This window comes from Narcine bancroftii, chromosome 13 (genome assembly GCF_036971445.1).
Source record: "Narcine bancroftii isolate sNarBan1 chromosome 13, sNarBan1.hap1, whole genome shotgun sequence".
Classification (NCBI taxonomy): domain Eukaryota; kingdom Metazoa; phylum Chordata; class Chondrichthyes; order Torpediniformes; family Narcinidae; genus Narcine; species Narcine bancroftii.
The window spans coordinates 37605929-37894286 of NC_091481.1; the positions used below are offsets into that span (position 1 = coordinate 37605929).

Consider the following 288358-nt stretch of genomic DNA (forward strand, 5'->3'; position numbering starts at 1 on the left):
CTTCCTCTCTCTCCCACTGTCGCTGCTCTTCCCTCCCCCTCCCTCCTCTGTCCCTCAAGGGTCTATACACCCCCGCCCCTCCTCTGTCCCTCAAGGGTCTATACACCCCCGCCCCTCCTCTGTCCCTCAAGGGTCTATACACCCCCGCCCCTCCTCTGTCCCTCAAGGGTCTATACACCCCCGACTCGCCTCTGTCCCTCAAGGGTCTATACACCCCCGCCCCGCCTCTGTCCCTCAAGGGTCTATACACCCCCGCCCCGCCTCTGTCCCTCAAGGGTCTATACACCCCCGCCCCGCCTCTGTCCCTCAAGGGTCTATACACCCCCGCCCCGCCTCTGTCCCTCAAGGGTCTATACACCCCCGCCCCGCCTCTGTCCCTCAAGGGTCTATACACCCCCGCCCCGCCTCTGTCCCTCAAGGGTCTATACACCCCCGCCCCGCCTCTGTCCCTCAAGGGTCTATACACCCCCGCCCCGCCTCTGTCCCTCAAGGGTCTATACACCCCCGCCCCGCCTCTGTCCCTCAAGGGTCTATACACCCCCGCCCCGCCTCTGTCCCTCAAGGGTCTATACACCCCCGCCCCGCCTCTGTCCCTCAAGGGTCTATACACCCCCGACTCGCCTCTGTCCCTCAAGGGTCTATACACCCCCGCCCCTCCTCTGTCCCTCAAGGGTCTATACACCCCCGCCCCTCCTCTGCCCCACAAGGGACAGTCTAATACTCCCCTCCTTTTTCCCGCAAGGAGCTGACTAATACACCGCCTTCCCGACCCCCTGTCCCTTCGCAGTTCGCCCCTCTCTCTGTTCCAGCCGCCTCTCCCCTCACCACCTTCCACTGGCAGAGGCAGAGTGTTTCCCCCCCCCGTGCCTTGACTTGTCGCTCTGCCCCTCTGTCCTGGTTTGCTCGCGGTCTCTCTCCTCCCTGTCTCCGCCCCCGCCTCTGCTCTTGCCCCGGGGCCCTGGAACGTGTTCGATAAGGCGGGGACATCCTCTCTAACAGTTCCTGGGGGCGATGGTGTCCGCTGGCGTGGTTAACGGTGGGGGCAATGTTCCGCCCTCGCCGGCCCGAGTCCCGTGAGGGGAAGGGGAGGCCTGAGGTGGGTGGGGAGGAGTTGTGGAGGGGCAGAGGACCAGATTGGGGGATAGGCAAGAGGGTCGCACTCACAGAGGGAGGGAGAGAGCAACATTGAGAGGAGCGAGGCTGACAGAGAGAGAGAGAGAGAGACGGCGAGAAAGTAAAACTGAGATCGAGGAGAAAGTCCAGAGGGGGAGAATGAGAGGGCAACGGAGAGACAGGCGGCGTGAGACCGAGGAACGAGGCAGAGGAAAGAGATGCAAGGTGTGGTGATATGTAATTACACCACTCGGTCACCAGGGGCCATCCCGGTGACCTTGTATATAAAGCAGCCCAGAGCTACAGTCAAGCCTTCCAGGTTCGTCTTGCAGAGATACAAGACCTCTTAGTGTACATATTAGTTTATTAAAGCTGTCTTATAGTCACACTGCTGGTGTGGTTATTGTCAGTACACAAGGACAGAGGAAGAGTTGGAGGAGGAGAGGATCTGCTGGTTGGCAGCCCCTTCAGATCCCTGCTGTCAACATCTCCGAGGATCTGTCCTGCTGCCTCCACTTGATGTAATCACAGAGAAGGTTCACCAGGAGCTATACTTTGTGAGGTGTCACAAAGTAAGTCTGGTAAACTTCTACAGGTGGACCCTGGAGAATGTTCTGACTGGTTGCATCACTGCCTGGTACAGAGGCGCCAACTCTCAGGGCAAGGATAAACCCCAGAGGGTTGTTAACTCAGCCTGCAACAGCACAGGCACCAGACTTCACACTGTCGAGGACATCTACAGGGATGTCTTAAAAAAACAGCCTTTATCCTCGACGACCCCACCCCCATGCCCCACTCTGCTACCATCGGGGAAAAAGGTACAGGAGCCTAAAGATGAGCGCTCAGCGGCACAAGGACAGCTTCTTCCCCGCTGCCATCAGATTCCTGAATGATCAGTGGACCACAGACTTACTTTGACTTCTTGCACACTATTTTTATTTATTGCTATAAGGTGGTTTATATGAATGTTTATTTACACTGTGATACTGCCGTAAAACAACGAATTTCGTGACTTGTTTGAGACAATAATTTCTGATTCTGTGATGCTGAACCAGATGTGTTTTCTTCATATGAGGACGGTTTCTCTCTCCATCGCCCTTTAAGGCAATAACTTCTAATTCTACTGAAAATATTTCCCCATTTCCTCTCTAACACTTCCACATATGAATTCATTTCTGCCTTCTCCTTGCTAAAGGGCTCATAACTTCACACACCTCGTCTCAACCTCCCCGCAGAGGCAACACTGTTTGGCAAATTGTCTTGGAGGTTCCCAGAGCTGCCCACAGCTTTCTCCACACCATTGCCAGTGCAGGGAAAGTCCACCTAAAGTGTGGTGGACAGAATGGAAGACAGTTACAAATGGAGGCAAGTGTCCACCCTGCAGACCAACACACCCTCACTAATGTGTCCCTTTGCCTTGGGGTTTCAGCTTCCTCCATTCTTCTGTAGCATCCCACTTGTGTTACATTTGCCTCCACAAATGTATTGCCTCACACTTTTACAGCCTCAGACTTCCATCCTTATGGAAGAGAGAGAGAAGGAGCAAAAGAGGTGTGAGACAGGGAGAAAGACAGAGGAGAGCTTTCAACACCTGTGTAATATTTCTCCATGGGACCCTCCCTGCTGGAAGCAAACCCCATTAGCATTTTGCAGCCATTTATCCAAACATTCCAAGGACTCTTGCAAATAGGCTGCAGACCTTTCACTTCATCTACCTTCGTTTTAAAGCTTTGATTTTTAATATTTGTTTGAAGAATGTATTTCACATTTTATGTATCCCACTCTGTAAATAGTTTCACTTAAGCCTTTTATATTGCAGTTTGTGTGTTTGTTTGTCCGCCCCCGACCACATCCCCTGCTCTCATGGGCACCGTGATGGTATTGTCACTGTAACCCTTCCAACAACACAACATCGTGGAGTGGAATGCTGCAGGCTTTGGACCTTTAATTGGCCTTCACCCTTGCCTCCCTCCCCCTGGCTATCTAATGGGCCCCCAACCACACTTGGTGCATCTCGAAGCAAGGATCAGTGAGGCTGCCCCAAAATGAGCAGAAGAGCAACCAAATTGGCAATGAGGTACAGTATGGCAACCCCCACCCCTCCCAAGAACTGTGACAGCGGAGAGCTGCTCTACTTAGAGCTCTGAGGGGCAGCCCAGAAGATACCCGGGCAGCTGAAGATCCGCCGCTCCTGGGCTCAAAAGAGAACCCAGGTGGGAGCCGCTAAATTCCTTTTAGTCTGTGTCTCACCCCCCCCCCCCCCCCGCACTTCACCCCATCGGCACTCAAACTACCCACTTTGGTAGGGAGGGGAGACACTGCCATCACCTGCACCAGTGCCCATGCTAAATTCCAGCACCGTAGGGCTTCCAAAGGGATGGAGGGTTTCTGTGTTAAATTCTTTACTTATCCATTCCCTGTGTCTGGACTTGCTTCCTTCTGAACCCCAAATGAGCTTCAATGCAACATTTGGCACTGAGAGCAGGGTGTGACGGAGTAGGATGTGAGAGAATTTGAAATGGAGATGTGAGGCAGAGAGAGGTGATAAAATGGGAAAGGAGTTCAAGTCAAGTTTATTGTCATCTGATTGTAGAAGTACAACCCGATGAAACAGCGTTCTCCGGTCCTCGGTGCAACCCATGCAGACACACAACCAGACATAACACACACACAGACAAACAGTACACATGCAGGGCACATATTCATATTCAAGTAAATAAATAAACATGGTTTTGTAGACATGGGGGTCTTGGATGGTCAGTGTGAGCAGTTCCTTTGGTCGTTCAGCACTGCCCATAGGAAGAAGTTTTTTTTTAATTTTAATTTTTAAATTTAGCCGTATAGCACAGTAACAGGCCTTTTTGGGTCACGAGGCCCTGCTGCCCAATTTACACCCAATTAACCCAAACCTGTTACATTTCGAAAGGTGGGAGGAAACTGAAGCCCCTGGGGAAAACTCACGCAGACACAGGGAGAACGTGCAAATTCTTGACAGACAGCACAGGATTCGGACCCCAGTCCCAATCGCTGGTGCTGTAACCGCTACACCAACCCCACTGCCCCAGACAGACAGGGACAGGGGGGGGGGTGGTGGAAATGACAGAAAGTTGGAAGGGAAGCAGTGATCAGAGGGGTGTGAGTCAGGGAGAACCAGGAGACAGGTTCGAGAGAGTAGGTGGGCTGAAGTGGAGGGCAGACTGAGACAGACGGGGGAGAGTGGGGGAATGGTGACCGAGACCAATGTGTGTGACAGAGGAGAGAGACAGAGTGAGAAGTGAAACAGAACCAGATTGAGACAACGAGGAGGCAGAGAGACAGAGCAGAGTTCGAGACAAAGGGAAGGAGGGAGAGGGAGAAATAAAAAGGATAGAGAGAGAGAGGTGGGACAGAGGAGGTGAGATAGGAAGGACATGTGAATGAGACATAGGACAAAGGACTAGTGTGGGCAGAGATGGAAAGAGTAAAATGGATAGAGGAGTGAAACAGTGTGGAGTGAAGCAGCTAAAGGAATGAAATGGCACTTTCAGGTGCTCCGTGAAAGATCACGCGCCGGCAGTCGCAGGGTGAGAGCAGGTGGCATGTTCAGGTGGTCGCGGAGAGGACGCCTTTCTGTCACTTGAACTTGCCAGCTGATGGATAGCCGTCTACCAGCAATCGCTGGCTCATTGGGACTGTGGCCTAGTCCCGCCCACGCTGCCTTGACGTCATTTACAGCGCGTCAAGGGATGACTGACAAACAACATCAAGTCACAAAAAAGTCTCAGAGCTCAGACCAATGTGTGTGACAGAGGAGAGAGACAGAGTGAGAAGTGAAACAGAACCAGATTGAGACAACGAGGAGGCAGAGAGACAGAGCAGAGTTCGAGACAAAGGGAAGGAGGGAGAGGGAGAAATATTTTGAGTTTGCATCTAGCACATTTTTTATTTGCAGCTGTATAAATGAATTTCTCCCTGCATCCCTCAGGTTCCTGATCAATTTTCATTTGAATAATTGGACTGTTGATTGTACCGCTGACAGCGTAATAAAAAAAGAACGACCCTGACAGTAAAACAAACATTTCCTAAAGTATGTTGCACACTTATCAACCCATTGCACAAGATGTACATTATAGCATCGCTGCTGCAATAAGTTCGGACGGTGGATATCACCCGACTCGTGCTGCCGGTCTCTCTCCCCCTTGCCCGCCCGACTCGCGCTGCTGGTCTCTCCCCCTCGCCCACCCGTCTCTTGCTGCTGGTGCTATGTGTAAAAAACCCCACTGAAACCCAGAGTTGATGGCTGATGACATCACTGCGATGTCATCAGCCCGCCCCCTGGCAGCCCGGCTGCTTTCAGCTCCCACAGGAGATACTCCGAGCAGAATATTACACCTACTGAAGAAGGGTTAGGTAAGTAGACCTCCTAGCCGGATACTCCAGTTTCAGATGGCCACTCAACATCCATACAGGAGTACAATGTGCGACTTTACAGTCTGGTATTGTGGCCACCTGAAAGTGGCCAAAGCAGAGAGAAGGAAAATCCTCCCCTCAAACCTACAGCCTCAGGTTATTGATTCCCCATCTCTGTCAAAAGACTATCTGCATTTAGCCGATCTCTTCCTCTCAGGAATTTGTACTCCTCTGTGAGATCACCCCTTGCCCTCCTGCACCTCCTGGCCTGCTCAACCTCTCTATGTAGCTCAGGTCCCCGAGCCCTGGCAATATCCTGTCTCCTGTACAGCTAGACAATATCTTTCTGCAGCACCGTGATGGAATGTACACCTCCAAGAGACACTGGACTCATTTCAATGCACCTACAGACTGATGATGCCAAGGCCTTGTCCCTCCTCTCCATCCTGACTTAACTGGAGATCCATGTGTCCTACAGAACTGAACACAGAGATTTATCTTGAAGGTAGAGTAGATGGTTGATGGTAGGATACTTAACAGTGTGAAAGAGTAAAGGGACCTTGGGTCCAAATCCATAGATCATTCAAGGTAGACAGGACCATTAGGAAGGCCTTTGGTTTACTGGGAGTTTGAGTTCAGGACTCATGAGATAATGTAGCTCTCCAAATCTCTGGTGAGTGCACACGTAGAACATTGTGTTCAGTTCTGGTCACCTCATTACAGGATGTGGAAGCCATGGAGAGGATGCAAAGGAGATTTACCAGGATGTTTCCTGGATTGGAAAATGTCTTATAAGAGGCAAGGTTCACTGAACCGAGTTGACTTAATAGATGTTTATATTTATTATAGTAGACATAGACAAGGCAGACAGCCAGTACCTGTTTCCCAGGGCAGGAGTAACAAACAGCAGAGGATATCTGTACAAAGTGAAGGGAGGGAAGTTTAGGGGAGACATCAGGGATAAGGGTTTTACCACAGAGAGTTGTGAGGGCCTGTAATTCCTTACAGGGGATGGAGGTGGAGGTGGAAACATTAAGGACATTTAAGAGACTCTTAGACAGATACATGGATGAAAGAAAAATAGAGGGTGGCGGGTAGGGAGGGTTTAGGTTTTTAGGTTTTTTTGGGAGGTAAATATGGGTCGACACAACATCGGGGGGTGAACATATTTTATGTTTTATCCATTTTCCAAAGTGGAGAGCACCAAGATCCTCAAAGAAGTGACCTCCTGTGGACGCGCAACGTCCTCACTCATCAGGAAGGTGCAACAGTGACTGCCCTTCCTGAGGAGGCTGTGGTGGGCAGGGTCAGTGGCCACCACCCTGACAACTTTCTACAGGGCCTCTCGAGCGTCTTGGCCAGCTGCATCACAGTGTGGCATAGGTTGCTGCAGAGAATTGGATTGGAGGTAGCAGAGAGGATCTCTGAGGTCTCCTTCCCCACCGTCGACGTGATCTACCATTTTGGAAAATATGGAGCCCATATTTACAAAATGTTGGTTTGCATGTAGGACTGGCTTCTTGGTGACCACTAATAGACTTTATAGTATAAATATTATACTTTCTTGACATTTCTTCTTTCTTGCCTTTTCTCTCTTTTAGGGGTGGGGGATGGGAGATGGGAGGGTGGGATGACATATACCACATGTATAATTTTTTTTCAAACAATTTTTAGAATTGAATGTAATGTTTCTATTCAAAGTATTCAAAAAAGATGTTATCTACCATGCTGGTTGTCTGAAGAGGGCTTGCCAAGTCTTTTGAACACCCCCACCACAGCATTTTTCAGCCATTCCTGTTGAGGAAGAGATCCAGGAGGATCAGAGCCAGCACCACCAAGCTTCTTCCCACGGACAGTGAGAACGCTGAATGGCCAATGGAACTGCTTGCGCTAACCATCTGAGACTCTATAATTTATTTAACAGTATTTATTTATTTTTATATATGTACGTACATACTGCATATGTATTGTTTGTCTGTATGTTTTTGCAACTGAGGATCAGAGAACGCTGTCTCGTCAGGTTAAATTTAGACATGCAGCATGTACGGCCCAATTACACCCAGTCAACCTACAATGCTCAGTACGTTTCAAACGGTGGGAGGAAACCGGACCCTTTCCTACACAGGGGAAAACCCTCGCAGACACAGGGAGAACGTACAAATCCCTTACAATCAGCAGAGGATTTGAACCCTGGTCCCAATCACTAGCGCTGTAACAGCGGATGATAATAAACTTGAACTTGAACTTGACCAAATGTGAGCACAGAACTCCAGGATCAGAAACAGAAGCAGAATTTCTTATCATGAACAAGTTATGAAATTCGGTGATTTGTGGTAGCGTCATAGAGCAAACATTCATATTATAACCATCTTACAACATTACTATAAAAAATAAAAATAATAATGCCCGAAAATAAGGCAGTGTCTTTGGTTCATTGATAATTAAGGCAATGGGGAAGAAGCTGTCCTTGTGCCGCTGAGTGCTCGTCTTTAGGCTCCTGTCCCTTTTCCCTGATGGTAGCAGAGTGAAGAGGGCATGGCCTGGGTGGTGGGATCTTTGAGGATAGAGGCTGTGTTCTTAAGACACCGCCTCATGTAGATGTCCTCAATGGAGTGAAGTCTGGTGCCTGTGATGTCGCAGGCTGAGTTAAGAACCCTCTGGGGTTTATTCTTGTCCTGAGAATTGGCTCATCCATACCAGACAGTGATGCAACCAACCAGAATGCTCTCCATGGTACACCCGTAGAAGTTTACAAGAGCCTTCAGTGACAGACCGAATCTCCTCCAAAATGGGCCTCACCAATATCTTATACAACGCTAAGCTGACCTCCCAACTTCCATACTCAATACTGATTGACGAAGACTTTATGACCACTCTATCTACCTGTGACAGTACTTTCAAGGTACAATGTACCTATACTCCAGATAACATTCCCCAGACCCCTACCATTCACTGTGTGGGTCCTGCCCACATTAGACACTTCACATTTCTCTGTGTTAAATTCTATCAACCGTTCCTCTGCCCACTGCCCACCTGCCCAGCTTATCAGGATCATCTTCACTGTCTACAATACAAGATTCAAGTTTCAATTCAATTTACTGTCATGTAATAAAGACAATGCAATATTACACAAAATTTGTTTTTGTAAGGGGGAGGACGTGGACCAGCTCCTCGGGCCTGCGCAAAGGAGCTTTTAGGTGGAGTGCAGTGCGCGCAGTACTGGCCCAGACAGATTCACCATTGGCAGAAATTGCCCAAAGCACCTCTTACAATCAGAGAAAGAGAAGCAAAAGAGAGTCCCCCCCCCACCGAGCCACCGTGTGTCTGTGGATTCGCCTCCAGCGCTGCCACAGCCCCACACAAACCATCAGCAGGCAGAGCTCCATATCCAAAGCTTCGATACGGTCAGAAACCCTTCAGTGCCCTCTCACCTCTCACTGTGGTGGGGGAGGGGTGGGGGGGGCAGACACCAAAATGGCTCTCTATTAAATTTTTATGTAGTGTTTCAGCAGAAATGTATTATTTTTATAAAAATATCCCTGTAGTTAGTTATTACAACAAAAACATTCTTTGTAAGACCAGCTTACGTATATCAATGTACCTACAAGGCAAAAACTCGATGCCCACCCTTCGCTTAGCCCCACCGCCACCCCGGGCATTCAAGGAACACTCACCTGTTTCTTCTACGCTTGGTACACTTGTACATTCGGTCCATGGTTGGGGGGGGGGAATGCAGGATGATGCCACAACCTCTCTCATCCTGGGTCCTCGTGCCCTGTCACCCAGTCTTGAGCCAGTCTGTACCCCACCGTGCCCTGCGCTACTGCTCAGGTTTTAGGGATGGCTGATGTTACTCCAGCATGACCCTACTGCACTTCACTCTGAACCTCAGTGAGGGCTGTCTTCACTTCTAGGGTCTCACACACGGCCCAGCTGAAACTCGAATAGAATGTGCCCAGGCAGAGATGCTCCATGTGCCACCCAATGCTGGCAGCTGCATCTGTGCTGGTTATCAACTGAAAAGTAGACTCAAATCAAGGGAGCAGTTCAAAGCTTTCTCAAGACCACTTGAAATACGCCAAAGTGCGCTGGAGAAACTCAGGAGGTCGCACAGCACAGGAAGCACCCTACAGATTAGCCATTCTCAACCCTTTATTTTGGCTATGATTTCCCCCCCCCCACACCCCCCTTAGGACCCTGCTCAAAGTTTATGGGCCCGCTTTCCCGTGAAGCAGTCTGGTTTAATTTAAATTTAGACATACAGCGTGGTAACAGGCCATTTCGGCCCACGAGTCCATGCTGCCAAATTTGCACTCCATTTATTAACAACCCCCAGTACATTTCGAATGGTGGGAGGAAATTGGAGACCCCGAGGTAAACCCACGCAGACATGGGGACAACGGACAGACAGTACAAGATTTGAACCCCAGTCTCACTGGCACTGTAACAGCGTTGCGCTAACCGCTCCACCAACCATGTCGCCCCCATGTTTTTTTATGTAGTCTCTTCAACCGACTACATAAAAAATATATTTAGGATTTCAGTCCTCCTGACATGAGCTGTGGCCCCAGGGTGGGGGTGGGGGAGGGAAGGGGTGCTGTAGGATCTCCCCCACCTTGAGAATGGCTGCTATAGATGGTGTGTGACCTGCCGAGTTTCTCCAGCACTTTTGTGTATTGCAGTATTTGTAGACTTTCCTGTTTAACTGTTTGACGTGAATGTGCATGAGAATTAAATTTACTGTTTGAAATGATCGCAAAACATTCAATTTAAAATGGTTGCAAACAAGAGCTTATCAGGGGGCCATGGACTGAGATCTGAAATACTTTGTATGTGGTCAATAGGAGAGAAGTGCAGAAGGAACACTGAAAGCCCCTTGTACAAAGTGCAAATTCAAAGATATTTAGATATCTTCGGTGTGTCAGAAGCACAAAAGGAAACAACATACTTGAAAGTTCAAGAATGTCGATTGTTCAAAATGAAATATCTTTCAAGGTCCAACAGAACTACTAGGAATACTTCAGTAGGAAAATTCCTCCCTCTCAGAACATGGTGTTTCTGGGGGAAAGAATCCAGATCTGGGAAAGACCGAGGGCTGCCATTTCTTAGCTAGAAGTTAGTCTGAGGTTGTGTCTCTGTTTTCAGAGAGATGTGGATCACAGGACCGTTATAGGCATATTCTTCAGCAGGAAAGGGACCTGTTGATCTCTCATTTCCAATTGCCGAGGCTGAGTTGTGCGGTCACCTCTCGTGGCAACACGACGGGTCATCGCCCTTCACGGCAGAGCGTCCCGCAGGGTTAGGGATGCCTCCATTCCTTGTTGCTCTGTGGGGTTGAAGTGCAGCCTCCCACAGACAAGCCAGGCGCTGGCTGATGGAGCAGGTGGGCTTGTTGGCTGGTGTTCTCCTTCAGCCATTTTTATGGAGCCGACGTGCCCCCAGTGTGTATCCCCCCAAACTCCTCTCTACCATCCCAAGCAGTTACAGCCCCGCGGTTCCTAGGTTCTGATGAGGACATTGTACTTCTTCAACCAAGCTTTACACACAATATTGTAAATAAAGCCAGGAACAGAAGAAACAAAAATAGTGTATGGCTTTGTACGCTTGTAGCATTGTTCAGTGTGTGGGTTCCGTGTTCGACACAAAAGTGCCATAGAAACCCTGCAGGTCACTCAGCACCCTCCTCCTCCTCCCTACCACCCCCACCCCGGTCTCTCTCTTTGCCTCTCCCCATGTCTCCTCTCCTTAATTCCACACCTTTTTGTTCAGGCAAGTACCTGCTTTCCCGAATTCCTGGCGAAGGGCTCAAGCCTGAAACATTTGTCGCCCATTACTTCCTGTTGATGCTGTGTGACCTGCTGGGCTTCTCCAGCGTGTTTGTGTGTTTGACCCCCAACGTCTGCAGATTGTCTTGTTTAACTGTGTTATTAGTGGAATACATTCACTTATTTTTTATCTACACTCCCACTCATGTGATCCTTGGGGATCTTGCTCCTCCATGCCTAGTAGCAGAAGATGTGAGACTGTGGTCCTTCCCCAGAGATCCTTTGCATTGGCTGCACTGAGCTTCAGTGCACCCCTCTGCAGAGGGCAGTTGGCAGCATTCCCTCATCTTGCTGCACTGGAAGGCCAGTGATGCGTTTCTTATTGGACCAGTGAGGTGACCCTCTGTTTTACATTACACCACCATATCCATCATGTTTCTGTCCTGCAGCATCAGTCCGGAGAGTTTCTCTGGAAAAAGAAACGTGGCAACGGGGCCAGGCCCATCCTTCGCAGCACCTGGAGTAGGTAGAACCTCAGCACATGTTGGCACTTGGTGCCCTCGTGCCCTGGTTCCATGCACAGCCTGACGCAATCATGCACCAATCTGTTGTGGCAATCAGGACAACATTGGCTACCCTTCTGTCCCCATTGTAGAGGGACTTGGGCTTAGCCACCTGTCTGACCCAGGCGATCGTGGATCACCAAATGAGCTAGAAGATGTCTCGGGTAGAGAAGTGGGGTATGGGCAGTGCCTGAGCCAAGGACAGTGGTATCGAGAGCACTCCACACCCTTTGATCAGGTCCTTGAGCGTTGTTTCGTTTAACCGATTTCTGTTCAGCCTCTGCCTCTCCAAAGCAGATCCTTCACTCCTCCAGGTGGTCACAGGTTATGGTGGACCTACCAGGCCAATTGCCCCTCTTGTGGTTGGTTCTGGGCCCCTGATGCCAACTTAGACTGATGCTGCTCAATCTACAGACCACCCAAGGACAAAGCCTCAGGGTCGTCCATGTCCAGGGCAGCTTTGATCTGAGGCCTCCCCAACTGCCTGGCATCAAGTACTGCTTGCAGTTCAGTTCAGAAAGGATAGACAGAGCAGAGGAGGTTCACCATGTTGAAGGGTTTATGAGGAGAGATTGATTTGCCTGAGGCTTCCCTCATTGGAGTTTAGAAGGAAGAATGGAGATCATGTAGAAACATAAAATTATGGAAGAATAGATAAAATAGAAGGGAGTTTTGTTTTCCCACTAGCAGGTGATACTAGACCCAGGGGATAGAACATAGAACATGGGTGACATGGTTAGCATAGAAGTTAGTGCAAAGTTATTACAGCATCAGGGACCTGGGTTCGAATCCCACACTGTTTGTAAGGAGTTTGTACGATCTCCCCGTGACTGAGTGGGTTTCCTACAAGTGTTCCAGTTTCCTCCCACCCCCCTGAAAATGTGCAGGGGTTGTAGGCTAAATGGGGTACTTGGCAGAACGGGCCCAGGACCGGAAGGGCCTGTAACCTGTCCGAATTAAAAATTTATAAAATTTATAAAATTACCCTTCAACCCACAATGCTGGGCTGACCCATGTAAACCTCCTCCACAACAATCCCTACCTCACACATAATCTCAGGTTTTCTTTCATCCCCAAATGCCTGTCTAAGAGCTTTTCAGATGTCACTATTGGACTAGCCTTCACCACCAGCCCAGTCAATGCCCCACCACTCTCCGATTAAAAAACAAATCTCTGACATCTCACCTGAAATTTCTCTCCACAGGTGATCTCTACTGTTTGCTGTTGTCTCTCCAGGGGAAAAGATGCTGACTGCCCCTCGCGGTCCATTAAGTCACCTCTCATCTCTCGTACTTCGTCGCTCCACAGAGAAAAGCCCTAATGCTGTCATCCTCGTAAATCTCCTCTGCACCTTCTCTAAACTATCGATGCGCTTCCTGACTGAAATGAGGGGACCAGACTGAATGCTCAAAATTTAAGATGGACAAGGGGCAAACTGCTTCTCTCGTTGTGAAGCTGCCTTATTCTCTGCCCAAGGAACCTGTAGGCGCCGCCTCACTGAAGGTGGTTAAGACTTTTGCAGATTAGGGGGAATTGAGGGTCATGGGGGAGCTGAGTCCACAGCCAGATCAGCCAACGATCTCATTGAATGGTGGAGCAGGCTCGACGGGCCTGCTGGCTGAGTCCTGCTCCTGATGGATTTGGAAAAGGGTTCAACGCAACACACATTGAAGGAGATTGGGCAACTAATCCTTACTCCTGACTTTGACAGACTTCTGCATTGCTGGAGAAAGCAGTGAGGTTTTGAAGATCTATTTTAGACCAGAGTGTGAATCCTAAATACCTCAGCTCATAGCTGTGCGAGGCAAGGTAGCGTGGAGAACACTTGCAGGCGAAACTCTTTGAGTGATGGCAGACATGAGTTTTCACAAGCACTACCTCTCTCTCACGCTTGCCTCAATAAGCAGCAAAATTTAAACTAAACCTACAGACCCTGCAATTGTCTTCATAGTTGGAGGGGGAAAAAAAGATTTTATTTCTAGGTATTTAAAGTTCTTCTCCAGCACATCCAGGATGCAGAGTTGGTGCAACACTTACTGTAGCGCCAGCGGCCCGGGTTCGAATCCACTACTGGCCGTAAGGAGTTTGTACGTTCTCCCCGTGTCCTCCTCTTGTTTCCTCCCACGTTCCAAAATCGTACGGACTTGGTGGGTTAATTGGTTGCTTGGATGTACTTGGGTGGCGTGGGCCAGAATATATCTCCAAAATTTACAGCCCCTCGCGTGAGCACGTTGAAAGCCAGCGTGCTCTAAATCCAGCATGTGGTGAGTCAAAAGAAATTCCACTCTTTGCAACTGATGCCATGAAGTTTAAAGAGCAAAAAGATTGTTAACCAGTTAAAGACTCCCAGGCAGTTCACGCCATCCGTTGACAAGCTGCCTATGTATGTCCATTCCATCCGTAAACACCCACAATACTAAGTGAATGATCCAAGAGAACCTGATTTTATTCATGGTCCAAGTACAAGGAGCAATTTCTAAATGGAAAGAAGGTTTCTGGTTCCTGATGCAGACGGGATGGAGGGAAACAGTTAATTCCATGGATTCTGTCAGTGAATGCCATGCACCTCTCTGCAAGTATGTTGTTTGAATTGATGCAGTTGCTGTTTTGTTTCCAAACAATACAGCAGAATCTGTCTGGGTGATAATGACAATTATCACATTCACATTCACTTTCACATTCAGTAAGAAACTAAAACTCTTATCAGCTTTCAAATGGTAACTGAAATCACCAGGCAAGGAGGCTTCAAGGACAAAGGTCATGGAAAAGAGATTCCAAAATCTATGAACAATCAATGTTTGTCCATTTATAATGACTTCTCTTCATTACTTTTAAAATGTTTTTTTAAAAATCCATTCAAATAGTATTTTATATTTGTAAAGCTCTCCACGACACAGTGACGGCAAAACTGAGTGTAGTGGAAGTGAGGGGGAGAAATTCGGATCAGTGATTTGTGAGTGTCGAGAAAAACAGCAGGAAGGGACTTTGTAAAACGCATTCATATTTTTTGATGAGGCCAATCTCTACTTGACCTTGGATCGAGAGGCAACTGTCTTGAATGAGCTTCAGACTTTACAGTTATATGTGCACCATATTGGTGACCTTCACGGAATCTCATGACCCTTCACCTTTCCAGTCGGTGCCTTGTCACCTTCACCATGGCCATGGTCTGCATCCAGTGCCTGTAATCTTCACCCTCAAACCGCCTTGATTGTTCAGCACTCAAAGTTTCCAGCTTATTCACTCCGTTTATCAAAGAGCACAGAGTGACTTTGGGTCAGGATTTTCTAAATGCACTTTAATAACTGATTCTAGTGACAGCGGATGGACCAGCAGATTTATTATTTCTGCTCTCTCTCACTCTCCTTCCTTCTCGAACAGGAGCCGCTGCATTCGTAGTTTTACAATCCCAAGAACTTCAGTAGGTTGCGAGCAACACATCCACTATCACTGCAGTCGATTTCTTTAAGGCTTCACATGGAGGCACCTGTCAGCCTTTTGTTACATCAATATGCCCTCCGTTTATTTTTCTAGTGACAGAGATTGTCCGAAGTTCCTCTCCGCTCCCACATGCAACAAGGACAGGATTCCTCTTGTCTTCGCCCATCAGCCTTTGCTTCCCAGCACACATTTCTCCACCATTTTTGCCACCTACTCCGAGATCTCACCACCAGACACATCTTCCCTTATCCTAGCACTTCCTTCTGCCCCTCCCTCCATGACTCCCATGCCCACTCCTCCCTTCTCGCCAGTCGCCCCCTGTGACCACTGGAGGTGGTGCTGCACGCACCCGCACCTCCTCCCTCACCACCATTTGGGGCCCCAAAAGTGAACAACACATCACATGAATTGGCAGGGGTCATCTACGGCATGGGATGATCCTGTTGTGATCTCCTCTACATCGGGCAGACTGAACGCAGGCTGGGAGATCACTTTGTTGAGCACCTCAGCTCTGCCCATCACAACGGCATGGATTTCCCATTTCAATTCCCCATGGTCTCATACACTGTCAGACCGGGACCACCCACAATACCTCATTCCACCTGAGCGTCCTTCAACCAGGTGGCTTTTCTGCTTTCCATTAGTGACTTCCTCCATATATCCCTGAGTCTCCTTTCCTCTTGCTCCGTCTCTCTTTCCTTGTCCCTCTGTCTCCAGCTCTTCATCCATAGATCCAACTCCCACCCTCCCCCACTCATTTCTCACCTTCCCTCTTTCCCGTCCTCCTACCCATATCCAGTGACCACCCTCTGTCCGTTGGCCTGCGCTCCTCTCCCTGGCCTGTTCTTTCCTTCTCCGCGGCCTTTTCATTCAGGCACCTTGAGGAAGGGCTCAGGTCCGAAACATCTGTTATGTATCTCTCCCTCCCGTGGACGCTGTGAGACTGGCCGAGTTCCTCCATCATTTACAGCATCTGTAGACTTTCGCGTTTCACTGTCTTAAGTGTCTCCGACCCTAAAGCTGCTTAATTATCTATTTTATATTCAGATTGCTTTTAGTGTCATCCACTGTCCAAAATAATCAGTTAGACTCTCTGGCAATTATTTCCCATTATTAGTTCCCCAGTCGTCTCCTCCATTCTCAATGAGTGGTGGGGGGGGGGGGGGGGGGGACTGAAATCGGTCAGAGTGAAGTACGGAAGAAACTAACAAAACTTGACTGCTTCTCAGGGAAGGGGCCCATAAACTTTGAGGAGCGTCCAAAGGGGGGCCATAGCCATGCCCTTTAGAGGTCAAGATAAAGGTTGCATTATTGTCATGTAACACTACATGTAGAATGTAACTACATGAAATCCTTTAACTTTTTTCCACCATAAGGCTGACAGAGAGTTGCCACTTTGCCCCTCACAGAAACCGACAGCACCTGGTGCCCCTGGGTGGTCTCCTCTCCAAGTACTGACCAGGCCTGAGCTTGCCTGACTTCCAAGCTCAGACAATCTCAGGCTTATGGATGCTCTGAGGGTCCAGTTTTACATTAACTACTCTCTTCCTGTATATCTACCTGCAGAAACCCCTTCCTGGTTATCTACCAATTTTCTCTCATAGTCTGCTCTCTTTTGGTAATATTTCAGTCATCCTTGGATGCTTTCTAACTTTAGACCAAACCTCTGGCAGCCACTAAACCCTCTGCCTTTCCTTTCAATGTAATACCATCCTTCATTCTCCTCCAATGGTGTCTTAATGGGATCTTCCTTTTTTGCCCAGCCATACCAGTTACAAATGAAGAGCGTTGGATATTCATATGAGTTTCCAAAGCAGGAAATATTTCTCATTCCTGAACAATCACACCCGCACCACAAAAATTCCCCAAGGTAAAGTCTATAATTAAGAACATAGTAAACACAAGCATCAAAGCTGCTCCCTTGTTCAATAAGTTTGTGGCTGATCCCACTTTGTCCACTTTCTTGCCTGATCACCATGACCTCTGATTCCATTGCCATCTAAACGGCATGGTTGAATGCACTCAGTGACTTTGTGAAGGAGATGCCCTATGTGTCTCCTCTTTCCCTCAATCCCAAAACATCCAATCATTCATGTGAAGCAGCGGCTTCTTGATCTAGATGCTCCAACTGCAGGGAAGAGGCTCTTACCATGTGCATGGCCAAACCCACTTTAATGCCAGGAATCATTGTCCAATGCCCTGACAACCCTTCCAACATATGCTGAGTGAATGAATATTTAATGCCTTAAGCTTCTCTGACACGTCGGAAAACTGCACCTGACGGAGAAGGAGGTGAAAGAGGTAGATGCCACACAGCATGACTCATTAGGGTCACAGCTGGACTTGGAGGCCACCCTTCAGTGGGATCAGGCACTGCAGCGGTGTGGGTAATCATGCAGATATAATGCTGTCCCCTAAACGAAGGCTGATAGATTTTGTTTGGTGGGGGGGGGGGGTGTGGTTATACAGATAATGGAGGTGAAGTTCAGATTAGTTGTGACCTTGTAGAAAGATGGAAGTGGCAAAGGTCTCCACTGGTACAAAATAAATATTCAAAGGAATGTTAGGCACAGGGACATTAGAAAAATGAAGGGTTATGGCGCGAGGTAGGTTCTCAACCTTTTCCTTCCCACTCATATCCCACTTTGTATTCCCTCTGCCATCGGTGCTTTGTGATTAGTAAGGGATTGCTTAAGGTGGGATGTGGGTGGAAAGAAAAAAGTTTGAAAACCACTGTTTTAATTGTACCTCATTGACTCGTTATGTGCACGGTTTCATAACTCCAAAGGAAATGGGCCAATGACAATTTTTCTCAGGCAAAATATTTCAGTCACAATTGGGTCTAAAGCAGTGATTCTCAAGCTTCCCTTCCCACTCACATCCCACCTTGAACAATTCCTTACTAATCACAGAGCACCGATGGGAGAGGGATTACTTAAAGTGGGATGTGATTGGAAAGAAAAAGGTTGAGAACCACTGGCTTAGATTGTTGTGGTGTGGATGCAACTGTGGGCCGAAGGGTCTGTACTTTATTGGAATGTTTATGTTCTGTGATTGTGTCTCAGTCCTATAAAAGAATATCATCAATCTGCTCAGTTTATGGGAGATAATGTTTACTTGACTGCAGTTGAAAGCCTTCACTAATCTCAGCTGCATAGTTTCTCTCACATCACTCGAGACGAGGGTGGGGTTGGTAACGTGTTTGTGGTGTTATTCCAATTCATTTTGCCTGTAATAAGCATAATCCCAGCTCAGCCCTTCGAACAACTTAGGTCGGCATTAATTAGCTTCAAATAGAACCAGAAAACCTGTGGACGCTGGCTGGGCTCAAGTGCAGTTCACAAATGTGGTGGACAAACTCAGCAGGTCATGCAGTATCAGCGGGAAGCAAAGGGTGACCAACATTTCGGGCCTGAGCCCCTCATCAAGGTATAAAGCAGACAGGTGCCTGAAAGAAAGTAGGGAAGAAGGGGGAGGGGAAGGAGCACAGGCTGACGGGTAAGAAAGAGGTTGTAGGTGGATATAGATGAGGAGGAGCTGAGGTGATCGGGAAGGGGGTAGCCCTCCGAATGAAGAGGGAAGGGAAGGAGTGGGGAGATGGAGGAAACCTTATTTTCCGACTGGGCACTCTCCAGCCAGACGCCATCGACTCTTCCAATTTCCATTAAACCCCTCCCCGTCTCTCTCTGTTTCCATAAAACTATGACCAGTAATAGGCCATTCAGCCCATTGAGCCTGTTCTGCCATTCTATCATGGGTTGATCCATTCTCCCACTCAGCCCCACTTCCCTAACTTCTCCCCATAACCTTTGAGACCCTGCCTGTTCACAGACCTATGTCTGCCTTAAATACACCCAACGACCTGGCCTCCAGAGCTATCAGTGTCATCACTCTCTGGCTGAAAAATTCCTCTGTTATAAATGGACACCCTTCAATCCTGAAGTTGTGCCCTCTTGTCCTAATCTCCCCTACCACCGGAAACAACTTTGCCACATCTACTCTGCCCCGTGCCTTTCAACATTCAAAATGCTTCTAAGAGCCCCCCACTTCCCCTCATCCTTCTGAACTCTACCTGTTCCACCACCTAACTTTGTATCATCTACAAACTTGGCCACAAAGCCATTTATTCCATAATCCAAATCATTAAGGCACAATGTAAAAAGAAGTGGTCCCAAGACCAACCCCCTGCGGAACACCATAGGTAACCAGTAGCCAACCAGCATCGGATCCCTTTATCCCCATTCTCTGTTTCCTGCCAATCAGCCAATACACTTCCCATGCTGGTTTTTTCCTGTTATTTCCTGGGCTCTCATCTTGTTAAACAGCCTCACGTGCAGCACTTTGTCAAAGGCCTTTTCAAAATCCAAATCTACAACATCCACTGCACGTCCTTTGTCTAACCTGCTTGTGGTTTACTCAAAAAAAATCACTGTAGATGAAATAATAATTTTAATTTAGGTCTTGTACCTTCAATATTCCCCATTAAAAATAAATTAGGACTTTGTGGAAAGACAATTCCTGTAATTTGTTCCCAAAAAATCTGCCCAAAAACGCCTTGCATTGGGTCAAGACTAAGTTGAATGTACCAAAGATCCTACATTGTAGTGGGTGCTACTGCTGGAGAGGTTACGCTCAAAGAGACACACATCATGGGAGTGAATTCAACATTGGTTTTTTGTGCTGGCATCTCAGCTCAGAAGCCCATCTCTGATGTCATCACGCCTCTGATGGTGGCATTACAATCCGCGGGTGTGACTGCTTCCCTAGCTCCACCCAATTGGCTGCCGCTGCCCAGCCCATCAGAGTGGGGCGCTGGCTGCAGCCGCGTTCTGCTGAGTCGAGCGCCGACTTCAAAGTGTGCAGCCCGTCTTGGCCAGCAATGTAGGCCGTAGGCTCCCGGTGTCGGGTTGCCACTTAAGGCGTGGTGCAGTCAGTGGCCCGCTACAACATCTGCACCACATTAATCAGATAAATCTTGTTTCAGTCTGTTCAATTTCTGTGGTGTAAGATATAGCTGATGTAAAAAAAAAATATTGGATTAATCTATATCTTACATTAATAGTATTAGTCACACAATCCTTGCATAAATCTTCCCATATTTGTTGATCAATTGTGGTATTTAAATCTGTTTCCCATCTGTGTCTACATCTATGAAGTCCTTGTTTGGGTGTTCCTGCTTGTAAAAATGAATATATCATACAAGTAAATTTTTTAACAATTCCTCTCTAAATAAGAAGTCCTACTTTCGTACAACTAGGTAAAAACATAGTTAGTCCAAGCTTTGTACCGACCTAAGAGAGCCTCTGCTTCCTCAGGAGTTTGCGGAGGAGCTAGTGGTGTTGTTCAAGTGAACCGGTATGGACTTGAAGGGCCGACATGGCCTGTTTCCGTGCTGTATACGGTTATATGGTTACATGGTTATCCCTTAAATATGCTCTTAATATAAAATAACCAAAAAAAAGAATACTATGTGGTATATCATATTTGTTCCTCAATTGCTCAAATGACATTAATTGGCCCCTTTCATAACAATCTTTCATGTTTACAATCCCCTTAGATATTCTAAAACGGATTATCCCTTGAAAAAGCTATAAGGGGATTTTGAATCAATGGCATTTTAGGCGATTATAGACCCTCATATAACAATATCATCATTTATTTTATTCCAAATATCAAGCAAATGTTTCAATAATGGTGTATCTTTATCAACAACGATCAATTTTGGTTGCCACCTATATATAAATTCTTCTGCTCGCCTTTCTCCACTTCTATATTAACCCACGTCGACTTTATTTTCAAAAAAGGGAGGCAATAAATCTTATTTGCGCCACTCAGTAATAATTTTGAACACTAGGAAGCTGTGGACCTCCCCGTTTATATTTCCATGTTAACTTCCCTATAGTAACTCTTGACAGTATCGGGTTGTCAAGTGGAATTTGATAAATTAGCCCTAACAGTAGCAAGGAAATACATTGCAGTGACTTGGAAGTCAGATACACCTTGGGTATTGCTACGATGGCATGCAGAAATTCAGAGTTGCATTCCCTTGGAAAAAAAACTACATATAATTTGAGAAATAAGTATTCTATCTTCATGCAAACTTGGTGTCTGCACACCCAAATAATAGGATTAAATTTGTAATTCTATTCTTCCTGTACATCTTGACCTGTGAGATTCTCCTCTGAGTGGTTACAAAGAATGTGGACAGATGTGCTGGATGACGCCTCTCTATGCAATCCAAAAATTCTTTCTAATTCTTTATTTTATATATAGATGATATGATTGTGTGCACTGGCTGGCCCGCCCTCCTGCCTTAGCTCCTCCCTTCGTCCTGCCCATGTGACCCTGGGCCATAAAGGTCGAGTCCCCTCTCCTTCCCGTTCATTTTCCTAGCCTGGACCCGGTCCAGCGGTCTCTGGCTCAATAAAGCCTATCGTTCCCCTCAGTCTTCTGTCTGCGACATTATTGGGGCTACCGATAGCGCCCAACAAGTATGTATATTATTAATTTTTTGGGAGGGAGGTTGGATGGGAGAGGGTTTGTGAGTGGGGTGAAAACTTTCATGTATGTAACTTTATTTTGGTGCTACGTTGATGATCCTTACTACATAAATGGAAAATTTTAAATATTTTTTTTAAATGCAGTAGGTTTGCCAGGCAAGATTTTCCCTTAAGGAAGCCATGTGGACTTTGGGCCACCTCGTCATGCACATCCAGGCACTCGTCACCCCATCCTTGACAATCGACTCCAACGACCGCTGATGTCAGGCTCACGGATCCATCATTACCTCTCTGCTGCTCCCTCCCTTTATAAATTGGAGAGTTTCCCAGTCCCCTGTCCCTCTGCCTCCTTTCATCCCCTCCCCTGACCCTTTTTATTGAGGTACCTCCCTGCTTTTCACTCATACCTTGGTGATGGGCTCAGGGCCGGAACTTCCCAGGGATCCTGCTAACTTTCTCCTGCAGGTTCGTGCACGGCACATTTATATATTGCTCCTCTTCTGGGCAGGTTAGCCAAACCTAGGTGTTGCCTCCGCCCCCCTACCCCCCACCCCACCACCTCTCAAACCTCACTCCTCTGCAGCTCCGTCTCCTGTTAATTTACACGCTGATCGACATTGATGAAGCTGTTAACTGATCAGGAGGTCAGAATGGCTTTGTGGGGTTTGTGTAAATAAGAATGAAAGAGAAAAATAGAACATTGTGATGAGAACAAAAGCACCTTGATTTGGAAAATGAATGAAAGGCATGTTATTTCCAACAGAGTGCAAACCATCCCCATATCAGGTCAGATCTGCAAAGCGTGTTGCTCGACAGCATCACAAACAACTGAAGAATGCAGTAGCCCAGAGCGATGCCAATTCACATTTCATTCTCTTGGCAGGAAACATTTCATAAAGCAGGCTTTGCACCTTCAAGTATATCGTTGAGTGTTCATCAGTACATTTAAAGAATGCCACCGGGGAGGCTATCTCATTAGGAGGACACAACCCAAAAACAGCCAATCAGGATGGCAGCACAGAATACGCCGTCACAAAAGTGCTGGGGAAATTCACGCGGCAGCTGGAGGAAGTCAAAGACCTTTTGGGCCCCGCACTTCCCATGGGTGCTGCGTGACCTGCTAAGTTCCTTCAGCACTTTTCTGCATTTCACGGGACCCCAGCATCCACAATTTTTCTTGTTTAACTCCAGAGATGATGACGTGGGCAAATACGCCTCCTGAACTAGGTGGAGTTCAGAAGCCGCGAGGTAACATTGCAGCTCCATAAAACTCTGGTCTGACCATAAGGAGAGGATTGTACCCAGTTCTGGTTGCCTCATTACAGGAAGGGCATAGATGTGTCAGAGCAGTGGGTCTCAACCTTTCTTTTCCCACTCACATCCCACTTTAAGTATTCCCTGTGCCATCGGTGCTCTGTGATTAGTAAGGGATTGCTCAAGGTGGGATGTGGGTGTGTTAGTCACCTAGTCTTCTGTGAGCTTGCTGGGAAAATGAAACCACATTTCATATTCTGGACTAAAACTTGTGCCATTTTGCAATTAAGTGTCAACAGCAACTCCATCACAACTATAACGTGTGCCAATGGTTGTGGACTTGTGAATGCACTGGAACAGGAAGCTTACCATACAACAGTGTTTCTTTTCCTTCCCACTCACATCCCATTTTAAGTATTCCTTGTGCTATAGGTGCTCTGTGATTAGTAAAGGATTGCTTAAGGTGGGATGTGGGTGGAAAGAAAAAGTTTGAAATTCACTGTTTTAATCGTACCTCATTGACTCGTTATGTGCACGGTTTCAGAACTCCAAAGGAAATGGACCGATGACAATTTTTCTCCAGCAAAATATTTCAGTAACAATTGGGTCTAGAGCAGTGATTCTCAACCCCTTCCCACCCACATCCCACCTTAAGCAATCCCTTACTAATTACAGAGCACTGAAGGCAGAGGGATTAATTAAAGTGGGAAGAAAAAGGATGACAACTGCTGTTTTAAAGAGAGTGTGGTGATGTACCAGGATGTTGGCCGGATTGGGGAATATATCTTATGAGTGATGAACGGTAACTTAACAGAGGTGTGTAACATTATGAGGGACCTCCACTCTTTATCCGGGTAGATCCCAGCGAATACCAAAGGACCTATGTTTAAGGTGAGAAGAGGAAAGTTTAGGGGAGACGTCCCAGGTCATTATTTTACATAGAGAGTGTGGGTGACTGGAATGCATTGCTGGGGATGGTGGTGGAGGCTGGTACAATAGGGGCATTCAAAAGACTCTTAGATAAGCACGTGGATGTAAGAAAAACAGAGGGTTATAGATATGAGGTGTGGAAAAATTAGACGATTGTTCAAGTTCGTTATCATCTGACTGTACATATACAACCAGTTGAAACAACGTTTCTCCAGACCACTGTGCACACACATTGAGCACATAATAATCATAGATAATCTATCATTTAAATTACATATAAATATAAAAACATAAATACATATAAATAATTTAGGGTGATTTACTTGGCTACAGGATACTGTTCAACAATCTCACAGCCCACGGGAAGAAGCTATTTTCCAGCCTGCAGTCATGAGAAGTATATGGACTTAGGAGAGCTCTAAGGGGATCATGAGAAGGCCTTGGCATGTTGGATAAAGGAGAACCCCAAGGCGTTCCGTGCGTGTGTGTACAGAATGAAGGTGGATCGCTAAAGGCAACATGTGCCTGGAGATGGAGGGGGTTGGGCACATCCTAAATGAATACTTTGCATCAGTATTCACAAGAGAAAAGGACCTTGATCACAGTGAGGTCGAAATTGAACAGGTCTGTGTGCTGAACAATGTGGAGATTAAAGAAGTGTTGGATCTTCTTAAAAATATGAAGATTGATAAGTCCCTAGGGCCGGATGCGATGTACCCCAGGCTGCTGTGGGAAGTGAGAGATGAAATAATTGGGGCAGTGCCTTGATCTTTGAATCCTCTTTGGCCATGGAGGAGGTGCTGGAGGACTGGAGAATGGCAAATGTCGTTTAAAAAAAGCAACAGGGAAAATCTTGGGAATTATAGACAGGTGAGTCTAACATCAGTGGCGTGCAAACTATTGGAGAGGATTCTTAAGGGTAGGATCTATGAGCATTTGGAGGAGTACAGTCTACCCAAGGATAGTCAGTATGGCTTTGTGAAGGGAAAGTTGTGCCTCACGAGTCTACTTGAGTTTTTTGAGGTGGTAACAAAAAAAATTGATGAGGGTAGGGCAGTAGATGTGGTCTACATGGATTTTAGAAAGGCATTTGTAAAGGTTCCCCACGAGAGACTCGTCCAGAAAGTCATGAAGCAAGGGATCAGTGGAATCTTGGGGAAGTGGATAAATAATTGGCTTGCAGGTAAAAAGCAGAGAGTAGTAGTGGAAGGAAAGTATTCTGCTTGCAAGTTGGTGACTGGTGGAGTTCCACAAGGATCTGTTCTGGGACCCCTGCTCTTTGTGATTTTTATTAATGACCTGGATGAAGAGGCAGAAGGATGGGTCAGTATGTTTGTGAATGACATGAAGGTTGGAGGAGTTGTGGATGGAGCTGCAGGTTTTTGAAGGTTACAAGAGGATATAGACAGGATGCAGAGTTGATCAGAAAAGTGGCAGATGGATTTCAATCCGGATAAATGTGAGGTGATGCATTTTGGAAGGACAAACCAGAAGGCTGAGTACAGGGTTAATGGTGGGTTACAGAAGGACCTTGGGGCACAAATCCAGGCATCCCTCAAGGTCACCACACAGGTTGATAGGAGAGTTAAGAAAGCTTATGGGATGCTGGGATTTATTAAAGGGGGATTGAGTTCAGGAGGGCCGACCCATATCTTCCTTCCTAAAATAAAAGTACTAAACCACCCCCACCCCATAATCCTCTATTTATCTTCCATCCATGTGTCTGTCTAAGAGTCTCTTAAATTCCCCCAATGTTTCATCCTCCACCACCATCCTCGGCAAGGTATTCGAGGCCCCCACAACTCTCTGTGTAAAAGATTCACCTCTGATATCTCCCTAAACATCTCTCCCTTCACTTTGTATGTGTCCTCTGATGTTGGCTGATCCTGCCCTGGGAAACAGGTGCTGGCTGCCCACCCTATCTATGCTTCTCATAATCTTGTAGACCTCTATCAAGTCTCCTCTAATCCTTCTACACTCCAAAGAGAAAAGTCCCAGCTCTGCGAACCTTGCCCCATAAGACTTGTTTTCCCAATCCAGGCAGCATCCAGGTAAATTTCCTCTACAACCCTCTCCGTAACTTCCACATCCTTCCCATTATGAGGTGACCAGAAATGAATACAATACTCTGTGGTCTCACCAGAGATTTGTAGAGTGGTAACATGACCTCTCTACTCCTGAACTCAATCTCCCTATTAATGAAGCCCAGCATCCCATAGGTCTTCTTAACTATCTTAACAACCTACATGGTGACCTTGAGGAATGTATGGATTTCTGTTCATCCACACTCTTAAGTAACCAACCATTAACCCTGTACTCAGCCTTCTGGTTTGTCCTTCCAGATTGAAATCCATTCGCCACTTTTCTGCCCAACTTTGCATCCTGTCCTTATCCTCTTAAAACCCTCGACAACCTTCATCTCCATCCACAACTCCCCAACCTTCATGTCATCCACAAACATATTGACCCATCCTTCTGCCTCTTCATCAAGGCCATTTATAAAAATCAAAAAGAGTAAGGGTCCCAGACAGATCCCTGCAGTGCTCCACTAGTCAGTGACCTCCAGACAGGATACTTTCCTTCCACTACTACTCTCTATTCTCTTCCTGCAAGCTGATTATTTATCCACGCAGCCAAGGTTCCACTGATCCCATGCCTCATGACTTTCTGGTCGAGTCTCTCATGGGGAACTTTGTCAAATGCTTTGCTAAAATCCATATAGACCACATCTACTGCTCTACCCTCATCAAAGCCATGCTGACTATCCTTGGGTAGACTGTACTTCTCCAAATGCTCATAGATCCTAACCTCAAGAATCCTCTCCAATAGTTTGTACATCACTGACGTAAGACTCACTGGTCTACAATTCCCAGGATTATCACTGTTCCTTTTTTTAAATAAGGGGACTACATTTGCTGCTCTCCAGTCCTCCAGCACCTCCCCTGTGGTCAAAGAGGATTCAAAGATCATAGCTACTGCCCCAGCTATCTCTTCTCTCACTGCCCACAGCAGCCTGGGGTAGATCACATCTGGCCCTAGGGACTTATCACTCTTCATATTTTTAAGAAGATCTAACACTTCCACTTCCTTAATTTCCACCTTACCTGTTCAATTCAAACCTCAGTGTGATCAAGGTCCTTTTCCCTTGTGAATACTGACGCAAGGTATTCATGTGGCATAATGCTCTCTGGTTTATCATTTGCGGTGGCCAGCTTCCACGTGTAGGATTCCTATATATGTTATCCGATATGTCACCAGCAAGTCAGTAAGTATCAACACTGATTAGTTTTGTTCGGTAAGTGATGGATATTGATTGCTAAGTTTCAGAATGCAGGCCTGGGAGCTGGGACGTCCAAGCTGCACAGTATTTGGTGTGTAGGGTTGGTGCTTCGTCTCCCGGGGGAGAACCCGGCCAGGCCGTGAATACTGATCCACCAACAATCCTCCAGTCTGCCAACATGACAAAGTCTCTTGTGTGTGGTGGACAAAACACACAAAACTGATGGGCAGCCTAAGGTCAGTCGTTCCATTAGTGCACTCCATGAAATGAGTGCTCCCTTCCCCTGGCTTCTCCCATCCCCTCTGCAGAAAACTCCTTCGTAGGTTAAAAAAAACCCAGAAACCTCATAGTCATAATACATTTCCCATATGAATGATGAATCTGGTTCTGTACTTTTGTACCATGCTGCTAAATGCCAGAAATTCAGGGCAGACGGCTGGAAAAACCACAATGTTACAGAACTATAATCTTTACTTTCAGGACCAAATGGTGAAGCAGAAACAGAACCTTTAAGGTTAGACCAGGTAACGTGACTGAGGCTGTTTACTCTGTGCGATGGTCATTATCAATATGGACTCGATGGCAGAAATGGTGGTCTCCATGAAGTAATACCTGTGAATCTAAATGGGAATTTACATGTGAACCTACATATGCAATTCAGTGTCGCATCAGTGCTACATTGTAATCAGAATTTTGAGGCCGGCATTCTCCTCAACTGTAAACACTTCATCTTGGATTCTGTTATGCTAATATTGTTTTCTTGAGGTCAACAGCTGCAGACAGACATTAAGCCAGGTACTTGTGGTACAGACAGGCATAAAACCAGGTACTCGTAGTACAGATGGGCATAAAGCCAGATACCCATGGTACAGATGGGCACGAAGCCAGGTACCCATGGTACAGATGAGCATGAAGCCAGGTACCCATGGTACAGATGAGCATGAAGTGAGGTACCCATGTTACAGATGGGCATGAAGCCAGGTACCTGCAGTACAGATAGATATGAAGCCAGGACCCTGTAGTACAGACAGGCATGAAGCCAAGACCCCATGATACAGACGGGCATGAAGCCAAGTACCCATGATACAGACGGGCATGAAGCCAAGTACCCATGGTACAGATGGGTATGAAGCCAAGACCCTGTAGTACAGACAGGCATGAAGCCAGGTCCCTAGTGACCAGACCCTACATGTCTCCCTCCCCTCCCCCCCCCCCACCGTCCACCTTTTTTTGAATATTTTATTTTAATTTTTCGTATAGAAAATTATAACATACATCCTATTAATAGTATTTTAAAATTAGAGTCTCATGTGATTGCCCAAATCTCAGCCCACCCCCTTTCAACTGCTCACATAGAAAAGAATTGTCCATAAGAGAAGAGGTGTTTGAGCCTGTCTTCATAAATGAGTCTTGACCTTCTGGAATTCAACCCTATTAACCTGACGATATTATTTAAATCTTTTCGGGGAAGTTAATTATATCCTTAAGCCAGTATTCAAATAAGGTCGCCAAATTTTAACAAACATGTCATATTTCTTTCTCAGATTATGTTCTCTTTCCCGGGGGAGTGGGCACAACTTTGCTTTTCCATATTCCAGCGAGTAGTGAGTAGGAGGGGGGAGTTGGATTTCCATGTAACAGCCATACATCTCCTGGCCACCGTGCATGCGATCTTCACAAACTGCATTTGACATTCTGACAGTTTTGTGCCAATGGCCATAAGGTTGCTCAATAAATACAGTTCTGGTTCCAATGGAAAATCCACTTCCTTAATTTTTGTCCAAATTTCTGCCAAGTCACACAAAAGGATCTTACTTTCATGCAGAGCCAGGTTCCAACCTCTATACCGCACCTCAAACACGAGTGTGGAATTTCAGATTTTAAACCTCTTCTGCCAGTATCCCATCTCCCCAACTCCCATTCCTGTCTATACTTGCCATCTCACCATCGTGAAACGTTGTCTGGTCATTTCTCCCTGTGGATGCTGCTCGGCCCTCACATGTGAGGCCAGGACCTTAGAGCTATAGAGCAGTAGGAAGCTATCAGCTGGTTTGAAGCCAGGGACCTGGGCTGGAGCTGGTAGGAAGCAGGATCAGCTCACACTATGGGCCAACGAGCTCATCACCACTAAGATATTTTCACTCCATTCAGTGCCAGCAGCACAGGGAGAACGTTGTTCTGACTCTCTCCCCTCACTCACTTTGTATTTGTGTCAATGGTATCTTTACGAAACGTACTTGAATTACAATTGATGGAAATAATTAATAAAATCCATCTTCTGGAGTGTTCGCGCTATGGAGCGAATAACAAGACCGGGCAGTCGGCAGGTTCATTCCAAAACTCGCTGCTTTCTTGTTTGAGTGTTTTTAAAAGCGCTCCCTGTTCCCATCGCTGAGAGCCGGAAGATGTGTCCCTGACTGGCAGCTCTTCACACTTCGCACGTGCAGGCCCTTTCCTTGAGGGGAAAGGGAAGGTGCCTGGCGCCACCTTGGCGTAGGCTGATCTGACCGCGTTACAATCAGAGCCCGTCCACCTGAACGCCAACTGCGTTGGTCGCCAGACGACCCCCCCCCCTCACCCAACAACCCAAAGTCTGCACTTTCTTCTGTTTTAGCAGCCTGCCTCTACCCTTGGGTGCTTGCACTTCAACCGGCCTTTCCAAGTCCACATGTGCCATCTTTAATCAGTCAATCATGAACACCTCCTCTGTATCCCCCACATCCAACACAAATATAGACCCATAGTTTTTATTACTCTAAACAGCCCTTCATAGGCCGCTGCAGCAGTGGCCAGTGTGTGCCCCTTCTAACAAAAACATAGTCACAGACCTTTAATTGTCTGGGAACGGAGGTCAGTTGTCAGGAGGTCAGGATGGGTGCCATGTTACCCAGCCTTTCACAGAGCTTCATCAGGGCCACCGTGGTGTCTGCTTCTTGCCCTCTCAGGGTAGGTAGGAACTCACCGGGGACTGCCGGTGGGGCTTTGTAGACCAGTTCAACTGAAGTAGCTTGCAGGGCTTCTTTGGGCACTGTGTGGACCTTGAGTAGGACCCAGGGGAGCTCATCCACCCAGTTTGGGCCTTTCAGGTAGCCATCAGAGCCAATTTCAGGTGCCATGGAGGTGCTCCACCAGGCCGTTTGATTGCGGGTGAGAGAATATAGTGTAAAACAGTTGGGTCCCCAATGAGCTGGCTATGGCGGCCCACAGGCTCGATGTGAACTGGGCCCCTCTGCCCAATGTGATGTGGGCTGGGATGCTGAAATGTGCTACCCAAGTTTTGACTAGGGCCCTGGTGCAGGATTCAGTGGGAGAGTCTGTGTGGCCATCTGGTGAAACGGTCCACCATGGTGAGGAGGTACCGAGCTCCCCATGATACAGGCAGTGTTGACGTGTATGTGGTTGAATCTGCAGGTTGTGGGTTCGAACTGCTGCAGGTGGGGGGGGGGTTGGTTTGGGGGGGGCTTTAGTATGCCTCTGGACTTTGGCTGTCTGACACTGAGTTCTCGTCCTCGCCCAGTCACTGACTTGTTTTAGAGGCGGTGCCACACGAACCAACTGGATATCTTATGGACTGAATACCTGCTGTCTCCAGGCTGCCGGGACGATGGGGTGGGGGTGGTCCGTGGCCATATCGCAAAGGAGCATCTGCTCACATGGACCCAAGGCCTTGCCCTGCAGCTGCTGAGACCGCAGTCCTGCAGCTGTGTGTCTTCTCATCTCCTCGTTTGTGTAGCAGCAGGCTGAGGGGCACCCGCATGATTCCAGCTGACCATGCGTTCCAGGGGTCCAGGCTAAGATGACGCTGGACTCCTTACATCTCGGGGACAAAGTCAGCAGTCTGGGGAATGCATCAAACGCGTCGTGACGTCACACCTAGTTTCGGGATTGCCGAACCAGAAATGACATAAAAGTTGCCTGATTAAAGCAGTTTTTTGGTGACCACAACTGGAGTCCACGTTTTGCTTGTAGCTCTGTCATAGGTGTCACAGCTTGGATGGTTTGCCTGGATAGAGCGTTCGTCCTGATGTCTTTACCGCTGTTGTGAACTCCGATATATATGAAAGGTGCTGCCGCTGCCGGGCTGACCAGGGGTCTGATACCTTGGTGAATGCAAAGGTTAGGGGCTTGTGGTTGGTGAAATGTGTAAATGGTCTGCTTTCCAAAAGTATCTGAAGTGCCGGATTGACAGGTAGAGTGCCAACAGCTCTCTGTCAAAACCACTGTATTTCAACTAGGGTGGTTTTAAATGTCTACTAAAGGTGGCCAAGGGCTCCCAGTGTCTGTCCACGAGTTGTTCCAGTACTCTGCCAATTGCCGTGTTTGATGGGTCCACTGTGAGGGCTGTCGGAACATTGGTCCTGGGGTGTACTAGCATGGCAGTGTTTGCCAGGGCCTCCTTCATTTGGGTGAAAGCTGCTTCAGCCTCCGGGTTCCAAGTGATGTCTTTCCTTTTACCAACGACAGGGTGAACAGTGGTTGCAGGATGCTGGTGGGAGTTTACCATGCCTGCAAATTCCTGCAGCCCTTTGACTGTGGTAGGCCTTTTGAACTGTTGGATGGCTTCTACCTTGTTCGACAGAGGAGGTGCACGGTCGTTTGAGATCCTGTGGCCCAGGAAATCGATGGTCTCCCTCCCAAACAGGCATTTGGCTGGGGTAATGGTCAGTCCAATCTTCTCAGTTGGGTATTCAGCTGGCGGAGGTGGGATAAGTGCTCTGTACGGTTCCTGCTGGCGATCAGGTATACAGGAAATCCAAATCCCAGCCCATTGCAGCCATTAGGCACTGAAAAGTCTGTGCCGTGTTTTTTTTAGCCTGAAAGGCATCCGCAGAAACTCGAACAGGCCAAAGGGGGTGATCAAAGCGGTTTTCTGGATGTCCTCTGGCTGCACTGGGATTTGATGATAGCCACGTACCAGGTCGACTTTAGAGAAGATGCGGGCTCCCTGTAGGTTACTGCAAAGTCTTGGGTGTGTGGTGGGGGGGTCGTGCTCCAGCGTGGTGGTTTCATTCAGCCATCTATAGTCCCTGCACGGCCGCCAACCCCCAGCTGTCTTTGGCACCATGTACAGCGGTGAGACTCGGGGGCTGTTGGACCTGCGGACGATCCCAAGCTCTTCCATGCACCTGAACTCATCTTTGGTCAGGTGGAGTTTGCCTGGGGATGGTCTTCTAGCCCTTGCGTGTAGGGGTGGCCCTTGGGTGGTGATATGGTGCCGCACTCCATGCTTCGACACGGTCGAGGTGAACTGCAGTTTGAGTACTGGTGCGAATTTGACCAGGACCCTGCTGCTGTACTCGTCGCTGGACAATACGACTGAGTCCAGGTGCGGTGCAGGTAGTCTGGCTTCCCCGAGAGGGAACGTTTGGAAGGTTTCGGCGTGGACCAGCCTCCTGCCCTTCAGATCAATCAAGCAAACAATGAGCTCAAATGTAGACAGAGTTTAGGGTTGGACAGGATTCTTAATAGTGTGGAGGAACAGAGGGATCCTGGGTCCAGATCAAGGATGCTCAACAAGGGGCACGGGTGTGGTAAACAAGCAATGACAAATCCCAGACAACGTGTTTCGGGCAGGTGGAGGGAAGTTTAGGGGAGATGACGGAGATAGGTTTCTATGCACAGAGGGCTAGGATGCATTGCTGGGGCTGGGGGTGGAGGTTGGTACAATAGGCACAGGGATGTAAGAAAAATCCAGGGTTACGGTTATAGCTTAAATTGTTGGACAGTCATTCCTGACAAAGGGCTCAGACCCAGAACGTTACCTTTCACTCCCTGTTTGGGGCACAGGTTCATGTGCTGTAAGGTCTAATGGTTTGGGGGAGAACTTAAAGTTTCTTTGCATCAGAATCTACTTAGGAAACTGGAATAGGGCATAAGGAAGGAAGGGAAGCGAGACATAGTGTCATGGAGCATATCGAGATTAAGGAGGAGGAGGAGGTGCTCGTTGTGCGGTGATCTGCGATTCACTGGCGGTGTGTTATACTGATGGCCAGCTCCATCCCTATCTACCCATCTATAACCCTGGTTTCCCGCCTAAACCCAGAACCCTTCTGAAGACCCCCGTGAGACCCTACCCTTAGTTATAAGCTAATAAATGCGTTTCATCTCCTTCCAGTTGTGAGAGCTTTTATTCATGCAACAATTTTACTATCTTATTCCCGAATGATGGAAGTGCCATTCAAGCCGGGCATGCTGCTGACAGACCATCTGTCCCCTGATGCAGCTCAGGAGTTCACGGACTGCCTAGACTGCTTCTAGGCCTACCTGAACGTGACCAGAGACGTCTTCCACGTCAATGAACTCAGGAGGTCCACATACGTTTCAAGGATAGGAACGAAAGAGTATGCAGTCATCAGGGACTGCTCTACATACGATGCTGCCATCGAAATGATGAAGGCTCGAACCTGAAGTTGCAAAACGAGGTCCTAGCAAGACATCGACTCGCTTCATGTTGCTAACTGCCAGGAGAGACAATCAATGACTACATGCTGGATCTGTGGACTCTTGCCAAGAGGTGGCTACGGGCTGTGTTCGTGAGGAAAAATAAATCTGGGACACTCTAGTCACAGGGGTCTGCTCAAGGTACATGAGGCAGCGACTGCTCGAGTTGGGGAAGAAGGACCTGGCTAGAAATGTTGAGCTGGTCAAATCATTGGAACAGGCCAAGCTTGAGAATGATGACCTCAAAGCCAGCAAGCTTGCCCACCCATGTGAGCCCTTCCAAGGACAGGCTGCTCCCGCTACCCCAGCCCTAACAGATGCCACTTCCCGTGCCAGGGAGTGCTTTTTCTGCGGCAAGAGCCAGCACTCCCAATCTCGTTGCCCAGCTAAAGACTCAGTGTGGCAAGAAAGGGCATTGAGCAAGAGTTGGCCATGCGACGGGAAGCCCGGGGAAGTCCGTGGCCTGCACCACTCCCAGATCTGATTCCAGCCCCAAGCTGTCTGCCCCGAATTCACCCAAGCCCACTTGCTGACGGAGGGTGACAATGGCAGTGAGGAAACATTGTGAAAAAGCTCGTTGGCCATCTTGCTGTGACCTAAATTCAAATTCGGCGCCATCACCGTCAGAGGAGGAAGGAGGACGGCCATCTTGCTGTGTCACAAGGTCGATGCCATCCTACCCACGGGCAACCCAGGATGGTGGGGACCACTTGAGTAAGGAGCATAGAGTCTCCAGGGACCTAGCCTCAATGGTCCTAGGTCAGGACAGACCTCACCAGCTCAACAATTCCATAGTGACTGTGAAGGTATATGGACATTCCACTAATTGCCCAATCGACACAGGCTCTACTGAAAGCTTCATAGACTCACGGACTGTGCAAGAGTACAACATAAAGATGTATCCTTCTAATTACTGCATTTTTCTCGCGTCTCATTCATACTCTACATGTGTTCAACAACATTATATAGTACACTAGTCGTTTGAAGGAGGGGGGGAAATTCTGTAAATTTTGCTTGTATATTTTTGATGAGCTGTGTGCTCTGGTGTTGTTCTGGACTTATTGTGTCACCTTAAAAGCGTGACCTTGGAGTATTCTGGTCCCCTCCCCTCTGTAACAGTTTGGAATGGAGGGCCCCTAAAATCAGAACCCACTTGCATTCTCTCAACACTGAATATTGATTCCCACCCAAATCTGTCCCCAGACTGCGAACCCTTTGCTACCAAGAGTAGGAGGTACAATGCAGCAGGCCGAGAGTTTAGAAAGTCGAAGACTCAACATCTGCTGGATGAAGGTATCATCAAACCTAGCACCAGCTGTGGAGAATGCAAGTGGTAGTGGTAAAGGGAGAAAACAAGTCCAAACTAACAATTCACTAGAGCCAAACTATTAATCAGTCCACACTCCTGGATGCATACCCCCTCCCTTGAATTTCGGAAATGGTGAATGATATGGCGCAGTATCAGGTCCATTCGACCATTGACCTGAAAGCTACCTATCACCAGCTGCCAATCTGCTCTGAGGACCATCCATATATGGCACTTGAGGCTAATGGTTGTCTCTATCAATTCTGGAGGGTTCCTTTCGGTATCACTAATGGGGTTTCTATCTTCCAGAATCAGATGGGCAGAATGGTGAATGAATATGGGTTGAAGGCTACCTTCCCCTACCTCGATAAGGTCTCTATTTGTGGCCATACCTTGGAAGACCATGACTCCAATCTCCAGAGTTTCCTCCAGGCGGCAAAAGCCCTGAACCTCACTAGCGCATTCAAGACTAAACATCTGACTATCCTTGGCTACGTGGTGGAGAATGACATCATTGGCTCCGATCCCGATAGGATGCCCCCCTGTTAGAGCTCCCCGTTCCCAGGACCACCAAGCTTTGAGGAGATGCCTGGGGCTTTTCTCATATTATTCCCAGTGGATCCCTCAATATGCTGATAAGGTTAATCCTCTCTTAAAAGCCACAAATTTCCCCCTCTCAGCTGATGCCAAAATGACTTTTAACTACCTCCGAAATCACATTGTGAAAGCCGCCATGCACGCGGTGGACGAAAATGCACTTTTCAACTGGAAAGTGATGCTTTGGATGTAGCCCTGGCTGCTACCCTAAACCAGACGGGCAGGCGGTTGCTTTCTTTTCTCGGACATTACAAAGCCATGAGCTCCGGAACCCATCTGTGGAAAAGGAAGCTCAAGCCATTGTAGAAGTCGTAAGGCACTGGAGACACTAACTGGATGGTAGGAAATTTATGCTCCTCACTGACCAGCTCTCTGTCGCATTCATGTTTAATAATGTCAAGAGGGGAAAAATCGAAAATGACAAGATTGCTAGATGGAGGATTGAGCTCTCCACTTACAATTATAACATTGCTTATTGGCCAGGTGCTCTTAATGACCCTCCAGATGCCTTAACAAGAGGATGCTGTGCCTCTCCACACACTGGCCAACTGTGGTCTCTGCATAATGAGCTCTGCATGGGTCATTTTGTCAAGGCGCGCAATCTGCCCTACTCCATGGAAGACGTTAGGGAAATGACCAGGTCTTGCCAGGTCTGCATGGAGTGCAAGCTACACTTCTGTATGCAAAGGTGCACCTGATCAAGTCATCCAGGCCCTTTGAACGGCTCAGTGTCGATTTTAAGGGACCTCTCCCCTCCACGAACGGGAACACTTTCTTCTTTTCTATCATTGATGAGTAGTCCCGCTTCCCGCTCGCCATTCCAGGTCCAGACACGTCCACTTCATCAGTCATAAAGGCCCTAGATTCCATTTTCACCCTGTTCAGGTATCCCAGCTATATTCATAGCGACCGAGGCTCATCCTTTATGAGTGACGAGCTACGTCAGTACCTGCTGGTGAGGGGCATCTCATCCAGCAGGGCTACTAGCTACAACCCCCGGGGGAATGGCAGGTTGAAAAGGAGAACGCCACAGGCTGGAAGGCTGTCAAACTGGCCCTGACATCAAAAGGCCTTCCGGACTCATGCTGGCAGGAAGTCTTTCCTATGCCGCTCCATTCCATCTGGTTGCTACTATGTACCACGACTAACATTATTCCTCATGGAGTCCTCTTCAATTTGGAAAGAAGGTCAGCATCGGGAATTACACTCCCAAACTGGCTCACCACTCATGGTCCAGTCCTTCTCAGGAAGCAGGTGAGAAGCAAGACCGACCCCCTGGTGGAAGGGGTGAAACTGCTCCACACCAATCCCATGTACGCCTATGTGGAGAACCAGGCTGGCAGAGAGGACACCGTCTCCATCAGGGACCTGGCACCTATCTGAACAGAGGGTCCGTTACCTCAAGTGACTGCGAGCCACGGAGCTCATTCCCACCGCCCCCAGTCAGGGCCTCAGGGGATCCAGTTCAGGAGGAAAGTGCATCAGGAGACACAGCCCACCTCTCCTCCCCCACAATGGGACCAGGAGACTTAAGGAGTCCAAGGCCCTCCCGTGCTTAGGCGCCCCACCAGTATCTCTGGACCCCCAGACCGCTTAAATCTGTAAATAATTGTATTTTTTTTTCCTGAATCAATATTCTCTGTCTTCATCCATAGACCATAAATTCTGCAGGACGGGGTGAATACAGTGAACTGAGATTCACTTGTGGTGTGTTATACTGAGGGCTGGCCCTGCCTCCCCATATATAACTCTGGTTTCCCACCTAAACCCTGAGCCCCTCTAAAGACCACTGTAAGACCCTACCCTCAGTTATAAGCTAATAAAAGCGTATATTCTCCCTCCAGTTGTGAGAGCTTTTATTCATGCTACACACTGTTTTACAGTGAATCAAGGTAGATAAATCCCCCAGGTCTAACATGATATTCCCTCAGACCCAATGTCCTTAGTCACAGGTGAGGTGCCGGAGGATTGGAGAGTCGCTCATGTTATTCTTTTGTTTAAAAAAGGCTTTAAAAGTAAACCAGGAAATTACAGGCCGGTGAGCCTGACATCAGTAGTGGGTAAGTTATTGGAGGGTGTTCTGAGAGATAGGATATAAAGTATTTGGACAGCCAAGGGATAGTCAGCATGGCTTTGTGCATGGTAGGTTGTGTTTAACAAATCTTATAGAGTTTTTCGAGGAAGTTACCAGGAAAGATGAAGGGAAGGCTCTGGATGTTTTAGTAAAGCCTTTGACAAGGCCCCACATGGGAGGTTAGTTCAGAAGGTTCAGACACTAGGTATCCATGGAGAGGTTGTAAACTGGATTCAAAATTGGCTGAATGGGTGAAGACAGAGAGTAGTGGTGGGTGATTGCTTCTCAGACTGGAGGCCTGTGACTAGTGGTGTGCCCCAGGGATCGGTGCTGGGACCATTGTTGTTTATTGTCTATATCAATGATCTGGATGATAATGTGGTAAATGGAGGCGTTGTGGACAGTGATGAAGGCTTTCAAAGCTTGCAGAGGGATCTGGACCAGGGAAAAATGGGCTGAAAAAAGGAAGATGGAATTTAATGCAGATAAGTATGAGGTGATATATTTTAGGACAAACCAAGAAAAGATATACATGATAAATGGTGGGGCACTGAGGGGTGCGGAGGATCAAAGGGATTTGGGAATACAGATACATCATTCCCTAAAAGTGACGTCACAAATAGACAGGGACGTAAAGAAAGCTTTTGGCATCTTGGCCTTCATAAATCAAAGTATTGAGTACAGGAGTTGGGAGGTTATGGTGAGATTGTATAAGACATTGGTGAGGTCAAATGTGAAGTATCGTGTGCAGTTCTGGTCACCAAACTAGGAAGGAGGAGTTAAGTTACAGAGAAAGATTAAACAGGTTGGGACTTTATTCCTTGGAGCGTAGAAGAATGAGGGGAGATTTGATAGAGGTTTACAAGATTATGAGGGGTATAGACAGAGTAAACGTGAGTAGGCTCTTTCCACTTAAATTAGGAGAGATAAATATGAGAGGACATGGATTTAGGGAGAAAGGGGAAAGGTTTGAGGGAACATGAGGGGGAAACGAGCAGTCATCTGACGTGGTAAATTGGGGCCCACTCTTAAGTTTTAAAAATAAATTGGATAGATACATATAGTTCTGAGGGCCTGTTATCATGCTGTATGCTGTTCTGTGGATGCCGTGTGGCTTGCTGAGTTCCTCCACCACGTGTGCGTTGCCCTCAACGCCAGGATTTGCACGTTTCCTTGTTTCTCTGTTTTAATGCTAATGCCTCTGCTTCTAGAGGCTGGAAATTTTACATCATCTCCAATGATTTGAGTTCCGAGTCTCGCCAGGCAATAAAATTCGATTGATGCCCTTTGCTGCTGGAAATGTTGCCCTTTGGGTTATCTGTTAAATTGAGACCCTGAGTTGGAGACAAACACACATTATTGTGAAGAATAGAATCAGGGCTCTTCTCAAGCCCCGGTTGCCTGCAAACCCTCAACAAATACCATTAAAATAAATGATCTATTCTTTATTTTGCAGCTGCTTGTGAAACATGGCCCCGCACAAGATTTCTGCTGTTTCTCCCAACAGGCAGAAATATTTCTTCATTGGAGATAAATTGTTCTGGGACATAACGAGGTCACCAAAGGTGTTATACAAATGAGTGACCGTTCTCTCTTTGAATCGACAAGCCGTCTTATCCCCTCTGTCCGGTCTCTTGCTCGGATATTGAATTCAATGCACAACCTGCTGCGTTTCCCCCGCACGTTTGTGCATTGCACTCGACCCCAGCATCTGCAGATCTTCTTGTTTCCCTTCATTCAGAGATTGTATTTCCTGCTGCATATTGTGTAACAATGGAGGCAGTCATTGAAAGATGTCAAAATTATCTCATTACGGTTCACTCATATCACCAGCCCCCGTTCGGGTTTTAACACCAATAAAGCCCCTTTGATCTTTTGTAGGCCTTCTGCAAATAGAAATTAGGATTCAAAAGGCAAATAGAAGTAGACCCATCTTTGAGTGTGAATTACATTTTGTTTCAGATTTCAATCAATGTTACCCAGAGTGGGAACATCTGCAGGCTTCTTTCAATATTGTTCTTTGGCTTTTCAAAAGGCACCTGGACGCATTATAATATAGCACCTAATGCCATCCAAACTGGCAAATGGCCAGTGAATCAAATGGCAAGAACATGTAAAGCTGAGACTTTAGAGGGCATTGGCCAGATCACATTTGGAGCATTGGGAGGAGTTCTGGAGCCCCGTATCTGAGGGAGCACGTGCTGGAGATGGAGAGGATCCAGAGTTTACAAGAACAATCAGAGGAGTTAATGAATGAGGAGCATTTAATGGCTCTGGGCCTGAACTGAACAGAGATTTAGGTTTGGCGGGATTGGTGGGGGGGGGGGGGGGGTGGTTGGGGAATCTCACCAAAATCTGGCACATGTTGAAAGGGTTAGCTAGAATGGAGACATAGTTTCCAGTAGTGGGAGAATCTAGGACCAGAGGACACAAGCTTTAGAACTGAGATGGAGGAGAAAGTTCTTCAGCCAGAGTGTGGTGAATCTGTGGAATTTGCCGTCACAGGAGGCTGTGGAGGGCAAGTCATTGGATAGATTTGAAGCAGAGGTTGATCGGTACCTAATTTGTAAGGGGATCAAAAGGTGAAGGAGGGAAAATGTGGCTGGGAGGAAATATGCATCAGCCATGATTCGAGTGATGGAGCAGACTTGATGGGCTGAATGGTCTAATTTTGCTCCTGCGTTTTATGGCTTTCAATGAGGTTGATTTCAAGTGAAAATAAAATAATGTTTCTCAATTATACAAGCAAACAGTCCTGCTCATTTATTCAATGATGTTCCACGTACATCTCTGCTCTTCACCTGATCCAGGGTAACAGGCAACTTTAGTCTCTGGTGAGGGTGACTTCATGAATTCCAGCTGAAGGACTCCCAAATTGACTGAGGTTGGACAATACTCCAATCCTTAACTCTGTTTCCACGTTAAGTGCCTGGGCCTAGTTGGAGCCATGGATTTGAGTACATTCTATCACAAAAATATCAGCATCTTTAACACTCCTTTACAGATCATTTTTACAGATCTGTCGGCATCAAGACCGGGCAGAAGGACCCTGCAGAGCATGGCTTGTCTCCGCTCCCTGCTCGCCCAAGTCCACACTGGTGGCAGCCCTGTTATCACAGTGATGCCGATGTTATTTTCTAAAAATGCTGCAACCACAGGCGTTTGTGCCCAAGATGGCTGTATCTCATCCATGAGATGTTGCAGACTCAGAGAGAGCAGCGGACTGGCGCAGAAAATGAGAAACATGGAGAACAACCCCCACTGAGAAGGAGAAGCATAGGAGGTGGAGAGGGGGAGCAAATTTAAATTCCTGTTTGTCATGATCTCGGGGGACCTTTCCTGGACCCAACATACGAATGTCGTCGTGAAGAAAGCACGTCGGCCCATCTACTTTCTCAGGAGTTTGCGGAGGTTTAGTATGACATTGAAAATCTTGTCAAACTTTCACAGATGCGTTGTGGAAAGTATGCTGACTGGCTTCATCACGGTCTGGGTTTGGGGCACCAATACCTCTGAGCAGAAAGCCCTGCAAAAGGTAGTAGACTCAGCCCAGTACCTCCCTGGCAAAACTCTCCCTACCATCGCAAACATCTACAGGGTATGCTGCTCTCCAACAGCCCTGGTCATTACAGGCAAAACCCTCCCCTTCATCAAGACCATCTACAGGGAATGCTGCCATTGGAGAGCAGCAGCAATCGTCAAGGGTTCGCACCACCTAGCACTCACTCTGTTCTTGCTGCTGTCATCAGGCAAGAGGTATAGGTCCACAAGACCCACCCCAACAGGTTCAGGAACAACTGCTACCCCTCCACCACCAGACTCCTGAAGAACAGAGAAACATAGAAAACCTACAGCACAATACAAGCCTTTCGGCCCAGAAAGTTGCGCTTAACATGTCCCTACCCTAGAAATTACTGGGCTTTCCCATAGCCCTCTATTTTTTTCACCCCCATGTACCTACCCAAAAGTCTCTTCAAGGACCCTATTGTATCTGGCTCCAGCACCATTGACCATTCCACACACCCACCACTCTCTGCGTAAAAGTTCATATCCCTGACATCTCCTCTATACCTATTCCCCAGCACCTTAAACCCGTGTCCTCTGGGAAAAAGCATTTGCATCTATCTACACAACCAATGCCTCTCATCATCTTAAACACCTCTATCTGGTCACCTCTCATCCTCCTCTGCTCCAAGAAGAAAAGGGCGAGTTCAATCAATTTGTTTTCAAAAGTCCTGCTCCCTAATCCAGGCGACATCCTTGCAAATCTCCTCTGCCTCTTTTCTATGGTTTCCACATCCTTCCAGTCGTGAGGTGACCAGAACTGTGCTCAGTTCCTCAAGTGGGATCTGACCATGGTCCTACACAGCTGCAACATTACCTCTCGGCTCCTAAATTTAATTCCATGATTAATGAAGGCCAATACTCCATGGGCCTTCTTAACCATAGGATCAACCTGCACAGCTGACTTGAGCATCCTATGGACTCACACACCAAGATCCCTCTGATCCTCCACACTGCCAATGGTCTTACCATTAATTCTATCTTCTGCCATCATATTTGTCTGACTAAAATGAACCACTTCACCCTTATGGGGGTTGAACTTTATCTCCCACTTCTCAGCCCAGTTTTGTATCCTATCAACATCCCGCCGTAACCTCTGACAGCCCTCCACCCAATCCACAATATCCCCAGCCTTTGTGTCATCATCCCTCCTCATCCAGGTCATTTATAAAAATCACGAAGAGTAAGGGTCCCAGAACAGATCTCTGAGGAACACCATGGGAACTGACCTACATGCAGAATATGACCTATCTACAGCCACTCTTTGTCTTCTGTGGCCAAGCCAGTTCCATATCCATAAAGCAATGTCTCCTAGAATCCCATGTCTCCTTACTTTCTCAATAAGTCTTGCATGTGGTACCTTATCAAATGCCTTGCTGAAATCTATATACATTAAATCTACTTTTCTTCATCAATGTATATAGACACATCCTCAAAAAATTCAATCAGGCTCCTAAGGCATGACCTTCCCTTGACAAAGCCATATTGATTATTCCGGATCATATTATACCTCTCTCAAATGTTCATTAAATCCTGCCTCATGATCTTCTCCACCAACTTACCAATTACTGAAGTAAGACTCACTGCTCTATAATTTCCTCGGCAAACTCTACTCCCTTTCTTGAATAAAGGAACAACATCCACAACCCTCCAATCCTCTGGTACCTCTCCTGTTCCCATTGATGATTCAAAGGTCATCGCCAGAGGTTCAGCAATCTCCTCCCACAGTAGCCTAGGCTATATCCCATCTGGTCCTGGCGACTTATCCATCTCGATGCTTTCCAAAAGCTCTAGCACATCCTTTCTTTTAATCTGCTGCAAGTCATCGCTACAATCACCAAGATCCTTTTCCATAGTGAAGTATGAAGTACCTCTACAATTTCCTCCAGATTAATACACATTTTCCCACCGTCACACTTGATGAATCCTATTATTTCCTGTTTTACCCTCTTGCTCTTCACATATTTGTAGAATACCTTGGATTTTTCTTAATCCTGCCCACCAAGGCCTTCTCATGGCCCTTTCTGGCTCTCATAATTTCCTTTTTAAGATCATTCTTGTTCCCCTTATAATCTTCTAGATCTCTAACATTACCTAGCTCTCTGAACCCTCTGTAAGCTTGACTAGATTTTTTTTTACAGCCTTTGTACACCATGGTTCCGTTACCCTACCATAACTACCCTGTCTCATTGGAACATACATGTGAAGAACTTCACACAAATATCCCCTGAACATTTGCTACATTTCTTCTGTACTTTTTCCTGAGGACAACTGTTCTCATTTTAAGCTTTCAATATCCTGCTTGATAGCCTTATAATTCCCCATACTCCAATCAAATGTTTTTCTAACTTATTTGTTCCTATCTCTCTCCATTGATAATAATCATAATTCTATCTCCAAAATTCTTCCACTGAGAGATCTGATGCCTGACCAGGTTCATTCCCAATAGCAAATCAAATACAAACTCTCTGCCATTCAAGAGATCCTCGAAAATCTGTGCCTTACCCAACTTTCTCTCACTAACTCTTAAATCTTGCCAAACTTGTTAAATATTTAATTGGCCAAGGATAAACCACCTTTCCTGCCTTCCCCTTCCTTATTTATTGGATTCCACACACATCGGAGTCCCTTGTTGTTTTCACAATATCCCAACCTTCCCCTCCCCACCCGGGTCCTCTGCCCATGAACCCCTCCTTCCTCTGGTGCACCAGCCCCTGCCTCGCCCCTCCCCAACACTTCTAATATTCTGGCTACCTCCCCCTTATGCCCTCTGTCATGTTGGGGGGGAATCGAAAATCGATTTACACTGGATGCCAGCATCTGCACCTCACACCAAGAAGGAGAAAGGGTTCCAAAGTCTGAGCACATTCTTCATGTGAAAGCATTTTCCTCAAAGTGCCGTGTCTAATCTTTGAGATTTCGTGACCTAGTCCTTGGTCTCCTAACTGGTGGAAATTGTTTCTCTACATCTACCCAACTGGTTCTCCTTAACATCTTGAAAGCTTGATTCAAACCACCCTTTAATCTTTTTGCCATATTGGTCTTCATAAATCAAAGTATTGAGTATAGGAATTGGGTTGTACAAGACATTGGTGAGGACAAATTTGAAGTATTGAGTGCAGTTTTGGTCACCGAACTACAGGAAATATATCAATAAGAATGAACGAGTGGAGAGAAGATTTACTAGGATGTTGCCCGGACTTCAGGAACAGAGTTACAGAAAAAGGTTAAACAGGTTGGGACTTTATTCCCTAGAGCATGAAAGAATGAGGGGAAATTTGATAGAGGTATTTAAAGTTATGAGGTGGGTAGATAGAGGAAATGTAGGATAGGCTTTTTTCTACTGAGGGTAGGTGAGAGACAAATGGGTTAAGGGTTAAAGGGGAAACATTTAGGGGGAACATTTGAGGGGGGGAACTTCACACAGAGAGTGGTGGTAATTTGGAATGAAGTTGTAGTGATGTTTCCTCCATTGTATATAGTTATCATTGTCGGTTGTATATATGGAACTGGCCGGCCCACGGATAACTCATGCCCTATGACTCCTCCCCCGTGGACCTAGGCCATAAAGGTCAAGCCACCTTTCCCTTGCCACCATTCCTATTCTGGGATCCGGGCCAGCAAGGTTCTTCTGTGTATTAAAGCCTATTGTTCCCTTAGCTTGTCTCTGTGGTTACTGGTAGTGCCCTGCAATTTAATACACAGAAGTTATCTCTATGGTAATGGAGAAACTGCTGCACCCTGATTGACTGGAAGTGGACCCACAACTCCCAGGACCGTTTGAACTCTCTGAGCAGTGGATCAGCTGCTTTGGTAATTTCCTCGAGGCTGCTGCCGACCTTGTGGACTCCGACAAAAAGAAGTTCAAGGTACTGAAATCAAGACTCGGCCAGCAAGAATTCCAGGCAATCAGGGGCTGCGCCATGTATACCGAGGTGATGGCTGAGCTCCAGGCCCTTTATAAACCGAGGATCAACGACGTCTACCCACGTTATCTCCTGGCTTCCCACAAGCAACAACCTGGTGAGTCGGCTGAAGAATTCATTCATGCCCTGCTTGTGCTGGGGGAAGACTGTGGGGGTAATTTCACGGCTCCTGTACCGGTGGCCAAGTACAACAAAGACTTAGTCCGGGACGCCTGTGTGTCGGGATTGAGGTCCGACTATATTCAGCAGTGTCTCCTCGAAGAAGACCAGTTGCACTGAAGCAAGCCATACAATTAATCAAGACTCCAGACTCGGCCCAGCGCAATGCAGAACGATCATGGGCAAAAGCGGGCCCTCCAGTTGTGTGCCAAAAAATGCCATCATCTTGGGAGAGAGCATCAGAGACAGGCGACCTGACGACGGCAGCGGTGGTGACTGAACCCACTAAGTGCAGGCGAAACATCCACGATGACTTTGTCCTGCGAGGGGCACAAGTTGCACAGGCTGCGGAAAGAGGGGACACTAGCTGCAGTAATGTCAAGCTAAGAACTCCACTTGAAGCAGCACGGCATGTACGGCCGGCAGGCGGATCCCACCCCTAGTTACGATACAAACCGCGAGTGCGCAGAGAAGGGTGGCATCTTACCTGCCACAGCTCCCATCTTCTGCATGGTCTGCATAGGTGCAGCCCACTTTGCCAACACCACTTCCACCTTCTTCCTCGACCTCTGCAGCCATGACCATGTGGTCAACATGGAGGCCGCTATCTTGTGCATCAGGCCTCCACGCCGATGACAAAGATGACGCTCCGATCCTGGCATCGATCACATTGAACCAGGCCAGTCCTCATCCGATTGCCCACTCCATGATGCAGATCAAGGTGAATGGACAGCGGCTGCATGGAGAGTTTTATTCACCCGGAAGTTGCCCACAGACTCTCGCTCCCAGTCTGGCCGATGAGCGGCTCGATATCGCTGGCAGCCAAAGACCACCAAATTGACATCGGGGGGTATTGTGTTGAATCTCTGACGGTGGGGGATGAGCGTTACGATAATTTCTCACAACTTGTTATGTCCCAACTCTGTGGGTTTGGACTTTCAAAACCAGTTCAAGAGCATGATGATGGCATTCAGAGGCCCCCAGCCACCCCTCACAGTGAGCAACCTACAACTCAAGGACCCCTCCCTCAGCTCCAGCCTGCGGCCTCAACACCCTTCAGGTATCCACTCCGTCACTGTTCGCAAACCTTACCCCGGATTGTTGACCCATCGCCGCCAAGAGCAGGTGCTACAGCACCGAGGACATGGCATTTATCTGGGCTGAGGTTCAGCAACTCCTGGCGGAGGGGATAATGACCCTGAGTAGCAGCCCCTGGAGACCCCAGATTCTGGTGGTCATGGGTGGGAGCAAGCCACAGATGGTCATTGACTACAGTCAAACTATCAATCACTTCACCCAACTGGATGCTTACCCTCTTCCCCGGATAGCCGACATTGTCAATAAGGTCGCGCAATATTGTGTATTCTTGACCATTGACCTTAAGTCAACCTATCACCAGCTTCCCCTCCTCCCCAGTGACCGAATTTATACAGGTTTTGAAGCTGGCGGGAAACTTTTTCATTTTCTCTGGGTTCCCTTTGGTGTCACCAACGGCGTCTCCGCATTCCAGAGGGTGATGGACAGGATGGTGGATAAGCTTAATCTGGCAGCGACTTTCTCCTACCTTGATAATGTCACCATCTGCAGCCACAATCTGCAGGACCACGACGCTAACCTAGCTAAATTTCTGCAGACTGCAAGGTCCCTCAATCTTACATACAATAAGGACAAGTATGTCTTTAACACCAGTCGCCTGGCTCTCCTAGGATACGTCATGGCATATGGTGTCATTGCCCCAGACCCTGACCATATGTAGCCCCTAATGGAGTTCCCAGTCCTGAACACCCTGAAAGCACTGAAGGGGTGCCTGGGGCTGTTCTCCTACTATAAGCAATGGGGTGCCCATCTATGCCAATAAGGCCCACCGCCTCATTAGATCCACAACGTTCCCATAATCGGCGAAGGCCCAGGCTGCTTTTCAACAGATCTGAGAGGACATCGCTAAAGCCATGATACATGCTGTGGACAAATCCATCACTTTTCAGGTGGAGAGCGATGTTTCCGACTTCGCGCTGGCCACCACATTAAACCAGGCAGGCAGACCAGTAGCCTATTTTTCCCCCTACCCTCCATGGCCCTGAAACACGACACTCCTCTGTCGAGAAGGAGGCGTAGGCAATTATTGAGGTGGTGCGCCACTGGCCGGGAAACGGTTTACACTGCTGATGGTCCAACAGGCCGTCGCTTTCATGTTCATCACGCAGCAGCGGGGTAAAATCAAGAATGACAAGATCCTCAGGTGGAGAATTGAGCTCTTCACCTATAATTATGATATCTTGTAAACTCAAGCCAGGTAAACTCAATGATCCGCCTGATGCTCTCTCCCGGGGGACGTGCACCAGCATGCACCTCGACCGTCTCCAAGCCCTACACAATTCCCTCTGCCATCCTGAAGATACGAGACTGTTCCACTTCATCAAAACTCAGAACCTCCCGTACTCCATAGAAGATGTCAGGACTATGACCAGATGCTGTCGGGACTGTGCAGAATGCAAGCTGCAGTTCTACAGACCTGACAAGGCACACCTCATTAAGGCCACGCCCATTTGAATGACTGAGCGTTGATTTCAAGGGCCCCTTACCCTTGTCAAACAGGAACATTTATTTCCTGAATGTTATCGATGAATACTCCCGACTCCCTTTTGCCATCCCCTGACCAGATATGACCTCGGCCACTGTGATTAAGGCACAATGCAGTATCTTCACTCTGTTCGGGTACCCCGATGACATCCACAGTCATCTGGGTTCCTTGTTCATGAGTGAGGAGCTGCGGCAGTACTTTCTAGCCAGAGGCATAGGGACCAGCAAGACCACCAGTTATAACCCATGGGGAAATGGACAGGTAGAACCGGAGAGCGCCACCATTTGGAAGGCTGTGCTCCTGGCCCTGAAGTCCTGAGATCTGCCAGTGTCATGCTGGCAGGATGTCCTACCAGAGGCATTGCATGCCATCTGCTCGCTCCTTTGTACCGCCATGAACACCACCTCTCACGAACGCATGTTTGCCTTCTCTAGGAAGTCAATGAATGGTTCCTCGATTTCCCATGGTTGGCGACACCAGGTCCGGTCCTGCTCAGGAGGCACGTGAGGGGCCATAAGACTGACCCGTTGGTCAAAGAGGTGCACCTCATTCATGTGAACCTTTGGTACGCCTTTGTGAGGTACCCCGACGGCCACGAGGACATTGTGCCTGTCCAGGATCTGGCACCTGCCGGAGAGCCCAGAACCACTCGTTACACCCCTGTTCACCCTGCACTTCACACTACCCCACAATGGGGTTCTCTATTAGGGGCAATCTCACCCGAGATACCACCCCCCCGCTGACATCACTCCAATGGGACCGGCTCCCTTCAGAGCACTGACCCCGCCTCCCTTCAGTTCTGTGACCGACATCGCCCCAATGCAAACAGTACCCTCTCCATCTAGTCCAATGGTGACCCTGCCTGTAGATACTCGGCCGGCCAAACAGCAGACTACTCTCACTCCTGCTCCCCGCAGGTCCCGTAGACAAAGGAGGTCACTAGTGAGACTGAATCTTTAGTCTTGGCAGTTTTTTTTCTGTTCCAGGTCTAAGGTGGGGGGGGGGGTTCTGTTTTAAAAAGAGGGTTGAATGTGGTGATATGTTTCCTCCGTTATATATAGTTATCATTGTCGGTGTATATATGGAACTGGTCTGCCCATGGATGACTCATACCCTATGACTCCTCCCCTGTGGTCCTGGGCCATAAAGATCGAGCCACCTTTCCCTTCCTGCCATTCCTATCCTGGGATCCAGGCATGCAAGTTTCTTCTATGTATTGAAGCCTATCATTTCCTCAGCTTGTCTCTGTGCTTACTAGTAGTGCCCTACAGAAGTGTCAGCTGAAATGGTAAATGCAGGCTCAGTTTTAACACTTAAGAATTTGGACACGTACATGGATGGGAGAGGGGATGGAGTGCTATGGACTGCTGCAGAGCAGTGGGATGGTAGAAACGTGGATCGACACAGTATAGAAGGGCTCATTTCCGTGCTGTAATGTTCTATGGTTTTCTGGTGTTTCTGTTTGTCTGAGAATTGTTCATCTTTGCCTGCCGACCTTTCTTTCTTTTCCAGATTTTGGAGTAGAGTAGTCAGATTTAAAAGTGTTATGATAACACTTGGACTGTATTCATGGAGTAGAGAAGAATGAGAGGGAATCTCATAGAAACATTTCAAATGCTGAAAGGTTTGGACAGAGTGGATGTAAATATTTCCCTTGGAGGGTGAATCCAGGACAAGAGGGCACAGTCTTAGAATGAGAAGGTACCCATTTAAAACAGAGATGAGAAGAAATTTATTTAACTAGAGGGTCATGGATTTGTGGAATTCATTGCCTTGTACGGCTGTGGAGGCTGGATCATTGGGGGAGTTTAATGAGGAGATTGATAGTCTGGAATTTGGAACTAGATGCAAGAATGGTTTAGCTTGGGGTGGATTTGCAGGGCAGACTCAATGGGCTGAATGGCCTTCTTCTGTCCTTTATCTTGTGATCTTGTGAATGCAATTGAGAGTGTCCTGTCTGTTTGTATCATTGTATGGTCTGGTAGTTACAAAGCGTCAAACTGGAAATCAATACAGAGGATCATCAAAACAGCCGAAAAGATCACTGGGGTCTCCCTTTCCTCTACTGGCAACATTAATTTTTTTAAATTTAAAGTTTAAATTTAGACCTAAAGAATGCCAAAAGGTCCTTTCGGCCCATGAGTCCGTGCAGCCCAATTACACCCAATTAACCTACAACCCCCGGTACGTTTCGAACGGTGGGAGAAAACCGGAGCCCCCGGGGAAAACCCACACAGACACAAGGAGAACGTACAGCGCGGGATTCAAACCCAAGTCTTGATTGCTGGTACTGTAATGGCGTTGCACAAACTGCGACACTAACCGTGCCTGCCATTCACTGGGAGCTTGGTTTAAAGAATTAGTGAGGACCCTTTCCATCCAGCGGACAGGAACTTTGACCCACCTTCATCAGGAAGGAGGAACAGGAGCATCAAAATCAGAACTGCCAGGCTGGGAAATAACTTCTTCTCACAGGCAATGAGATTGATCAAATCATCCTATAATATTCACATATAATCACTTTATGTTTCTATGTGATTGTTGCGTGTTGTGTACGTGTATGCTCCGTGGCCCAGGGAAACACTAGTTTTTCTGGGTGTACACAGACCAGAAGTTTAATCTTAATTACCCATTATTTCATCCAATCAGAGAAGTTCCCTTTTTCCTATCAACTCTCCTCCCACCGTCTATACTGACTAGACTAATTCTTTCTCTCAGTTCGGATGAAGGATTGCAGACTTGAAGGTTTATCTGCTTCTTTTTTCACAGACTCAGTTTTCAGATTTATAGTCAGAGTAAATGTTTAAATTTTAAAATTTTTAAAATTTAGACATTCAGCCCGGAAACAGGCCATTTTGGCCCACGTGTCCGTGCCGCCCAATTAGACCCAATTAACCTACGCTCCCGGTACATTTTGAACATATGTGTACATGAATACACAATTGACATCACATACAACCCTGAGATTCCTTTTTCCTGTGGGCGAGGCAGAATTACCACTAATGGTAGTCCAAACAAACTACACAGTGTAAACATGTAAGCAAATAAAGAAATGTTAACAGATAATGAATGTAAACAAACTGACGGTGCAATACAAAGAGAATAAAAGATTTCAATAAAGTGCACAAGTGTGAGTCCTTAAATTAGTCTCTGATTGAGTTTATTGTTGAGGAGTCTGGTGGTGGAGGGGGAGCAGCTGTTCCTGAACCTGGTGGTGCGAGTATTGTGGCACCGGTACCTCTTTCCTGATGGCAGCAATGAGAACAGAGCGTGTGCTGGGTGGTGTGGATCCTTGATGATTGCTGCTGCCCTCCGATGGCAGCGTTCCCTTTAGATGTTCTCGATGGTGGAGAGGGTCTTCCTGACTTGCTGATTTTCCAGGATTGTTATTGGCTGGAAGGAGTGAACTCCACGTTTTACAGCTTGTTTAACATATGATATCAGTCCACCATTTAATCTCCCATTCCTAATTGCCCTTGAGGAGGTGGTGGTGAGCTGCCTAATTGGTCCACTGCAGTCACTGAGGTGTGAGTACACCCACTATTTTGTCAGGGAGGCAGTTCCAGGATTTTAACCCAGTGATGATGAAGGAACAAATAATAAACTCCCGAGCTAGATTGCTGAATGGCTTGGAGGACATCTTCTGGGTGGAGGTGTTCCCATCCTTTTGCTGCCCTTGACCTGGTAAAGATGGTGCATTTAGAAGGTGCCATTTAAGAAGTAGATGGTACATTCTTCCTAGCTCAGTGTTAAATGGGATACCCCTCATGATCCCCCAATTCTTCATGAAGGAAACATCCTCTTATATTTACTGTCAAGACCCTTCAGGATCTTGCATTTCAATAAGATTCCTTCTTATGCATCTAGACTCCAATAAATATCAGTCCAATCTGCTTAATTTTTCCTTATTATCCAACTTCTTCATCTCAGGAATCAACAAAATGGCCCCAGAGTAGCTTCCAATTAAAGTATTGTGGTGACCCACTTACCAGCAAGTGAACCGGCTCCCAAAATGGCAGACGTGCTGCAGAAAATGCAGGAAATTACCTGTACCCAACACAGCTTTTTATATGGGCTGCTGTCAGCCCCGATATGTCACTTCCTGACCATGTGACAGAAGCAGTGATGTATATAAGCACTAGACTCCACAGCGTGTCCATCGCCTTCCCCGCGTATACATCAACTTGACAATGTGCACAGCAATTCCACATCAAGTACACATCTACAGTAGCTCAGTATAGAATACTTAGCTGTAAAACTTAAATTCAAACGTAAATTGGGTGGCACCATAATGGTTAGCACAATGCCTTTACAGCGCCAGCAATCGGGATCGGGATTCAAATCCCGTGCTGTCTGGAAAGAGTTTGCACATTCTCCCCGTGTCTGCGTGGGTTTTCCCTGGGGGCTCTGGTTTCCTCCCACCATTTGAAAAATACCAGGGGTTGTAGGTTAATTGGGTGTAAATTGGGCGGCACGGGCTTGTGGGCCGAAATTTACCATGTCTAAATTTAAATTTAATAATCTAAATTAAAAATTAAAACTCTAGGCATGCAGCAGTTGTGGATTTACCCAAACGCGGTCCGGTTGCAGCAAACCCTCACTACATTTACATACCATCCTATTTGCAATAAAAGCCAACGTTCCATCTGGCTTCTGCATTTCAAATAGAATAACATTCATAGGTTTTTATGTAGCGGTATTCAGTCGTTTCTCTCCATTTAAGCCGTACCCCACTTTTCTATGTTTCTTTCCAAGTGGATAACCTCGAATTTCCTTCCATTCTATCACAGAGGCTATTTCTTTGCTGATTCATTTAACCCACCTCCAGCTTTTTGCAGCTGGTATTCTCACAAGTTGTGTTCCTACCTCTCCTTACATCATCTGCACATTTGGCTACAATAAACTTGATCCCTTCATTCATCTGATTATAATAGGACCGTGATTCCTCTTCACAATTCATGATGCACCTGGGCTATTCTCATTCATTATTTTATATATTAATATATCCTGGAAATCTAGTCTTAAAAATTTATAAATAAAATCCAGGCAAGAAAAAGGATTTGAGTTTACCTGCAGCTTTCAGTGAGGTGTATGTCACAGTAGCTTAATTAAATAAGGATTGTCACGGAACGAAAAAGACGGGGAGCTAGATGATCAATAGGTTGCTAAACAGCCAGAAAACAGTGAAGAGACTACTGTGACCTTGCATTGCATTCTATCCTGGCTGATATTCGTCCTTCAATCGATTGTTATGAATAACGTTGATGTTAGTGGACTTCTGGCTGCATCACCATTGTGTAGGCTGGTCAGAGCCTGTAGAACAGGCAATGTAAGTGCAAGCCTTAACCCCCCCCGGAAGAAGTTTTTATTTCTATGAACCTCGTCGAACCTTTTAATATCGCTATCAAACGACTCCATTGCTTCTCGATTTGCAAAGACAACAGCCATATCAAGCCTTCGCCAGACTAATTAACACTCCTGCGATAGCTCAGTGCAAGGAAAAAGTCTATCAAATTTAGAGAGACTTTGGAAAGACATTTTCCAAACTTTATCCCTGGTTTTTAAGATGAGTATAGAACCTTGTCCGTTAATTGCTTTGTTCTGTTTTTCACGTGAGCCGGATTGACTTCTGCCTGCGTCTCACGAGGAGACTTCGGCCTTCACCATGTTGGTGAGCAATTTTACTGAAATGGAAGGATGACTCTTAACCTACTCGTGGTTACATGATGCTGTTTAAGCTTGGAGAAAATCAGATACAATGATAAAGATAGAAAGTTTCAATTTGTGAAGATAGAATCCAAATCATGATTGGAAGAATTAAGAACGTTGAATGTTCCCAAGATTCTCCGTCAGATGTCTAGAGCTCGCCATCTGATCCACAATTTCCTTGTTGTTTTTACAAGGTTACCTTGATTAGAGGGAGGGGTCGATCTGATTTTGTTTTTAGGGTTTTTTTTGTTTGTTTTCATTTTTAAATAATTTTTTAAAAATTTGGCTTAACTTGGCGAATGTGGGTTTAACCTGATTATCAGAGATTAATTCAATTACTTGGTTCTTATGTGGATCGAGGAACAGTTCCATCAATTTTTTCTACATGTATGGACATGAGACGACTTGTTATGTGTTTTCCTTAAAATTCTGTATGTAAGTTTAAACTCAATAAAAATATTTTAGAAGAAACAAATAGTTTATGCTGTTTTAGGCAAACAAGAGCTCGGTTGGGTTTTGTCAGGTTATTTCCATTTATTTGCTGAGAATAATTTGTTTTGAAGTTCATAAGAGAAAGAACTTGACAATGCCATTGTACCTTCAAATCCCAAACTGTACCAAGGTAGAATAGCTTTTCAAACTGTTCTTCCTTGTCTCTCAAGGTAATTAAGAATGATTGATCATGAGAATACTTCAAGGTGAAAACGCCTGCTAGTTTTCCAATTCATACTGCATCATATGAAGTTACCCTGTCATATGTTTTTAAAAGTTTCTCGTGATGCTAGTCAATTATGAGTGAATGAATTGTTAGTTTTAAATTGACGATTATATCTGTAAACAAGCTTCAGCATGCAGTGAAGTTTCACTGGTTTAAGACATTCTTAATGCAAGTATTGTCAGGAATTATCTGCCGTACCCTCATAACCTAAAGCTCTTTCATTGTTTTAAGAATGTTTTAAGAAGCATGTGTAAAATCGTACAAATTTAGAACTGGGGAAAGGGCGGGCACTGATAAATTCAACTTTGATCTGAAATGTTTTCTTTCAAAATTTGGGGAGTGACACACAGCAAGAGGTAATGAATCGGCAGATACCTGACACCCTTAATGAAAAGGATATCCAGCAAAGAGAAAGGGTGTAAATCAGGCTGGTGATTTGCTTTCGCCACTTTGCCATGAGCTTATGAAATCAATTTCAAGCCAAGAGAAATAGAACACAAGGACATAAGAGATCATAGTAGATATAGGCTGGAAGACATCGTAGTAGAATTCAGCCCATCGAGCCCACCATTTAATCATGAGCTGATCCATTTCCCCACTCAGCCCCACTGCCTGGCCTTCTCCCCATAACCTTTGAGGCCCTGGCTAATCAAGAACCTCTACCTTAAATACACCCAATGACCCGGCCTCCACAGCTGCTTGTGGCAACAAATTCCACAGATTTACCACCCTCTGGATGAAGAAATTCCTCTGCATCTCTGTTCTGTGGATGCCCTTCTCTCGCATCATGAGAAACAACCTTCTTATACCAACTCTTGTTTTTCAACATTCAAAATGTTTCAACTAGATCCCCAACATAGAAGATTACAGCACAGTACAGGCCTTTCAGCCTCCAATGTTGTGCTGACCTACTCCACAACAATTAATTCCCCTCCCCCTGCCCCCCAGCCCCATAACCCTTTATTATTCTCACATCTGCGTGTGACTAAAATCTTTCGAATGCCCTATGGTCCCGGCCTCCTCCACCATCACCACCTTGGGCAATGCACTCCCAGCACCTACTGCTCTCCAAGTAAAAATCCTCACCTCTGACAGCTCCCCTAAACCTCCATTCATCTTAAACAGATATCCTCTGGCATTTGTCATTTTTGCCCTGGGAGTCTTGAGGCATGAAAAATACGTTAAAATTGTGGACTAGAACAAAATCAATAACCGTTTATCTAATGGATTGCTCGGGTTACATGGTTCTAAAGGTTGTCATGGTGTAGTGGTGGAGACGAGTTCCCACTGCTGCACAAATCCTCTTCATGGCGGGCATCTCAAAAAGCCTCTGACAGCCAAGTCAACTCCTGGTCTTCACGTGTGGCATTGTTCTTATCAGAACTGTTCTCATTGACAGGAGAAGGGGTAAAGGCAGGCGACTGGTACCTTGAAACCAGTTGCTCTGGGCAGAGGGGGCTCGTTAACCATGGATGGTAACTCAACTAGGAGAGGAAATACTCCAATTTCAAGCCCCTGCTGTCTTGTGGCTGTACCCGCTCACGGGAATGGCTGTGGGAGTAAACCCTGAGGACAAATACGGAGTCAGAGTCCTGAAGGCAACTGACTGCCATCCCAGCACTGGCTCAGCAACTCCTGCAATGCAGCTGGCACCAAACTTTGGGCCTGTTATGAGCATGGAGAGGGGGGTGGGGTTCCCATTGCATGGGCAACAGATGGATCCCCTCATCAACCCTGCCCTGTCTGGCACCTTGGAGAGGCCACCCCATCTTACACATGCAGCAACTGTAGCAGAGCCTACCATTCCAGGATCAGCCTCAATAGCCACAGTTGATCCTGCTCAACAAACCAGTGACTACCAGAGGCGCAGCATCCATGGTAGAGCACGACCGATGGAGCCCACACAAAGTACATTTAATGCAGTGGTTCTCCACCTTTTTCTTCCCACTCACCTCCCACTTTAAGTAATCCCTCTGCCATCGGTGCTCTGTGATTAGTAAAGGATTGCTCAAGGTGGGAGGTGAGTGGGAAGGGAAGGTTGAGATTCACTGCTCTAGACCCAATTGTTACTGAAATATTTTGCTTGAGGAAAATTGTCATTGGCCCATTTCCTTTCAAGTTATGAAACCATGCACATAATGAGTCAATGAGGTATGATTGGAACAGTAGTTTTCAAACCTTTTCTTTCCACTCACATCCCACCTTAAGCAATCCCTTACAAATCACAGAGCATCAATGGCATAGGGATTACTTAAAGTATTATGTGAGTGGAAAGAAAAAGGTTGAGATCCACTGATTTAATGCATTGCTAAGGTTATGTGGGGGGAACTCCGCTGCTGTAGTTCAGTTAATGGAGCAAGACTTTCATCACTCACAACTACAAGACCTTCTTCATTTCCAGCACCAATCCCATCACCAACATTATTATCCTCATTATCACCAACGTTATTGCCTTTATTTCTTGATCTAGATGCATTGTTTGGGCTAGAAAAGCACAAGAGGTTCAGCATGCCACCAACACCTTGTCTCTGTCATGGCATCCAACCTCGCTTACCCACACCGATCCCATGCCAACTGCACTCTGCAGCTGGGCAATTTCCATTGAGAGGTTAAAAAAAAGGAGGAAAGAAATAGATGGGAAATTCTACTCCAATACTGTCAACTGACTTAGGCCAATCCAGAAGATGAAGTGACCACAGACATCGACTGCCAAAGACCTAGTTAACCCTGCGCGGCTGTGAGTAGTGGTGTTCTCTGTCATGTCTTAGTCTGTAGATGAAACACTCCATGTGCTTCTCAATGGTCCACATCCCAATTGAATGGATCTAAATCTCTGCTTCATTCCTTTTCCTCCATTTTTTTATTCCAAAGATTTATTCCCTTGTTTATGCCTTCTGTTGAACTTCATCATAACAACCTTCAGTAATTCGTCAAACGTCCCTGCCACTGCCTCTTGCCTTACTTGGCTGCACTTGGCCATTCAACCTGATGTTCTCATATCAGGTAATGACTTTTGGTTAGTGCCAAATAATCTCTCTTTCCCCACCACTTTGCAGAAAGACACATCGCCTCGAGATACAATTCCTTTCTATAAAAAATGCCAAATGAAGATTACACAGCATTAAGGTTGTAGCCGAATTAAAATAAGCTTGACAACATCAACATGAAATAAAAACAAATTACATAGTTGATTTCAGAAAAAGGCCAGAATGAAGCCTGGTTTGCCCATTATATCATCCATCCATTCTGGAGAAATGTAAATCTAGCCTGATGTAAGTCCTCTTGAATTTTGCCAGAACATTATTCAACAGGAACAGAATGACGAAGGGCGATAGATCAGTTCAACGTCAGCAAAACCAAGGAGATGATTGTGGACTTCAGGAGGGAGTCAGGGGAACACGGCCAGTCCTCATCCAGGGCTCAGTCTTGGAGAGGATCAGGAACGTCAAATTCCTGGGTGTCAACATCTCCAAGGATCTGTCTGGAGCCTCCATATTGATGCAATCACAAAGAAGGTTCGCCAGTGGTGTCTGAAGAGATTCGGTCTGTCACCGAAGACTCTTGTAAACTTCTACAAGAGGAGAGCATTTCTGGCTGGTTGCATCACTGCCTGGTATGAAGGCGCCAACCTTCAGGACAAAAAACTCCAGAGGGTTGTTAACTCGGCCTGCGACATCACAGGCACCAGACTTCACTCCATCAAGGACCTCTACATGAGACGGTGTCTTTAAAAATCAGCATCTATCCTCAAACCAAGGCTGTGCCCTCTTCACTCTGCTACCATCAGAGAAAAGGTACAGGAGCCTAAAGACGAGCACACAGTGGCACAAGGGCAGCTTCTTCCCCACTGAATAATCAATGAACCAAAGGTGCAGCCTTACTTTTCGTGAACTAATATTTTTACTGTAATGTTGTAAAATAGTTATAATATATATGTGATGGTGCCACAGAACACCGAATTTCATGACTTGTTCATGAGAATAAATCCTGATTCAGATGCCGTACTCTGAGTGGATAGAGGAAATTGGGATCATCACTTGGGAAGGCATTGTGCAGACTACGTTCATGTGCAAACTTTACCAAGAAAATACCCTACAAACACATTAATGCTACTCGGTCTTCAGGATGTATAACAAAGGTTTATAATGTCTATAGTGAAGCCAGTGATGACCATTGAAGTGCTCTATGTGTTAAGATAGTGTTTGTCATCAGGACAAACTGAGGACTATTTACCCATCCCTGCATGGCAACGATCATTCTAAATTTATGTGGTTTCTTGGAAATCTGTAAAACCCGTGTGGTATTTAACTGTCAGCCTTGGCAAATATTTTTTTGGCATTTGACACATGGAGACATAAAAAAAAACAAGTAATTTCCCAAAAACGACTGAAAGTAAATAGTGGAAGCAACAAAAATCATGTTTACCAGAAACTTCCATTTGACCCTTTGTGTTTTATGAGCAAATCGTTGAAAGGTTTGAGAGTTCTGCAGGATAATTCATAAGAAATGCATCAGAAAGATTAAAGTATCAGTAATTATTTCACCAATTAACCTATCATAAATACCCTCGCATTATTGTTGATGGCCATTGCTTCAGCCCTCAGTAGCAGCATCAATAGATAGAGCATCAGGGCTCATGTGTATGCTGACGTCTCTAGGTCTCTCTCAGCACCACTCGTCTCAACCCTCCGCTCACCTGAAGAATATACAATTTCCACCAACTAAACACTTGGAACTATTGCAAAAACTCTTCTCCACGCTTTGATCCCATCTTTGTCCTCAGCAGTGACCTAAGATTCAAGATTACTTTATTGTCATGGAATAATATTGTATGAAATTGCATCGAAGTTGGCCTTTGCAGCCACTCCATTCATGCCATCGGCAAACCAAACCTCTGACACGATCAGGAAATCTTCAATGACCGAGGAACCACGGGAGCCCCCTCGAGAGCCCCTCCAACCCTTGGCACCCTCTCGCAGTTCCGATACCTGGCATCTGTTCACATGTTCGACTGCTGTTTATTGACTTCAGCTCAGCGCTCAACCGATGAACCTGCCGGATGTAAATCCCTCCCTCTGCAATTGGATCATTGACTCCCTGTCGAGGAGACCTCAGGCAGTCCGATCGGTAACCGCATCTCCAAGACCATCACACGGAGCATGGGGGGGCCCTCAGGGGTGTGTGCTGAGCCCACTGATGTTCACTTTGCTGACCCACAACCGTGCAGCTGAACACAGCCCGATCCATATCATCAAATTCGCTGAGGACACGAACGTGGTGGGGCAGATCCGTAAGAATGATGTCAGCATATAGGGATGAGGTGCAGTCACTAACGAACTGGTGCTCGCCAACAACCTGTATCTGAACATTAACAAAACCAAAGAGATGTTGCTGACTTCAGGAGGGCTCGGGGGGACCACGATCCACTGACCATTGATGGATCGACCTTTGAGGTTGTCAAGAGTATCAACTTCCTTGGAGCTCACATACCAAAGAACCAAAGAACCATAGAACATTACAGCACAGAAAACAGGCCATTCAGCCCTTCTAGTCTGTGCCAAAACATTTCTACTAGTTCAACTAACCTGCACCCTTTCGATAACCCTCCAAACCTCTCCCATCCATGTACCTATCCATTTTATTTCACATTTACCACATCAGATAGCAGTTTGTTCCACACTCCCACCTCTTCCTGAATGAAGAACATCTCCCTAATGTTCCCTCTAAACCTTTCCCCTTTCACCCTAAAGCCATGTCCTCTCATATTTATCTCTCCAAATCTAATGGGAAAGAGCCTACTGGCATTTACTCTGTCTATACCCCTCTTAATTTTGTGAACCTCTATCAAATTTCTCCCCATTCTTTTACATTCCAAGGAATAAATTCCTAACCTGTTTAATCTTTCCCTGTAGCTCAACTCCTGAAGACCTGGCAACATCCTAATAAATCTTCTCTGCTCTTTTTCAATCTTAGTGATATCCTTCCTATAGTTTGGTGACCAGAACTGCACATAATACTCCAAATTTGGTCTCACTAATGCTTTATACAACCTCACCATAAGATCCCAACTCCAGTCGTCAATACTTTGATTTATGAAGGCCAAGATGCCAAAAGCTTTCTTTACATCTCTGTCCACCTGTGACACCACTTTCAGGGAATTATATGTCTGTATTTCCAGATCCCTTTATTCCTCCGCATTCCTCAGTGCCCGACCATTTACTGTGTATGCCCTACCTTGGCTTGTCCTTCCAAAATGCATCTCCTCACACTTGACTGCATTAATCTCCATCTGCCACTTTTTGGCCCATTCTCCCAGTTGATCCAGATCCCTCTGCAAGCTTTGAAAGGCTTCCTTTCTGTCCACAATGCCTCTAATCTTAGTGTCATCAGAAAATTTGATGATCCAATTTACCACATTATCATCCAGATCGATATAGACAGCAAACGACAATGGTCCCAACACAGACCCCTGAGGCCTCCAGTATAAGAAGCAACTATCCACTACCACTCTCTGTCTTCTCCCATTCAGTCAATTACCATCCACTTTGCAACCTCTCCATGGATACCTAGTATCTGAACCTTCTGAGCCTGGTGCAAATGCATTGACCGCATGTCACCAGCAGCCCGCAGCCTGTGTGGATTCCTCGCCTAGAGTCACCGACAGTCTATTGCCTGTATGTTTTACAGCTGCAGAGCCCCTTGCTGGACCGCCCAATGTGGTCACCATCTCTGAGGGCTGATTCCTCTGTTTCTCCTTCACAAACGAGGAGGGGGGGTGGGGGGGTGGGTGGGTGGGTGGTATCCCTGCTTTATGGAGCCCTGCCCCAGACGTCGGCTTCTCTAAAGTCTGCAACCCCTTGAGGCTACAGCCAGCACAGGCCCCTCCATCTTAGGCCCAGAGCTCGCAGTGTAAAGATTTTAACATAAAACACTGCTGGCTGCTTTAACAGGCCGCTTAAAGGCCACACAGTAGTGGGACTGGGTGGAATAAGATATAAGAGTATGTGGGGGCTTAGATAGGATGGACAGCCAGCACTTTTATCCCTGGGGAGACATAAATACCAGAGAATACCTGATTGCAGTGAGTGGAGGAAAGTTGAGGGGAGATGTCAGAGGTCAGTTTATTTATTTACATATTTATTTTTACACCGAGTGCAGTGGGAGCCTGGAATACAGTTGGCTTAGCGGTTAGTGCCAGCAATTGGGACCGGATCGGGGTTCGAATCCCGCGCTGTCTGTAGTCTGTACATTCTCCCTGTGTCTGTGTGGGTTTTCCCCGGGCGCTCCAGTTTCCTCCCACGGTTTGAAATGTTCCGGGTGTTATAGGTTAATTGGGCGGCACGGACATGTGGATCAAAAGGGCCTATTACCGTGCTGTTAAAAAAAAAAGAAATTGGGGACATTCAAAAGGCACATGGAAGTATGGGTGTGAGGTAGGGATAAATTATATTATCTTGGAGCAGGTTTCATAGGCCAGCACAACATTGTGGGCTGAAAGGCCTGTACTCTTCTGTAATGTTCTATGTCCTCACTCCCTCAGGTAAAACCTGACTGGCCACTGATGTCATAACCTATTTAATCCGTACATAAGTTTATTTATCTGGATTTTACTCGTGTTTGATAAGGTCTGGCATTGTAGGTCGGTGTGGAAGGTGAGGCACGTTGGATAAAATTTAATTGGATAGAAGTCAGGGGAGTTGCTGCAGAGGGTCTTTGTTCTGGAGGACATGACTAGTGGAGTGCCTCAGAGATCAGCTCTATAATGTATATGAATGATTTAGACAAGGAGGCTGTGCCAAGGTGCAGGGCACTAATGTAACAGCTCATGCAGCACCCAGAGAAAGGAAGAGGCTCTTGACGTTTCGGGCCTGAGCTCTGGTGACAAGGAGGGTACATTTGCAGACGATGGTGAAGGAAGTTACCTGGGATCTCGATTAAATTGAGAACTGGGCTAAGGATTGCAAGTTGCAGTTCAACTTGGAGAAATGTGAGGTGCTGAACTGGGCAAATTGACCCAGGCCAGGATCTACTCCGTGAACAGCAGAGAAGGGCTGGGGTGTGGGTAATGAAACTTTTTAAGCATGGCAGGAAGTGCAGAGAGACAGAGTAGCGAGGAGAGCATTTGGACCCTTGCCTTCTAAGGTCGGGGCGTGAAATACAAGTGTTTGGATGTCATGTTATAGGAAGGATATCAATAAGGTGGAGAGGGTACAGAGAAGATTTACTAAAATGTTGCCCGGATTGTAGTATGGAGAAAGATTAAGTAGACTGGGTCTTTATTCATTGGAGCGTAGAAGATTGAGGTATATAAAATGATGAAGGTAAATGTGAATAGGCTCTTACCCTTGAGGGTAGGTAAGGTTGGAACGAGGGGCCATAAGTTAAGGGTTAGAGAGCAAAGTTTAGAACATGAAGAGGGAGCTTCTTCACTCAGAATGGTGGGTGAGTGGAATGATCTTCCAGAAGAGGTGGTTGCAGCAGGGTCAATTTTGTCATTGAAGAGAAGGTTGGATGTGAGGGGGTTGGAGGGTTATGGACAGGGAGCGGGGAGGTGGGACTAGTGGAGTTCTCTTGAATCGGTTTGGACTAGAGGGGCCGAAATGACCTGTTTCTGTACTGTAATTGTTTTATGGTTATATATATTGAGGTTATATAAGACTTTGGTGAGATCACACTAGAAATACTGTGGGCAGGTTTAGTTGCCCAGCTACAGGAAGGATATTATAAAGTTGAGAAGAAGGGGCAAACAAAGTTGTTGCCAGGATGAGGAAAATGTGACACCCAAGAGAAACTCAGCAGGTCACTTATTGTCAGCAAAGATATAGAACCAGCATTTTGGGCCTGAGCCTTTCGTCAAGGTATAAGATAAAAAGCAGGCAGCTGCCTGACAGGTGGGGTGGGGAGGTGGCAGGGAGAAGGAAAGAGGAAGGAAGGGGCAGGGCGAGGAGCACAGGCCAACAGGCAAGAGGTGACTGGTGGATATGAGTGTGAGGGCAGAAGAGAAAAAAAGAGCAGGTGATGGGCAGGAGGCAGCTCTCCAAATAGATAAGAAAAGGGGTGGAGAGTGTGGGGAAAGGAGACAGAGGGGTGGGGAAAGAAAAAGAGACAGGGGAAAGAAAAAGAGACAGTGGAAATCAGAGATGCCATCTGGTTGAAGAGTGCCCATATGAAACGTTATGTGTTGTTCCTCCATGTTGCCAGAGGTCTAGGTTTGGCAGAGCATTAGGCCAGGGACAGACGCGTCAGTGTGAGAATGGGCCACAGATGGTTAGCCACTGGGAGCACTCAACTATTGCTGTGGACGGAGCCGAGGAGCTCAACAAATGATCCCCCAGTCACATCCAGTCTCTCCGAGGTAGAGGAGACTACAACAGGAGCATGCAGATTCACAAGCGAAGTGTTGCTTCACTTGGACAGATTGTTTGGGGGCCCCAAATGGTGGGGAAAGAGGAGTTGTGGGTGCAATGGAGGAGGCGGGAGTGCAAGGGGCCAATTGGTGGGAAGAGATGAGAGAGTCACGGAGTGAGCAGTCCCTGGGAAAGGCGGAGAAGGGAGGAAGTGAAGCGTCCAGTGGTGGCATCTGTAGCAGGTGGAGGAGGATATGCTCGATTTGGAGGCTGGTGGGGTGGGTGGGAGGTGAGGACAATGGGAATCTTGTCCTTGTTGAGTCTGGAGGTGGAGGGAACCAGGACAGATGTGTGGGAAATAGAGGGTGAGGGCTAAGCTGATGGCAGTGGAGGAGAAGCCACACTGTTTGAAGAAGGAGATGACCTGGACCCCTCCCGAGAGCTGACACAATGGGGCACAGGATTTGAGAGAAAGGATTAGAATCCTTCAAGGGGACAGGGTGGGAAGAGGTGGAGATGAGGTCACTGTGGGCATTGGTGGTTATGTAGAAAATGTCTGTAGAGACTTTATCTTCCAAGATGGAGACAGAGGTCAAGAAAGGGGAGAGTGTTGCTAGAGATGGACTTAGTGAACTTGAGTTGGGGTGGAAGTTGGCAACGAAGTGAATGAGGTTGTCGAGCTCATCATGGGTGCAGGAAGCAGTACCAACGTAGTCATCAATGGAGCGGAAAAAGAGTTGAGGAGCCTTACCCAGTTAGGCTTACGATTGCTCCACGTAGCCAACAAAAAGGACAGGCACAGCTGGGACTCTTGTGGGTTACCCATGGCTCCTTTGACTTGGAGAAAGTGGAATGAGTCAAAGGAAAAGTTACTGAAGGTGAGAACAAGTTCTGCCAGGCAGTGGTGGATGGTGATGGAGGGGGACTGGCTGGATTGTTGAGACCTTCAGTATGGGGGATGTGGAGGGATTGGAAGCCTCAGGCCCAAAACATTGGTGATGTATCTTTGTCTCCTATGGTGCTCCGGGACTGTTTATGTTCTCCAGCAATTTTCTGTATTAAACACCATCACCACATCTGCAGACTTCCTTCAGAATCAGGATTTATTGTCATGAACCTGCCTTGAACTTTGTTACAGATGCAAATATTGCTGTAAATTACATTTAAAATTTAATAGTGCCACAGAAGGGAAAGTGAGGGGGTGTCTGCGGTTGACAGAAATCTGATGGCAGAGGGGAAGAAGCTGTTGTACCACTAGGTGCTCGTCTTCAGGCTCCTGTTCCTCATTCCTGATGGTAGCAGAGTGAAGAAGGTGTGGCCTGGGTGGTGGGGATCCTTGAGCATAGAGGCTGCTTTCTTAAGACACCACCTCTTTCTTGTAGATGTCCTTGATGGAGTAAAGACTTGATGCCCAGGATGGTGCTGACCAAGTTCACAACTCTGAAGTCTTTTCCTATCCCATGTGTTGGCACCACCGTACCAGACAGTGATGCAACCAGTTAGAATGCTTTCCACAGTACACCTGGTGACAGAGGGTGGCATGTTAGCGTCTATAACCATGTAACAATTACAGCACAGAAACAGGCCAGTTCGGCCCTTCTAGTCCATGCTGAACACCTTCTCCTACCTAATCCCATTGACCCGCAACCAGCCCATAAACCTCCATACCTCTCTCATCCATATACCTATCCAACTTTTCCTTAAATATTAAAATGGAGCCCGCATCTACTATTTTGGCCAGAAGCTCATTCCACATTCCCACCACCCTCTGAGTGAAGAAATTCCCCCTCGTGTTTCCCCTAAACCTTTCCCCCTTTAATCTCAATTCATGTCCTCTTGTTCGAATATCCCCCATTCTCAATGAAAAAAAGCCTGTCCACATTGACTCAGTCAGTCCCCCTCATAATTTTAAATATCAAATCACCCCTCAATCTTCTACGTTCCAGGGAATAAAGTCCTAGCCTGTTTAACTTTACCCCGTAACTCAAACCCTGAAACTCAAGGAACATTCATGTACATCTCCTCTGCACTCTCACTATTTTGTTGATGTCCTTCCTATAATTCGGTAACCAAACTGTACACAATATTCCAACTCTAGCCTTATACAACTTCAACGTGACATCCCAACTCCTGTACTCAATACTCTGACTTATGAAGACCAACATACCAAAAGCTTCCTTCACCACCCTATTTACATGTGACTCCACTTTTAGGGAATTATGTACCAGAATTCCTAAACCCCTTTGTTCACCACAAATATTTAGTTATCGAGCCATTGCTTATATGGATTTTTCCAACACCAACCTCTCCCTGTGTTCTGTCCTCACCCCACACTTACCATCTAGCCATGGGCACCATTGGACAAGCTCTTGGTCTAAGTTTTGCAACAAAACCTGTTCAAATGAGAGGAAAAGGATATTTGCCATCATTTTTTGTCTGATTTCAGAAAGCATGAACGTCTAATATAGATAGTTTGCCATTTGGCATGAAATACCGAAATCTTGGCACTGAAGGGGATGAGGGTAGGGATATAAGGAACATTTCTGTGAACAGGAAGGGACCCCGAATCTAACAAAAGCAGCTGTGTATACACACAAAAAGCCCTAACAAAGATGGTAAACACCTCAGAGTTTATTAGAGGCACGACAAAGGAACTATTACCTTTCTCAGGGAAAAGTGATCTTGCTTTCATTTATCTCACCCACTCATTACATAGCGACTAAAAACTCAGGTTAACAATCGGACTGGCTGTGAAAATGTTCCTGCTTAATGTTTGGACTTTGATTTAATAAAGAAGAAACAATTCCCTGAGGAAATTGAACCTTTTGTAAAAGTGAAACATCCGGCCCCCTTTACACTGTGAACAATGTATGTCAAATTGGGAAAGGAAGTAATTTATGAGAACGTCAAGCCTGCCCCCACTGCTGAGAGAATTTTGAGACGACAGACTATTTCACAACCTCTGGGTGCCCTGAGTGGCGTTGCTGACAAACTATCACACCTACAGTGTGGCCACTGTTGTAAAGTAAGGAACCTGGTTGCTATTTCTCTCTGCTCACTGTTAACGCAGTGACCATTCTTTCTCGCCTGTGGCTAGGAAATGAATTTTATCCTCGTTGTCCAAAACTTCCTTCTCATTTCATGAAGTATTTCCTCTGCACATTTTAGGGCCAGGCAAGTTATGATTGTAAATCCAATGATCAGAACTTTATATATCTGATGATTATAGATCCCTCCACACAGATCCTTTGAAACAACACTTTTTTCTTAACTTTTGTGGTTAAAAGATTAAAAAACAATATCAACACCAGAAGGCAGAATTAATGGCCAAACATGAGAGTGCAAAGTTGGCTGAAATTCTGTGCCTGGAAATGAAAGGAGCTACACCCCCTTAACAGGCAAACGTATTGCTTGCCCAGCTATAGTCATGGAGCCATGCAGCATGAAACAGGTGCAAGGCCCGGGTTTGTCCATCGTCAACAACTTGCCCTCTCTCTTCAGTCCTACTTGTCTGCATTAGGCCCAATCCGCTTGATATACACTACCAGCAAACCACAGAGACAAGACTGAGGGAACGATATTCAGAAGAACCTTGCTGGCCCGGATCCAGATATAGGAATGGCGGGAAGGGAGAGTTGGCTCAACCTTTATAGCCCAGGACCATGGGGGAGGAGTCATAGGGTATGAGTCATCAGTGGGTGGGCCAGCTCCATATATTCAGTAGCCAACAAGAATTATATACAATGGAGGAAACATATCACCACACCACTCCCATCCATGCTGTCAGCCAAGTGCATCTTAGAAGAAACTAATGTACCTGCCTCTACCAGTTTGTCTGGCAGTTCATTCCAAGTGCACACAGCCCTCAGAGTGAAGAACTAATCCCTCACCTAAATCCCACCCTCCTCTTATAGTTAAGAGGCCACTTTTCTTCTTATCTGTGACCCTCGTGATTTTATAGGCCTCAATAAGAATCCCTCTTTAAGGAAATGAGGCCTAATTTTTCAGTCTCTCAACATCCTATCAGGATATTGGGAGAATCACAGACGGCAATGAGGAAGCAGTACAGGAGGGAGCTAGATCAGCTCGTTGAGTGGTGTCACATCAACAACGTCAGTAAAACTGAGGAATTGACTGTGGACCTCAGGAAGCCTCCACATGGTCTTTAGTGTCTGCTCTGCTGGTCCACTTTAACACTTTAGCACCTACATATACTGATCTTTCTTTTAAGTTTGTGAGAAATGAATTCAATTATCTTAGTATTATAATTACAAAAAATTATAAACATTTATTTAATGAAAATGTTCTTGCTTCACTAAAGCAGGTGAAGTAGTCAGTATTGAAATGGTCACCCCTTTCTTTGTCTTCAGTTTGGACAAATTGATTCTATTAAAATGAATATTTACCTAAATTTTTATATCTTTTTCAAGCAATACTTTCATGGCAAAATCTTTTTTTGATTCACTCAATTCAATTTTATCATCACATATATGGAAGAATAAATGTCTTCATTTAAATAAAACCCACCTTCAAAAATCTAAAAGAAATGGAGGTTTGGCTTTACCTAACTTCAAATTTTATTATTGGGCAGTTAACATACTTAATATCATGTTTTGGATGTATTACAATAATCGACTGGACTGCCCAACATGGGTTGCCCAACTGGAGTTAAAATCAGCAATTAAATTCTTGGATATGCACTACATTTATCTTTAATTAAGTAAAATAAATTTTAAATTAAATTAAATTAAATTTAGAGGGAGCATGAGGGGAACCTTCCTTACTTAGAGAGTGGTGAATGTGTGGAATGAGCTTGCAAACGAAGTGGCGGAGGCAGGCTCGATATTAAGGAGAAGTGGGATATGTATATAGATGGGAAAGGAATGGAGGGTTACGGGTCGAGTGTAGGTCAGTGGGGTTGGGTGGGAGTAAGTGTTCAGCATGGACTAGAAGGGCCAAGTTGGCCTGTTTCTGTGCTGTAATTGTTATATAGTTAATTTAATTGATACTCCAGTAGTTAGGCATACAGTGAGGATCTAGTTACAATTCAGAAAATACTTCTATTTAAGCTGTTTTTCTCTTTCTAATCCTATTTTATCCAATTACTTTTTTGAACCTTCTATGAATGATTTAACTTCTTATGACTGGTATAGAATAGGTATTATAAGTTTTAAAGATTTATTTATTGACAATAGTCTTACTTCATTCGAACAATTGGCAAGCAAATTTACTTGACCCAAAATTCATTTTTTTAGGTATTTTCAAATTAGAAACTTTCTCCACTCGCAATTATCTGAGTTTCCCAGTGCTCCTGACCCAAATATTATTGATATAATTTTTAATTTACAACTTTTGCAGGCAGGTTTAATATCTACTATTTATGAAATATTTATGAAACACTGATATAGAGGTAACAATGAGAAAGGATGCAGTACTTGATCTCCTATTAGGGAACAAGACAGGTCAAGTGACAGAAGTCTGTGTAGGTGAATATTTTGGGTCCAGAGATAATAATTTCATTAGTTTCAAGTAAATTATGGAGAAAGGCCAATTTTGTGGAAACGAGAAAGGACCTAGGAAGAGCGGATTGGGATGTTGTTTTCGGGCAAGGATGTGTTCAGTAAGTGGACGGCCTTCCAAGGCAAAATTTTGAGAGGGTAATGATTGCACGTTTCTGTCAGGATTAAAGGCGAAGTTAACAGGCGTAGGGAACCTTGGTTTTCAAGGGATATTGGTGATCTGGTTTGGAAGAAGAGAGAGGTGGACAGCAGGTATAGGCAACAAGGAGCAAATGAGCTACTAGAAGAGTATTGAAAATGTAAGAAAATGCTTAAGAAGGAAATCAGGAAGGCTAAAAGAAGGCATGAGGTTGCTTTGGCAGTTAATGTGAAGGGTTTCTACAACTATGTTAAGAGTAAAAGAATAGTAAGGGAGAAAATTGGTCCCCTAGAAGATCAGAGTGGTTGTCTATGTGTGCAGCCTCCTGGGATGGGGGAGATGTTGAACAGTTTTTATGCATCAGTATTTACTCAGGAGCACTGATGGCGTAAGGAATACTTAAAGTGAGTGGAAAGAAAAAGGTTGAGAACCACTGTGACCTAGCCAGTTTATGAAGCAAGCAAAGTGTGGCAAACTGAATATTTTATTTAATCAACATATATAAAACCAAGTAATTAACAATAATATACCAAAATAATATAATAGTCTGGAAGGCTGGCGGCAAAACTCTGCATGCCAAACTGCATGAGTTTTTCAAGCTTTGTTGGGACCAAGGTAAACTGCCTCAGGATCTTCGTGATGCCACCATCATCACCCTGTACAAAAACAAAGGCGAGAAATCAGACTGCTCAAACTACAGGGGAATCACGTTGCTCTCCATTGCAGGCAAAATCTTCGCTAGGATTCTACTAAATAGAATAATACCTAGTGTCGCCGAGAATATTCTCCCAGAATCACAGTGCGGCTTTCGCGCAAACAGAGGAACTACTGACATGGTCTTTGCCCTCAGACAGCTCCAAGAAAAATGCAGAGAACAAAACAAAGGACTCTACATCACCTTTGTTGACCTCACCAAAGCCTTCGACACCGTGAGCAGGAAAGGGCTTTGGCAAATACTAGAGCGCATCGGATGTCCCCCAAAGTTCCTCAACATGATTATCCAACTGCACGAAAACCAACAAGGTCGGGTCAGATACAGCAATGAGCTCTCTGAACCCTTCTCCATTAACAATGGCGTGAAGCAAGGCTGTGTTCTCGCACCAACCCTCTTTTCAATCTTCTTCAGCATGATGCTGAACCAAGCCATGAAAGACCCCAACAATGAAGACGCTGTTTACATCCGGTACCGCACGGATGGCAGTCTCTTCAATCTGAGGCGCCTGCAAGCTCACACCAAGACACAAGAGAAACTTGTCCGTGAACTACTCTTTGCAGATGATGCCGCTTTAGTTGCCCATTCAGAGCCAGCTCTTCAGCGCTTGACGTCCTGCTTTGCGGAAACTGCCAAAATGTTTGGCCTGGAAGTCAGCCTGAAGAAAACTGAGGTCCTCCATCAGCCAGCTCCCCACCATGATTACCAGCCCCCCCACATCTCCATCGGGCACACAAAACTCAAAACGGTCAACCAGTTTACCTATCTCGGCTGCACCATTTCATCAGATGCAAGGATCGACAATGAGATAGACAACAGACTCGCCAAGGCAAATAGCGCCTTTGGAAGACTACACAAAAGAGTCTGGAAAAACAACCAACTGAAAAACCTCACAAAGATAAGCGTATACAGAGCCGTTGTCATACCCACACTCCTTTTCGGCTCCGAATCATGGGTCCTCTACCGGCACCACCTATGGCTCCTAGAACGCTTCCACCAGCGTTGTCTCCGCTCCATCCTCAACATCCATTGGAGCGCTTACATCCCTAACGTCGAAGTACTCGAGATGGCAGAGGTCGACAGCATCGAGTCCACGCTGCTGAAGATACAGCTGCGCTGGATGGGTCACGTCTCCAGAATGGAGGACCATCGCCTTCCCAAGATCGTGTTATATGGCGAGCTCTTATATGGCGAGCTCTCCACTGGCCACCGTGACAGAGGTGCACCAAAGAAAAGGTACAAGGACTGCCTAAAGAAATCTCTTGGTGCCTGCCACATTGACCACCGCCAGTGGGCTGATAACGCCTCAAACCGTGCATCTTGGCGCCTCACAGTTTGGCGGGCAGCAACCTCCTTTGAAGAAGACCGCAGAGCCCACCTCACTGACAAAAGGCAAAGGAGGAAAAACCCAACCCCAACCAACCAATTTTCCCCTGCAACCACTGCAATCGTGTCTGCCTGTCCCGCATCGGACTTGTCAGCCACAAACGAGCCTGCAGCTGACGTGGACTTTTTACCCCCTCCATAAATCTTCGTCCGCGGAGCCAAGCCAAAGAAAAAAAAAAGTAATAGAATGTTAACAAATATCAGTTGAAACTATATATAAGAAAAAAACTAACATCTAAAAACAAAAAAAAACTACCTACTACAAATAAAAACGAAAACCCTTATTGACCCACCCTCTGCTCTAAAATCTAATCCCAAAACTAAAACACATAATGTTTCATAGTAAAAGCAATTACAAGTAATTAATTCCAGATTGCATCAGTTGACACTCAGAGAGCTCAAAGAGATCATAAATCTTTTATATCTTCAGGGAAAACTTAACTGAGCAGGAAAAATAAAGAAAAATGTTATAATTTTAATTTCATTATTCTAGCATACGGACCCCAAAGTTGCAAAAATAAGGAATATTTATCCCTTAAATTATACAATTTTTTTTTCAAATGGAATACCACTTTGAATCTCAGCGTGCCACCTCTCTAACGTTGATGAGACATCAGATTTCCATGTTATAGCAACACATTTCCTTGCTATTACTAAAACCAACAACAAATTTTAATTGAGAATCTGACAGTGACAATTTAGGAGTGGCATTTCCAAAATGTCCTAACAAAAGTAATTCAGAGTTATCCATTGCAAAAATTTACGAATAGAAACTCAGAAAGAGTTGACCTTTGAACAAGACCACATAGAATGAAGAAAAATTCCAAATTCTATTTCACACTAATACATTGATCGGATAAATTCGATCTCCATCCACTCAATTTTTGAGGAGTAATATATAATTGATGTAGAAAATTATAAGGAAGTAATCTCTATCTTGCATTAATAGTATTTGTCATAACTTCTTTACACAAATTTTGCCAATCTTGTTGATCTATAATCACATCTAAATCTCTTTTGATTTAAACAAACCTACATTAGGTGTCTGTTCTTGTAATAATATATATGCAATTGAAATAAATATTTTAGTCATTCCATCAATCATAATTTGTTCCAAATTTGAAAGATTGTTTAAAATAATTTTTGATCCTAAATAACAAAATAATGTATTACAAGGCATATCTTATTTAATCATTAGCTGATCAAAAGACCCAAAGATTATTATTATCAATAACAATCTCCCAATTTAGAGATTTCCATATAATGCAACATATTTAAAAAAGGATTATCTTTTGAAAAAATCAACAAGGGATTAAATAGTGGAGTTTTTAGTGAAAGAATATTTCCATCAGTTTCTAATTTAACTTTATTCCAAATATTCAACAACTGTTTTAATATTGGAACTCCCTTATCTATTATGCTAGATTTAGGTTCCCATTTATAAATAAACTCATCTGGTCTAAATTCTCCTATCTTATTTAATTTAATATCCCCCCCCCCACCCCCCATGATGGTTTAATTTTCACACATATGGAAACTAAAAACTTTAATTGTGCTGCTCTGTAATAATTTTTAAAATTAGGAAGTTGTAATCCTCCCTGTTCATCTTTTCATGTTAATTTTTATAATGACTTTCTTACCATTTTCCCTTTTCAAAGAAACTTCCTAACTTGGTTATTTAAATCTTGAAAAAATTTTTAGAGGTAGAAGTACAGGTAGAGTTTGAAATAGATATTGACTTCATGGAAAAACAGTCATCTTAATATAATTAATTCTCCCAATGAACCTAATAAGCAAATTTATCTATCTCTTTAAATCTCCTCTATTTTTTAAATATTGGGATATAGTTTAATTTATATAATTTTTTTCAAATTAGTATCGCTATGTATACCTAGGTGTTTAATCTTATTTAAAATGAACCATTTGTCTCCATTGTGAATAATTTCCTTTTACCAATTCCATTACTTCGCTTTTATTCCAATTTGTCTTATATCCTGAAATTTCCCCATAATCTAACGATTGACAATAAAGTCTTGGTAATGATGTTTGTGGTTGAGTTAAATAAACTAGTACATCATCAGCAAATAAACTTATTTGATGTTCAGGCTAGTTTATCTCAAATCCCTTTAGTTGTTGATCATCTCTAACCTTTTGTTCAATAGCTAGAACAAACAAAGCTGGTGACACCCCTGCCTACTAGATCTATTCAAATTAAAAGATTGAGATACCTGTCCATTTGTTATCACTCTAACTTTAGGACTTCTATAAAAAGCTTTAATCTAATTTATAAAATTTATACCAAAACCATATTTACTCAACACCTTAAATAACAAGTCCCATTCTAACCTATCAAAATTTTTTGCAACGTCTAAAGGTACAATAAGACTCAAATCTCATTTTTTTTCTGGGCTAAATGAATTATATTTAATTAACTTTACAATATTCTCCAAAGTTCGTCTAATTTTAGCAAAACCCACCTGTCCATGTTTATTAAGTCAGGGAAGATATTCATTAATCCTATTCATTAATACTTTTGCTACAATCTTATAAGCTACATTCAACAAAGATATAGGTCTCTATGAAGTTGGTTTTAATGAGTCTTTTTCTTTTTTTTAAGGAATAACCGTGATTATCGTCATGGAGAAAGTTTCTCCATAAATAATGGAACCAATAAATTCTTAAACTCTTTGTAAAATGTGGCAAACTGAATCTAAATTGACTCAATAGCAGGATGTGATGGCTTTTTCTACTATTGTTAATGGGGATCCACAGGCCTCGGTCCTTTGCTGCTCCTCTAGATACCAATGACAGGGTTAAAAAAAGATATAGTCCATGAGAAATAGAAAGTCAGTGACTGCAGGGGAATGTCAACTGGAAGTGAATCCTGATAACTGTGATGTAATGACTTAAGCAGCTGAAGCACGATCAGGGAAGAAACAAAACAGGGGAGGACACTGAGAGTTAAGGAGAAGGAAAGCAATTTGGGGAAAATAGAGTCATGGGGTCATCAGATTATAGAGATGGAAACAGTTCCTTGGACGTATGATGACCAAGATTCTTATTTAAGCTTGTGCAATTTGCATGCATTTGGCCCAAATCCGTAAAAAAATGTTCTATGTAGGTACAAGTTCAAAAGCCTTTTAAAATTGGCAATTTATACCTACCGTTTCCTTTGTTCCATGTATCCACGACCATCAGTGTCAAAAAGGTATCCACGACCATCTGTACCCCTCTCACCTTAAACCAAGACCTTCAATTTCATCTTCCCCCATCCTGCAAAAAGGATGACAATACTTTGTATCATATGAACTCTAATAATTTTGTAATCATCTGTAAGATCACTCTATCAGCATCCTACATTTTAGGGAAACAAAGTCGCAGCCTATCTACCCTCTGCTTATAAATCAAAGACTGCCCATATGGAAACATCATAATGAATCTTTCTGCATCCTTTCCAGGTAAATAGCAGTAAATGTCCATCGAAGAACCAGAGAGATTGATGAGGTGACAAACAGGCGCAAGGAAATTATTAAATTCATTAACTAAGCAGCAGAAGATATTGCACTGGAACTGTAATGAAAAAAACAGCTCAAAAAAGACACAACTCAAAACAGCCACAAATCAAACCTGGGACAGATCAAATTAGATACAGCTCAAACCCAGCACAGATCCAGCCTGGCAGAGATCAAACCCTGAACAGCTCAAACCCGACACAGCTCAAAAATTGCACAGCTCAAACCTGGCACAGCTCAAAGCCGGCACAGCTCAAAAGGGCACAGCTCAAACCAGGCACAGCTCAAACCCGGAATAGCTCAAAAACTATACAGCTAAAAACTTGCACAGCGCAAACCCAGCACAGCTCAAACACGTCACAGCGCAATCCCGGCACAGCGCAAACCAGGCACAGCTCAAACCTGGCACAGCTCAAACACGGAACAGCTCAAACACGGGACAGCTCAAACATGGCAGAGCTCAAACACGGCACAGCTCAAACACGGCACAGCTCAAACCCGGCAAACTCAAATACAGCACAGCTGAAACATGGCACAGCTCAAACACGGCACAGCTCAAACCAGGCACGGATCAAACCCGGCACATTTTAAACCAGGCACTATCAAATCCCACAACCCTGAAACCCAGCACAGCTCAAACCCAGCACAGCTCAATCCCTGCACAGCTCAAACCCGGCACAGGTAAAACCCGGTACAGAACAAACCCGGTACACATCAAAACATGCACAGCTGAAACTCGGTACAGGTCAAATCCTGCACAGGTCAACCCCTGCACAGCTCAAACCCGGTACAGAACAGACCCAGTACACCTCAAAACAGACACAGCTCAAACTCGGTACAGATTAAACCCGAGACAGTAAAAACCCGGTACACCTCAAAACATGCAGAGCTGAAACTCGGTACAGCCCAAACACTGCACAGCTGAAACCTGGCACAATGCAAACCCTACACAGGCCGGACCCTGCACAGCTCAAACTCACCACAGCTCAAACCCGGCACACCTCAAACACGGCACAGCTCAAACCAGGCACGGATCAAACACAGCACAGCTCAAACAAGGCCCAGCTCAAACTTGGCAAAGCTCAAAAACTGAACAGCTCAAACCAAGCACAGATTAAACCCAGCACAGCTCAAGCACGTCACAGCGCAATCCCGGCTAAGCGCAAACCAGGCACAGCTCAAACCCAGCACAGCTCAAACACGGAACAGCTCAAACACGGGACAGCTCAAACACGGCACAGCTCAAACACGGCACGGATCAAACCCGGCACATTTCAAACCAGGCACTATCAAATCCCACAACCCTGAAACCCAGCACAGCTCAAGCTCAGCACAGCTCAATCCCTGCACAGCTCAAACCCGGTACACCTCAAACCATGCACAGCTGAAATTTGGAACAGGAGAAACCCAGCACAGCTCAAACCCTGCACAGCTCAAACCCGGTACAGAACAAACCCCGTAAACCTCAAAACATGCACAGCTGAAACTCGGTACAGGTCAATCCCGGCACAGCTCAAACGCTGCACAGCTCAAACCCGGCACATGTCAAACCCGGTACAGAACAAACCCGGTACACCTCAAACCATGCACAGCTGAAACTCGGAACAGGAGAAACCCAGCACAGCTAAAACCCGGCACATGTCAAACCCGGTACAGAATAAACCCGGTACACTTCAAAACACGCACAGCTGAAACCCGGCACAGCTGATATACAGCACAGCTCAAACAAGGCACAGCTCAAACACGAGACAGCTCAACCCACGCACAGATCAAACCCGGCACATTTCAAACACGGCACACCTCAAATACGGCAAAGCTCAAACCAGGCACGGATCAAACCCGGCACATTTAAAACCAGGCACAATCAAACACAACACAGCTGAAACCCTGCACAGATCAAACCCGGCACTGCTCCAAAACTGTACAGTCGAAACTTGACACAGATCAACCACTGCACAGCTCAAACCTGGCACAGCTCAAGCCCGGCACAGATCAAACCTGGAACAGCTGAAACACAGCACAGCTCAAACCAGGCGCAGCTCAAACCCGGCAAAGCTCAAAAACTGAACAGCTCAAACCAAACACAGATCAAACCCAGCACAGCTCAAACACGTTTCAGCGCAATCCCGGCACAGCGCAAACCAGGCACAGCTCAAACCCGGCACAGCTCAAACACGGAACAGCTCAAACACGGCACAGCTCAAACACGGTACAGCTCAAACACGGCACAGCTCAAACACGGTACAGCTCAAACACGGCACAGCTCAAACCCGGCACAGCTGATATACAGCACAGCTCAAACATGGCACAGCTCAAACACGACACAGCTCAACCCACGCACAGATCAAACCCGGCACATTTCAAACCAGGCACTATCAAACCCCAGAACCCTGAAACCCAGCACAGCTCAAACCCAGCACAGCTCCATCCCTGCACAGCTCAAACCCAGTACAGAACAAACCCGGAACACCTCAAACCATTCACAGCTGAAACTCGGAACAGGAGAAACCCAGCACAGCTCAAACCCTGCACAACTCAAACCCGGTACAGAAAAAACCCCGTAAACCTCAAAACATGCACATCTGAAACTTGGTACAGGTCAATCCCGGCACAGCTCAAACCCAGCACAGCACAAACCCAGCAGAGCTCAAACCCGGTACAGAACAAACCCAGTACACCTCAAAACATACACAGCTCAAACTCGGTACAGATTAAACCCGAGACAGAAAAAACCCTGTACACCTCAAAACATGCACATCTGAAACTCGGAACAGCTAAAACACTGCACAGGTCAAACACGGCACAATGCAAACCCTACACAGGCCGGACCCTGATCAGCTCAAACTCACCACAGCTCAAATCCGGAACACCTCAAACACGGCACAGCTCAAACCAGGCACGGATCAAACCCAGCACATTTAAAAGCAGGCACTATCAAACACAACACAGCTGAAACCCTGCACAGATCAAACCCGGCACAGCTCCAAAACTGTACAGTTGAAACTTGACACAGCTCAACCACTGCACAGCTCAAACCTGGCACAGCTCAAACCCGGCACAGATCAAACCTGGCACGGCTCAAACACAGCACAGCTCAAACAAGGCCCAGTTCAAACCCGGCAAAGTTCAAAAACTGAACAGCTCAAACCAAGCACAGATCAAACCCAGCACAGCTCAAACACGTCACAGCGCAATCCCGGCACAGCGCAAACCAGGCACAGCTTAAACCTGGCACAGCTCAAACACGGAACAGCTCAAACATGGGACAGCTCAAACACGGCAGAGCAAACCCTGCACAGCTCAAACCCGGCACAGCTCAAACACGAAACAGAACAAACCCAGTACAACTCAAAACATACACAGCTCAAACTCGGTACAGATTAAACCTGAGACAGAAAAAACCCGGTACACCTCAAAACATGCACAGCTGAAACTTGCTACAGGTCAAACCCGGCATAGCTCAAACCGGGCGCATCTTAAAACAACCACAGATAAAACCCAACACTGGTCAAAACCAGCACAGCTCAAACACGGCACAGATCAAATCAGGAACAGTTCAAACCCGGCACAGCACAAGCACGGCACAGCTCAAACTTGGCACAGCTGAAACACGGAACAGCTCAAACACGGCACAGCTCAAACCCGGCAGAGCTCAAATACAGCACAGCTCAAATCAGGCACGGAACAAACCCGGCACATTTCAAACTAGGCACTATCAAACCCCACAACCCTGAAACACAGCACAGCTCAAACCCAGCTCAGCTCAAATCCTGCAAAGCTCAATCCCGGTACAGAACAGTCCCGGTACACCTCAAACAATGCACAGCTGAAACTCAGAATAGGAGAAACCCAGCACAGCTCAAACCCTGCACAGCTCAAACCCGGCACAGCTCCAAAACTGTACAGTTGAAACTTGACACAGCTCATCCACTGCACAGCTCAAAATTGGCACAGCTCAAACCCAGCACAGAGCAAACCTGGCACAGCTCAAACACAGCACAGCTCAAACAAGGCCCAGCTCAAACCCAGCAAAGCTCAAAAACTGAACAGTTCAAACCAAGCGCAGATCAAACCCAACACACCTCAAACACGTCAGAGTGCAATCCCGGCACAGCTCAAACCCTGCACAGCTCAAACCCGGCACCGGTCAAACCCAGTACAGAACAAACCCGGTAAACCTCAAAACATGCGCAGCTGAAACTCAGTACAGGACAAACACCGCACAGCCTAAACCATGCACAGCTCAAACCCGGTACAGAACAAAACCAGTACACCTCAAAACATACACAGCTCAATTTCGGTACAGATTAAACCCGAGGCAGAAAAAACCCTGTACACCTCAAAACATGCACAGCTGAAACTCGGTACACCTGAAACACTGCACAGGTCAAACCCAGCAAAATGCAAACCCTACACAGGCCGGACCCTGAACACCTCAAACTCACCACAGCTCAAACCCGGCACACCTCAAACACGGCACAGCTCAAACCAGGTACAGAACAAACCCGGCACACCTCAAACCATGCACAGCTGAAACTCGGAATAGGAGAAACCCAGCACAGCCCAAACCCTGCACAGCTCAAACCCGGTACAGAACAAACCCCGTAAAGCTCAAAACATGCACAGCTGAAACTCGGTACAGGTCAAACCCGTCATAGATCAAACCCTGCACAGCTCAAACCCGGCACAGCTCAAACCCGGAACAGCTCAAATACGGCACAGTTCAAACATGGCACAGCTCAAACCAGGCACGGATCTAACCCGGCACATTTCAAACCAGGCACTATCAAACCCCACAACCTTGAAACCCAGCAAAGCTCAAAACCAGCACAGCTTAAACCCCGCACAGTTCAAAACCGGCACATCTCAAAAACTGTACAGATGAAACCGGACATAGCTGAACCACTGCACAGCTCAAACCTGGCTCAGCTCAAACCCTGGAGAGCTCTAAACCGCACAGAACAAACCCGGTACACCTCAAACCATGCACAGCTGAAACTCGGAATAGGAGAAACCCAGCACAGCTCAATCCCTGCACAGCTCAATCCCGATACAGAACAAACCCGGTACACCTCAAACCATGCACAGCTGAAACTCGAAACAGGAGAAACCCAGCACAGCTCAAACCCTGCACAGCTCAAACCCTGTACAGAACAAACCTGTAAAACCTGAAAACATGCACAGCTGAAACTTGGTACAGGAGCAACCCGGCACAGCTCAAACCCAGCACAGCTGAAACCCCACACAGTTCAAAACCGGCACAGCTCAAAAACTGTACAGATGAAACCAGACACAGCTGAACCACTGCACAGCTCAAACCTGGCACAACTCAAACCCTGCAGAGCACAAACCCGCACAGAACAAACCCGGTACACCCCAAACCATGCACAGCTGAAACTCGGAACAGGAGAAACCCAGCACAGCTCAAACACTGCACAGCTCAAACCCAGTACAGAACAAACCCCGTAAACCTCAAAACATGCACAGCTGAAACTCAGTAAAGGTCAAACCCGTCACAGATCAAACGCTGCACAGCTCAAACCCGGAACAGAACAAACCCAGTACAAATCAAAACATACACAGCTCAAACTCGGTACAGATTAAACCTGAGACAGAAAAAACCCGGTACACCTCAAAACATGCACAGCTGAAACTTGGTACAGGTCAACCCCAGCACAGCTCAAAAAAGGCACAGATCAAGCACGGCACAGCTCCAACACGGCACAGCTCAAACATGGCACAGCTCAAACACGGAACAGCTCAAACACGGCACAGCTCAAACCCGGCACAGCTCAAATACGGCACAGCTCAAACATGGCACCGCTCAAACACAGCACAGCTCAAACCGGGCACAGCTCCAAAACTGTACAGTTGAAACCCAACACAGCACAACCACTGCACAGCTCAAACCTGCCACAGCTCAAACAGGGCACAGCTTAAACACGGCACAGCTCAAACCAGGCACAGATCAAACCCGGCACAATTCATACCAGGTACTATCATGCAACACACAGTCAAACACAGCACAGCTCAAACCCAGCACAGCTGAAGCACTTTACAGTTCAAACACGGCACAGCTGAAAAACTGTACAGATGAAACCCGATACAATTCAACCACTGCACAGCTCAAACCTGGCACAGCTCAAGCCTGGCACAGCTCAAACACGGCACAGCTCAAACCAGACACATCTGAAAGCAGGCACAGATAAAACCCGACAGAGCTCAAACCCAGAATAGCTCAAACACGGAACAGCTCAAACACGGCACAGCTCAAACCAGGCATAGCTCAAACCCGGCACAGCTCAAAAACTGTAGAGCTCAAACCCTGCACAGCTCAAACCTGGCACAGCTCAAACCTGGTACAGAACAAACCCAGTACACCTCAAAACATGCAGAGCTCAAACTCGGTACAGGTCAAACCTGGCACAGCTCAAACACGGTACAGCTCAGACACGGCACAGCTAAAACACAGCACAGCTTAAACACGGCACAGCCCAAACCAGGCATGGATGAAACCCGGCACATTTCAAACCTGGTACTATCAATACCACACAGCTCAAACCCAGCACAGCTCAAACCCAGCACAGCTGACACACTGCACTGTTTAAACCCGGCACAGCTGCAAAACTGTACAGCTGAAACCCAACAAAGCTCAACCACTGCACAGCTCAAACCTGGCACAGCTTAAACACGGCACATCAAAAAACAAACACGGATGAAACCCGGCACATTTCAAACGAGGTACTATCAAGTACCACACAGCTCAAACCCAGCACAGCTCAAACCCAGCACAGCTGAAACCCTGCACTGTTTAAGCCCGGCACAGCTGCAAAACTGTACAGCTGAAACCCAACACAGCTCAACCACTGCACAGCTCAAACCTGGCACAGCTCAAACATGGCACAGCTTAAACCCGGCACAATTCAAACCAGGTACTATCATGCAACACACAGCTGAAACCCAACACAGCTCAACCACTGCACAGCTCAAACCTGGCACAGCTCAAACATGGCACAGCTTAAACACGGCACAGCTCAAACCAGGCACAGATCAAACCCGGCACAATTCAAACCAGGTACTATCATGCAACACACAGCTCAAACAAAGCACAGATCAAACCCAGTACTGCTCAAACACGCCACAGCTCAAACACGGCAATGCTCAAACCCGGCAAAGCTCAAACCCAGCACAGTTCAAGCACGGCACAGCTCAAACACGGCACACCACAAACATGGCACAGCTCAATCCCGGCACAGCTCAAACACGTCACAGCTCAAACCAGGCACGGATCAAACCCGCACAATTCAAACCAGGTACTATCATGCAACACACAGCTCAAACACAGCACAGCTCAAACCCAGCACAGCTGAAGCACTTCACATTTCAAACCCGGCACAGCTGAAAAACTGTACAGATGAAACCCGATACAATTCAACCACTGCACAGCTCAAACCTGGCACAGCTCAAACACTGCACAGATAGAAACCGGTGTAGAACAAACCCGGTACTGAACAAACCCGGTACACCTCAAAACGAAGACAACTGAAACTCGGTACAGGTCAAATCCGGCACAGCTCAAACACGGCACAGCTCAAACCCGACACAGTTGAAAAACTGTACAGTTCAAACCAAGCACAGATCAAACTCAGTACTGCTCAAACACGCCACAGCTCAAACACGGCAATGCTCAAACCCGGCAAAGCTCAAACCCGGCACAGTTCAAGCACGGCACAGCTCAAACACGGCACACCACAAACATGGCACAGCTCAATCCCGGCACAGCTCAAACACGTCACAGCTCAAACCAGGCACGGATCAAACCCGGCACAATTCAAACCATGTACTATCATGCAACACACAGCTCAAACACAGCACAGCTCAAACCCAGCACAGCTGAAGCACTTCACATTTCAAACCCGGCACAGCTGAAAAACTGTACAGATGAAACCCGATACAATTCAACCACTGCACAGCTCAAACCTGGCACAGCTCAAACACTGCACAGCTCAAAACCGGTGTAGAACAAACCCGGTACTGAACAAACCCGCTACACCTCAAAACATACACAGCTGAAACTCGGTACAGGTCAAATCCGGCACAGCTCAAACCCGGCACAGCTGAAATACAGAACAGCATAAACCCTGCACAGCTCAATACCAGCACAGGTCAAAAGCAGCATAGATCAAACCTGGGACATCTCAAACCCTGCACAGCTCAAACCCGGTACTGAACAAACCCGGTACAGAACAAACCCGGTACACCTCAAAACATGTACAGCTGAAACTCAGTGCAGGTGAAACCCGGCACAGCTCAAAACCTGCACAGCTCAAACACGGCACAGCGCAAACCTGGTTCAGAACAAACCAGGTACACCTCAAAACATGCACATCTGAAACTCGTTACAGGACAAACCCGGCACTGCTCAAACATGGCACATCTAAAAATAGGCACAGAAAAAACCCTACACAGCTCAAACCCGCCACAGCTCAAACCCGGCACAGCTTAAAAACGGGACAGCTCAAACCCTGCACAGCTCAAACCCAGCACAGGTCAAACGCAGCACAGCTCAAACTTGGCACAGATCAAATCTGGCACAGATAAAACACTGCACAGCTCAAACCCGGCACAGTGCAAACCCTACAGAGCTCAAACGCTGCAGGGCCCAAACACGCCCCAGCTCAAACCCGCAAGAGCTTAAACACAGCACAGCTCAAACCAGGCACGAATCAAACCCGGCACATTTCCAACCAGGATCTATCAAACCCCACACAGTTCAAATCCTACACAGCTCAAACGTCGCACAGCTCAAAAACTGTACCGCAGAAAACCAAAACAGCTCAACCACTGCACAGCCCAAACCTGGCACAACTAAAATTCAGCACGGTTCAAACCCGGCACAGCTCAAACACGGCACAGCTCAAACCATGCACAGCTGAAACTCGGAATAGGAGAAACCCAGCACAGCCCAAACCCTGCACAGCTCAAACCCGGTACAGAACAAACAACGTAAACCTCAAAACATGCACAGCTGAAACTCGGTACAGGTCAAACCCGGCAGAGCTCAAACCAGGCACAGATCAAACCCGGCACAATTCAAACCAGGTACTATCATGCAACACACAGCTCAAACACAGCACAGCTCAAACCCAGCACAGCTGAAGAACTTCACAGTTCAAACCTGGCACAGCTGAAAAACTGTACAGATGAAACCCAATACTATTCAACCACTGCACAGCTCAAACATGCCACAGCACAAACCTGGCACAGCTCAAACACGGCACAGCTCAAACCAGACACATCTGAAAGCAGGCACAGATAAAACCCGACAGAGCTCAAACCCAGAATAGCTCAAACACGGAACAGCTCAAACCCGGCACAGCTCATAAACTGTAGAGCTCAAACCCTGCACAGCTCAAACCTGGCACAGCTCAAACCTGGTACAGAACAAACCCAGTACACCTCAAAACATGCAGAGCTCAAACTCGGTACAGGTCAAACCCGGCACAGCTCAAAAACAGTAGTGCTCAAACCTTGCACAGCTCAAACCTGGCACAGCTCAAACACGGCACAGCTCAGACACGGCACAGCTCAAACACAGCACAGCTTAAACACGGCACAGCCCAAACCAGGCATGGATGAAACCCGGCACATTTCAAACCTGGTACTATCAATACCACACAGCTCAAACCCAGCACAGCTCAAACCCAGCACAGCTGACACCCTACACTGTTTAAACCCGGCACAGCTTCAAAACTGTACAGCTGAAACCCAACAAAGCTCAACCACTGCACAGCTCAAACCTGGCACAGCTTAAACACGGCACATCAAAAAACAAACACGGATGAAACCCGGCACATTTCAAACTAGGTACTATCAAGTACCACACAGCTCAAACCCAGCACAGCTCAAACACAGCACAGCTGAAACCCTGCACTGTTTAAGCCCGGCACAGCTGCAAAACTGTACAGCTGAAACCCAACACAGCTCAACCACTGCACAGCTCAAACCTGGCACAGCTCAAACATGGCACAGATCAAACCCGGCACAATTCATACCAGGTACTATCATGCAACACACAGCTCAAACACAGCACAGCTCAAACCCAGCACAGCTGAAGCACTTCACAGTTCAAACCCGGCACAATTCATACCAGGTACTATCATGCAACACACAGCTCAAACACAGCACAGCTCAAACCCAGCACAGCTGAAGCACTTCACAGTTCAAACCCGGCACAGCTGAAAAACTGTACAGATGAAACCCGATACAATTCAACCAATGCACAGCTCAAACCTGGCACAGCTCAAACACTGCACAGCTCAAAACCGGTGTAGAACAAACCCGGTACAGAACAAACCCGTTACACCTCAAAACATATGCAGCTGAAACTCAGTACAGGTCAAATCCGGCACAGCTCAAACCCGGCACAGCTGAAATACAGAACAGCATAAACCCTGCACAGCTCAATACCAGCACAGGTCAAACGCAGCACAGATCAAACCTGGCACATCTCAAACCCTGCACAGTTCAAACCCGGTACTGAACAAACCCCGTACACCTCAAAACGAAGACAACTGAAACTCGGTACAGGTCAAATCCGGCACAGCTCAAACACGGCACAGCTCAAACCCGACACAGTTGAAAAACTGTACAGCTCAAACCAAGCACAGATCAAACCCAGTACTGCTCAAACACGCCACAGCTCAAACACGGCAATGCTCAAACCCGGCAAAGCTCAAACCCGGCACAGTTCAAGCACGGCACAGCTCAAACACGGCACACCACAAACATGGCACAGCTCAATCCCGGCACAGCTCAAACACGTCACAGCTCAAACCAGGCACGGATCAAACCCGGCACAATTCAAACCAGGTACTATCATGCAACACACAGCTCAAACACAGCACAGCTCAAACCCAGCACAGCTGAAGCACTTCACATTTCAAACCCGGCACAGCTGAAAAACTGTACAGATGAAACCCGATACAATTCAACCACTGCACAGCTCAAACCTGGCACAGCTCAAACACTGCACAGCTCAAAACCGGTGTAGAACAAACCCGGTACAGTATACACCCGCTACACCTCAAAACATACACAGTTGAAACTCGGTACAGGTCAAATCCGGCACAGCTCAAACCCGGCACAGCTGAAATACAGAACAGCATAAACCCTGCACAGCTCAATACCAGCACAGGTCAAACGCAGCATAGATCAAACCTGGCACATCTCAAACCCTGCACAGTTCAAACCCGGTACTGAACAAACCCGGTACAGAACAAACCCGGTACACCTCAAAACATGTACAGCTGAAACTCAGTGCAGGTGAAACCCGGCACAGCTCAAAACCTGCACAGCTCAAACACGGCACAGCTCAAACCTGGTTCAGAACAAACCAGGTACACCTCAAAACATGCACATCTGAAACTCGTTACAGGACAAACCTGGCACTGCTCAAACATGGCACATCTAAAAATAGGCACAGAAAAAACCCTACACAGCTCAAACCCTACGCAGCTCAAACCCTGCACAGCTGAAACCCGCCACAGCTCAAACCCGGCACAGCTTAAAAACTGGACAGCTCAAACCCTGCACAGCTCAAACCCAGCACAGGTCAAATGCAGCACAGCTCAAACATGGCACAGATCAAATCCGGCACAGATAAAACACTGCACAGCTCAAACCCGGCACAGTGCAAACCCTACAGAGCTCAAACGCTGCGGGGCCCAAACACGCCGCAGCTCAAACCCGCAAGAGCTCAAACACAGCACAGCTCAAACCAGGCACGAATCAAACCCGGCACATTTCCAACCAGGATCTATCAAACCCCACACAGTTCAAATCCTGCACAGCTCAAACGTCGCACAGCTCAAAAACTGTACCGCTGAAAACCAAAACAGCTCAACCACTGCACAGCCCAAACATGGCACAACTAAAATCCAGCACGGTTCAAACCCGGCACAGCTCAAACCCGGTACAGAACAAACACCGTAAACCTCAAAACATGCACAGCTGAAACTCGGTACAGGTCAAACCCGGCAGAGCTCAAACCCTGCACAGCTCAACCCCGGCACAGCTCAAACCCGGTACAGAACAAACCCAGTACACCTCAAAACATACACACCTCAAACTCAGTACAGATTAAACCCGAGACAGAAAAAACCCGGTACACCTCAAAACATGCACAGTTGAAACTTGGTACAGGTCAAACCCGGCACAGCTCAAACCTGGCATGTCTGAAAACAGCCACAGATAAAACCCTACACAGCTCAAACCCAGAACAACACAAACCCGGCACAGCTCAAACACGGCACAGATCAAATCAGGCACAGTTCAAACCCGGCACAACTCAAAAACTGTACGGCTCAAACCCTGCACATCTCAAACCAGGCAGAGGTCAAATGCGGCACAGCACAAACATGGCACAGATCAAATACGGCACAGCTTAAAAACTGCACAGCTCCAAATTAGCACAGTGCAAACCCTATACAGCTCAAACCCTGCATAGCTCAAACCCGGTATAGAACAAACGCGGTACACCACAAAACATGCACAGCTGAAACTCGGCACAGGTCAAACCCGGCACAGCTCAAACACTGCATAGCTCAAACCAAGCACAGATCAAACCCAGCACAGCTCAAACACGGCACACCTCAAGCACGGCACAGCTCAAACCTGGCACAGCTCAAACCCGGCACAGCTCAAACACGGCACAGCTCAAACCCGCCACAGCTCAAACCCAGCACAGCTTAAAAACTGGATAGATTAAACCCTGCACAGCTCAAACCGAGCACAGGTCAAACGCAGTACAGTTCAAATAAACAAGGCACAGATCAAATCCGTCACAGATCAAACACAGCACAGCTCAAACCCTGCACAGTGCAAACCCTAGAGAGCTCAAAAATTGCAGAGCTCAAACACGCCACAGCTCAAACACGCCACATCTCAAACACGGCACAGCTCAAACCAGGCACAGATCAAACCCGGCACATTTCAAACCAGGCACTATCAAACCTCACACAGCTGAAACCCAACACAGCTCAACCACTGCACAGCTCAATCCTGGCACAGCTCAAACCCAGCATAGCTCAAACCTAGCACAGCTCAAACACGGCGCAGCTCAAACCAGGCACAGCTCAAACACACCACAACTCAAAAACTATACAGCTCAAACCCTGCAAAGCTCAAACCCAGCGCAGGTCAAAAGCGGAACAGCTCAAACGTGGCACAGACCAAACCCGGCACAGCTCAAACATGGCACAGATCAAACATGGCACAGCACAAACCAGGCACAGTTCAAACCCGGCACAAGTCAAAAACTGTACAGCTCAAAACCTCCACAGCTCAAACCCAGCACAGGTCAAACGCAACACAGCTCATACATGGCAAAGATCAAATCCGGCACAGCTCAACCACTGCACAGCTCAAACCAGGGACAGCTCTAACCCGGCACAGCTCAAACCCAAAACAGCTCAAACATGGCACAGCTCCAACCCGACACAACTCTAACCCGGCACAGCTCTAACCCGGCACAGCTGAAACCCAAAACAGCTCAAAATGGCACAGCTCAAACCCGGCACAACTCAAATCCTGCGCAGATCAAATCCGGTACAGCTCAAACCCTGCACATCACAAACACGGCACATGTAAACCCTACACATCTCGAACCCTGCACAGCTCAAACTCGCCACAGCTCAAACCCAGCACAGCTCAAACATGGCACAGATCAAACCCGTCACAGCTCAAACACGGCTGAGATCAAACCAGGCACAACTCTAAACTGGCACAGCTCAAAAACTGTACAGCTGAAACCCGACACAGCTCAACCACTGCACAGCTCAAACCTGGCACAGCTCAAACCTTGCACAGCTCAAACCCGGTACAGAACAAACCCGGTACAGAACAAACCCGGTACAGAACAAACCCGGTACCCCTCAAAACATGCACATCTGAAACTCGGTACAGGTTAAACCCGGCACAGCTCAAACCCTGCACAGCTCAAACCCGGTAAAGAACAAAGCCAGTGCACCAAAACATATACAGCTCAAATTCGGTATAGATCAAACCCAACACAGTTCAAACCCAATGCAGCTCAAACCCGGCACAGTTCAAATCCTGCACAGATCAAACCGGGCACAGCTCAAACCCTGCACAGTTCAAACCTGGCACAGAACAAACCCGTTACAGAACAAACCCAGTACACCTCAAAACATGCACAGCTCAAACTTGGTACAGATCAAACCCAGCACAGTTCAAACCCAATTCAGCACAAACCCGGCACAGTTCAAGTCCTTCAGAAATCAAACCGGGCACAGCTCAAACCCTGCACACCTCAAACCCGGTAAAGGACAAACCCAGTGCACCTCAAAACATGCACAGCTGAAACTTGGTACCGGTCAAACCTGGCACAGCTGAAACCTGGCACATCTGAAACCTGGCACGGATAAAACCTAGCACAGCGCAAACGCAGAACAGCTCAAACCCGGAACAGCTCAAACACGGCTGAGATCAAACCAGGCACAGCTCTAAACTGGCACAGCTCAAAATCTGTACAGCTGAAACCCAACACAGCTCAACAACTGCACAGCTCAAACCTGGCACAGCTCAAACCCTGCACACCTCAAACCCGGTACAGAACAAACCCGGTACAGAACAAACCCGGTACACCTCAAAACATGCACAGCTGAAACTCGGTACAGGTCAAACCCGGCACAGCTCAAACCCTGCAGAGCTCAAACCCGGTAAAGAACAAACCCAGTGCACCTCAAAACATGCACAGCTGAAACTCGGTACCGGTCAAACCTGGCACAGCTGAAACCTGGCACATCTGAAACCTGGCACGGATAAAACCTAGCACAGCGCAAACGCAGAACAGCTCAAACCCGGAACAGCTCAAACACGGCACAACTCAAACCAAGCACAGCTCAAACCCGGCACAGCTCAAAAACTGTACAGCTCAAACCCTGCACAGCTCAAACCCAGCACAGGTAAAACGTGGCACAGCTCAAACATGGCACAGAACAAATCCAGCACAGCTCAAACACTGCACAGCTCAAACCCTGCACAGTGCAAACCCTACACAGCTCAAACACTGCACTACTCAAACCCGCCACAGCTCAAACCTGGCACAGCTCAAACAAGGCACAGCTCAAACCAGGCACGGATCAAACTAACCACAATTCAAACCAGGCTCGATCATACCCACACAGCTGAAACCCATCACAGCACAAACCCTGCACAGCTCAAACCTGGCACAGCTCAAAAACTGTACAGTTGAAACCCAACACAGCTCAAACCCTGCACAGCTCAAATCAGATACAGAACAAACCCAGTACCCCTCAAAACATGCACAGCTCAAACTCGGTACAGATCAAACCCAGCACAGTTCAAACCCAATCCAGCTCAAACCCGGCACAGCTCAAACTAGGCATGGAGCAAACCTGCACTGATCAAGCCCGGCACAGCTTAACCCCTAAATAGCTCAAACGCTGTGCAGCTCAAACCCTACACAACTCAAACCAACACAGCTCAAACCCTACCCAGCTCAAACCCTGACAGCTCAAACCGTGCACAGCTCCAACCTGGCACAGTTCTGATGACCACATTATGTATGTGGAAGAACCATAGTTGCGTGAGTATGTGCCAAAAAGATTTTTGATGTTTATGTTTTAACTGTGAGGATAGACTGAGGTTAATTTCATTAGAAGAAAGAAGGCTGAGGAAAGGTTTAGTTGTAGATATATTTAATTATGGATGGATGAAACAGAGGAAACTGGAAATATTACTGCTCATTTGACAGTCGAATCCCAGTAGGACCAAGAAAAATTAAAAGGTTAAATGGAGATGAGGAAGATATTTTTCTCCTTGGGGTAATGGGGTGGGGGTAGTAAGTGGCGGTGGTGGAACTTACTGCCTAAAACCCACTGCTACTGGTGCAAACCCTCAGCTCTGGGATGAACCCTAATCTTCAGAGCTACAGACCAGGTACGGGAATGACTGCTATGGAATGATGGGCTGAACGACTTCCTTCTGGGTCATGAACTTCCTGTGATTCTATGACTTACATGTCCAGCCACTGTTATCCATGCGTATAACCTGCACACTCACAAATTCGCATGATCACATCCAAAAGTCGAGAGTGGTGAAAGACAAAGTGCATGAATTTGGGCTCATCTGATTGTTGCCAACAAAGCAGCAATCCTTTGAGCTGTCAAACATAAGTCATGTCTATGTTGTTCAATGGTTGTTAAGACTCCGAGTTCTCTGATCCTCAGTACATTTTCTATATCGCCAGAAGCCATCCTCTCATTCCTGACCCATCAATGACCTAAAATGGCATCAATCAGTAGGAATATACTTGTGCGTTGTGTGAAATTCCACAGCCAGAAAAGAAAATATTTGACAGACACCCTGGCAGCTTTAAGGGAAATGCACTGGAACTGATGGGAGTGTGACCCCAGAGGAATGGAAAAAAATCCTCATTTTTCTGTCCAACAATGCAGTTCAGGCCAAGAAATCTTCATTTCTTCATGGTCTTAATGCATCAGTTGTGGGATGAAGTTAAATCCTCTTCCTCCTGATGGAAGGGTGTGAGGGAAGAGGATAGTTGGAGTGGAATAGATTCAAAGCTGGAATGGTAGTGGGCTTGTGGAGAAGTTGGAAATTATTGTGCAGGTCATATACAGAGGAACATACCGTATTTTGTCTGAAATCTGCCCCATAGAGCATTACAGCACCAAAACAGGCCCCTTCAGCCCTTCTAGTCTGTGCCAAAACATTTTTTTTGCCTAGTCCCACTGACCTCTCCATACCTCTCCCATCCATGTACCTGTCTGAAATCTTGTGAAGTGTTAAAATTGAGCCCGCATTCACCACTTCAACTGGAAGTTCATTTCACACCCCCATCACTCTCTGTGTGAAGAAGTTTCCCGATCATGTTCCCCTTGAACTTTTCCCCTTTCACCCTTAACCCATGTCCTCTGGTTTGTGTCTCACCTATGCTCAGTGGAAAAAGGCTATCCACATTTACTCTGCCTACCCCCTCATAATTTTAAATCCTTCAATCAAATCTTGCCTCATTCTTCTACGCTCCAGTGAATCAAGTCCTAACCTGTTTAACCTTTCCCTGAAAATCAGTTCCTGATGTCCGGGCAACATCCCTGGTAAATCACCAAATTTCATGATTTGTTCATGACGATAAATTCTGATTCTGTTTCTTTTTTTGGAATATTTTATTTAAATTCCACTCATGTATTAATCTAAATACACAATGTAGCAATCATATTTCTTCTTTGGCTTGGCTTCGCGGACGAAGATTTATGGAGGGGTATGTCCACGTCTGCTGCAGGCTCATTGGTGACTGACAAGTCCGATGCGGGACAGGCAGGCACGGTTGCAGCGGTTGCAAGGGAAAATTGGTGGGTTGGGGTTGGGTGTTGGGTTTTTCCTCCTTTGTCTTTTGTCAGTGAGGTGGGCTCTGCGGTCTTCTTCAAAGGAGGTTGCTGCCCGCTGAACTGTGAGGTGCCAAGATGCACGGTTGGAGGTGAGATCAGCCCACTGGCGGTGGTCAATGTGGCAGGCACCAAGAGATTTCTTTAAGCATTCCTTGTACCTCTTCTTTGGTGCACCTCTGTCTCGGTGACCAGTGGAGAGCTCGCCATAGAACATGATCTTGGGAAGGCGATGGTCCTCCATTCTGGAGACGTGATCCACCCAGCGCAGTTGGGTCTTCAGCAGCAGCTTGTGGAGAAGTCCTGTTTTGCGGACAGTTTCCGTAAAACACATTTCTCTTCTCTTTGGCTTGGCTTCGCAGACGAAGATTTATGGAGGGGGTAAATGTCCACGTCAGCTGCAGGCTCGTTTGTGGCTGACAAGTTTGATGCAGGACAGGCAGACATGGTTGCAGCGGTTGCAGGGGAAAATTGGTGGGTTGGGGTTGGGTGTTGGGTTTTTCCTCCTTTGTCTTTCGTCAGTGAGGTGGGCTCTGCGGTCTTCTTCAAAGGAGGTTGCTGCCCGCCGAACTGTGAGGCGCCAAGATGCACGGTTTGAGGCGATATCAGCCCACTGCCGGTGGTCAATGCGGCGGGCACCAAGAGATTTCTTTAGGCAGTCCTTGTACCTCTTCTTTGGTGCACTTCTGTCAGGGTGGCCAGTGGAGAGCTCGCCATATAACACGATCTTGGGAAGGCGATGGTCCTCCACTCTGGAGACGTGACCTACCCAGCGCAGTTGGATCTTCAGCAGCGTGGATTCGATGCTGTCGGCCTCTGCCATCTCGAGTACTTTGATGTTAGGGATGAAGTCGCTCCAATGAATGTTGAGGATGGAGCGGAGACATATTTTTATATATTTTTATTTTTATGTTTTTATATATATAGTTCCACCTATCTCCCTCCCATCTCTTCCCCCTAAATAATAAACCCCTAAATAATAAACCCCTAAAGAAAGAAAATAAATGAAAAGGTAGAAAAGTAAGGAAACTAAAAGGAAAATAAGCAAAGTAAGAAAATAAAGATAGAACACACCTGGTTATTAAAATTTTCATAATTTCAAAGGCACCATAGCATTTTAATCATTTAATTAACTTCGAGGAGCTGATAAAGTTTGCAGAGGTCTAGGGATGACTTTTATAAATTAATACCTAAAACTTGTAAATATGGGCACCAAATCTTCAAAAAGGAATCACATTTATTTCTTAAATTTTATGTAATCCTCTTGAGGGGCATACAACTGTGAATTTCAACATGCCAACTGTCCAATCCCAAATGGGAATTCGATTTCCATGTCACTGTTATATATTTTCTTGTGACTGCTCATGCAATTTTCACAAATTCTTTTTGAAACAAATTAAATTTCATTTTTGATCTTATCCTAGATACATTACATTACCTAATAGGAAAAGTATAGGATCTTGAGGGAATTTAACTCTCATAACCCGTTCTAGAAAAGCTCGTAGTTCCATCCTAAATGGTCTCAATTTTTAATATGGCCAAGTGAAATGTAAAGAAGAACCATCTCTTGATTACATCTAAAACACTTACCTGATAAATCTGACTTCAGTCATGATTCTGATTCTGAATCTGAATCTTCTCTGCACTCTTTCTATCTTACTGATATCTTTCCTGTAGTTTGGTGACCAAAACTGCACACAATACTCCAAATTTGGCCTCACCAATCTCTTATACAACTTTACCACAATATCCCAACTCAATACTTTTATTGATGAAGGCCAAAATGCAAACACCTCTCTTTCCAACCCTGTGCACCTGTGATGCCACTTTCAGGGAATTATGTCTCTGTATTCCCAGATCCCTCTGTTCTACTGCACTCCACCGTGTACATCCTTTCTTGGTTTGTCCTCCAAAATGCAACACCTCACACTTGTCTGCATTAAATTCCATTTTTCAGCCCATTTTTCCAGTTGGTCCAGATCCCTCTGTAAGCTTTGAAAGCCTTCCTCGCAGTCCACAATGCCTCCAATCTTAGTGTCAACAGCAAACGTGCTGATCCAATTCACACACATCCAGATCATTGATATAGATGACAAACAACAATGGCCCAACACAGATCCCTAAAGGACACCACTAGGCACAGACCTCCAGTCTGAGAAGCAATCATCCACTACCACTCTCTGTCTTCTCCCGTCCAGTTATCGTCGAATCCAGTTCACTATTTCACCATGAATACCAAGCGTCTGAAACTTCCTGACTAACCTCCCATGTGGGACCTTGTCAAAGGCCATACTACAGTCCACATAGACAACGTCCACAGCTTTTCCATTGTCAATGTACCTGGTAATCTTCTTGTAAAACTCTGCGGAAGCTCAGCAATTTGGATCCCCACTTTTAACCCCATCCTCACTGTGATACATTTATTCTAGATTAGCTCAGATCTTTCTATGCTCACTGTGAAAGGGAAAACAACCCTCACAAGCCACAACAGCTTCCCCACCCCCCCACCCCGTGACTTTGTACTGCCAGTCTCTGAGGCTGACCTGTACAGAACCTTTAGGCTAGTAATGTTCGATAGGAATCTGGCCCAGACCCGTCTACCTAGCCATGTCCTTCAATCCTGTGTGAACCAACTGGATGAAGTTTTCGCAGATACTTTCAACCTTTTGCTGCACTGGTTAGAAGTATCACCCTGGTCCAAGAGGACATCCATTAGACTGGTGTCCTAGAAGATCAAGGCCGTCTGTCTCAACAACACTCAGACATGTGTCTACTGTGATTAATTGCTTGGTGAGACTGGTTATGGAGCAGATCAACTCTTGTCTCAGGAAGGATTTACAGAACCTACTATCATGACAATTGGTCAACAGGAGGTGGCATCTTGTCTAAGCACCCCCTCTCTATGTTAGACCACCTGGACCACAAGATGTTGTTCCTTGACTGCAGTTTCACGTTCAACACCATCTGACAAACCAAAAAAGGGATCTGGGCCTCGGTCCTCATCTTCCTTATCGGCAGACCCTAATCACTGCTCCTCGATGACCATCGACTGATGGAATGCTGAAAGAGCTGGTTGGAGTGGATGTGGTGAAGATGGAGTCCAGGACCATAGATACAGCTTCAGAATAAAAGGACATCCCTTTATAACAGAGCTGAGGAGAGATTTCTTCAGCCAGAGGGTGATTGCTGCAGATGGCAGTGGAGGATAAGTCATTGCGTATGTTTAAAGTGAAGGTTGATAGGTTTTTGATTGGTAAGAGAGCCAAAGTTTATGGGGAGATACATCAGCCATGATTTGAATGGTGGAGCAGATTCATTGGGCTGAATGGCCTGATTCTACCCCTGTGTTATGGTCTTCTCATTGGGGCAACCCAAGGCTATGTGTTTAGTCCCCTCCCCTATTTTATATGCCCATGACCGCATGGACAAAGATCATCTCAAAAGCAGCCTCTACATTTGGTGACTCCACCATTGTTGGCCAAATAGCTGGAAAGGGTGAGAATTTGGATAGATGTTGTTGGAACAATCAATGTCACCAGGACCAAGGAGCTTATTGTTGAATTTAGGAAGGGGAGGTGAAGGGGCACCTTCAAGTTCCTAGGAGTTCCATATTTCAAAAGACCCCTCCTGGATCCAGCATAGCAAGGTAACCACGAAGAAGACACACCAATGCCTAGACTCATTAAGAGGTCTGAGAAGATCTGGCACATTGACAGACACTCTGTCAAACTTCGACAGGCACACTTTGGGGAGTAAGAAGACTGGTTGCACCACAGCCTAGTTTGGTCATTCGGGTGGCCATGACCCGAAGGTAGCAAGCATAGACTGGTCCATCACAAGCTCTGACCTCCCATCCATTGAAGGCACCTTTGTGAGGCAGCCAATCCCGCTCCCTTCAAGTGGAAGCCTGGAGACCAGAACCTCAATGCTCAAGCACACTTTATTCTGACTGCTATCAGTAATCTTGAACCTCCTCTGTTCTCGACTGCCCCAACATCAGAAAAGGACGGCCTGCACTATCAGAAAGCTATTTTTTTCATGTTCCATGTGAACCGTGAATGCTTGTTAACCGCTTACCTTATGTCATTTTTTATTTTTAAATTTAATGCATCCTATTATAGTTGTTTTCTTCCAAAAGTGTCTGTTCGGCTGCAGCAAGTAAGAACGTCAGGGCATGTGAACAGAGTACAATGTATAGGACAATAAACTCATTACTATTCACCGCCTTGTATCCTCGAGGAAAGAAGACAATTAATCGAGCAGAGGTGACCACTGTAACAGAGAGAGGGAAGAATTTGAAAGGAGACGTGGGAAACAGTGGTACAAAAATCACAAAGCTTCTGAGTTGCTGGCAATGGATAGAAAATGTTGGAGCCCTCCTCTCCTCTTCCCTTAGCTTTTCATGCAGACATCTGTCTGATCAGGGCCTGAAACGTTGCTGCAGATGCTGAGTGAGTTTCTGTGTACTGAGCTACTTCTGCAGATGTTCCTGTTGAACTAAAACATGACCTGAGCCTGCTGAATAATTTGGGAGAAGTAATGATGTTCACTGTCCCTCTGGCCGTACAACCTTCTGCATTTCTCCAATGCAATCCTGACTTTCATTCCTCCATCATCGAGGAGCTGAGCTATTAGCTCTGGAATCCTTCTCCAAGCTCCCCTCTCGTCCTTCTTAAACCTTAACCCCTCCCCCACCCTCTTCCTTGAAAGTAGCCTCTTAAAAAACCTACCTCTTTGACCAAGGATTTTTGTCACCTGTTCCATCCTTTGTAGTTCGGACTGAGATGAAATTCCTGAGAAAGGCTTTGGGCTGTTTTCACTGTGAGCGAGAGTCTATATAAAGACACGCTGTTGTACAGCTCTGAGATTCGATTGCTGCAGTCGCCTTGGAAATGTTTTCCCCGCAATTTGCATTCCGATCCCCCATCTTGCTTTAGATGCGCCCTGTAACTCATCAACCTACCAGAATTATGGGAGAAATGTACTTGAGCAGCCTCTTTCCTGTCCTCAAGGACAGGCTTTAATGAGTCTGCAGCTTAAACCTCTTAATCCTCCTTGAGTCGCTGGGATAAGGGCCCCCTTTACAGATCTGAGAAGATCTGGCACGTCGACAGACACTCGGCAAGGCCGAGTGGGAAGAGTTCACCCACTGGCAGGGACATAGAGAGCTTGCCAAAGCAGCCAACCAGGGAAGGTTTCAGAATCGAGGATGAAAAGCAGGCCTCGGATGGGGATTCTTGCTGTCACCTTGCTTGTTAGCTCTGTTGTAACCTGAGGGGTGAGAAACCTTGACTGTGACCCCTCAGACCACTTTCAGCCAATCAAAACAATTGCTGCAATAATCATTCCTCTCAAGGACCAGGAATATATTCAAAGTGACTTGGTTTAATCTTTGAAACACTGTCCTTTGGAGAGTGCATATTAATTAGGCAGAGGCCCAGAGCCCTGGCTGTTGTCCACAAATGCTCGTTTCTCATCCATTGTGAGGTTCGAAAGTTCTCAGAGATTGGTAGGTTTAATAATCAGAAGAATTTGATTAGTGTTGCTGAACAAAACAGGGAATGGATTCTGAGGCATGGGCTCACATTGTAGTGAGTGGATGTTATGGGGTGCAACTCGTACGGAATGACCCAGGGTTATCACACAGCTGGGGACAAACGGGCTGTGAGGGACAATAAGCAACAACCACCCCTAATGCAGAGGGAAGAAGGAGCGATAGAGGGGTGAAGCCATCGGAAGGCTCCGCCTAACACAATCTATGAGACGACGGCCACCTTTCTTGACATGGATCAGGGTGCCTTTTGGTGAACATTTCTGCGGACTACTGAACCTTAATAAAGGCTGCCACACTCCCCCTCGCCCTCAGCAATGCTGCTTTTGGATTCTTCCAAGGCTTCAGCCCACACAGATCCCGGATTCAACATTCTGCAGGCCACAAATGCTCAAGTATTATCACGAACTGTTTGAAATGATACTATTCTAAGTGAATGGGCACTTGGGTCTCCAACTCTAACTGGCTTCCCAGTGAAACCCTTGACTGCATAGGAGGGGCAAATGGAACCTGGGAGGATTTCCTCACTGAGCGAGCTCCCACTTCATTTCTGGCATAAATCACACAAAGGTCTCGATAGTGAGAATTCCGAGGAGTTGCCATGAAAGTTTGACCTCCAGTAATCTAACGCTCTCTGACATCTTTGAGGCTAAAGCTAATCAGTGACTTCCAGAAAGTAAAGAACAGCTGCTTAAAACACAGCTGCTACTCTGCTCCGGAACAGAGAAGACCATAACCAATGTCATTCTTCTTTGGCTTGGCTTCGCGGACGAAGATTTATGGAGGGGGTAAATGTCCACGTCAGTTGCAGGCTCGTTTGTGGCTGACAAGTCCGATGCGGGACAGACAGACACGGTTGCAGCGGTTGCAGGGGAAAATTGGTGGGTTGGTGTTGGGTGTTGGGTTTTTCCTCCTTTGCCTTTTGTCAGTGAGGTGGGCTCTAACAACACCAGATCCATGGCAAATTACACCATGGATGAGTGGCAGATGCAATTCAGGAGTGTTACCTTGGCAGTTCAAAGGCGTTTCAGTTTTTTACATCGCTCTCTATTATGCCCCAAGTACAATTTCCAAATAAACTTGGCCACCACATAAAACACGCTGAGTACATTTTCCTCTGCAATTTCCTCATCTACAATGTGATCCCACCACCAGACACATCCCCTCCTCTCCCCCCCACCTCTCTGCTTTCCACAGAGATCGCTCCCTCCAGGGCTCCTTCATCCACTCGTCCCTTCCACTAATCACCCCCTTGGTATTTACCTGCCTGTAAATGCCGGAGATTCGACACGTACTCACACCTCCTCCTTCACCAAAATAGTCCTTCAAGTGGAGTAAACATTCACTTGCGAATCTCCAGGGCTCACCTACTGCACTTGTTGGCCTCCTCTACATCAGAGACTGGCCGCAGACTGGGAGATCGCTTCATTGGGCACTGCCACTCTGCCTGACACAATAACGGGGACCACCCAGTGGCCGACCATTTTAATTCCACAACCCATTCCCACACTGACTATGTCCGTCCATGGCCTCGTGCACTGCCCATCCGAGACCACATGAAAATTGGGAGACAACACCCAATATTCCATCTGGGCACTCTCCAAATGACTGTCATTAACATCGACTTCTCCGGTGTTCATTAGGCTCCTCCCCATCACCCTCTCTCTCTCTCTCTCTCTCTCTCTCTCTCTCTCTCTCTCTCTCTCTCCTCTCTTTCTCTCTTCATATCCCTCTGTCTCCTTTCCTTCTCCTCCCCACTCCCAATCCCTCTCCATTCAGAGAGCTATCCGCTCCGCCTTTTTCTTGTATTTTTCCCTTCTGCCCCGTGATTTCCACTGCTGACCTGTCCCTTGCCCTGCCCTTTCTTCCCTTCTCTCCTCTCCTCCCCCTCTTTTTTTATTCAGGTACCTGCCTGCTCTTTGCTCATATCCTGACAAAGTGCTTGGGTCCAAATTGTTTTGTGATATCCTTTTGCTTCCTAAAGATGCTGCGTGACCTGTTGAGTTTTTTGTGCATTGAAGTGTGTGTTCCTGGTTGAGGCCCATGGTAACTATTTAATGACTGGGCAACCAATCTATGGAGCAGATTTTCCAGAGGAGGAACGGAAACAGAAAAAGACCCTCCCCCCAAAAAAACTGCAGATACTTGAATTTTGAGCAAACAAAGAGAGGCTGTAGGAAGCTCAACAAGACAGGCAGCGTCCGTGGAGAGAAATGGACAGTCACCATTTTCGAAGAGGAAAATGAGCCAAGCTCAGCAACTCCCTGCTTTCTCATTACTCCCTGCTTTCTCATTACTTCACTGATCTGCCTCTATTTCCACTCCTCCACAGACCACAAATGTCTCCTTTCTTTTTCAATCTTTTTTATTAGAAATACAATACAATGAAGAAAAGGGAACAAAACTGAAAATACTATTTATATAAAGATAAAACTTCAAACAATATAAATTTGGTTCCCCTCTCCACTGCAAAGGCTGAAATTTTTTAAAAAAACTATAGTATTATATATAAAAACCCCACTCTAAGAAAAAAAAATTAACAAAAAATAGCTGAGCAGCTTATCTTGAAGGTTACATATATTTTGTAGTTCTTGTTTCCTACCGTAAATCAAAAAACAAAGGTAACACTATATCTCATCTGGAAGAGTAAATCCATCTAATCACATTAGAAACATTTACATCATATGAAAATAAAACATAAAAGGTCACCGGGTATCTTCAAATTTCACCAATGAATCAAATACAGGATATTTAGTTTTTCTCTTGGCTCAGACAAGACATAATACGAGAAAACCATTGAAACCAATGACCTGGATGTCTGGAGGCTTTTCATTTGAATAGGATGGTTCTTCCAGCCAGCAATGTAGAGAAGCCCACAGCCCGTTGAACAGGTACAGGAAAACTCCCTATGTCTGGGTCAATAACTCTGAAAAGAGCAGTTATTGGATTGGGTCATAGCTCCACCTGGAGTACAGTTAAAAAGGTACGAGAAATTTATTTCCAATAGTTTTCTAAGGACGAACAAGACCAAAATATATGTGTCGATGTAGCATTTTCAGATTTGCATCTGTCAAAAATAGGGTTAATATTAGAAAAATTTATCTTTGGGCATGCAAACTCGATGCACCACTTTGAATTGGACTAATGAATATCAGGCACAGAGAGAGGATGTATTCACCAGTTTCAAAAAATGATGTCTCTGCCTCTCCTCCTCAGACAGCACTAACACCATCTGTTGCAACTGGTTTGCTTTGCTCTCTGTCCTATCTCAGATGGTCTACTTTCTCTCTCCAAAGTTACCCTATTCTGCAACTTTAAACATACTTGCTTTCTCATTTTTTCCTACTCTGATGAAGCATCATTGACCTGAAAACTGAACTCTGCTTTTCTCTCTCCACAGATGCTGCCTGGCCCACTGAGTGGCTCCAACATCTTACTGGAAGGCTGCAGTTAGACAGGAGGGAAAATTATGTGTGACTTGAAGTGTGTGGCCTCCATGAAGGCCAGCTCCAGTCAAGAATAAGCTCCACAAACGGAGATATTTAAGGCAAGGTATTTGAATGGGTGCTGGATAGTACATCAGAGATATGGACGCTGCAAGACTGACTGAGGCCCTCTGGCATTCCTATGTGTTTTTAGTACTTCAGACCAGGTTCATCAGATGAGAGACAATGTGGAGGACCCTAAGTCCACATTAACCTGTATCAGAGGGATGGCAAGAGCAACATGTGGAGGTGTTAAGGAACTGCCCAAACCTTTGCCGTGTTTTGCACCTTGCAGTGTGGCCTCTGTATTTCCGTTCAGGAAGTCTGTGGACAGTAGTAATTGACACATCCGCACCTGCCTCCTGAAGAGTGTTTCTGATTTGTCGGGCATACGTTTGGGGATATGATGAGAATTCTTGTCTTCAGCAGTGGAGATCTTGCTTGGAATACTAGTCCCTCTGCGATTGTAGAGCTTACCAGTGCACTCTTTCTTCTTAATTGTTCCAAACTGTTCATTTTGGTCATCCTAAGGTTTGGGCAATGTCCCTGACTGTTTTATTTTGCAACCTCATAACGGCTTCTTTGACTTCCATTGGCACAACGCTGGTCCTCGTGTTGAAAAATGGTAACTACAGGCTCCAAAGATGATCAAAAGCTTAGAAGCAAGTTGAACTCTCTTATAACTGCACAAATTAAGCAATTAAACATATCTGAGTACCCACAAACTCCTGTGAAGCCAAATCTCCCAAACATTATGCTGCCCTGAAATGAAGGAACCATGGGTTAGGGTTAGGGTTAGGGTTAGGGTTAGGGTTAGGGTTAGGGTTAGGGTTAGGGTTAGGGTTAGGGTTAGGGATAAGGTTAGGGTTAGGGTTAGGGTTAGGGTTAGGGTTAGAGTTAGGGTTAGTGCTGTAATTTCTACATGGTAAAATCAAAATGTCTACAAATAACCTGGAATGTTCACTTTTATCACGTGAATTGTTTGATTACAAATTTTAAAATGTAGAGCACAGGGGCAACTAAAGGAAAAAAGTGTTTTTGTCCCAAACATTATGTATGTTTCCCATGGTAGGGAGTGGTAGGAAGGTGGCCCATTTAAGACAGATACAGAGGAATTTTTTCGCCATAGAGCCTCTGGAATTTGCTACCATGTGCCAGATTGTTGGGTGTATTTCAGGCAGAGATTGATGGGTCAGGGTATCAAAAGTTATGGGCAGAAGACAAGGGAGTGGGGGCTGAGTGGGAGAATGAATCAGCTCATGATGGAGTGTAGGAGAAAACTCAAGGGGCCGAATGGCCTAATTCTACTCCTCTATCTTATGGTCTTCCAGTTTTGTATCTGAAGTTGTATTTCCTTCACAGAGACTTTGTGGAAATACCAGTACCTAGGTGTGTCACTGTCGAAGTCTGGCCTTGAATCTGCAAATATACAGATGGGTGTACTGGACTGCAGTGTAAGAAATCCGTCTGGTGTCTATTATTTGAGTAATTCCCTCCTGCAGTGTCTGCTATCGACTGATTTGGGAGTATCATCCAGTCATTAATGGGAGAAGAAATTTAAGCCAAATGACTTTCATTAATAGCTGTAGTATGGCAGCAATATACAAGTTTGAATCACAGTGACTAAGCAGTATTTCAACATTATTGTAATGGAGTGTAGGTTTGGATCCTAGAGGCCTGTGTTCTTCTTCCACCAACTTCTTGCTGTTGACCTGATGCATCTCTTCACGAAAAACCTACTATCCATTTCTCTGCCCAACTCGCTGAGCCTTCCAGCTAACTCCTATTTTGCTCAAGACTCCAGCACCTGAGGTGTGCGCGTTTTTCTACTGCGCCTGGTGTCTGGGCTGCTAGTCTTCCCCTCACTCCAACTTAGCAGGCAATGGCTGAGTTGCACGATAACCAGATTACGCAGAGGACAGTCATCCACATTAAATTAAGAAACTCCCTAGCTGCTGAACTTTGCCAGTAACTGCCAGAATAGTGCAGATAGAGCGACCTCACGTTTTGCAGGACAGTGCCCTGCATCGAGCTCCTAATGGTGGCCTTTGTAATCATGTGTTGGGAGCCCAGAACCAAAAGAGCAGATTATCCACAAAAACCAACCTTCAGGACGGATTAGTTTCATAAAGATAAGAGGCAGCTGCGACTCTCTAAGAATAAAGGTGTCGTATTGAGATTTAATTAGCGGCATGGTTAATGGAACACGCAACTCTAGAAGGAGTTTACACAACCTCCCCATGACCTTTGTGGGATTTCTCCGGGTGCTCTGATTTCCTCCCACCTTCCAAAACATATGGCGATGGCGGGTTAATTGGTTGTAATTGGGCAGATTTCATGGACCAATTTAAACTTATGCTTAGCTGGAACTGATTGTGGGAAATGTCCACTGAGGCATTCTTCTTTTTTTTTCTTCTTTCTTTGGCTTGGCTTCGCGGACGAAGATTTATGGAGGGGGTAAAAAGTCCACGTCAGCTGCAGGCTCGTTTGTGGCTGACCAGTCCGATGCGGGACAGGCAGACACGATTGCAGCGGTTGCAAGGGAAAATTGGTTGGTTGGGGTTGGGTGTTGGGTTTTTCCTCCTTTGCCTTTTGTCAGTGAGGTGGGCTTTGCGGTCTTCTTCAAAGGAGGCTGCTGCCCGCCAAACTGTGAGGCGCCAAGATGCACGGTTTGAGGCGTTATCAGCCCACTGGCGGTGGTCAATGTGGCAGGCGCCAAGAGATTTCTTTAGGCAGTCCTTGTACCTTTTCTTTGGTGCACCTCTGTCACGGTGGCCAGTGGAGAGCTCGCCATATAATACGATCTTGGGAAGGCGATGGTCCTCCATTCTGGAGACGTGACCCATCCAGCGCAGCTGGATCTTCAGCAGCGTGGACTCGATGCTGTCGACCTCTGCCATCTCGAGTACCTCAACGTTAGGGGGAGGCGGCGGCCCCAGTCCGGGCACAGGGAGAGCAGCGGCGGCCCCGGCCCCGGTCCGGGCGAAGGGTAGACGGCGGCGGCCCCGATACGGGCAGGAGCAAGGGGGAGGCGGCGGCCCCAGTCCGGGCACAGGGAGAGCAGCGGCGGCCCCGGCCCCGGTCCGGGCGAAGGGTAGACGGCGGCGGCCCCGATACGGGCAGGAGCAAGGGGGAGGCGGCGGCCCCAGTCCGGGCACAGGGAGAGCAGCGGCGGCCCCGGCCCCGGTCCGGGCGAAGGGTAGACGGCGGCGGCCCCGATACGGGCAGGAGCAAGGGGGAGGCGGCGGCCCCAGTCCGGGCACAGGGAGAGCAGCGGCGGCCCCGGCCCCGGTCCGGGCGAAGGGTAGACGGCGGCGGCCCCGATACGGGCAGGAGCAAGGGGGAGGCGGCGGCCCCAGTCCGGGCACAGGGAGAGCAGCGGCGGCCCCGGCCCCGGTCCGGGCGAAGGGTAGACGGCGGCGGCCCCGATACGGGCAGGAGCAAGGGGGAGACGGCGGCCCCGGCCTCGGTCGAGTGAGGCAGACGGAGGCCCCGGTCCGGGCAGTATGGACCGACCTAGGAGGGGAGGCAGGCCCCTCCAGCCCGGGTAAGAAACCTGCATAGGAGAAGGCCACTCCGATATAAAACCTACGACCCAAGGACCTCGCTGCCACGTCCCAGCTTGCTTGAGGCATTAACTACATATCAAGAATATATACTCCGTTCTGTAAAGAATATTGTCACCTGTCAGCAGAGCATATTATTGCTTATATTTTGGCCATTACCGACCACAACCTCCGCGGAAGAGTCTATGGATGCCCCTCTGGCCTCAGTAGCCACCTCAGAACCCCCAGCTGGAGTGGAAACCAGCCCTTCTAGAGGAAGGGCAGAGGAGGAGGGAGGGGAGAGGAGCAGGGAGGGCTGGGAGGAGGAGAAAGGAGAAGGAAAGGAGGAAGCCCGTGCCCAGGTTGCTCTATGAGGTTCACAATGTGACTGCTGGCCATAATGTACATTAATGACTTTGATTCTGGAGTTTACAGTGTTGGTAAGGATAGGCACAGGCGCTGTTCAGTAAATGCACCAGGCCAAATAAATGGCAAATGATGTTCAGTACAGAATACAATGAGGAGGTCTCTCTTTAGCTGGAGGCTGTAAGAAGGGTGGGGCCGTGGATAAAGGCAATTGTGACTCACTATGGGCTCGGACTAAAAATATGCCAATGACGAAATTATTTTTCCCAAGTCTATCAACAAATTCAAATCAAGAACTAGAGACTAGTTCTAGAAGAATAAAATTGAAACGTAAGACATTTATTCTATGTCCATATTGAAAAGGCTGGTGAAAAACACAAAATATTGCACCTAGTTCTGGATGCCAAAGATACAGGGAGAATTTACCAGAATTGAAGCAGTGAAAGGATGAGAAAAATAAGGTGAGTCCGTAGGACATCGGGGCGGAAATAGGCTAGTCAGCCCATCGAGTCTGCCCTGCCATTTAATAATGAGCGGTGATCTAAAAGAGAGCATCTAGGCAATAGGAGCAGGAGCCAGCCATTCACTGTGATCATGGCTGGTCATCCACAATCAGTAACCCCGTTCCTGCCTTCTCCCCCATCGCTATCTAACTCTTTCTTGAAAGCATCCAGAGAATTGGCCTCCACTACCTTCTGAGGCACAGCGTTCCACAGATCCACAACTCTCTGTGCATAAAAGTTCTTCCTCAACTCTGTTCTAAATGGCCTACCCCTTATTCTCAAACTGTGGCCTCTGGTTCTGGACTCCCCCAACATTGGGGACATGTTTCTTGCCTCTAGCGTGTCCAATCCCTTAATAATCTTCCATCAGATCCCCTCTCGTCTTTCTAAATTCCAGTGTATACAAGCCCAGTCACTCCAACCTTTCAATATGTGACTGTCCTGCCATCCTGGCTTTCCCTTCTCCCCCCATAGTACGCTGCCCAGTACAGGCGCCGTCCTACTGGGGACAGACCACCGAGGATGCAGGATGTTTTTTTAAAAAACGCCATTGGTCCCTCTAACAAGCATTTAAAGTCATATGAAGCTGTTGGTATTAGGTCCGAGAGGTAGAAGCCTGTGGAGCAGCACTATGTCTCTGCTCCCTGCATTCCCGGGTCCACACCAGCGGCAATGCAGCCATAACAGCAGAATTGACAGCCCCACCATTTTGCCAGCAGGAATTTAGAAAAGTCAATATCCGCAGAGCATTGAGAGCATGGACGAGTGGATTGCCAGACTTGGGCTAAACACAAGCAAGAAGAACCCCACATCTTATTCCTCCGGAACAGCATGAATACTTTCCAATTTTAGGTAACCTCCACCTCCAGCTGGTTCCACTCCTCTCATCTCTAACTTACTTTTCCCCTCCCAGGGGACTGGGCTCTCCCTCCACTTGGCTCCCCAATCAACAGCCTACTGCCTCTTAGCTCTTCCCCTCTCTCTTTTCTCTTTCCCCATGAAAAACTCAGTATCACCCCTCCCTACTCTCAAGAAAGGGTCCCAAAACACAACCTTGCCTGACTCTTTCTACCCATGGCCCGCTGGCTTCCTCGGGCAGCTCGTTGTTTGCCAAGATTCCAGCGTCTGCAGTTTTTTGTGTTTTTCTTTAGTTGTTCCAGCTTCTGCTCTGTGATCCTATGTAAGAGCCATTTAGATTTGGCATCAATGAAGTTATCTCGAGTGATATAACTTACCTCACATAAACAGCAAGCTGTTTTTTTGGTTTGGAAGACCAATCAAAATTAATCAATTTTAGTAAAAACTATTTGGACTTTCTATGACCTTTTATTCCTTTTCTGATTTTCTCAAAACCTCTCATAATTTCTTAGCTCATGTTTAGTAATCTGTGAATTAATGAATGAAAGTCAGGATTTGTATCTCAAGTTTGGGTCTCTTATGTCACACTTTGAACTACTGATGACTCTCCATCTGTGAGCTGTGTTGAAATACAATCACCAAAAGTAAATTTGTTTTTTTTTTGGCATCCAGCATGATAAAAGGCCATTTCGCCTCAACGGTCCTTGCTGCCCTCCCCCCCCCCCCCCCCATTACACACAATTAACCTACAACCTCCAGTACATTTTTGAAGGGTGGGAGGAAACCGGAGCACCTAGGGGAAATCCCCGTAGACATGGGGAAAACGTACAAACTCCTTATAGACAGCGTGGGATTCCAATTCTGATCACTGGCAAGGTGGTCCAACTGTACAGGTCGCAAAGACTACACATCTATTCCACACAATCTAATGGAAATGGAACATTATGATCACCCCTGGGTTCCGATGAAAGATTAGTTTAGTCCAATGGTTTTCAAACTGCCCCCCGCTGAACCCACATCCCACTTTAAGTAATCCCTATGGCATCAGTGCTCTGTGATTAGTAAGGAATTGCTTAAGGTGGGAGGTGAGTGGGAAGGGAAGGTTGAGAATCACTGCTCTAGACCTGATTGCCACTGAAATATTTTGCCTGAGAAAAATTGTCATTGGTCCATTTCCTTTGGAGTTCTGAAACCATGCACATAACGAGTCAATGAGGTACAATTAAAACAGTGGATTTCAAACTTTTTCTTCCCACTCACCTCCCACTTTAAACAATCCCTTACTAATCACAGAGCACCGATGGCATAGGGATTGCTTAAAGTGGAATGTGAGTTTATGGGGGGCAATTTGAAAACCACTGGTTAAATCTCTTGATACAGATGCTGCCTGATCTACTGATTATCTCCAGCATTTTCTATTTTTATCTCAAAGTTCAGAGTTCAAACTTTAGATTTATTGTCAGAATACATACATGACATCCTGCGGGCCAGCCAGAATTTCTAATTACCAGTAACTGTAAATTGTACTCGAGAAGAACGAAGTGTAAACAAGATGACTATGCAAATGCAGAAAAAATTAATATTCAGTAATAACTAATGAGCAAAGTAAAAGTCCTTAAATGAGTCCTTGAATGAAACTGTTGTTTAGGAGTCTGATGACTGAGGGGTAGTAATTATTCCTGAACTTGGAGGTACAGGTCCTGTGGAAGCTATAACTCTTTCCTGAAGGCAGCAGTGAGAACAGCGTGGCCTGGGTGGCATGGATCTTTGATGATTGCTGCTGCTCTCCAACAGTTCCATGTAGATGTTCTTGATGGTGGGAGAGCTTTGCCTGTGATGTACTGGGCTTTATAGAGTCTCCACTCAGAGGTATTGGTGCCCCCATACCAGGCCACAATGTAGCTGGTCAACACTCTTTCTGCTACACATCTGTAGAGGTTTGCCAAGGTTTCAGGTGATATAACAAAACTCCGCAAACTGCTGAGGAAGTAGAGGCATTGACGTGCTTTCTTCATGATGGCATTAGTAGATGGGTCCAGGAAAGGTCCTCCAAGATAGCGACCCCTGGGAAGTTAAATTTGCTCACCCTCCCAATGATCACTGGATTGTACATTGCTGGTTTTCATTTCCTGAAGTCTACAATCAGCTCCTTGGTCATGATGATGTTGACTGAGAGGTTGTTGTCCGTACACCATTCAGCCAAGCTTTCCATCTCCCACTCAACACTCCTTTTTATTCAGCCTACCATGGCAGGATTATTACCGAATTTCTATTATGGTGGTGCTGTTGAACCGAGCCACACGGTCAGAGGTGTAATGTGAGTAGAGCAGCGACTAAGTGCACAGCCCTGGCGTTGATGGAGGTTGTGGAGGAGATGTTCTTGCCCATCTACACTGACTGGGCTCTGGAGGTGAGGAAATCCACCAAATTGCACAGTGAGGTGTTGAGGCCCAGGTCTTGGAGTTTGCTGATTAGTTTTGAGGGGATGATGGTGTTAAATGCAGAACTGTGGTCGATAAAGAGCATCTACGTAAAAAGCTTACCTTCTCACATAACAATGTTTACTTCCTTCCATGAAAGGCTGATAGAGATGAATCGTAGAAATGCATTTAATAACACCCCAGATAAGTAAATAAGGGGAAAGAAATAAAAGGATTCAGTTGACATTTTTGATGAAAAGTGGTTAATGGAGATTCATGTGGGATATTGGAGAAGGCTTATTTGGATCAAATTTTGTTTTTGAGTATTTAATTTAAGAATTTTAAAACCACATCCAAGTATCATATTTAATAAAGCTACAAGAGAAAAAAATACAAATATATATAACCCCCCCATCCCTCCCTCCCTCCTCCCCCCACCCACCCATCCTCCCACACAAAATATATCAAAGAAAGAAAAAAAGAAAGAATTGGGAGAATGTCAGAAAGAAATACAAGTCTCAATAATGGAACTGAGGGTTACCAACAGGATGGGCTTTCAGAGAGTACTTCAAATTTTCAAATCAATGTATTGTAAGTATGGGTTCCATATTTTCTAAAAAAATTGATACTTATTACGTAAATTATGTTATTTTCTGAAGTGGAATACAAGTACGCAATTCAGCTTGCCATCTTTCCATCCCTAAATCTGTATCTGATTTCCAAGTCATGGCTATGTACTTCCTAGAAACAGCTAAAGCCAGTTGTAAAAATTCAATTTGATACATGATTACCATTAATTTAGGTCTAACCACTTTAATATTACCCAACAAAAATAACATCTGGTCCTGTGGGAGTTTAACTTCTAATATTTTCTCAAAAGAATTTCCTACTTCTAACCAAAAAGGTTTCACCCTTGGACACTTCCAAGTAGAATGCAAAAACAAACCGACTTCCTGACCATATCTAAAACATAAATCTGATCATATTGGATTCAATTTGTTTAATTATTTGAGGAGTTAAGTATAACTGATGCAAAAAATTATATTGAACCAATTTTTTAGGATTTAGAGTTGAATGGGGATTAGGAAAATAGAAGACTGTTTACAGCTGGTAAATTTATTACTTTTCAACCAATGAAGGAAACATTTAATGTCCCAAATAATACTTTTTTCTGTTATTATCAGGTTAAGGCTTTCTTAGTGGATAAGTTAGGTCCTAATTTGATATTACCTAGACAGAATGAATTAGAATTATTGATATGTAAGGGCAGTTTGAATAAGTTCATTTCGGAGTACAGTTACTTCAAACAGAAGCACTTAAGTTAGGAATTCTTAAATCAAGATTAAGATGAGAGGTTGATTTAAATAGATGAATAGATGAAAATGATTGGATGCAATTATGTAAGGAAAATATGATGAAAATGATTAATGTTGGGTTTAGATTGCTTTGAAATCTTTGATATAATCTATGTAAGATGTACTTTCTATCAGCCCAGGTGGCCAATCTGTAAGTGACAAGTAGTTGGGAGGAAAGACAAACTATAACTTCATCAATATTTGCAATTGCACACTTTATGAGGCAGGTTCGAAACACTGCATTTGACATGTACACAAAACTTGACTGTAACTGAGAATTCCAGACGTAGGCTGCAGGATTTATACAGGGCGCCACATTCTGATTCTCTCTATCTGAAAGGAATGTTAACAACACTTTCTAATCCATAAGCAAACATTGAGGCACAGTATTGCCTACATCTAAAACTCTTTTGCTGATCCAATTTTTCTCTGATAGCTGGAGCTCTGATTAGGACAAGGTTGGTTTGAGGTGGAAGACCCCTCTGCCTGAGGAAGTGAACTCAAGTGAACTGTGTTTACCCAAGAGGTAAACAGGAAAATCTGCAAATGCTGGGGTCGAGTGCAAATCGCCAAAGCGCTGGAGAAACACAGCTGGTCATGCAACTTCCATTGGAAGTGAAAGGCAGCCAATGTTTCAGGCCTGAGCCATTCGCCAGGAATGTTGAAAAACAAGTAGATGCCTGAATCCCAAAGGTTATCCAGGGCTCAGTGCAGTCAAAATCTTTTGGTGCGGAAACTACTGATTCACCTTGTTCGTTTTTATGTTCATCCACGCTAATCTCAGTTGTCTCCATTAGGCCCCTATCGTTCTTGGCTCTTCCAGAGAAGTAGCTGTACAAACAAGTAAATTGTATCTCCCTCCACCACCACTGCCCGGGAACGTAAAGGGGCTTCACAAGGTATCAAACACAGAACCACATAAAACACCACAAAAGGACCGTGCACTATTGCAGTCTTTTTTTTCTGCATTAGGGTTAACTGTGAATATTTATGATCTATTTTTTTTGTATTTAGTTTCTTTTTAATTCAAGGGCAGTGCAGTTAGTGTAGCGATAGGCGCAATGCCTTTACACCACTAATGATCATGTCCTGGGTTCGAATCCCACACTGTCTATAAAGAGTTTGTACGTTCTCCCTGCGTCTGTGTGCGGTTTTCCCTGGGGGCTCCGGTTTCCTCCCACCGTTTGAAACGTACCAGGGGTTGTAGGTTAATGGGGTGTAATTGGGCAGCACCGGCTTGAGGGCTGAAAGAGCCTGTTACCGTGCTGCGCAACTAAAAAAAATTAAATTTATGTATTGTAGCTGTTCTTTATATTTTTTTAAACAAAATATCCGTTCAGCTGCAACAAGTAAGACTTTTGATGCGGAGATTCAGTGGCCAATGTACATGACAATAAAATCGTTATCCTTAATCACGCCTCCTCTGTCAGCCTGCTCTCTGCCACACTGAGTCTCCCTCACTTCATTCTCAGTCTTTTAGCCAGTCTGCTGGGCATCCCCTACAATTTCCAGTTAGACAATGAAAATCCAGACAAAGGAAAACACTGGGCCAGGGAAGGGCAAATTAAAATTGAGCTAACAAAGCATGGACTGAGTTCAATTCCCAGTTCCCTGGGGCACTTGCCTGCTCGAGATGCATCTACCTCCATGCAGCCACCTCAACTGTCGAAGAGCAGGAACTTATCATTGATGGAGCTGGAGCGCGAAATCCAACGTGGTTTTCCCATCACTGAGGAAGAAATTCAAAGGCTAGGTCAAGGTTGTCCGTTGTGAAGCAGGAGGAGTGATCCTGCCTCCCTGCCCCATTCTCCTGCACCCACACTCCTTCCCTCCGAGTCTAAGCCTTTGTCCTGTTGCTTAAATGTAGTTTAAATGGTTGAAGAACAACTGGGAGTCATTCAATCGATCTAACATCCTATCCCTTCCCTCCTTTTGTTTGTTATAGACAGGAAGTAGAACGATGCCCTTTAATTGAGGTTCAGCAGATAAAATGGACAAAAGACTCTCACAGTTAACACCCTAAACATTTCCTGCATTAAAATATTCCTTTCCATGACTCTGTTTAAATAAAAATCTCTTTTAAAATACTTCAAAATACTCCCTCCAGCTCAGAAACAAGTCAACGATTATCATGGTGAATTTAATTGTACTGAATTTTTCTGAATTCCAGAAAGGTAATACATTCGGACACAATTTAAATGATACAACTGTGGTCCTAACGTTTCTATAACACAAAGTTCCGGATAAGGGCCACACTGAACAACAAGATTCATCAAAGGTGCTTTTTCTCAGTCCTCTTCATTAACGCATGTGAAGCGTTGAGGATCCGTGAACTGTGAATGGTTTATGTAGCCAAGGCTCAGATGACGGTCAAACGTTGGTTCTGCCAAGTGGTGGGGGGGGGGCACTCTTGACCTTTAGCCAGCAGGGGACATTTGACGGGTTGATACTTGATAAGGGAGTAATGTACTGTCAGCGATAAAGGGCTATTTGAAGAGTTAAACCTGCCTGGTGGAAGTGAAAGATCCCATAACACTACCAGGGCTAACATTTGGGCCTGAGCCCATTGTCATGTGCAAAAACCAGTCAGGTGCCTAAATAAAAGGGTGGGGGGGGGAGAAGATGCAGGGGGAGGAGCACAGGCCAACACCCAAGAGGCCATGGGGGGGAGGGAAATAGGTGGACAGGAGAGAAAAGCTGAGAATTGATGGGGAGGGCAGTAGCTCTGAGGATGAACAGCCGGAGGAAAGGAGATTGAGGGATGGGGGGAGGAGGGGAGCGGGAGAAAAGGAATCTATCAATAGGGAATGAGACAGGGGCTGGGAACCAGAGACGATGATGTTAATGCACTCAGTCCGGAGAGTGTCCAGACGGAATATAGGCTGTTGTCCCTCCAATTTGTGGGTTGGCTTGGTAGGGCAGACATGGCAGCATGGGAATGGAGTGAAGAATTGAAGTGGGCGGCCACTGGATGATCTGCGCTATTAGTGGACAGTGCAAAGGCACTCCACGAAACGATCTCCCAGTCTGCGTCCGGTCTCTCCGATGTAGAGGAGGCCACAACGGGAGCGCAAGATGCAATAGATGACCCGTGCAGATTCACGAGCGAATTGTAGCTTCACTGGGAAAGACTATTCGGGGCTCTGAATGGTGGTGAGGGAGGAGGTGTGGGCACATTTGTACCATTTTCTGCAGTCACAGGCACAGATACAAGGGGGCGATGGGTAAGAAGGGATGAGTGGATGAGAGAGCCACGGATGGGGCAGTCCCTGCAGAAGGAGGGAAGGTGTGTGTAGTGGTGGGACAATGCCGTAGGTGGCAGAACTTGCTGAAGTTGATATGTTGGATGCGGTTGCTGGCAGGGTGATCTGTGAGAACAAGGGGAACCCTGTCCCTGTTGTGTCTCAGGGTGGAGGGGGGGCCCAGGGTGGACGTGCAGGAAATGGAGGATATATGGGTGAGGAGTGAGTTGATGGTAGTGGAGGGGAAGCCACATTTTCTGAAGGAGGAGGACATCTCAGATGATCCATCAGTTTGTGACGGAGAGCGAGGAATTGCGAGGAAGTAACATGATCCTTACAGGGGAGTAGTCGAGGTAACTGTGGGAGTTGGTGATTTTTTCTGTCAAGGGTTTTGTCTCTTGAGATGGAGACAGAGAGATCGAGGAAGGGGACAATGCTGTCAGAGATAGACCCTAGTGAACTTTGAGGCCGGGGTTGAAGTTGGCATAAAATTGGATGAAGTTGACGAGTTGACCGTAGGTTCAGGCGACAGCACCAATGTAATGGATGCTATAGCAGAGGAAGAGTTGAGGGACCTTGCCTGTGTAGGCTTATAGCCCAGAGTGCTCCACATGGCCAATAAAAAGGCAGGCATAGCTGGGCTTAGAGAAGGTGGAGTAAGTCAAAGAAGAAGTTATTGAGGTTGAGGACAAGTTCTGCCACTCGGAGGAGGGTGGAGGTGGAGGGGAGACTGGTTAGGACTGTTGTTAAGGAAGAAATGAAGGGCCTTGAGGCCTTTGGGATAGGGGTGGATGTGAATAGAGATGGGGTGTCTGCATTAACTCTAATAGGTTATCTGATGACACTTCCAGTGATGTTTGTCACTTGGAAGGTGCTTGTTTTGTTTTTTGGTTTATAACACGGACAAAATTATATGACTATGATGTATATTTCATGGTGTTCTGGTGATGAAAATGGTTATTCGGATATGGTGGCTAGTGTGTATTTGGGGGATGGTTTGGAAGTTCTCCTCATCTTTGAATGTGGCCATGGAGTCTTTTATTGAGAAAGCTCAGTTTAGTTGCATCTAAAATACAGCATCTTGTTATGAACTAACTGATTCTTGTTCGTACTAACAAAGGAACAGCAATGGAAGACTCACCAGACAGTGGGAAATTCAAAATAATACTTTTCATTAAACCATTAATAACATAACATTTCTTATTGATCTCGAAACCTAACTCTAAATTTAACTCCACTATGCACAAATGTAAATGTGTGTGTGTGTTTTAAAGCCCAAACTGAGGATCGAGTGATGAAAACAGAGTTTGAATTTGATGTATGATTCTGTGTTATGGGGAGGTGGTCGGAATCACTGCTTCTCATGGTTTTGTTGCCACATGTTTATGTTGGAATTTGGTTTTAGTGGTAGCTCTGTGTGTGTTTTATGTTTGTAATGTAGTTTGAATAAAGTTTTTTTTTTAAAAGAACTACAAACAATTTCAGTTTAAACTTGAGTCTGAAAAGTCAGTTTTAAAGTCCAGTATTGTTGAATTTGAAGGTCTTTAAACATTGTAGTTCAGAAGTAATTGTGAAGCAAATGTGAAGAACTCCAATGAGTTCTTTAAATTGTGGCTTAAAAACAATAGGCTTTGGTGAGGTCAACAAAGGTGATGTGGAATCCTTTGTTTTGTTCTCTGCACTTTTCTTGGAGCTGTCTGAGGGCAAAGACCATGTCAGTAGTTCCTCTGTTTGCGCGAAAGCCACACTGTGATTCTGGGAGGACATTTTCAGCGACACTAGGTATTAGTCTATTAAGGAGAATCCTAGTGAAGATTTTGCCTGCAATGGAGAGCAGCGTGATTCCCCTGTAGTTTGAGCAGTCTGATTTCTCACCTTTGTTTTTGTACAGGGTGATGATGACGGCATCACGAAGGTCCTGAGGCAGCTTTCCTTGGTCCCAGCAGAGCATGAAAAACTCATGCAGTTTGGTATGCAGAGCTTTGCCGCCAGCCTTCCAGACCTCTGGGGGGATTCCATCCATACCTGCTGCTTTGCCACTTTTCAGTTCAATTGCCTTATATGTCTCTTCCTGGGTAAGGACCTCATCCAGCTCTATACTCAAGGGTTGTTGAAGGAGCTGGAGCAGGGCGGATTCTTGGACTGAACAGTTGGCACTGAAAAGAGATTGGAAGTGTTCTGACCATCGATTGAGGATGGAGATCTTGTCGCTGAGGAGGATTTTACCATCTGAGCTGCGCAGAAGGCTTTGGACTTGGGGTGAGGGGCCGTTCACAGGGGTCATAAAAACCCCTGAAGTCTCCAGTGTCGGCACTAAGCTGGGTTCGTTTGGCGAGGCTAGTCCACCACTCATTTTGGATATCCCAGAGTTTGTGCTGAAGAATGGCTGCATGCAAGACGGAAGGCTTGTTTTTTCTCTGGCCAGGAAGGCTTTGCAAGATGAGCCTGGTGGGCAGATTGCTTCTTTGCCAGCAGCTCCTGGATTTCCTGGTTGTTTTCGTCAAACCAGTCCTTGTTTTTCCTGGAAGAGAAGCCCAGTACCTCTTCAGTGGATTGCAGTATGGCCATTTTCAGCTGATCCCAGAGGGTTTCAGGAGACGTGTCCGTGAGGCAGTTTGCATCCTCGAGCCTTGCTTGGAGGTTTGCCTGGAAGTTTCCTCTCACTACGTCTGACTGCAAGTTTCCAACATTAAACCTCTTTCTGGGGGCACCACTGTTCTTGAACTTTGGCTTGAAGTGAAGGTTGAGCTTGCAGCAAACAAGCCGGTGGTCAGTGTGGCATTCCGCGCTGGGCATGACCCTGGTGTGGAGCACATCTCGTTTGTCTCTTCCTCGCACCAGAACGTAGTCCAGGAGGTGCCAGTGTTTGGATCGGGGATGCAGCCAGGTAGCCTTCAGGCTGTCTCTCTGCTGGAAAAGGGTGTTAGTAATGACAAGCCGCTGTTCTGCGCAGAGTTCCAACAGGAGGTGCCCGTTGTCATTGCATTTGCCGACACCATGCTAGCCAAGGATTTCTGGCCAGGTTTCTGAGTCTTTGCCGACGCGACCGTTGAAGTCGCCAAGGATGACAACCTTGTCGCCTGTAGGGGTGCGTTGGATGAGGTTGCGCAAATCAATGTAGAACTTGTCCTTTTCTGCTGGTTCCGCCTGAAGGGAGGTTTTTGAATTTGGAGGCAATGGAGTTCTTGACCATGAAGCCAACACCAGATAGGCATCGTTCAGCCTGAGGCTCACCAAATCCTTTAACACCGTGAGCAGGAAAGGGCTTTGACAAATATTAGAGTGCCTCGGATGCCCCCCAAGTTCCTCAACAAGGTTATCAAACTGCACGAAAGCCAACAAGGTTGGGTCAAATACAGCAATGAGCTCTCCGAACCCTTCTCCATTGACAACGGCGTGAAGCAAGGCTGCGACCTCGCACCAACCCTCTTTACTATTTTCTTCAGCATGATGCTGAAACAAGCCATGAAAGACCTCAACAATGAAGACGCTGTTTACATCCGGTACCGCACAGATGGCAGTCTCTCAATCTGAGACACCTGCAAGCTCACACCAAGACACGAGCAACTTGTCCGTGAACTACTCTTTGCAGACGATGCTGCTTTAGTTGCCCATTCAGAGCCAGCTCTCCAGCGCATTATGTCCTGTTTTGTGGGAACTGCCAAAATGTTTGGCCTGGAAGTCAGCCTGAAGAAAACTGAGGTCCTCCATCAGCCACCTCCCTACCATGACTATCAGCCCCCCCACATCTCCATCGGGCACACAGAACTCAAAACGGTCAACCATTTTACCTACCTCGGTTGCACCATTTCATCTGATGCAAGGATCGACAAAGAGATAGACAACAGACTCGCCAAGGCAAATAGCGCCTTTGGAAGACTACACAAAAGAGTTTGGAAAAACAACCACCTGAAGAAACACACAAAGATCAGCGTATACAAAGCCGTTGTCATACCCACGCTCCTGTTCGGCTCCGAATCATGGGTCCTCTACCGGCATCACCTACGGCTCCTAGAACACTTCCACCAGTGCTGTATCCGCTCCATCCTCAGCATTCATTGGAATGACTTCATCACCAACATCGAAGTACTCGAGCTGGCATAGTCCGCAAGCATCAAATCCATGCTGCTGAAGACCCAACTGCATTGGGTGGGTCACATCTCAAGAATGGAGGACCATCGCCTTCCCAAGATCGTGATATATGGTGAGCTCTCCACTGGCCACCGAGACAGAGGTGCACCAAAGAAGAGGTACAAGGACTGCTTAAAGAAATCTCTTGGTGTCTGCCACATTGACCACCGCCAGTGGGATGATATCACCTCCAACCGTGCATCTTGGCGCCTCATAGTTCGGCGGGCAGCAACCTCCTTTGAAGAAGACTGCAGAGCCCATCTCACTGACAAAAGACAAAGGAGGAAAAACCCAAGACCCAACCCCAGCCAACCAATTTTCCCTTGCAACTGCTGCAACCATGCCTGCCTGTCCTGCATCGGACTTGTCAGTCACCAATGAGCCTGCAGCAGACGTGGACATACCCCTCCATAAATCTTCATCCGTGAAGCCAAGCCAAAGAAGAAGAAAAGCAATAGTGAAATGTTTGTTCTTAGATTTTTCCAAATTCTCAAATCTTGTTGAGCTATTTTCCAGGAAGAGATTTCTTCTTTATCTCTCACACTATCAGGTCCAGTTTCTTGGAAACCATGTGACCTTTATAACTCTGGCTTGCAGAAGACACGACGCCAAAAGATTACCTCAATTCTGAATGTATTGTGTGAGTATGTGTAACCCTATTCCAAACCTACTACATTACCCAGGACATATTTATATGAAATATAGCTTAACATTAACCTAAATATTAATATTAATGCAGATGTATTACAATCTCTAATAATCTCTAATATGACAGAAATGATTATCCGCTTAGAACATCCACGACACCTCCTCATTAGTCAGGAAGGCACATCAGGGCCTGCACTCCTTCGGAGGATGAGGAGGGCAAGACCATGGACATTCAACTTGACAACTTTCTACAGGAGTATAATCGAGAGTGACCTGTCTGACTGTATCGTTGTGTGGAATGGTAGCTGCAAAGCAACAAATAGACAAGGGTCGTTCAAATGGCTGAAAAGATTAGTGGAGTCTCCCCTTCCTCCATCGATGACATTCACTGGGAGCGCTGTTTAAAGACGGCTCAAGGGATTATCAAGAACCCCTACCATCCATCACATAGGAGTTTTGACCCACTTTCATCAGGAAGGAGGTCCAGGAGTATCAAAATCAGGACAGCCAGGCTGGGAAATAGCTTCTTCCCACAGGCAATGAGATTGATGAACAGGACCTTGGATTTCTTTTAATAAGTAAATTAATCCAAAAGGTTTATATATTTTTATTTTATATTGTGTGCTGTTTATTTATTGTGTGTGTGTGTGTGTGTGTGTGTGTGTGTGTGTGTGTGTGTGTGTGTGTGTGTGTGTGTGTGTGTGTGTGTGGGGGGGGGGGGGTTTGTGTGTGTCTGTATGTCTGGGTATATTTGTGTGTATGTCTATATGTCTGTGGATTTGTGGTGTGTGTGTGTGTGTGTGTGTGTTTCTGTCTGTATGTATGTGTTTGTGTGTGTATGTGTGTGTGTGTGTGTGTGTGTGTGTGTGTGTGTGTGGTCTGTCTGTGTGTCTGTGTGGGTTTGTGTGTGTCTGTATGTCTGGGTGTATTTGTGTGTATGTCTATTTGTCTGTGGATTTGTGGTGTGTGTGTGTGTGTGTGTGTGTATGTGGGGTTTGTGTGTGTCTGTATGTCTGGGTATATTTGTGTGCATGTCTATATAACATAACAATTACAGCACGGAAACAGGCCATTAGGCCCTTCTAGTCCGCATGTATGTGTTTGTGTGTGTATGTGTGTGTGTGTGTGTGTGTGTGTGTGTGGGTGTGTGGGTTTGTGTGTGTCTGTATGTCTGGGTGTATTTGTGTGTATGTCTATTTGTCTGTGGATTTGTGGTGTGTGTGTGTGTGTGTGTGTGTGTGTGTGTGTGTGTGTGTGTGTGGGTTTGTGTGTGTCTGTATGTCTGGGTGTATTTGTGTGTATGTCTATTTGTCTGTGGATTTGCGGTGTGTGTGTGTGTGTGTGTGTGTGTGTGTGTGTGTGTGTGTGGTTTTGTGTGTGTCTGTATGTCTGGGTGTATTTGTGTGTATGTCTATTTGTCTGTGGATTTGTGGTGTGTGTGTGTGTGGGGGGGGGTTTGTGTGTGTCTGTATGTCTGGGTATATTTGTGTGTATGTCTATATGTCTGTGGATTTGTGGTGTGTGTGTGTGTGTGTGTGTGTGTGTGTGTGTATCTGTCTGTATGTATGTGTTTGTGTGTGTATGTGTGTGTGTGTGTGTGTGTGTGTGGGTTTGTGTGTGTCTGTATGTCTGGGTGTATTTGTGTGTATGTCTATTTGTCTGTGGATTTGTGGTGTGTGTGTGTGTGTGTGTGTGTGTGTGTGTGTGTGTGTGTGTGGGTTTGTGTGTGTCTGTATGTCTGGGTGTATTTGTGTGTATGTCTATTTGTCTGTGGATTTGTGGTGTGTGTGTGTGTGGGGGGGGGTTTGTGTGTGTCTGTATGTCTGGGTATATTTATGTGTATGTCTATATGTCTGTGGATTTGTGGTGTGTGTGTGTGTGTGTATCTGTCTGTATGTATGTGTTTGTGTGTGTATGTGTGTGTGTGTGTGTGTGTGGGTTTGTGTGTGTCTGTATGTCTGGGTGTATTTGTGTGTATGTCTATTTGTCTGTGGATTTGTGGTGTGTGTGTGTGTGTGTGTGTGTGGGTTTGTGTGTGTCTGTATGTCTGGGTGTATTTGTGTGTATGTCTATTTGTCTGTGGATTTGTGGTGTGTGTGTGTGTGTGTGTGTGTGTGTGTGTGTGTGTGTGTGCATGTGCACATGCATCCTGGTCTGGAGAAACGTTTTTTCATCTGGCTGTTTACGTTCATGAACTTGGCATGGAATATATTTGGACCCATGACTGTCTCTCTCAGAAATCAGAATCCTACCAGAGACCTGAATAACCATTTTTGTCTCTGCCACACTAAAGCACAATTTCAGACAATTTTCTGTGAATTATTTTGTGTGTTGAGCTTTGAGTCATTTTAAAGCCATGTGAGCCAATGTTCCAGCAAATTTTTTTTTATTATAATTTTTTATTTTTCACACCATAAATCACATTAACCATGATACACACTTTTTCCTTTTCACACATATACAGTGCCATTTTCTCCCCCCCCCCCTCCCTCCTCCCATCCCACCCTCTCTACCTCCCCCCTTCGTCCATTTAAGGTATACAATCTAGGATACATTAAACCAGTCTGACAATGTTGTCATTCAATAAAAATACACCAGAAATTCTACTGAGTCCATTCTTTTCTATTCCTTTTCCTTCCGTTAACTTAGGTAATGATTGTCCCCGGTAGGTTTTCGCTATTGTATTTAATGTAAGGCTCCCATATTTGTTCGAATATTTCAATATTATTTCTTAAACTATATGTTATTTTTTCTAATGGAATACATTTATTCATTTCTATATACCATTGTTGTATTTTCAAATTATCTTCCAATTTCCAGGTTGACATAATACATATTTTTGCTACGGCTAGAGCTATCTTAACAAATCTTTTTTGTGCATCCTCCAAATCAATTCCAAATTCTTTATTTTTTATGTTACTTAGGAGGAAGATCTCTGGATTCTTTGGTATATTGTTTTCTGTTATTTTATTTAATATCTGATTTAGATCTTCCCAAAATTTTTCTACTCTCTCACATGTCCAGATTGCATGAATTGTTGTTCCCATTTCTTTTTTACATCGAAAACATCTATCAGATACTGTTGGGTCCCATTTATTTAACTTTTGAGGTGTAATGTATAGCCTGTGTATCCAGTTATATTGTATCATACGTAACCTCGTATTTATTGTATTTCTCATCGTTCCAGAGCATAACTTCTCCCATGTTTCCTTTTTTATCTTTATATTTAAATCTTGTTCCCATTTTTGTTTAGTTTTACCATTTGTTTCCTCATCCTCCTTTTCTTGCAGTTTAATATACATATTTGTTATAAATCTTTTGATTAACATTCTATCTGTAATCACATATTCAAGGTTTCTTGCCTCTGGCAAACTCAAACTGCTTCCTAATTTATCCTTCAAGTAGGATCTCAATTGGTAATATGCCAGCGCTGTATCTCCAGTTATATTGTACTTATCTTTCATTTGTTCAAAGGATAAGAATCTATTTCCTGAAAAACAATTTTCTATTCTTTTAATCCCTTTTTTTTCCTATTCTCTAAAGGAAAGGTTATCTATTGTAAAAGGGAGTAACTTGTTTTGCCTCAATATTAGTTTTGGTAATTGATAATTTGTTTTATTTCTTTCTACATGAATCTTCTTCCAAATATTGAGGAGATGATGTAATACTGGAGAACTTCTATGTTGTACCAATTTTTCATCCCATTTATATAATATGTGTTCAGGTATCTTTTCCCCTATTTTATCTAATTCTAATCTCGTCCAATCTGGCTTTTCCCTTGTTTGATAAAAATCTGATAGGTATCTTAATTGTGCGGCTCTATAATAATTTTTAAAGTTTGGCAGTTGTAAGCCTCCTTGTTTCTACCATTCTGTTAATTTATCTAGTGCTATCCTCGGTTTCCCCCCTCTCCATAAAAATTTCCTTATTATTTTCTTTAACTCCTTGAAGAATTTCTCTGTCAGTTGTATTGGCAATGCCTGAAATAAGTATAATATCCTTGGAAAAATGTTCATTTTAATACAGTTTATCCTTCCTATTAGTGTTAGTGGTAAATCTTTCCAATGCTCTAAATCGTCCTGTAATTTTTTCATTAGTGGATAATAATTGAGTTTATATAGTTGGCCGAGATTTTTGTTTATTTGTACACCTAGGTATCTTATTGCTTGCATTTGCCATCTAAATGGTGATTCCTTCTTAAATTTTGAGAAATCCGCATTATTCATAGGCATTGCTTCACTTTTATTTACGTTTATCTTGTAACCCGACACTTCTCCATATTCCTTCAATTTCTTATATAATTCTTTTATTGATAGTTCTGGTTCTGTTAAGTACACTATAACATCATCCGCAAATAAACTGATTTTATATTCCTCGTCTTTTATTTTTATTCCTTTTATATTATTATCTGTTCTTATCAATTCTGCTAGTGGTTCTATAGCTAGTGCAAACAATAAAGGTGATAGTGGGCATCCCTATCATGTTGACCTGCTTAAGTTAAATTGTTCTGATACATGTCCATTTACTGTCACTTTCGCTAATGGTCCCTTATATAATGCTTTAATCCAATTAATATACTTCTCCGGTAAACTGAATTTTTGCAATACTTTGAACAAATAATTCCATTCTACTCTGTCAAAAGCCTTCTCTGCGTCTAAAGCAACTGCTACTGTTGGTGCTTTATTCCCTTCTACTGCATGAATTAAGTTAATAAATTTACAAATATTGTCTGTTGTGCATCTTTTTTTGATAAATCCAGTTTGATCTAGATTTACCATTTTCGGTACATACTCTGCTAATCTGTTTGCTAATAGTTTAGCTATTATCTTATAATCTGTGTTAAGTAAAGATATTGGTCTATATGACGCTGGTGTGAGTGGATCTTTCCCTTGCTTTAGTATTACTGTAATTATTGCTGTTTTACATGAATCTGGTAAGCTTTGTGTTTTATCAATTTGGTTGATTACTTCCAGGAGGGGCGGAATTAATAAGTCTTTAAATGTTTTATAGAATTCTATTGGGAATCCATCCTCTCCTGGTGTCTTATTATTTGGTAATTTTTTTATTATCTCTTGTATTTCTACTATTCCAAATGGCTCTGTTAATTTATTTTGTTCCTCTATTTGTAGTTTTGGTAGTTCAATTTTAGTTAGAAATTCATCTATTTTCCCTTCTTTCCCTTCGTTTTCAGTTCGGTATAATTGTTCATAGAATTCTCTAAAGTTTTCATTAATTTCTTTTGGATTATATGTAATTTGTTTGTCTTTTTTCCTTGATGCCAATACCATTTTCTTAGTTTGTTCTGTCTTAAGCTGCCATGCTAGGATTTTGTGCGTTTTTTCACCTAGTTCATAATATTTCTGTTTTGTCTTCATTATATTTTTCTCCACCTTATATGTTTGTAGTGTTTCATATTTTATTTTTTTATCTGCCAATTCTCTTCTTTTAGTAATATCTTCCTTCATTACTAATTCTTTTTCTATATTTACTATTTCCCTTTCCAACTGCTCTGTTTCCTGATTATAGTCCTTCTTCATCTTGGTTACATAACTTATTATTTGCCCTCTAATGAATGCTTTCATTGCATCCCATAGTATAAACTTATCTTCCACTGATTCCGTATTTATTTCAAAATACATTTTAATTTGTTTTTCAATAAATTCTCTAAAATCCTGCCTTTTAAGTAACATGGGGTTTAATCTCCATCTATACATCTATACATCTATACATTCTTGGAGGGATGTCCTCTAACTTTACTGTCAATATTAAGGGTCAATATTCTAGCTTTATATTCTGTTTTTTTTTTACTCTATTTTGCATACGAGCTGATAACAAAAATAGGTCTATTCTTGAGTATGTTTTATGTCTAGCCTTTGGGTGTTGTTTCCTCCATATATCCAAAAGTTGCATTTCTTCCATCGATTTAATTATAAATTTGGTTACTTTGTTCTTTCTGTTAATTTTTTTCCCAGTTTTGTCCATATTTGAATCCAAATTCAGGTTGAAATCCCCTCCTATTAATATGCTCCCTTGCGTATCTGCTATCTTCAAAAAGATATCTTGCATAAATTTTTGATCTTCTTCGTTAGGTGAATATACATTGAGTAGATTCCAAAACTCCGAATATATCTGACATTTTATCATTACATATCTCCCTGCTGGGAGATAAAATAATTCTATTTTAAACGGTACATTTTTACTAATTAATATAGCTACTCCTCTTGCTTTTGAATTATATGATGCTGCTGTTACGCGTCCTACCCAATCTCTCTTTAATTTCTTATGCTCCAATTCAGTTAAATGTGTTTCTTGCACAAATGCTATATCAATTTTTTCATTTTTCAGTAAATTTAACATTTTCTTCCTATTAATTTGGTTATGTATTCCATTAATATTTAAAGTCATATAGTTCAACGTAGCCATTTTATACTTTGTTTATCTTCCCTTTCCGTTTCTCCATCATTACCTTTCCTTCTTATCCATTTCTGTTTTCTTGTTTTGAATCCTTTATAAGACAACATTCCTAAAACATCAAACATTTTCCTTATTCTCCTATTTAAAACTTCTTTAGCCCCAATCCCCCCTTCCCCTCCTGAGTTGTCTTTTATCCCTTGTCGGACAATCACATCTCCCTTCTCCATTTGGATTTGCGAATTCACTCGCAAGCGTCAGCTGATTTTGCAGTGACCGTAACACCCCCCCACCCAGCCCCCCCAGAAAAGATTTCACTTTTCATATGTGACAAAGGTCACTCTTTTAATTCCCTCCTTATTCCCTCTATTCATTTTCCTTCCCTTATTAATTAGGGAACCCTAACCCTATCTAATTAGGGAACCCTAACCCTAACCCTATCTATATTTTCCTCTAAATACGGATACATTCATGTATGCACATTATACATATACACACATATACATCTTTACCCACATACATATAAATCGTGGTCATTTTTACTCTTATTACATGTCTTCATCTCTCTGTTTGTTTTGTAGTTGTTCTGCAAATTTCCTTGCTTCCTCTGGATCCGAGAATAGTTTTTTTTCCATAAGATCGTTTTCAATGTTTTGAACTCCTTCCTCCTCTTCAGGAGTTCAAAACTTATGTCTTTTTAGTTTGCAGTCTTTTGTACTCTCGTTACACATCTTCATCTCTCAGTCTATTTTGTAATTGTTCTGCAAATTTTCGTGCTTCCTCTGGATCCAAGAATAGTCTGTTTTGTTGTCCTGGAATAAATATTTTCAATACCGCTGGATGCTTTAGTATAAATTTATACACTTTCTTCCATAAAATCGCCTTTGCTGTATTGAACTCTTTTCTCTACTTCAGGAGTTCAAAACTTATATCTGGATAAATGAAGATTTTTTGCCCTTTGTACTCCAGTGGCTTATTGTCCTCTCTTACTTTTTCCATTGTTTTCTCCAGTACCTTTTCTCTTGTAGTATATCTTAGGAATTTTACTAAAACAGATCTTGGCTTTTGTTGTGATTGTGGTTTAAAGGCCAATGCTCTATGTGCCCTTTCTATTTCCATTTCTTGCTGTAGTTCTGGACATCCTAGGATCCTAGGGATCCAATCTTTTATAAACTCTCTCATATTCTTGCCTTCTTCATCTTCCTTAAGGCCCACTATCTTTATGTTATTTCTTCTGTTATAATTTTATCTATTTTCTGAGCTAACAGTTCTTGTGTCTCTAACTTTTTTATTAGATTCCTCTAATTTCTTTTTTAAATCCTCTACCTCCATTTCTACTGCTGCTTCTCGTTCTTGCACCTTGTCCATTCTTTTTCCCATTTCTCATAAGGTCATATCTATTTTATTCATTTTCTCTTCTGTGTTGTTTATTCTTCTTCTTAAATCATTAAATTCTTGCGCTTGCCATTCTTTAAATGACTCCATGTATTCTTTAATAAGAGAAAGTATATCCTTTATCTTGCCTTTCCCTTCTTCTTCTATTTCACTGTACTCTTCCTCTTCCTCTTCTTCTTCCTCTGGGTTGGCCATCTGTTGTTTCTTTGTTGCCCTTTTCTTCTCTTCTTTCTTGTTTTCGTTGTCTTCTATGTTCTCCTCTTGCTGCAGGTGTTCTGCAGCTGTCGTTGCCGGCTGTGGAGATCGACTCCCCAGCTGGTCACCCCTCCCGTCGGTGTGTTTTTTTTCATGCGCGGTTGCGCACTTTTACTCGGCTCAGCGAGCCATTTTTGTAGTCCATATTCTACCGACCTGAGGGAGCGGGTTTCTCTCTCCACCACAGGCCTCTTCGAACAGGTAAGGCCTTTTCCTTCATCTTCCGTTGTCTTCTCTTCCTCTCTTCTTACCGTTGGTTTCGACTTTTCTTTTTTCGTCGCCATCTTCTTTCCACCTTTATATTCACTTTACTTTGATTTTTATTTTTGTGCCTTTGTGCTTTCCTTTATTTTTTTCAACTTTTCTGGAGAGGGCTGGAGTTCACCATCCGGCCACTACTCCATCATGTGACTCCCCCCCCCAATGTTCCAGCAAGTGACGTGAAATTGCCTTATGCTCTTCTCTCTGGAGCTGTCTGACAGAAACCAGCTGTGAGATGGAACATCCTTACTTTGCAACGATGAAAGAGCAAGAGGAAACCTTTGAATTCCTCGAGTCTGCACCACCAGTCAGTTGACCACAGATGAATCAGTCTGTGCTCGTGGAGAGAGAGCGAGAGAGACAAAGAACATACAGGTCCAAACTTCAGGACACTGAGGATTGTTCTGATGAAGGATCGTTAAGTTCAAATGTTGACTCAATTTCTCTCTCTACAGATGCTATATCACTTGTTGGGATATGTGGCATTTTACGGAATGTTTAACATCAAGTTGAACAGGTTAAGACTTTATTCCCTAGAGCATAGAAGAATGAGGGGAGATTTGACATTTAAAGTTATGAAGGGGACAGACAGAGTAAATGTAGGGAGGCTTTTTTCCACTGAGGGTGGGTGAGATACAAACTAGAGGATGTGAGTTAAGGGTGAAAGGGGTGTGATAGTACAGATCTATCACCAATGTACATAGTGTATATAGTTACTGTATCTAAACTGCGCTTACAGCGATTGGCTGAGAGCTAAGCCACACCTATTGTCTGGGCCTTAAAGGGTTGTGTCCCTAGCCAGGTCGGATCATTCCGGACTGGTCGGCCACCTGTGAAGAGCTCCTGTCTTTTGCTAATAAAAGCCTTGGTTTGGATCAACAAGTCTTTGATTATTTCAATGAGCTCTACAATTTTATTAGAAAAAGAATTTTTTTTAAAATGGGATGGAGCGTCTGACTCGGCCAGAAAAACTTGACATCGACCCACAGTCAGCTACAGCCTTCAAAGCCTTTAGCTTCTGGCTGCTGAACTTTGAAAACTTCCTGAGATTTATTGAGGTGGAGGAGGATAACCAGCGTCTAACAGCATTGCTCTCTATGGTGTCCTTGAGAGTCTACGAGAACTTCCAGGATGAGACCACTTACACCGCAGCCAAAAAGATACTGAAAGAACTGTATAATCAACCGATGAACAGAGTTCATGCCCGGCTCGTGCTTGCGTCGAGGAAGCAACAACCCGGCGAGTCCAGCAGGGCATATTTACAAGTAGTCAAGGCGTTGGGCAAGGACTGTAACTGTGTGGACAAAACTGCTGCCGAGATCACAAACGATCTCGTCCGGGATGCCTATGTGGCCGGGCTCCGATCGAACGAAGTGAGGCTGTGCTTACTTGAGCAAGGGGTAGAAAAACTAGAGGACATGGCCCGGATTGCAATCACAATGGAGGATGCAGCCTTAAAGTCCACCGAGCTCTCTAGGGACTGGACCCCTTGTTCTGATGTGAGTAGAGTGCCCTTCTACCCTACCACCCCCCGAGATACTGACGGCCTGTCGGCTGCTGTTACCCTGCCCCGTGCGAACCCAAAATGTTATTTCCGCGGGAGGGACAAGCACAGCAGGTCCCAGTGCCCAGCAAGAAAAGCCAGGTGCCAGAAGTGCCTTAAAAAGGGCCACTTTGCTGCAGTCTGTAGGTCTAAAATGGCCGCCGGCAAACACAGTGCCTCGTGTGAAGCCCAACTGCCACTATCCCATTCAAACTCTTCTTCCCCAGAGCTCTCGTCCAATGAGAGTGAGGGCTCCCCTGCACGGCAACGCCTGACGTCACGGAGACGCCGAACCCGGAAGGGGCAGCCCACCCTCGCAACCATGGTGTTGGCCTGCCTCTCGCCCCCGTGCGGAACACTCGACCCGGCCTCGGTCCTGACTGTGGCAAGCGCTGCTGCTGCCGCCGCCACAGCCACCCCCGCGGCCAACCAGGTACTCACCCAAGCATTCATTGCCGACGACCGCCGGGGCCCGACCGCCGCGACCGACGACTTACCCACCGCCAACCGCGAGCAACTACAAACCCCACTACTTACCTTTCATCCGCCGACGCAGCCACAACAGCACTTCCGGGAGTTCCTCCAACCTGCTCCTCCAGCGTTGACTACGTCATCCCGTTGCGTGACGTCATCCCGTTGCGTGTCGTCATCACGCAAAACTCCCTTGTCAACTGCTTCAATAACACTAAACCAGCAATGCTCTTATCCCCTCACCAGAGCAATGGAACTGATTAAAGTGCATGGACACTACACCAATTGCTTATTTGACTCTGGGTCAACTGACAGCTTTATCCAGCCAGATCTGGCCCTCCGTTGGGGACTTGACATTATCCCCACTACCCAGAGGATCTCATTAGCGACGAGGTCGCACTCGACCGAGATAAAGGGGTATTGCATCACCATGCTGGAAGTACAGGGCGTAACGGTCACCCACTTCAAATTATTCGTCCTTCCCCAATTGTGCGCCCCAGTGTTGCTGGGATTAGACTTTCAGTGTCAGTTCCGAACGGTGTTCCTACACTTTGGGGGACCCCACGCCCCCCTCTCGGTCTGCCATCGCCCCACCCCCGAAGCACCCGAGCAACCCGCCCCCGTGCCCCGGGGCCAATCCTGCGGCCTTTCCACACTCCGGATTGCCCTGCCAGCACTCTTTGCAAACCTCACCCCTGGCTGGAAGCCTGCGGCCACCAAAAGTCAGCAATATAGTTACGAAAACAGGCAAATCATTAGGAGTGAGGTGCGTAGATTGCTGAATGAGGGCATCATCGAACCCAGTTCAAGCCCCTGGAGAGCCCAAGTGGTGGTTGTCAAGAACGGGGAAAAATTACGAATGGTGGTCGACTATAGCCAGACCATTAACCGCTTCACGCTCCTGGATGCGTACCCCCTGCCACGCATCACAGATGTGGTGAACCAGATCGCCCAATACCGCATATTCTCCACCATTGACCTACGTTCGGCCTACCACCAGCTCCCGATCTGCTGCGAGGACCAACCATTCACAGCCTTTGAAGCGAATGGGCGGCTAAATCAATTTCTCAGGGTACCATTTGGGGTCACGAATGGTGTCGTGGTCTTCCAGCGGGAAATGGACCGGATGGTGGACCAGAACGGGCTAACCGCTACCTTCCCGTATCTGGACAATATTACCATCTGCGGCCACGACATGCAGGACCAAGATGCCAACCTAGACAAATTTCTTCAAACTGCCCGTCGGCTGAACCTGACTTACAATTTGGACAAGTGTGTCTTCCGGACCACACGACTCACTATTCTAGGTTGCGTGGTGGAGAATGGGATAGTCATGCCAGATCCTGACTGCATGCGTCCCCTAATGGACACCCCGCCCCATACCCAGAAAGCACTCAAACGCTGCCTGGGCCTTTTCTCGTATTACGCCCAATGGGTTCCACACTACGCTGACAAGGCGCGTCCTCTTATCAAGACCACCTCCTTTCCCCTCTCGACTGAAGCCAGAGCGGCTTTCGATTGAATCAAATCCGACATCGCCGCTGCGATGCTGCACGCGATCAATGAGTCTGTCCCGTTTCAAGTCGAGAACGATGCATCCGACTTCGCCCTGGCAGCCACCTTGAACCAGGCCGGTCGGCCTGTAGCCTTATTCTCCAGAACCCTCCAGGGTCCAGAGAGTAGACACTCCTCGATTGAGAAGGAGGCCCAGGCCATAGTTGAAGCGGTGCGTCATTGGAGACATTACCTCACTGGGAGGCGCTTTACACTGTTGACTGATCAACGCGCGGTCTCCTTCATGTTCAGCAACACCCAGCGTGGTAAGATAAAAATGACAAAATTGCCAGATGGAGAATCAAACTCTCCACCTTTAACTATAACATCCTGTACCGGCCTGGTAAGCTCAAACACCCGCCTGACGCGCTCTCCAGGGGGACGTGCACCAGCATACAAATGGACAGACTACAGAAACTCCATGAGGCGCTCTGTCATCCAGGGGTCACTAGTTTGCCCACTTTGTGAAGGCGCGCAACCTACTCTATACAGTCGAGGAGATCCGCTCCATTACCTGAGCATGTTCGGTGTGCGCTGAATGCAAGCCCCATTTCTTCCGTCCGAATAACTCCCACGTTATCAAGGCCACCCGCCCCTTCGAGCATCTTAGCGTAGACTTTAAGGGGCTCCTACTGTCGACCAACCATAATACCTACATCCTTACAGCCATCGACGAGTACTCCCGCTTCCCATTCGCTGTGCCCTGCCCAGACACCACTGCCACCTCAGTGATACAGGCCCTTCACAGTATTTTCGCCATCTTCGGGTACCCCAATTCCATCCACTGTGATAGGGGGCCCTCATTCATGAGCGCAGAGCTGCAACAGTACCTTCTGGAGTGTGGTATCGCTTCAAGCAGGACCACGAGCTATAACCCACACGTTAACGGCCAGGTCGAGAGGGAGAATGCCACCATATGGAGAGCAGTTACACTGGCTCTCCGGTCTAAAGGTCTCCCCACCTCTCACTGGCAGGAGGTTCTCACTAGTGCCTTTCACTCCATCCGCTCCCTCCTATGTACTGCAACAAATGCCACCCCCCACGAAACGCTGTTCCTTTTCCCGAGGAAATCCAAATCAGGAACCACTGTACCGGAATAGCTCACTGTCCCTGGCCCCGTCCTTTTGCGACTCCACGTCCAGCACTCAAAGAACGACCCCTTGGTCGACCGAGTGACTCTACTCCACGCGAACCCATATTACGCCTACTTTGAGTTCCCAGACGGGCGGGAGGACACTGTTTCGGTGCGGGACCTAGTTCAGGACGCGGTAGACCCAGCAAACCCCCCAACCCAACCTTCCCCAACTCTTTATTCCCCAGGCCCCATGCCGCAACAGAAGAACCAACAGCACCCCAACGACCCGGGCCACCCTGCCGACAACACGACTGGGGAATTGAGCGACGGAGCAGTCGCACCCAACGAGCCTGCTGGCAACACCACTCCAGCGACCCCAATCACGGCACCACGATGGTTACGCCGGATGGTCAGACCCCCTAACCGCTACAGTCCTTGACCTACCCTTTCCTTTCATTCCCTCCCTCGTTTTTATTTTTTTTTCCAGGGTCAGTTCTCCAAGAAGGGGTGAATGTGATACTACAGATCTATCACCAATGTACATAGTGTATATAGTTACTGTATCTAGACTGTGCTTACAGCGATTGGCTGAGAGCTAAGCCACACCTATTGTCTGGGCCTTAAAGGGTTGTGTCCCTAGCCAGGTCGGATCATTCCGGACTGGTCGGCCACATGTGAAGAGCTCCTGTCTTTTGCTAATAAAAGCCTTGGTTTGGATCAACAAGTCTTTGATTCTTTCAACGAGCTCTACAAGGGGAAAGGTTTAGGGGGAACTTCTTCACACAGAGAGTGGTGGGAGTGTGGAACGAGCTGCCAGCTGAAGTGGTGAATGCGGGCTCGATTTTAACATTTAAGAAGAATTTGGATAGGTGGCCTATTCTATGGTTCTAATTTCATTTGTTATCCGATTAAATTTCAATTTTTATACTTTAGACATGAAGCACAGTAACAGTTCATATCGGCCCTCAAGCCCATGCCATCCCATAACACTCCATTAACCTACACCCGAGAACGTTTTGAATGGTGGAAGGAAACCGGAGCCCCCAGGTAAAACCTACGCAGACATGGGGAGATCGTACATACTCCCTCCAGAGAGCGCGGGATTCAAACCCCAGTCCCAATCGCTGGCGCTGTCACTGGTTGGTGCTAACCACTATGCCAACCGTGCCATCCCAGTATAACCCGACGAAACAATGTTTTCTGGTCCACAGTACAGAACAGTGCAAACACATGTACACATATAGATAAACGATACTATAGAAACATAGAAACATAGAAGATAGGAGCAGGAGTAGGTCATTCGACCCTTCGAGCCTGCTCCACCATTCAACGAGATCATGGCTGATCTTAAAGTTCAGTACCCCGTCCCCGCCTTCTCTCCGTAACCTTTAATACCCTTATACTGAAGAAATATATCTAATTCCCTCTTAAATATATTTAATGAACCTGCCTCTACTGCCCTCTGTGGCAATGAATTCCACAGATTCACCACCCTCTGGGTAAATAAATTCCTCCTCATCTCGGTCCTAAATGGTTTGCCTATTATCCTCAAACCATGGCCCCGGGTTCTGGATTTTCCCATCATTGGAAACATCCCATCTGCATCCATTCTGTCCAGTCCTGCCAGAATTTTATATGTCTCTATGAGATCCCCTCTCAATCTTCTAAACTCCAGCGAGTACAATCCCAATTTGCGCAATCTTTCCTCATAAGTCATTCCTGCCATTCCAGGTATCATCCTGGTGAATCGCCTCTGCACTCCCTCCATTGCAAGAACATCCTTCCTTAGATAAGGTGACCAAAACTGCACACAATACTCCAGGTGGGGTCTCACCAAGGCCCGTACAGCTGCAGAAAGGTATCCTTGTTCCTATACTCAAACCCTCTTGATATGAAGGCCAACATACCATTTGCCTTTTTAACCGCCTGCTGTACCTGCATGCTCGCCTTCTTACACAGTGCATTCTGTATGTACATATATTAAAATAAATATTATTAATAAATATTGTAATATTTGGTTATGAATTTGTCCAGAAGAGGATATAGTACTGTTATGTGGTGTCCTATGTCACTTCAGCCAGTGGGCAAGGAGCTGGTCGCTGAATCATGGATGCACAATGGACATTATCAGCTGACAGAGAAATGCAGGGAAAAGTTTAAAACCACAACATGTGGCACTTTTAAATCTCACAAAGCCTTTGACTCCATCATCGAGAACAACTGTGCAATATCCTTCTCAAATTTTGCTTCCCCCACAAATGAGATCCTATCTTAGGCCTTATGACATGACAGTGTGCAGGACGTGGTCTTAAATATCAGGCACACAACAGACCCAGAGTCGGTGCTTTAATTCCGCACACCACTGCCCACCATCATGTCTGTCCACGGCCTTATGATCTGCCAAGTTGAGGCCTTCTGTAGACTGGAGAAAGAATGATTTATTTTCCACCTTGGCGGTCCCGAGTCAGACGGAATCAATGTCAACCTCCAAACTCCATGAACTTCCTCCCCCTATCTCCCCCTTCCTCCGGCTTCCCACCCCTTCACTTCCTTCTCCTATCACGAAGCTACTTCTCTCCATTACTTCCCAGCTTCTCTCTCTCTTCCACCCTCCCTCCTGTATCCATCTAACCCACTTAATGTCTGTCGCTCCCCCCTCATCCAACCACCTTTGTATTGAGGACTGACGCCTGATAACATTCCTGATGAACAGCTCAGGCCCAAAAAGTCGACTTCCCATGTCCTGCTGAGTTGCTCCAGTACATTTGTGTTCTGCAATGTTGGGGCAGCCAAGGACGATGCTTTTCCCAGACTCAAGCTATGCGATATCTCACCTCCCCTAAGTTTCCCACTGGAGCGAAGCTAATCTACAGGACAAAGACAAAACATTTTATCCCACATTGTGGCCACTCAAGTAGAAGGTCATTCCAACTCCTCAAAATGGAAATGGGAAGCTTGGCATCCAACGTACATCAGCCACTCTCCAACTTGGGCCACAATTTCAGTATTTTCCTCTTAGCTCCTTCACCTGACATTTTGAATGAAAAGAAATGCTTCACACAATATTGTGCTGTTTTAACTTTACAGATTTATGGTCATCATTCCATGAAGGCCAGGCAGTTTCTCTCCCCTACACCCCACCCCCCCAACTCTAACCGTACCTTGCTCAAATGTGCATTCCTGGGGAAGTCTTTAAATCCATTTTTATTTGTATTCCAGTTTTTCCATTTGTTGATAGCTCTGATAATGAGGCATTTCTTAAACTCCTGCTTCAAGAAATGTATTCAGGATTGTTTCAGTTCATCTACCGCAGTGGTTCTCAACCTTTTTCTTCCCACTCACCTCCCACTTTAAATAATCCCTATGGTGCTATTGGTGCTCTATGATTAGTAAGGAATTGCTCAAGGTGGGAGGTGGGTGGGAAGGGAAGGTTGAGAATCACTGCTCTAGACCCAATTGTTACTGAAATATTTTGCTTGAGAAAAATTGTCATTGGCCCATTTCCTCTGGAGTTCTGAAACCGTGCACATAATGAGTCAATTAGGTACAATTAAAACACTGGTTTTCAAACTTTGTCTTTCCAAAAAAATTAGCTGTACAGCACGATAAAAGACCCTTCCAGCCCATCAGCCCAGGCCACCTCTATCATTGCTGAAAGCTCACAAAGGCCCAGAGTTGATGGCAGAAGGGGTTCACAGCCTCTCAAACAAACTACCCTGTCAAACAAATCTGTGTCCCACATTGGCCTAATCCCTGAACCCCTCCTGGAAATAACCCTTAATCCTACCTAAGCCTAAACCAAATTTTTTTCCGAGAGTTTTTCACGAATTAATCTGGAGCTCCTTGTAAACCTTGTTCCAACCAGAAAATGGAATGGGGTGGCAGCTTTGTTGTTCACCATCAATACTATAGAAGCTTTACTCCATTTATTTCTCAAATGAAATAGAGTCACTGTGAAAAAAACTGACAGGATGGCAGAGTTAGCACAATGCTGTTACAAGAGCCAGCAGCCTGGGTTTGCATCTGACGCTGTCTGTAAGGGGTTTGCATGTTCTCTCTGTGTCTGCGTGGGTTTCCTCTGGGTGCTTCAGTTTCTTCCCTCCCTTCAAAATGTGGGGGGGGGGGTGGGGGGGTGGTTGTACGTTAGGTGATATGTTTGGACAGCATGTGATGTCATGTCACGTGGGCCAGAAAGGCCTGTTGCCCTGCTGGATGTCTAAATTGCATTAATTGGGGTTTGCACAGGCACCAGAAGGACTGGAGCTCCACCTAGTGTCCCACAAGTAACCACAAGCTTACTGATGACTAGATCAGGACACAGGTAGGAATGAGAACCAAGTATTTGGGTTGGGAAAGACAGCAATTAACCCTTTGCATATAGCCTAAAGGCAATTTTCTTACTTCTGCCTTGCATTCAGCATTGGGTTGCAGGAAGTCAATTGTGCATGGATGAGGTTGATGAAAATCATACCGGGGTACTTTCAGACTCCAGGTTACCCGGCCTTGGGCCTGAATGCATTCAGCCCACATGACCAGGCCTGTGCACGGCCATCTCAGGCATTCCAAGTCAGCGGTGCTCATTGGTGTGCAGCACTGGCCAGTGCAAGCAGACTGAGCTCTCAGACTGCAGACCCCAAGAAGTGTTTGCTCACCCAGCCACGGGCGGACTGTGCCCAAGTAGCTGATTTGTGGGGGGCAGCTTAAAGGTCTCAGGGTCAACTGAGGGGAGTTCTCTGATCAGAGGCAGAGGGAGTTGTGATTCTTTCTCCCAATGTGAAGGAATAGCCTGGGGTCACTGTCCAATGAGAATGATTTGGAGAAAATACAGTTTTGATAATAACAAGGACCCAATTAATATTCTTGGGATAGAGACCAAAAGGATTAGTATACCTCCGATCAATTTTCTCCTGTCTTCGTCATATCCAATTAACTGTAAGGGGTTTGCATGTTCTCTCTGTGTCTGCATGGGTTTCCTCTGGGTGCTTCAGTTTCTTCCTTCCCTTCAAAATGTGGTGGGGGGGGTGGGGGTGGTTGTACATTAGTTGATATGTTTGGGACAGCATGGGATGTCATGTCATGTGGGCCAGAAAGGCCTGTTGCCCTGCTGAATGTCTAAATTACATTAATTGGGGTTTGCACAGGCATCAGAAGGACTGGAGCTCCACCTGGTGTCCCACAAGTAACCACAAGCTTACTGATGACTAGATCAGGACACAGGTCGGATTGGGATCCCAGGCCGCTGGCTCTGTAACAGCATTGTGCTAACTCTGCCATCCTGTCTGTTTTTTTCACAGGGACTCTATTTCATTTGAGAAATTTCATCTGTTGGTCTGGACTCCACTCCTCCAATTCTTCCCTTGTCACCAGCATTTTCTTGTTGGCTGCTTGCCTGCTGTTTGCTCATACCTTGAGGAAGGTCTCAGGCCCAAAGTGTCAGTACCTCCTATGGATGCTGTGAGACCTGCTGAGTTCCTCCAGTATTTTGGTGTTGACACTTATCCAGGACACCTGCAGACTAGTGTTTGGTGATGCGTGTGGTGCGCTGTTAGACAGAATCAGACACACACAAGATAAAGACTGAACAACAGGCTTTAATCCACAAAAACCTCCACAGAGCCAGGCTGGCTGTGGCTACAGCGACTCAGTGTGAGGCCTCGGGAGGCCGGCACAGGCTTATATCCCGGAGGGTGATTGACACCCGATCGGGTGGGGCTTGATCCATTCAGGCCGACTGGTTGGCAGCCGGCCAGGGGTGTGGTCCTGTCCCCTTACACTCCTGCAGGTACAGAGGTTGCCCCCTGCAGTAGGCTGGTGGTGTATGTGGCAAATTGGACTCATAAAAAGGAAAAGAATCTTGGCACACTTGAAAAAAATGAAAGGCGGACACAGTTTTCCTACAGGGAACGCACCTTACAAAAATAGAACATAACAAATTAAAAAGGGACAAGTCATTTTACTCAACTCCAAAACAAGGTGGGGGGTGGCAATTTTAATTAACAAGAATGTACTGGAGTAGGTTGAGGACACATTCATTGATTCAGCCAGAAGATTTGTAATGGCACATTGTCAGATTATACGCAGAATCCTGGACACTTTAGAATATTTATCCTCTGAATTTTGATGATGAATCCTTCATCAAATATAGTCTTCTTAAAAATAGTGGAAGAAAGACAAAATGTATTGGTTGGGGGAAATTTTTAATTTTGCTTGGACCCCATCCTTGATAAACCAGCAAAGACATTGACAAAAGCAAAAACTGCAAAACTTACTTTATCTTTTATGAAGGATTTAAATCTGATAGATGTATGGAGACAGTCACACGCCAGGGGGAGAGATTATTCATTCTACTCAACGTTTCATGACTTTTATATACAAGAATTTATCTTTCTTTTAAAATTAACGGTACTTTCAAACAATATTATACTAAAGTGTATAAATCAGAATTGCTAGTGGACTCTAGTGAGATAGATGAATTTCTCTCAGTGATTGACTTGCCAAAATTGGAAAATAAGGTCAGATGAAAATGGATGCCCCCTTTACTAGAGAAGAGATTGAAGAAGCTTTGAATACATTACAGGTGAATAAATCACTGGGGGAAGATGGTTTCCGCCCAAGTTTTACAGAAAATTTAAAATTCTTTTGATGCCTCTTATTACGGACATGGTGGGGCCAGACAGCAGAGACTCAGACTCTCCTGGAATCCTTCTGAACAGCTATTATGACGGTGCTACTGAAAAAGAACAGAGATCCGTTAAAACCCTCCTCATATTGGTCTGTTTCTTTATTGAATGCTGATTACATGATTCTGGCTAAAGCGCTAGCTAATAGACTAGGGCAATATTTACCTAAATTGATAAATCCAGATCAGGTAGGCTTCGTTAAAAGACACTGCAAATAATTTGAGACTATTCAGTATAATTCATCTGGACTTGAGTATAACCTGTATCATTGGAAACAGGAAAAGCATTGGATCAGTTAGAATAGCCATTTCTATTTAAAGTATTAGAAAAGTTTTGAAAGGGCTAAATATTTATTGCCTGAATAAAAGCCCTTTATCATGTCACAGCCCAAAATTATAACTAATGGTCAGATGTCGTTAATGTATCTTTTAAGTAGATCCAGCAAGAAGGGGTCCCCATTGTCTCCAGACCTCTTTGATTTGGCGATTGAGGCACTAGCAGAGGCTATAAGGAGGGATCCGGACATAAAGGGATTCAGAGTTGACCAGGAAGAGCATAAAATTAAGCTGTTTGCAGACGATGTGCTGTTGAATTTATCAGACCGTGATGAGTCTTTGGCCAAACTCCAGGCCACACTGGAGAAATATGAAAGAGTTTCTAGTTACAAAATTAATTTGGAAAAAAGCAAAATTATGCCATTAACAAATTTTGATTATGAAAGATGTCAAAAAGGAAGTCAGTTTAAATGGAAATTGGAAAGAATTAAATATGTTAGACACAAAATTTGTAGACTTAACTATCTCTCTATGCTTAAAGATAGAAAACGATCTACAAAGATGGAAGAATTTACCTATTACTTTAGTTGGGAGAGTTAACTTGAGATAATGTATCTGAGACCATTATAAATCCTGAGAATATTAGAACCGAAACAAACTTTTTAATGTCTATGTTCATTGTCTAAGAAGAGGTGAAAGGTTAGAAACAGCTTGGTGTTTTGGAGCCTCTCACTGACTGGTACCTTGTGGTGTCTAATGAGGGAGTCAAAGCTGAAAGTGCAGGAATGCGTGGAGAGATATGGGAAGATAAAGGGTCCTGATGTTCTCTCTGAGTCTGAACACTTTGTTCTAAACAGCATCGTTTCTCAACCTTGATGAATAATCTATGAGGCCACAAGTGGGGAGGGGAGAAGAGGGGAAAGGGGAAGAGAGTTGCTGCTTGTCCTACATGCAATGATCACGTGATTTTGTGACTAATGTAACCTTTTTCAAACTTGCTTGTTTGATCCATCCCTTTGTTGAGCTGAGACCCTACGAGACTGTTTCAAATGTGACAGCAGTAGAGGGCTCTTCCAGGTAGCTACCTAATAAGGAGTTAACACATAGATTTCTGTGAGCCTTGTGTGTTTGCATCGAGAGCAATGAAAACCTGAACCAGATTTGGTGAACCAGCCAGGAGCCCAATTGAGAAGTGCTCACCGGGCGGTGTAAGTGACCAACTGAGCTGGCACCCATACAGAATGGGCCCACGGGACATTTTCCCAGTTCTCCTCTTTAAAGTGTCAGCCCAGCTGATCCCCTCCTCCAATGGTATGACTCTGATGAGCTCCAGACAAACCAAGAGCATCACATCCTGAGCACGCAGAAGGTAGGGCTTGAGGATTCGCCCAGAGGAGGTCAGCTCTTGGATTCACTGATGGAAAACAAGGTAGGTCTTGAGGATTGACCCAGTGGAAAATAAGGGCTTGAGGGGGGTATAGAAGTGGTGCCAACATAATGTGTTGTCCTAGTTCTGACGCCCTGCCTTAGACTGGTTTTCAAGGTGGGCCCCGCGCAAATGTAAAGACCATGAAGTGGGCACAAAGGACAACATGGGACGTGTGTGATAAATCGGGAGTAAACACTCCTTTGGGGAAGTTGTGTAATAAAAATCCAATGGAAGAATGGCTGTTTCGAAAATTGTCCACCGCCTTAAATAAAAAATGAGGAAACAAGGGATGGCCTCTGGGAGGAACCTGGGACCAAGCTCAGTGTAAAAGAGTGGAAGATGCCATATGGAATTGAGATGGAGGAGATAAGTGGAAACTACTAACAATGGCTTGTCAAACTGAAGCCGAGGAAATAAATCAGAGGTCTAGATAGACGAATTGGGTGCGTAATGCAAGTTGGAGGGATAACCGTAAGTGATGGAAGGGAGGCAGCAAACCTTGGGAAGTACTGGCATGTCAATGTGAGGAGCATGTTAGGGAAAAGGCTGGAAAGCAAAGGAAGGGTACAGGTAAGGAAAAACAAAATGATATATCAGATAAAGGACCCATCCTGTCCACATCTGGCTTACAAGATCTGTTCCAAGATGACCCAGTTCAGGAGGAGGATGACTGGCCATGCCCTCTATTTATCCCCCTCTTCCACAACCACAAGGAAGTCAACCCATAGGGCACCCCCTCCCCACCGTCGGAAGTGGAGGTAACCCCGTCGTCTCCTCCCCCTTCAATGTCTGCTCCCCTTTTAATCCTGTCCATGCCTGCTCCAACTCAATATACGAATCTGATTGCCGCCCAGACCAGGAGTCAGACTCTTGCCCGGTTAATGGCCCCCTGTCCCTCCCACGCGCACTAAGAAACGTCTACAGATGCCACAATCAGCAATAAATGTGGTCAGGAAAGGGGATGGATCTGTGGTAGGCCTGGGGAGGGGGGGGGAGATTAATGTGGATGACCTTTTCAAGCTCAAGAGACCAGTAGCAAGAGCCTTAATAACTCGGATTATCCTCAACCCTCATGGAACCGCTGGTTCCCCGACCCTCCAACCCCCGGAAACCCCATGAGATGTGTATGATCATGAAGCAAGTCCCTAATCGAAAGACAAAACCAGATGAATTTGCAGAATATATAATGAGTACCATTCAGATGCATCAGGCCACTGGCAAAGATCAGTTCAGCATCTGCTGTATGCCTCTGACTAAGGATGAAGTGGACTGAGGCCCTGGGAGGTCACCAGAAATGGGAAGATTTTGAAAACACAGTTTGGCAAGAGCCAGGCCAGAGGAGAGGGAATTGTTTTGCACTGGCCCATTGATGCTAGCAGCCCTGGGAATGGCTTTGCACTGGCCCATTGATACTAGCAGCCCTGGGAATGGTTTTGCACTGGCCCATTGATACTAGAAGCCCTGGGAAAGGCTTTGCACTGGCCCATTGATACTAGCAGCCCTGGGAATGGCTTTGCATCAGCCCATTGATACTAGAAGCCCTGGGAATAGCTTTGCACCGTCACAATGATATGACCAAGTTTTTAGGATGTTGCCCAAATGAAAAGGAGGAAGGTCCTGAGTATTGGGATCACTTTTGCTCAATTTACTCGACCTATGAAGGGGACGCCACATAGAATGCGAAAAGCCAATCTCCCCAGTTTAACACAGTGCTCTTAGGGTTCTATCCCCATCAATGGCCACTGCTATGTGCACTAATAATATGGATTGGTCAGATAACTAATCCCGGGACATAGATGCATAGGGCAGAGATGTACCATTGGAATCAGCAGCAGTGTGGTGCAAAGCCTCACCACAGAAAAACCAAAACAGTGCAGTGCTCGACACCACACAGGGTCCCACTTTCTCAGACTCCAGCAAACTTCCCTCAGATCCTAGCAAATTCAGGAAATGTATGGCCACAACCTACAAATCCAACTTCTGTCCTAGGACCCCCAGCCCTTTCTTACCACCCATCAGTAAACTATTCCTGAGCAAAAAGATGGGAAGGACCCTCCAGCATGCATGGGAATGGATGTTTCCATTACGGAGCTCTAGACCATTGGAAAAGAGACTGCCCTTTCTTGTCACCAGGGAGTCCCCTCAAGGCGCTCCCCCCCCCCACTCCAGACTCTCATCTCCCCGAGAATTTTGCAGAGGTTATATGTGGTGCATTCAATAACCACAAGCAGACTCAAACTGATTGATTAAAGGCTTTAATATCCAGAAACATCCAGCACATCTCTACATACTGCTGGCTCGGATCCACGGCTGGTGTGGAGGGAGGAGACTAGGGCTATTGCCTTTATTGGGAATCTTATGAGGAGGAGTTACAGGGTCGGAGGCAGGCCAACCTGTACAGTCAAGTGAGGTCACACCTGCACTACTGTGTTCCACCTCACTCTTTTGCCAAATGACTATTCCCTGACTCCTGCGATGAAACAGTTTTAGACTTAAAAGTTCAGGGAGTACAGATTCCTTTTATGATAGATATTGGGGCTATGTCTTTAGATGATACCAATATAATCCAACATAACTTTCCCCTTTCAGACGAGGGCATTTATTTAAGTAAATTAAGTGCGCAGTCTTCACAATATCCCTTGACTGAACCCTTGATGGTCATATTTGAAAATCAAAAAGCAATGGCCCCATTTACTCAAACTGTATAACTAGGAGTCAACCTGGCAGGAAGGGATCTGCTGTGTTCCCTCAGGCTGTCTATTACCTGCAGAGATCAAGGAATATCGGTAGGGCCTCCTACACCCTTTTGAAATTTTAATGCTGTACCGGTACCACAGAGGTCGGCAATAGTTAGACCCAAAGGAATTGATGCCTATTCCCTTTGATCTATCCATTCCACCCCAAGATCCCATGTAACCCCAGCCTATGATCCAAAAGGAAATACGGAAGCTTTGGAAAAACACTTTGACCTCATCTGGGAAAGGTAGCCTGAATAGACCACGGGAGAACCAAGGATGGCTCTCCTTGTTAATGGACAATAATCAGGTTTGATTTCAACCCATGTGAACATGACCGTAAATCCAGGTCACTCCAGGTGGATCCCAAACTCAAAATTTTTAAGGAAGGAACCATTACCTTGTTTTCAGAATTCACCCTAGTAAGTGGACTTGTGACACACCACCAACCTCACCAGGACTCAGCTGAAGGTGCAGCCCCTGGGTTGTGGCCAGCGTCCAGTGCAGAGGTAGCATTGTGCCTGGCGCTCAGGCAGCCCCCTGCCTTCAGATGCACAGCATCCCCTCAGAAAGGAAACAATACCACGTATAAAGAACATGAATGAGAGTCAGGGAGATTTGGAACCTTACAGATCCTTTTGCAACACTCCCATTATGGCAGTACCTAAACTGGGAAGAAAGGTTCAGGGCCTATAGCTTATAAATGACATAGTTGAACCCCTCTGCCCAGTAGTGTCCAATCCCAGGTCTTTTCTATTATCGATTTGCAACATGCATTTTCCCTGTCCCTCTCACAGAGGAGTCAAAATACCTCTTCATGTTCACTTTCCAGGGGCAGCTATCCACAGGGATTTATCCACTCCCCTACCCTCTTCTCTCAAATGCTCCACAACCAGCTGCAAGAATTAGCCCTCCCAGGACAGTCTACCATAATTCAGTACATGGATGACCTGTTATTAGCAAGACAATGTAGGGATCCCTTACTAAATGCCCTTCATGTCTAGGGATATGTAGTGCCCATTCACAAGGCAAAGAGAGGACAGGCTCAATTCAAGCGTTTAGGGGTCGTACTGAGCGCTATTGACAGGTGACTTATATAGGACAGAACTCGCCCAGTTTAGATAAGGTGATCCCAACACACCTAAGCAAATCTATGCTTTCGTAGATTTAATCAACTTTTGCCGACAATGGATTCCCAATGTTGTCCTTCATACCAAACACCAGCACAGCAAGGTCCCACAGCCTTTCAAGCCAACGGAATGAAGGCTTGACCAGATTCACGTGGACATAGTGTTGAGCCCTTACCAGTCTCACAGGCTTTCCGCTACCTGTTCATGGTGGTCGACCGTTTCACCTAGTAGCCAGAAGCAATCCCCCTGGCCTACGCCAAAGCACTCATCTCATCCTGGGTAGCAAGGTTCGAACTACCACGCCACATAACCTCTGACAGAGGAGCACAATTCACCTCCAGCCTGTGGACCGATGATGCCAACTACTGGGGTGTTCAACTGCACCACCCGCAGTCCAATGGGATGGTGGAGCGCTTCCACGGGCACCACAAGGCTTCACTTAGGACCAGACTCAAGGGCCCCAACTGGGTGGACAATCTGCTGTGAGCAATGCTGGGCATTCATACAGCACCAAAAGAAGACCTCCACACATCCTCCACCAAGTTTGTCTACGGAGCTCCACTCATGGTCCCTGGGGATTTCGTTCCACCGGCCAGAGGTCAACAGGAGGATACAACCACCTTCCTGGACAGGCTATGTGTAAAGATTGGTAACTTTGCTCCGATCCCACCCTCCAAACACAGGCAAGACCACAAACACAGTGAGTACGTGTTCGTGTGCAGAGGGCCACACCGTCCACCGCTACAGAAGCCCTACGAAGGCCTCTTCCAAGTCATGCGGAACAACAGGGCCACCTTTGAATTGAACATCAGTGGCAAACTAGAGGTTTCCACTGCAGACAGGCTCAAGCCGACACACATGGACCCATCAAAACCCGTGAAGATGCCAGCACCTCGACGCAGAGGCAGACCACCAAAGGCGTTGGGGACTGCATCCACAGACACTAGGAACTGCAGCAACATTTCTGGGTCATGTGGCGGCCCGCCACCGTGGAGAACAGGCCAGCACAACATGTGGTAATAAACAGCAGCATAACTCACTAACGCAACTCTCAGCATCATGAACCAGCGCGGTTGGAAGCAGTACAAGACCAGTAGCCCTAAAATAGGGCCTGGCCAAGCTGCCCAGCTAACAGAGTCACACCAGGCTGGGGAAGAAGGGGATTCGTATGCAAGAATGTTCCCGTGGATGGGAATCCCACTTATGTTATTCACACGGGTGATGCCAGCCAACCAAACTGTGGGAACTCCAACTGTATAAAAAGAGCCTTTCCAGCCTCAATAAAGGCAGAGAAACTCCTAGGGCTACAACTCAAATTATTACATACAGATTTGTACAATATCATTTTTTGTATCAATTATATTTAATTCCTCAAAAATTAAAAAGATTTAATATCTTCAGGATTATGTCTTAGATGTGATAAAGAGATAGGTTCTTTTTGTCATTTGACCTGGCCATGTATTAAGGTTCAGCCATTTGGGATATCAATTAAAGTATTTTTGGAGAAAATATTAAGGTTAAATTTCCATTGGATTCAATGTTAATTTTGATGGGAAACATATCGATGAAAATGAAGGTTTACAATGTATCAAATTGAATTTTATGATCATCTTCAGGTGTTTGAAGGAAATGTGTAGTCATGATTCGGAGATGGGGGATGGATTTGGGGATGCAGAGCTGGGATCTCGAAATGAGATCTTGTATTCCTCTGGAAAAATAACATGGTTTACATGATAAATATCACTGATTTGGAAAATATGGAGCCCATATTTACAAGAAGTTGGTTGGAAAACTGAAGCTCTCAATAGCTCGACCTGGTGGAGATTCACGGTTTCATGGCAGTTGGTTCGGATTTATATTTCTATTTGATAACCTCCTTTTCATCTTTTTTCTTTTAGGTTGACTTGGGAGGGAGGGGGTGCTGAGAAGAGAGGGGGTGTTGGGGAGGGAGGGGTGATGGGGAGGGAGAGGATGGGTAGGGAGGGGTGATAGGGAGGGAGGGTTGGTGGGTAGGCAGGGGTGATGGGAGGAAGGGGTGATGAGGAAGGGAAGGGTTGGTGGGTAGGGAGGGGTGATGGGGAGGGAGGGGTTATGGGTAGGGAGGGTGTGGAGGGGAGGGATGGGTTGGAGAGGAGAAAGGGGTGATGGGGAGGGAGGGGTTGGTGGGGAGAGAGGGGTAATGGTTGGGAGGGAGGGATTGGTAGAGAGGAAGGGGTGCTGAGTAGGGAGGGGTGATGGGGAAGGGAAGGGTTGGTGGGTAGGGAGGGGTGATGGGGAGGGAGGGGTTGGTGGGGAGGGAGGTTTAATGGTTGGGAGGGAGGGAAGGGTGATGAGGAAGAGATGGCTTATGGGGAGGAAGGGTTGGTGGGGAGGGAGGAAGGGGGTAATGGGGAGGGATGAGTTGGGGAGGAGGGAGAGGTGGTGGGGAGGGAGGGGTGATGGGGAGGGAGGGTTGGTGGTTAGGCAGGGTGATGGGAGGGAGGGGTGGAGGGTGGGGTTGGTGGGGAGGGTGGGGTGATGTTGGGGAGGGAGTAGGTGGTGGGGTGGAAGGGGTGCTGGATCGGGAGGTTATTGGGGAGGGAGGGGTGATGGAGAGGGATGGGTTTGTGAGGAGGGGGTGAAGGTGGGGAGGGAAGGGTGCTGCGTCAGGAGGGATTGGCGGGGAGGGAGGGTGTAGATGGGAGAGAGGGGTTGTGGGGAGGGAGGGGTGGTGGGGAGGGAGGGGTGCTTGGTAGGGTGGGATGATGGGGAGGAAAGTGTTGTTGAGGACGGAGGAGATGATGGGGAGGGATGCATTGTTGATGAGGGAGGGGGTACTGGGGAAGGAGGGGGATTGGTGGGGAGGGAGGAGATGATGGGGAGGGAGGTGGTGCTGTGAGGGGGAGTGGTTGGTTGGGAGGGAGGGAGGGGGTGATGGGGAGGGAGGGGGAGATGGGGTGTAGGATTGGTGGAGAGGGAGGGATTAGTGGGTTGGAAGGGATAATGGGGAGGTAGGGGTTGATGGGGAGGGAGGGTTTGGTGGGGAGGTGTCCTGCCAATAGTCCACGGACCAATCTTTTGACTTCAGGGCCAGGAGAACTGCTTCCAGATCACTCTGTTCTCACGTTCCACCTGCCCATTGCCCCATAGGTTGTAACTAGTCATGAAACTAGTTGCGATGCCCCTCACTGTCAGGTACTGGTGCAGCTCCTCTCTCATGAAGCTGGACCCCCAGTCACTGTGGATGAACGTGGGGTAGCCGAACAGAGTGAAGATCTGTGTCAGATGAAGATGGCTGTGGAGGTGTCTGGGCAAGGGATGGCAAATGGAAAATGGGAGTACTCGTCTATCTCTGCAAGAAAGTAGACGTTCCAGTTCATGGAAGGCAGGGGGACCTTGAAGTCAATACTGAGGCATTCGAAGGGCTGGGTGGCCTTTACAAATGGACCTGGGGTGGGCAGAAGATGTGAGGTTTGCATTCCGTGGAGACCTGGCATGCCTCAGTCATGGTCTAGACTTCCACAGGGAGAATTGTGAGAATTATCCAAAGTGATGATTCAGCAAAATGTAATAATCGTTGTTAACAATGGCTGTACAGGGACAAGACATGAAAGGTTGGTGGGAGGGTTGTGGGGTGGGGGGTGTCTGCTAGAATAAAAAGGAAGGACAGAGATTGCAGGCAAGGTCAACTTGATTGTAGTGATATGATTGTATGTGCTGGCTGCCCCTCCCTCCGGTGTCCTTCTACCTTGGCTCCTCCCTTAGTCCTGCCCATGTGACCCCAGGCCATAAAGGTCTAGTCCCCTCTCCTTCCCATTCATTCCTCGCCTTGGATCTGGACCAGCATTCTCTCGTACAATAAAGCCTATTGTTCCCCTCAGTTTTTGTCCGAGTCCTTATTGGGGTTACTGAGAGCACCCAACAATTTATTGTACTAGATTTTGGAGGCCTCCAGTAATGGAGAAATTGCTGTGCCCAGAATGGCTAGAAGTTGACCCCCAAGTCCCAGGTGCTTCGGTGCTCTTCGAGCAGTGGATGAACTGCTTCAATAACTTGAACAATAACTTCGACGCTGCAGCTGAGGAGGTCGACTCCAATAAGAAGAAGTTAAAAATCCTCAGGCACGAGTCAGCGAGAGGGCCTTCCTGACCATCCAAGGCAGTGTGACCTACAATGAGCCAATGGCTGAGCTACGGGCACGGTACAAGACTAAAGTGAACGTGGTATACTCCCGTTACTTGCTGGCATCCAGAAAACAACAGCCTGGTGAGTCCACTGAAGAGTTTGTCCGGTCCCTGGTCAGACTAGGAAAAGACTGGGGGAAACCCTGACCCAGTGCATGGAAGAACTGATTTGAGATGCCTACGTGTCTGGTCTGAGGTCGGATTATATTCGGCAACGACTCCTCAAGGAGGACTCGCTCCCATTCAAAAGCCTATCAACTCAATCAGAACCTTAGACTCGGCCCAGCGTCATGCGGTGTCGATTGGAGGCAGAAGAGGGCCATCTCCGTATGTTCCACTACAAGGGCCTTCGGCATGGGAATCTACAATGGACGCTACCGACCCAACTACGACTGCAATCATGCCATCGGCATCATCGAGATGCAACTTCTGTGGGCAGTAAAGCATTTACAACGCCTCTGCCCCGTGAGGGGGGGCTATGTGTTCAGTTTACAGGAAAAGGGGCCATTACCAGAAAGTCTGCAGGTCCCAACCACAGCCCAGGAGCAGTGCAGCGTGCATTTCCGAGGAGCTTCTGGCGCTGACCGCGTGCACGATAAGGAGAGTGCCATCTTGTCAGCCATAGCTCCCAACCTCAGCACCTCAGCCTACCGCCATGATGACGTCACTTCTGACCGCCTCAACTCCATTTCCACCGCCTTCTTCATCAAACACTGTGTGGTCAACATGGAGGTCACCATCTTGGGAAGGCCTCCCTACCAATGACGACGATGAAGGGATGCCTATCCTGGCATCAGTCATCCTGAATCAAGCCAGTCCTCACCCGATCTCGAACTCCATGATGTGAATCAAGTTGAATGGGCATAAAACAAAGTCTTTTCGATAACAGTAGCATGGAAAGCTTCATGCACCCCAACATGGTCCAGAGACTCTCCCTACCAGTCTGACCCATTACCGAGATGGTTTCAATGGCTGAAGTGGACCAACAGACCAGTATCCAGGGAGTATTGTGTAGTGTCGCTTACGGTAGTGGGGGGGTGGAATGTTATAACGATTTTGTATTGTTAATTATGCCTCGTCTCAGCGTGCCAATTCTCCTGGGCATTGACCTTCAGAGTCAGTTCAGGAGCGTGACGATGGCGTTCAGGGGCCTCCAACCACCGCTGATCATCCACATTCACCAGTCTCCAGCACCATGTTGTGGTCCCAGCACGCAGCCACCAGCACCGTCCTGCAAACTCAGTACCCAGTCTCCGGCACCGTACTGGAACCTCACCATACTACATGTGCTCCCCCATCACTGTTCCTCAACCTCACCCCGGATGGTAAACCAACCGCCACCAAGAGTAGGCGCTATAGCTCGGAGGTCATGCAGTTCATCCGGGCTGAGGTTCAACGACTCCTGGCGGAGGGGATCATTGCCCCTAGCACCAGTTCCTGGACGGCACAGGTCCTCGTAGTCAGAGGTGCGGGCAAGCCATGGATGGTAAATGATTATAGTCAGACCATCAACTGTTTCACCCAGTTGGATGCATACCCACTTCTCCGTATATCCGACTTGGTCAATAAGGTCGCTAAGTACAGAATTTTTTCGACTGTTGACCTCAAGTCGGCCTACCATCAACTCCCGCTCCATCCAGCCGATCAAGTATATACAGGCTTTGAGGCAAACAAGAAGTTCTTTCATTTCCTGCGGGTGCCTCTCGGGGTTATTAACAGTGCTTCTACCTTTCAGAGAGTGATGGACCGGATGGTGGAGGAACACGGGCTGACAGCGACGTTCCCCTACTTTGACAATGTCACCATCTGTGGCCATGACCAGCAGGACCATGACCCGAATCTCGCAAAGTTCTTGCCTCCAGCCAAGTCCCTCAGCTTGATGTACAACAAAATCCAATATGTGTTCAACATGGAGCGCCTGGCCATTCTTGGATACGTCGTGGACATGGTGTAATTGCCCCCAACCCAGACTGCATGCAACCCCTCATGGAGTTCCCTGTCCCAAACTCCCTGAAGGCGCTTAAGAGGTGCCTGGGGCTGTTTTCATATTATGCTCAATGGGTGCCCAGCTACGCTGATAAGGCCCACCCACTAATTCGTACGACTACCTTCCCATTATCGGCAAAGGCCCAGGCTGCTTTTGACCAAATTAGAGGACACATCGCAAAGGCCACGATGCATACCGTGGTTGAATCTATCCCCTTTCAGATGGAGAGCAATGCCTCCGATGTCGCACTGGCCGCCACGTTAAACCAGGCAGGCAGGCAGGTAGCATTTTTTCTCGCATCCTGCACAGTTCCAAACTCTGGCACTCCTCCGTCAGGAAGGAGGCTCAAGCAATCGTTGAGGCGGTGTGCCACTGGCGACACTACCTTCCTATGCTTTCCAGTATTTTTAATAGATCATTGTCAGACGCTCTCAGCAGCCCCAATAATGACTCGAACAAAGAGTAAGGGGAACAATAGGCTTTATTGTACTAGAGACTGCTGGCACGTGTCCAAGACTAGGAATGAGCAGGAGGATTGGGGACTCGACTTTTATGGCCCGGGGTCACATGGGTAGGACTAAGGGAGGAGCCAAGGTAGAAGGACACCCGGAAGGAGGGCCAACCAGCACATACAATCATATCACTACATTCACCCCTTTTAAAAAAAATGGAACCCACCGAACACAATTAACACCCGGGGGTGACACCACAACCATAGTAACAGCAACAATATAGTAACACAACAGCAGCAGGACAAAACCCAGCAAACCAAGGGTGGGAAAAGCAGACACACCCCCCACCATCAGCTAGAGCAGGGGTGGCCAAACCACGAGCCACATGCGGCTCTTCCCCTTTAATATTCGACTCGCTGCTGGTCTCCCACCCCCCGACTCGCGCTGACGGTCTCCCCATCCCACCTCGCCCGGCCTGCTCAAGCTGCCAGTCTCCTCCCCCACTTCACCCGGCCGACTCGCGCTGCTGGTCTCCCCCCACTCCCTCGCCTGCCCGATTCACGTCTTTAATAGCCTGATATTTGTAGCATTGTATTTTAATCATAGAAAGATTTGATTATAATAAGACTAATTTTGTCAGGTGGAATCTGATTAAATTATCTCTCCATTTTTTGGTTTTCCTTTTTTTTAATGTTTGTGTCTTTGTGATAACTGAAACTAATACAAATTAACAGTTTAAACACTGCAGGCATGAATAAATATGATTGCATTTAACATCCATTTCTGAACATTGATATAGTGTTTTTGTTACAAAATGTGGATGTAACAATGAAAACGTCTGTGGGAATTTTGTTCTTCTGCAACTCTCAAGCATCTGAGCTTTATCATTTGTGGCTCTTACATTAAGCAATTTTGGCCACCCTTGAGCTTGAAGTTAAGCCGCTCAGGCGGCCTCCTCTGTCTGCCGGACCGCCATAGGGCAGGCGTGTCCGTACGGTGCTCCTCTGGGGAGGGGATCGACAGGGGAGCATCTACTGCAGGGACTGTCTGAAAAGGGATGTCAGCGGTGGAATCCTGGACTGCTGGGGGGTCCTCTGCTGTTGCATGGGGGATAGATGCCTGGATGTCTGGCTGCAAGGCAGGCAGCTCAGGCTCCAGGGTCATGCTCTGATGCTGCACGATTGGGTCCGCGGTGTAGTCAGTAGTCGGCAAGGCGGTCTCAGGGTCTCCAGCCCTTGCCAGGTCTCATTTTGGCACAGTGTCCTCATGGTCATCTGGGTATCTCACAAAGGGGTATTGAAGGTTTGCATGTATGAGGTGCACCGCTTCAACCAGTGGGTCCATCTAATGGCCCCTGATGTGCTTCCGAAGCAGAACCGGCCCTGGGGTGGGCAGCCAGGGAGGGATGGAGGAACCATTCGCCGATCTCCTAGGAAAAGCAAAGAGGCGTTCATGCGGGGTGGTGTCAGTAGCGGTGCATAGTAAAGTCCGGATGGCTTGGAGGGATTTGGGCAAGACGTCCTGCCAGCGGGATACTGGCAAATTTTTAGATCTGAGGGGCAGGGGCATTGCCTTATAGACGGTACCATTCTCCCTTTCTACCTGGCAATTACTTCTTGGGTTATAGCTGGTGGTCCTGCTGGTGGCTATGTCTCTGGCCAAAAAGTGCTGTCACAACTCCTCACTCATGAACGAGGTCCCCTGGTCACTATGAATGTAGTTGGGGTACCTGAACAGAGTGAAGATACTGCTCAGGGCTTTGATGACTATAGTTGAGGTCATATCTGGGCAGGGAGTTCAAAAGGGGAACCTGGAGAAATTGTCCGCCACCGTCAGGAAGTAGGCATTCCTATTTGTGGTCGGGAGGGGGCCCTTGAAATCGATGCTGAGTCGTTTGAAAGGGCGGACGACCTTGATGAGGTGTGCCTTTTCTGGCCAGTAGAACTGAGGCTTACACTTGGTGCAGATTTGGCAGCGTCTGGTCGTAGACCGGACATCCTCTATGGACTACGGGGGGGTTTAGCGTTTTGACGAAATGATACAACCTTGTGAATCCGGGATGACATAGGTGGTCATGGAGGATCTGGAGATGGTCAAGATGTGCACTGGTACACGTCCCTCGGGATACGGCATTCTGGGGGTCATTGAACTTACCCGGCTGGTACAAGATGTCATAGTTGTAGGTGGACAATTCTATCCTCCACCTCAGAATCTTGTCATTCTTGATTTTACCCCATTGTTTGGCACTGAACATGAAGGCCACTGCCCTCTGGTCAGTTAACAGGGTAAATCTTTTATTGGCCAGGTAGTGTTGCCAGGGACACCGCCTCAACGATCGCTTGAGCCTCCTTCTCGATGGAAGAGTGCCGGAGTTCAGGACTGTGCAGGGTGGGAGAAAAAATGCTACCAGCCTGCCTGCCTGGTTTAACGTGGAGGCATCGCTCTCCACCTGAAAGGGGATAGATTCATCCATGGTATGCATCGTGGCCTTAGCGATGTGTCCTCTAATTTGGTCAAAAGCAGCCTGGACCTCCGCCGATAATGGGAAGGTGGTCATATGAATTAGTGGGTGGACCTTATCGGCATAGCTGGGCACCCATTGAGCATAATATGTAAACAGCCCCAGGCACCTCTTAAGCACCTTCAGGGAGTTTGGGACAGGGAACTCCATGAGGGGTCACATGAGGTCTGGGTTGGGGGCAATGACACCATGTGCCATGATGCATCCAAGAAGGGCCAGGTGCTCCATGTTGAACATGCATCTGTCCTTGTTGTACATCAAGTTGAGGGACTTGGCCGGATGCAAGAACTTTGCGAGATTCGCGTCGTGGTCCTGCTGGTCATGGCCACAGATGGTAACATTGTCAAGGAAGGGGAACGTCACCATCAGCCCGTGTTCCTTCACCATCCGATCCATCACTCTCTGAAAGGTAATAACACCATTAGTAACCTTGAGAGGCACCCACAGGAAGTGAAAGAGCTTCCCGTCCGCCTCAAAGCCTGTATATATTCAATTGGCTGGACGGAGGAAGAGTTGATGGTAGGCCGTCTTGAGGTCAACAGTCAAAATAATTCTGTACTTAGCGACCTTATACACCAAGTCTGCTATACGGGGAAGAGGGTACATATCCAAATGGATAAAACATTTGATGGTCTGACTATAATCAATTACCATCCAGGGCTTGCCTGCACTTCTGACCACAAGGATCTGCGCCCTCCAGGAAATGGTGCTGGGGCTATGATCCCCTCTGCCAGGAGTCATTGAACCTCAGCCCGGATAAACTGCATGTCCTCCGAGCTATAGCGCCTACTCTTGGTGGCGATTGGCTTAAAATCTGTGGTGAGGTTGGCGAACTGTGATGGGGGTGGTGCACCCATAGCATGGTGAGGTTACAGTATGGTGCTGGAGACTGGGTACTGAGTCTGCAGGATGGTGCCGGTGGCTCCATGCTCAGACCACAAGGCGGTGCCGGGGACTTGTGGCTGTGGATGGTCAGCAGTGGTTGGGGGCCCCTGAACGCCACCATCATGTGCCTGAACTGACTCTGAAAGTCGAGGCCCAGGAGGATCAGCGCACTGAGGCGATGCAAAATTAACAATACAAAATCGTTATAACACTCCCCCCCCCCCAACCGTAAGCGATGCTGCACAATACCCCCGGATACTGGTCTGTTGGTCCCTTGCAGCCATTGAAATCATCCCAGTCATGGGTCAGACAGGTAGGGAAAGTCTTTGGACCATGTCAGGGTGCACAAAGCTTTCCGTGCTGCCGCTATCAAAAAGACAGTTCGTTTTATGCCCATTCACCTTGATCCACATCATGGAGTTCGAGATCAGGTGAGGACTGGCTTGATTCAGGGTGACTGATGCAGGATAGGCATCCCTTCATCATCGTCGGCAGGGAGGCCTTCCCAAGATGGCGACCTCCATGTTGACCATGCAATGTTCGATGAAGAAGAAGGCGGATATGGAGTCATGGCGGTCAGTAGTGATGTTATCGTTGCGGTAGGCCAAAGTTCTGAGTTGAGAGCGATGGCCAACACGATGACACCCCTTAGTGCGCACGTGGTCAATGCCGGAATATCCTTAGGAATGCATGACATGCAGCTCCCGGACTGTGGTTGGGACCTGCAGACTTTCTGGTAATGGCCTCTTTTCCTGCAGACTAAACACATAGCCCCATCCCCATTGTGGGGCAGAGGCGTCGCAAATGCTTGGACTGCCCACAGAAGTTGCATCTCGACGATGCCGATAGTGTGATTGCAGCTGTAGTCAGGACGGTAGCACCCAATGCAGAGTTCCAGGCCAAAGGCCCTTGTGATGGAACAAACGGAGGTGGCTCGTTTCTGCCCACGATCGACACCGCATGGCGCTGGGCCAAGTCTAAGTTTCTGATTGAGTTGATAGCCTTTTGAGTGGAAGCAGACCTTCCTCAAGGAGTCATTCCCAGATATAATCCGACCTCAGACCAGACAGACAGGCATCTCAAATCAGTTCTTCCACGCACTGGGTCAGGGATATAGTGGCCATGGGTTTCTCCAGTCTTTTCCTAGTCTGACCAGGGACCGGACAAACTCTTCAGTGGACTCACCAGGCTGTTATTTTCTGGATGCCAGCGGGTAACAGGAGTATACCATGTTCACTTTAGACTTGTACAGCGCCCGTAGCTCAGCCATCACCTCGTTGTAGGTCGCTTTCCCTTGGATGGTCGGGAAGGCGCTCTGGCCAACTCGTGCCTGAGGATTTTTAACGTCTTGTTGGAGTCAACCTCCTCAGCAGCAGCGTCAAGGAAGTTATTGAAGCAGTTCATCTACTGCTCGAAGAGCACCGAAGCATCTGGGACTTGGGGGTCAACTTCTAGCCATTCTGGGTGCAGCAATTTCTCCATTACTGGAGACCTCCAAAATCTAGTACAATAAATTGTTGGGCACTCTCAGTGGCCCCAATAATGACTCTGACAAAGACTGAGGGGAACGATAGGCTTTATTGTACGAGAGACTGCTGGCCTGGGTCCAAGGCTAGGAATGAGCAGGAAGGAGAAGAGACGAACTTTATGGCCCGAGGTCACATGGGCAGGACTAAGGGAGGAGCCGAGGTAGAAGGACGCTCAGAGGGAGGGGCACCAGCATATACAATCATATCACTACAATCAAGTTGACCTTGCCTGCAATCTGTTGCAGGAACTGTCCTTCCTTTTTATTCCAGCAGAGACCCCCTCGCCCCCCCCCCCCCACCCTCCCACCAACCTTTCTTCTCTCACATCTTGTCTCTGGACAGCCATTGTTAATACTGATTATTCCATTTTGCTGAAACATCACTTTGGATAATTCTCACAATTCCCCCTGTGGAAGTCTGGACCATGACTGAGGCATGCCAGGTCTCCATGGAATGCAAGCCTTGCTTCTTCTGCCCACCCCAGGCCCATGTTGTGAAGGCCACCCGACCCTTTGAACACCTCAGTATTGACTTCAAGTGCCCCCTGCCATCCATAAACTGCAACATCTACTTCGTCACAGAGACAGACGAGAACTTCCGTTTTCCCTTTGCCATACCGTGCCCAGACACCTCCACAGCCACCTTCTTCTGAGACAGATCTTCACTCTGTTCGCCTACCCCGCCTTCATCCACAGTGACCAGGGATCCAGCTTCATGATGGGGAACTGCGCCAGTACCTGACAGTGAGGGACATCGCAACTCGTCGCACGACTAGTTACAACCAGAGGGGCTATGGCCAGGTGGAACGTGAGAACAGAGTGATCTGGAAGGCAGTTCTCCCGGCCCTTGTCAAAAGACTGGTCTGTGGACTACTGGCAAGACACCCTCCCCGACACCACCAACCCCTCCCTCCCCATCACCCTTCCCACCACATCACCCCTCCCTCCCCACCAACCGTTCCCTCCACAGCACCCCTCCCTCCCCATCACCTCCTCCCTCCCAACCAATCACCATCACCCCCTCCATCCTCACCAACTCCTCCCTCACCATCTCCCCCTCCCTCCCCACAAACCCCTCCCTCCCTATCACCTCCTCCCTCCCTAACACCCCCTCCCTCCTCTCCCTCCCCACCAACCCCTCCCTCCCATCAACCCTTCCCTCCCCATCACCCCCTCCCTCACCATTACCGCTCCCTCCTAACCAACCCCTTTCTCACCATTTCCCCTCCCTCCCCATCACTCCCTTCCTCCCAACCAACCACTCCCTCCCCATCACCCCCTCTTTCCCCAACAACCTCTCCCACCCCATCACTCCTCCCTACCCATCACCCTCTCCCTCCCCATCACCCCTCCCTCCCCAACAACCCCTCCCTACCCAGCATCCCCTCCCTCCCAAGTTGACCTAATAGAAAAAAGAGGAAAAGGAGCTTTACAAAGAGAAATATAAATTCGAACCAACCTCCGAAAAACCGCGAATCTCCACCAGGATGAGCTATTGAGAGCTTCAGTTTTCCAACTAACCTGTTCCATATTTTCCAAATCAGTGATATTTATCATGTAAACCATGTTATTTTTCCAGAGGAATACAAGATCTCATTTCGAGATCCCAGCTCTGCATCCCCAAATCCATCCCCCATCTCCGAATCATGGCTTCACATTTCCTTCAAACACCTGAAGATGATCATAAAATTCAATTTGATACATTGTAAACCTTCATTTTCATTGATATATTTCCCATCAAAATTAACATTGGATCCAATGGAAATTTAATCTTAATATTTTCTCCAAAAATACTTTAATTTATATCCCAATGGCTGAACTTTAAGACACAGCCAAGTCAAATAACAAAAAGAACCTATCTCTTTATCACACCTAAAACATAATTCTGAAGATATTAAATCTTTTTAATTTTTGAGGCATTAAATAGAGTTGATGCAAAAAATGATATTGTACAAATCCGTATGTAACATTAATAATTTGAGTTGTAGCCCTGGGAGTTTAAGCTCTGCCTTTATTGAAGCTAGAAAGGCTAATTTTATACAGCTGAATTTCCCATCGTTTGGTTGATTGGCTGACATCAGCTGCGTGAATAACATAAGCGGGATTCCCGCCCGCGGGAACATTCTTGCATACGACTCCCCTTTTTCCCCAGCCTGGTGTTGCTCTGTTAGTTGGGTAGCCTGGCCAGGCCCCATTTTAGGGCTGCTGGTTTTGTACTGCCCCAGCTTCCAACCTGGTTCGCATAGCTGGGTGTCGCGTAAGTTATACCGCTGTTTATTACCGCGCATTGTGCTAGCCTGATCTCCGCGGTGGCGGGCCGCCACATGACCCCCCCCCCCAGAAATGTTGGTACAGTTCCTAGTGTCCATGGATGCAGTCCCCAATGCATTTGGTGGTCTGCCTCTGCGTTGAGGTGCTGCCGTCTCCACGGGTTGTGTCGGATTCGTGGCTTGATCCTGCCTGTGGTGGAAACCTCTGGTTTGCAACCGATGTCTAATTTGAAAGTGGCTCTGTTGTTCCGGATGACTTGGAAGGGGCCTTTGTAGGGCTTCTGTAGTGGATGGTGTGGCCCTCTGCGCACGAACACGTATTCACAGTCTTTGCAGACTTTGGAGATGTTGACCTTGGCTTGCCTGTGTCTGGAGGGTGGGATCAGAGCCAGGTTACCGACCTGTACACACAGCCTGTCCAGGAAGGTGGTTGTATCCTCCTGTTGAACTCTGGATGGTGGGACGAAATCCCCTGGGACCATGAGTGGAGCTTCGTAGACGAGCTCAATGGAGGATGTGCAGAGGTCTTCTTTTGGTGCTGTATGAATGCCCAGCAGTGCCCACAGCAGTTCGTCCACTCAGTTGGGGCCTTTGAGTCTGGTCCTAAGGGCGGCCTTGAGGTGCCTGTGGAAGCGCTCCACCATCCCGTTGGACTGCGGGTGGTATGTTGTCATGTGGTGTAGCTGAATGTCCCACTTGTTGGCATCATTGGTCCAAAGGCTGGGGGTGAATTGTGCTCCTCTGTCAGAGGTTATGTGGCATGGTAGTTTGAACCTTGATACCCAGGACGAGAGGAGTGCCTTGGCATAGGACCTGGTGGATGTGTCAGCCATGCGGATTGCTTCTGGCCACCGGGTGAAATGGTCAACCACCATTAACAGGTAGTGGAAAGCCTGTGAGACTGGTAAGGACCCCACTATGTCCACATGAATATGGTCAAGCCTGTGTTCCGTTGCCTGGAAAGGCTGCGGGGGACCTTGGTGTGTTGCTGTACCTTGTTTGTTTGGGACTGCATGCACATCTTGGTCCACCCACTGACTTGTTTCCACAATTCATGCCACACGGACTTGCTGGCCACTAGCCAGACCGTAGTCCTGATTGATGGGTGTGCCAGCCCGTGGATGGAGTCAAAAACTCGTCGCATCCATGCCTTTGGGACAATGGGTCAAACCTGTCCAGTGGCCATGTCACACAGGAGGCCAATGTTACCTGTATCTTCTGGGATTTCCTGAAGCTGCACCCCCATGATGGTGCTCCTGTACTGAGGGATCTCATCGTCCTGCTGCTGTGCCTCCACCAGTGTCACGAACTCCAGTCCATTAACCAGACAGTAGATGCTCTGACTTGACACGACTTCCATGACCATGTTGTCTTTTCCTGAGATGTGTCTCACATCAATGGTGTACTCCAAGACATAAGACAAGTGTCTCCGCCAGGGGACCAACCATAGATCAAAGATCTTAGCCAGGGTGAATGTCGGTGGCTTGTGGTCCGTGAAAGTCCTTCCCTCAAGGAAGTACCGGAAGTGACAGGTGGCTAAGTACAGCGCCTGTAGCTCTCTGTCAAAATCCCGAGCGCCACAGATGCTTGCTGAAGAAATCTAGCGGATGCCAACTTCCTTCTATCTGCTGCTCCAGGACTCCACCAATCGCTGTTCCTGAGGCATTAACCATGAGGGCTGTGGGTGCGTTTAGCATGGGTGGACTGGAGTGCAGTTTCCATGAATACTAGTGCAGAGTTGTCCCTGGTCAAGAGTGGACGTATCACTCGAGCAGCTGCAGGGATGAACCTGTGAGAAATGTTGACCATCCCCACAAACTCATGTAGTCCTATGGTCGTACTGGGCCTTGGGAATTTGCAGATGGCCTCCACCTTCCTGGGTAGTGGTGTGGTCTTTGGTAATCCTGTGACCCAGGAAGTCAATCGTGCTCTGTCCAAACCGGCATTTGGTCAGGTTGATAGTAAGGCCTAACTCACGTAGGTGATTGTAGAGTCTACTATGAAGAAACACACACACTCTGCCTTTATTGAGGCTGGAAAGGCTCCTTTTATACAGTTGGAGTTCCCACCGTTTGGTTGATTGGCTGACATCGGCCGCGTTAATAACATAAACGGGTTTCCCGCTTGGGGAACATTCTTGCATACGAATCCCCTTCTTCCCCAGCCTGGTGTTGCTCTGTTAGCTGGGCAGCCTGGCCAGGCCCTATTTTAGGGCTACTGGTCTTATACTGCCCCAGCTTCCAACCGCGCTGGTTCATGATGCTGAGGGTTGCGTTAGTGAGTTCTGCCGCTGTTTATTACTGCATGTTGTGCCGGCCTGATCTCCGCAGGTGAAGATATTATCTTTACATAACATTTTCCAATCACTTTGATCTATTTTTCTGCCTAAAACATTTTCCTATTTTCATCTTGATTTATGCAATTGTGTGGGAGAGTCTGTGAGTGCATTAGTGAGTGGATGTCCATGTGTTGGTGCACGAGTTCATGAGGATGTAGGCGTATGTGTGTGTGTGTGTGTGTGTGTGTGTGTGTGTGTGTGTGTGTGTGTGTGTGTGTGTGTGTGCGCATGTGTACTTGTGTGCGTTTGTCCATGTGTGCATGTGTGCGCGTGTGTGTGCATGTATGTGTGTGTGTATCTGTTCATTTGTATGTGCACATGAATGTGTGCACACATGCACTCGTGCATGTGTGTATAAGCCTGTTTGCCTATGTGCAAGTGTGTGCATGATAGGGTGAGTGTGTGTGCATGTATGCATGTGTACATCTGTGTGATTGTGTGCGTACGTATTTGTGCATTCACATTTGTGTGTGTGATGGAGAGGCAGCATCCAACACCAGATGGCACTGCTGCGCTCCTGTTCGGTGGACACACTGCATGCCAATCAAGGTCAAAGACTCACCCCAAGTCATCAAGGTGACCCTTGCGATTGGCCCACTTAAATCACCAGGAGCTTCAGTCTAGGCAGCCCGACCAGACTCAGCCCTGACCTTCACCCAAATGGCCCACCTAAATCACCAGGAGCTGCAGTCCAGCCAGCCCGGCCAGACTCAGCCCTAACCTTCACCCAATTGGCCCAGGTGAATCCTCTCGGCTAACCCCTGCTGAGCCCCTGCACTTGGCTTCGAGCCATTGGCCACAGCAGCCAATGGGGCCCAGCCTGCCCCGAGTGATTGGCCCTCCCAGCACTGCCCCCAGAATTATAAAGGACCATGTGCCCCTTTGGTCTGCCTCTTTCAACTCCTCGTGGCTCGTAAGTAGCACCTTCCACACTGGGATGGGGTGAGTCTTGAGGTCAGGTAGCAAGAGCTGTGTCCATACCAATCAAGGGGTGGGGACTCATAGTATCACCTTGATCCTGACTGTTGAATGTGCACGTTCATGTAATTTCCACCAGTCTCTGTCTCTTTCTCCCTTGTTATTGGAAGTGTATATTTACCCCCTGCGTACTGTATTTGTTGAGGTTTGCCTAATATATCGACCCTGTTGTCCCATTTCCATCCCCGAAATTAACGTTTGCTTTGTTCCTCTGCTTTGGTCTGGTTCTTAACCTGTGGGACCCAATGAACTTGACAACAATGGAGGAGGGGAAGCAAAGTATTTTATTAAATGGAGTCAAATCACTAGAAAAAAAAAGACAGATACATCCTATCAGAACGTGGCAAGAAATTAATGTATGTTTAGGGAAAAAAGGTAGAGATATCAATAAAAGCATCAGTGTGTCAAAATGTGTTATTGCCTAAGAACAGAGGCAATAGAATATTAAATTTGGGTTATGACAGAGGTATAAGATATTTTGAAGATCGCTACACGGAAGAAATGCTTATTTCCTTCAAACAATTAAACACAAATACGGAGAGGACAGTTGGACCTTCTTCTGTTTTCTCCTGCTTAGATCGTTCTTAAGAGAAAGATGGGGACCAACGTTGATCCCACCTAAAATTAGTGGAATGGAACAAAGAGTCTGGATGGGGAATACACCCAAATTTATCAATGAAATGAACGATGCTCTCCAGAGAGAAAATTCAAAACCAGGATAGCAGAGGTCAGGAGAAAGATGGGAGTTGGACTTGGATGTGATGATTTCAGAAAGAAGCTGGTCAGATTGGTGTAAGGACAGCACGACATTAATTAGAAATGCAGGATATGGACTGGTTCAGTCTAATATTTTACATCAATTCTATCTTACCCCTGAGAAATGACCTAAATATCAGAAATATGTTTCAGATGTGAGAATGAGATTTTATAGCATCAAATATAATATGGGGAAAAGGATTTATATAAATTGAAACAAAGGTGGAAAGAAGATTTAAATATACAGATTCAAGAAGAAATAGACTCAAGATTGTGCACGATCTCAAGATTAAATATCAAATGTCAAGATCGAAGCAGATACAAAACTGAAAATGGATAAATGTCAAACAAACTTTCTGAGTCGAGCCATAGCAGCAATGAAGAAAGGTGCAGCAATAACATGGAGAGCAGAGAGTTTTGTAATGAGGGATGGGACATTGAAATGCAAAACGATGTCACGTTAGAAACAAAATTACTTCTAGTTGAAGGAATCAGATCGGGAACGGTACATGGATATGGCGAATAAAAGTCCATCCACATCCTCCACATCACCCACTCCTCTTAGTTCATGGTTAATAATTATTAGCTAGAAAATCAAATAACTCTGGGAATAATAGCAACTGTATAGATTTAGGTGGGTTTCTCTTTCTTTTCTTTGGGGAGGAGGAGGGAGGTGGTGGGAAAAAATACATCGAAGGTTTAGGATCATTTTGCATTCTGTTGTTATAAGATATTCTCTTTATTGAGTTAATGCTTGTATTGATGTAAATGATAAACAAAAAAAGATGTGGGACTGAGACAGGAACTTTTTGATGAGCCACGTGGTCGTGTGTTAAGGTGAAGCCATTTTGGCAAGATATCACCAAAAAATTAACCAGGATAACAGGAGTGGCTTTCAAGGGTGGCCCAGAGTGCTATCTACTAGGTAATGTTATGGAAGTCAGCAACAAATTGAACAAATATCAAATCTCATTGATTAAAATAGCACCGGCTGGAGCAAAAAAAAGTGGCATGATCACTTGGACGGTGGTCAAGGAAGCCCTGCGTGCCCCATAGCTGCCCAGGGACGGGGATGTATGCCTAGACAGCATCGTCCTGGGCTGGATGATGGCGTGGTGTGGTGGATGCTCCTGCAGGTGTCAGGTCCCTGGTGGAGATGGTGTCCTCCCTACCACTGCCAGACCTAAAGTAAGTGTAGTTAAGGTTTGCATGAAGGAGGAAAACCTGCTCCACCAGGGCTTTGGCCTTGTGTGTTCGTACATGCTGGGAGTGACATTCCAGTCGCCGACCTCCTGGGGAGCGAGAATAGGCATTTGTGAAGGGTCTCATTGGTAGCCGTGCAGTGACCGAATGGCACAGAGCGCCTCGGGCAGGGTGTCCTGCCAGAACTCAATGGCCCATCCTTTTCACCTGAGATCCAGGAGGACTGCCTTCCAGACCATCGCATTCTCATGTTACACTTGCCCGTTGCCTCTCGGGTTGTAGCTTGTCATGCGACTGGTCGCAATGCTCCTTGCCGTCAGGTACTGGCGCAGCTCGTCACTCATGAAACTAACCCCTGGTCACGGTGGATGAAGGTGAGGTAACCAAACATGGTGAAAATCTGCCCCAAGGCCCTGATGACAGTGGCTGTGGAGGTGTCCGGAGAAGGGATGGCAAAAGGGACTACCGTGAGGAAGTAGACATTTTGTTTTGTGGAAGGCAGGGGCCCTTTGAAGTCCATGCCGAGATGCTCGAAGGGCCGAGTGGTCTTTAAAACATGGGCCTGTGGTGCATGGAAGAAATGGGATTTACACTCCGCACAGGCCCAGCAGGTCTCAGTCATGTTCCTGATGTCCCTGATGGTGTACGGCAAGTTCCGGGACTTAATGAAGTGGTGCAACCTGATGACACCCGATGGGAGAGGGACTCATGCAATGTCTGCAGCCTGTCGTCGTGCATAGAAGCTCAGGTGCAAGAGAGGGCATTGGGAGAGTCGTTAAACTTCCCAGGGTGGTACTGGATGTTGTAGCTGTAGGTTGCCAGCTCGACTCTCCAGTGTCGTTCTTGATCTTGCTCTTGTGGATAGTGTTCGCAGCGATTATGCCAACCTGCATGGGGCTCGCATTTTCTCAATGCCATGGCCCGCTGGTCCATGAGAAGGGTGAATCTCCTGCCGGCCAGGTAGTGGTGCCAGTGGCGGAACGCTTCCACAATTGCCTGGGCCTACCTGGGTTAAAGACGAATTCCGTTACTTGGGTCTGCCTTTAATTCGAATTTGTATTTAAGTCAGAACAGGTGCATACGGTCCTTATTTAACATCAGTTAGTCAAATGTTTATCTTACTCTATAGTATATATTGTGGCGACTCACCTAAGCGTGCACCAAATCAGCTCCAAAAGTCGTGAGTGTGACACACAGATGTCAGCCGTCTGGAGGATGCTAACGTTAGGGAAAACAATAGTCTGGAAGATGATGTCACTTCTGCCCCATTGTGCGTGAGGTTTCCGGGAGTGGGGTTTAAAAAGGAGGCGTGTGAGAATTCATAAAGCTTTTCCAACTGGACATCATTCGAGTAAGACTTCTTCTTTCTCTCATTGTGACCCAGTGCAACTACATTGGTGGCCAAGACACTCTCCCTGGGTGATGCCAAACTGCCCGCCCCACATCTGGACCCTGTGACATGTTCAGAGAGTGTATTCGCAAGGGGTCTGGTGGAATTTCCAGATGTCATAAAGTCACAGTTCTCCACAGCAACACCCAAGCACGGCGTAGCACATCGCATCCCCACAAAGGGACCTGCTCTCCACAGTGTTTCATTTTGGATGCTTTTTTGTTATTAAATCAAGCTAATGAAAATATTTTAGTTGGGGAAGATTTTAACTGTGTCTTGGATCCTTTGTTGTACAGATCCCCAAAAGTATAAAGAAATCAAAGATGGCGATACAAATTGGGGCCTTGATTTGGTGGATATTTGGAGAAGGGCTAATCCTAAAAAGAAGGATTTTTCTTTTCACTCGTCTCGACATGATTCATTTTCTAGAATAGATTTTTTTTTAGTATCAGCACTCATTTACAAGGAACGGTATTACAGGCAGAATATAAAAGCAGGGTTATATCGGATCCTTCTTTATTATTTTTTTCTTGCGTAAGTTCAGAAGTGGTACGTTCATCTTATCGATAGAAATTTAACACAATGTTGTTGAAAAAAAACAGAGTTTGTTACCTTTGTTAAAGAACAAATTATTTTGTTCTTGACTGAGAATGCTAATTCAGTAGAAAGTCATTTTGTGTTATGGGATGCATTAAAAGCTTACTTAAGAAGACAGATTATTAGTTACACCACTAAAGTTAAGAAGCAGTATATGGCAGAAAGTTTAGAATTAGAAAAGCAAATTGATGAATTGGAGAAGGAATTTCAGAAGGAAGTGACAGAAGATTTTAAAAAAGTGGCTTTGACTAAATTGAAATTGCATTATAATACATTGCAGACATCAATTTGAATGTTTAATTAATCGATTTAAGCAGCATTAATATGAGCTGGATGAGAGGGCACATAAGGTACTTGCATGGCAATTAAAGAAGGAACAGGTTTCATGGATTATTAATGCTGTAAAAAAGAATTCAACAGTTACCTATAAACCTCAGGAAATTAATGACCAGTTTTATTCATTTTATAAAACATTATATACTTCTGAGAGGAAACAGGACAGTGGTTCTATTGATTCTTATTTATCTAAGTTAGAGATCCGTTGAAAGTGTCTTCGTATAGACCTATTTCTTTCTTGAATGTTGATTATAAAATTATAGCAAAAGTGTTAGTAAATAGACTTACTAAGTATTTACCTAAATTGATACATGTTGATCAAACAGGTTTTATTAAAAATAGAAATGTTTCAGATAATATTCTTCGATTGATTAGTTTGGTCAATGCATATCGACAACAGCCCAACTATCCGATGGTGGTTGTGCTTGACGAAGAAAATGGGATTTTTTTATTTAAAGTATTTGAGAAGTTTAAATTTGGCCCTTTTTTATTGGTTGGGTTAAAGATTTATATACGAACCCAAGTACTAGGGTGGTGACAAATGGTCAAGTTTCATCATTGTTTAAATTGACGTGTTCAACTCGACAAGGTTGTCCATTGTCACCAGCTGTTTGCATTGGCTGTTGAACCATTAGCTCAAACAATAAGGCAAAATGAACAGATATGACGATGAGAGTTATGGATGAAAGTATAAGATTTATTTATTTGCAGATGGTGTTTTGATATATTTAATAAACCCAGAACAATCATTGCCACATTTGTGGGAATGTTTATTACAATATGGAACATTATCTATAAAGTTAACTGGGACAAGAGTGAAATTTTGCCAGTCAGAGAAGGAGATTATTCAGAGTATAAAAATATTATAAAACTGAAATGGTTTGATAAAATTAAATATTTAGGAATAATTGTAAATACTGAGTATCAATCTTTATATGTTAAATTATGTTCCTTTATTAAAAAAGATTAAAGCAGACTTAATTAAGTGGAAATATCTTCCATTAACTTTAATTGGTCAAGTTAACTGTATTAAGATGAATATTTTTCCTCGTATTCAATATTTATTTCAATCAATACTGTATTCTCTTTTAAAGAGTTTCTTTCAGGATTTAAATAAAGTTATGAGAGAATTTTTATGGAAAGGTAAACTTCCATGGGTAGCATTATATAAACTTACTTGGAAGTATGCATTAAGTGGGATTCAATTACCTCATTTTAAAAATTATTATGAAGCAGCCCAGTTGAAATTTATTACTAGACTGATAGCTTTGGACCATCCCCCGAGTTGGGCTAAAGTTGAGATGGCTTGTATTTCTGAAGTCGAGGTGTATCAATTTATATTTTGATGGAATGTAAATTTGTTGAGAGAATAAAATATGCCAATATTAAAACATCTATTAAAACTATGGATTTTAAAAAAAATTTAGGATCAAAAGGTAAATTGTCAATTTTAATAATTCCATTATATAATAATCAGCTTATTTCTTTTTCAATGTTTAATAGTCATTTAAAGAGTTGGGATTCTAAGGGTATACAGATGTTACAGGATTGTTTTGTAGAAGGACAATTTCTTTCTTTTAATCAATTGAAATAGCATTTTGATATTGCTGAAAATTCTTTATTTGTTTATTATCAACTTTGAGCTTTGGTGAAAAATATGTATGGTAGAAAGATGACTTTACCTGTATTGACAGAATTCAAGTCTTTGATTTCTTCTATACCAAAAAGGGGTTATATTTCTGTTATGTACCAAATATTACAAGACAATATGGATAAGCAGAATGGGAGAAGTTTAAACTTAAATGGCAAAATGATTTAGCTTTTGTTTTTCTTGAAGATTATTGGGCACATACGTGTCATGATAGTGTTACTAAATTGACGAATGTGCGGGATGGAATGGTTAATTATAACTTTCTACATCAGTTGTATTTAACCCCAGAGAAATTGAAAAAATATGGTTTTAGTCATTCGGACTCTTGTTTTAGATGTGGTACATGTACTGGAACTTTTTTATATGCTGTTTGGCCTTGTGTGCATGTACAACCATTCTGGGATGAAGTTAAGTTAATCTTGGAATAATTATATAATTTTAAGTTACCATTAGATCCATCTATTTTTTTAATGGGTTACATGATTCCTTTAAAGGGATTAGGGTTGGATAAATTTCAAATTGCATTTATATATTTAGCATTGTCTGTAGCTCGAAAATGTGTAGCAAGTACATGGAAAGATAATATAGTGATTAATATAATGCAATGGCATAATGAATTGAAAGCTTGTATTGTTATGGAAAAATTACAAATTATCTGGATGACAATTATTCTTTTTTTGTTAAAAAGTGGTTACCATATTTGGAATATATGCATTTAGATACATTTTGATTTATTATATACTTTTAGTTTCTGTTTATATATTTTTAGTTCTCCTTATGAGGTGGGAGGGGGGGTGAGGATTTGATTTAATTTTCTTTTGCTTTTTTTTCTTATTATTTTTTTAAAATATATATTCATATAAAATTCTCTTTAAGGAATGTATTCTGTGTTACTATTAATGATTCTTTAAATAAATAAATTTTAATTAAAAAAAAATAGACCTTGTCTGCGGGCACCACCAAATCCCGGTATATCTGAATGATATGCCCAAGACGGTCCTGATTTTGCTGTTCGGACTCTTTAAGTTTCTCAGAATGCTTTTCGGTGTGAAAAATGCAGCATGGACATTCCAATGATTGATGGATGTAGTGGAGCAGGTCATGATGTTCTTCTTCATCTACTTGGAAGCCACTTTCATCAGGAACACCAAAAACACCTCCGTCTGCTATTCTGCTGCCTGCCCTATTATGGGGTCACAATAAACCCCGCCAAGTGTCAGTTCAGGTTGTCTTCGATTGACTTCTTAGGCCACCACATCAATCAGCACAGCGCTGTTCCATTACCTGCAGAAGCCATCCGCCAGTTTGCCAGGCCTGACTTGGCTAAGGGTCTACAAACGTTTGAGGGGATGGTGAACTTTTACCACCGTTCTTTGCCAGCGGCAGCCTGCATCACGCCACCTCTGTTTGGTCTCATGGCCAGGAAGACTAAAGAAATCACGTGGATGCAGGAAACCACGGTGGCTTTTGAGAAAGCCAAAGACACTCCGGTGAATGCCACTCCTGTGGACGTAGCCACAGCCCTCACGGTGGACACCTCTGAATCAGCAGTGGGTGTTATGACAGCAATCATGACCACAAGGCAACTAGCAATGCCTTACCATTTGATTATACTTGGCTGCAACCAGGGGTTGACACAGAGCAGGAGACACTCAATATGCAGAGCTGTAATGGAGACTTGCAGCCTCATGGCCAGCCTCGTGGTGCTGTTCCTAACAACTTTAAAGAATCTTTTCCTTCATCCATGTGTTGTCTTACGAAGCTGAGGGCAGCATCCTGGGACAGTTCATCGGTGGCCAATGGAATCCTCTGGAATTCTTCAGCAGGCATCCACAGCCCCCGGAGTTCAAATACAGCACCTTCAACAGGGAGCTGCTAGCCTTGGTATCTGGCTGTCTGGCATTTTCAGTATGTCCTTGAAGGAAGAGAATTCAATCCCTCATTGTCCACAAGCCCCTAACCTTCGCCTTTACCAAAGTTCGGACATGTGGTTGGCCCACCAACAGCTCTACCTTTCTTGGAGTTTTCCACCTTGATAAAGCACATCTCTAGTAAGAGCATTGTCTTAGTACAGATGGTGAACACCCTATCTACAGGGGTAGATTACATAGTGCTGGCTGCGGTTCAGCATCAGGATAATGTGATTCCGGCGTACAGCAGTGCAGTCTTGTGGCATTGCTTGGAGGACTTCACCATTGGACCCGGGGGACCAACATTCCTTTGTGATGTATCTACAGGCCCATCATCCCAATCGTTTGGAGGCACCACATTTTTTACACTCCACTTGGTTTAGCCCACCCCCTCCATCCAGGCTACCATTCACCTATAGCTGATTGGTTCATGTGGCATTGCCTCCGCAGGCACAATGGGCACTGGGCCAGAACTTGCATGGTCTGCCAAACCACCAAGGTGCAGTAACATGTGAAGGCCCCACTCCAGCTCTCTCAGGATACACAGCAAAGATTCAAGCATGTGCACATGGACATTATGGGCCCCCTGCCAATGTCAAGAGGAGTGAGGTAACTGCTACTCCGAATACCCAAATTGGTCAATAAGGTCGCAGAGTATTTTCAATCATTGACCTCGTTGGCTTACCATCAACTTCCCTTCCGTCCGAACAATCGAATATACATGTGATTCGAGGCTGATGGCAAACTATTCCACTTCCTGTGGGTGCCTTTCGGTGTGACTAATGGTGTCTCTGCTTTTCAGAGAGTGTTCCAATGGCTGGAGGAATTCAGTCTTACCATCAACCCTAGCAAATGTCAATTTGCCAAGTCTACCATTGCCAACAGTGTCTTTCCCTTGTCCAGCAAGGGGGACACAGTCTGTGCTTTTCCAACACCTACCACAGTTCAGGGCCTGCAGAAATTCTTGGGCAGGAGAAACTTCCATCATCAGTTGATGCTTTAGCCAATGCAGCAATGCTCACCCATCCTAACCCCAACACTTAGCACTGAGGCCTCGAGTATGGCCGTGGGTGTGGTTCTTGAGCCGACATCTATGGCCATCGGAGATGAAATATTGTGCATTTGATCAGGAACTGTTGGCATTGTATCTAGCCACACAGCACTTCCGATTTGTTTTGGAGGGTCAGCATTTCACTCTGTTTATAGACCACAAGCCACTCCTTTTTGCCTTCTGCAAAATAACGGATCCATGGTTGGCAAAACAGCAGTGTCACTTACCATACATTTCAGAATTTACGATGGACGTATGCCATATTTCTGGTAAAGACAAGCTCGTCACAGATATGCTGTCCAGACTGACTATATATCATATTCAGGTTGCATTGATATTCCTGAATTAGCCATGGACCCCGATGTTCAGGCATACAGTACGACCATTACTAACCTGGACATTCAGCAGATGGCACCACAACTGGGCAGCCAACCCTACTTTGTGACATGTCTTTGGGCTACCCTAGACTAGTGATTCTGGCATTTTGAAGGAGATGCCTTTTTGACCAGATACACAGCTTGTCTCATCCCTCCATCAGAAAATCTGTCAAGCTCATGTTAAATAAATATGTATGGCATGGACTGAAAAAAACGTGTCGCACAATAGGTCTGCACATGTACCTTCTGCCAGACTGCCAAAATTCAGCGGCACAGTAAGGCAACTCTTCAGCCTTTCCTGGCAATACGCAGGCAGTTGGAACACATGCATGTGAATCTGGTTGGAGCCTTGCCAGTATCTCAAAACATCAGATACATTCTAACAGTTGTAGAACATTTCACGCGCTGGCCAGCGGCCGTCCCATTGCCATCCAGTGACACTGAGACAGGTGCCAGAGCATTCATTGTCAATTAGATTACTAGATTTGGTTTCCTGATGCACATAACTTCAGACTGTGGAGCACAATTCACCACTGCATTATGGACTGCTTTGTGCGCTTTTGTGGCACACACCTGCACCACACCACAGTGTACCACCACAGTCCAACGGCCTTGTGGAACATTTCCACTGGCAACTCGAGTCTGCACTTAAGGCTCGACTCACCAGTCCCATTGGGGTCAATGAGTTGCCATGGGTTCTATTGGGAGTGCATTGTCTGCATTGTCCACAGAAATGATTTATGCTAAGATCTTTACGGTTCCAGAGAACATTCATTTCGCAACCAACTCTGACCTGGACGTCCTTCAGTAGCTTCGATGTGGTATTGCAATCAGCAAACCTGTTCCTACCAACAGGCATGGAACCCCTAAACAGCATGTGCCACCACCTCTCCTGGATGCTGACCTGTGCACAGACAGGTCCCAGGAACACCATTACAACGACTGTATGAGGGCCCTTTCCATGTGGTTAAGGAGGACAGGGGATATTCGCAGCTGTTTAGTGTGGACAGACTGAAGCCTGCCCATATGGATCCTGCTTCATCCATTCAGTGCCCCCAGCCCAGACAGTGAGGGTGTCCACCTAGATATTTTAGTACCTGCAGCAGGTATTTTAGTTTCTGGCAATGGTTTGGGAAGGGGGGGGGGGGTGATTTTGAAGGAAATAGATTGCAGGAGTCATGTAGGTCACAAACAAAGACAAACACTTCACAAAATAACTCTCATTTAAAATGCAAGAGCTTTGCTGAGAGTGAGTCATGGAGGCGCTGAGAGCCTTTGCAAAGACAAAACAAGAGGACTGCTTTGCTAAAGAATTTCAAAAGTAGGTGTAAATAGGATTATTGTTTTTAAAGCTAAACAGATGAATGGACTCAGATGTTTGGGTCCTAAGAAGGTCATGTGGTTTTGCAAGCAGAGAGGAGAGACCAAACAGGCTTTTTCCTAAAAGAAAGAGAGAGAGAGAGAGAGAGAGATGGCAAGCTGGCTTCTTGTTGAAACCCCATTTTGAAGACAGGTTGTGAGTTCTCAGTTCAGCCTGTTGAAAAACCTTGTTGTCCATACAAGAGGAAATGGCTGGCTGGAAATGGTGTTTCACCTGAAATAAGGGAAACAAAGGGATCTCTGTGGTGACCTGCAGAGAGGTTATCATTTGGAAAACCCTGATGGAGCAAGTTTCTTTGGCAAGACACCGAAGTGGCTGATCAGAGAGAATCAGTTTGTGTGTGTCCAATGAGCAAGAAATCCCTCTCTGAAACCAACAGGAGCCTTCCTGAGGGGTTACCTTTAAGCACCAGAGCTTGGTGAAAAGGTTATAAATTTATGTTAAAATATGTTAACATAGTTATCCCGGGGCAGCAAAGCAAACTTTTCTCAGATCCGGAAAAAGCACAAAAATTTGCAGAACACCTACAAAACAGACAGAAAGATGAAAAGATGTAACAAGAACAAAAATGATAACAAACTATATATAAAGAAGAAGAATAAAGTATAAGTAAGAACTAAGAAGGGAAAGAAAGGGAAGAAAGGAAGTAAGGAGGGAATTAAGAGAGTGACCTTTGTTATATATGAAGATTAAAATCTTTTCTGGGGGGCTGGGTGGGGAAGAATAACAGTCACTGCAAAATCAGTTGGCGCTTGCGAGCGGGTTTGCAAATCCAAATGGAGAGGGGAGATGTGGTTGCCCGATGAGGGACAAAGGGCAACTCAGAGAGGGGAGGGACTATTGGGGTTAAAGGAATTTTAGATATGGAAATAGTGGAAATATTTTATGTTTTAGAAATGTTGTCTTACAATGTGTTCAAAAAAAGAAAACAGAAATGGATAAGAAGGGAAGGTGGTGATGAGGAAAGGAAAGATAAACAAAGTATGAAATGGCCATGTTGAACTATATGACTTTAAATATTAATGGAATACATAACCAAATCAAAAGGAAGAAACTGTTAAATTCACTGAAGAAAGAAAAAATTGATATAGCGTTCATGCAAGAAACACATCTAACTGAAGTGGAACACAAGAAATTAAAGAGAGATTGGATAGGACATGTAACAGCAGCATTATATAATTCAAAAGCCAGAGGAGTAGCTATATTAACCAATAAAAATGTACCAATCAAAATAGAAGAGGAAATAATAGATCCAGCAGGGAGGTATGTAATGATAAAATGTCAGATATATTCAGAATTTTGGAATTTACTCAATGTAAATGCACCTAATGAAGAAAATCAAACATTTATGCAAGATATCTTTTTGAAGATCGCAGATACGCAAGGGAATATACTAATAGGAGGGGATTTTAACCTTAATTTGGACTCAAACATGGATAAAACTGGAAAAAAGACTAACAGAAAGAACAAAGTAACCAAATTTATAATTAAATCGATGCAGGAAATGCAACTTTTGGATATATGGAGGAAACAATATATTTGTATTACTGTCATGTAATACAAAGTGTCATATCATACAAAATTGCTTTTTACCTACTGTACGGCAGACAGATTTGCCATTGGCAGAAATTGCCTGAGACACCTCTTGCAGTCAGAGAAAGAGAAGCAAAAGAGGGACGTGTTACCCCTACCCCCACCACCTGGGCTGAGTCGCTGAAGATCTGTGGATTCTCTTTCAATGCTCACAGACCAATCCAAGCCATTGGCAATGTGAGCTCCAGTTTTAACTGACGCAATTAGCAACCTTTTATTACTCACTCATATCCCAATTCAGATACCTGACACTCTTTTAGCCAGTTTCAAAATATTCTCTAGCAATCCAGAGCTTGGTGTGAGTTCCTTGACTCTGTTCTCTACAAGCCCACAGCCTGCGTGGGTTTCTTTCCTCAAATCACCAACAGCCTATCATCTGTGTGGGTCCTTCAGCTGCAGAACCCATCACTGGTGTGCTTCCATGGTCACCGTCCCATGGATTGAATCCTCTGCTTCTCAGATGTTGGTGGGGTGTGGTCTTCCTGTTTTCTGGTGCCTGGAGCTAGTCCTCCGCTTTCTCAGAGTTCGCAGTGGTGAGGAATTCTAACAGACCTAAATAAAAATTTTACAACTTAGAGGAGAATCTCGCATGTCAAGAGGGATGGAAAAGCCATTATAACAAATTTATGCCTAATATTTGAATATTCAGTTGCCAAATTTGCAAAAGCATAGAGTATATATTTCTCAAGCTATATGTAATTTTTTCCAAAGGAATACAACTTTGAATTTTTGCATGTCATCTTGGCAAACCTAAAAATATATCTGATTTCCAAGTAAGTGCAATACATTTCCTCATCACCGCTCATACTAACAAATTCCAATTGATATATTAATGGTTTTAATTTGGGCCTTGTTCCTTCAATATTTCCTAATAAAAATAAGGTCAGAGTTTGTGGAAAAACAACCTTGTAACTTGTTCCAAACATTTGTAATTCTACCCAAAAAGATCTTGCATTAGGACAAAGCTAAGCTGAATGCAAGAAAGTTCCTACATCTTCACCACACCTAAATTAGTCTGATCATTCTGATTTTATTCTATTTAATTTCTCTGGTGTAAGAAGTAACTGTCGAAGAAAAACTAGTTAGTTGTGAATTCCCTATCAATTCCCTACTCACTGCTGCATGTACAGTGTGGAAATCTGGTCGATAGTTCCAGACTGCTGTGTTGAAGTGAATTAATACAACTCCCCTGGATCATGTGTTCTCTATAGCCAAATCAGCTTCCTGTTGACCTTTTCAAATCCAACTGCCTGAGTCACCTGACTCCAGATGCAGCTTTCAGATAAAATTCTTGCTGACATCTGCTACATAACTGATGTAAAAAGATTATACTGAACTAATTTATATCTTACTTTGAGATCCTTACATGGATCAGCCAATATTGGCCAATCAATTACAATATTCAGATCTATTTCCCACCTTTGTCTAGACATGAACTCCTCATTTAAAAGTTCTTACTTGTAATAAAGAAAACATCATAAAAGTAAACTTTTTAACAATTCCTCTTTCGAAGGAGTTCTATTTCAGTACAACATGGTTGGTCCTAATTTATCCTTCAAATATGCTCTTAACATAACATAACATAACATAACAATTACAGCACGGAAACAGGCCTTTAGGCCCTTCTAGTCCGCACCGAACCAAACACCCCTTTCTAGTCCCACCTCCCTGCACAATGCCCATAACCCTCCATCTTCTTATCATCCATATACCTGTCCAACCTTTTCTTAAATAATACAATTGACTCCGCCGCCACTATTTCTCCCGGAAGATCATTCCACACGGCTACCACTCTCTGAGTAAAGAAGTTCCCCCTCATGTTACCTCTAAACCTCTGCCCCTTAATTCTTAACTCATGTCCTCTTGTTTTAATCTTTCCTCCTCTTAAAGGAAATAGTCTATCCACATCCACTCTGTCTATCCCTTTCATAATCTTAAATACTTCTATCAAATCCCCTCTCAACCTTCTATGCTCCAAAGAATAAAGACCTAATCTGTCCAATCTCTCCCTATACTCTAGATGCTTAAACCCAGGTAACATTCTGGTAAACCTTCTCTGCACTCTCTCCACTCTGTTTATATCCTTCCTATAATTAGGCGACCAGAACTGCACACAGAACTCCAAATTAGGCCGCACCAACGTCTTATACAATCTCAACATCACCTCCCAACTCTTAGTTGGAAATAACAAAAAATGTTGTTATGAGTGATATGATATTTATTTCTCAATTGCTCAAATGACATTAATTGACCCCTTTCATAACAATCTTCAACATTTATAATGCCCTTGCAAAACCAGCTACCCAGAAATTGATGATCATTTCACAAAGATACGAGGATTTTGAATCAAAGCCATTCTGGGTGATGTACATCCTCTTACACCAATTTCATCATATATTTTATTCCATAGATTAATCAGACATTTCAACAATGGTGTATCTTTATCATCAACCATTAATTTCGATTCCCACTTATATATAAATTCTTCTACTTTTCTCTCTCCTATTTTATTTGATTCTATTTTAACTCATGGCAATTTTTCCCTTTCAAAAAAAGAAGCAAGAAATTTCTTTTGAGCAGCTGGATACTAATTTTTAAAATGAGGAAGCTGTAGTCCTGTCAATGTAGAATTTGCATTGATATGTAGCTGTCATTAGCTATCTTATTGAATTGGCTAAAATGGCATAACATGAGAGCAAACATCCCGGAGTGTGGGTCACTTGTAACATGGGATTCAATAGGAAATGGGTTCACATGACTTAAAATCATGATGCAGACTGTTTTCTAAGAATGGACTACAAGAGGAAGGTTGTCCAGGTCTCCAGCAGGATATAGATAACAAGATATAGGAGCAGAAGTAGGCCCATCAAATCTGTTCCACCATTCTTCCACTCAGTCCCACTCCCCAGCTTTCTCCCCATAACCCTTGATTCCTTGACTAATCAAATACCTGTCAATCTCTGCCTTAAATACACCCAATGACCTCAGTTCCACAGATTCATGACCCACTGACAAAAGAATATTTTCCACATCTGTTTTAAATTGACACCCTTTTATCCTGAAATTATGCTCTCTTGTCCTAGAATCCCCTGCCATGGGAAACATCTTTGCCATATGTCCTCTTACGTCCATTATTTCTTCAGAAAACCTCTGATAGCTTTAGCATGGACCAGAGCTGAGCCAGGACAGCAGGGTTTGAAGGGAGAGAGTGGGCAGGGTTTGTTCTGGATGAACAATCTCACCAAATTTATTTTACAAAGACCATAAATCTTCCTGATACATCTTTACATTTAACTTTCAGGTTGCTATCTTTTGTTAACTTGGAGGCCTTTAATGGGGCAACTGGGTGGAATCTTTGCTTTAACCATGCAGTTGGCTTGCAATTTTCCAGCTTTAGGATGTGTTGCAGTCGTTTGCAAGTTTAGAAAGTGGGATTATGATGTGAAACTTCAATTCACAGCGTAATTTTTGTTTTTGAAAATGCAAATGTGAAAATTTTAACTTTGGTCTCATTGGTTTCCTTCAGTTAACAGAGGAGGGAGGAGTCATGTGATGGAGTAGTGGCCGGACGGTGAACTCCAGCCCTCTCCAGAAAAGTCGGGAAAAACAAGGAAAAACACAAAGGCACAGAAATAAAAGTTAAAGAAAAGTGAGTATAAAGGTGGAAAGAAGATGGCGACAAAAAAAGAAAAATCAAAATCAACGGTAAGAAGAGAGGAAGAGAAGACAACGGAGGAAGAAGGAGAAGGCCTTACCTGTCCGAAGAGGCCCATTGTGGAGAGAGAAGCCCGCTTCCTCAGGTCGGTAGAAATAGGACTACAAAAATGGCTCGCTGAGCCGAGTAAAAGTGCGCAACCGCGCATGAAAAAAAACACACCGACGTGAGGGGGGACCAGCTGGGGAGTCGATCTCCACAGCCGGCAATGACAGCTGCAGAACACCTGCAGCAAGAAGAGACCACAGAAGACAATGGAAACAAGAAAGAAGAGAAGAAAAGGGCAACAAAGAAACAACAGATGGCCAACCTAGAGGAAGAAGAAGAGGAAGAGTACAGTGAAATAGAAGAAGAAGGGAAAGGCAAGATAAAGGATATACTTTCTCTTGTTAGAGGATACATGGAGTCATTTAAAGAATGGCAAACACAGGAATTTAATGATTTAAGAAGAAGAATAAACAACACAGAAGAGAAAATGAATAAAATAGATATGACCTTAACAGAAATGGGAAAGAAAATGGACAAGATGGAAGAGCGGGCAGTAGCAGCAGAAATGGAGGTAGAAGACTTAAAAAAGAAATTGGAGGAATCTAATACAAAAGCGATAGAGACACAAGAACTACTAGCTCAAAAAATAGATATAATGGAAAATTATAACAGAAGAAATAACATAAAGATAGTGGGCCTTAAGGAAGATGAAGAAGGCAAGAATATGAGGGAGTTTATAAAAGATTGGATCCCTAAGACCCTAGGATGTCCAGAACTACAGCAAGAAATGGAAATAGAAAGGGCACATAGAGCATTGGCCTCTAAACCACAACCACAACAAAAACCAAGATCTATTTTAGTAAAATTCCTAAGATATACTACAAGAGAAAAGATACTGGAGAAGACAATGGAAAAAGTAAGAGAGGGCAGCAAAACACTGGAGTATAAAGGGCAAAAAATCTTCATTTATCCAGATATAAGTTTTGAACTCCTAAAGAAGAGAAAAGAGTTCAATACAGCAAAGGCGATTTTATGGAAGAAAGGGTATAAATTTATACTAAAGCATCCAGCGGTATTGAAAATATTTATTCCAGGACAACAAAACAGACTATTCTCGGATCCAGAAGAAGCACGAAAATTTGCAGAACAATTACAAAAATAAACTGAGGGATGAAGATGGGTAATGAGAGTAAAAATGATCACGATTGATATGTGTGTGGGTAAAGAGGTATAAGAGTGAATAGATACAATGTGCATACGTGAATGTATCTGTACTTAGAGGAAAATATAGATAGTATAGACAAGAATTAATAAGGGAAGGTAATGGAATAGAGGGAATAAGGAGGAATTAAAAGAGTGACCTTTGTTACATATGAAAAGCGAAATCTTTTCTGGGGGGGACTGGGTGGGGGTGAATAGCGGTCACTGCAAAATCAGTTGACGCTTGCGAGTGAATTCGCAAACTCAAATGGAGAGGGGAGATGTGGTTGTCCGACAAGGGATAAAGGACAACTCAGGAGGGGAAGGGGAGATTGGGGATAAAGAAGATATAAATAGGAGAATAAGGAAAATGTTTGATGTTGTAGGAATGTTGTCTTATAAAGAGTTGAAAATAAGAAAACAGAAATGGAAAAGGAGGAAAGGTAATGATGGAAAAACGGAAAGAGAAGATAAACAAAGTATAAAATGGCTACGCTGAACTATATGACTTTAAATATTAATGGAATACATAACCAAATTAAAAGGAAGAAACTACTAAATTTACTGAAAAAGGAAAAAATTGATATAGCATTTATCCAAGAAATACACTTAACTGAATTGGAGCACAAGAAATTAAAGAGAGATTGGGTAGGACATGTAACAGCAGCATCGTATAACTCAAAAGCAAGAGGAGTGGCTATATTAATTAGTAAAAATGTGCCATTTAAAATAGAAGAGGAAATAATAGATCCAGCAGGGAGATATGTTATGATAAAATGTCAGATATATTCGGAGTTTTGGAATCTACTTAATGTATATTCACCTAACGAAGAAGATCAAAAGTTTATGCAAGATATCTTTTTGAAGGTAGCTAATACGCAAGGGAACATACTAATAGGAGGGGATTTCAACCTGAATTTGGATTCAAATGTGGATAAAACGGGGAAAAAAATTAACAGAAAGAACAAAGTAACCAAATTTATAATTAAATCAATGCAAGAAATGAAACTTTTGGATATATGGAGGAAACAAAACCCAAAAGAAAAGGAATACTCATACTACTCGGCTAGACATAAAACATACTCAAGAATAGACCTATTTTTGTTATCAGCTAGTATGCAGGATAGAGTAAGAAAAACAGAATATAAAGCTAGAATACTATCGGACCATTCACCCTTAATATTGACAGTAAAGCTAGAGGACATCCCTCCAAGAATGTATAGATGGAGATTAAACCCCATGCTACTTAAAAGACAGGATTTTAGAGAATTTATTGAAAAACAATTAAAAATGTATTTTGAAGTAAATACGGAATCAGTGGAAGATAAGTTTATACTATGGGATGCAATGAAAGCATTCATTAGAGGGCAAATAATAAGTTATGTAACCAAGATGAAGAAGGTCTATAATCAGGAAACAGAGCAGTTGGAAAGGGAAATAGTAAATATAGAAAAAAAATTAGCAATGAAGGAAGATACAACTAAAAGAAGAGAATTGGCGGATAAAATAATAAAATATGAAACATTACAAACATACAAGGTAGAGAAGAATATAATGAAGACAAAACAGAAATATTATGAACTAGGTGAAAAAACGCACAAATCCTAGCATGGCAGCTTAAGACAGAACAAGCTAAGGAAATGGTATTGGCATCAAGGAAAAAAGACAAACAAATTACATATAATCCAAAAGAAATTAAGGAAAACTTTAGAGAATTCTATGAACAATTATACCGAACTGAAAACGAAGGGAAAGAAGGGAAAATAGATGAATTTTTGACTAAAATTGAACTACCAAAACTACAAATAGAGGAGCAAAATAAATTAACAGAACCATTTGGAACAGTAGAAATACAAGAGATAATAAAAAAATTACCAAATAATAAGACACCGGGGAGGATGGATTTCCAATAGAATTCTACAAAACATTTAAAGACTTATTAATTCCGCCCCTCCTGGATGTAATCAACCAGATTGATGAAACACAAAGCTTACCAGATTCATGTCTTCTTCTTCTCTTTGGCTTGGCTTCGCGGACGAAGATTTATGGAGGGGGTAAAAAGTCCACGTCAGCTGCAGGCTCGTTTGTGGCTGACAAGTCCGATGCGGGACAGGCAGACACGATTGCAGCGGTTGCAAGGGAAAATTGGTTGGTTGGGGTTGGGTGTTGGGTTTTTCCTCCTTTGCCTTTTGTAAGTGAGGTGGGCTCTGCAGTCTTCTTCAAAGGAGGTTGCTGCCCGCCAAACTGTGAGGCGCCAAGATGCACGGTTTGAGGCATTATCAGCCCACTGGCGGTGGTCAATGTGGCAGGCACCAAGAGATTTCTTTAGGCAGTCCTTGTACCTTTTCTTTGGTGCACCTCTGTCACGGTGGCCAGTGGAGAGCTCGCCATATAACACGATCTTGGGAAGGCGATGGTCCTCCATTCTGGAGACGTGACCCATCCAGCGCAGCTGGATCTTCAGCAGCGTGGACTCGATGCTGTCGACCTCTGCCATCTCGAGTACTTCGACGTTAGGGGTGTAAGAGCTCCAATGGATGTTGAGGATGGAGCGGAGACAACGCTGGTGGAAGCGTTCTAGGAGCCGTAGGTGGTGCCGGTAGAGGACCCATGATTCGGAGCCGAACAGGAGTGTGGGTATGACAACGGCTCTGTATACGCTTATCTTTGTGAGGTTTTTCAGTTGGTTGTTTTTCCAGACTCTTTTGTGTAGTCTTCCAAAGGCGCTATTTGCCTTGGCGAGTCTGTTGTCTATCTCATTGTCGATCCTTGCATCTGATGAAATGGTGCAGCCGAGATAGGTAAACTGGTTGACCGTTTTGAGTTTTGTGTGCCCGATGGAGATGTGGGGGGGCTGGTAGTCATGGTGGGGAGCTGGCTGATGGAGGACCTCAGTTTTCTTCAGGCTGACTTCCAGGCCAAACATTTTGTCAGTTTCCGCAAAGCAGGACGTCAAGTGCTGAAGAGCTGGCTCTGAATGGGCAACTAAAGCGGCATCATCTGCAAAGAGTAGTTCACGGACAAGTTTCTCTTGTGTCTTGGTGTGAGCTTGCAGGCGCCTCAGATTGAAGAGACTGCCATCCGTGCGGTACCGGATGTAAACAGCGTCTTCATTGTTGGGGTCTTTCATGGCTTGGTTCAGCATCATGCTGAAGAAGATTGAAAAGAGGGTTGGTGCGAGAACACAGCCTTGCTTCACGCCATTGTTAATGGAGAAGGGTTCAGAGAGCTCATTGCTGTATCTGACCCGACCTTGTTGGTTTTCGTGCAGTTGGATAATCATGTTGAGGAACTTTGGGGGACATCCGATGCGCTCTAGTATTTGCCAAAGCCCTTTCCTGCTCACGGTGTCGAAGGCTTTGGTGAGGTCAACAAAGGTGATGTAGAGTCCTTTGTTTTGTTCTCTGCACTTTTCTTGGAGCTGTCTGAGGGCAAAGACCATGTCAGTGGTTCCTCTGTTTGCGCGAAAGCCGCACTGTGATTCTGGGAGAATATTCTCGGCGACACTAGGTATTATTCTATTTAGTAGAATCCTAGCGAAGATTTTGCCTGCAATGGAGAGCAACGTGATTCCCCTGTAGTTTGAGCAGTCTGATTTCTCGCCTTTGTTTTTGTACAGGGTGATGATGGTGGCATCACGAAGATCCTGAGGCAGTTTACCTTGGTCCCAACAAAGCTTGAAAAACTCATGCAGTTTGGCATGCAGAGTTTTGCCACCAGCCTTCCAGACTTCTGGGGGGATTCCATCCATACCTGCTGCTTTGCCACTTTTCAGTTGTTCGATTGCCTTATATGTCTCATCCAGGGTGGGAACCTCATCCAGCTCTAGCCTTAGGGGCTGTTGAGGGAGCTGGAGCAGGGCGGAATCTTGGACTGAGCGGTTGGCACTGAAAAGAGATTGGAAGTGTTCTGACCATCGGTTGAGGATGGAGATCTTGTCGCTGAGGAGGACTTTGCCGTCTGAGCTGCGCAGCGGGCTTTGGACTTGGGGTGAGGGGCCGTACACAGACTTTAGAGCTTCGTAGAAACCCCTGAAGTCGCCAATGTCCGCGCTGAGCTGTGTTCGTTTGGCGAGGCTAGTCCACCACTCATTTTGGATCTCCCGGAGTTTGCGCTGAAGATGGCTGCATGCGCGACGGAAGGCTTGTTTCTTCTCTGGACAGGACGGCTTTGTAAGGTGAGCCTGGTGGGCAGCTCGCTTCTTTGCCAGCAGCTCCTGGATTTCCTGGCTGTTTTCGTCAAACCAGTCCTTGTTTTTCCTGGAGGAGAACCAGATTCATGTAAAACAGCAATAATTACAGTAATACTAAAACAAGGGAAAGATCCACTCTCACCAGCGTCATATAGACCAATATCTTTGCTAAACACAGATTATAAGATAATAGCTAAACTATTAGCAAACAGATTAGCAGAAAAGGTACCGAAAATGGTAAATTTAGACCAAACTGGATTTATCAAAAAAAGACGCACAACAGACAATATTTGTAAATTTATTAACTTAATTCATGCAGTACAAGGAAATAAAGCACCTGCAGCAGCAGTTGCTTTAGACGCAGAGAAGGCCTTCGACAGAGTAGAATGGAATTATTTGTTCAAAGTATTGCAAAAATTTAGTTTACCGGAGAAGTATATTAATTGGATTAAAGCATTATATAAGAGACCATTAGCGAAAGTGACAGTAAATGGACATGTATCAAAGCAATTTAACTTAAGCAGGTCAACGCGGCAGGGATGCCCACTATCACCTTTATTGTTTGCGCTAGCTATAGAACCACTAGCAGAATTGATAAGAATAGATAATAATATAAAAGGAATAAAAATAAAAGACAAGGAATATAAAATCAGTCTATTTGCGGATGATGTTATAGTGTACTTAACAGAACCAGAACTATCAATAAAAGAATCATATAAGAAATTGAAGGAATATGGAGAAATGTCGGGTTACAAGATAAACGTAAATAAAAGTGAAGCAATGCCTATGAATAATGCGGATTTCTCAACATTTAAGAAGGAATCTCCATTCAGATGGCAAATGCAGGCAATAAGATACCTAGGTGTACAAATAAACAAAAATCTAGGCCAATTATATAAACTCAATTATAGTCCACTAATGAAAAAAATTACAGGACGATTTAGAGCATTGGAAAGATCTACCACTAACACTAATAGGAAGGATAAACTGTATTAAAATGAACATTTTTCCAAGGATATTATACTTATTTCAGGCATTGCCAATACAACTGACAGAGAAATTCTTCAAAGAGTTAAAGAAAATAATAAGGAAATTTTTATGGAGAGGGGGGAAACCGAGGATAGCACTAGATAAATTAACAGAATGGTATAAACAAGGAGGCTTACAATGGCCAAACTTTAAAAATTATTATAGAGCCGCACAATTAAGATACCTATCAGATTTTTATCAAACAAGGGAAAAACCAGACTGGACGAGATTAGAATTATATAAAATAGGGGAAAAGATACCTGAACACATATTATACAAATGGGATGAAAAATTGGTACAACATAGAACTTCTCCAGTATTACATCATCTCCTCAATATTTGGAAGAAGATTCATGTAGAAAGAAATAAAACAAATTACCAATTACCAAAACTAATATTGACGCAAAATAAGCTACTCCCTTTTACAATAGATAACCTTTCCTTTAGAGAATGGGGAAAAAAATGGATTAAAAGAATAGAAAATTGTTTTTCAGGAAGTAGATTCTTATCCTTTGAACAAATGAGAGATAAGTACAATATAACTGGAGATACAGCGCTGGCATATTACCAACTGAGATCCTACTTGAAGGATAAATTAGGAAGCAATTTGAGTTTGCCAGAGGAAAGTAACCTTGAATATGTGATTACAGATACAATGTTAATCAAAAGATTTATAACAAATATGTATATTAAACTGCAAGAAAAGGAGAATGAGGAAACAAATGGTAAAACTAAACAAAAATGGGAACAAGATTTAAATATAAAGATAAAAAAGGAAACATGGGAGAATTTATGTTCTGGAACGATGAGAAATACAATAAATACGAGGCTACGTATGATACAATATAATTGGTTACACAGACTATACATTACACCTCAAAAGTTAAATAAATGGGACCCAACAGTATCTGATAAATGTTTTCGATGTAAAAAAGAAATGGGAACAACAATTCATGCAATCTGGACATGTGAGAGAGTAGAAAAATTTTGGGAAGATCTCAATCAGATATTAAATAAAATAACAGAAAACAATATACCAAAGAATCCAGAGATCTTTCTCCTAAGTAACATAAAAAACAAAGAATTTGGAATTGATTTGGAGGATGCACAAAAAAGATTTGTTAAGATAGCCCTAGCCGTAGCAAAAAAATGTATTATGTCAACCTGGAAATTGGAAGATAATTTGAAAATACAACAATGGTATATAGAAATGAATAAATGTATTCTATTCGAAAAAATAACATATAGTTTAAGAAATAATATTGAAATATTCGAACAAATATGGGAGCCTTACATTAAATACAATAGCGAAAACCTACCGGGGACAAACATTACCTAAGTTGATGGAAGGAGAAGGAAAGAAAAGAATGGACTCAGTAGAATTTCTGGTGTATTTTTGTTGAATGACAACATTGTCTGACGGGTTTAATGCAACCTAGATTGTATACCTAAAGTGGATGGGGGGGGTGGGGGGGTGGCTTGGGAGGAGGGAGAGGGGGGGGGAGAAAAAGTCATTGTATATGTGTGAAAAAGAAAAAGTGTATATCATGGCTAATGTGATTTATGGTGTGAAAAATAAAAAAATTTAAAAAAAAATTAAAAAAAAGTTAACAGAGGAGATGTTTGGTCAAGCTGAGAAGACAGAGTTGGATGCCCAATTGGTGAATCTGCTGGGCAAATCAGAAAGCACAAAACAAGGGACAGAAAAAATAATGAGACAGGCTGAAGTGCCGTTGAAACCAAACCCAAGTAAAGAATTTAATTTTGTGCAGTGTACTTAGGAGACCAAACGATTTGGTCTTTTTGTGGTGGCCTATTGAAATAATCAAATTCTGGTTAGAATTGAAGTTTATAGAATGTTTGGAAGTTGCAAGCAAAAAAATGGAGCATAGAAATTAGATGTAATTAAGATAAATAAACAATACAATGAGCCCAGTGTCACAGTATCTGCCTCACTCTACCATTTATCACTGTTAAACCACCTCCCCACTGTAAACCCGGTGTCACTGTATCTGTCACAGATTATCGGACATCACTGTTAAACCTTCACACTATTGTGAACCAGGAATCACAGTATCTGCCTCAGTCTTCCGTACATCACTATTAAACCTTCTTCCCATTGTGAACCTGGTGTCACAGTATCTTCCACAGTCTACTGTACATCACTGTTAAACCTTCTCCCGTCTGTGAACCCGGTGTCACTGTATCTGCAACAGTGTTTCGTGCATCACAGTTAAACCTCCTCACTACTGTGAACCCAGTGTCATTGATCCTGCCAAAGTTTACCATACATCACCGTTAAATATTTTCCCCTTGGGAACCAGGTGTCACTGTATGTGCCACAGTTCATCGTACATCACTGTTAAACCTTCTCACTGCTGTGAACCTGGTATCACAGTATCTGTCTCAGTCTCCTGTACATCACGGTTAAACCTTTTCCCCACTGTGAACATGGAGTCACAGTATCTGCATCAGTCTTCCGTACATCACCGTACAGGTAAACAATCCTTTATCCAGACACATCTAAAACCCGGAAAGTCCCAAAAACCGGGCTTTTTTTTGGAGCGCTTGTTTGACGTCCCGACTCACGCAGGTATGATATGGCAATGCTTGAAAGGTAGCCTGCCACTTATGGTCAAGTGTCAGTTGTGGCTCAGCAGTCGTAGAGAGAAGACATCCATTTGCTATTCGCTGTCTTTGTGTTGTTTCTTGTAACTTTATATAAAAAAATGTCAAAAAGAATTGCAGAAACCTCAATGGATAACAGCGAGAAAAAGAAAAGGAAACATTTATCATTATCAATAATGCAGAAAGTAGAGTTACTACAGAAACTTGATCATGGTGTGTCTGTGCGCAGGCTCAATGAAGACTATGGTGTTCGAGTCAGCACTGTGTGTGATTTAAAGAAACAGAAAGACAAATTACTGAAGTTTTACAGTAACAGTGGTGATCACAAACTTATGAAAAATAGGAAAACATTATATAGGGCGAAAAATGAAGATATTGACCGTGTGATGATAGAATGGATTTGAGAACGAAGAAGGGAAACATGTGCTGCTGAATGGCTTGTTGGTCATGAAACAAGCTAGAATTGAACATTGAAGGAGAGTGTCAATATTCAGAAAGTTGGCTGCACAAATTTAAGAAGCGTCATGGTGTAAAATATCTGAAAATCTGTGGTGAAATGAAGCTGCGGAAAATTACATCAACGTATTTGCCAAGATCGTATCCGATGAAAACCTTTCTCCTGAACAAATTTACAATGCTGATGAAACAGCTTTGTACTGGCGCTACGTTCCAAGAAAAACTTTAACAACGGCAGATGACACAGCACCAACAGGATTTAAGGATGCTAAGGAAAGGTTAACTATTCTTGGATGTGTCAATGCAGCAGGCACACACAAGGTGAAGTTGGCAGTTTTTGGAAAAAGCCAACATCCGAGATGTCTGAAAGACGTACTTAATTTACCTGTGCATTATTATGCAAACAGAAAACACGGGTAACCTGAGAAATATTTTCTGATTGGTTCAATAACCACTTCGTACCAGCGGCACGAGCTCATTGTAGACAAGCTGGACTGGAAGAAAACTGTAAAGTTCTATGGTTCCTGGACAACTGCTCTGTGCATTCCCCTGCCAAACTTCTTGTGAAAAATAATGTTTTCGGCATTAAAACATTATTGCCAAAATAATGTTCCTGGACAACTGCTCTTCCACAGCTTAACTGCAGCTACATATTTAGCCTAGTTTGAACAAATGTATGGCTATAGCATATAAATAAACTGAAATAGTATTTGTATTCATTCTTTATTCAAATTAGTGTGAATACACGTGTCTCTCTACAGAAATATTGCGGTACTGAGTATATTAATGGATCGTGTATTTTCATTTCAAATTATCCCACTACAGGTATTTCATTGTTCATTACCAGTATATTACTCTATAAATAAATTGTAATAATGTTTTCCAACTGATTTGAGTATTCATATGTTGTTGCTGATGTAGTAGGACATCTGTTTTGATGTCTAGTTTACAGTCGGGCTTTCATTCTGAAATTCGAAAAAATCCGAAATTTGGAACACACTCTCCCGCAAGGGTTCCAGATAAAGGAAAGTGTACCTGAATAAACCTTCTCCCCACTGTGAATTTGGAGTAATTGTATCTGTCTCATTCTACCGTATATCACTGTTAAAAATTCAACACACTGTGAACCCGGTGTCATTGTATCTGGCACAGATTAACATACCTCAGCGTTAAACCTTTCGTCTTGTGAACCTGGTGTTACAATATCTGCCACAGTTTTTCATACATCACTGTTAAACCTTCTCCCCACTGTGAACCAGGTGTCACTGTATCTGACGCAGTTTATCATACATCAATTTTAAACATTCTCCCCACTCTGAACATGGTGTCACAGTGTCTGCCTCACTCTACTGTATACCACCATTGTGAACCCCGTGAAAAAGTATTTGCCTGAGTTTAACGTACAGCAACGTACTTTGGTTTGGAAAATATATTTACAAGAGGTTGGTTGGAAATCTGAAGCTCTCAATAGCTCGTCTTTGTGGAGATTCATGGTTTCACAGTGGTTGGTTCGAATTTATATTTCTCTTTGATAAGCTCTACTTGGAAGGGAGGGAGTGCTGGGTAGGAGGGTTTGGTGGGAAGGGAGGGTTGGTGGGGCAGAGATGGATGCTGGGGAAGGAGGTTTTGTGGGTAGGGAGGGATTGATGGGGATGGAGGGGTGATAGGGAGGGAGGGGTTGGTGGGCAGGGAGTGGTGATGGAGTGGGAGGATGTGGTAAGGGTGAGGGTGTAATGGGGAGGGAGGGGATGATGGGGAGGGAATGGTAGCTGGGGTTGAAGTGGTGATGGGGAGGGACAGGAGAAGGAGAGGGAGGGGTGATGGTGAGAGAGAGGTTGGTGGGGAGTGAGGGGGTGATGGGGAGAGCGTTTGGTGAGGAGGGAGGGAGGGACGGATGGGGAGGTACAGGTAATGGAGAGGGATGGGATGATGGGGAAGGAGGTGATGGTGGGGTGAGGTGGTGGTGGGGAGGGAGGTGAGGAAGGGGTTGGTGGGATTGGAGGGGGTGATGGGGAGGGAGGGTTGCAGTGGAGGGAGGGGTGATGGGGAGGGAGGTGTTGGTGGGGAGGGAGGGATGATGGGGAGGGAGGGGGTGCTGTGGAGGGAGTGGTTATGGGGAGGGTTGGGTTGGTGGTGATGGAGGGGTTGGTAGGGAGGGCATCCTGCCAGTATTCCACGGACCAGTCTTTTGACTTAAGACCCAAGAGAACTGCCTTCCAGATCACTCTGTTCTCACGTTCCACCTGCACATTGCCCCTTGGGTGGTAACTATTCGTGCAACTAGTTGCGATGCCCCTCACTGTCAGGTACTGGCATGTGTCTCCTCACTCATGAAGCTGGACCTCCAGTCACTGTGGATGAAGGCGGGGTAGCCAAACAGAGTGAAGATCTGTGTCAGTACCCTGATGAAGGTGGTGTGGAGGTGTCTGGGCATGGGATGGCGAAGGGAAAACGGGAGTACTTGTCTATCTCTGCAAGGAAGTAGAAATTCTCATTCTGGGAAGGCAGGGAGGGGATGCTTGAAGTTAATAATGAGGCGTTCGAAGGGCCGGTTGGCCTTCACAATGTGGGCCTGTGCTGGGCAGAAGATGTGAGGCTTGCATTCCGTGGAGACCTGGCATGCTTCAGTCATGGTCCAGACTTCTAAAGGGGGAATTGTCAGAATTATCCCAAGTGATGTTTCAGCAAAATGTAATAATTGGTGTTAACAATGGCTGTTCAGAGACCAGACGTGAGAAAAGAAAGTTTGGAGTGGGGGTGGGGTGTATCTGCTGGAATACAAAGGAAGGACAGTTCTTGCAAGAGATTGCAGGCAAGGTCAACTTGATTGTAGTGATATGATTGTATGTACTGGTTGGCCCTCCCTCCGGGTGTCCTTCTACCTTGGCTTTATTCCTGCCCATGTGACCCCAGGCCATAAAGGTTGAGTCCCCTCTCCATCCCGTTCATCCCTAGCCTTGGACCCAGGCCAGCAATCTCTAGTACAACAAAGCCTATCGTTCCCCTCACTCTTTGTCCGAGTCATTATTGTGGCTACTAAGAGTGCCCAACAATTTATTGTACTAGAATTTGGAGATCTCCAATAATGGAGAAATTGCTGCGCCCAGAATGGCTGGAAGTTACCTCCAAGTCCTAAGTGATTCAGTGCTTTTCGAGCAGTGGATGAACTGCTTCAATAACTTACTCAACGCTGCTGCTGAGGTGGTCGACTCCAACGAGAAGTTAAAAATCCTTCAAGCACGAGTCGGCCAGAGGGCCTTCCTGACCATCCAAGGCAGTGCGACCTACAACGAAGCAATGGTTGAGCTTCGGGCACTGTACAAGCCTAAAGTGCACATTGTATACTCCCGTTACTTGCTGGCATCCAGAAAACAACAGCCTGATGAGTCCACTGAAGAGTTTGTCCGGTCCCTGGTCACACTGGGAGAAGTCTGGGGGAACCCACAACCACTATATCCCTAACTCAGTGCGTGGCAGAACTGATTCAAGACACCTGTGTGTCAGGACTGAGGTCGGATTATATCCGGTAACAACTCCTCGAGGAGGACCCACTCCCATTCAAAAGGCTATTGACTTATTCAGAATCTTAGACTCGCCCCAGCATCACGGTGCGTCGATCACGGGCAGAAGCGGGCCATCTCCATATGCTCCACCATCTTCGCCCTGGGACTCTGCATCAGGCACTACCGACCCGACTATGGCTGCAATCATGCCGACGGCATTGTCGAGATGCAACTTCTGGAGGAAGTCCAAGCATTTGCAACACCTCTGCCCCCCGAGGGGGGACTACGTGCTCAGTCTGCGGGAAGAGGGGCCATTACTAGAAAGTCTGCAGGTCCTGACCACAGTCCGGGAGCAGCACAGAGTGTGTTTCTTAGGAGTTTCCAGCACTGACCACGTGCACGGTAAGGGGAGCGACATCTTGTTGGCCATTGCTCCTAACTTCAGCACCTCGGCCTACTGCCCCGATAACGTCACTTCCGACTGCCACAACTCCATTTCCACTTTCTTCATCGAACACTGCGTGGTCAACTTGGAGGTCATCATCTTGGGAAGGCCTCCCCTCCACCGATGATGATGAAGGAATGCCTATCCTGGCATTGGTCACCCTGCATCAAGCTAGCCCTCACCTGATCTCGAACTCCATGATGTGGATTGAGGTGAATGGGCATTTCAATAGGGGCAGCATGGAAATTTCACGTATCTTGACATGGTCCAGAGACTCTCTACTGGTGTGACCCATGAGCGGGATGGTTTCAATGGCTGTAAGGGACCAACAGACCGGTATCCAGGGGTATTGTGTAGCGTCGCTTATGGTGGTGGGGGTTGGGAGAGTTATAACAATTTAATATTGTTAATTATGGCTCACTTCAGCGCGCCGATCCCCCTGGGTCTCGACAGTTCAGGAGCATGACGATGGCATTCGGGGCACCCAACCAACGCTGACCATCGACAGCCACCAGTCCTCGGCAGCGTCTTGTGGTCCCAGCACGCAGCCATCGGCACCATCCAGCGGACTCAGTACCCAATCTCCGGCACCATACTGCAACCTCACCACACTACAGGTGTGCCCCCTCATCACTGTTTGCAAACCTCACCCCAGATTTTAAACAAATCACCACCAAGAGTAGGCACTATAGCTCGGAGGACATGCAGTTCATCCGGGCTGAGGTTCAACGACTCTTGGCAGAGGGGATCATACCCCCTAGCACCAGTTCCTGGTCAGAGGTGCGGGCAAGCCCCGGGTGGTAATTGATTATAGTCAGACCATCGACTGTTTCACTCAGTTGAACACGTATCTGCTTCCCTATAAAGCCTACTTGGTCAATAAGGTCGCTAAGTACAGAATTGGCCTCAAGTTGGCCTACCATCAACTCACCCTCCGTCCAGTCGTTTGAATATATACAGGCTTTGAGGCAGACGGGAAGCTCTTTCACTTCCTGCGGGTGCCTTTCGGGGTTACTAACGGTGTTTCTACCTTTCAGAGAGTGATGGACTGGATGGTGGAGGAACATGGGCTGATGGTGACGTTCTCCTATCTGGACAATATCACCATCTGCGTCCATGACCAGCAGGACCACAATATAAATCTCGTAAATATCTTGCGTACGGCAAAGTCTCTTAACTTGACGTACAACAAGGACAAATGTGTTCAACACGGAGCCTCCTTGGATGCATCATGGCACATGGTGTCATTGCCCCTGACCAAGACCGCATGTGACCCCTCAAGGAGCTCACTGTCCCAAGCTCCCTGAAGGCGCAGATGAGGTGCCTGGGGCTGTTTTTCATTTTGAACATATTAGAGGAGACGTCGCTAAGGCATGATGCATGCCATGGATGAATTCATCCCCTTTCAGGTGGAGAGCGATGTTTCCAATGTCGCACTGGCTGCCATATTAAACAAGGAAGGCAGGCAGCCCGGTAGCAATTTTTTCCCGCACCCTGCACAGTCCCAAACTCCGGCACTCCTCCGTCGAGAAAGAGGCTCAAGTGATTGTTGAGGCGGTGTGCCACTGGGGACACTACCTGGCCGGTAAAAGATTTATCCTGTTGACTGACCAGAGGGCAGTGGCCTTCATGTTCAGTGCCAAACAACGGGGTAAAATCAAAAATGACAAGATTCTGAGGTGAAGGATAGAATTGTCCACATACAACTATGACATCTTGTACCAGCCGGGTAAATCAATGACCCCCCGGATGCCCTATCCCGAGGGGCATTTGCCAGCGCACATCTCGACCACCTCCAGATCCTCCATGACCACCTATGTCACCCTGGAGTCACGAAGTATCATTTCGTTAAAACGCGAAACCTCCCGTTCTCAGTAGAGGATGTCCGGTCCACGACCAGACGCTGCCAAATCTGTGCCAAGTGTAAGCCTCAGTTCTACTGGCCAGAAAAGGCACGCCTCATCAAGGCCACCCACCATTTTGAATGACTCAGCGTCGATTTCAAGGGCCCCCTCCCAACCACAAATAGGAACGCCTTCTTCCTGATGGTAGTGAACGAATTCTCCAGGTTCCCCTTTGCAACCCCCTGCCCGGATATGACCTCAGCTATGGTCATCAAGGCCCTGAGCAGTATCTTCACTCTGTTCGGGTACCCCAACTACATTCATAGTGACTGGGGGACCTCGTTCATGAGTGAGGAGCTGCGACAGTACTTAACAACCAGAGGTATAGCCACCAGCAGGACCACCAGCTATAACCCCAGAGGTAATGGCCAGACGGAAAGGGAGAACGGCACTGTCTGGAAGGCAATGCCCCTGGACCCAAGATCCCAGTATCCCGCTGGCATGACATCTTGCCCAAAACCCTCCATGCCATCCAGTCTTTACTATGCACCGCTACTAACACCACCCTTCATGCACGCCACTTTGCTTTTCCTAGGACATCGGCGAATGGTTCCACCATCCCTCCATGGCTGACCACCCCAGGGCTGGGGTGAACCCACTGGTTGAAGTAATGCACCTCATATATGCAAACCCTCAATACAGCTTTATGAGTTTCCGGGATGGCAATGAGGACACTGTGCCAAAATAAGACCTGGCAAGGGCTGGAGATCCTGAGACCGCTTTGCCGGCTACTGACCATGCCGTGGACCTGATTGTGCTGCATCAGAGCACGATCCTGGAGCCTGATCTGCCTGACTTGCAGCCGGACGTCCAGGCATCTACCCCCCCCTTGGAACAGTGGAGGACCCCCCCAGCACTCTGGGAGTCCACCACTGACACCCCTTTTCAGACAGACCCTGCAGTGGACACTCCCCTCCCTGGAGGAGCACCGTACGGACACGCCATCCCTACGGTGGTCCGGCAAACAGAGGAAGCCATCTGAGTGGCTTAACCTCAACTTGCTTAACGTAAGACCCACAAACGATAAAGCTCAGATGCTTGAGAGCCGCAGGAACCTGATCAACACCGCAGGACAAGAACAAAATTCACACAGACATTTTTTATTATCCATCCACATTTTGTAACAAAACAAGCATACAAATTTTAAGAAATGTATATTAAATGCAGTAATATTTATTCATGCCTGCAGTTTTTAAACTATTCATTTGCATTCATTTCAGTTATCACAAAGAGACAAATATGTAAAAAAAAGGAAACCAAAAAAATGAGAAATATTTTAATCAAATTTCCACCTTAAAAAATTAGTCATTATAATCAGATCTTTTTATGACAAAAATACAATGCTGCAAATATCAGGCTATTAAAGACGTAAGTCAGCTGGGCAAGGTGAGGGGGGAGACCAGCAGCGCGAGTTTTCCAGGCAAGGGGTGGGGGACACCAGCAGCGCTAGTTGGCCAGGCAAGGGGTGGGGGACACCAGGAGCGCGAGTTGGCCGGGCAAGGGGTGGAGGAGACCAGCAGTGCGAGTCGGCCAGGCGAGGAGGGTGTGCAGAAACTGGCAGCGCGAGTCGGGAGGGCGAGGTGGGTGGGAGACCAGCACCGAGTCGCATTTTGAAGGGGAAAGGGCCGCATGTGGCTTGCAGGCCGTGGTTTGGCCACCCCTGCTCTAGATGATGGTGGGGAGGGGGAGGTGGGGTGTTGGGGGGTGTGTCTGCTCTTCCTGCCCCTGGTTTGCTGGGTTTTGTCCTGCTGCTGTTGTGTTACTATATTGTTGCTGTTATTATGGTTGTGGTTTCACCCCCCGTTGTTGATTGTGTTCCAGTGGATCCATTTTTTTTAAAGGAGGATGAATGTAGTGATATGATTGTATGTGCTGGCTGGCCCTCCTTCCGCGTGTCCTTCTACAAAGGCTCCTCCCTTATTCCTGCCCATGTGACCCCAGGCCATAAAGGTCAAGTCCCCTCTCCTTCCCGCTCATTCCTAGCCTTGGACCTGGGCCAGCAGTCTCTAGTACAATAAAGCCTATCGTTCCCCTCAGTCTTTGTCCGAGTCATTATTGGGGCTACTGAGAGCGCCCAACAATGATAGATTTTAAAAACTGGAAAGAACGGGAACTTGTGATAAAGCATTTTACCATATAAGGATAAGAATAAATAAAGAATTGGGGTCGCAAAAATCAAGGGAATGGGAGAAGTAAACAAGGGCAGGCTTTAAGATGTGGAGTGGAACAGCTTTTGAAAGGTTAAACGAACAGTTACTCCGTTAACTGACCCATTAAATTAACATATTGGCAATTAACACAAAGAAATGTATAGAAAAGGTTGTTGAATATCAGTGAGTGTGCCTTCTCTGAAGGAGACCCGCTCTTGCAAGAACGTTGAATAAATATCACTTCACCCACTGACTGAGAAATGATTTCATCAGTAAGCTGGGTTTCTCACAGGAATCAGTTACAATTTCATTCTCTTTTCTTCTTCAAATGTAATTAAAAACTTCTTTTCTTTAAGTAACCCTGTGCTGTGGTGCCTATCTATTGCTGCTGGATTTTGGGGTGCTCTGGACTCCGTAACAATATGTACTGGAAAGGAGTATTTCATGTTCTGTTCTGTGATTTTAAATAAATATTAAATAAGAGAGAAAGTGTTCGGCCTGGACTAGAAGGCCCAGGCGAGTCTGTTTCAGTGCTGGAATTGTGAGATGGTTCTAGGAATGGTGTGTGGTGGCGCATATCCTCATGGCGAACCAGCCCCGCTTGTATCACCACGTGGCGGTGCATCCATGGGGAAATGGCATCTCTGACTCCAACATCCCTCCCAGCGACACCCTGGGCAGCGATTATGACGTCACAATGTACCAGGTGACTGAGGTCATGCTGCCCTTATAGGGGGGCGCTGAATTTGAATAAAAACTGTCATTAACGACCCTCAAGGTGGTGGCCGTGTTTCTTCCACTGCTCACACCCCACAGGTGGATATTTTAATATCTGTACCATGTCTAAACTCTAGTAACTAATCGTGTAGAACTGTAATGTTAGGCAGCTTTTACAACTTAAAAGGAGATTTTCTTTGGGTTTTCATTGGTGGTTTCAGAAACATCATAATCGCCATTAAATATATAAACATCGTGCAGTGGGCAAGTTGACAGTTGATCTGATTTTCTCACACTACTTTCAGACACGTCTGATCATGTGTCGAGGAAATAAAATTTGCCCAATATCCTACCCGTCTCATCCACCTCCATCTCCCACCCTTTCTGCATCCGATCGAAAATGACGACCATCCCAGAAGAAGAGGACAAAGATTTCCCCATCCTCTTGGAAGACGAAGGAAGTTCAGGTCACGGTCACCCCAGAGAACATCGAATTAGGATCGCATGGGTGGAGGATCTGCCTAGATCCATGGCGGATCCTCCTTAGAAATGGGTGGCAGTCGCCTGGAGAGTGTGCTGCCATCAATGTAGACCATTGCCTGACTGAACATCAACATTATGATGCCCTATTATGGAGCATCTTCACTGCCTGACTGAGAACATCAACATTATGGTGCCCGATCAGGGAGCATCTCCACTGCCTGACTGAGAACATCAACATTATGGTGCCCGATCATGGAGCATCTCCACTGCCTGACTGAACATCAACATTATGATGCCCTATTATGGAGCATCTTCACTGCCTGACTGAGAACATCAACATTATGGTGCCCGATCATGGAGCATCTCCACTGCCTGACTGAGAATATCAACATTATGGTGCCCTATCATCTCTGCATAGAAAGTGTATAATATGACTAAAATATCTATTTTAACCTTTAATAAAATATGGAATGTTAACTTTTAAACTACCGAGTGCATGTCATATCTGCTTTTACCTCTACGTCTGGCAGTTCATTCCAGCCGCTTATCACTCTCTGCAAAATCAAAACTCTTCCTGCACATCTCCTTTAAACTTTCCATCCTCTCCCTCTCTCATCTTCATTCCATTCCCTCTAGAATGCGACATCTTTATCGTGAGGACAAAGGTCTGACTGTCCACCTGATCTGCGGTATTGGTTGACAATGTAATGAAGTGAATGTTCTGGGTATAAGAGATAAGATGTTATGCTATCTGTATTCTGCTAGATAGCAGACTTTTAAATGATTATCACCTCTTCCATAAAGCCAGCTCCTGGTCCTCTACACAATAACACCATTGCCTGCTGTTACAAATATCGAGCTGTCAGACGCAGCCCATTCAACTGACAGCATGACAAGGTTGTCAAAAAGAACGCAGAAACATCAAAAGCCTGCAGACTGACCAAGGGCTCTGATGGCTTTGTTTCAAGTGTCTGGAATTCAACTAACCCTGTTCAAAATCACAAACATGGAGACCACTAGGGAAGCAACACTGACATGTGCCAAGAGCCAGGCTAACACTGTCTTTAAGGCCTTTTTTGATCATGTTTGCCACGAATCCATATCTTTTCATTATAGAAAGCCAATCAAATGCAGCAAAATGCCTTCAGTATTGTACTCTGTAACCTTGAACCTTGAATGAGGTTCAACAGTATGAGGGAGGTGACCTTGTCGACCCAACCCTAATTACTGCTCATTCCCGCTAGCGGGACTCGAATCAATTCTCTGTGTGTTGGACTTTGTGGTTTGGTTGTACTTGTACCTTGACAGGACTAAACTGTAACATTGGCGGAGTCGGCAATCTCTCGCTGGGAAGATCACTGCGTATGGTGTAAGTGGCCACAAGGTGACTGGGACATCGGACGGAGAGGAATTCACCTTTGGACCCTTGAGCCCGAACTCCTTCGTTGACCCAGGGTAACATTGTGGTCCCTCATACGAGGTTGATCAGGTTCACTGCTGAGAGAGAAAGAACCAGGCAGAGAATCCAAGACAGTGCATAAGGTAACAAGGGCTTATGTTGAGATTAGTTACAGTGTTTTCAGTGGAAGGATATTATCTGACTCTTGGGTATCATTTTAGGGCAGCTGGTTGCATCTCAACCAAGTCAATTTTAAACTATTTGAACATATGGTGCCTTTCGGGCACTAAAAACATCCCCATCCTCTTCACCGGCTGTGGGACGCCCGCTATTTGACCATCCATTTTAGCTGTTTGTCATCTTAAAAGAGGAAAGTGCGACAGTGGTTCGGACACAGTATCATGGGGATATACAGAGATTTTTCTGTTCAACTGGACCCCGTAGCCCAGGGGCTCCCTCCATGCACACAGATTCTTCCTGCCTTACATGCCATGATTACGGTTGCCCAAACACCACACTCCATCAACAAGTTAAAGTTTATACACAGCACTGGGTGTTTTCATTGCTGACATCGACACAATCACGTCGCCTTACACAGGCAAGGCTGAACCGCTACGAAATCTCACTCCTGTCAAATCCTGACTTGACTTTTTATAATTGCACTATGAACAACCCTCCTGCCTTCCTCAGCACCACCACCCCCCCACCAAACAACCTCCCCCCACCACACCCCCCACCCCCAACCAATGGAACTGGACAACCCTGAACATGATTGTCTCCACAGGAATTAACAATGCAGGAACCAGACCTGATTTCAAGGACACACCAATACCAAGAACGGAAACCTGGTTTATGGATGGCTCAGTGTTCATCAACGACCGCAGTTTTCATCTCCCCCTCCCTTCCCATCACCTCCACCCTCCCCGTCACCTCCAGCCTCCCCGTCACCTCCACCCTCCCCGTCACCCCCACCCTTCCCGTCACCCCCTCCCACCCCATCACCCTCTCCCCATCACCCCCTCCCTTCCCATCACCCCTCTCCCTTCCCATCACCCCTCCCTTCCCATCACCCCCTCACTTCCCATCACGCCCTCCCTTCCCATCACGCCCCCCCTTCCCATCACAGGCGGATCCTCCTTAGAAATGGGTGGCAGTGGCCTGTAGAATGTGCTCCAATTATGGTGCCCTATCATGGAGCATCTCCACTTCCTGACTGAGAACATCAACATTATGGTGCCCTATCATGGAGCATCTCCACTGGCTGACTGAGAACATCAACATTATGGTGCCCTATCATGGAGAATCTCCACTGCCTGACTGAGAACATCAACATTATGGTGACCTATCATGGAGCATCTCCACTGCCTGACTGAGAACATCAACCTTATGGTGCCCGATCATGGAGCATCTCCACTGCCTGACTGAGAACAGCAACATTATGGTGCCCTATCATGGAGCATCTCCACTGCCTGACTGAGAACATCAACATTATGGTGCCCTATCATGGAGCATCTCCACTGCCTGACTGAGAACATCAACATTATGGTGCCCTATCATGGAGCATCTCCACTGCCTGACTGAGAACATCAACATTATGGTGCCCTATCTGCATAGAGAGGGCATAAAATGTCTAAAATGTCTAATTTAATCTTTAAAAAAAAATGGAATGTTAACTTTTAAAAAACCGAGTGCAAGTGTCATATCTGCTTTTACCTCTACGTCTAGCAGTGCATTCCAGCCAATTATCACTCTCTCTGCAAAATCAAAATTCTTCCTGCACATCTCCTTTAAACTTTCCATCCTCTCTCTCTCTCTCTCATCTTCATTCCATACCCTCGAGAATGTGACATCTTTATCGTGAGGACAAAGGTTCTGACTGTCCACCCGATCTGTGGTATTGGTTGACAATGTAATGAAGTGAATGTGCTGGGTATAAGAGTTAAGATGCTATTATAACCGTATTCTGAAAGATAGAGCAGACTTTCAAATGATCACCGTAAGAAATGGGTATTGGGACACTCACACAGACAGGTCAGCTGTAACTAACAACATTCCAGACCACTATCCATTATCATGTTTTACAAAGCCAGCTCCTGATCCTCTACAGTCAATAACTGCTATTACCTATTGTTACACATAGCTCAGCCCATTCATAAATGAGTTCCCGCCCAAAAACAGCTGACGGCATGACAAGCTTGTCAGATAGAATGTGGAAACATCAAAAGCCTGCAGTTCAGGTCACTGTCACCCAGAGAACATCGAATTACGATAATAGGGGAGGAGGATCCACCTGGAAGATTATGGCAAATCCTCCTTAGAAACATCTTGAACTGGGTGGCAGTGGCCTGGAGGAATGTGCTGCCATCAATCTAGACCGGCATCTCTGCAAACACATTCATTGGACCTGGCGGAGGATGTGATTAGGGATTGAAGCGGCTGGGGGTGGGATTGGGAATGGACCAAGTGGAGGATGGGAATGGGGATGGAGCTGCTGGGGTCAGGATTGGGGATGGTTCCGGTGGGAGACGATATTGGGTATGGACCTGATTGGGGACGGACCCAAAGGGGGATGGGATTGGGGATGGACTTGGCAGAGGACAGGATTAAGGATGGACCTGGCGGGGGACGGGATTGGGTACGGACCTGCTGGGGGTTGATATTGGGGATAGATGTGGCGGGGAACGGTATTGGGGATGGACCTGTTGGGGGAAGGGATTGGGGATGGACCCATCGGGGGATGGGATTGGTGATGGACCCAGCGGAGGACAATATTGCAGATGGAGACCACCCCTGGAGCTCTGGTTCCCCATCGGGTCACTCACCTTGGCTCACAGATGTCCTTTCATCTGCAGGAACCTGAACTCGGTCCAGTTGGAGTTCATCTCCTGGATCTACTCCCTGGCTGGGGTCCCCAACACCTGTTGGGACAGAAACCACCTTCAACACTGGCTCGTGGTGGGAGGAGCAGGAGGGTGACAAGAAGAAGGGGTGGTAGTGTGTACGTAGCAGGTCAGGAACACAGGACAAGCCCTAGAACTGCGGAGCAGAGGCTTCCCTTAACAAGGAGGGCACTATTCATTGGAGAAGCAACCAGCCTTTAACCTCACCTAGACTCCAGTCCTGGCCCACACAAAGGCAGGAGTTCGGGTTTGTACACAGTCCTCTATCTCAGCTGTCAAAATATCAATGTCAACATCTCCACTCACTGGGAGCCCCCCAGACGCTCCAGTCTCTCCCTCTTTCCTTTTCCACTGCCCATCACTTCAGCATCTTTCTCTACTGAAGTATTTCGGAGCTCATGGCCTTGTAGAGTGTGGGAAATAGAAAGCTACAGGCCTGCCTGCCTTGTTATGGGTCGCAGCCAAGGCTATGTCGGAGGCACCTGGAATGGTGTGTTTTCATCCACCGCATGAGAAATAGTTCCTGACGTAGCTAAAAGGCACCTGGGCTTCAGCCGATAATGGAAAGGATTTTAAAAGGGAACAGACCCTGTCAGCATAATGATGCATGAGAGAATCCCAGGAACCACCTTAAAACTTTCATGGTCCTTGGGATCGGGAGGTCTAAGATGAGGCGCATGACCTTGGGGTCTGGGCCACCAACGCCATACTCCACCACATAACCAAGGATAGCTAAACATTTTGTCCAGAACACACACTTACTGACATTGTACTTGAGGTTCAAGGGTTTACTGTGTGGAGAAACTTCTGAAGATTGGCGTGGTGGTCTTCCAGATGGAGACGTTGTCGAGATAGGGAAGGTGACCATTAACTCGTACTTATCTATCTATCTATCTATCATTTCATCCATCTGCCTCTGGAAGAACCATTCGCAATACCAATAAGCTGTCCATCTGCCTTGAAGGCTACGTAGGGACAGTCTTTGGACGGTGAACGGAGGCATTACCTGGGAGGCAGGAAATTCATTCTACTCACTGATCAGCGTTCATGTTCTCTAATACGAACAGGGGTAAAATTAAAAAATGGCCCGATGGTGAGGTGGAGGATCAAACTCTCCATCTATAATATGACCTAGGACAGGGGACTGCAACCCACGGCTCCGTAGCCGGATGTGGTTCTTTCATCCCTCTGCTGTGGCTCCCTGTGGCTTTGAAAAAAAATAATGTGAATACAGTAAATAGCTATTTTATTTAAATTATTTTTAAAATCTCGTTAATTTTATCATTGCAATAATTATTATTTCGGAGATTAAGGTGATCTTGTAACATTAAAATAAAAAGTGTTGTAATATTTTCTCGATCAAAATTTGTGTCACAGCACTGTAGTGGTTGATACTACTGTATGTGTCACCTGTCGCCGCCCGGCAAGTGGCTCGTTTTGAACTTTTGATCCCTGGTAAGTTAACCATGGATAAATTTTTTTAAAGTTTCTGATGAAAATAGAACATTTAAAGCTTCATGGACAGATTCACTTGCTTTCACTGTTGACAAAGCTGGTTTACCTGTATGCTTAATATGTGGAGAGAAATGAGCAAACAACAAAAAAATCAAATGTTGAAAAACATTTCCAGAATAAACCCACAGCTTTTGCTGAAAAATACCCATCTGGAGACGAAAGAAAAAAGAGCAGCTTCGGAACTTCTGTTGAAAGCTGATCAGAGTAGGAATACTTTGAAGTGGATGAAATCTACAAATTCAAGTCCTTCTGCTCGTTTTGTGGCAGCTCGGGAGATCGCCAGGCACGGGAAGCCGTTCACAGATGGGGTACATGCAAAAGAACCGTTTATCAAGATATAAGAATATCTATTCTCAGACTTCAAAAACAAAAGTGAAATTGTTCAGAAAATCAGAAATATGCCATTTTCTGCAAAGACTCTCAAGGACAGGACCATAAAAATGGCAGCAAATAGCACCAGTCAACTAATAAGGGACATTAATTCGACTCCAGCATACTCAATTGCCTGTGACGAATCCATAGTTGTAAATGATATTCAGCAAATTGCACTTTTATGCAGATATGTGAACTCTGCTGGGCTACAGGAAGAAATCATTGAGTTGATACCACTTAAAGGCCAAACACAGGGTGAGGGGGTGGGGGTGGAAGATATCTGTGAGGCTGTGTTAATTGTTTAAAGACCAAAGAAATAAACACAACCTACTTGGTGCATAGAAATGATGAATCTTGTCATACAGATAGTGAACAAAATAATGGCAAAAGGATTAAACTACTGCCATTTCTGTTCATTATTGGAAGACGTTGAAAGCACATACTCTGATCTCCTGCTGTCCAACAAAGTCCGGAGACTGTCCAACAAAGTCCGGAGACTGTCCAAAGGGGACGTGCTGAAACGGTTTGCTGCATGTCTGGAGCTTATAAACACTTTCCTGGAAAGCAAAGGGCTCACCTTCCGGAGCTAAAACAGCCAGATGGGCTGGAAAAAGCTGCACTTCATGGTGGAAATGATAGCGCACCTTAACATGCTGAACAAAAGTCTTCAGGGAAAAGGAGGCCCAGCCCTGTAGATGCTGGAGGAGGTTTTGGCGTTTGAACGCAAGTGTTTGCTAGAGATGTACAGAGAGGTGTATGCTGTCTCACTTCCCCTCTTTGAGAGAGTTCAAAGAAACATACAATCAGATCAATTACCAGCATTTACAGCGTGCAATCATTGAAATGCAAACTGTGTTTGGGGAAAGATTCTGTGAGCTCAGAGAGGAAAAAAAAACTTTGCCTTTCCCTGTCACTCCCTAAACATCGATGTATCCCTGTTGAATATGACTGCATTTACAGATGTTAGTCAACCCAATCTTAAGATCGAACTGGCCGATATAGCTGACAAAGACTTACAGGCGTCTAAGTTCAGAAGCTTGACAGCTGATCTTGTAGATGTTGCTTGTCAGAAGGCAATTCTTGCTCAGAAGCACAAATGGAGTGAAATTGAAAACCTCCCCAAACCAGACAAACTTGTGTTCAAAACATGGAATTCAATCCCAACACTTATATGAACATGGAAAAGATATGCATTCGGAGTCCTGTTGATCTTTGGATCCACATAAGCAAACGTTGCTCGCGCCTCATGGATGACAACATGCAATCCTGTGTGAAGATCGAAGTGACATATTACAGCCCTGATATTGATCAGCTGTGCAGTTCAGGAGCAAAAGTCACATTAACCAGGTGAAAGAAATCATTTAATCAGTTCTTATTTTGCAAATATATATTTTTATATTAGACCCTGAACTGATGTAGTTGTGTTTTACATTTAGGTTGGTGGTTGACTGCTGTAGCTACAGGACTGAGGGTATCAACGGATGATGGCTAACTTCAGAATAAAATACAAACTGACATTTCTTTCTTTGCTCTTTTTAATTAAAGCAATATTTTTTTTTTAATTCCACAAATATGGGATGGACTCAAACAGGCCCGCATTGTGTATTTTATTTGAAACTTATATGAGCCGATTGTAGGTGGTGGAATTGGGGTAAGAACGTTTGGGCAAGAGCCAGGAAAGAGAGTGGTAATCATCCTGCCGGGGAGAGGCATTGGGGACAGAGTTACTGGGCAGGGGTCAGAGCCTCAGGGAAACAAGATCACTGGAATTTGAAGCATCGCAGCTCTTGGAAAATAGGAGGAACAATCCTTTTGTATTTTTATCTTTATAATTTGTCCTAATAATATACTGAAATCCTTCCAAAATGCTTCCATTTTTACACAGGTCCAAAACGAATGGGAAAAAAAAGTCCCAATCACCTTATTACATTGAAACCATTTCTCGGAATAATTGGAGATAAGTCCATTTAATTTATATGGAGTATAGCAGAATTGATGTTGAAAATTGTATTTTTATATCTGGCATTAATCGTATTTAAAACACTCTTGACAAAATCTTGACCCTTTTACTTCTTGAATTTGTATATTTAATTCTTCTTTCCACCTTTGTTTCGATTTATATGAATCCTTTTCCCCATATTATATTTTATGTCTACAAAATCTCATTCCCACATCTGAAACACATTTCTAATATTTAAGTAATTTATCTGGGGTAAGATAGAATTGGTGTAAAATATTAGACCGAACCAGTCCATATCTTGCATTTCTAATTGATGTCGTGCTGTCCTTACACCAATCTTACCATCTTCTTTCTGAAATTGTCACATCCAAGTCCGACTCCCATCTTTCTCCTGACCTCTGCTATCCTGGTTTTGAATTTTCTCTCTGGAGAGCATTGTACATTTCATTGATAAATTTAGGTGTCTTCCCCATCCAGGCTGTTTGTTCCATTCCACTAATTTTAGGTGGGATCAACGTTGGTCCTCATCTTTCTCTTAAGAACGATCTAAGCGGGAGAAAACAGAAGAAGGTCCAACTGTCCTCTCCGTATTTGTGTTTAATTGTTTGAAGGAAATAAGCATTTCCCTGTAGCAGTCTTCAAAATAACTTATACCTCTGTCATAACCCAAATTTAATATTCTATTGCCTCTGTTCATAGGCAATAACACATTTTGACATTCTGGTGCTTTTAATTAGATCCCTACCTTTCTTCCCTAAACATACATTAATTTCTTGCCACTTTTCTAGTGATTTGACTCTCCATTTATTGATAAAATACTTCCCCTCCTCCATTGTTGTCAGGTTCGAAGCCAAATGCAAGGGCTCAATAGGGGTCAGCCGAGGTGATTCACGTGGGACAATTGGGTGAAGGTCAGGGCTGAGTCTGGCCGGGCTGCCTGGACTGCAGCTCCTGGTGATTTAGGTGGGCCAATCGCAAGGGTCACCTTAATGGCTTGGGGTGAGTCTTTGACCTTAACTGGCAGGCAGTGTGTCCACCAACCAAGAGTGCAGCAGTGCCACCTGGTGTTGGATGCTGCCTTTCCATTACACACACACACATGTGAATGCACAAAAAAGCACGTATGACACGCATGCAAACACACACACACACACATGCACACAAGAACAAATGCACACATACACATGCACACACACACACATATACATACGCCTGCATCCTCATGACCTCATGCACCAACACATTTACACATGGACATTCACTCACTAATGCACTCACAGACTCTCCCACACAATTGCATAAATCAAGATGAAAGTGGGAAAATATGAGGCCGGCACAACGCACGGTAATAAACAGTGGCATAACTCACTAATGCAACCCCCAGCATCGTGACCCAGCGCGGTTGGAAACTGGGGCAGTTCAAGACCAGCAGCCCTAAAATGCGGCTGGCTAGGCTGCCCAGCTAACAGAGCAACACCAGGGTGGGTAAGAAGGGGGTTCATATGCAAGAATGTTCCCGCAGGCGGGAATCCTGTTTATGTCATTCATGCAGCTGATTCAGTCAATCAACTAAACGGTGGGAACTACATCTGTATAAAAGGAGCCTTTCCAGCCTCAATAAAGGCAGAGTGTGTGTGTTTCTTCATAGTAGACTCTACAATCACCTATGTGAGTTGGGCCTTACTATCAACCTGGCCAAATGCCAATTCAGACTGAGCACAATTGACCTCCTGGGTCATAGGATTATCAAAGACAGGCCCATACCATTACCCAGCAAGGTGGAGGCCATCCGTAACTTCCCGAGGCCCAGTATGACCAGAGGACTACAGGAGTTCGTGGGGATGGTCAACTTTTCTCACAGGTTCATCCCTGCAGCTGCTCGAGTGATACACTCACTTTTCACCCTGGTGAAGGACTTGGCTTGGGATGACTCCGCATGTGAGTTCATGGAAGTTGCGCTCCAGTCCACCCAGGCCAAACACACCCACAGCACTCACGGTCAATGCCTCAGGAACAGCGATTGGTGGAGTTCTGGAGCAGCAGATAGAAGGAAGTTGGTATCCGCTACCTTTCTTCAGCAAGCATCAGCCACCCTTGGGATTTCGAGAAAGAGCTACTGGCACTGTACTTAGCCAAATGCCACTTCTGGTACTTTCTCGAGGGAAGGGCTTTCACGGACCACAAGCCACTGATGTTCACCCTGGCTAAGAACTCCGATCCCTGGTCGGCCCCCCAGTGGAGACACTTGTCTTACGTCTAGGAGTACACCATCGATGTGAAACACATCCCAGGGAAAGACAACATGGTCGCGGAAGCCTTGTCAAGACAGAGTATCTACTGTCTGGCTAATGGACTCCACCTTGTGGCACTGGCAGAGGCTCAGCAGCAGGACGACGAGATCCCTCAATATGGGACTGCCGTCATGGGGCTGCAGCTTCAGGAGATCCCAGAAGATACAGGTAACACTGACCTCCTGTGCGACGTGGCCACCGGACAGGTTTGACCCATCATCCCAAAAGCATGGAGGTGACAAGTTTTCGACTCCATCCACGGGCTGGCACTGATCAGGACTTCGGTCTGGCTAGTGGCCAACAAGTCCATGTGGCATGGATTGTGGAAACAAGTCAGTGGGTGGGCCAAGGCGAGCATGCAGTCCCAACCAGACAAGGTACAGCAACATACCAAGGTCCCCCCGCAGCCTCTCAAGTCAATGGAAGGAAAGTTTGACCACATTCATGTGGACATAGTGGGGCCATTACCAGTCTCAAATCTTTCCACTGCCTGTTTATGGTGCTCGACCGTTTCACCCGGTGGCCAGAAGCAATTCCCTTGGCCAACACATCCACCAGGTCCTACGCCAAGGCACTCCTTTCGTCCTGGATACCAAGGTTTGAACTACCACGCCACATAAACTCTGACAGAGGAGCACAATTCATCCCCAGCCTGTGGACCGATGATGCCAACCACTGGGGCAGTCAGCTGCACCACACGACAGCATACCACCCACAGTCCAACGGGATGGTGGAGCACTTCCACAGGCACCTCAAGGCTGCTCTTAGGAGCAGACTCAAGGGCCCCAACTGGGTGGACGAACTGCCGTTGGCACTGCTGGGCATTCATACAGCACCAAAAGAAGAACTCCGCACATCCTCCACCGAGCTTGTCTACGGAGTTCCACTCATGGTACCTGGGAATTTTGTCCCACCATCCAGAGGTCAACAGGAGGATACACCACCTTCCTGGACAGGCTGTGTGTATGGGTCGGTAACCTGGCTCCGATCTCACCCTCCAGACACAAGCAAGCCAAGTTCAACATCTCCAAAGTCCTCAAAGACTGTACTATCACAATAAATTTTTGCATCGATTATGTTTAATGCCTCAAAATTTTAAAAGATTTAATATCTTCAGAATTATGTCTTAGATGTGATAAAGAGATAGGTTCTTTTTGTCATTTGACTTGGCCATGTCTTAAGGTTCAGCCATTTGGGATATCAATTAAAGTATTTTTGGAGAAAATATTAAGGTTAAACTTCCATCGGATCCAATGTTAATTTTGATGGGTAATATATCGATGAAAATGAAGGTTTACAATGTATGAAGTTGAATTTTTACGATCAACTTCAGGTGTTTGATGGAAATGTGTAGCCATGATTCGGAGATGGAGGATGGATTTGGGGATGCAGAGCTGGGATCTCGAAATGAGATCTTGTATTCCTCTGGAAAAATAACGTCGTTTACATGATAAATATCACTTTGGTTTGGAAAATATGGAGACCATATTTACAAGGGGTTGGTTGGAAATCTGAAGCTCTCAATAGCTCATCCTGGTGGAGATTCGTGGTTTCACAGTGGTTGGTTTGAATTTATATTTCTCTTTGATAAGCTCCTTTTCCTCTTTTTTTCTTTTAGGAAGGGGTTGGTGAGTAGGGGGGGTGTGATGGTGAGGGTGTGTTTGGTGGGTAGGGAGGGGTGATGGTGAGAGTAGGTTGATGGGTAGGGAGGGGTGCTGGGGAGGGAGGGTTGATGGGAAGTGAGGGGTTGTAGGGAGGGAAGTGTTGGTGGAGAGGTAGAGATGATGGGGAGTGAGGGGTTGGTGGGGAGGGAGGGGATTGTGGGAGGGAGGGGTTGGTGGTGAGGGAGGGGTTGGTGGTGAGGGAGGGGTGCTGGGTAGGGAGGGGTGATGGGGAGAGAGGGGATGATAGTGAAGGAGGTGTTGGTGGAGAGGTAGAGGTGATGGGGAGCGAGGGGTTGGTGGGGAGGGAGGGGATTGTGGGAGGGAGGGGTTGGAGGTGAGGGAGGGGTGCTGGGTAGGGAGGGGTGATGGGGAGAGAGGGGATGATAGTGAGGGAGGGGTTGGTGGGTAGGGAATGGTGTGAATTGGGAGGGGTTTGTGGGGAGGGATGGGTTTTGTGCAGGGAGGGATGCTGGTCAGGGAGGGGTTTGTGGGGTGGGAGGGGGTGGTGGGGAAGGAAGGGTTGGTGAGGAGGGAAGGGTTGGTTTGTAGGGAGGGGTTGATGGGGAGGGAGGGTTTAGTGGGGAGGGTGAGGTGATGGTAGGGAGGAAGGTGTTGATGGGGAGGGAGGGATTGGTGGGAGGGAGGGGTTTTGGCAGGGAGAAATGCTGGGCAGGAAAGGGAAGGTGGGTAGGGAGGGGTGATGGGGAGGGTGGGTTTGGTGGGGATGGTGGGGTGATGGTGGGGAGGGAGAGAGGGGGTTTGTGGGGAGGGATGGCTTGGAGGAGAGGGAGGGGGTGATGGGGAGGGAGTGTTTGATGGGGAGGAGAGGGTGTTGGGGAGGAAAGTGGAGGGAGTGGTTGATGGGGGTGTTGGTGGGTAGGGAGTTGTGTATGGGAGAGAGGGGGGGTGATGGAAATGGAGTGGTTGGTGGGGAGGGAGGGGAGCTGGGAGGGAGGGGATGCTGGGAGGGTTTGATGGGGTGGGAGGTGTGTATGGGAGAGAGGGGGATGCGAATGAAGTGGTTGGTGGGGAGGGAGGGGTGTTGGGTAGGGAGGGGTGATAGGGAGGGTGGGTGGGTTAGTGGTGAGGGAGGGGTGCTGGGTAGGGAGGGGTGATGGGGAGAGAAGGGATGATGGTGAGGGAGGGGTTGGTGGGTAGGGAGTGGTGTGAGTTGGGAGGGGTTTGTGGGGAGGGATGCGGTGGTGGGGAAGGTGGGGTTGGTGAGGAGGGAAGGGTTGATTTGTAGGGAGGGGGTTGATGGGGAGGGAGGGTTTAGTGGGGAGGGTGAGGTGATGGTAGGGAGGTAGGGGTTGATGGGAGGGATTGGTGGGGTGGGAAGGGTTTGGCAGGGAGGGATGCTGGGTAGGAAGGGGATGGTGGGTTGGGAGGGGTGATGGGGAGGGCGGGATTGGTGGGGATGGTGGGGGAGGGAGGGAGGGGGTTTGTGGGGAGGAATGGGTTGGAGGAGAGGGAGGGGGTGATTGGGGAGGGAGTGTTTGGTGGGGAGAAGAGGGTGCTGGGAGGGGCTGATGGGGAGGGAGGGGTTGTTGGCAGGAGCGATGGTGGGGAGTGAGGGGTCAATGGGGATGGAGGGGTGATGGAGAGGGAGGGGTTGGTGGGTAGGGTGGGGTGATGGGGAGGGAGCGAGGGGTTGGTTGGGAGGGAGTGGGAGATAGGGAGACAGGGGAAATGGTGAGGGAGGGTTAGGAGGGAGTGGTGATGGAGAGGGAGGGGTTGATGGGGAGGGAGGGGAAATGGTAAGGGAGGGAGGGGTTGGTCTGGAGGAAAGGTGATGGGGAGGGAGGGGGTGATGGTGAGGGAAGGATGGTGGGGAGGAAGGGGTGTTGGGGATGAAAGGCTTAGTGGGGAGGGAGGTGTGTATGGGAGAGAGGGGGATGCGAATGGAGTGGTTAGTGGGGAGGGAGGGAGTGATGGGTAGGGAGGGGGTGATGGGGAAGGGGATTGGTGGAGAGGGAAGAGTGATGGGGAGGGAGGGGTAGATGGGGAGTTAGGGGTTGGTGCAGAGGGAGGGGGTGATAGGGAGGGAGGGGAAATGGTGAGGGAGGAGTTGGTTAGGAGGGAGCGGTGATGGAGAGGGAAGGGTTGATGGGGAGGGAGGGGGAGATGGGGAGGGAGGGTGATGGGTAGGGAGGTGTTGGAGGAGAGGCAGTGGGAGATAGTGATGGAGGGTTTGGTCTAGAGGGTAGGATGATGGGGAGAGAGAGGGTGATGGTGAGGGAGGGTTTGGTCTAGAGGGTAGGATGATGGGGAGGGAGGGGGTGATGGAAATAGAGTGGTTGGTGGGGAGGGAGGGGGAGCTGGGAGGGAGGGGATGCTGGGAGGGTTTGATGGGGAGGGATGGGTTGTGGGCCGGGAGGGGTGGTGGGGAGGGAGTGGTGGTTGAGAGGGAGGGGTTGATGGGGATGGAGGGGTTGTTGAGGAGCGAGGGTTGATGGGTAGGGAAGGAATGATGTGGAGGGAGGGTTGATGGGGTGGGAGGGTGTTTTGGGGTGGAAGGTGTTGGTGATGAGTGAGGGGTTGATGGGTGTGTTGGTGGGGAGGGAGATGTGAATGGGAGGGAGGGGGTCCTGTGGAGGAATCGGTTGGTGGGGAGGGAGTGGGTGATGGGGAGGAGTATGATAAGGAGGGAGGGGAAATGGGGAGAGTGTGGGGTGATGGCGAGGGAGGGGGTGTTGGGGCTCAAGGTGTTTGTGGTGAGGGAGGGGGTGATGGGGGTGTTGGTGGGTAGGGAGATGTAAATGGGAGGGAGGGGGTGATGGGGAGGGAGGGTGTGCTGTGCAGGGAGCAGATGGTGGGGAGGGAGGAGGGGTGATGGAGAGGAGGGGGAGATGGTGAGGGAGGGGTTGATGGGGAGGGAGGGGTGATAGGGAGAGAGGGGAAATGGTGAGAGAGGGTTTGGTTAGGAAGGAGTGGTGATGAGGAGGGAGGTGTGATTGGGAGGGAGGAGGAGATGGTGTGTTAGGGATTGTTTAGGAGGGAGGGGTGATGGGGAGAAAGTGGGTGATGGGGAGGGATGGGTTGGTGGAGAGGGAGGTGGTGATGGGGAGGGAAGGTTTGGTGGGGAGGGAGGGTGTCTTGGGTAAAATTATACCTCTCATTTTGTTCGTTTTAGATTGGTCACAGTGTTTGAACTACCGAAAGATAATAGACACACACACCGAGAGCAGTTCAGATTATACAAATGCTTATTACAAATTCAAAAGCTGATTTCACAATACAATATGCAAGCCCTTCCCAACTATACTTATCAACGCTTGGACTGGTTCCAACTGCTGAAGCAAGGCAACGACTGCACACTTGTAGTAGGTTGTCAGAGCGCCGGTAGCAGCTTCTCCACCTCCCCAGACCGGGACGTTGGCTGGACTCCAGATCTTCTTCTTCTTGCTGAGAGATGTTGCCACCTCTCGGAGAGTCTCAAACTTCAGCAGCGGGACCATGGCTTATATTACCCAAAAACTGCTTACCCAAGCACCTATTCCCAGCGCAGCAAGAAAGATAAGCAAGCAAGCTTACATGCTAGGCTTTTAACGAATAACATAATTTTCAGCTTATCACTTTGAATACAATGGTTTATTTTGCATCAAGGCTAGGCCTCTGACAGTCTGTGACCAAAACAAGCAGGAAGATTAAATGTTCTTGGTACACAGATGTCCTCTCGTCAGATAACAGCATCTCTGGCCCCTTGGTAGAATTTAGCTTATGTCTGCTGATTCTAAACCACAAGCAGGTTCTCAGCCTTGCAGAACCCAGAGCTGCAAGTTTAAAAAAACAGGTTAGAATCTTCCATTACAGAGGGGGTGCTGGGAGGGGTTGATGGGGAGAGAGGGGTTGTGGGTAGGGATGGGTTGTGGGCAGGGAGGAGGGAGGGGTTGATGAGGATGGTGGGGTTGTTGAGGAGGAAGGTGTTGGTGGGGAGGGAGGGGTGATTATGAGGGCGGGGTGATGTTGAGGGAGGGGTTCGTGGGTAGGGAGGGATTGGTGGGTAGGGAGGGGTGTGGGGTTGCCGTCATCCATTCATTCCCTCATTCGCGTAGCTAAAGCAGTCAACCACCAACCTAAATGTAAAACACAACTACATCAGTTCAGGGTCTAATATAAAAATATATATTTGCAAAATAAGAACTGATTAAATGATTTCTTTCACCTGGTTAATGTGACTTTTGCTCCTGAACTGCACAGCTGATCAATATCAGGGCTGTAATATGTCACTTCGATCTTCACACAGGATTGCATGTTGTCATCCATGAGGCGCGAGCAACGTTTGCTTATGTGGATCCAAAGATCAACAGGACTCCGAATGCATATCTTTTCCATGTTCATATAAGTGTTGGGATTGAATTCCATGTTTTGAACACGTTTGTCCGGTTTGGGGAGATTTTCAATTTCACTCCATTTGTAGTTCTGAGCAAGAATTGCCTTCTGACAAGCAACATCTTCAAGATCAGCTGTCAAGCTTCTGAACTTAGACACCTGTAAGTCTTTGTCAGCTCTATTGGCCAGTTCGATCTCAAGATCGGGTTGACTAACATCTGTAAATGCAGTCATATTCAACAGGGATACATCAATGTTTAGGGAGTGACAGGGAAGGGAAAAGTATTTTTTCCTCTCTGAGCTCACAGAATCTTTCCCCAAACACAATTTGCATTTCAATGATTGCACATTGTAAATACTGGTATTTGATCTGATTGTATGTTTCCTTGAACTCTCTCAGAGGGGAAGTGAGACAGCATACACCTCTCTGTACACCTCTAGCAAACACTTGCGTTCAAACGCCAAAACCTCCTCCAACATCTACAGGGCTGTGCCTCCTTTCCCCTAAAGTCTTTTGTTCAGCATGTTAAGGTGCGCTGTCATATCCACCATGAAGTGCAGCTTTTTCCAGCCCATTTGGCTGTATTAGCTCCGGAAGGTGAGCCCTTTGCTTTCCAGGAAAGTTTTTACAAGCTCCAGACACGCAGCAACAGTTTCACCATGTCCCCTTTGGACAGTCTCCGAACTTTGTTGGACAGCAGATCAGAGTATGTGCTTTCAACGTCTTTTGCTATTATTTTCTTCACTATCTGTATGACAAGATTCATTATTTCTATGCATTCCAGAGGAAACATTTGAGCCCAGAATGCCTCTTGATGCAGAATGCAGTGAAACATCAGCAGTTTTCTATCTAGTGACTTCTGAAGTAAAGTCACAAACCCCTTCTGTGCTCCTGTCATACGCGGTGCCCCATCAGTAGCCACTGACACCAAGTAGGTGGTGTTGATTTATTTGGACTTTAAACAATTAACACAGCCTCACAGATATCTTCCACCCTCACCCAGTGTTTGGCCTTTAAATGGTATCAACTCAATGATTTTTTCCTGTAGCCCAGCAGAGTTCACATATCTGCATAAAAGTACAATTTGCTGAATATCATTTACAGGCAATTGAGTATGCTGGAGTCGAATTAATGTCCCTCATTAGTTGACTGGTGCTATTTGCTGCCATTTTTATGGTCCTGTCCTTGAGAGTCTTTGCAGAAAGTGGCATATTTCTGATTTTCTGAACAATTTCACTTTTGTTTTTGAAGTCTGAGAATAGATATTCTGATATCTTGATAAACGGTTCTTTTGCATGTACCCCATCTGTGAACGGCTTCCCGTGCCTGGCGATCTCCCGAGCTGCCACAAAACGAGCAGAAGGACTTGAATTTGTAGATTTCATCCACTTCAAAGTATTCCTACTCTGATCAGCTTTTCACAGAAGTTCCGAAGCTGCTCTTTTTTCTTTCATCTCCAGATGGGTATTTTTCAGCTAAAGCTGTGGGTTTATTCTGGAAATGTCTTTCAACATTTGATTTTTTTGTTGTTTGCTCATTTCTCTCCACATATTAAGCATACAGGTAAACCAGCTTTGTCAACAGTGAAAGCAAGTGAATCTGTCCATGAAGCTTTAAATGTTCTATTTTCATCAGAAACTTTAAAAAAATTTATCCATGGTTAACTTACCAGGGATCAAAAGTTCAAAACGAGCCACTTGCCGGGCGGCGACAGGTGACACATACAGTAGTATCAACCACTACAGTGCTGTGACACAAATTTTGATCGAGAAAATATTACAACACGTTTTATTTTAATGTTACAAGATCACCTTAAACTCTGAATTAATAATTATTGCAATGATGAAATTAACGAAATTTTATAAATAATTTAAATAAAATAGCTATTTAATGTATTCACATTATTTTTTCAAAGCCACAGGGAGCCACAGCAGAGGGATGAAAGACTCGCATGCGGCTACAGAGCTGCGGGTTGCAGTCCCCTGTCCTAGGTCATAGTTATAGATGGAGAGTTTGATTCTCCACCTCACCATCGGGTCATTTTTTAATTTTACCCCTGTTTGTATTAGAGAACATGAACGGTGATCAGTGAGTAGATTGAATTTCCTGCCTGCCAGGTAATGCCTCCATTCACCAACCAAAGACTGTCCCTACATAGCCTTCGAGGCAGATGGACGGCCTTTTGGTATTGCAAATGGTTCTTCCAGAGGCAGAAGGACAAAATGATAGATAAGTACGAGTTAAGGGTCACCTTCCCTATCTTGACAACGTCATCATTTGCGGACACAATCTGGAAGACCACCACGCCAATCTTCAGAGGTTTCTCCACACAGCAAATCCCTGAACCTCAGGTACAATGTCAGTAAGTGTGTGTTCTGGACAAAATGTTTAGCTATCCTTGGTTATGTGGTGGAGAATGGTGTCAGTGGCCCAGACCCCAAGGATATGTACCCCCTCTTTGACCTCCCGATCCTAAGGACCATGAAAGTTTTAAGGAGGTGCCTGGGATTCTCTCATGCTACTTCTATTGGGTGCATCATTATGCTGACGGGGTCTGTTCCCTTTTAAAATCCACCTCCTTTCCATTATTATGCTGACGGGGTCTGTTCCCTTTTAAAATCCACCTCCTTTCCATTATTTCCAGGTCCATCCCCAGGCGGCTTTTAGCTACGTCAAGAGCTATTTCGCATGTTGGACGAAAACACACCATTCCAGGTGCCTCCGACGTAGCCTTGTCTGCGACCCATAACAAAGCGGGCAGGCCTGTAGCTTTCTATTTCCCACACTCTACAAGGCCATGTACTCCGAAACACTTCAGTGGAGAAAGAGGCTCAAGTGATGGGCAGTGGAAAAGGAAAGAGGGAGAGAATGGAGGGTCTGGGGGGCTCCCGGTGAGTGGAGATGTTGACATTGATATTTTGACAGCTGAGATAGAGTGTGGGTTACTGGACTGCAAACGAACCCGCACTCCTGCCTTTGTGTAGGCCAGGGCTGGAGTCTGGGTGGGGTTAAAGGCTGGTAGCTTCTCCATTGAATAGTGCCCTCCTTGTTTAGGGAAGCCTCTGCTCTGCAGTTCTAGGGCTCGTTTCGTCTTTCTGACCTGCTATGCACACACTGCCACCCCCTCTTCTTGTCACCCTCCTGCTCCTCCCACCACAAGCCAGTGCTGAAGGTAGTTTCTGTCCCAACTGGTGTTGGGGACTCCAGCCAAGGAGCGGATCTGGGAGGCGAACTCCAACTGCACCAAGTTAAGGTTTCCGCAGATGTGGGCAACTGGAGCTCCAGGGGTGGTCTCCATCCACCAGGTCCATCCCCAATCCTGTCCCCCAATGGGTCCATCCCGAAACCGTCCCCCACCACATCCATCCCCAGTACTGTTCCCCAGCAGGTCCATCGCCAATCCCGTCCCCTGCCGGGTCCGTCCATAATCCTATCCCCTGCCAAGTTCATTCCCAATCCTGTCTCCCTCCGGGTCCATCCCTAATCCCGTCCCCTACCAGGTCCATCCCCAATCCCGTCACCCACCAGGTCCATCCCCAATACCGTCCCCAGCCAGGTCCATCCCCAATCACATCTCCCGCCGTCCATCCCCAATCCCATCCCCTACCAGGTCCGTTCCCAATCCCACCCCCCACCAGGTCCATCCCTAATATCGTCTCCCGCTGGGTCCATCCCCAAATCGTCCCCCGCCACATCCATCCCCAATTCCGGCCCAAATGGCCCCATCCCTAATACGCCGACAGGTCTATCCCCAATATCGCCCCTGCCGGGTCCATCCCCCATACCATCCCCCACCGAGATAATCCCCAATCCCATCCACCCTGGGTCCATCTCCCGCTGGATCTATCCCCAATATCGTGTCCCACCGGGTCCATCCCCAATCTCATCCCCCAGTGGGTCCATCCCCAATCCTGTACCCCACCGGATCCATCCCAAATACCGTCCACTGCCTAGTCCATCCCGAGCCGGGTCCATCCTCAATCCCATCCCCCATGGGGTCCATCCCCAATCTCGCACCCCATCATATCCATCCCCAATCCCATTCCCCACCGGATCCATCCCCAATCCCATACCCCATCAGATCTATCCCCAATCCCGCACCCCATCAGATCCATCCCCAATCCCATCCCCCACCGGATCCAGCCCCAATACCGTCCCCCACCAGATTCATTCCCAATCCTGTCTCCCGCCTGGTCTGTCCACAATCCTGTCCCACACCGGGTCTGTCCCCCATCAGGTCCATGCCCAATCCCTGGTAAGTGGACGCTCCTATGCGATGTCTCCACTGGCAAACCCTTCTCCAATGTGCCGGCAGCATGGAGACGGTAGGTTTTCGATGAGGTGCTCAACCAGACATACCCAGCCATCAGAACTGTCAAAATGGTGGCCAGTAGGCCAGTCTTGCACAGCCTCCAGAAACAGGTTGTCAGTGGGCCAAGACCTGCACACGCCACCACACGTACAAAGTGAGACATACATCAAGCCACCTCCCAGACATTCAAGCCAGCATGACGTAGGTTCAGCCACGTTCATATTGTCATTGTTGGGTCACTACCAGCCTCCCGCATGGCGAATTATCTTCTCACGACTGCTCCATGAGGTTCCCAGAGGCAGTCCAGCTGTCTGTCACAACCACTGAGACCTGCGCCAGGGCCCTTATTAACACCTGGGTGTCAAGATTCAGAGTCCTGGAGAATATGCCTTCTGATAGAGGTACAACATTCATGTTGGGACTCTGGGTGGCACTGGCCAATTTGCTGGGAACCCAGCTTCACCACACTAGGGCGTACCACCCTCAGGCCAATAGGTTGGTGGAGTGGTTCCACAGACACCTAAAGGCGGCCTTGATGAATCAGTTGAAGGGGCTGAACTGGGCAGATGAGCTACCCTGGGTCTTCCTGTGGATCCACTCTGCGCCAAAAGAAGATTTCAACACCTCAGCAGCTGATATGGTGATACCAGGACGTTTTTGGCACCTGCCAAGAATCCAGAGGACCTGACGGCCTTAATGACAAATTGAAGGAAAGACGTGCACTCAAGCCCTTCCACAGCCTCCTCTGACCATGAGAAAAAAATTCTAGATTCCCAAAATTTCAGAGACGTTTTCATTCAGAGGGGGGGCCATACAAAGTAATCTGACACAACGCGTCGACATATGTGTTGGATATCTGCACGAGGAAGGAAACTCTCACCATCGACCATCTCAAGCCAGCACATCTGGACATGAGCAAACCGCTCTCCACTCAGCCCCCATGATACAGAGTTTGAGATGCTATTCTTTCCTCAGATTCTTATGCTCCTGTGTGGTAAGGTGGTTTTCTTGTAGAAAGGCAATATCAATATGCTGTTTTTTTCCTTTCGTGTGGGGTGGCCACCGACTTCACCAGCAGGCCTCTAAGTGGCCCTGCCATTTTCATCACTATGAGTCACCTCGATCTGTTCTGGAGGTTTCCACATCGATTCCTTGTCGTTTTTGCTTGCAGATTTACTTTTTATGTCATTCTGCTGATCCCGGTGCTTTCCCTCATCACTTGTAAGTATTTGGACTCCTTTTTCTTGGCAGCCAGCTCCAGGAATAGTTTTCTCTACAGATGTGGGAATTTGCTCAATAGCTGAATCTAGTTGCTTCTACTTTGGTCTCTGGTCCATACTGCAGCTGTCTGACCAAAAGTGGGTTTGGGGGTTTTTTAAAGATGTAAAATGAATGTGTTTGCAGAGATTCCCCATGATAGGGCACCATAATGTTGATGTTCCCAGTCAGACAATGGTCTACATTGATGGCAGCACATTCTCCAGGCCACTGGCACCCAGTTCAAGATATTTCTAAGAAAGATCCGCCATGATCTTCCAGGTGGATCCTCCTCCCCTGCTACCGTAATTCGATGTTCGCTGGGGTGACAGTGACCTGATCTACAGGTTTTTGATGTTCCCACATTCTGTTTGACAAGCTTGTCGTGCTGTCAGCTGTTTTTGGGCGGAAAGCCGTTTATGAATGGGTTGCGTCTGACAGCTCGAAATGTGTAACAGCAGGTAGAAGCGTTATTGTGTAGAGGACCAGGAGCTGTCTTTATGGAAGAGGTGATAATGGATAATTGTCTGGAATGTTGTTAGTTGCAGCTGACCTATCTGTGTGAGTGTCCCAATACCCATTTCTTAATATTTCACAGCAATCATTTAAAAGTCTGCTCTATCTTTCAGAATATGGTTATAATACATCTTAACTCTTATACCCAGCACATTCACTTCATCACATTGTCAACCAATACCACAGATCGGATGGACAGTCAGAACCTTTGTCCTCACGATAAAGATGTCGCATTCTAGAGGGCATGGAATGAAGATGAGAGAGGGAGAGAGGATGGAAAGTTTAAAGGAGATGTGCAGGAAGATTTTTGATTTTGAAGAGTGATAAGCAGCTGAAATGAACTGCCATAGAGGTAACAGCAGATATAACACTTGCACTCGGTTTTTTAAAAGTTAACATTCCATATTTTATTAAAGATTAAAATAGACATTTTAGACATCTTTCTATGCAGAGATGCTCCATGATCGGGCACCATAATGTTGATGTTCTCAGTCAGGCAGTGGAGATGGTCCATGATCGGACACCACAATGTTGATGTTCTCAGTCAGGCAGTGAAGATGCTCCATAATAGGGCACCATAATGTTGATGTTCTCAGTCAGGCAGTGAAGATGCTCCATGATAGGGCACCATAATGTTGATGTTCAGTCAGGCAGTGGAGATGCTCCATGATCGGGCACCATAACGTTGATGTTCAGTCAGGCAATGGTCTACATTGATGGCAGCACACTCTCCAGGCGACTGCCACCCATTTCTAAGGAGGATCCGCCATGGATCTAGGCAGATCCTCCACCCATGCGATCCTAATTCGATGTTCTCTGGGGTGACCGTGACCTGAACTTCCTTAGTCTTCCAAGAGGATGGGGAAATCTTTGTCCTCTTCTTCTGGGATGGTCGTCATTTTCGATCGGATGCAGAAAGGGTGGGAGATGGAGGTGGATGAGACGGGTAGGATACTGGGCAAATTTTATTTCCTCGACACATGATCAGACGTGTCTGAAAGTAGTGTGAGAAAATCAGATCAACTGTCAACTTGCCCACTGCACGATGTTTATATATTTAATGGCGATTATGATGTTTCTGAAACCACCAATGAAAACCCAAAGAAAATCTCCTTTTAAGTTGTAAAAGCTGCCTAACATTACAGTTCTACACGATTAGTTACTAGAGTTTAGACATGGTACAGATATTAAAATATCCACCTGTGGGGTGTGAGCAGTGGAAGAAACACGGCCACCACCTTGAGGGTCGTTAATGACAGTTTTTATTCAAATTCAGCGCCCCCCTATAAGGGCAGCATGACCTCAGTCACCTGGTACATTGTGACGTCATAATCGCTGCCCAGGGTGTCGCTGGGAGGGATGTTGGAGTCAGAGATGCCATTTCCCCATGGATGCACCGCCACGTGGTGATACAAGCGGGGCTGGTTCGCCATGAGGATATGCGCCACCACACACCATTCCTAGAACCATCTCACAATTCCAGCACTGAAACAGACTCGCCTGGGCCTTCTAGTCCAGGCCGAACACTTTCTCTCTTATTTAATATTTATTTAAAATCACAGAACAGAACATGAAATACTCCTTTCCAGTACATATTGTTACGGAGTCCAGAGCACCCCAAAATCCAGCAGCAATAGATAGGCACCACAGCACAGGGTTACTTGAACAAAAGTAGTTTTTAATTATATTTGAAGAAGAAAAGAGAATGAAATTGTAACTGATTCCTGTGAGAAACCCAGCTTACTGATGAAATCATCTCACAGAGTCAGTGGGTGAAGTGATAAAACCTTTTATTCAACATTCTTGCAAGATCGGGTCTCCTTCAGAGAAGACACACTCACTGATATTCAACAACCTTTTTTATATATTTCTTTCTGTTAATTACCACTCCTTTGTTAATTTAATGGGTCAGTTAACAGAGTAACTGTTAGTTTAACCTATCAAAAGGTGCTCCGCTCCATGTCTTAAAGACTGCCCTTATTTACTTCTCCCATTCCCTGATTTATGCGACCCCAACTGCTGGTCTCCCTTCCCCCCCCCCCCCCCACCCCTTTGCCTCGTCTGGCCGACTCATATATTTAATAGCATATTTGTAGCATTATATTTTTGTCATAAAATGGTCTGATTATGATAAGATTTTGTAAGGTGGAAATCTGATTAAAATATCTTTCATTTTTTGTTTACCTTTTTTTAACATGTTTGTGTCTTTGTGATAACTGAAACTAATACAAATTAACAGTTTAAAAACTGCAGGCATGAATAAATATTATTGCATTTAATATACATTTCTTAAAATTTATATAATTTTTTGTTACAAAATATGAATTTTTTTCTTCTCCTGCGGCTGACTCTCAAGCATCTGAGCTTTATCATTTGTGGCTCTTACATTAAGCAAGTTTGGCCACCCTTGAACTTGAGGTTACGCCACTCAGACAGCCTCCTCTGTCTGCCAGACCGCGTGTCTGTATGGTGCTCCTCCGGGGGAGGGGTGTGTCCACTGCAGGGACTATCTGAAAAGGGGTGTCAGCGGTGGACTCCCGGAGTGCTGGGGGGTCCTCCGCTGTTCCATGGGGTGGGGGGGTAGATGCCTAGACGACCGGCTGCAAGGTAGGCAGATCAGGCTCCAGGGTCGTGCTCTGATGCAGCACTATTGGGTCCACGGCATGGTCAATAGCCGGCAAAGCAGTGTCAGGAACTCCAGCCCTTGCCAGGTCTCGTTTTGGTACAGTGTCCTCGTGGCCATCCAGGAACCTCACAAACGGATATTGAGGGTTTGCATGTATGAGGTGCACTGCTTCAACCAGTGAGTCTGTCTTATGGCCCCTGACATACTTCCGAAGCAGAACCGGCCCTGGGGTGGTCAGCCAGGGAGAGATGGAGGAGCCATTTGCCGATCTCCTGGGAAAAGGAAAGAGGCGCTCATGCGTGATGGTGTTAGTAGCGGTGCATAGTAAAGACTGGATGGCATGGAGGGTTTTGGGCAAGATGTCCTGCCAGCGGGATATTGGCAATCTTTAGATCTGAGGGCCAGGGGCGTCACCTTCCAGACGGTGCCGTTCTCCCTTTCCATCTGGCCATTACCTCTGGGGATATAACTGATGGTCCTGCTGGTGGCTATGCCTCTGGCCAAAAAGTACAGTCGCAGCTCCTCACTCATGAACGAGGTCCCCCAGTCACTATGAATGTAGTTGGGGTACACAAACAGAGTGAAGATACTGTTCAGGGCCTTGATGACCGTAGCTGAGGTCATATCCGGGCTGGAGGTTGCAAAGGGAAACCTGGAGAATTCGTCCACTTCCGTCAGGAAGTTCCTATTTGTTGTTGGGAGGGGTCCCTTGAAATCAATGCTGAGTCGTTCGAAAGGGCGGGCAGCCTTGATGAAGTGTGCCTTTTCTGGCCGGTAGAACTGAGGCTTACACTCGACGCAGATTTGGCAGCGTCCAGTCATGGACCGGACATCCTCTATGGAGTACGGGGGGTTTTGTGTTTTGACGAAATTATACAACCTGATGACTCCGGTGTGACATAGGTGGTCATGGAGGATCTGGAGATGGTCGAGATGTGCACTGGCGCACGTCCCTTGGGATAGGGCATCTGGGGGGGGGGGGGGGTCATTGAGCTTACCAGGCTGGTACAAGATGTCATAGTGGTAGGTGGACAATTCTATCCTCCACCTCGGAATCTTGTAATTCTTGATTTTACCCCGTTGTTTGGCACTGAACATGAAGGCCACTGCCCTCTGGTCGGTCAACAGGGTGAATCTTTTACTGGCCATATAGTGTCGCCAGTGGCACACCGCCTCAACAATAACCTGAGCCTCTTTCTCGACGGAGGAGTGCCGGAGTTTGGGACTGTGCAGGGTGTGGCAAAAAAATTGCCTGCCTTCCTTGTTTAATGTGGCACCAGTGCGGTATCGGAAGCATCGCTCTCCACCTGAAAGGGGATGGATTCATCCATGGCATGCATCATGGCCTTAGCGATGTCTCCTCTAATTTGTTCAAAAGCAGCCTGGGACTCCACCGATAATGGGAAGGTGGTCGTTTGAATTAGGGGGTGGACCTTATTGACGTAGCTGGGCATCCATTATGCATAAGTTGAAAACAGCCCCAGGCACCTCTTAAGCGCCTTCAGGGAGTTTGGGACAGGGAGCTCCATGAGGGGTCACATGCGGCCTGGGTCAGGGGCAATGACACCATGTGCCATGATGCATCCAAGAAAGCTCCATGTTGAACACGCATTTGTCCTTGTTGTATGTCGAGTTGAGGAACTTGGCTGTACATATGATCTTTACAAGATTTGCGTCATGGTCCTACTGGTCACAGCCGCAGATGATGACATTGTCAAGGTAGGGGAACGTCACTGTCAGCCCGTGTTCCTCCACCATCCAGTCCATCACTCTCTGAAAGGCAGAAACACTGTTAGTAACCCCGAAAGGCACCCACAGGAAGTGAAAGAGCTTCCTGCCTGCCTCAAAGCCTGTATATATTCAATCAGCTGGACGGAGATGGTAGGCCAACTTGAGGTCAACAATTGAAAAATTTCTGTACATAGCGACTTTATTGACCAAGTCGGCTATATGGGGAAACAGGTACGCGTTCAACTGGGTGAAACGGTTGATGGTCTGGCTATAATCAATTACCATCCAGGGCTTGCCTGCACCTCTGACCACGAGGACCTGTGCCCTCCAGGAAATGGTGCTGGGGTCTATGATCCCCTCCGCCAGGAGTCGCTGAACCTCAGCCCGGATGAACTGCATGTCCTCCGAGCTATAGCGCCTACTCTTGGTGGTGATTGGTTTACAATCCAGGGTGAGGTTCGCGAACAGTGATGGTGGGGCACACCGTAGCGTGATGAGGTTGCAGTCTGGTGCCGGAGACTGGGTACTGAGTCCACAGGATGGTGCTGGTGGCTGCGTGCTGGGACCACAAGGTGCTGCCAAGGACTGGTGGCTGTGGACGGTCAGCGGTGGTTTGGGGCCCCTGAACGCCATCGTCATGCTCCTGAACTGACTCTGAAAGTCGATACCCAGGAAGATCGGCGCGCTGAGGCGAGGCATAACTAACAATACAAAATCGTTATAACACTCCCCACCCCTACCATCGTGGGCCACTACACAATACCCCCAGATACTGGTCTGTTGGTCCCTTGCAGCCATTGAAGCAATCATGTGTTAGACCAGTAGTGCGAGTCTCTGGACCACGTCAGGATACACAAAGCTTTCCGTGCTGCACCTATCAAAAAGACAGTTCGTTTAATGCCCATTCACTTCGATCCACATGATGGATTTCGAGATCAGGTGAGGGCTGGCTTGATTTAGGGTGACTGATGCCAGGATAGACATCCCTTCATCATCGGTGCCATTGGGGAGGCTTTCCCAAGATGGTGACCTCCAAGTTGACCATGCAGTGTTTGATGAAGAAGAAGGTGGAAATGGAGTCATGGTAGTCAGAAGTGACATCATCGAAGCAGTTGGCCAAGGTTCTGAGGTTGGAAGCAATGGCTGACAAGATGGCGCTCCGCTTACCGTGCACGCGGTCAGCGCCGAATGCTCCTCAGGAACACATGCCGTGCTGCTACCGGACTGTGGTCGGGACCTGCAGACTTTCTGGTAATGGCCGTACTTCCCGCACACTGAACATGTAGCCCCCTTCGTGGGGCGAATGTATTACAAATGATTGGACTGCCCACAGAAGTTGCATCTCGATAATCCTGTCGGTATGATTGCAGTCGTAGTCGAGTCGGTAGCGTCCGATGCAGAGTCCCAGGCCGAAGGCCTTTGTGGTGGAACATTCAGAGATGGCCCGCTTCTGCCTGCGATCGACACAGCGTGGCACTGGGGTGAGTCTAAGGTTCTGAATAAGTCGATAGCCTTTTGAGTGGGAGTGGGTCCTCCTCGAGGAGTCATTGCTGGATATAATCTGACCTCAGACCCGACACACAGGTGTCTCAAATTATTCCTTCCACGCACTGGGTTAGGGATATAGTGGCCGTGGGTTCCCCCAGTCTTTTCCCAGTGTGATTAGGGACCGACCGGACAAACTCTTCACTGGACTCACCAGGCTGTGGCTTTCTGGATGCCATCAGGTAATGGGAGCATACAACATTCACTTTAAGCTTGTACAGCACCCATAGCTCAACCATCACCTCACTGTAGGTCGCAATGCCTTGAATGGTCAGGAAGGCCCTCTGGCCAACTCGTGCCTGAAGGATTTTTAACTTCTTGTTGGAGTTGACTACCTCAGCAGCAGTGTCAAGGAAGTTATTGAAGCAGTTCATCCACTGCTCGAAGAGCATGAAACACCTGGGACTTGGGGGTCAACTTCTAGCCATTCTGGGCATAGCAATTTCTCCATTACTGGAGACCTCCAAAATCTAGTACAATAAATTGTTGGGCGCTCTTAGTAGCCCCAGTAATGACTTGGACAAAGACTGAGGGGAACGATAGGCTTTATTGTACGAGAGATTGCTGGCCCGGGTCAAAGGCTTGGAATGAGCGGGAAGGAGAGGAGACTCGTCCTTAATGGCCCAGGGTCATGTGGGGAGGACTAAGGGAGGAGGAAAGTAGAAGGACATCCGGAGGGAGGGCCAGCCAACACATACAATCATATCACTACAAACAAGTTGACTTTGCCTGCAATCTCTTGCAGGAACTGTCCTTCCTTTGTATTCCAGCAGACACCCACCGTCCCCCTCCAACCCCCCCCAACCTTTCTTCTCTCACGTCTTGTCTGTGTACAGTTATTGTTAACACTGATTATTATATTTTGCCGAAACATCACTTTGGATAATTCTCACAATTCCCCCTTTGGAAGTCCGGACCATGACTGAGGCATGATAGGTCTCCACGGAATGCAAGCCTTGCATTTTCTGCCCACCCCAGGCCCACGTTGTGAAGGACACCCGGCCTTTAGAAAGCCTCATTATTAACTTCAAGGGTCTCCTCCCTGCCTTCCATGAACGGGAATGTCTACTTCCTCGCAGAGATAGATGGGTACTCCCATTTTCCCTTGACCATCCCGTGCCCAGACACCTCCACAGCCACCTTCATCAGGGCACTGTTTGGCTACCCCGCCTTCATCCACAGTGACTGGAGGTCCAGCTTCATGAGTGAGGAGAGGTGCCAGTACCTGACAGCGAGGGGCATCGCAACTAGTTGCATGAATAGTTACCACCCGAGAGCCAATGTGCAGGTGGAACATGAGAACAGAATGATCTGGAAGGCAGTTCTCTTGGGTCTTAAGTCAAAAGACTGGTCCGTGGAATACTGGCAGGATGTCCTCCCCACCAACCCCCCCGACACCACCAACCCAACCCTCCCCATAACCGCTCCCTCCACAGCAACCCTTCCCTCCCCATCATCCCTCCCTCCCCACCCACACCTCCCTCCCCATCACTCTCCCCATCACCCCTCCCTCCACTGCAACCCTCCCTCCACTGCAACCCTCCCTCCCCATCACCCCCTCCAATCCCACCAACCCCTTCCTCTCCTCCCTCCCCACCACCACCTCACCCCACCATCACCTCCTTCCCCATCACCCCATCCCTCTCCATTACCCGTACCTCCCCATCAGTCCCTCTCTCCCTCCCTCCCCAACAAACTCTCTCCCCATCACCCCCTCATTCCCTACCAACCTCTCCCTTGCCATCACCCCTCCCTCTTCTTCTCCTGTCCCTCCCCATCACCACTTCAACCCCACCTACCATTCCCTCCCCTTCATCCCCTCCCTCCTCATTACACCCTCACTTTCACCAACCCCTCCATCCCCATCAATCCCTCCCTACCCACCAAACCTCCTTCCCCAGCATCCATCTCTGCCCCACCAACCCTCCCTATCCACCAAACCCTCCTACCCAGCACTCCCTCCCTTCCAAGTAGAGCTTGTCAAAGAGAAATATAAATTCGAACCAACCACTGTGAAACCACGAATCTCCACAAGGACGAGCTATTGAGAGCTTCAGATTTACAACCAACCTCTTGTAAATATATTTTCCAAACCAAAGTGATATTTATCATGTAAACGAAGTTATTTTTCCTGAGGAATACAAGATTTCATTTCGAGATCTCAGCTCTGCATCCCCAAATCCATCCCCTCTCTCTGAATCATGGCTACACATTTCCTTCAAACACCTGAAGATGATCGTAAAAATTCATTTTGATACATTGTAAACCTTAATTTTCATCGATATATTTCCCATCAAAATTAACATTGGATCTAAGGGAAGATTAACCTAAATATTTTATCCAAAAATACTTTAATTTATATCCCAAATGGCTAAACCTTAACACACGGCTAAGTCAAATGACAAAAATAACTTATCACTTTATCACATCTAAGACATAATTCTGAAGATATTAAATCTTTTTAAATTTTGAGGCATTAAATATAATTGATGCAAAAATGATATTGTACAAATCCGAATGTAACATTAATAATTTGAGTTGTAGCCCTGGGAGTTTAAGCTCTGCCTTTATTGAGGCTGGAAAGGCTCCTTTTATACAGTTGGAGTTCCCGCCGTTTGGGTGATTGGCTGACATCAGCCGCATGAATAACATAAATGGGATTCCCGCCCGTTTCTTGCATACGAAACCCCTTCTTCCCCAGCCTGGTGTGGCTCTGTTACTGGGCAGCCTGGCCAGGCCCATTTTAGGGCTGCTGGTCTTCTACTGCCCCAGCTTCCAACCACGCTGGTTCGCGATGCTGGGGGTCACGTTAGTGAGTTATGTCGATGTTTATTACAATGCGTTGTGCCGGTCTGATCTCGGCACATGACCCACCCCCCCAGAACCGTTGTTACAATTCCTAGTGTCCATGGATGCAGTCCCCAATGCCTTTAGTGGTCTGCCTCTGTGGCGAGGTGCTGGCGTTTCCACAGGTTGTGTCGGGTCTAAGAGTGTCAGCCTGAGCCTATCTGCGGTGGAAACCTCAGGTTTGCCACCGATGTCCAATTCGAAGGTGGCCACGTTGTTCCAGATGATTCGGAAGTGGCCTTCGTAGGGCCTCTGTAGTGGTGGACGGTGTGGCCCTCTGTGCATGAACAAGTACTCACAATCTTTGCGTACTTTGGTGATGGCAATCTTGGGGACCATGAGTGGAGCTCCATAGATGAGCTCAGTGGAGGATGTATGGAGGTCTTCTTTTGGTGCTGTATGTATGCCCAGCAGTGCCCATGACAGTTCGTCCATCCAGTTGGGGTCCTTGAGTCTGGACCTAAGGGCGGCCTTGAGGTGCCTGTGGAAGTGCTCCACCATCCCATTGGACTGCTGAACATGCTGTTGTGTGGTGCAGCTGTATGCCCCACTGGTTGGCATCATTGGTCCACAGGCTGGGGGTGAATTGTGCACCTCTGTCAGAGTTTATGTGGCGTGGTATTTTGAACCTTGCTACCCAGGACAAGAGGAATGCCTTGGCATAGGACCTGGTGGATGTGTTGGCCAGGGGAATTGCTTCTGGCCACCGGGTGAAACGGTCGACCACCATGAACAGGTAGTGGAAAGCCTGTGAGACTGGTAAGGGCCCCAATATGTCCACGTGAATGTGGTCAAACCTTCCTTCCGTTGACTTGAAAGGCAGCGGGGGAACCTTGGTGCGTTGCTGTAACTTTTCTGTTTGGGACTGCGAGCATGTCTTGGCCCACCCACTGATTTGTTTTCACAATCCATACCACTCGGACTTGCTGGCCACTAGCCAGACCAGAGACCTGATTGATGGGTGTGCCAGCCCGTGGATGGAGTAAAAAACTCGTCGCCTCCATACCTTTGGGACGATGGGTCGAACCTGTCTGGTGTCCACATTGCACAGGAGATCAATGTTACCTGTACCTTCTGGGATGTTCTGAAACTGCAGACCCGTGATGGCGGTCGCGTACTGAGGGATCTTGTCGTCCTGCTGCTGAGCCTCTGCCAGTGTCAAAAGTGGAGTCCATTAGCCAGACAGTATATACTCTGTCTTGTCAAGGCATTCGCGACCATGTGGTCTTTTCCTGAGATGTGTCTCACATTGATGGTGTACTCTGAGACGTAAGACAAGTGTCTCTGCCGGGGAGCCAATCAGGGATCAGAGATCTTAACCAGGGTGAATGTCAGTGGCATGGTCCGCGAAAGCCCTTCCCTTGAGGAAGTACTGGAAGTGGCAATTGGTTAAGTACAGTGCCAGTAGCTCACTCTCGAAGTCCCGAGGGCTGCAGATGTTTGCTGAAGAAAGCTAGCGAATGCCAACTTCCTTCTATCTGCTGCTCCAGAACTCCACCAATCGCTGTTCCTGAGGCATCAACTGTGAGGGCTGTGGGTGCATTTGGCTTGGGTGGACAGGAGCGCAGCTTCCACTCGTGCGGAGTCATCCCAGGTCAAGTCCTTCAGGGTGAAAAATGGGCGTATCATTTGAGCAGCTGCAGGGATGAAAAGTTGACCATCCCCACAGAGGGCCACACCGTCCTCTGGTCGTACTGGGCCTCGGGAATTTGCAGATGGCCTCCACTTTGCTAGGTAGTGGTGTGGCCCCATCTTTGGTAATCCTGTGACCCAGGAAGTCAATCGTGCTCAGTCCAAACTGGCATTTGGCCAGGTTGATAGTAAGGCCTAACTCACGTAGGTGATTGTAGAGTCTACTATGAAGAAACACACACACTCTGCCTTTATTGAGGTTGAAAAGGCTCCTTTTATACAGTTGGAGTTCCCGCCGTTTGGTTGATTGGCTGACATCAATCGTGTGAATAACATAAACGGGATTCCCGCCCGTGGGAACATTCTTGCATATGAATCCCCTTCTTCGTTAGCCTGGTGTTGCTCTGTTACTGGGCAGCCTGGCCAGGCCCCATTTTAGGGCTGCTGGTCTTGTACTGCCCCAGCTTCCAACCACGCTGGTTTGCGATGCTGGGGGTTGCATTAATGAGTTTTGCCGCTGTTTATTACCGCGCGTTGTGCCGGCCTGATTTCTGCAGTTGTGGGCCTCCATTATTTTTACAAAACATTTTCCAATCATTTTAATCTATTTTTCTTACTAAAACTTTTTCCCATTTTCATCTTGATTTATGCAATTGTGTGTGAGAGTCTGTGAGGGCATTAGTGAGTGGATGTCCATGTGTACATGTATTGGTACACAAGTGCATGAGGATGCAGGCGTATGTGCATGTGTGTGTTGCATGTGTGTCTGCGGGTGCACGTGTGCATGCAGGCACTTGTCCGTGTGTGCATAAGCCTGCATGCCAGTGTGTGAGTGTGTGTATGAGCGGGTGAGTGTGGGTGCATGTATGCATATGTACATATGTGTGTGTATGTGCGTGCATGCACATTTGTGCATTCATGTATGTATGTAATGGAGAGGCAGCATCCAACACCAGATGGCGCTGCTGCGCTCCTGTTCGGTGGACACAATGTCTGCCACTCAAAGTCAAAGACTCACCCCAAGCCATCAAGGTGGCCCTTGCAATTGGCCAACCTAAATCACCAGGAGCTGCAGTCCAGGCAGCCCAGCCCAGACTCAGCCCTGAACTTCACCCAGTTGTCCCATCTAAATCACCAGGAGCTGCAGACCAGACAGCCCGGCCAGACTCTGCCTTGACTTTTACCCAAATGGCCCAGATGAATTCCCTTGGCTGACCCCCGCTGAGCCCCTCCACTTAGCTTTGAGCCATTGGCCTGTAGCCAACGGGACCCTGCCTGCCCTGAGTAATTGTCCCTCCCAGCACTGCCCTCAGAACTATAAAGGACCATGTGCCCCTTTGTTCTGCCTCTTTCGATTCCTTGTGGCTTGTTAGTAACACCTGGGCTGGGTTGAGTCTTGAGGTCAAGTACTAAGAGCTGTGTCCGTACTGGACAAGAGGTGGGGGCTCATAGTAGCACCTTGATCCTGACTGTTGAATGTGTACGTTCATGTAATTTCCCCCGTCTCTGTTGGTTTCTCCCTTGTTATTGGAAATGTATATTTACCCCCTACGTACTCTGTGTGTTGAAGTTTGCCTAACATATCGACCCTATTGTCCCGTTTCCATCCCCGAAATAAATGTGTGCTTTGTACCTCCGTTTTGGTCTGGTTCTTAACCTGTGGGACCCACACAAACCTGAACAACAATTGACACATCGAGCAGGGTCGGAAGGGTTTTGGCCAAGCATAGATCAGAGGGATGTTTTTTTGGAATAGGGGAAGGAAACCCAGTATTAGCCCCAAAGAATCCCCAGGTGAGCCGACAATAGTGAGGGATTTGGAAGCCTGGCCAACATGCTGGGCAACTTCATATGCCCGTGGACTGGTCTGAGCAGCTGGACCCTCATGGTGAGTGAATGGGTCACCATGTGCTAGACTTCCTTCAGGAGTCAAGGTTTCCAAGGCAAGGGGCAGTCAGTCTATTGGCTGCTGGCGTCACTGCTGTGATGCCAGGTTAGGGATTACCCGTCAGCTTGTGGAAAAGCTGCAGACTGTCTCTGACCAAAAGGTCAGGAAGACAGAAGCCCTGGGACGGACCTGCAGTGGACGCCAGGAGGCACTTCTTGCTGCCCAAGGCAGAGCCAACAACCTGGAGACCAGAGGCACCGAGGTGGTTTGTCGACTAGTGGAGGGTCAGGCAGCCCGTTGGTTGGGCTGGCGACCTAATCCGATTAAAATTAAAACTTTGGTCCGGCGAGGAGAGCAGCCAGATGCATGGCTGGTGGATAGGGACATCTGGATGGAAAATGATTATGGGTTGCCCGGGGAGCCAGGGTCCCAACACAATGCTCCCCCCCAACTGCTGAGCCTTCCCAAGCCCGACCTGTCATCAGCGGTCCCAGGTCCTCCTTGGTGGAGAGCGGGGCGATGTGGAGGGGGCACCGGGGATGCATGCCACGGGACCCTCAGAGACACGGGATTTCTCCCCTAAGGAGCTCCTCCAGCTGGTAGTCCGACACCGCCAGTGGCCAGGTGAGCACCTTGCTCCTTGGCTCCTCAGACTGAGGGATGAGGGGGGTGTTAATACTGCCCTCTCCCATCAGGAGGCCAGTGTCCTGGGGAACATCTCTGAGTCTCAGGCCATTAACAACTCTGTACAAGCACCACAGGAGGGGACCAGCAGCAGATCATCCCTCTGGGAGCACTTGATCACAGCCATACAGACCCGGTACCCCACCCGAATGGAATGGAACCTCCATGGAAGACCACATTGGGCCACAGGAGGGGAGTGGGCACTGATCAATGAGATCTATGAGGGGGCCATCGACCAAGGTTTCTTTGAGAACACAAAGGTGACTGGCACCCTCGTGGGACACCTCTTCACTACCACAGCCAATGACCTCAGGTCAATCTCCTGCCATTCATGGGGAACACCACAGCAAGAAAAGTATGGGATGCCATCACCGTCCTGGAGGGGCTGGACTTCATGCCACGGGAGGCGCCCATGCTAGTCCGCAGTGCGGAGTCTAGCACCCGGAAACCGAGCCGCCCCCCCTGGTGCCCCACAGGCAGCTCTTCTTCACCCTGATGCCTACAGAAATAGACCCCACCAGCATTGATGGCATCCTGACTCCTGCCCTGGATGCGTGCTGTAAGGAGCTGTGTAAGGGAAGGGGGAGCCTGGCCAGGCAGTTACCCTGCAGGCAAGCAGGACACTGGGGTTGCACTCAACCCCACACCATCCAACTAGCCCCCACTGTCGTCCCCGCTGCACCATCTGACCTCATCTCCCCAGCCCTTAAGGCTGAGATCAGGCAGCAGCTGCCACAAGAGATGTCTGAGCTCACTCTGCGTCAGCAGCCCACCAATAGTGTGTGGCAGACCCCCTCTCCTCTCACATAGGATGAAGACCGGAGTCCCCAGCATGTGCACTCCACTCCCTTTTCTCACCCGGGGGACCTGAGGCCACACATCCCCGTGGCAGTACATTGGGGAAAGGGCAACATGCATGCTGGCTGGCGCTCATGGACACGGGCGCACAACACACCATCATCCCTGGCAACCCTGCGAGGTGGAGGGGGACCTCCATGCAGATAGAGGAGCTGGGATGCTCCCTCCTGCCTGCAAAGGAGGTCACCATCCACTTGGCCATTGGGAACCAATCTCCTGCACCCACTGGTGTCCTCATTGCGCCCTCCCTGAGTGCATCTTGGGCACCAATTTATTACACGGTCAGTCTTTCCCTACCAACCAGGGCCACTTCACCTTTGGGGTTGTACTGGCAACCATGGTTGTGGGGGCAGCTCAGTGGGAGCACGTGGTCATATCCCCACCTTCCATACTAACCTATCTGCTGCAGTACCGTATCCTGGGAGGACACCAGGACATTACCAAGGCTGTGCAGGCTCTCCTGTGGGAGGGAGTTATCAGACTGGCAGCCTCTCCCTTCAATAGCCCTGTTTGGCCAGTCCGCACAAAGGACAGCACCTGGAGGACAACTGTGGATTTAAGTTGCTCGCTCGCTGGCCACTGCAGTCCCAGACATTGTTAGTGGAAGACATAGCTTCCCGCCCAGATAAGCCCTGGTATGCAGTGGTCGACCTGGCCAATGCATTCTTTTCCATTTCCCTACATAATGACTCCAAAGATCTATTCACATTCACCTGGGATGCCCAACAATACACTTTTTGTAGACTCCCTCAGGGCTACCTCCACAGCCCCATGATCTGCCACAGCCTCATCGCCCGTGATCTGCAGTCAATTGACTTCTCACCGAGGTGTTGATTGCCCATTACATTGATGACATCCTCATCCAGGGGCCATCAGAGACCATTGTCTCCGAGGCTCTTCAAATACTAATGATTTCCCTGAGGGACATGGGGTGGGCTATTAATATCCATAAGGTTCAGGGGCTTCACATTTCCTGGGTATTAGTTAGCACTCAGGACACAGGCAGAGACCGGAATTAGCCAGGAGTAAGGTTTAAAACCCCCCACTAATAAAACCAGTACCCAGCAATTTGGGGGTCTCTTGGGCTATTGGCAGCAGCACATACCCCACCTCACCATGACCCTAAGAACACTCTATAGGGTCTCATGCATTGGAATGAAATTGGAAGGTGTCCTTTAATGGGATCCCGAGCAGGAGGCTGCTTTTAAGACAGCGAAACAGGCTCCGAGGCAGACAGGTGTTCCTTTTGAATTACAGGTGTCAGCGAGGGAGACTCCACCACTGACTGGAGCCTCTGGCAGAAGCTCCAACATCACAGAGTGGCACTGGGTTTCTCGACAAAGTCCCTGTCTGAAGCTGCTCCCATTCGAGCACCAGCTACTGGCCTGTTATCTGGCCCTCCCAGCCACCGAGCCCCAGACAGGCATTGACCCCATTGTCCTCCATTCACACAGGTCCATAATATGGGGGAAATTCCTCCAAGTCCACCCACAAGGAAGGCCGGGCTCAGCAGTCATCCATAGTCAAATGGAAGTAGTATATTGTGGATGGCGTTGAGCCCAGCCCAGAAGAGGTCCACTGTTTCCATGAGCAGTTAATGTCCTTCCCACAAACCCAGGATCCGTTCAGAACTGGCCAAAATCCTTCCCTCCCCTGTGCCCTGGGGCCGCGCCTTTGACTCCCTCGACCCCCAACAAAGGAACAAGCCTGGTTAACAGGCGGCTCAAGCCACTAGAACGGGATAAGTAATACTGGAAGGCAGCGACTCTCCACCCTGCCACGGGCAAAGTCATCACCAAAGAGGGAGAGGGGGGCTCCAGCCAGCTTGCTGAGCTGGCAGCAATGGCATTCACACTTCAGGACACCACCAGGCCCGTCCACATCTACCCCGATTCATGGGGAGTGGCCAATGACATGGAGGTGTGGATGGCCCGATGGCATGAGACAGGGTGGGAAATCCAAGGACGCACCCGCTGGGGACAGCACCATTTGGCAACTGCTCTGGGACCAAGCCCCCACAGGGAGACCACAGTTCCCCACGTAGACAAACACACCCACAACACGATAGAGGAGGCAGCACACAACGCGGCCGTGGACCAAGCCGCCCAAAGATGCACTGCCTCCCCTGGGGGTAATCGGCGATCCTGCTGGGGGTCTCTTGTCCTCATTTTTCTTCTTTTTCATTTAGCAGGGGGATAGAGGGGGGATGGGGTGGTCTATGGGAGGGGATTTCTTTATTCTTTTTTTAACTATTCCAAATGTATTTGTATTTGATTTGTATTATTATTGTGTGAATTCTTTATGGTATTTAATTTAGCTGCACTTGCTGCCCTTGTACTTTTGGTTCCACTCTCAGCCTGATGCAGCCACACACGATGAGGGCCACATTGGTTACGCCCTTACCCGCATTGTAATGGAAGATACATTTGGGAGAATCTGGTAAAATTAGAGTAGGTTACATACATACACACATTTTAAAACAGATCATATTTGAAATACTAAGAATTCATATTCAGTAACATTCCAGAAACTATGGAGAATGCTATGCACATTTCACAAGTAGCTGCTAATTGAAATGACATCATGACCATTGTTTTGGATTGGAGACAGCTGGCTGGTTGAATAACTACAAAGTGCTGACAGAAAGGTCACCCCTGGGTTTTGTTTACCTAAAACTACAGCTTGACCAAGAAGGATAACTCCTGTTGTTTGCTGAAGAAGGTGGGGGGGTGGGGGGGGGGGGGGGTTGCAAGTGAGAGAGTCACATGGGCTTTCTAGCAGTCTTAGTTGGAATGAGAGAGAGAGAAAGGAATGAAACAAGCTCCATCAGCCAGAGTGTGTGTGACACTGAAAGCACCTGAACAGTGCAAGCCAGGAGAAGCTTGTTGCAAACAGAAAGTTCCAGAGTACTGGATGGCTGGAAGTGCTATCTGTCTGATGTTTCTCTTGGAATAAGGGAACAGGAAGGAACTCTGTGGAAGCCTGAAATAAAGAGGTTCTCATCTGGAGAACCTTGATGGGCCAAGTTTCATCAGCGAGACATTGAGGTGACTAATGATGGTACCTCAGTTGTGGAAATCCTAGAACAACAAATCTCTCTCTGCAATCCCTACAAGAACCTTCCTGAGCGGTAAACATTTATCTTTCGAGCACCAAAGCTTGGTGAACTTTATACATGTTAAATTCTGTGCATGGTATAAGAATTGCCTACAACCAGTGAACTTGGAAGAATGAGAAATGAGATTGATCTGTGAATCAAAGTACTTTTCTTAAATTTGCACACACATCATACTCATGCGCTTAGAATTAGCAGGGGGTTAAGATTAGTTAAGTTAATAGAGATAAGTAAAAGTTTGATTATATTTTCAGTTTAAAGATAATTAAAAATAACTTTTGTTTAAATAACTACTTGTCTTGGTGAATGTCTATTGCTGCTGGGTTTTGAAGTCCTTTGGGCTCATAACATAATTGTCTGGCGACGTATATGGGCCTCCTTCCTACTCTATCTATTTTGGAAGAGGGGAACTGCTCTGGTAACTGCCAGGGCAGAGGTGTGGGGGATGAGCCACACCTGTGCCACGTGCAGCAGTACCGAGAACACCTTGCACCTGATGACCAGGTTCTTCCCAGTTACTAAGAGGGAGTGCCATTCCCACAGACCCAATTTCTGGTGGACAGTTACAATGTGCTCTGACCAATTCTTGTTGTATGTCTTGGCCCCTCCAAGCCAGTCCCCCAACACCTTCAGGTTGTCAGATCTGACTGTGAAGATGACAGTGAACTGATTTACCGAAGTGCATTGCCTCGCTTTTGTTCCAGTTTACCCTGGAACATAGCATTGTATACTTCCTGGCCCAGCCGCTTCCAGACTTGTGTACAACTCAGCCGGTCTCCCAGAACTGGGAGTCGCTGTGCTGCTCGCTGTCTCCTGGAGCAGAGGGTCTCTCCACTGTTCCCCGTTTCCCAGAGCTGGGGGTCTCTGCACTGCTCCCTGCCTCCTGGAGTTGGGGCTTTGTTCTCCACCAGCCCCACAAGACAACCCAGATCCCTGGACGGAATGCAGAGGTGCAGAATGATCAGTTTCGCCAGGGTGTGGTCCATCCAGGAACCTGATAACAGTAGGAAACCCGTGGAAGGGGGATGGAGGGCATTCGATGGTGTGCCAGCAGGATACTGCTGAGGGTGCAGATTCCCTCGGGCTCTCGAGGGGAGAAGGCACTGGTTGTTCCAATGGTTTAGGTGAGGCCAGGGTCCAAATTAGAGCAGGTGCAGGTCATGGAGGGTGGACATAACAGATGCCTGGAACTGTCATGAAGATACTGAGGGCTGGAAGAGGTGGGTAAGGAGGGGTGGTTGTATTCCAATGAGGGAGTACTGAGTGAAAAGTAACATGGATGGGACTTTGAGGCAAGGGGCCTCTGATTGTCTACAGGGATGGGGCCTGTAAATAGACCCACAGACATCCAGCACACAGCATCTTTGACCCACTACCATCAGGAAGGAGATATAGAGGAACAAAATCAGGCTGCCAGGCAGGGTAATAACTTCTTCCCACAGGCCGTGAGATTGAGAATGCAACGCGAGTTGGATGGGTCCGTGGAATGAAAAGGCTGAGAGGGATATGGATTGATTGCAAGCAGCTTGGCCAGCAGAAGAGAAGGGGCAAAGGGAATGTTTCGATGCTGTTTATCTGGACCAATCTTTTGAGTTGAATCTTTAAAAGATCATGACTGGCTGGACTATCATTTTAGATGGAAATTTTAGATTAATACATACAGCCCGGGAACAGGCCCTTTCAGCCCACAAGCCACAACCACTCAATTATGCCAATCACCTACAACCCCTGGTATGTTTTAAATGGTGGAAGGACCAGGAGCACCTAGTAGAAACCCACATAAACACAGGAAGAACATACAACTCCCCACAGACTGCGCCAAATTCGAACCCATCTCGCTGGCTCCTTAGCAGCGTTGTTCTAACCGCGACCCTAACCGTGCCACTCTCAATGATTCCCAGGATTCTTCCTCCTACTTTCCATGAGCTGCAATTGCTTCCAATTCCAGTGACCTTGTTTCCCTCAGGCTCTGACCCCTGCCCAGTGACTCTGTCCCCAATGCCTCCCCCCAGTTGGATGATCACCACTCTCTTTCCCGGCTCTAACCCAAACTTGCTTACCCCAATTCCACCACCTACAACCCTCGTCATGTCCCACCCACTCACCCACAGGGCCAAGGGTAACGAGGCAGGGGCAGCTCCAGGCTGTAGTCACACAGCTCGTCGAACGACATGGGAGCAGGAGTCCTGGGACAAGAGATGAAGGGCAGTGTGTAGTGTAGCAGCCAGCTGCACAGGGCCACAGCTTCAGGAGTTGGGGGGGGGGGGGTGGTGGAGAGAGTCCCAGTGCCAAGGGTCAGGGGATTCCACAGCTCGGTAAAGGTCTGGGATGCTTCCACTGGCAAGGAGACTGGACCACTGCCCTCCCCACATTTCCACCATCTGGGGGTCCCAGGAGAAGCTCAGGTTCCAAGTCCTGTCGGTGGGGGAAGGGGGAGATTCGGGAACCGGGCTGGGGTAGCTCTTATGGGTGATCGATTGGAGAGGGTTCCAGTGAGGGAACCGGTCTGGTAGGAGGACAGACCTGACAGGGATGGGCCTTTGGGGACAGGCCCAGTGGAGGGCGGCGGGGGGTGGGGGTTTTTGGGCCAGGAACTTTGGGGGACAGGGGCTATGTGAACAGGCCTGGTGGGAGACAGGAGCTTTGGGGATGATCCCAGAAGGGGGCGGAGTATTGGAGACGGACCCAGTGGGGAACAGGGGCTTTGGGGACAGTCCCAGCAGGGGGCAGGGGCTTGGGGACGGGACATGTGGTAAATGGGAGCCTTGGCGATGGGCCTGGTGGGTGACAGGGGACAGTATTGGGGATGGACCTAGTGACGGAGACCACCCCTGGAGCTCCGGTACCCCATCGGGTCACTCAGCTTGGCCTACGGATGTGCTTTGATCTGCAGGAACCTGAACTCGGTGCAGTTGGGGTTCATCTCCCGGATCTGCTCCCTGGTTTGGGTCCCCAACACCTGTTCGGACAGAAACCACCTTGGGGTGGAGGGAGCAGGAGGGTGACAAGAAGAGGAGGTGGCAGTGTGTGCATAGCAGGTCAGGAACATGAGATGAGCCATAAAACTGCGGAGCGAAGGCTTTCCGAAACAAGGAGAGCACTATTCAATGGAGAAGCAACCAGCCTTCAACTGCAACCAGACGCCGGCCCTGGCCCACATAAAGGCAGGAGTGGGGGTCTGTTCACAGACCAGGACCCATACTCCATCTCAGCCATCAAAGTATCAATGTCAATGTCTCCACTCGCCGGGACCCCCCCAGACCCTCCAGTCTCTCCCTCTTTCCTTTTCCACTGCCCATAACTTGAGCCTCTTTCTCCAGTGAAGGGTTTTGGAGATCATGGCCTTGTGGAGTGCGGGAAAAGAAAGTTACAGGCCTGCCCGCTTGGTTAAAGGTTGGAGGCACCAGGAATGGTGTGTTTTCGTCCACCGCATGTGAAATAGCTCCTAACGTAGCTAAAAGCTGCCTGCGATTCAGCCGATAATGGAAGGGAGGTGGATTTTAAAAGGGTACAGACCTTGTCAGTGTAAGGATGCACCCACTGGGAGTAGTATAAGAGAATCCCAGGCACCTCCTTAAAACTTTCATGGTCTTTGGGATTGGGAGGTCTAAGAGGGGGCCCATACCCTTGGGGTCTGGGTCAATGATGCCATTCTCCACCACATAACTCAGGATAGCTAAACATTTCATCTAGAACACACAATTACTGAAATTGTACCTGAGGTTCAGGGTTTGCTGTGTTGAGAAAGTTCTGAAGTTTGGAGTGGTGGTCTTCCAGATTGTGTCCACAAATGGTGATGTTGTCGAGATAGGGAAGGTGGCCCTTAACTCGTACTTATCTATCATTTCATCCATCTGCTTCTGGAAGAGCAAGACCCCATTCGTAATACCAAAAAGCCATCCATCTGCCTTGAAGGCTGTGTAGGGACAATCCTCAGTACTGATTGCTAACTGGTCAATAATCGAATAGACCTGGTACTGTGCAATTTTATTCACATGTCCAAGATTCAGGGAAGGGGAATACATCCAGGAGTGTGAAGCAATTAACAGTTTGGCTATAGTCAATTGCTAGCTTGGGATTTTCTCCCCTTCTTACGACTTCCACCTGGGCTCTCTATGGGCTGTTGCTAGGTTTAATGATTTTTTTTCTTTAAGCAGCCGCTGTGCTTGGGCTCCAATAAATTTGTGAGGCGCAGCAAGATGGCAGCGGTGACTGGATGATGAACGGAGGCAATACCTGGCAGGCAGGAAATTCACTCGACTCACTGATTAGTGACCTGTAGCATTCATGTTCTCTAGTACGAACAGGGGTAAAATAAAAAATGATAAAATGGCGAGGTGGAGGATCAAACTCTCCATCCATAACTATGACCTAGAGTATAGGCCAGGGACACTCAATGAACTTCCAGATGCCCTATCCCGAGGAAGCTGTGCTGTTCACACAGCCGCCAGATGCGGTTAATTCACAATGAGCTCTGCCACCCGGGTGTCACCCGTATAGCTCACTTTATCAAGACACGCAACTGCCCTTCTCTATTAAGGACATCGGGGAAATGACCAGGTCACACCATGTCTGCACTGAGTGCAAACCATACTTCTACAGCCCTGACAAAGCGCACCTGATAAAAGCTTCCCGCCCCTTCGAACGACTCAGCGTCAATTTCAAGGGGCCCCTTCCTTCCACCAACGGAAACCTGTAATTTCTTAACATTATTGATGAGTCCTCATGTTTTCCATTCGCCGTCCCCTGCCCAGATACTGCCCACCACTGTCATCAGAGCTCTGCACTCCATTTTCATTATGTTCGGGTATCCCAGCTATATTCATAGCGACCGGGGCTCAACATCTATGAGTGAAGAGCTACATTGTTATCTGCTCACAAGAAGCATCGCCTCAAGCAGGACGACCAGCTACAATGCCCGGTGGAACTGACAAGTTGAAAAAGAGAACGCAACTGTTTGGAAAACTGTGAAATTAGCTCTCCAGCCTAAAGGCCTTCCAGACTCACATGAGCAGGAGGTTCTGCCCACCGCACTCCACTCCATGAGATGACTTCTCTGCACTGTGACTCCATGGGCTCTCATCTTCTTTAGAAGCCTCGTGTGTGGCACCTTGTCGAAGGCCTTTTGAAAGTCCAAATACACAACATCCACTGCATCTCCCCTGTTGATCCGACTTGTCATCTCTTCAAACAATTGCAATAGGTTTGTCAGGCACAATGATCCTTTAAGGAATCCATACTGACTTGGCCCTATCTATTCATGCCCCTCCAGCTATTCCATCACCTCATCCTTGACCATCGACTCCAACATCTTCCCAACCACTGCCGTCAGGCTAATGCGTCAATCTTTTCCTTTCTGCTGCCTCGCTCCCTTCTTCAACAGCGGAGAGATATTCGTGATCTTCCAGTCCACGGCAGATTCCTGGAAGATCATTACCAAAGTCTCCACAATCTCTACAGCTTCCTCCTTGCAAACCCAATGCTTTTGCCTGCCTCTGCTTTAAGAATATAGAACATGACAGCCCAGTGCAGGCCCTTTGGCCCACGATGTCGTGCCATCCTATAGAAACCTACATAATAGTCTAAACCTTCCCTACCTCACACCCATAACCGTCTATTTTCCTTACATCCATGTGCCTGTCTACGAGTCTTCCAAATGTCCTTATTGTGCCAGCACCCCTGGCAATGCATTCCAGGCCCCCACCACTTTCTGTGTAAAGTAATTACCCCTGACATCTCCCCTAAACTTACCTCCACTCACCTTGTACAGATGTTCTTTGGTATTTGCTACTGTCACCCTGGGAAGAAGGTGCTGGCAGCCCACCCTATCTAAGCTCATCCTTATCTTACATACTTTAAATCACCTCTCATCCTTCATCGCTCCAAAGAGCGAAGCCCTAGTTCTGTCAATCTTTCCTCATACGACCTGTTCTCCATTCCAGGCAACATTCTGGTGAATCTCCTCTGCACCCTCTCGAAAGCATTCACATCCTTTCTGTAATTAGGTGACCAGATCTGCACGCAATGCTCCAAGTGTGGTCCAACCGAAGTTTTATAATGACTTTTTGAGAAGAGAGGAAGTAAGATGAGACCAAGAGCTGGTTCTCCCTTCAAGGCTGCATCCTACCCCCGGCCACGCTCTCTTCACCTCCTTCTCCATTCTCCTGTCAGCAAGATTCACAAGCAAGAGATCAGGCACCAGCAGAATCGAGGACCCGCCGTTATCAGACCCTTGAGTCTCTCAGTTGTGGTGTTGTTGAACAAGCCCGTCCGCAGATGCTGTGATTGTCGTTAATACACAGACGTGCTGGAGGAAAGCAGGTCTCTCAGGATCCAGAGGAAACAAAGATATCAAAGCCTCGTTTTGGGCTGCAGCCTTCATCAAGGAGCGAGCAATAACAGGCGCCTGAATCAAAAGGCTGGGGAGGGAAGAAGGGGCGAGGGGAGGAGCACAGGCCAACAGGGGACCAAAGGATATAGCAGCAGAAGTAGGTAATTCAGCCCATCGAGTCCATCCCATCATTCCATCATGACCTGATCCATTCTCCCACTCAGCCCCACTCTGCTGCCTTCTCCCCATAACCTTTGACACCCTGACTAATTTTATTTAAAAAATTGAGACATATAGCATGGTGACAGACTATTTCGGTCCACGAGTCCCTGCTGCCCAATTTACACCCCATTGACTTGCACCCCCCTGTGCATGTTGAAGGGTGGGAGGAAACCCACAGGGAGAATGAACAAACACATTAAAGACAGCGCTGATTCCAGTCCCAGTCACTGTAAGAGTGTTGCACTATCCCTTCAACCCCCTCTCATCCAGTTACTTGTCCATATTTTTCTTCAATGTCGAAATCAAGCCGGCATTCACCACAGGCGCTCATTCCACTCTCCCACCACTCTCTGCGTGAAGAAGTTCTCCCCAAATGTTCCCTTTCAACATTTCACCTTTCACCCTTGTCCCATGCCCTCTGGTTCTTGTCTCTCCTAAACTCAGTAGATCAAAGCATTCCATCTACCCTGCTCATATTTCTGTGTACATGTAAGCAGAGAGGTGGGGGGAAGCGTGCTGGGCCCACAACTCAGAGGTCGATGGATGGAAACCATCCTCTGCTAGATTCAATTTGTAACGATCGCATTGGCAGTGGCCAGGAAGTGCATAGCAGTTACCTGGAAATCCGACTCCTGCCTGAGCCCTGTGCACTGGAACATGGAAATGCAAAGCTGTGTTACCCTGGAGAAGACTCACAACTTAAGGAAACAATACAATACTTTCAAAAATACCTGGCAACCATACTTACATTTCATGGTAGCATGACTATAGGCAGACCGTCGTGTCTCACTGCCACGCTGTACCTGCCTTCTCCTCCACCATTTGTTGGGGGGGGGGGCAGGAGGGGCCAACTTGTCCAACCGGTAACATCTAGAAAATATGCGGCACCTTGTCAAATACCTTCTGAAAATCCTAATACGCAACATCCACTGCATCTCCCTTATCCAGCCTGCTTGTCACCTCTTCGAAGAATTTTAATGGCAAGATTCCTCCTTCAGGAAACCATGCCAGTTTTGGCCTCTGCTGTCATGTGTCACCAATAACCTCATGCTTGACAAGAGACTCCCAACATCTTCCCAACCACTGACATTAGGCTAACGGGGCTAGAACTTCCCTTCTGCTGCCTCCTCCACTTCTTGTATGGTGGAGTCACGTTTGTAGTTTTCCCTTCTTCCGGGATCATCCCAGAATCTATTGATTCCTGAAAGATTGTCACCAATTCATTCACAATCTCCACCATGAGCTTTTTCAGGACCCGAAACTGTAATCCAGCTGATCTGGGAGATTTATCCACCCCCAGAGCATTCAGCTTTCTGAGCACCTTCTCCATTGAAAGAGTAACTGCACTCACTTCCCTTCCTTGATCCCCTTCGCCATCTGGCCCACTGCTCATGTCTTCCACAGGGAAGCCTAATGCAAAATACTCGTTCAGTTCTTCTGCCATCTCCTTGTCTCTCATTATTATGCATGTGGGAGAGGGAGCAGGCATTTGATTGGTGGATAAAGGTGGAGGGGAGAGGGAACAACAGATGATTGGTGGACACAGCAGGAGGGAGTGGGAACTGACAAGTGATTGGTTGATGCAGGAGAGGGCAAGAGTGCATTGGCAGGTGGTTGGTGGAAGCAGGTGGGCAATGGTCAGGGGCAGAGAAAGGCGCTCGCTGACAGAAGGAGGGACCTGTGGGGTGATGAGCAGTGGAAAGGGAAAGAGGGAGAGACTGGAGGGTCTGGGGGGTTCCCAGTGAGTGCAGACGTTGACATTGATACTTTGACAGGTGAGATGGAGTATGGGTCCTGTCGGACTCTGGCTTTACCTTACTCTTAATTTAGTCTATGTGTGGTCTGAGTCCAGCATGTTCTTTGAATGAAGTGATAGGAGAAGGTATTCGGTTCAACAGTCAATTTATTACACAGCACAAGAATAAAACTTAACAGAGCTCTGGGTCAATCGTTAGTTCATAGGTCACCTGCACAGTGAGCTATTCCCCAAGACTGACCCCTATTGTCCAGTTGGCTCAGTTTATATAGATCAACCTTATCATACAGAACAAAAGTTGTCTTCCTTTGCTAGATCTTTTTGCATAAGGGTTATCACAAGTCATCTCCTGTTTTGCAGATATCTGGGGTGTAGCACTCCCATCTTAATCCTCCAGGCCAGACTATCCTGTTGTGTTGATCAGAAATTAATTCATCCCCAGATATTTCTAATCACCATTCTGTTCCTGTCTGGCCAATTTCTGCTGTTCTCTTTAACACCTCCTCAGTTTGAGCATTCCTCCTAAATCGTTTTATGCATTTCGTCTCCCTGTATTTTGGAGCAGACAATTTTGCTCAGCCAACTTTGCTCCATGCTGTGATTGCCACTTAATCACATTCCTCTTTTTCCCTGAACCATGCAGTAAATATAAACTTATTAATTAATCATTTCTTTCATAATGTTTTAACCCCTAGATTCCAACAGTCCCCCTTTTGGTCTCATGAAAATGAGACCAACCACCAGTTAACTTATGGGACCAAGACCTCAGGAGTTTTTGCAAGGACCGGCATCTCCAACCCCTTGTTAAACTTAACCTCACAAACTTGGCCATTATGAACAAACTTCAGTCCACTGGGGGCCCCAACACAGTGTTCAGGAACGTCAGTCCAATCCGCAAAGTACTGTTTCGGTTCGTTATGGGCCTCCCAGGCTGACCACAAACACTTTGTACAGTTGTTTCCTTCTCCAGTTGCTTCAAGGGCTAGGAACAACATCACCCATAGTCCCCACATAGTGTTCATCACAGCCCCCTAAATTCTGTTGACTTCAATATAGAAATATCACTTTGAATACTGAAATACAGTCACCGTAATCCAATAGTCTCTTTAAAGGGACCCGTTCAAAAAGTTCTTAGTCCGTAGTTGCTTCACAGAGTCCCAGTCATCTCCGTTCGAATCTGTTCCAGTGTCCGTGTAGGTGGGTCCGTTGCTGTTCACTGACTCCAATGATACCACGTCTCGCCTTTTCCCAGTAGTCGAACCGCGTGGGACGTCCTCTCCACCACTCTGTAGGGTCCTGTCCACCTGGGCTCCGACCACTTTCTCTTAATCACCTTTAGCAGAACCCACTCCGCAACTGAAGGTATCGGTGTTTCCCCTTCTCTGTTGGGACTTGTGACCTGTTGTGAAAAATCTGACACCAGAGCCGTTAGTTTATTATAATAAAGCTTGCATCCCATTGAACTTACCTCGTTCTGCGTAGTCTGAATTCTGGCTCCCGGAAACTGGTGCCCCGTTTGTAGTTCATATGGAGTAAATCCTGTCACAGAACTTACCGAACTCCTTATTGACATTAATGCCAGGGGCAACGCATCCACCCAATTTAGTTTGGTCCGTGCCTGTACTTTCCCGATCTTACCTTTTATTGTTTGGTTCATCCTCTCCACTTTCCCTTGGGATTGTGGATGGTACACCGTTCCAAAGGCATGTTTCAATCCCAACATTGCTTCTACCTCCTGTAGATTGTTATTCTTAAAATGACTTCCATTATCGGACCTAATTTTTCTAGGAAATCCGTGTCTCGGAATATACTGGTTGATCAGGAATTTACATACTGTCCTTCCATCTTCTCTTTTGGCAGGGATTGCCTCCGGCCACCCTGTGAACACATCTACTGCTACTAAGAGGTATCGATAGCCACTTACCCTCTCAATCATGTCCGTACAGTCAAGTACGATTTCCTGCCCTGGTAACTTAAGTAACGGGAACTGTCCTTCATGTGGCTTTACAGTCGCCTTGACATTGAAAGTTATACATACCTCACACTCTCTAATATGGTTCTCCACCATCGCCGGCAGGAAGGGGTGCCACCAATGTATCAAGTACCTTATCATCTGCTTCTTTCCACAGTGTGTTAGCCCATGCGCCTCCTCGAGGAGGGTTTTCATGAGTCCAGATGGTAAAACTGGCCTCCCGTCTATCGATCTCCATAGTCCTTGATCCTCGGTTGCCCCCCTTTCCTCCCATACCATCCTTTCCTGAGGTGATGCCTTTGCTTGTTCCTGTATTATTACTTCTATCCTACACGGTGGTAATAAGTCATGTGCTGTTCTGTCTGCCTGTATCATAATAAACTGAGGGCCGTATCCTGCTGCCCTTTTAGCGGCTATGTCCGCTTCCTGATTTCCCTGAGCCACCATCGTATCTGTTCTATCATGTCCTTTACATTTAAGAACTGCTAATGCCCTTGGTTTCAGGAGAGCCTCAACCAGTTTCCTAACGTCCTTCTCGTGTTTAATTGGGGTCATTGCTGCTGTTAAAAACCCACTTCTAATCCATTGACTAAGCTCAACCTGTATTGTCCCTACCACATATGCCTAGTCTGTATATATATTGACCTCCTTCCCTTCTGCCCATTCTAATGCTGCTATCATTCCCTGTAGTTCTGCGAGTTGTGCTGACTCCTTTCCTCTCACTCTCCCTGTAATGATTTCTTCAAATCCTCCTGTAGTTTTTTGTACCACCGCATAGGCAGCTTTCAATCCATCTGTGGGGTGTCTGTAACAGCACCCATCTGTAAACAAGGTTTCATCTGGTTCTCTTAAGGGTGTAGCCTGTAAGTCAGGTCTTATTTTAATATCCTTTACTACCCTCTTCTCACAACAGTGTGGTTCTCCCTCTCCCATATTGTCTGCTATGTTAATGCCTTCATGGGTAAACGTAACATTTGGAGCATTCAGGATCTTTTCTAGTCTCGTCTGCCTTAGCGAAATCATTGTAAATGCTGTCAAGCTCACAAATGCTACAATACTGTGTGTTGTTAATACCATCAAGGCATGTCCCATCACTATGTGTGCCACCTTTTGTAGAATCTTTGCTACTCCCGCTGCATGTCTCGTACATGGTGGGTGTCTGTCTCTGTCTTCCGTCGGGTCTAGTGTGATACTCACATACATGAGCACACATCTTCCACCCCCTTTTTTCTGAAAAAGAACACCATCAATTGTGTGTGCTTTTTCAGAAACATCCAAAAAGAAAGGTAGTTATATCTTGGAATCGCCAAATCTATAGCTGTTGTAAGAGCTTGCTTCAATAGAATAAAACTCATCTCAGCCTGTGCAGTCCAATCAAGTGTAGCTCCCAGATTCCTCATCCCCTGCTCATTCACCAAAGTTCGCAGTGGATGTGTCAACTCACCATACGATGGGATAAACTGCCTACTATAACCTGACAAACCCAAAAACGAAAGCATTTCCTTAACTGTCTTTGGTTTTGGATGATGTAGTATTGCTGTTCGATATGCAGGGGAAATCCCTGTGCCTTTCGCTGAGACCATTCTACCTAAAAAGGTGACCACCTGTCTGCAGCATTGCAGCTTTGAGTGAGAGACTTTAAAGCCTGCCTTGAATAGCTGCACTAGCAGGAGACAGGTGGCCTCCAAACAGGAAGTATGATCAGGTGCTGCTAATAGGATGTCATCTACATACTGGATCAGAACTACCCCACCTGGCAGTGCTAGCCCCCCCCCCCAGTTGTTCTTTCAACACCTGATTGAAAATCCCTGGAGATAAGATAAAGCCCTGCAACTTTCTACCTATACGTGAATGAAAACACATCTCTTAATGGTTTTGCCAGCGGCAAGCAAAAGAAAGCATTCGCTAAATCTATGCAAGAGAACCACTTGTGGTTAGGGGTTAAAGCAGTCATGGCAGTATATGGGTTTGGTACTGAAACTGTGGGTGTTCTCACAATACCATTGATGCGCCTTAAGTCATGGGCCATCCGATATTTGCCCATGTCCCGTTTCGGAACAGGTAAGATGGGTGTATTCCAACTAGAACACGAATGTTCCAACACCCCTGAATACATAAGGCCATCAATGGTATCTGCCAAACCTTCCTCAGCTTCAGGTTTGTGGGGATACTGCATCTGCCAAATTGGGGTGTAATCTGACAGTTCGAAGGTTATGGGATCAACCTGCTGACAAAAACCCACATCTGCTGATCCCACTGACCGCAGGTTCTCAGGGAGAGAATCTAGCATAGGGGCCGAGTCGGGGTGATCCATCTTCTCTCTACATGAAAGCGTTCAATCTGTCTATGCTCAAGGAGGACTCGATCATATGTCGGGGACAAAATCCTGTATGCCTGACCAGATGAGGAGAACTGCACTGTCAGTATTTGGGTATCGGACCAGTCACTTAGGGACATCAAGTTCCGACACATCGGTCCCAAATCTTTTGCCTGGTGAATAGTGCCAATTGCAAGGGTGACATGAGGAATGGCCTCACCCGCCATCACATACCATTCCAACTGCTCAGATGTCAGTGCCACCGTAGCGGCTACTCCCTCCTTTCCTACCACTATGTAGTCCGAATTAATTTCCCATTGCATGCCCTCTACCTCTTCATAAAAGGCATGCTGATACATTTCATCCCCATCCCTATCGTAAAAGAGGGTCATATGGGGGGGGTCCGAGGGAGGGGTATACGGGTGTAACGCCTGGATCCACGGCTTCCGTTGATTATAAAGCTTTAGCAGCCCTCCCTTTTGTGGGTCATCCGGTTCTAATAGCCCCCAGTAAATGTCAGCCCATTGTCCCTCAGATGCGGATCCTCCAGCTGCCGCCAACAACATCTGAGAACCGGAATGAAGTGTAGTTAATGAACAGTTCATAGAATATCCATTTGGAAAGGTGACCTCTATTCCGCTGGGTCCACAAAGGATCGATGCTCCGCACCTGACCAGCAGGTCTCTGCCCAAAAGATTAGTAGGGCAACTGGCTGACAAAATGTATTGATGTGTAAAAGTCTGTCCCGCCACAGAAGTGACTAGTGGTGTAGAAAACGGGAGATTTTCTGGTGTACCCGAGTACCCTATCAGCTGGACGCTAGAGGATGATGTTTTAGCTTGAAACTCAGCGCCAGTGAGTGTTGAAAATCTGGCTCCCGTATCCACTAAAAAGGATACTTCCATGTCCATTATTTTAATCTGCAGGAAAGGGTCTGCCAACCTAGCCTGCTCGTGGGTGCTCGGGCTCCGTCACTGTGGGCAATATTGCTCCTCCTCTGTCAGCAAAGGGAATTGTCTCTTCGGAGCTAGAGCCGCATGGGGTGCCTGATGTACCGGGGGGTGGCACTGACGATCTCTGGGGCAGGACCCAATGCTCATTTTGTGGTGGTCCATATCCCCTTCCCCCAGTGTCCTGAGGACCCCAAACTAGGGGGCAGTCTCTCTTCCAGTGTCCTGGCTGACCGCATACAAAACATACGGCTGGCTGCATTCGTGGAGCACCCCGACCTCTCCCTCTTACTCGGAATCCCCCCATTGGACCTCCAGTCCTGCCCCCATAGGTGGGACCCGGTGCCCAATTTGGGGCCGGGTGCCAATTCATATTATTCTCTTGTGGTGGCTGCGGTGGCTGCTGAATCATCTGGTTCGCACCCTTTGAGGGATTCTTTTTTGCCTCATTTGCCTTTTTCCTAGCCTCGTCCAATTGAAGTTTAAGGAGTTGCACTTGTGCCGACTCCGTAGTTTGTTTGTCCTCCTTTTGCTTAGCCCTATAACGCTTCATGTGATGGGTCAAATGTTTTTCCCATTGCTCACTCGAGCAGCCAGGAATATCAGGGTTATTCTCTAACTCTTCCCTAACTACAGCTGGCAGTCCGCTCGTTACTGCAGCCCTAAAGAGTGTAGTCTGCAAGGGTTCTGTGGCTGGATGTACTCCTGCTTTATCCGTCCAACTCTCCTTACACTGACTCAAAAAGGTCAAGATCTCCTCATCCTCTGACTCCTTTTGTCTATTGTGAGGAGTGGGGGTGGTGTGATCCTCTGACATTCCTACCGAGAAGGCATTCTCAAGTGTCTGTTCTTGCTCTCTCTCATTTGTTTTTTCCAGTCGCATACTAGTTTCCCTCACTTTACATACATCATTCTGTATTTCCTTTGTTAACTCCTTCATTTCCTCCACCCTTTCCTGCATAACTCTCTTAAATCTCTCCTTCGCCTCCTGGAGTTCGTGACCTGCTAATTCAGTGACATTCACTATTCCCTCATTTATCTGCATCACTGGCATCTGGGGAATAGGATAAGGTGGTGGCAATGTCTCTGGTAACTTTGGATATAGTGGGGCTGACGGCTTAACCTCCCCCATTTTCTCCTTTATGATAGGGGGTCCCTTTTTAATATCATGTTGAAGGTTCACTTCCACAGCCATGCAAGCCAATGTCATATTGTGTAAATCTGCTCTTCTCTGTTCCTTCACTTCTTTCTGCTGTTTAAGCCTTCTTCTATTCCATATAGATCCTTGTCCCTTTGCCTCATGTTCCCGTACCTCCTTTGCCGCTTCCCTCTCGGCTTCTCCTAAGTACATTACCAGCCGGATTTTTTCAAACCCTCGCGGTACCTTCCCCTGACTCTGCAGCTCTTTCCATATCTGTTCGTACCGTGCCATAGCCTGTACCTCCTCTCCCTTCGGTAATCCTCCCAGTAATTGATTCCTTGTGTTTTCCCACTGTCGGTTTACAGATGGGGGAACCCCTCTGTCTTCCCCGAACTCTTGCCCTACATCCCTACTTACTCCTTCCATCTTATGTTCTGATTTTTAACCCTTTAGACTTCGTACTTCACTGGGTCTCTCCCCTGGTAGGATTTTGCCACCCTGCAATCTACTTCGACCCTTCCCACGTTATTATAAACACCAGCAGCACACTGTACACAATCCTTAAACAAATACTTATTATAAACTATTATGATACACTACACGATTCTTAAACAGATACTTACACACTATAGAAACAAATAACTATAACACAATACACCTTATACAGATACTTATTATACACTACTATGGTACACGATCCTTAAACAAATACTTATTGTACACTATTATGATAGACTATTCTTAACCAAATACTTATTATACACTATAGAAACAAATAACTATCACAATACACCTTATTCTAATTGGCCAAGTGTCTAAACCTATCTCTCGAGGTTGCTACGAGGGGACTCTAACCCCGTTCTACTAGGGGGACTCTAACCCCCTTTTTCTACAGGGGACTCTAACCCCATTCTACTAGGGGGACTCTAACCCCCTTTTCTTGCAGGGGACTCTAACCCCCGCTTCTTACAGGGGACTCTAACCCCAGTTCCTTACGGGGGACTCTAACCCCCCGTTTCTTGCAGGGGACTCTAACCCCTGAAGCTTTATTCTTTGGCTTTAACTAGGACTTTTGCAGAGTAGTGACAACACACAATTTTATCGTTGCCAATAGCAGAACTTCGTTTAAACAGGTGTCTGCTTACCTCCTTTTGTTGAATGGTCACTTGTTGTTATCACCACACCACAATTGACCGGTGTTTCGTATCTTTTTCTTCCGTCACTTCTCCATCTTCATCACGTCGGGGTCACCAAATTGTCGGGCTCTGGCTTTACCTTACTCTTAATTTAGTCTATGTGTGGTCTGAGTCCAGCGTGTTCTTTGAATGAAGTGATAGGAGAAGGTATTCGGTTCAACAGTCAATTTATTACACAGCACAAGAATAAAACTTAACAGAGCTCTGGATCAATCATTAGTTCATAGGTCACCTGCACAGTGAGCTATTCCCCAAGACTGACCCCTATTGTCCAGTTGGCTCAGTTTATATAGATCAACCTTATCATACAGAACAAAAGTTGTCTTCCTTTGCTAGATCTTTTTGCATAAGGGTTATCACAAGTCATCTCCTGTTTTGCAGATATCTGGGGTGTAGCACTCCCATCTTAATCCTCCAGGCCAGACTATCCTGTTGTATTGATCAGAAATTAATTCATCCCCAGATATTTCTAATCACCATTCTGTCCCTGTCTGGCCAATTTCTGCTGTTCTCTTTAACACCTCCTCATGCCTTATTCTTCCTCCTAGACTGGTTTTCCATTCCCTTTGTTTCTTGCAGGCCATTCTTTGTTCTGGTCTGGCCTGTGTCTCCTGTTCTACTCACCACCTCATTCAGTTTGAGCATTCCTCCTAAATCGTTTTATGCATTTCCTCTCCCTGTATTTTGGAGCAGACAATTTTGCTCAGCCAACTTTGCTCCATGCTGTGATCGCCACTTAATCACATTCCTCTTTTTCCCTGACTCATGCAGTACATATAAACTTATTAATTAATCATTTCTTTCATAATGTTTTAACCCCTAGATTCCAACAGTCCCTGGACTGTGAACAGACCCCCACTCCTGCCTTTGTGTTGGCCAGGGCTGGAGTCTGGGTGGGGTTAAAGGCTGGTTGCTTTTCTATTGAACAGTGCCCTCCTTGTTTAGGGAAGCATCCACTATGCAGTTCTAGGGCTCGCCCCATGTTCCTAACCTGCTATGCACACACTGCCACCCCTTCCCCTTGTCACCCTGCTGCTCCCCCCACCCTGAGCCGGTGGTAAGGTGGTTTCTGTCTCAACAGGTGTTGAGGACCCCAATCAGGGAGCAGATCTGGAAGACGATCCCCAACTCCACCAAGTTCAGGTTCCTCCAGATCAAAGAATGTCCGTGGACAAAGGTGAGTGACCTGAAGGGGAACCGGAGCTCCGGGGGTGATCTCCGTCCATTGCGTCCATCCCCAATCCCATCCCCAGCTGGGTTCAACCCCAATACCGTCCCCCTCCGGGTCCAACCCAAAACTGTCCCCGACCGGGTCCACCCCAATACCATCCCCCACTGGGTCCATCCTCAAAACCATCCCCTATCCCCCACCAGGCCCATCCCCAATACAGTCCCCATCCCCTCCGGGTCTGTACCCAATACTGTCCCCCGCCGGGACCATCCTCAATCCCATCTCTCACCGGGTCCATCCCCAATACTGTCCTCTGCCAGGTCCATATCCAATCCCATCCCCCACCAGGTCCAACCCCAATACTGTCCCCCGCCAGGTCCATACCCAATACTGTCCCAGCAGGTCCGTCCCCCATTGTCCATCCCTTATCCCATCCCCACCGGGTCCATACCCAATACTGTTCCCGCCGGGTCCTTGTTGCCCACCAGCCCCACCAGGTCCTCCAACAAAGCCTATCCACTCCTGGTCCATGCTGAAGCACCCACCCCCCTGTGGGGTTGTCCCAAAGCCCCCCCGCCCCCCCCCCCCCAGCTGAACATGCCCCAAAGCCCATCCCCTCTCAGGTCTGTTCTCCCACCAGACCGGTTCCCACACAGGGTCCATCTCCAATCGATCACCCATCAGAACTGCCCCTCTCTGGTTCCTAAACTTCCTCTTCCCCCACCGACAGGCCTTGGTACCTGAGCTTGTCCTGGGACCTCCAGACGATGGAGATGTGGGGAGGGCAGTGGTCCAGTCTCCTTCCCGGGGGAGACATCCCAGACTTTCACCAAGCTGGGGATCCCTTGGCACCAGGATATCTGTCCCATCTGAGTTGTACACAAGCCTAAAAGTGGCTGGGCCAGGAAGAGACAATACTCTGCTTCTGGCAGGCAGCCTATCAGACCATAAGGAAGGACATCATCACCCTGATCTTCAAATGGGGGTTAAGGAGGGGATCAGGAATTGGAGGCCCAGGTCATAATTAAAAGCCAAGTTCAAAATTCTGTCCAAGGCATTTGCCAATTGGGTCAAGTTGACTTTGGGGAAGATGATCTCCCCAGACCTAACCTGCATGGTTCAGGCAGGAAAATCTCGGACACCCTCACGCTGCTCAGGGATACCATTGCCTTTGTGCAGGACAGGAGGGTATGTACCTGCCTGGTCAGCTTTGACCAGGGAGAAGACTTTTGACTGGATATCACACACATATATGATGGACATGCTCTCCTAAATGGGTTTTGGGGAGGGAATTCGGAAATGGACTAAACTGCTCTACACGGACATCCGTAGCACAGTCCAAATCAATGGATGGGAAACAAATAGCTTCCCCATCAAGTCTGGAGTTAGGCAGGGTTGTCCAATCTCTCCAGTCTTATTTGCGTGTTTGCATGGAGTTCTTAGCTGAATCCATCAGAAAGGACGAGGGCAGGAGTGACGTTGCCAGGCAGTAGAGGCAATGAAGTCAAGGCTTTCCTGTACACGGTCATGGTCTGTTTAGACACACGATCAGACGGCAGACTGATCATCTGTGATCAGTTTGAATCTTCATTGGGCACCAGGGTAAACTGGAATAAAATCGAGGCAATGCACTTCAGTAAATCAGTCCGCTGTCCTCTTCACAGTTAAATCTGACTGCCTGAGCGGATTGTAAAGGTCCACCAGAAATTGGGTCTGTGAGAATGACACTTCCTCTCAGAAATGGGGAAGAAGCTGGTCATCAGGTGCAAGGTGCTCTCGGTACTGCTACAGGTGTGGCCCCTCCCCCACACCTCTGCCATGGCAGTTACCAGAGCTGTTTTCCTCTTCATGTAGGGGTCCATAATGGATGGAGTGAGAAGGAGCCCATGTACATCGCCAGACAATGGGGGTAAGGGCATAACCAATGTGGCCCACATCGTGTGTGGCTGCATCAGGCTGAGCGTGGAACCAAAGTACAAGGACACCAAGTGCTGCTATGTGCCAAGGTTCTACCTGTCTCAGGTGATCAGATGGATTGGCCTGGCCCCGGTGTGGCGCAATGTCCCAGTCAGCTGGACTTTGCAACATCACCTTCATGGAAAAGTTTTCATAGACAAACACTTTTGATCCCAGAGCCATCAGGCAGTGGTCAGCACGGAATTCCTGCTGACACAGAGAGACTAGGACTTGATGGATACCGTGGGGTGGTCCCCTGAGCAGAACATCCAGAGACAGACATCTAGAACTGCTGGAAGACCAGCAACTCAGTGAAAGATGCTCTTCAGTCTGCCTGAAACCCAAATGGGAGTAGCAAACACTAGAAGACATCTGTACAAAGCAAAGGAATGAAGGTTTAGGGGCGATATCAGGGGTATTTTCTTTTACTCAGAGTTGTGGGTGCCAGGAATGCCTTGCCAGGGATGGTGGTGAAGGCTGAAACCTTAGGGGCATTTAAGAGCCCCTGAGTCATGTGGATGAAAGAAGAATGGAGGGTTATGAGGGAGGAAGGGTTAGTTATTTTTATTTTGGTAGGAATACATCGGTCGGCACAACATCAAGGGCCAAAAAGCTTGCACTGTGCTCTCGTGCTCTATGTTAAACCTGATGGTCTTTCAGCAAGCGGAGATGTCGGGGAGGGAACGCTGCCGAATGGCACACTCCAGGCTGCAGAAGTACATGCTGAGGGATGCACGGAAGCTTGGCACAGCCAACAGGAGGGCACTATGGGGATGGATCATAATCCTCCCATTACCGGGCATTGAGAGGCTGAGACCAAGGGGGACCCCTCCAACAGCAGAAGGGGGCAGTAATCACCCAGTATCAAAGAGGTGACAATGAAGCTAAATAGAGACATATGCAGCAATGTGTAATGAAGGGAGTATCTGGATGCAACAGGAGGAGGTGAAAAGACTTGGAACGGTCTTCCTCTTTGGAAATAATTTGTGAGTAAAGTCAATTTTGCGGGATGGGAGTGGGGGGGGGGGGGAGATAAAAGCCCTAACTCAGTCAACTTTGCTTCATGAGATATATTCTCTGATCCAGGAAATCTCCTGTGCACCCGTTCCAAAGTACAAGGTCAAATTTATTACCATTGGATAGCACAAGTACAACCCGATGAAACGGCATTCTTGGAGTAAACACATGCAAGCCTACTCACCGACAGATAAATGATACATGTGCAGCCCATTCCGAAAAATAACTCAATATTGTTGAATAAATAGCAGAGTCAAGGAGTATTTGTATGAGCAGCTCATCAATCGTTCAACATTCTCCCTGCCTGGAGGAAGAAGCTGTTCCTGGGCCTGGTGGTACCGGCTCTGAAATTCCTGGATTTCTTTCCCAACGAGAATAGGTGGATGATGCTGTTGGCTGGGTGAAAGGGGTCCTTGACGATTTTGTCAACGATCCTGGTAGATCACATTGATATTTGTGGTGGTGGGGAGCAGGAGGGAGTCCCCAGTGTTGCTCTCAGCCACTCGTGGCCCCGTGGATTGATCTCCAATTGTTTTTAAAAAAAAATTATTGATGAACACCACAAAGAATTCACACAATTAATAATAATATAAATCAAATACAAATACATGTGGCAAAGTTAAAAGAAAGAATAAAGAAATTCCCCCATTTACCACCCCAATCCCCCCTCTAACCCCTTGCTAAAAGAAAAAGAAGAAAAATTAGGACAAGAGACCCCAAGCATCAGCACCGATTACATTAACATTCCTTTTCTTAAACTGAGGCCTTAAAGAGAAAGTGAATGTCAGAGCTTCATTTAAATATTCACTCCTACACTTTGTAAATATGGGCTCCGTATTCTTCCAAAATATATGGTTGTAGCAGCCTGCTAACTGGGACGCAACCCTGCACACAAGATGGCTGATGAACACGGTGACTGCACAGATTCCGCGGGGACCAACAAACTTTGTCCCAGGTGACAACCCGCACAGCATGAAGCAATGAACAATGGTGGGAACAGCCACCAATCCGAGGCCGGTGCTCCCGTCTTGTAAGTCCTGTCGTCAGCAGCGGGAGAGGATATAAGCAGAGCTGCCAGTGCAACAACCAGTCTTCGACCGACTTCTTGGGTGTGAGTCGTTCTTTCCACACTTCGCAGTAGCGTGCACGCTTCATTGGTGACCCCGGCAGGTCCAACCACCAGTTGGACCCGAAGATGATGTACCAGGCGGCTCTTCACATAGTTTAGTTGAAGCTGCAAACATTCTGGGCGTCACAGCCACATGTGTGGTTCAAACAGACTGAGGCCCAATTCTACTAGATCACCGCCAACGACCCCTAACTATTATGTGGTGAGCTCGCTCAACTAGGACATGGCAGCAAGGTTCATCAAACCCCATCGGCAGCCTCCGTAGCAAGGCAAATATAATACCCTCAAGGAGCAATTAACCGAAGGAGTCTCGTGATGGAGTAGTGGCCGGTAGAGGAACTCCAGCCTTCTCCAGAAAAGTTAAAAAAAGATAAAAACCATAACGAAGTGAAAGTAAAAGTGTGGAGAAAATGGCAGCGAAGAAAGAAAAACCAAAAACAACGGGAAGAAAAGAAGAAGGAAAGACGTCAGAAGAAGAAGGTGAAGGCCTTACCTGTACGAGGAGGCCCGTCATAGAGAGAGAAGCCCTCTCCCTGAGGTCAGTCGAAGCCCCGAACTCAGGACTACAAATATGGCTCACGGAGCCAAACAAAAGTGCGCAACCACGCATGCGCGAATCCTCGCATATGCGCGATACGCAAGACAAAAATAACACTGACGGGAGGGGGGACCAACTGAGGAGTCGATCTCCACAGCTGAAACAGGCAACTACAACACAACAGCAAGAGGAAAACATAGAAAATAACGAGAACAAGAAGGAAGAGAATAAAAATAGGAAATCAAAGAAACAACGGATGACCAACCCAGAGGAAGAAGACCAACACCAAGACACTTTTAATAAAAATAAGAAGACCAAAAATACCCAACAAAATAAAACAAACAACCCAACAAGAAATCCAGAAGAGACGGAGGTAAAGGACACAGATCCTGGAGTGGACTCAGAAGAAGAGGAGGAAGAACACAGAGAAATGGAAGATGAAGGGAAGGGCAAGTACATGGATATATATTTTTTTTAAGAATATATGGAAACAGTAAAAGAATGGCAGTCACAAGAAATCAGTGAAATAAAAAGAAGAATAAAAAGTACAGAAGAAAAAGTGAATAGATTAGAGATGATCATGTCAGATATAGGAAAAAGAGTAGACAAGGTGGAAGAACGAGAAACAGCCATAGAAATGGAAGTTGATGACTTAAAAAAGAAATTAGAAGAATCCGATAAAAAAGTTAAAGAGACACAAGAGCTGTTAGCTCAGAAGATAGATATAATGGAAAATTATAATAGAAGAAACAATATAAAGATAGTGGGCCTTAAGGAAGATGAAGAAGGCAAAAATATGAAAGAATTTATAAAAGAATTGATCCCCAGGGTCCTAGAAAGACCAGAATTACAGGAAGAAATGGAAATAGAAATGGCACACAGAACATTAGCCCCTAAACCACAACCACAACAAAAACCAAGATCCATTCTAGTAAAATTCCTAAGATATACAACAAGAGAAAATATATTGGAGAAGGCAATGAAAAAAATCAGAGAAGACAAAAAAACACTGGAATACAAGGGTCAAAAAAAATTTTTCTATCCAGATATAAATTTTGAACTCCTGAAGAAGAGGAAGGAGTTCAATGCAGCAAAAATGACCCTATGGAAAAAAGGTTATAAATTAATGTTAAAATACCCAGCGGTTCTTAAAATAGTTATTCCAGGGCAGCAAAACAAACTATTCTCGGATCCGGGAGAAGCACGAAAATTTGCAGAACTACAAAACAGACAGAGAGATGAAGAGATGTAACAAGAACAAAAATGACAACAAACTATATGTATGTGTCTATGTAGGTATATATATATATATATATATATATCTTTCTCTTTGGCTTGGCTTCGCGGACGAAGATCCACGGAGGGGGTAAAAAGTCCACGTCAGCTGCAGGCTCGTCCGTGGCCGACCAGTCCGATGCGGGACAGGCAGACACGATTGCAGCGGTTGCAAGGGAAAATTGGTTGGTTGGGGTTGGGTGTTGGGTTTTTCCTCCTTTGCCTTTTGTCAGTGAGGTGGGCTCTGCGGTCTTCTTCAAAGGAGGCTGCTGCCCGCCAAACTGTGAGGCGCCAAGATGCACGGTTTGAGGCGTTATCAGCCCACTGGCGGTGGTCAATGTGGCAGGCACCAAGAGATTTCTTTAGGCAGTCCTTGTACCTTTTCTTTGGTGCACCTCTGTCACGGTGGCCAGTGGAGAGCTCGCCATATAATACGATACCAACTGAAAAACCTCACAAAGATAAGCGTATACAGAGCCGTTGTCATACCCACACTCCTGTTCGGCTCCGAATCATGGGTCCTCTACCGGCACCACCTACGGCTCCTAGAACGCTTCCACCAGCGTTGTCTCCGCTCCATCCTCAACATCCATTGGAGCGCTCACACCCCTAACGTCGAGGTACTCGAGATGGCAGAGGTCGACAGCATCGAGTCCACGCTGCTGAAGATCCAGCTGCGCTGGATGGGTCACGTCTCCAGAATGGAGGACCATCGCCTTCCCAAGATCCCAAGATCGTATATATATATATATATATATATGTATATGTGTGTATGTATATATATATGTGTATATATTAAAAAATAGAGTATAGATAAGAACTAAGAAGGGAAAGAAAGGGAAGAAAGGAAGTAAGGAGGGAATTAAGAGAGTGACCTTTGTTGTTTATAAAGATTAAAATCTTTTCTGGCGGGGGGCTGGGTGGGGAAGAATTACAGTCACTGCGAAATCAGTTGACACTTGCGAGCAGATTCGCAAATCCAAATGGAAAGGGGAGATGTGGTTGCCTGACAAGGGACAAAGGGCAATTCAGAAAGTGGAGGGACTATTGGGGTTAAAGGAATTTTAGATATGAGAATAGTGGAAATATTTTATGTTTTAGAAATGTGGTCTTATAATGTGTTCAAAAAAAAAGCAGAAATGGATAAGAAGGGAAGGTGGTGATGAGGAAACAGAAAGGAAAGATAAACAAAGTATGAAATGGCTATGTTGAACTATATGACTTTAAATATTAATGGAATACATAACCAAATCAAAAGGAAGAAACTCTTAAATTTACTGAAAAAAGAAAAAAAATTGATATAGCATTCGTACAAGACACACATCTAACTGAAGTGGAACACAAGAAATTAAAGAGAGATTGGAGCATCATATAATTCAAAAGCCAGAGGAGTAGCTATATTAATCAATAAAAATGTACCAATCAAAATAGAAGAGGAAATAATAGATCCAGCAGGGAGATATGTAATGATAAAATGTCAGATATATTCAGAATTTTGGAATTTATTCAATGTATATTCACCTAATGAAGAAGATCAAAAATTTATGCAAGATATCTTTTTGAAGATAGCAGATACGCAATGGAACATACTAATAGGAGGGGATTTTAACCTTAATTTGGACTCAAACATGGAAAAAATGGAAAAAAAACTAACAGAAAGAACAAAGTAACCAAATTTATAATTAAATCGATGCAAGAAATGCAACTTTTGGATATATGGAGGAAACAACACCCAAAGGAAAAGGAATATTCATATTATTCGGGTAGACACAAAACATACTCAAGGATAGACCTATTCCTGTTATCAGCCCACATTCAAGGGAGAGTTAGGAAAATGGAATATAAAGCTAGACTATTATCAGACCACTCACCCCTGTTATTGGCAATAGAGCTAGAGGACATCCCACCAAAAATGTATAGATGGAGATTAAACTCCATGCTACTTAAAAGACAGGATTTTAGAGAATTCATTGAACGACAAATTAAAATGTACTTTTAAATAAATATGGAATCAGTGAAAGATAAGTTTATACTATGGGACGCAATGAAAGCGTTCATCAGAGGGCAAATAATAAGTTATGTAACTAAGATGAAGGACTACAATCGGGAAACAGAACAGTTGGAAAGGGAAATAACAAATATAGAAAAAGAATTAGCAATAAAGGAAGATACAACTAAAAGAAGAGAATTGGCAGATAAAAAAATAAAATATGAAACACTACAAACATATAAGGTGGAGAAGAACAAAATGAAGACAAAACAGAAATATTATGAGCTAGGAGAAAAAAACGCACAAAATTCTAGCGTGGCAGCTTAAGACAGAACAAACTAAAAGAATGGTATTGGCATTAAGGAAAAAGGACAAACAAATTACATATAATCCAACGGATTACATATAATGAAAACTTCAGGGAATTCTACGAGCAATTATATCAAACTGAAAACAAAGGGAAAGAAGACAAAATAGATGAATTTCTAATTAAAATTGAACTACCGAAATTACAAACAGAGGAGCAAAATAAATTAATAAAACTATTTGAAATAGAAGAATTACAGGAGATATTAAAAAAACTACCGAACAATAAAACATCAGGAGAGGATGGATTCCCATTAGAATTCTATAAAACATTTAAAGACTTATTAATTCCTCCCCTTCTGGAAGTAATTCATGCAAAACAACAATAATTACAGTAATACCAAAAACAGGGAGAGATCCACTTGCACCAGCATCATATAGACCAATATCTTTTCTTAACACAGATTATAAGATAATAGCAAAACTATTAGCAAACAGATTGGCCGACTATGTACCAAAAATAGTAAATCTAGACCAAACTGGATTTATTAAAAAAGACGAACAACAGACAATATCTGTAAATTTATTAACTTAATTCATGCAGTAGAAGGAAATAAAACTCCAACAGTAGCGGTTGCTTTAGACGCAGAGAAGGCCTTTGACAGAGTAGAATGGAATTATTTATTCAAAGTACTACAAAAATTCAGCCTACCAGAGAAATATATTAATTGGATTAAAGCATTATATAAGGGGCCATTGGCGAAAGTGACAGTAAATGGATATATATCAAAACAATTTAACTTTAGCAGATCAACAAGGCAGGGATGTCCACTATCTCCCTCACTGTTCGCGTTAGCTATAGAACCACTAGCAGAACTGATAAGAACAGAAAATAAAATAAAAGGGATAAAAATAAAAGAGAAGGAATATGAAATCAGTCTATTTGCAGATGACATTATAATATACTTTACAGAACCAGAAATATCAATAAAAGAATTACATAGGAAATTGAAGGAATATGGAGAAGTATCGGGGTACAAGATCAACGCAAATAAAAGTGAAGCAATGCCAATGAATAATGCGGATTTCACAAAGTTTAAGAAAGAATCGCCATTTAGATGGCAAACACAAGCAATGCGATACCTAGGTATACAACTAAATAAAAACCTCGGCCATCTATATAAACTCAATTACCATCCATTAATGAAAAAATTACAAGACGACTTAGAGCATTGGAAAGACTTACCACTAACACTGATAGGAAGGATGAACTGTATTAAAATGAATATTTTCCCAAGGATACAATACCTATTTCAGTCATTACCAATACACCTAACAGAGAAATTCTTCAAGGAGTTAAAGAAAATAATAAGGAAATTCTTATGGAAAGGGGGGAAACCGAGGATAGCACTAGATAAATTAACAGATGGTACAAACAAGGAGGCTTACAACTACCAAACTTTAAGAATTATTATAGAGCCGCACAATTAAGATACCTATCAGATTTTTATCAAACAAGGGAAAAACCAGATTGGACCAGATTAGAACTAGATAAAATAGGGGAGAAGATACCTGAACATATACTATATAAATGGGATGAAAAATTGGTGCAACATAGGAATTCACCGGTATTGCATCATCTGCTCAACATTTAGAAGAAGATTCATGTAGAAAGGAATAAAACAAATTACCAACTACCAAAACTAATATTGACGCAAAATCAGTTAATCCCTTTCACAATAGATAATCTTTCCTTTAGAGAATGGGAGAGAAAAGTGATCAAAAGAATAGAAAATTGTTTTTCGGGAAATAAATTATTATCCTTTGAACAAATGAAGGATAAATATAATGTAACTCACGACACAATGTTTGCATACTACCAACTGAAAACCTACTTGAAGGACAAATTGGGAAACAGTCTGAGGTTACCAGAAGGAAGAAATTTTGAATATGTGATTACAGACACAATGATAATTAAAAAGTTTGTAACAAACATGTATATCAAACTGCAAGAAAAGGAGAACAAGGAAACAAACGGTAAACCTAAACAAAAATGGGAACAAGATCTAAACATAAAGATAAAGAATGAAACATGGGAGAAGCTATGCTCCGGAACTATGAGAAATACAATAAACACGAGGTTACGCATGATACAATATAACTGGATACACAGGCTATACATCACACCTCAAAAGTTAAATAAATGAGACCCAACAGTATCAGACAGATATTTTCGCTGTAAAAAGGAAACGGGAACAACAATTCATGCAATTTGGACATGTGAGAAAGTGGAAAAATTTTGGGAAGATCTAAACCAGATATTAAATAAAATCACAAAAAGCAATATTCCAAAAAACCCAGAGATCTTCCTCCAAAGTAATATAAGAAACAAAGAATTTGGACTCGATTTGGATGGAGCACAAAAAAGATTTGTTATGATACCCCTAGCTGTAGCAAAAAAATGTATTATGTCAACCTGGAAATTAGAAGACAACTTGAGAATTCAACAATGGTACATAGAAATAAATAAATGTATTCCGTTAGAAAAAATAACATATAATTTAAGAAATAACATTACAATATTCGAACAAGTATGGAAGCCATACATGAAATACAATAGAGAAATCCTACCATGGACTTCCACCACCTAAAATGACAGGAGAAGATAACGAAAAGAACTGACTCAGTAAAATTTCTTGTTTATTTTTATTAAGTGACAACATTGTTTAACGGGTTTAATGTATCTTATAGATTGAACTTTAAATAAATGGGGAAGGGAGTGAGGGAGGGAGGGAAGGGAGGGGGGAAAGGGGGTGAAAACGACACTGTATATATTTAAGAAGAAAAATGTCTATATGTATCTTGGTCAATATGGTTTATAGTGTGAAAAATTTAAAAAAATTAAAAATATAAAAAAAAGGAGCAATTAACCCCCCCCCCCCCCCCACTTCGGGCTCTCACGGACAGAGTCCCATCCAGTCTCCTGAGCAAGATGCTCGCCCTTGCTGAGGGACACAGGCCTTGTTTGCTCTTCAAGCAGATTTTCCTGGAACAGCTGCACATGTGCCTCCCCCCTGCACATGGTTCCAAAGCAGGCAGGAGGATGGAAGCCATGTGGTGACTATTCCTGCCCCAACGGGACCACCACACTGGAATGTTACCTCATGCCTCATATCCAAGACTTTGCACAAACTTACAAGGGGTGGGGGTATTTTCAAAAGTTGACCCCGTCAGGGCCTATCTCTTGATCCTGGTCCAGCAAGATTGCATCCCTAAAACTGCCATCGTTACCCCTCTTGGAATTTTTATGTTCCTGAAAATGCCCTTTGGACTTAAAAATACAGCCCAGACCTTCCAGAGGCTGATGGATGCAGTGAGCTGGGATCTCACCTTCATGTTCATCAATTTGGATGTATTCTCATCGCCAGCCACAAACACACAGAGCACGCGGCCCTTCTAAGGTGAGTGTGCACCCGACTGCAGGAATTTGGACACGATAAACCTTAAGTGTCAGTTCAGGCTGGAAATCTTTGCCTTCCTGGAGGGTCGAATCAACAGGCACAGAGCTAAACCCTTGCTTGAAAAGGTAGAGGCTGTTCGGTACTTCCCCAAACGTCCCGCAGTGAAGGGGCTGCAAGAATTCACAGGTACGGTTAAATTTTATCACCGATTCATACCGGCAGTGGCCTGCATCATGCACCCACTTTTTGCACTCATGGTGGAGAAAGGTAAAGACATTGCCTGGGACAATGAGGCTTTGGAGGTGTTCCAGAAGACCAAGGATGCACTGGCCCACGCCATTGTTCTGGTACACACCAGGCCAGAGGCGCCAGCCACTCTATCAGTAGATGCTTCCAGTACAGCAGTAGGGGGTACACTGGAGCAATTCATCAAAGGGCAATGGCTGCCCCTGGCCTTCTTTAGCAGGCACCTCTGGCCACCCGTACTCAACTACAGTACCTTTGACCAAGAGCAATTGGTGCTGTACCTGGTAGTCAGGCACCAGGTATTTTTTGGAAGGTAGACAATTCAGGGTCTTCTTGGACCATAAACCATTAACCTTTGCCTTCCATAAAGTGTTGGACCTGTGGACGGCCAGGCAGCAGCGACACCTCTCACATGAGTCTGAGTTCACTACAGACATTCAACACGTCATAGGTAAAACCAACATGGTGGCCGACGCACTGCCCCACCCCACGATCGAGTCTGTCCAGGCCCTATCCCAGGGAATAGACTATGCAGTCCTTGGCAGGGCACAGCCGGAAGTCCCTGAGATCCCGGCATACAGGACAGCAGTTTCCAGGCTCAGGCTGGAGGATGTTGCCTCAACCCTGGTAAGTAGATGCTCCTCTGTGACATCTCCACTGGCAAACCCCATCCAATTGTGCCAGCAGCATGGAGATGAGGTGCACAACCAGGTGCACCCAGCCATCAGAACTGTCAAAATGGTGGCCAGTGTGTTTGTCTTGCACAGCCTCCAGAAACAGGTTGTCAGTGGGTCAAGACCTGCACACTCTGCCAGATGTCCAAAGTGCGACACACTTCAAGGCACCTCCAAGACATTTGAACCAGCACGATGCAGTTTCAGCACGTCTATATTGTCATTGTAGGATCACTCCTGGTCTCCTGCAAAGTAAGTTATCTCTCACCGTGATTGACTGTTCCATGAGGTTCCCAAAGGCAGTCCAGCTGGCTGACACAACCACTGAGACCTGCGACAGGGCCCTGATTAACACTTGAGTATCAAGTTTCAGAGTCCCACAGCATATGCCTTCTGATAGAGGTACAAAGTTCACCTTGGCACTCTGGGTGGCGCTGGCCAATTTGCTGGGAATCCAGCTTCACCACACCAGGGCATACCACCCTCAGGCCAATAGATTTGTGGAGCGGTTCCACAGGCACCTAAAAGCGGCCTTGATGGCTTCAGCTCAAGGGGCCAAACTGGGCAGCTGATCTACCTTGGGTCCTCCTGTGGATCCGCACTGCGCCAAAAGAAGATTTCAACACCTCAGCAGCCGAGATGGTGATACCAGAAAGTTTTTGGGCACTGCCAAGAATCCAGAGGACCAGACGGCCTTGATGACAAAACTGAAGGAAAGATGGGAACTCAAGCCCCTCCGCAGACCTCCTCTGTACAGCCAGGAAAAATCCTAGGTTCCCAAAATTTCAGAGAAGTTTTCATTCAGAGGGTGGCCATACAAAGTAATCTGATACAACGCGTCGACATGTGTGCTGGATATTGGCGCGAAGAAAGAGACCTTCACCATTGACAACCTCAAGCCAGCACATCTGGACATTAGCAAACCGGTCTCCACTCAGCCCCCGCGACACAGAGTTTGAGTTTTTGATGCAAAGTTAATAACATCCATGATGGGGGATGTATTATTTAAGTAAATCCTTAAATTCTCTGTAAAATTCAGGAGATCAACCATCTTCCCTTGGTGATTTATTCAACTGTAGTGAGCCTAGGTCCATTTCAATTTCTTTTTGAGTGCCTTTTTCTGATGGATATAAATTTTTATAAATCTGTGTCATAAATTTCTATTGGATTATATGAGAGTTAACTTGCTCCTGTTTGAATTGCATCAGTTATCCTTCAACTTTCTTCTGTTCTCAGTTGCCAGAACAAGACCATGTGGCTTTCTCTCATCATGTCACTTTCAACTCTAGAAGGATGTAACGTATTGGAGCTTTTTGTTTAAAAGCAATTGATAAAATTCCTTGGAACCAGACTGTTGGAACTCCTTTTCCAATTTCCAAATTTGTTTCAAGCTCTTCTATTTCTGCCATATATTTCTTCTTCATCCCTTTTGTATGTGATATTGTTTATCCCCATAATATAAAACTATTGGGCGAGGAGGCACAGTTTGACTCGCAGAATAACTTTATTTGGTTGCTTATAACCTTGCCAAAATCTGGTTTTAGAAGAAGGGTGTGGTCAAACGCCATTTCTGTGAATTAGTTGTTTTTTCTGGCATCGAGATAGACAGGGTCAAAGGTTCAAGTTAAGTATTCAGACGAATGTTCTCTAAATTTGCTGTGTTGATAACAAAGAAAGGCCAATCCGAGTCAAGGAATAATGGGGGCATTGGCCTCCATACATCTGTCAAATTTCAATCTTTCAGAAAAGCCAAGGTAGTTTTGGCTGCTTTTATTCAGGATATTGTCGAGGTTGACTTGTCCAGAATTGGATCCAAACAAAAACTAAAGCCACCCCCTCCAAGTATATTTTGTCATCCCCGATACCTTGAGAAAAATATTCTAAATAAAGGAATCATCATTAGTTAGGTGGAGGGAGATTAAAAAGTCTCCAGGGTTCTGAGTAAATCTGACCATCAACTAATACATATCAGCCTTGTAGATCAATCATCATCTCTCAAAGTGTTGTTATTTATTACCCTGGCCTTGGAGTGAACAGATGATGTTGATACCTGTCCTACTGATTTTTTCCTCAGTTTCTTATGCTCCTGTGTGGGAAGATGGATTTCTTGTTCAAAGGCAATATCAATTTGCAGTTTTTTTTCTGACGGGTGGACTGGCCACCAACTTCACCAGCAGGCCTCAAAGTGGCCCCTCCATTTTCATCACTGTGAGGCCCCTCGATCTGTTCTGGAGGTTTCCACATCGATTCCTTGTCGTTTTTGCTTGCAGATTTACTTTTTATGTCATTTTGCTGATCCCGGTGCTTTCCCTCGTCACTTGTAAGTATTTGAACTCCTTTTTCTTGGCAGCTAGCCCCAGGAATAGTTTTCTCTACAGATGTGGGAATTTGCTCAATAGCTGAATCTAGTTGCTTCTACTTTGGTCTCCGGTCCATACTGCAGCTGTCTGACCAAAAGTGGGTTTGGGGGTTTTTAAAAGATGTAAAATGAATGTGTTTGGAGAGCCCCTGGGCCAGCGTCTGTCTCACTTCACTACATCACGCGACCCTCACTAGGACATCTTGAAGAAGGTTTGCTTGGATGGAAATTGTTTTTGAATATTTTATTTACAATTTTTTTGAAAAATATACTTAAGAAATTTTTCAATATCATAATATATGAAACTTTTTCTTACAAACAATAAAAAAAAGCAAAACAGTCCCTCCTTCCCACCCACCCCCCTTCCAAACAAATGAATCCGCTCACCATCAGAGTTCATATATCTTTTAAATATATAGTATCCAATTGGGGAAACCATGCTTAAAAAAATAAAATAGTTGCATTTATAGTCCTTTTTCTATTTTATGACTGTATTTGGGCCCCAATATGGTTCAGGTCCAGCTGCCAGATCTTTACAAAAGTGTCATATTTGTTCTTTAAGTTAGATGTGACTTTTTCCATCAGTTTCCAGCTGTCCATTTCTGCCATCTGTTCTGCTATAAGTAGAGGGGAGTTGGACATCCAAGTGATCGCGCCACTTTTCTTTGGTCCAGTGTTATTTTTATAAATGAGATTTTATATTTTGTGGTGCGCTGTTAGCCAGAATCAGTCACACTCAAGGTAAAAACTAAAACAGGCTTTAATCCACAAAGACTTCCACAGAGCCAAGTTGGCTGTAGCTGCAGCAACTCTGAGTGAGGCCTCGGGAGGCCGGCGCAGGCTTATATCCCGGAGGGTGATTGACACCCAACTGGGTGAGGCTTGATCCATTCAGGCCGACTGATTGACAACCGACCAGGTGTTGTCCTGTCCCCTTATACTCCTGCAGGTACAGAGGTTTCCCCCGGCAGTAGGCCGGTGGTGTACCACCACATTCACCCCCTTCTTTAAAATTGTCCTGGGGGTGGGAGCAGTAAGAAGGAATTGTACCCACTATACAAAATACAATATTTACAGATCGAGACGATCCGGCAGCTGCCAGGGTCTCTGTGACTGTCGTAGGACTGGCTCCTGGTCACTGGTGAGAGGGAAAGTGGGGGTGCTGGCGGCAGGGGTCTGTGTGACTGGTGTGGTGCTACGCAGAGGGGTGGCCAAAGGGACCAGTGTCAATGTGTGAGAGTCGTACTGGATGGGTGGGGGGGCAGGTTCGTCCCCCAGGGCTGAAGCGGGCCACTGGTGGTCAAGGAGGTCCTGCGCGACGCATAGCTGCCTGGGGACAGGGATGTATGCCCGGTCAGCGTCATCCTGGGCTGGAGGATGCTGTGGGGTGGTGGGTGCTCCTGCCGGTTCCAGGTCCCTAGTTGAAACAGTGTCCTCCCTGCCACTGCCAAACCTAACATAGGCGTAGTTCACGTGTAGGAGGAAGACCTACTCGACCAGGGGTTCGGCCTTGTGTGTTCGTACATGTTTTTGTAGGAGCACCGGTCCCGGGAACATGAGCCATGCAGGGAAGGACATTCCAGTCACCAACTACCTGGGGAATGTGAACAGACGTTTATGAGGGGTCTCTTTGGTGGCCGTATATAACAGTGACCGAATGGCATGGAGCGCTGGGCAGGGCGTCCTGCCAGTACTCAATGGCCCACCCTTTCGACTTGAGAGCCAGGAGGACTGCCTTCCAGACCATCCCATTTTTGTGTTCCACTTGCCCATTGCCTCTCGGGTTAGAACTCGTCGTGCGGCTAGTCGTGATGCCCCTCGCCATCAGGTACTGGCACAGCTCGTCACTCATGAAACTAGACCCCTGGTCGCGTTGGATGAAAGCAGGATAGCCAAACATGGTGAAGACCTGCCCCAAGACCCTGATGACAGTGGCCGTGGAGGTGTCCAGGCAAGGGATAACGAAAGGGAAGTGTGAGTACTCATCTACTATCGTGAGGAAGTAGACATTTCAGTTCGTAGAAGGCAGGGGCCCTTTCAGGTCCTTGCCGAGATGCTCGAAGGGCCAAGTGGCCTTTACGACATGGGCCTGGGGTGGGTGGAAGAAACGGGGTTTACACTCCGCGCAGACCCGGCAGGCCTCGGTCATGTCCCTGACATCCCTGATGGCAGGTTCCGGGACTTAATGAAGTGGTGCAATCTGGTGACACCTGGATGACAGAAGGACTCATGCAATCCCTGCAGCCTGTCGTCGTGCATAGATGTGCAGGTGTGAAAGAGGGCATCGAGGGAGTCGTTAAACTTCCTGGGACGATACTGGATGTCGTAGCTGTAGGTTGCCAGCTCAACTCTCCTGCACAGCATCTTGTCATTCTTGATCTTGCTCTTGTGGGTAGTAAACATGAACGCCACAGCCCGCTGGTCTATGAGGTGGGTGAATCTCCTGCCAGCCAGGTAGTGGCGCCAGTGGCGGACCGCTTCCACAATTGCCCGGGCCTCCTTTTCAATAGCAGAGAGGTAGCTCCATTCATGGGTGCATCCTTTCTGGATCTGTGCCGATGTCTCTATGGGCCACAATGTACCCCAGGATGGTGAGGCGGGTGGTGCTGAACACACACTTCTCCTTGTTGTCAGTGAGGTTCAGCTCCCCGGCTATCTGGAGGAATTTTTCCAGGTTAGCACCGTAGTCCTGCTGGTCATGGCCACAGATAGTGACATTATCCAGATACAGGAATATCGCCTTTAGCTTGTGCCGGTCTACCATGCAATCCAACCCCTGTTGGACGATGGAGACCCCATTTGTGAACTCAGCGGAGCTGGTATAGATGCCTGTCTGCCTCGAAGGTGGTGTAGGGCTTGTCCTTTGGGTGGATGGGGATTTGGTGATATGCCAACTTCAGGTCAATCGTGGAGAAAACCCGGTAGCGGGATATCTCATTGACCATGTCGGCGATCCTCAGCAGAGGACAGGTGTCCAGTTGGGTGTAATCCATGACCATCGTCAGCTTACTTCCTCCTTTGACCACCAGGACTTGGGCTCTCCAAAGGATATTACTCCTTCCGCCAGGAGTTGCCACAACTCCGCCTTGATGAAGTCCTTGTCTGTGGTGCAATAGTGCCTACTTCTAGTGGCGATCAGCTTGCAGCCTAGCGTAAGATGTGGGAAGTGTGTCGGTGGGCTGATGCATAGTGTGGAGAGGCCACAGGTTTGCCGGGGCTGGTTGGTTGGCGTGCTGTGTAACGTGAGTGGAGGTTGGGGCCCCCCGAAGACAAGGGTGACATTCTGCAGGTGGGACTGGAAATTTAGGCCCAGGAGTGGCGCAGAGTTTGGGCATGACCAGGAGCCTGAACCCTGTGCATGTCTCCCCTCCCACAGTTATATCTGCTGAGCAGCGCCCGAGAGTACCAATAGTCTTATCCTTGGCGGCGAGGGCGATCGAGTGGGTGGACTTTTAATCTCAGGGAGTAGACCACACTCGGGTGAATGACTCTCAGTGCTGCCACTGTCGAACAGGCATTTTGTTACCTGCCTGTTGACTTGAATGTCCATCATAGAGCGCCCGAGGTCATGAGGAATGAATCTGGTCAGCGTGGTGGCAGCCAGGACCATCTCAGGGTCGGAGTTGTCACTCACCAGTTGTGCACAGTGATTTATGGTGTCCGGAGAAGTGGGGAGCATTAGTAGGGTGGCCTGGTCATTTCCCGTGTTGACCACGTCAACATCAGTCATAGGGTGTGGCATGCAGCAGCTGATGGCGTCCAAAGGTGCGGGGAGCATCAGTAGGTCAGCCTGGTCATCACTGGTGTTGACCACATCATTCTCATCATAGTCGGGGGCCCTCCGTGTTGGCTGCGGCCTGGCCCACAATGGCAGTGGCACATGGGGGTCCACTGCATGGCAGGCCTCCTTCCCCAGTCGCGTTCGTTGTGCTGGGAGAAGTGATGTCGTGGTGGCTAGCGGCAGTGATGTTATTACGTCTGCCGGAAGTGACGTCACACCATGAGCCAGAAGTGACATTGCTGTAGTTCTCGGCAAGTGGCACTGACGAGGGCAGGGGCTGGTCCAGGTGCTCGGGGTATACGCTGTGATCGTCACTGGCGGAGCTGGATGCTGTACCTTCGGAGTCGGGGAAGGCGGAAGTTGTCACGGGGAAGGCGGAAGTTGTCACGGGGACAATGGTGCCATCTGGCACGCGCATGTGAAGGGTTCCGCGGGGGAGGTAGCTGAGCTGCCGGCTGGTTTTGAGAGGCACACTTAAGCAAAATGGCCTCTGTTGCCACATTGGGAACAGTACTGATTCCTAGCCGGGCAGTTTTGGCGTGATCATCGGTCTGACCCACAGTACTTACAGGGGCACTGGGAACCTGCCGCAGTGACATTCTCTCCCCCCAGCTCAGTCTGGGGCTGTAGCTGCAGTGTGAGAGGGCCATGAGGGAACCTGGGGAAACCTGGCTTCGATGTGAAGGGCTGCAGCTTCCAGGGTTTGGACCACTTCCACTGTCTTGGTCAGGGTGTAGATACTATCTTCCAGCAGCTTCTGCCGGATGTCCCTCGAGCATAGCCTTCAGTTGAAGGCATCCCAGATCAGCCTCTCAACTTCCTCTGTGCCTACACTGGGTTCAGCCAGACATGGTTGGGCTGTCTCCCCAGGTTGCTGGGCTCAGGTGTTGAGGAGATACTTTTCAAAGACCACATTCATATGGGGGGCTTGTACAAGTTCTCGAGAGTGTCCATTGCGCTTTTGTACGTGGAGCAGCCTTTGGTTACCTGGAAGGTACGGGGATCCAGCTTTGACTGGAGTAGGACCAGCCTCTTCTGCTCTGAGTCTAGGATGTTGCCTGCGTGCTCCTCAATGATTGCCTCAACCGCGTGCCGCCAGATCTCGGAGCCTGTCTGGGCTTTCGGGTGGCATGGGTCAACTTCGAGGCTCCCTGCACTCAGGAATTTTTCCATGGCAGCCATGGGAAAAATTTGTGGATTAAATTGTGGTGCGCTGTTAGCCAGAATCAGACACACACAAGGTAAAGACTGTACAACAGGCTTTAATCCACAAAGACTTCCACAGAGCCAGTCTGGCTGTAGCTGCAGAAACTCCAAGTGAGGCCTCAAGAGGCTGGCGCAGGCTCATAACCCAGAGGGTGATTGACATCCAGAATGGTGGGGCTTGATCCATTCAAGCCAACTGATTGACAGCCAGCCAGGTGTTATCCTGTCCCCTTACACTCCTGCAGGTACAAAGGTTTCCCCTCTGCAGTACGCCGGTGGTGTACCACCACATATTTGTTCAATTTGTTGCTGACTTCCATAACATTACCGAGTAGATAGCACTCTGGGCCATCCATGAAAGCCACACCTGTTTTCCCAGTTAATTTTTTGGTGATGCCTTGCCAAAATGGCCACACTTTCACGCACGACCATGTTGCCCATCAAAAAGTTCCTGTCTCAGTCCTCCATCTTTTTTTTGTTTATCATTTACATCAATAAAAGCATTAACTCAATAAAAAGGATATCTTATAACAACAGAATGCAAAATGATCCAAAACCTTTGATCTATTTTCTCCCCACCCTCTTCCTCCTCCTCCCCAAAGAGAAGAAAGAGAAAGTGAAAAACACCTAAATCTATACATTTGCTATTATTGTCAGAGTTATTTGATTTTCTAGCTAATAATTATTAACCATTAACTAAGAGGAGTGGGTGATGTGGATAGACTTTTATTCGCCATATCCATGTACGGTTCCTGATCTGATTCCTTCAACTAGAAGTCATTTTTTTCTAATGTGACACCGTTTTGCATTTTAATGTCCCATCCCTCATTACAAAATTCTCTGCTCTCCACGTTATTGCTGCACCTTTCTTCACTGCTGCTATGGCTCAACTCAGAAAGTTTGTTTGACATTTATCCAACTTCAGTTTTGTATCTGCTTCATATATATGACCAAGCACAAATATTCTCGCATCCTTTTGTATTTTTATCTTCATAATTTGTCCTAATAATATACTGAAATCCTTCCAAAATTCTTCCACTTTTACACAGGTCCAAACTGAATGGAAAAAAAAAGTCCCGATCACCTTATTACATTGAAACCATTTCTCAGAATAATTGGAGCCCACCTTTTAATTTACATGGAGTATAGGAGAATTGATGTCGAAAATTGTATTTTTATATCTGGCATTAATCATATTTGTAACAATCTTGAGCCTATTTCTTCTTGAATTTGTATATTTAAATCTTCTTTCCACCTTTGTTTCGATTTATATGAATCCTTTTCCCCATATTATATTTTATGTCTATAAAATCTCATTCCCACATCTGAACCACATTTCTGATATTTAAGTCATTTCTCTGGGGTAAGATAGAATTGGTGTAAAATATTAGACTGAACCAGTCCATATCCTGCATTTCTAATTGATGTCATGCTGTCCTTACACCAATCTGACCAGCTTCTTTCTGAAATCGTCACATCCAAGTCCGACTTCCATCTTTCTCCTGACCTCTGCTATCCTGGTTTTGAATTTTCTCTCTGGAGAGCATCATACATTTCATTGATAAATTTGGGTGCATTCCCCATCCAGACTCTTTGTTTCATTTCACTAATTTTAGGTGGGGTCAACATTAGTCCCCATCTTTCTCTGAAGAATGATCTAAGTGGGAGAAAACAGAAGGTCCCACTGGCCTCTCCATATTTGTTTAATTGTTTGAAGAACATAAGTGTTTCTTCCATGTAGCAGTCTTTAATATATCTTTCATAACACAAGTTTAATATTCTATTGCCTCTGTTCATAGGCAATAGCACATTTTGACACACTGGTGCTTTTATTTAGATCCCTACCTTTTTTCCCTAAACATAATTTCTTGCCACGTTCTGACTGGATGTATCTGTCTTATTTTTCTAGTGATTTGACTCTCCATTTATTGATAAAAAACTTTGCTCCCCCCTCCTCCATTGTTGTCAGGTTCGTGTGGGTCCCACAGGTTATGAACCAGGCCAAAGCGGAGGTACAAAGCACACGTTTATTTCGGGGATGGAAATGAGAAAACAGGGTTAATATGTTAGGCAAACCTCTACACAGAGTAGGCAGGGGGTAAATATACACTTCCAGTAACAAGCGAGAAACCGACAGAGACTTGGGGAAAATACATGAACATACACATTCAACATTCAGGATCAAGGTGATACTACGAGCCCCCACCCCTTGACATGGACACGGCTCTTGCTACCTGACATCAAGACTCACCCCAACCCAGTGTGGAAGGTGCTACTTACAAGCCATGAAGAGTCAAAAGAGGCAGTACAAAGGGGCACATGATCCTTTATAGTTCTGGGGGCAGTGCTGGGGGGGGCAGTGCTGGGAGGGCCAATCACTCGGGGCAGGTTGGGTCCCGTTGGCTGCTGTGGCCAATGGCTCAAAACAAAGTGCAGGGGCTCAGCCGAGGGGATCCATCTGGGCCGGGCTGCCTGGACTGCCTGGACTGCAGCTCTGGTGATTTAGGTGGGCCAATTGGGTGAAGGTCACGGCTGAGTCTGGCCAGGCTGCCTGGACGCAGCTCCTGGTGATTTAGGTGGGCCACTCGCAAGGGACACCTTGATGGCTTGGAGTGAGTCTTTGACCTTGATTGGCAGGTAGTATGTCCACCAAACAGGAGTGCAGCAGCGCCACCAGGTGGTGGACACTGCCTCTCCATGACCATCCACCCCTTCGGAAGACGCACTGCTTGCCAATATTCTGACAGGTAATAAGAAGGTCTAACGGGCCAATGCCGAGGTGCATATAAATTGACAATCACATCAAAGAATAACTATAGCAATGATAACAAAATTAAATGCAATCCCCCAGTGAATTATAGTCATCCAAATGCCCCCCATGGAGCCAAATGAGGTGGTGATGCTGAAGGATCCGGTCCCTGGATTTTTGAATTTTGGCCAATGAGTCCCAAATGTAGTCAGCCACGTGGATGATATTAGAGGATTCAAATGTCTCTCCTTCAGCTCCGCAGCTGTCCAGGTCAGGGTGTCCTGTGTACGATGCAGAGACACTGCTGTTTCGTTGGCCAACATCTCCAGGAGGGTGGTCATCCAGGTCATTTTGTTGGAAAGGCGATCATCCAGAACCATTCAGCTACTTTAAAGGCCCTCTTGTTGCGGTGGTCGCCAAAGGCTGGGTGCTCCCCTAGGTCGTCGAGAGTAGATGTAGAGCACCTCAAATGTGGGGAAACGGCAGATGTACCAGGTGGCAGGAAGCCAGGGGTAGGCACGGTGACCGCCTACGGTGGGTGCCATTCAAGGTCCAGAGAGCCCCCAGCTTGGCAACACTGTTGGAGGTGGTGAGTGCAGAGCCTGGGTACCCTCTGTGCTGGCCATCACTGTCACCGACTTGGAGGTTGGAGGTGTGTCTGTGGGGGAATCTACACCAACACTCCTTTGGTCTATGGAGGAGCTGTGGGATGATGCGGAGAGTCGGGACTCGAGTGGAGGTCCAATTTTAGGCAGAGAAATACCGGTTCCTGAAGCACCCACCCCATCAGGAGTTGGTGGAAAGGATAGTGTTGAGCGGGGATGCCAGGGGTGGTAGGCTGCCATTAGGCCCACCCCATACAGTTAACCCAAACCCACTGGAGCAAAGAGTCTTGGTAGGCAGTTCATCTGAGAGTCACCCAGTCGAATGGGGGTGAGTGATAATTCTTGATTGGTGTATGCTGGATTTTGGACACAGATGCAGCAGTCCAACCTGTTCGTGGTGGTGACGAAATCATAGGTAATGCAGAGGAACATGATCACCGATGTGACATTGCCAATGGTTGCCGCTAGCAGCAGGGGTAGAAGGAGGGTTTGCATGTTCCTGTAGGGTGGGGAAAAAAACAAAGGGGGGGATAAGAACTCATTGTCTCTGTGAGATGGTGGGTGTGGAGACAGTAGAGGTTGGTTTGGCCTGTAATTGTGACCCACCGGGTCTCTCCTGGTCCGAGCGTGACAATTTCCCCCTTTTGGGGCTGACCTCGTGGCTATTATACCCATACTCTCCCCAAGTCCTAAATCTCAGGGGGTTTGGGGGGCTCTGGTTCTGGGGATGAGGAGTGTGAGAGGTGGCGAGACATGGGGGAGTCTCCTTGGCTGGTAGGGTGTGAGTTAAAGTGATCCACAGCCTGTTGCAGCATGGTCAGGAAACCCCACCCCCCCCCCCCCCACCCCTTGATGTGTAGGAGGGGGTCAAAGTGTGGATACTCTCCTTGAACTGGCCGTTCATCCTTTCAACTGACTCAGATGCCTGGGGCTGATAGGGGATGTGGAGCAGCCAGGAGATCCCCGCCTCAGCAGCCCAGTTTTGGGCTTTAGACCCCGGAAAGTGTGAGCCCCGATTCCCACGAGATTCCATAAATGGAAGATAGGGGCTTTAATACTTTAATGGTGTTATTCTGGTCGGCTTTCTCACAGGGGACTGCCACCAGTGCACCAAAATACGTATCCACCATGGTCAGGATATACTGTTTTTTTTATTTTGGCGTGGGAGCGGTCCGATATCGTCGATCTGCCATACGCGACCTATTCCCATTCTGCAGGGAATTTGACCCAGAGGCCCCAATGGCCACCCCCTTGACTTTACCCACTGACAGATAGGGCAGTCGAGCATGTCAGTTTTGCACTGATCCAGGGTGAGGCTGACCCTGAACTGTTCTGCCCATTGTCATGTGCTGTCAGCCCCTAGGTGGATGCTTTTGCGGTGTGCCCAGGTGGCCAGTGCCCCATTGTCAGTGTCTGGTGAGGAAGTGGAGGCAGTGCATCTTTGAGCAGCTTGGTCCACGGCCGCATTGTGCGCTGCCTCCTCTGTGGTGTTGCGAGTGTGTGTGTCTACGTGGTGAACTGTGATCTCCCTCTGGGGGCTTGGTCCCAGATCAGCTACCTATGGTGCTGTCCCCAGAGGGGGCGCCAGTGGATTTCCCACCCCGTCTCATGCCATTAGGCCATCCACACCGCCATGCCATTGGCCACTGCCGATGAATCAGGGTAGATGTGAACAGGCCCGGTGGTGACCTGAATTGTGAGTGCTACTGCTGTCAACGCAAGCTGCTGGGTGCCCTCTCTCCCTCTTTGGTGATGACTTTCCCCATGGCAGGGTGGAGAGCCGCTGCCTTCCAGTATTGCTTACCCCCTTTCCAGCGGCTCGAGCTGCCTGTGACCCAGACTTGTGTCCTTTGTGGGGGGTCGAGAAAGTGAAAGGGGTGGCACCTGGACCCGGGGAGGGCAGGATTTTGGCCAATTCTGGAGCCGGCTCCTGGGTTTGTGGGAAAGAAATGATCTGCTCATGGAAGCAGCGGACCCCTTCTGGGCTGGGCTCACCGCGATCCACAAAGTGGGTGAAGGTCAGGGTGAAGGTCAGGCTGTCTGGACTGCAGCTCCTGGTGATTTAGGTGGGCCAATTGGGTGAAAGTCAGGGCTGAGTCTGGCCAGGCTGCCTGGACTGCAGCCCCTGGTGATTTGTGGGTCAATTGCAAGGGTCACCTTGATGGCTTGGGGTGACCTTGATTGGCAGGTAGTGTGTCCTCCGAACAGGAGCGCAGCAGCGCCACCCGGTTGCCTCTCCATTACACTCACACATGTGAATGCATAAACGCGCACACACAAACCAACACACACACACACACACACACACACACACACACACACAAAATCACACAGATGTACACATGCATACACTCACCCACTCATGCACAGACTCACACACAGGCATGCAGGCTTATGCACCACACACGAGTGCATGCATCCACACATGCACCCACAGACACAAATGCAACCTACATTCATGTGCACACACAAATGAACAGATACACACGCACACACACACACACACACACATGCAAACACACACATGCACATACGCCTGCATCCTCATGAACTCGTGCACCAACACATGGACATCCACTCACTAATGCACTCACAGACTCTCCCACACAATTGCATAAATCAAGATGAAAATAGGAAAATGTTTTAGGCAGAAAAATAGATCAAAGTGATTGGAAAATGTTATGTAAAGATAATGGTGGCCCACAACTGCAGAGATCAGGCTGGCACAACACGCGGTAATAAACAGTAGCATAACTCACTAACGTGATCTCCAGCATCGCAAACCAGCACGGTTGGAAGCTGGGGCAGTACAAGGCCAGCAGCCCTAAAATGGGGCCTGGCCAGGCTGCCCAACTAACAGAGCAACACCAGGCTGGGGAAGAAGGGGATTCTTATGCAAGAATTCCCGTGGGTGGGAATCCCGTTTATATCATTTATGTGGCTGATATCAGCCAATCAACCAAAATGGCGGTAACTTCAACTATATAAAAGGAGTCTTTCCAGCCTCAATAAAGGCAGTGTTTGTGTTTCTTCATAGTAGACTCTACAATCATCTACGTGAGTTGGGCCTTACTATCAACCTGACCAAATGCCAATTTGAACTGAGCATGATTGACTTCCTGGGTCACAGGATTACCAAAAATGGGGCCACACCACTACCCAGCAAGATGGAGGTCATCTGCAAATTCCCGAGGCCCAGTACGACCAGAGGATGACAGGAGTTCGTAGGGATGGTCAACTTTTCTCACAGGTTTATCCCTTCAGCTGCTCAAGTGATATGCCCACTTTTCACCCTGATGACTGGCAAGGCAAAGGACTTGTCCAGGGACAACTCCGCATGAGTATTCGTGGAAGATGCGCTCTGGTCCACCCAGGCCAAATGCACCCACAGCTCTCACAGTTGATGTCTCAGGAACAGTGATTGGTGGAGTTCTGGAACAGCAGATAGAAAGAAGTTGACATCCGCTAGGTTTCTTCAGCAAGCATCTGTGGCCCTCAGGGTATCGAGAGAGAGCTACTGGTACTGTACTTAGCCAACTGCCACTTCGATTCTTCCTCGAGGGAAGGGCTTTCACGGACCACAAACCACCGACGTTCACCCAGGCTAAGATCTCCAATCCCTGGTCAGCCCCCTGGCGGAGACACTTGTCTTACGTCTCGGAGGACACCACCGATGTGAGACAACATGGTTGGGGATGGTTTGTCAAGACAGAGAATCTACTGTCTGGCTAATGGACTGGACTTCGTGACACTGGCGGAGGCACAGCAGCAGGACAACGAGATCCCTCAGTATGGGACTGCCGTCACGGGGCTGCAGCTTCAGGACATCTCAAAAAACACAGGTAACACTGACCACCTGTGCAATGTGGCCACCGGACAGGTCCGACCCATCGTCCCAAAGGCACGGAGGCGACGAGTTTTCAACTCCATCCACGGGCTGGCAGACCCATCGATCAGGACTACGGTCTGGCTAGTGGCCAGCAAGTCCGTGTGGCATGGATTGTGGAAACAAGTCAGTGGGTGGGCCAAGACGTTCACGCAGTCCCAAACAGACAAGGTACAGCAACATACTAAGGTCCCCCACAGCCTTTCAAGTCAACGGAATGAAAGTTTGACCACATTCACGTAGACACAGGGGGCCCTTACCAGTCTCACATCTTTCCATTACCTGTTTATGGTGGTCAACTGTTTCACCCGGTGTCCAAAAGCAATCCCCTCGGCCAACATATCCACCAGGTCCTACGCCAAGGCACTCCTCTCGTCCTGGGTAGCAAGGTTCATACTACCACGTCACATAACCTCTGACAGAGGATCACAATTCACCCCCACCCTGTGGACTGATGATGCCAACAAGTGGGGCGTTCAGCTACACCACACGACAGCATACCACCCGCAGTCCAACAGGATAGTGGAGCGCTTCCGCAGGCATCTCAAGGCTGCCCTTAGGACCAGACTCAAGGGCCCCAACTGTGTGGACGAACTGCCATGGGCACTCCTGGGCATTCATACAGCACCAAATGAAGACATCCATACATCCTCCACCGAGCTAGTAATGAAGCTCCATTCATGGTCCCTGGGGATTTTGCCCCACCGGCCAGAGGTCAACAGGAGGATACAACCACCTTCCTGGACAGGCTGTGTGTACAGGTCGGTAACGTGGATCCAATCCCACCCTCCAGACACAGGCAAGCCAAGTTCAACATCTCCAAAGCTGCAAAGACTGTGAGTACATGTTCGTGTGCAGAGGGCCACACTGTCCACCGCTACAGAAGCCCTTCGAAGGCTCCTTTCGAGTCATCTGGAACAATGGAGCCACCTTTGAATTAGACATCGGTTGCAAAACAAAGGTTTCCACCACAGACAGGCTGAAGCAGACACAAACAGATCCGACACAACGTGTGGAGATGCCAGCACCTCGACGCAGAGGCAGACCACCAAAGGATTTGGCACTGCATCCACGGACACTAGGAACTGTAGTAACGGTTCTGGGGGAGTGGGTCACCACTGCAGAGAACAGGCTGGCACAATGCGCGATATTAAACAGTGGCATAACTCACTAACTTGACCTTCCGGGTGTCCTTCTACCTTGGCTTCTCCCTTAGTCCTACCCATGTGACCCTGGGCCATATAGGTCGAGTCCCCTCTCCTTCCCACTAATTCCTAGCCTTGGACCTGGGCCAGCAGTCTCTAGTACAATAAATCCCATTGTTCCCCTCAATCTTTGTCCAAGCCATTATTTGGGTGACTGAAAGCGCCCAACAATTTATGTAATAGATCTTGGAGGTCTCCGGTAATGGAGAAATTGCTGTGCCCAGAATGGCTAGAAGTTGGCCCCCAAGTCCCAGGTGCTTCGGTGGTCTTCGAGCAGTGGATGGACTGCTTCAATAACTTCCTCAATGCTGCTGCTGAGGTGGTCAACTCCAACAAGAAGTTAAAAATCCTCAGGCACAAGTCAGCCAGAGGGCCTTCCTGACCATCCAAGGCAGTGCAACCTACAACGAGGCAATGGCTGAGCTACAGGTGCTGTACAAACCTAAAATGAACGTGGTATACTCCCGTTACCTGCTGGCGTCCAGAAAACAAAAGCCTGGTGACTCCACTGAAGAGTTTGTCCGGTCCCTGGTCACACTAGGAAAAGACTAGGGGCACCCATTGCCACGATATCCCTGACCCAGTGCGTGGAAGAACTGATTCGAGATGCCTGGGTGTAGGGTCTGAGTTTGGATCATATCCGGCAACGACTCTTTGAGGAGGACCCGCTCCCACTCAAAAGGCTATCGACTCAATTAGAACCTTAGATTCGACCCAGCGCCACGTGGTGATGATCGCAGGCAGAAGTGGGCCATCTCCATATGTTCCACAAGGGCCTTCGGCCTGGGATTCTGCATCGGGCACTACCAACTCGACTACAGCTGCAATCACGCCATCGGCATCATTGAGATGCAACCTCTGTGGGCAATCCAAGCATTTGTGACGCCTCTGCCCCATGGGGGGGGGGGGGGGGGGCTACGTGTTCAGTCTGCGGGAAGAGGGGCAGAAAGTTTGCAGGTCCCAACCACAGTCCAGGAGCAGTGCAGCGTGCATTCCTGAGGAGCTTCCGGTGCTGATCACGTGCACATTAAGGGGAGCGCCATCTTGTCGGCCATCCCAACCTCAGCCCCTCTGCCTACTGCCACGATGACGTCACTTCCAACCTCCACGACTCTATTTCCCCGTTCTTCATTGAACACTGCGTGGTCAACATGGAGGTCACCATCTTGGGAAGGCCTCCCTGCTGATGACGATGAAGGGATGCCTATCCTGTCATCAGTCACCCTCAATCAAGCCAGTCGTCACCTAATCTCGAACTCCATGATGTAAATCAAGGTGAATGGGCATAAAACGATCTGTCTTTTCAATAGCAGCAGTACAGAAAGCTTTGTGAACTCGACATGGTCCAGAGACTCTCCCTACCGGTCTGACCCATGACTGGGATGGTTTCAATGGCTGCAAGGGACCAACAGACCAGTATCCGGGGGTATTGTGTAGCGTCACTTACGGTGGGGGGGGGGGGAAGTATTGTAACGATTTTATTTTGTTTTGGAGCCTTACCTCAGCGCGCCGATCCTCCTGGCCCTCAGTTCAGGTGTGTGACAATGGTGTTCGGGGGCTGACCGTCCACAGCCACCAGTGCCCGACACCACCTTGTGGTTCGAGCACGCAGCCACCAGCACCGTCCTGCAGTCTCATCACCCAGTCTCCAGCACTGTACTGCAACCTCACCACGCTACGGGTGCCCCCACCATCACTGTTTGCGAAACTCACCCCGGATTGTAAACTAATTGCCACCAAGAGTAGGCGCTATAGCTTGGAGGACATGCAGTTCATCCAGGCTGAGGTTCAACGACTCCTGGCGGAGGGGATCATAGCCCCTAGCACCAGTTCCTAGAGGATGCAGGTCCTTGTGGTCAGAGGTGCGGGAAAGCCTCGGATGCTAATTGAATATAGGATCCTAATTCATTATAGTCAGACCATCAACTGTTTTACCCAGTTGGACACGTACCTGCTTCCCCCTATAGCCGACTTGGTCAATAAAGTCACTAAGTACAGAATTTTTTCGACCGTTGACCTCAAGTTGGCCTACCATCAACACCCACTTCATCCAGCCAATCGAATATATAGAGGCTTTGAGGCGGATGGGAAGCTCTTTCACTTCCTGCGGGTGCCTTTCGGGATTACGAACGGTGATACTACCTTCCAGAGAGTGATGGACTGGATGGTGGAGGAATACGGGCTGACGATGACGTTCCCCAACCTTGGCAATGTCACCATCTGTGACCATGAAAAGCAGAACCATAATGCAAATCTCGCAAAGTTCTTGCATACGGCCAAGTCCCTTAACTTGACGTACAACAAGGACAAATATGTGTTCAACACGGAGCGCCTGGCCCTTCTTGGATGTGTCGTGGCACATGGTGTCATTGCCCCTGACCCAGACCTCCTGGAGCTACCTGTCCAAAACTCCCTGAGGGTGTTTAAGAGGTGCCTGGGGCTGTTTTCATCACAATGGGTGCCCAACTATAAGGCCCACCCCCTAATTCATATGACCACCTTCACATTTCGGTGGAGTCCAAGGCTGTTTTTGAACAAATTAGAGGAGACATCCCTAAGGCCACGATGCAGGCCGTGGATGAATCCATCCCCATTCAGGTGGAGAGTGATACCTCCAATGTCACACTGACTGCCACGTTAAACCAGGCAGACAGGCTGGTAGCATTTTTGTCCCATGCATGGTCCTGAACTCCGGCACTCCTCCGTTGAGAATGAGGCTCAAGCGATCATTGAGGCGGTGTGCCACTGGCGACACTACCTGGCCGGTAAAAGATTTAGCCTGTTGACTGATCATAGGGCAGTGACCTTCATGTTCAATGCCAAATAACGGAGTAAAATCAAGAATGACAAGATTCTGAGGTGGAGGACAGAATTATCCACCTACAACTATGACATCTTGTACCAGCCGGGTAAGCTCAATGAACCCCGGATGTCCTATCCCAAGGGACGTGTGCCAGTGCGCATCCCGACCTTCTCCAGATCCTACATGACCACCTATGTCACACCAGCGTCACGAGGTTGTATCATTTCGTCAAACATGAAACCTCCCGTACCCCGTAGAGGATGTCCAGTCCATGACTAGACGCTGCCAAATCTGCGTCAAGTGTAAGACTCATTTCTACCGGCCAGAAAAGGCATACCTCATCAAGCCCCCCACCCTTTCGAACGACTCAGCGTCGATTTCAAGGGATGCCTCCCAACAACAAATAGGAACGCCTACTTCCTGACGGTAGTGGACGAATTCTCCAGGTTCCCCTTTGCAACTCCCTGCCTGGATATGACCTCAGCTACGGTCATCAAGGCCCTGAGCAGTATCTTCACTCTGTTCGGGTACCCCGATTACATTCAAAGTGACCGGGGGACCTCGATCATGAGTAAGGAACAGCGACAGTATTTTTTGGCCAGAGGCATAGCCACCTGCAGGACCACCAGCTATAACCCCAGAGGTAATGGCCAGGTGGAAAGGGAGAAGGCATTGTCTGGAAGTTGACGCCCCTGGCCCTCAGATCTAAATATTTGCCAGTATCCCACTGGCACAACATCTTGCCCGAGGCCTGGCATGCCATCCAGACTTTACTATGCTCCGCTACTAACACCACCCCGCATGAACGCCTCTTTCTTTTTCCTAGGAGATCGGCAAATGGCTCCTCCAACCCTCCCTGGCTGACCACCCCAGGGCCAGTTCTGTTTTGGAAGCATCGTCAGGGGCCATAAGATGGACTCACTGGTTGAAGTAGTGCACCTCATACACGCAAACCCTCAATACCCCTTTGTGAGGTACACAGATGGCCACAAGGACACTGTGCCAAAACAAGACCTGGCAAAGGCTGGAGATCCTGAGACCGCTTTGCCGGCTACTGACCATGCTGTGGACCCGATTGTGCTGCATCAGAGCATGACCCTGGAGCCTGATCTGCCTGCCTTGTAGCCAAACGTCCAGGCATCTACCCCCCCCCCCCCCCATGGTACAGCAGAGGACCCTCGAACACTCCGGGAGTCCACAGCTGACAACCCTTTTCAGACAGTCCCTGCACTGGACACTTCCATGCCGGTCCCCTCCCCGGAGGAGCACCATATGGACATGCCGGCCCTACGGTGGTCCGGCAGACAGAGGAGACCATTTGAGTGGCCTCCGGGTGTCCTTCTACAATGGCTACTCCCTTAGTCCTGCCAATGTGACCCGGGCCATAAAGGTCGAGTCCCCTTCTCCTTCCCGCTCATACCCAGCTTTGGACCAGGGCCAGCAGTCTCTAGTACAATAAAGCCTATCGTTCCCCTCAGTCTTTGTCCGAGTCATTATTGGGGCTACTGAGAGCGCCCAACAATGATACATTAAAAAAACTGGAAAGAACAGGAACATGTGACAGAGCATTTTACCAAATAAGGATAAGAATAAATAAAATGTTGGGGTCGCAAAAATCAGGGAATGGGAGAAGTAAACAAGGGCGGGCTTTAAGAGGAGGAGATGAACACCTTTTGATAGGTTAAACTAACAGTTACTCCGTTAACTGACCCATTAAATTAACAAAGGAGTGGTAATTAACACAAAGAAATGTATAAAAAATGTTGTTGAATATCAGTGAGTGTGCCTTCTCTGAAGGAGACCCGCTCTTGCAAGAACGTTGAATAAATATCACTTCACCTACAGACTGAGAAATGATTTCTTCAGTGTGCTGGGTTTCTCACAGGAATCAGTTACAATTTCATTCTCTTTTCTTCTTCAAATGTAATTAAAAACTTCTTTTCTTTAAGTCACCCTGTGCTGTGATGCCTATCTTATTGCTGCTGGATTTTGGGGTGCTCTGGACTCCGTAACAATATGTACTGGAAAGGAGTATTTCATGTTCTGTTCTGTGATTTTAAATAAATATTAAATAAGAGAGAAAGTGTTCGGCCTGGACAAGAAGGCCCAGGCGAGTCTGTTTCAGTGCTGGAATTGTGAGATGGTTCTAGGAATGGTGTGTGGTGGCGCATATCCTCATGGCGAACCAGCCCCGCTTGTATCACCACGTGGCGGTGCATCCATGGGGAAATGGCATCTCTGACTCCAACATCCCTCCCAGCGACACCCTGGGCAGCGATTATGACGTCACAATGTACCAGGTGACTGAGGTCATGCTGCCCTTATAGGGGCGCGCTGAATTTGAATAAAAACTCTCATTTTCTGTCAGGTGGTGGCCGTGTATCTTCCACTGCTCACACCCCACAGGTGGATATTTTAATATCTGTACCATGTCTAAACTCTAGTAACTAATCATGTAGAAATGTAATGTGAGGCAGCTTTTACAACTTAAAAGGAGATTTTCTTTGGGTTTTCATTGGTGGTTTCAGAAACATCATAATCGCCATTAAATATATAAACATCGTGCAGTGGGCAAGTTGACAGTTGATCTGATTTTCTCACACTACTTTCAGATACGTCTGATCATGTGTCGAGGAAATAAAATTTACCCAGTATCCTACCCGTCTCATCCATCTCCATCTCCCACCCCTTTTGCATCCGTTCTAAAAATGACGACTATCCAAGAAGAAGAGGACAAGGATTTCACCATCCTCCTGGAAGACGAAGAAAATTCAGGTCATGGTCACCCCGGAGAACATCAAATTAGGATCAAATGGGAGGAGGATCCCCCTAGAAGAAAATGGGGGATCCTCCTTAGAAAAGGGTGGCAGTGGACTGGAGAGTGTGCTGCCATCAATGTAGACCATTGCCTGACTGAACATCAACATTATGATGCCCGAACATGGAGCATCTCCACTGCCTGACTGAGAACATCAACATTATGGTGCCCGATCATGGAGCACCTCCACTGCATGACTGAGAACATCAACATTATAGTGCCCTATCATGGAGCATCTCCACTGTCTGACTGAGAATATCAACATTATGGTGCCCGATCATGGAGCATCTCCACTTCCTGACTGAGAACATCAACATTATGGTGCCCTATCATGGAGCATCTCCACTGCCTGACTGAGAATATCAACATTATGGTGCCCGATCATGGAGCATCTCCACTGTCTGACTGAGAATATCAACATTATGGTGCCCGATCATTGAGCATTCTCCACTGACTGACTGAGAACATCAACATTATAGTGCCCTATCATGGAGCATATCCATTGCCTGACCGAGAACATCAACATTATGGTGCCCGATCATTGAGCATTCTCCACTGACTGACTGAGAACATCAACATTATAGTGCCCTATCATGGAGCATATCCATTGCCTGACCGAGAACATCAAAATAATGGTGCCCTATCATGGAGCATCTCCACTGCCTGACTGAGAATATCAACATTATGGTGCCCTATCATTGACCATCTCCACTGCCTGACTGAGAACATCAACATTATGGTGCCCTATCATGGAGCATCTCTACTGCCTGACTGAGAACATCAACATTATGGTGCCCGATCATGGAGCATCTCCACTGTCTGACTGAGAATATCAACATTATGGTGCCCGATCATGGAGCATCTCCACTGACTGACTGAGAACATCAACATAATGGTGCCCTATCATGGAGCATCTCCACTGCCTGACTGAGAATATCAACATTATGGTGCTCTATCATGGAGCATCTCCACTGCCTGACTGAGAACATCAACATTATGGTGTCCTATCATGGAGCATCTCTACTGCCTGACTGAGAACTTCAACATTATGGTGCCCGATTATGGAGCATCTCCACTGCCTGACTGAGAACATCAACATTATGGTGCCCTATCGTGGAGCATCTCCACTGCCTTACTGAGAATATCAACATTATGGTGCCCGATCATGGAGCATCTCCACTGCCTGACTGAGAATATCAACATTATGGTGCCCGATCATTGAGCATTCTCCACTGACTGACTGAGAACATCAACATTATAGTGCCCTATCATGGAGCATATCCATTGCCTGACTGAGAACATCAACATAATGGTGCCCTATCATGGAGCATCTCCACTGCCTGACTGAGAATATCAACATTATGGTGCCCTATCATTGAGCATCTCCACTCACTGACTAAGAACATCAACATTAAGGTGCCCTATCATGGAGCATCTCTACTGCCTGACTGAGAACATCAACATTATGGTGCCCGATCATGGAGCATCTCCACTGTCTGACTGAGAATATCAACGTTATGGTGCCCGATCATGGAGCATCTCCACTGACTGACTGAGAACATCAACATAATGGTGCCCTATCATGGAGCATCTCCACTGCCTGACTGAGAATATCAACATTATGGTGCCCTATCATGGAGCATCTCCACTGTCTGACTGAGAACATCAACATTATGGTGCCCTATCATGGAGCATCTCTACTGCCTGACTGAGAACATCAACATTATGGTGCCCGATTATGGAGCATCTCCACTGCCTGACTGAGAACATCAACATTATGGTGCCCTATCATGGAGCATCTCCACTGCCTGACTGAGAATATCACTGAGAATATCAACATTATGGTGCCCAATCATGGAGCATCTCCACTGCCTGACTGAGAACATCAACATTATGGTGCCCAATTATGGAGCATCTCCACTGCCTGACTGAGAACATCAACATTATGGTGCCCTATCGTGGAGCATCTCCACTGCCTTACTGAGAACATCAACATTATGGTGCCCTATTGTGGAGTATCTCCACTGCCTGACTGAGAACATCAACATTATGGCGCCCAATCATGGAGCAGCTTCACTGCCTGACTGAGAACATCAACATTATGGTGCCCTATCATGGAGCATCACCACTGCCTGACTGAGATTATCAACATTATGGTGCCCGATCATGGAGCATCTCCATTGCCTGACTGAGAACATCAACATTATGGTGTCCTATCATGGAGCATCTCCATTGCCTGACTGAAAACATCAATATTATAGAGCCCTACCTTGGAGCATCTCAATTGCCTGACTGAAAACATCAACATTATGGTGCCCTATCATGGAGCATCTCCATTGCCTGACTGAGAACATCAACATAATGGTGCCCTATCATGGAGCAT

At 46.5% G+C, this 288358-nt stretch overlaps 1 protein-coding gene across 4 annotated transcripts in view; it reads right to left on the reverse strand.

Annotated features, from left to right (window-relative positions):
• LOC138748830 (netrin-4-like) overlaps positions 1 to 21 on the reverse strand; it is a 203939-nt gene extending 203918 nt beyond the window's left edge. For all 4 annotated transcript variants that reach the window (XM_069909632.1, XM_069909633.1, XM_069909631.1 and 1 more), the window contains exon 1: positions 1 to 21. This exon is cut by the window's left edge and continues 254 nt beyond it. The gene's annotated coding sequence lies outside the window, so the exon portion shown is untranslated.
• Between the last annotated feature and the right edge of the window lie 288337 nt (positions 22 to 288358).